The following is a 236,938-nucleotide window of genomic DNA, read 5'->3' on the forward strand; positions in this document are numbered from 1 at the left end:
GCTACAATCCAGAATGTAATATTGAAAGTCCAGTGATCAAAATACCAAACTCTCAATTTATATTGTTGTATAGCCCTACATATACTTTTTTATATCTGTATATATATATATATGATGTTATATCATCATATAATTCTACAGTGGTGTGCTCTAGTTGTACGAACCAATTTCTGTCAGCTGAGCTTGCAACTCTCTCTGTTCAGAGACACAGAACAGCAGAAAATACAAAATGAGTTTGAAGGCACAAAAGGCAGCTCAAAGATTGCCTTTCCCATAAAACTGTTAAAGTGGTTTATTCAATAGAATTAAATCATCTTTCAAACACAGTGACACAGACCAAAAATATACCCTGATTACTGTTTTAGTTATGGCTTACATCAATTGATAGGCTTTCTATTACAACCATAATACAGCTACAGAAACAATAAGCAAAAATTACAGGGTGGAAGGTTGAAAAAAGAAAGGTGACTCAATGGACACAAGGGATTAACATCAGCATGAAACTACCATGACTATCCTTTTGTTTCTCCACCCCCACCGTCACCGCCTTACAGAAATAACAAACATGAAACAAGCTTTATTTTTGTAATAGCCCAAGCTCCCCTAGCGTGAAGACACACAGTTTTGCTCCGCTATTTCCAAACTAAGCATTTGTTTCCCACCAGGTGAAAACAGGAGACATATTCAACAGGCAGCAGCTGTTCAATATGATTTACATGGGCTGAACGCAGAGGTTTGATCTGGGACCTCATGATTGACAATAAGGAGGACCCAGAAATGAAGCAAAAATCACCACGTCCTGTCCCAGATAGAGCAGGTACAGGCAGTTTTCCTCGTCTCTAAGGGGACAGGCTCTAGTGTCACACAGAAGTGTGTATCACTTGGTCAACACGAGGTTAACAAAAAGGGATTAATTCAGTTCTGCTTGCTTCCCGCTGCTAAAGCAGGTAATAACCAGAGTCTTCATAAGCCGAATGGAGCACTGGAGATACTTCAGTGTCTTGGTCCATCAGACAGTTTCAGGCAGAACAGACATTTCGAGAGCTAGCCAACACAGTATCTGATTTTGCTGGCTTAATTTGTCACCATTTTACATGCTAACACATTTTACAGTGATTAGTACAGTTAAAAACATACATCAGCTTACCCAAAGATCAAACACCGAGAACATTTATGGCTTCTAAAGGGAAAGTCAGACATGTCGGTAACATATTTACAGCTTTCAATCCTTGAAGTGCTGAGGCAGATTTGTCTTTCTTTAAGTTTCCCACTATGGCCCAGTCCCTCCTTTCTGATGTTTCTCAGATGCTCAGGGCTTCGGGGAGCATTGGGGGTGCTCATGGCCTGGGACTCAGGCTCCCTCGCTCTAATGCCTAGCGTACATTTGGGTTTCCCTTAAGTTTCTTTTTAAAAGCACTTAAGTACAATTGCTTGTTGATTTTGAATACCATGCAGACAACACAGGGATGCCCAGCAGCCTCACCCACATTAGACAGGATCATAATAAGACATAAAATGGTAATAGTCTGGGAGGGTTTTGGGGGAGATGCAGGTTATTGGCTTAGAAGCATTTGACCTGATGTTTTTTTCTGTTGAAGCCAAAAGCCAATGTTGTGCTGGCTTCAAAGGGAATGGGCTGAATCCTGCCTTAAACACATTCATATCACTGATTAATTCCATGCTGGTATTTTAAAGCAAGCAGAAAAAACTCTTTTCTCAAGGCATGTAGTTCGCATACATACAGTCAGGTACAGAGGATTCATTTGTGATTTCATATGGTGATTTACACTACCACAATGAAATGCTTTGCATAGATGATTTTGAAAGGATGAAAAGTGCCAAAAGCTGGAAGGGAGAGTGACAGTCACAACATTTCTGCTTCCAGATAAGTTTGTTCTTTATGCACACCATTAAAAACACAGTATTGCTACTGCACCATATCTACAGTACATTAAAAAATGTATCTGAAAACAAGTGAGTAAGAAACAAGAGGCTGCTCTTCCTGCCCATGATCAGGGCTTGTTTCGGGAGGCTTGCCCTGAAGTACACCGAACTTTCCACAGACTTCACTGGATTTTGGAAAAGGCCCTAAGCATAAATACTGACTCTTTTATTCCTAAAAGCTCAGCTCACTCCAGAATTTCCCAGGGAATTTGGCCCTTAGGAATTGCCGGATTTTGCTGTTTCCTTCTTCATATACTTGTAAAAGCTCCAAGGTTCTCTGCACGCTTGGATGCAAGCAAGACGGGGAAAAGACCATTTCAGAGCTCTCCATTTTCACTACCCAAGCTTCTGCTCTCTACAATCAGAGCTTTGCTGGCAAGCCACCAGGCCTCAGAAGATTAAAAAAGATAGATTCCCTCTTGTTCCATGTCTCAGTGTTTTATCTGGCTCGGTTTCCCTCACAAGCAAACCAGAGATTGCTCCAGAGATTGCTCCTTCCTGCCATGGAAAGCGGAGCACGGGCAGTCCACCCACGGAACTGCGTCACCACCGGTGTTTTCACCTTCAAGGTCTAAGCAACATTCCTCCTGATTCACCGAACCCCCACAGAGCGGACTATTCTTAGAGTTGATTTCCTTCCATCTACTATATCTTTTCCTTCTGTCTACTACATCTAACCAGCCAGAGTGAACATCGCCTTTAATTTATCATCAGTCAAGCCTGCATGAGGGCAGTTTTTGTCGGGGACCAGGGGAGCTACTCCTGCCCGTTGCAAGCTCTGAAGCTTCATCTATCATCTCTGCCGTGTTACCCCACAGCGCTAGAGGCTCTGGACCAGAGTTGTGGTTGCAATCTCCTATATTCCCTTTACATCGCTTTTCCAGGCGGCCCCGGACCCACACACCATGGTGCCCCTCCTCCTCGAGATCGCAGCAGGAGGAGCTGCCACGGCATGGCTCTCCCTTTGCAATTCATGAGCTGGCTTTGACAACTCCATTGCAATCACAGAAAATATGCTAAAATATTATAATGGCCCTATCACCATTTAATCCATTCTGTCCAACAGCAAAGCTGGATTTCATAAATCAAAAGCAAGCAGCTAAACTATTTTGACTAAATACTTCCTTCCCTTTGATGAAAGCACTGACAGATTCATAAGCCTCCTCTGTTGACCTGAAAATAACGGAGGAGCAGAAAAACGGAGTTTTTCTGACTGAATTTGCATTACCAGTGTATGCAGATCTCAGGAACTTCTTAAGAGATTCTCCTAAATAATATAAGGAGTTGGGGATTAAACCATAATATTGTAATTTTCTCTCTCCCTGTCTCAGATTTCATATCCTCACCAACAGAGCTGGGATTACATCTTGAGCTCAGGATGTGGTACCAGACAGCTGACAGCATTTCTTCTTGGACAGATCAGATTTTTGTATCGGGGGATTTCTCTGGGGCCTGCAACCTTTTCTGTGGGAAAGCATGACATGCTATGCATGTCCTTTACTTGCCATAAAAGTGTGGAGCAAACACACCTGGCTTCCTGACGGTCACTTCTTATCACTCAGGTATCCCATTGTTCAAAGAAGGTTAAGATTGGACATTTGGGGCTTTGACCGCAATGGGAGAAGGGAAAACAAAATAGCCTCAAACTCAGACAAATTCTTGATATCAGAAGAGTATTTTCTTATGCTCAATACACAAAAGAATCATGGCAGAAAACAAGGAGGGTCCTTCTTTCTGCAGCAGCCCTTCTTTTCATGAATTTAAGCAGGATGGGCAGAAGCTCAGGCTGGTCGCTGCTGGCTCACGCACCCCACAGTGACATGGCACAGGTAGTGACCTCCGCCTAGCTAAAATCTCCCGGGCGGTATTTATTTGCCACCCATGGAGAACAGAGCAGCAGGTAGGGTCCATCCTCAGGCCCTGCTCCTGCAAGCTGCCACCACACCACTTCCACTCGGCCCCACAGGTGCTGCGGTACAGCAGCAGGAATCTGATTTTCCAGCACCCAGTGCAAGGTAAGGAGGCCAAAAAATACCTGAAAGCTTCTGCATATGGCATTTCTGAAAAGTGCCATAGTTTTTCAATCATTTTTTGAGCAACATCTGAAAAATGAATCAGAAAGTAAACACATTGCAACATGCATTTCAGCTTGAGGACTATTTTATATATATATCTTTAAGTATCTTTCTGGCTTGCAAATCATTCCTTATATCTAACTATACACCTATGTACACCTTCACAGACATGTCTGGGCCTGTTTCTGCAGTCCCTACACAAATAAAATACCCATCCACTTGAATGGGAGCTCTTTTCAGATAAATGTGGCAAGATTGGGCCTTTGGTGCATACGTGCGAGTATCCTGCACACACATTTTCAAATCATTAAAAAAATAGAGTAGCTATAGATTTATAACCAATCAAAATCTAATCACAGTAAAACTGCACTTATTACAGTATAGCCTAGGTGAATCTACATTGCTCATTTATATGAAGCAAACAAAGGAAAGGAAACATCTGTAACCCTGTAATTACAGGTTAACTGTAGTTACAGTTTTGCTTATCCTTTTGTCTGTCCAAAAAGTCCAAAAGGATTTTTGCAATTAAAAAGAGGGATTTGCACCGTTTCTTTCCAACATATGGATGCTTCTCAAGTGCTTTCCCATCTTTTTGGAAGTATCTTTTGCAACATAGCAGACTCCTTTCGGTTGCTTTTGTTCACTTCAATCACCATAGTAAAGAAAAATCCCCTACTAAAGAAGGTAACCTTAGCAAAGCAGCAGCAGCAAAGCAATACTGAAGTCACTACTAGCCCCATACTCAGGCAGAATAAGGAGCAAGGGCTCTAGGTACTGGCTTCAGCGCCATTCCTGTTATCATAAAGCTTAATGCACAGCAAGATGGCCAACCCACAGGGTCACATTGCTCTCTAAATAGCACTTTCATTACAGCACTTCATTATCAAAGCCCTTTGCACATAATTTTACAAAACACAGCAAAGACAAAGATCTCTTTTGCATATTAAATCAAGGAAACCATTTCATCTACATGTTCATTCTTAGTGTGCTGCATATTTCACAGCTAGCCAACACGAAGTGGTGCTCACTAACACACGGTATAACTCTAAGACCAAAAGCACAACAACACAAATATATAAAGTTTAAGCACAGGTCCTTCACCTACCCCTGGCTGGTATTTCCCAAGTGAGCTCTGACACCTTTATCAAGGATATGGGTTGCTTTTAAAGTAATCAGACCTCTGGAGACTAGTGTAAAGTTAAGGAAATACACTCTCACATACCATCCAGGTCACTGCTGGTCAGTAGGGACTTTTGAAATGGTGACCATCGTGCTTCACTTCCTTTTCGATCATTTCATCTGTAGCATGAGCAACTTTCACAGCTCTCAGCATAGCACAGAGGCTTTTAAAAGAAGCTTTGTGCATTCATGCATTACAAAATCAAAATCCAAGTCCAGATTCAGATTTAAACCCTCTCCCTCCCCTCAAAAAATTATCCCTCATATAGAACTAGCACTTTAAACTCCAAATCCTTGATCAGAGGTCTTGTAATCTAAGTAAGACAAGACAAGGCACTGGACAACAGCCCAAGTGCTTCAGACTAAGAACTTATACGAGGAAACTCTGTTCATTTAACTATGCCAGCACAGCTGAAACAGCAAACCTCACCCTCCTGTGTATCATACCAGTATGAAAAGGCATATACCAGCAGCCTACTACACCACGGTTCAGCAGCCAAAATAAACTCCAGCAATATGTGGCATCTTTTCTGCATCAGGATTTTGCCAATTTGACTGTATCAGGTGAAAAAATTAAGCTTGGCATAACTGACAGAGTTACATGGGTAACTTTTTAAAGAATCCAGCAGCCCTTTTACTATCCTAGTAACATTCTCAACATATAAAAATGTCACGTTAAGACATCTGACATCTTGAGATGCATAATTTTAAAATAAGCATCATAATCCAAGCCACAAAGTATCTTCACTGTATTTTAAAATCATTTTCTGCCAGTACTTATCACAGATACCTGAAAGTATTTAACTCGACCTGCACAACAATGAATCAACATTTAGATACTCTTACAAAGTCTTTAATAAAAATCAAAGAGGAGATGCTTTTTTTTATCTTATGCTGTGATATTTGAACCAAAAAAATCAACTCAGAAAATATAACTACACAATCTTCTTGCTATTCAGCCTGAGAAAAGCTTACACAAGTGTGAAGGAGCATGTTTCTTCAACAAGAACTCCAATCTGAAGCTGAGATGGTCACTGCAGGAGGAAATACACACATGCGTTAGCTAGAAGGAAAGCATTACAGACAATGAGAAAGAAAACATGATCAGCAGAGAAGACCAGAAATATAAGACACAAGAATGAGAAGAAGAGAGAAACTCTAAAACAATTGCACACCATGATCCACAGTTACCTGTTGCTGTGAATTGGAGTTTAACATTCTTTTCTACCTCAGCTGAAAAAATTCATAGTGATCTTGTTTATTCCTATCGCATCTATCTGCTATTTTTCACCAATACTTCATGACATTACAGAACAAAGACCTCAAGTTACATACTTCCCCTTAAAACTATAATGCTAAAGAGTATTTTCAAAAACCCGAATACCAGAGAACAGTGCTTTCAATAAAATCTGGCAATGACCCAAGGTACTTGATTCAGAAACCTATGTAAAGTCATACAGTCTGTGCTAAAATTCTCCATCACTGATTCTCCTCAAAAGTTTGGTGCTTTTCTTCATAGTGAAATGATAACCATATTAATGTGCTCTGTTTATCCCTAAACCTATTGGAAATGTGCTTCTTATCTGACTTGCTTTCCAGGGCAATGTACACCCTGGGACAGAGGAGTTTTGCTTCTCCTACACTGTTATGGACCCAACTCTGCTAGCAGGAAAGATGCTGGTATCCTAGATCCTATGGGATGCAATGCCTTGAGGAAATTTATATCAAACAATTATTGCATAATCTCAGGGTGTAATAAAACCTCCTACACCATACACAGGCATCAAGTTCCTGTTACACTTTTGTGTCAGAGGAAGAAGTATCCCTGTCAACAGCAGCTACAGGTCCCTGTATGAACCCGCAGGATCCCCTTGCTGTGCATGTGGAGGAAGTTGAAGATTTCTGAGGGCATAGCATGAAAACCAGGGCGAGGTTTCACATTGTCATAGTAGTGGTGAGTTATAAAAATCCCTGAGGGGTTCATGGGGAAGGCCCAAAAGCCAAAAAGGTGGACCTCTTCACAGAGCTCCAGGGCAGCAGTCACCAGGATCAGTCCAGTGCTAATCCGCTTGGCCCGCACCCCTTGGCCGAGCCAGTAGCGTGAGACGTTGATGAGATACTGGGGATGAAAGTAATAAACAGCTTGCTGAGATTCAAAATCATCCAGGACATATTTGACCCGGATTGAGACGTCTGTGTTGCGAGTGTTGTAGAAAGCTGGCAGCAGCACAGAAGCGTTCTCGTAGACCTGGAGCACGTCGTAGAAGGGTTTTCTCCATTTTTCCAGCCTATGAAATCTAAAGGGAAAAGGATGTGAGTGATGGTCAGACGAGCGCAGACTCAGTCTGGACCCAGCAGACAAGAAACTTCCAATGGGCTTTTACTGAAACGTTTCTGATACAGAGATAATTGAAATGCTGTTTCAGTTAACAAGGGGAATATAGTTAGATTTGTAGCTAAAGCATCAGTATGAAATGTAGGGCAAAAATGCAGGGGATAAAAAAAATACATATTCTCCTTTCTTTTGGCAATACATTCATTAAACAGTGGACAAACTTTGTAGACATTTCTGACCATGTCTCACTTCTCATTTTATTATGAGAAGTATGCCATTTTTCCAAGGTGTGGACAGCTGTATAGTGCACTATGAGGTGCAGAACTGTATAAAAAACTGGCAAATACCAAAGCAAAGCAAACGTCTAACTGTAACATTTAAAATAAATCCAAAATGCAAACAAATTATTTTATGTTGCTTCAGAAAAGAAACACATTCCCCCAGCAAGAAAGGAAAGCAGTAATTAGCCCCATGGTCCCAAACCTATCAGCAAGGTGGCATTAAGGTATTAACAAACTTAAAATTAAAATCACCCAGTCAATCATGGCTACAAAGTTTAACTGCATTTTAAAAAAAACATATGCCAATATGTGTTACGTTATTTAAGCATTTAGGGTAGGATCCAGTTGCTTCCACCCTGAATGTTTCTGAGACATTTGCCTGCGGCTTGCAAGCACAGCACAAGACTTCCAGGGAAAGGATGGCTCTGCTGTTATAATTTTAGCTCATCAGCTTTCCACTTTCTATCACCAATGTGCAGGTCTAAGTATTTAACAAGTTTCTATAAGTTGTTACTAATTCCATATACTGAATAATTTCAATTCAGAATGAAATGTATGATTCATAGTGTCAGTTTAAAGTAATACCGGGAAAAAAATTCTCTGTAACTGTTAGAATTAAGTGAAAGGTAGATTTGGAAAAGCAATAGAGATGAAAATACAAAAACTAGAAATTACCTCTCAGTAATTATACTGGGATTCACAGTCACGACATCCGTCTTTACCCCAACGTCCATGAAGTATTTCTCAGATATAGGAGGCAAATTGCATCTATAAAGGAAAGAAATCAGTAAGAATGTTAAAAAATGCCTTGCACTTTTTCAGGACTAGAAAGTAGAATTGATGTAAGCATTTCTTCCAAGGAACAAATCTAGAAACAGATTGAGAATTTAAAATTACATCAAAACATATTGATGCCCAAACTGTGCATTAAAGTAACAGGTTCTTAGAGGCTGTATGGAGACCTCTCTTCTTCCCTGAGTCTCAGAGATGACCCCTTTTTGCAGATGTAGCCAATGCTCACTCATTTTTCTTCCTTAATGGCAGTTCAGCTATCTACTTCGGCAGTTTAGGACAAGAAATAGGATGAAGCCCCAAGGACAATCAGCCTATAAAATCAAAGACTTCCTCAGGAACAGCTAAGCAGTATTCAATAATTAATAGATAAACTGTATCTATAACGTTGCCTTTAACATGCTTTGTTTTATACCCGAGAGAATTTACGGGAAATGTTCCACAAGAGACAAATCAATCCAGTCCTAATTAATCCAAAACTATCTGCTTCTTTTCCGTTTCCCTTTATAAGTATCTCCCAGCATAGTGTAAGTGCAGCAATTCTGACTCTACAGATTCACCAGAGGGTGTCAAAGCTATTAGGAACAAACCTGTGAAGATTTGCAAACCTTGACTTTGCTCAGCCTCCACTCACCTTGACCTAGATTCATCATCTCACAAAATTTAGAGCACCCCTCAAGAGATGCTGAAGTTACTGAAACACACACAAGCTATCACACAAGCTTCACTTCCATAGGAAACCCAGCTAAAAAAAAAGCTTTGGCATGTGTTATCAGAGGCAACATAAGTGGCCTTTTACAATCAGTTTAAGCTAGCATTAGATACTTACTGACATTTTGAAAACTTTTTGAAGTGATCTACAAGCCTCAATAAAAGCCATCACTGTTAAGATTCCCACATCTCAAAAATCCTGCTGTGCCTAATTCCCAAACATCCCCATATTTCTGAAGATCAAGGTAGAATAGGAGAAAACTGTGAAGGTATTTAGGGTAAGTGATACTCAGTGTTTTCACAATACTACAGTTCAGCTGTCAGCATAATTTCTCAGTTACAGGGACAGGGCAAGTGGGGGAGCAGAAGAATGCACAAAAATCCTTCAAAGTCCTTTTCAGACTTAGGAGGTTCAAATCTACCTTCCAGAGAGTCCCTCTTTATCAGGTCAGAGAATTTTTTTTTAGCCATCTCATCCTTCTCATAGGCAATGTTATTTCCAGAACTTTTCTCTGCTAGGTCATGCAACATCCTTCTGAAGTCCTCTAGTATCCTCAGTTCCACCTAGCACTGGGCACTGTGCTCATTAGATTATATTTGAAAAAGGTTTTCAAATACTCAGCTTCAATATTTTTGAACAGCAACTGCCCACCAGGAGTAAGAAAGACTGGATTTGTTGAAAGTGATAGTTCCTTATAAAAGTGATATAATCTGCATAAACTGTACTTTTGCCATAAGACTCCAAAAATTCCTTCCTGCGAAGAGTAGTCCCATCTCTAAACGCACCCAATGTTTCATCACAGATCTCTACTCTGGCCAGTAGATGGAGATAGACAATAACAACTAGCAAATGCAATTCTTGTGTGTGTATTTTGTATATTCTATTGTACTATAATTAATTGCTATTGGAATTTATTTCATAGAAAACCTTGGTTGTATCCTGTTGGCCACAGGCTTCCTGACAATAAAAGATTTTGCCAGGTGTCCTGAAGGTATCACTGAATGTTAAAAGTGCTCCATAGGCAGTTTTTTAAATATTTCAAAGAATTATTTCGCTGGTGACCAAGATGGTGATTCCTGACAGTTTGGTGAACTGGTGTTAGACTGGAAAGTGGATGTGTTCAGACCTGACCTTAAACACAAGCTTTACTTTAACATTGATGTCAGCAGACCTTAAGCTCTTAAACACTAGCATGTCTTTGTGCATAACGCTGGCCCCACATATTTTGGAAATGGTGAACCAGGGGTTTCTTCTGCACAAGTACTGATGTATTTATTCATATTTCAGTTCTACTTAAGCCTCTATTTAATTAATTACTGGTACCAAAAGCAACCCAATTTCTACATTCTGTGGTGATCTGATCTGCTCTTTTTAATCAGTTTTGGTACAGTTCAAGGAAGAGTAACAGTGGTAAAAAGGGACCTCCACTGAAAGTTCTTATACATAAATGATGACATTTGCTGCCCATATTTCCACCTCCACTCCACAGCTTGTCATCTCCATGTCTAACATATACTGCTCCTTTCAACCATACTAACAGCTGTGATCCAACATGATAGAAGGGAATCTACGATAATTATTTAACGTCTATGGGGTACACCAGGCTTTTAAGAAGCAAATTATGGGAAGCCTGGACTGTTTCACAGATTAAAACTAAGACAATAGTTTGCTATAAAGTGGGAACAAGAGGCAGACACAAGGGTCTGAAAACAATTAATAGTGAAGGTAGGACCTGCAAAATTTTATTTCTCATTTGATGCCAAATTAAATTAAGAATGCAATGAGCAAAAATCTGACCTAATTTTTCCTGGTATGAAATCAGAGAAATTCATTGATTTATGCACAGTTACTCTAACTTGACAGCAGCGTATCCAAGATCAGAAAATAGGCCAACAGAAGTAAAAAGATTTTTCTGTTCTACAGAACAGGTCATGAATCTGTGAGCTAGCTGTCATATGCCGTGACCCAGGCAAAGAGCTTAACAGGATTTAGAGAGGGATTAGTCATGCATATGAATAATAAAAAAATCTTTCCCATATATAGTAAGGATGATAAAAGTGCTGCTAAACTCCGTTATCCAGAGACACAAGTCGTGGGCCGTCCCCGTCTATGCAAAACCTGGATAACTCCACATATGGTGGGGAGCACAATATGAAGATACTCAAGCTTCGAAGTTATTCAGGCGTCTCTCCACACCCTGGAGTCTACAGTACTGATTACTGTAACTCCCATTATCCAGCACTTAAGCTCTGTACCTCTTCAGAAACACACCTCTGAGGCACGTGAGCTGCACAGCGTGGAGCTATTAACATCTGGCCAAGCTGCTTGTTACGGCATAGAGGTTGTACCTCTGGTTCAGAACTGCCCCAGAAAATCATGGCCACATTCATAGGACACTGCTTATGGGTTAATGTCCATGGAAAGATAAATCTGCAACCTGAGTGACAGGGAATGTCCTGAAAGAGGACAATAAACTTTGTCAATAAGTCAGGTGGTTTTTTTGAAACATTGCTTTTTGTGCAAGAAGCAGGCTTGATATGGCCAGTTTCGCAAATCCCATGTTTCTACATGACAGAGAATAGCTTTGAAATCTTTTATTTGTCATTAAAATTGGAAAAAAGAAAAATGGTGCTGTGGTGATTACCGAAACACGAAGTCTGCACTGTCAATCTCCCGGCCACATCTGCTGTTCTTCAGAATTCCTCCGTTCCCAACCACTGCACATTTCTTAAACTGGGAGCGGTGGTACGGCATATCCTGCAACATCACAGCAAGGAAACAGTTAAATACCCCGAAACATGGAGGCAACAAGTCTCTTTTTCACTTTTTCCTTTTTTATGTGCAGCTGCATCTTGCTGCAGATGCACTAATCATAGGAAGTTGACACTGGTTCCGGCCCGCAATATTCCCATGGTGTACATAAATGGATGGGATTGTTTTCTGTGCAATTAGAGATAGTATGGGCAACTAACTCAGAGAGAAAAAAAGCAATAACCTGGTTTTGTCCAGACTTAATAACGGAAGAAGTCATTTTAGAAACTTGCTTTCCTTTCTGATTTCCACATGAGGGCATGAACCATAAAATTAGCGTACCCCAGGCATTGCCTTCTGAGCTGCCTGCAAACTGCTCGTTCCTCAGGCTCTGATGTCCTGTTTTTGAGGAGTCTGCACACATAGTTCCAGAGCAGCTAGTAAAACCCAAGAAGTTTCTCTAAGTCAGACAGCACATTACAGATATTTATCAGAACCTAACCCAAATTTTAGTGCTTGCTACAATTAATTGTACTAATAGTATTAATGATTATTAATTAACACTTGTACTACCAGCAGCACCTAGAGCCTTTGGTCAGGCACCCTTTTGGACTTGTGTAGGACGCATCTTTCTGTAATCTTCAGGCAAAATTCTGCCTTCATATGCAGACGTGCAGCTGCTGCTGAAGCCAGAGAGAGTGAAAATCACATCTCCAAGAACAGAACTGGGCCGTTAGGGTGAGAGGGTTGTGACGCAGAACTGTGCCGCGCTACACCTTATGAATATGTAGAGAAGTGCTTATATAAGCATGAGAGTGCTCGTTTTGGTACATACATATTTTATCAATAATTTCATACCACAAACTACAGAGAGATGCAATAGTGGCATGACATTTCTAGGTGATTATTCCCAGGATCTTTCCATAGCATTCATAAGCCATGAGGTAAAAGGGCATGCAATTACACCTGTCTGAGAAAAACAGCAGCTGTCTAACAGAGAAGCGATATAGAGTTATAGATTTGTCTGTGCTTTATCCAGCGATTTCTTAACACAAAATGCCTTGGCAGCCCTGAAAGGGAGATCAGAAGCCAGATCTCCGCACTCAGCACAAGGCCCTTACAGTCTTTGTCCTTACAGTCTTGCTCCTGTGCTTTCAGCCCTTTATCTCCTACATGTGCCATGCTGCAGCCCTGCTCCTAGGCAGAGGGTGGCTTTGGCCACATAGATGCTGCCCGGTGAATCCCAAAGGCATTTTGGCATGGGATAGAGCCTGCAAAGCATCCTTAAGGCATACCTGGATAAATACATCAGCAGCTATAGGACACTCCTAGCAAAAGCGTAGATGTCTAGTCTTTCATGCATTCTTCTGCGCAATCTTGCGGGGTTTTGAGGATAATACTCCTGGACTTAGATGTACCCATTCTTTGCACGTCTCCAGACGCCAAAGTGCTTTCCTGGATCTGAGCCCTTCACCTGCTCTGCCCCAGTTCCCCATGTGCACATTTAGATAACAGCACTACCCTACCTCTTAGCAGTGCTCAGAAAGCAATTGGATTAAAAGTGGTTAGACCCTTAAGGACAACATTAAGGACACAAATCTATGTACTTCACTCGAATATTTTTCTGACTTTCTGAAAGGGATAGATTTCAGTTATTCCCTCCAAATATGCCATTTTAAATTCATGAGGTGTGCTCCATGACAAATCAGTAGTCACATAAGCCCATTTCTGCACATCAGTCACTATCTGCAATGGGAATTGCCCCCTGGTTATAACTTTGAATGACCCTCAGGTCAAGGATTATTTGGTTTTGAAAAGGTTTTAAATAATCATTGTGATGAATATATTTTAAAATTGTGCAGCCTGTTCACAGATAAGCTGCAAACAGAAATAAGTATGAAAGTAGTCATTGTGAATATGAATTATAAAATAATCATGCCCCTAAAAAAACAGACCTACCCCAAATATTGGATTTATTGTATGTGAGTATTGTACTCTTTAAAAGTTCTGATCAGTCAATGCCTCTTTTATTCAGCTTTCTTAAGTTATTTCATTAGCCACTTTGCTACTAGGTCAGTAATATCCTGCAGGAAAAAAAAAATATATATATTGCATACTAGAGCAGATGACCACTAGAAAATAGGATAATCAGCTAAAATATCATATCAAAAATAAACATTTTCAAAGTATAAGTGATGAAGTTTGTAGAAATGTCAAACAGCCAACTGCTAAATGGTTGGCTATGGGATAGTATCTAATGAACCAAGTAGAGTGAAGTTGATTCTGCAATGGGCAGAGGCATGAGGCACCTTTGGAAACATTTTGAAGATTTCTTGGTTGATATGGAAGATTCCACTAGTATCCACTTCATATTTCAGTTTAGTTCCCAGGGGAGTATTTTTCTGGGTGGTGAACAGAAAGGCAGGGGCATTGCAACACCTCGACAAAGTAGACCTGTAAATTGAAAAAGAGAGAAATAAGATCAAGGAGCTGATAGCATGCTTTAGGATTTGCAATTACTATTACTCCTAACAAGGCATTTTTCAACAAAAATAAACTTTTTAGCTGTAGGAGGGGTAAAATGGTGGTTTACTGGATTTTCTTTTAGAAAATTTCAGATTCAGTGAAATTTTGCTTGACTGAGGAACTTATGGTTAAAAAAACAAACAAAAAAAAAAAAACCAGAAGAAATGAGATACCTGTACCTGTCTCTTCTAAGGTGCAGGAAATACATGTGCAATTTCTGCCCTGCTTCAGACCCCAAAGCTGAGCTTTTGCCCCCAATATCCTGGGGAAACCATCCTGATGAATTAGTCCCTCTCTGTTTTAGAGGTCTTCTTCCACTTTTTGTAAATTATTTACTCATTATTGGGCAGGAAATGCAGGGGATTCATCTGGGGATGTGGAAGCTTGGCAGGGCAGGGACTTAAACACAGCAATACCTAAAGACATAACCCCACTTACCAGACTACTGTGGAGAACAGAACACCTTGATTACAAAAAAAAAACTTTTAAAGGTCTTAGTTTTGCCTTTGACCTTGCATATGTGCATCAGGAAGATGATGTGGCCCCTAGAGATGGGTGCCAGGCAGACTGGTCACGGCTACAACTCCAAAATCTCAGACAAATGGCCAAAATTTTCTTTGTCCCTGGGACAAAATGGCAGGTATTCCAAAGCAAACAAGAACAGTTTTGAAATGTCAAAAGTGGGATTCACAGCATGAGAGAAAAATCTTTCAGTTCTGACCCCCTTACCATATGTTTCATATGAAATTTAAATAGGAAAAACAGCTTTCCAAATAGGGACCCATTTCTTAGCTCCCATCTTTCCCTGAATGCTTTTCTCCTTTTACTGGTGGAACTGAAAGCCCTTAATTCATCTTACTCTCACTCCAGAGCCGGTTTGTTTCTCAGTCAATGAATCTTATACCTTTAATGAAAAATACATGTCATGGCAAATGCACAAACATGAAGACAAAGTCAAATGGCTCTCAAATAACCTAGATTAAATACCTTGCCTCTGGGGTATGTGGCCTCATTATGAGTTGGAAGAATAAGCCAATCTTCTTCATGGGCTTTATTACAAGCACCAGAAAGCAAAGACAGAATTATGCAAACACTTCAGTGATGTCCAATTACTATTATATACTTGACTCATGCAGAATGACACAATATGATGATCAGATCAAGGCAGCAATTGAGACTGAATAAGTCAATGAATAATTTCTAATAACAAAATCATTAAATAATTACAAGCAGGTAGTGGGATTGAATTGTGATATTTGAGATATGTAAAAACTCTTCATTAGTTCTGCATTAAGAAATTGAAAGAGCTGTTGTTCTTTAAACTAATGTCCCACTGGTTTTCCAGAGGTACGTTCCTTAATGTAAATGTCTGACATCTGAAGGAGGAAGACTGTCAAGGAAATTGTTTTCCTGTGTCTCCAGACACAAAAGCTAGTGTGATTTTTGTGCTTCCTCCCTCCCTGCTGCTTAAGTAGCTGTCATTTAACTTTTGCTGGATTGTCCCCATCTCACCTGATGGTCCAGAACTGGCGAAGTTTGAAAGCCCACAGCTCAGTGTTGTTGGACCACCACCTTTTAACCTCCTACGAGTCTACCTCCAAACTCAGAGACTTTGGTTTGCTTTTAAGGGACTACAGTTTCCCCACACATTCACACACTGAAGACTCTGTCCCATAAGACAAAAATGAAACAGACTTTGAACTTCTTTTTTTTCATGACTAGCATGATTATTGTTCCTGGAACCAGCTAACAAAGGTTAGGTTACACCTAGGTGCCAGTGGGAGTTTCTTAAGCAGTGATATATCAATCAGGCAGGTATAGTCAGCGACAAGAGTCTTTCATCTCTTCTCTCAATGCACTGTCTAGGATGGAGAGGGGTTCTTTGCTTAATGTGCTGGTGTTGGTGGCCTGAGAGAGAGTTATGGTGCTCCTGATGGTCTCTAGATAGTCTTTTCTCATTGCTTCCACCACTGGGCTGGCCTCCATACTTCAATGTGCTCTTCGCCATATTTCAATGTGCTCCTTGCACTCTGGGCACAATCATTAGTTCTCTTACTCCAAGCAATCTTTAAGAGAGTGGGCTCTCATCCTGAATGGCTCTGAAAATCGCCCATCAAGTAATTTCCAGAAAAAGATATACTAAAAAAACCCTAAAAAACTTATGTGTGGAACTCACATTGGAAAAAGTGCTATGAGCCTGGGACTAACAATTAGTTATTTTTAAAGATGTTAATGACTAACTCAGCACATGCATTCTCACATTCTCTCATTCTCTCATTAACTCGTGACAGCTATTTCCTGGAATCATGCAAAAGAATTTGGGAGAAAGTTGCAGGGCCATATTCTAAACAACAGCTCTGAATCATGCCAGTGACTTACAGATTTAACCAGTCTATATTTCACTGACTCTGAAATAACATGCTTTCTCTAGACCTGCTCAAATATGGCCCTTGAATGTATCAATATACAACATTCAAATATTGTTTTGGCTTCATTCTACTATTGCCTTCACAAGACCAATTTCAAAAGCTGTATCTCGAAAGGACCATGGAGGACCTTCAGCAAAGAGGAAGTCACATGAAGGAAGACAGAGCACTACAGAAACAATCTGCAGAGGTCTCCACAGACCAGAAAAATTATCTAGCTAGTCAGGGAGCAATAGCTGAGAAGCCATTAAAAAAAAAGGAAGTCATAAACAAGGTCTGACAGTACCTAATACACCACAGAAAAAATCCAGTTTCAGTATTTTGTAGGCCAAATTTGCAGTGTCACCAATGATATTACCATTTTACACCACCAGAGAGTTAGGTTGATGTATTAGGTGCAGCCATTAAATCTTGGCTCCATCCTCACTTCTGCCTGAATCATACCTGGAAGTCTTTCCCATATCAAATTCCCCGCCTTTCCTGGGAAGACTGTTCCAAATGCCAGAAGAGCGCTTTCACTCTTGCTGTTCACTTTTTAAAAGTAGAAAACAGTCCATATTTATTCAAAAGGACGGTACTCCAGCAGTAACAGTGTTATAATGCTTACTCTTGCTATCCAAATGAAGGTTTGATCTCTCTACGGAAGCTAAACTCAAACTGATGTAAATCTTACTCAGTCTCATTAATGTGGACCATTCTTACTTGAATAAATTAGCTTCTGTGACATTCATCTCCCATTTGCACATCTGTAGGCTCTTCCATCTGTCAAACAATTCAGTTTGTTTCACCCTAAAAGATAAAAAGAAAGAAAACAAAAATTCACATTACTACAAGGGCTTCATTTCCTAAACCAGCTGCAGCCAGAGTACCACGCAGTAAGCTTTTGATAGGGCAAACCAGTCAGTCTAGCCAGTGCAAAATTTATCATTTTTATTTCTTTTTCTGCTCAGACATAGGAATGCTAAACCATGTATACACAGGTACTGGTGGAGCTCTTCAGATGTGTGGGACTGATTTCTATTCCCTGATAGGCATTCTCCATTTCTTCAGGATGAAAAATGCAATATCGAGCAAGAAGCATCTACTGTACCAAAGTCTGTCCACAGTCTGCTGGGAAGCTAATGAGCATCTGACAAGTACAGCAGCTTTGAGGGGGGGAAATTTGCAGCTAGCAGAAGGGCCCAGCAGAAGGGGTATTGGAAATGGGGATACTTTAGATAATTTGGCCAACCACCATTATATTTTGGTGAGGTTATCTTAATCGGTGAGATCCTACAGAACAGTACTGTTGGTAAATCCATTTTATAAACTGCAACAGCACACATGTAGGGATAAGCATCTGTGACGGTAAGAGGACATGAAAAGGTCTTTACAAAAGTATCTCTCCCTCCCCCTCTGTTAATAAATATACTTTTAGTTATATCAAAAAATGACACTCCTATTTCTACTAGGCTGATACAGGATGACACATTTTTGGTGATATCATCAATTCCAACCACTTCTACTTTAGAGTTCATACATATTCTTCTGTATTTGGACAACAGAGATAATGAAGGCTTTGTAAATATCTAGAGCTAGGGAGCAATGTCATAATCTGGCTAGGAAATTTTGAAGTCTGTGATTTCTTCAAGACTGATAGGTCTTAATGAGTTCTCTTCCAGCTTGAGGGCTTTGAATGTTTGAATAAAGCAAAGACTTTTAAGATAATTATATATTTAAAGTGAGTAGAACTTAGGATTTCCCAGGCTGTGGAAGTTACAGGAAGGAATTAGGTCATATTGTACTTTTTGTAGCCCACCAGAGCACATTAACTTGGAAATCTTCCACTACCGTAAGGGCTGACTTAGAAAACGTAGCACGTTAGAAGCAAGCACATCAGAAGAACCCAGCCTAGTAAAAGAGCTTAATGACAAATGGCATCTATCGTAAAAGTAAGGCTAACACTATCCGGCTGAGCAGGAGTCCACTACCTTCTGTGTGCCATTGGATAAGATGAAGAGGAATGAGTAATTCTCTGTACCATCTGATAAGTATGCAGAAAAGCAATTCAAAGCTCCCCATCTTCAGCAGAACATTGGCAGAAGTGTGACATTCTCACCCCTTCTATTTATTTTTAAGCACTGCGAGTCAGCAAGCAGTGCAAAGTTGTTGCTCGTGTATCCTTTATCCAGCACCAAATACAGAAGACAAGGACATAACCTACATTTTTCTGTGCATAAAGTCAGTGAGGGAGACATGCTCAAAATCATACAGACCTGGAGCAACAAATTGTATTTTCTGTAGCCTTGATTGCTTAAGGCTATGCATTTGTATAGCTGCACTTTCAACTGAAATTCTCAGTGCAGTTTACAGACCTTAATAAGCCTTGTGGATTGTCAGTAAGATTACTAAACCACTGTTTTAGATATGGTAAGGGATTAGGCATAATCTAAGCACCTAAATTCAGGGCAATGCTGAAAATGCAAAAGGGCAACACAAAAATACCCTGCTATGCTCTGTCCAATGAGTTCCATTGGCAACCTCACTTTTTTGCCCAATTTCATCGCTATGGCTTCACGGATACATCTCATCCAACTCATTAGTTTCCTGATGTACATATAGGACCACAAAAGACAAAGTATAGATATTTTATTGTTTCTCAGAATCACATTTTCCTACTTTTTACTGAGTGTTAACTCACTGCTGATTGAGGAGGTCAAAAGTACAAATGGGCTCAGAAAAGACCTAAACAAATTAATAGAGAGGTTTATTGTCCACTCTGATTACTGTAGCCTATTCACCATCTACCACTCAGCAAGTCCCCGTGCCAGTATTTGTTACCAGGAAGGGTTAACCTTTTTGCTTCGTTTTTTAGCCTTCACTACTAGCCACTGTCAATGGTAGAGCCTTAAGCTAGATGGACACTTGCTATGAGTCAGTCTGGCTGTTCTTACTCTTCAATTACCTGGAATACAATGTTACAAATAATATTACAAACACTGTATTTAATTCCAAACAGTGATACTGGGCCTAACCAAAATGCTTCAATGTATGTGAAAAGCCTCCATTTTTTTCAAATGGACCTCAGATCAAATTCAAATGTCACTACTTGCATGTATTAGGGAACCCTAGGAATCCCTGATAAGATCCCTATTGATGGGATCTCTTGAGCCTTGCATCTTTTGGCAATGTCATTGTAAGTTACTATTTTCATCCTTCCTGAAAAGTAACCTTTTTAGCAAGCATTCATTCATACTTACATAGACAAAACCTTCACTTCAATGATGTCCTGCCGTAATTCCAGGCATTTGGTAGAGTTGTACTCCAAAGGCCCTTCATAAAACTCAAAATACCTGAAGAAGAACAAGAAAAAAGATTATAAATAAGGCTTAGACTAGAATACTTGTCTTACACATCAACGGAAATTTGCTTAAAGGTGTCATTTATGATTTCTGCCTAACTTGAGACTACACTGTCTGGCCCATAGGCGGGTTATTACTTCACAGGAAAACACAGATGTCGTTGCTGACTGTAGAACAGCCACCCATGCCAGTTTGTCCATCCCTACAAGAGTTCATCTATCTTGTAGGCACCAACAAGGACCAGCTGCCTTCTCCAGCAGTCAGCACATGGCAGCTGCCGCTGAAAGTCAGGGGAGAAGCAATGAAAAGCAATGATCACTTAAGAAACACTGCTCCCATCCTTTGGGTGTCTGAATGTGCTGAGAGTTTAAAAAACAGTACCTTAAATTTTGCTCTCAGGTAGAATGCAAAGTGCTGGGGGTTGCATCTTGTCTGTGGAGACTGTTGTGCCCTACACAATTGAGCTTTTCATTGGGATTTACTCTTTTGGTATATTCGGAGGGCAAGGGAAGCTGGGATTTTCTTCTCAAAAAAATTTGGGGTGGTTTTGAGAATGAAAGGATTTGAATGCTCAGACACAGCACAAATGACAGTGTTATTCTTAATTAAAATAAAGACATAAATATTTACTTTTTTGATTAAATTCCTCCATCTTAGCCATCAGACTGGAGTGAAGGGGAAACAAAACACAATGGTAGCTACTCATGTTTAGGGGCCAGAGAAAGCCCAGGCTGTCCAGTGAATTCAATGAGACTGTATTGAAATGACAAAAAAGATTTAGGGTTTAAACTAAACTCTGTATCAGTTTCACGACTTATCATTAGAAGTCTGTATTAAAGCCTAATACTTAAGAACTGTGCATACCCATAGCGCAGTTATTAATATAATGAAGAAATATGAGGTGACGACCTGGAGGAAAAGGTGTTATGACCAAGGCTAGAGCAAGATATTTTGACGGATCCTTTAAAATCTCAGAATTCATGAGGCTGTAACTCTAAACTATCTTTTGAATTTTCAATATGAAAGAAAAATACAAGATTCCTGGAAGAGCTTTATTTAAACCATCATTGGAAATGTAATATTTTGGGTTCGTGTCATTTTAAAATAACATCAAAATTCATGTTGGACCTGAATGTCTGTTCAGTTCTGAATATATAATCCTTAAGTAGGAAAGTCTTGTTAGTTTCCTTAGGAGTTCATGTTTATAATTAATATCGGAATTTGGGGGGATCCAAAGTTTGATCTGTTCTGGAGAAGTGCTAAGGGTTCACACCTCCTAGGGGAACTGTAGGAAGGGAGAGTGTCCAGAAAATAACACCTCCAGGTATCTTCAACGGGGCCTCCAAAGGCCAGAAGCATCTAAAAACAAAAAGCTTCTGAATTTTGCCTTGTAAGTACATCCAGAAATCAGTCTGATAAAGCAGGGAAGAGACAAACCTATAGAAGGGAGAAAGGGAATATAGCATGTGAGTGGAAAAAGCTCAAGAGCTTCCCAAAGCAATCTGCTACCAACTGGGAACGTTTCTATCCTGTCAAATGCTGCTTTAGGATATGTCTCCTTCACCTCTCCTTGAGGTTTTCACCACCTTAGCTTTGCCAAACCCCAAACCAATCATTTCTGTGATCCATGCCTAGAAGGTAGCAGAACATCATAAAACCCCAATAAAGAAGTAAAATGATTACTGTCAGAAAAAAAACAATACCTTAGCAATCTTTAAAAAGTGTGACTATTAGGAAAAGTGTTTAGATAGTCTTCAAGGCAACAAATATATTTTTATGAGTTTTATAGAGGAAATTATGTATTTAAAGCACTCCATAATCAGTGACAAATCTGGGAAAAGACTTCCTCAGCCTCCAGAAGGGAGATATAGTTCATGTAACATGAACCTTCATCTGGTGTCTCACCAAAAGGCTTGGGCTCTCCTTCCAACTCAATCGCTCACCTGGACATTCAGCCTTTTTAGTAAAAAGTAGCTGAAATCCACTGCAGTGGCACAAGTCTTGCGTGCTTGGCTTGCTGAGCTGCAGCTGAGCAACCTGTCTATTTTGAAAGTAGTTCCCACTGAGACTGGATTAAGAACTCACCTGGTTGCACCAGACTGAAGCCCTGTGTGGATGTCTTCCCGATAAATCTCCAAAACTAAACGGAAATTTCTCTCTGTGGAGCCAACACCATAGGACTTCTTGCTGGTCACAGAATTTTACTGTATTTTGTGGTATCCATTCTTTGGTTCTTTGAGTCAGACAAGACTGGGACCCTGAATGTGCATGTTCTACACAATAGCTAGAGGCAGGTATACATCCCCACGCAACACTCAGCACGTTACATACCACTCCTACCTCTTTGGGCGTAAGGGGGATAGCAATGGCTATCAGCCTCATCCTCACCTTTCACCTAACACTGGATTTCAGTACCTTGTATGTGCCTCAGAACAGATAAGAATGGCAAAAATCTAGATTAACATGTATTTTTATCTTTCCTGCATACTTCTGGCTCTGCTGCTAAGTTAGAGAACTGCAGCTCAGATGTCAAACAGCACAGGCTATCATGTGGGAACGCTGCAGCAGGGGAAAGCTGGCTTCAGCCTGTGGCAGTGGAGACAAAGATGCCATTTTATGAAACAGAGATGAAATTTCCTGAGTCCCAGAGATTCCCTTTGATCATTGCCAGTTTACCCAATCCACAAACCAAAAATAGAAATGAAAAAGGATGTGTTACCAAAGATGCAGAAAGGTAAGGAGGAAAGGATTAGGTAAAAAATAAACCACTTCTGGATCTGAAAGGAAATGCATGAGGCAGCATTGCATTTGTAGCAGAGTTATTCCATTAGCCTACAGCTTCAATAAGCACAGGACTGTCCTGCAAGTCACTAACTCTCACAATAGCTCCAGCTTTTCCAGCAGAGTCACTGGGAGTAGTGAATTCACCATTTGGCACCTTGTGGAAGTGCAGAGGGAGGATCCATGAAACAGGCTGGATGACACGCTGCCGATGGGACACCTACATGCCTCCCACAGCAACGGCAGGGGACACTGACAGCGGTGTCACTTCTGCACCGACTGGGGGAGAAGATGGTACTGGCCATGGGATGAGCTCAATTGAAACTAACTCATCCTGCCTGAGCTGCTGAATAATCATCATCTGGGCTGTCATTCACAAGCCCTGAACCGCATCTGAAGCACCCAGGCAGACGCTAAGCCTCCTTAGTGTTAATGCTACTGATGCTGTAGCACTTAGGTTGCAAGCGTTAATGACAATACAACAGCATTAAGGAATTTGTGAAACAGTATCTAGTCAATAAACAAAAAAAAATTATTTTTTCTTCTCTTTCTCCCAGGAGTGTTCATGCTATTTATTTGCTTCACAGCAATTCCCCTTCTGCAACAGACACCGAGGCAAATTAGCAGAGGCAGCTCCCTGGAGCACCGGCCGACCTCTTCCCACAGAAGTGTTTCATGCTGTACTTTCCCAGGATACAGCTTTTGCACGACACCGGGCTCTAGCACAAAGAATATGGGTTCCCTCAACCCCCGCGGATGTCCTTTAAACCCAGCTCCTCCGCTCAGCAGGGTCTGGTCCTGCTGGGAGTGTTTGGAGACCAGCTCCCCCCGCACTCTCCCAGAGGAAGCATCAGTCTCACCCACTCCCTGGGCTCCAAGTGCTACTTCTGCCTATTAACTCCCACTCTAAACCATATAGTTCCCTGTGAACGAAGATACATTTGCCTGTCAGAAACCTTAATTAGCACAAATGGAAACCGTCCTCCCCATCATCTTCCTCAGTCTGATATCCAGCTAAGAAGCAAGGGTGTAGTGCAATTTATTTTGATTTATGCTCTTGACTAGTGACAAGTGACACGCCTGACTACGTTACTCCTTTTGCTACAGAAAAGGGCTGTGTTTCAGCTTTACAAGAATGACAGTCATGTTTTATATCCATAAAACAGAGTTGATATGTCATCGCCAGAATGTCCTCTCCCTGCATTGCCTTTTCTTCCCCTGCTGAAATCTAAATAACTTTCACCCCTCAAAGGTCACAAGTTTACCGGAAAACCAACACAAGAATTCATGATTCTTTACAATAGGGAACACAACTACAACCGAATCACAACAAACAGCACAGTTGCACGCGGGATTGCATTTTCTCAGGGTATTGGGCACCACACACAACTCACTGCTTTATGTCCATTCAGGTCAATTGTAGCTTCCAAATCTACAACATTTTTCCAGGATCAAATCCTGTATCTGAACACCACACAAGCTGCAAGTGCTCAGAGAGGACTCTTTTTTTACGGCACTCAGTACTGAATGCCCAGAAATGAGATGCTATTCACTCTGTAATTTTCCATTTTTGACTAACTGAGACTTTCTTCTTTTCTAACTTTCATGTCTCCCATTGCAACCCCACTTCCAGCTGAACAGCTTACTGAGCTCGATAGTGAGAGGCAGATTTGGTTTCCCAGTCCACCAGTTAACTCTTAGGTCTTTGATCATCAGCAGTTGGGTTGCTCCTGCTTTGATCAAAAGTAAGCTTTTCTTGATCATGCTACATGAATTAAAAAGGCTGAGACTTCAATCCTCTCTTCAAGCGACACTTGGATTGAGGCACTGATGTGTCTGATATATTGAACAAAGGTTTTAAAATATAATTGAGCGTAATTGTCAGGCATCTTTTAAACAAGACCATTTTCCCCTGCACAAGCTGCCTTCCCCTTTTGCTCGTTCCTGCAGTGCCGGTTCTGCACTGTTTGCAGTGAGGCTGCAGCACTTAAGCTGCAAGAAAGCAGAGTATCGCAGGAAGGATTCCACCTACCCTCCAGGAAAAACAAAGATCTTTCCAAAAATATACATTATCCAGTGACTAAGAAATGAGAATAAATGAACCAAGCCCTGCAGGCTTCTACTAAACACTTATTAAGAGAACTGTCCAATTATCAGTGCCTGCACTCATCAGTATGGGGAGATCCATGGCCAACCTCGGGTCTAGATTCACCTTCCCTACTCAGGAACCTTGCAGGTGTGCCAGAGCACGCTCCCCAAAGCACACAGGGACTCACGTTCATCTGGCCAGGCCAGCATGGGATCTTCAGACCCCACTAGCAAAAATACTGCTGAGGTGGAGAATATCATGGCTATAGGGGCTCTGGAAAACTCATCCAGAGCAGAGCAAACTAGGTGTTGACTTCATCAAAGAGCCCACTGTGAGTGAGCAACCAAATCCCGCTGGCCTTTGCTTCTATTAATATTTCTATGTGACAATATCAAAAACTACAAGATTTGGTCAAAAGGTTTAAGGGCCTGACATCAATACAGCGATTTTTTTTTCCCTCAAAGAGTGCATCCTACCGCTTCTCATGGAGTATTCTCCTAAGATTACTTTGACCTCATTTGGAAGGCACGATCCCCATTTGGCAGATAAAGAAGCTGATGTAGAGGCTGATTGACAGGTCAGTCAGGGGCAGGCAGGAACTGGGACCTTGGGATCTGCTCTCATAGACACTGCCTAGACTAGACAATTGCCACCAAGAACAAAAGCAGCCACTGAAGTTAATGGAAATCATAATGACCTTTCACACTACACCTTGCAAAAGAAAACACCTGTGGATGTACTGATGTTAAATGAGATCCCCCTGCTTTGAGAATTGGCAAGTGAAGCGGAAATGTTTGATGCCCTCAGATTAATTTACACTCCACTAGGACTGGGGCACAAAAAATCATGTTGCTGCATGTGTTGTTTCTGCTGTTTGAGAGCCTGTATTGTCTTGTCCACACCAGGATAGTGCTTGAAAGACTGAAGTGAGACAGAAGGTGCTGTGGGCACAAAGAAAGAGGCTGGAAAAACAAGACTTCTGTACAGGTTGGTGAAACTATTTGATTACTTCCTCCTTGGGGACAACAAATATAAAAAAAGTTGGTTCACATTCCTCCTGGCTACCACCTGCTGATGCCAATGTCACTGGCATTAACCGGTTTAAATCTTTTACCACCTTCATCTCTAACGTTACTATATGTAGTAGGTGTCTAACTGATGATGAATTTTCAGTATGTGGCTGTAGCTAGGAACAAAATGTGTCATTATAAACAGTGATATTTTTCATTATTAAAAAAAATGAAAAGATAAGCAAGAGAAAATAGTCATACATCTTTGTATACATTATATGGTAAAAGCTCTTCTGAATTACTGCATCAAGTTCTGATATTTCTGGGCTGTGCTTGCAGCCCAGAAAGCCAACTGTATCCTGGGCTGCATCAAAAGAAGCGTGACCAGCTGGTTGAGAGAGGGGATTCTCCCCCTCTACTCCGCTCTGGTGAGACCCCATCTGCAGTACTGCGTCCAGTTCTGGGGTCCTCCACATAAGAAAGACATGGACCTGTTGGAGCAGGTCCAGAGGGGGGCCACGGAGGTGATCAGAGGGATGGAACACCTCTCCTATGAGGACAGGCTGAGGGAGTTGGGGTTGTTCAGCCAGAGAACAGAAGGCTCTGGGGAGACCTTATAGCAGCTGTCCAGCACCTAAAGGGGGCTTGGAAGAATGCTGGAGAGAGATTTTTTACAAGGGTATGTAGTGATAGGACAAGGGGTAATGGCTTTAAACTGAAAGAGGGTAGATTTAGATTAGATGTAAGGAAGAAATTCTTCACTATGAGGGTGGTGAGGCACTGGAACAGGTTGCCCAGAGAAGTTATGGATGCCCCATCCCTGGAAGTGTTCAGGGCCAGGCTGGATGGGGCTTTGAGCAACCTGGTCTACTGGAAGGTGTTCCTGCCCGTGGCAGGGGGGTTGACACTAGATGATCTTTGAGGTCCCTTCCAACCCAAACCACTCTATGATTCTATGATTCTATTTCAACTTTGAGGGTTTGAGACATTGGCAGGAGTTACGAAAGGACCTGCAGAAATTATTTGGGTTCCAAAAAGTGTGAGAGACGTATGAAGCTTAATCCAAACATACCATTACTAAGTAGGGAGACACTACAAGAGGATGCAATTCCCAGTAACAGGAAGCTTTTCAATACAGCATAGCAAGGAAGGAAAAATAGTATCTGATGCCTGGAAGGTGAAGATAGAAATGGCATCTTTAGTTCGAGGCTGGTTTTCTTTCTAGAAGAACCAGAGTAATCAAACAAAAGTCAGGAGACGGAATTCTTGTACAGGTACTCATGCTTCCCAGAAGATTCATGTAGTTGAGGTTAAAAGCTATTAACTCATGAAGCTCCTGATCTTCCACCTAGGATATTTTGAAATGTTTAGCTAGATTTGTCTCCTTACAGTGTCACAAGTTTTTCTGGTTTTTGGTAATAGATGGCCTCAGAAATGTCCATCCACCAAGACAAGGGCAGTTTCCCAAGATATCCTGCCTATCTTCCAAATTAAAGACTTTTACTTTAAAAAAAACAAAAGTGCTTCCACAAACCAGCTCTAAATCCATAAGTTTGATCTTCCACAGAAGAGGAGTGGGTTTTATATTTCTGTCCTTTAAAAGCAGTTCATCGATAGCTCTATGTACCTCCCAAGTAACCTTAGAAAAGTGCATACATCCATCTGTCATATCTCAGAGATGCCCCTTTTCTGGATTCCTTATTTGATCTGGTCCTGTGACTTCACAGATAGTTTACACATCTGTACAGTTAAGATGATAGCTGTGATACCCTGAGGATATGATTTTCATCACAACTATGAAAGCTCCTGGCAAATTGGCACTGGCTGCTCACTGCCATTCTGATTTTGATCTCCTGTCTTCATGTCTCAGCACACAGATCATTTGGGACTGCTTGGCTCTGCTGCCCGATACCACATTAGCAGTGTGAATTGACCAAACATCCACTCATGCCAATGCCACATTGTTCCCTTCGCATCTGTCCACTTCTTTGGGACCCAAGTCTCTCCAAAATTTCAGTCTGATATACTAGCCAATACAGTTCTACAGCAACAGCTGTGGGTGTAACAGCAGGAGCTAAAGCAGAGACAGCCCTACAATGTGTCACCCCCAGAATGATTTATTGGAGAGTATATTGAATTGTAGTTTTAGGAAGACCTTGGTATTTCTTTCCTTTCACAATCACTGTGTCAAAACAGCATCGGCTCCTGATAAACAGCCGTGGGGTATGCTGCAGGGAGGCCTATTTTACCAATACTGAGTTTTCAGAACCCTTCCAATTTTCAATAGACTGCTGTCTGGCTGTTTTAATCAAGCCCATTCCCATCACTGTGATTGAAATAAGCTGCTGATGTTGTTACCTATATGACCACCTGGGAGGTATAACAAACTACATGACAACACTTGTACATCAATAACATCCCAAAAACCACATTTTAGTTTATTGTTGCAAGCAATGGCTTTTTTTTTTTTTTTTTTTTTTTTTTTTGTGGTTCTTAAGATTTTAGTACCTTTGTATGAAGAGTTCAGCACTATGACTTAAGGAACATCCTCAGCTACTGTCCTGGCCAATGAGTTCTGACGGCTCAAGCCCTTAAATTCCTTCCTGTAGAATGTGTATTTGATGAATCCAATTCATTACACTTTCTATTTTGTAGCCACTGCGGACAAAGCTCCAGATTTGTCATACTGAAGAACTCAGCATACGAACTGACAGGCCCAAAAGCATAAAGCTCATGTCTCCTCTTGCCCGTCAAAGGCTTCTGTGGTCTCATCACCTAAGTCCTACACTGAAACTTATCTTCTGCTCAGATAAGACTGAAGGTGGCCGAGAACACCATAACCCAACCAATACAGCAGATAGATCATCATATCATTAAGGCAGTTTCTTGGCAACAAAAAATGCTTTAAGCATGAAGACTCACAATCCCAGTAAGTTGCAAAACACATTAAAAGGAGAACAGAAGAATCAGGGCTCTAGGAAGTAGTTGCATATATTACTTCTCATAACCAGTATCAGACAGAATCCTTTAGCTGATTCCCCACAAGGATGCTGTAAGATTTATAATACTTAGCACAAGATAAAAAGCAAAAGGTAGAATCTGAGCAATGGCTCATATGTAAGAACCAAAAATAAGCCAGTATTCAACAACTGGTTGACATTGCATCTGAGTGGGTGTTTCAAAGATCTTGCAGCCCACCTAGTCCTCCTTTGAAAGAACACCTCCCTGTGGCTTTGGGGAGGTGTTGAGTGTTTCACTTTTACTCCTTGAAAGTATTCACAACTTCTTCACTACCTAGAAGTCCTGCAGCAATGCAATATGCATCGAAATGAAGTCGGGCATCTACCCACAGCAACATTAGATGCCACAAACATGATCCACACTCTCAGTTGCACCACATACTGAGCCGAGCTCATGATACTAGCTTTTAACTCCATGGACTGGTTCTACACAATCTGAAGAACCGTCTTATGCACTGGGATGAAAAGCCTTGGTTAGCTTGGTTACTCCAGCACAGCAGAGCTGTCTGCAATCAGAGGAGGGCTCATTTTCCAAAACTGTGTAATGAACTCCCCTGGACAGTAAAAAACATCCCAACTGCAAGCCACACTTTAACTTCATGCATTAGTTATGGTCTGAAACAGTTTCTACTGAAATCAGACAACATGACACTCTTTGTTTCTGTCCTACTTGATCATTTTCATGCAATGTTTAATCTTCACTGTTCATTGGTTTTGATATGGCCACTACTCTCGTGAAGTCTGGCTGTCTTGCAGTTCTAATGCACTTATTCTCTCAGTGTGCCTTTGCTCTGGAAGTCCTTCATTTTTGTCTAGCAAATCACTCCTACAGAATAAGTTGTCAATGTCTCTACACCATGTATTAAGTTTCATAATTAAAAGATAAAGAATAGTTATAGAATATACATGGGTTGATACCACATATGTAAAATAAACATGTGTCTATATACATATAAATATACAAATCGTATAAGCTAATGAAAAGCATATTAATATCTATTTCAGTTAATATCTTTAAACACCAAACCTTTTACAAGGAGGTGACAACACACAATAAACTGCAGAGCCATGGAATGAAAGCTAATTACTGTGCATATGCTGACATATAATTAGTTTTGTGCACTTTAGACATCTCTCTGGAGACCTGTAAATATATACAAGTAAAACCAGGTTGGTAAAATGTAGTCTGCAAGTTTTCTATTTGGTGGAAAGAAGTATTCATTTGAGGAAGGCTTGTTTTCAATTTATGTCAACAGCCTGAAGTTGGGTGTCAGATTAAGACTCTCAGGAGATGTCTAGTGATAACACAGTAAGAAAGGTGATCAAAGGTAAATAGTAAACAATTTATGACATAGCTCTGCAGTTATTCACCGCACAGTCTCACCTCCAGTCTTACCTCCACATTTATACAGTTCTTTTTTATTTTGCCATGTTCTCAGCTTTCACACAGTAGACAAATGGATAAATAATATCTATAACACACTTATGTGCAGTATATGTTGCAGCTAGACTCGTCCCTAACTCAAAATCCCCATCTTTCAGCTCCACAGTCATTAACATGACACAGACTTAGAAATTTGCGTCTTTTGTTGATATTATAACCTTTAAAATTTATACCTGACTTGTGCGGTTTGAGCCTGTTTGTATAAAAATACTTGCATCCTGAACCTCTTCATCTTTGAAGAGGCTAAACAGATTGAGAACAGTACTGTTGTTCAGTGCCTTACAGCTAGTATGTATTTTGCAGTCAAGGGTTTTGGTCCCCATCCTGCAATCAATGATGGTTCAGTTGTCTCTGTCAAGGGTGCCTAGAGGGGGAAGTCTATATTTATTAATTTTCTCGTGTCTTCAAGAAGATATCTGTCTTTGTGCCACATTCAGTTCTTTTATATGCCAAGTGCCTAAACTGAAGACTGCATATACAGACTATAGATGCATACACAAAAAAGGCAACAAAAGTAGATATAGATACACACACACAAACACACATGCACACACACACATACATACATACACATGTACATACATAGAATGAACCATTTTTCCCTTGGTCTGAATGAAAAACTGCAGCTTCAGTTGCTTCTTTTTATAAAGAGCCTTAACTAGTTAAACCAGTCCACTGGCGGGTAGCACTCATACAGGATCACATTACAGCAAAGAGGAACAGGAATTGCAGCATTGCTGCGGTTCAGTGAGACTGGATGATTTTGGGCAAGTCAGACTCTGTACTTCTCCTTGCCTTTGAAATGCTATCAGCTCCACAGCTATAGTGGTGTACGGTTACCAAAATGATGATATTTTAAATAAAATACGTAATTTATCCAGAGAGAGTATTAAATGTAAGCTTCTTTTAATTAATTTTATTTTTTCTTTAACTTACAGTCTTTCTAAGATTTCCCTGCTACTTATTGAACTTGATACTACACATGACTCAGGATTTTTAACCTCTACAACTGAGGTTCCAGGAAGATACCCCAAATATTCACCCTATGCCTGTACCTGGATTTACGCAGATGGCCTGCGATAGCTATGAAGCTCTTTAGGCACAACTGCAGCCAGCTTCCTGACTATGCACATGGCCCTTTATGACCCTTCAGATGTGTGTCAGTCAAAAGGATCCTACTACAAATTAATAAGTGTAAAAAGTGCAACGGCACATCAGTGCTTCTCATATTTTCAAAATAATGTAAATAAAGGAAATACTCTGGTCTTATCTTGATAGAACACTTTTCCCCTACTGGGCCCTGCAAAGATTTCAAGTTAAACTATGTTTTCTTAGAATATATATTCTATTATAAAGAAAGCCTTGGGCCAGATTCTCCAGTGTGCTCTGTGTGCATCAATACTGTCATGTTGGGACATTCTCCACCCAAGTCTCTCTCTCCCACACTGCCACATATTGACACATAGCATTGGGGGGGGTATGGAAATAGGAGAGGCCAGGACACAGAAGTCACCCTCTTGCATACTGCATAGATGCTTATGGCATATTCCAAAATGGTCCCAAGACCTTGAAGGGGGAAAACAGCACAGCACTTGGGCATCCCTGGCATCTTCTGTGCCATGGGGAGCAGTACCGAGCAGCCAAAGGAGACTGCAAATCTCATTTTTCATACAGCCTGTGCTCACATTTGTGTTTCATACAAAGAGAGAGAGATCTCTGTAATTGTTCCCTCGGGTGTTGGTACCTGGTGCCTGTGTCACTGCCACTCTTCACTGCTCCGTCATCCGTGAAATTAAAGGTGCCGGTCCAATTTGCCAATTCCTCTCCATTCTGCCAGCTAAACTGCAGCCCTCTAGCAAGAAAACGAGGCAGTTGATATTTGATATCATTCATTAGGTTAAGTCTATCAGCATGACTTCTCATGTCCTTTTTCTTAACACAGAAATGTGACTATGACACATTCATCAAAAACAATAAAAAGATACCAAGAACCACAAGACATCATCTTACTAGTGGAAACAATTAATTTACAGTTCCCATAGACTCTACAACTTCTTGGCTGAAAACAACACCAGATTCCCCAACCAAATTGGAAGGCCAGTAATCATCTGTGCTGATAAACAATATACATATGTGTGGAGCAAGGTGGAAATTTCATTCCCAGAGATGCAAGTGCAAAAAGCTGCAAACTTATGTGGAAAACTGCAGGGCCAAAGAAGTAAACCCTCCAAACTTCAATTTTACATCTACAGTAGTTGTTAAATGTGGTGAGCACTGGGTCCTTCCTCTGATTTGTTGGCCATGCTAGCAAAGGATTTGCCATTTAATGACTTCTCCGAGTCACACTATAACGCTTCTTTTTGCTGTTTGGGAAGATGATGTTTTTTAAGCCAATGCATATCACAATCTTCATAACTCCCTCTTTTCCAAACTTTCACAAATTCATTCCAAGACCCATGATGCCTGAAGTCTTCTGGAAACTACACCTATAGCTGGGTAGGAATCCCACACGTATTTAAAAAAACTGGGTCTGAAAAAAACATTTGACAACACAAGTCAAATCCTTCCCTTAGCTCAGAAGTCAACAAAAAAGAATCTTGCAGATTGTTATTTTTAATCTTCTCCATTTTAACCCAATTTCATGATTTCAGAAGCCTGGCAGCTGAGTTGTGAACATTTGGTGCTGCCAATACTGAAAGTTAACTTCCCGGCTGGGCTGTGCGGGGACAGCCAGGAAGCAATCTGCCAGCCTGCTTTGCCCAAGAGAAAGGGCATCCAGGACCCCGCTAGTTTTCTTCATCAACAGACTTATTACAAGGACTGGAGAATCTCTCAGACCACATCCATCTTCTAGTCTAACTGGCAGCAGTTATAAGCATAGGAAATTAAGAAGGAACAACATGGGGTGTTAAAATAAGGCCTCTTTGCTTCCTGCAGCAGGAAAGGGGAGTAGCTCTAAACAGCTCCAAAAACATACAGTAGGAGTTTATTTGTTCTATATTGTGGAAATGTGTGCACATAACTTCTTGTTGTCGTAGTTATTTTAAGACAACCTTGTCTAACTTCAGGTATCTGCAGTGCAGGCGTTTCCACATGAGCTAATTGTCTTCGTTCTTAAAAATCAGTAGAGATTGGCTCCGTACTGTTAGTTTAGGGGAAGATTCACCCCATCAAAGGCTGGCCTTCACCCTAGGGTGAACTGATCCATCCCCCAAACTCTCCCTCCATCAGCAGTACGGGGAGCACGAGGTTGCTTGCAGTGTGGGCACGCGCGACGGAAGAACCCCACCACCCAAGTGAAGTGCAGTGCATGTCACCACAAATGGTTTTTGACCTAAGCTCAAGATATTTTAAAAGGATTTAAGAAGTTTATTCTTGTATGTTTTGTGCCTTTTAATCTTTTTGTTCTGTTGTGTTTTACTGAAAACAGACTTTTTGGTATAGGCATTCTGGGGGAGAAGGAATTCTGAAGAAGGTAGGGATCCATTTCGACACTCTGAACTGAGGAAAGAGCTAGCCTCCTAAACTGCCCTCTCCCCTCCCAAGCTGCCTCCCACCTCCAGCGGTCAAATTTTGCCTTTTTAACTTTTTAAGTATAAAAATAGGAACATTTCAAATACAGAAGCCAAATTTTTGCTCATAGGAGACACATTCTAATTACTTCTTAGTTAAATGCATGGATGCAATTCTCCTGTTTTCCAAAAAGTCAAAACAAGTGGAAGTGAGTATGCTGATCGCCATAAGCAAAATGAGATGATATCATATACTTACATCTTACATTCACCTTGGAGAGAGCTACTTTGGTGATCAATTTGGAGAATCACATCAAAGGGTGTATAGGTTTTGCTATAATCGCTATAGGCTAATGCAGTGCTATGGCTTGTCAGGGAGTCCCACACCTTGTATGTTGCTCTGACAGTTTTTAATCAGCTGCGGCTGCCCAAGGTACCACTTCCAAGTAACATATTGGTGTGAAGAAAACATGAGAAAATTCTCACTTTTACTAGGACACCTTCACTTTTAGGCTTGTTGAAATAAACACTTGTGATTCTCTCCCGTGTACCACAGTCTAACACATTTTTTTTGCCACACTGTAACTGGTATGGAAACACGTTTCTTTTGAATGTGTATGTCTTTGTAAAAGGCATCTAAATACATGGCCTTAAAATTATGTTTTAATTGCTAAGGGCTGCACTGAATGATACATGGAGAGAGAGAGTAGAAGTGTGGGAAAACCAAGTTGCAATTGTACTTTTTAATTGGATTTAAATTAGATATTTTAGGCTTTGATATTTACTTGCAAACTGAAATAGAGAGCATCAATCTAGATAAATAGCTGGTGTTGGTGTGTCCTTCAGAGGTGAACTCTCCTAAAGCATAGCTAATATTCAGGCAGATGAAATAAAGAATTAAAACATTTGGTAAAGTCCTTTCGCTTTGTATGTCTTCACTCCACATGTAACAGCTGGAAGGAAAGCTAAGTAAATGCTCAAAGGCAGAGGGGGGTGAAGTCTGTCCATAAAGCAAAGGAAATTATAAACCCACTCTTTAATGCCCTCCTCTCATCAAGCCTTTTTTTGGGAACAGTGTGTACTGTAGCTGAGGCACCAAGTTTAAAGGAGGACATGCACATTTTGGGTAAGATCCAAGAGGAGATCAGGAAGACTAAGACTGAGGAATGGTAGATATGTCTTACAATGAACAGCTTAAAATACTTAGCTTTGAAACGGCAGAATGGGGGATCTAACTGAGGTACCAAAATACGTAACAAGGGCAAGCAAGGGTCTGGGTATGACACTTCTACATGGTAAGGACAAAGTGCAAACCTGTGAGCTGAGCTTAGGGTCAGGAGCAAGCTAAGTGTCCAACCCTGAACCAGACAGGGAAAGGGGACCACACGGTGTTCTTCTTCCAACAGGTACTCCAGAGGTTAGCAACACATAGACTTATACATACACAAAACACACTACCGAAGAAACATTACACAGCTTATAGGACTGTGTGTCTCACTTGTGAGTCTGCAAGACTGAGACCAAGCTGCTGCTCTGCATTTTCTGGAGTGATGGTACAATAAACCTCTTCCTCCTAGTAAGAACAACTCCCATAAATGATGGTTTGTAGTATTAGGACTGAGTAGAAATCAAGGATGAGACATTTAAAAACACTGACCTGAATTAATTCTGTTCCTAACAAGATTACTGAGAGTTTTACCATTCATTTCAATCAGCCTTGAGTTGGGAGATTTCAATTTTAAAAATATATTTTCTAATCCTCTCAGTTGTGAGTCGTAAGTGTTCATAAATGCTGTCTGGCCAAATTTGCAAACAGCCTGAGAAAATGAAAAGAGACTTGAACTTCTCCATCGGTGTATTTCTTTTGCATATTACTGTAGTTAAATTCTACCATGTTCACTCCCAGCACTAACTACATTTAAACAGGTGAACAGGAGGTAAATTAAGCTTTTGTGAATCAGAATTGCAATAGGAAAGCACATGCAGGATGGAAACAAAGAAAAGGAAGAGAAAAAGAAGCAGAACTAAAAAGAGAGTAAGGAAAGATTAAAAGAAGGGAAGGAAAGCAAAGGAAATTACTTAGACATAGAGGTCTCCTATGTACTTTAGACAGTTCACGTCAGAGTTTTAAAAAAAATCAAAAAGCTAATTTTAAGCCTGGGATCATTAGCAATGATTACCAATGGTGGAACTTCGCCATTTGCTCAATTTGCCCAAATGTTATTTCCTTCTAAAATTAGGATGTTTCCCCAACATGTGATGCTGATGATGACAAGGGAAGACTATGAAAGATGTAATGACCAGAAACACTCTTAGTGCATTTGCCCATTCACTGTAAGCAAATTTCTCATCGAGTTTTATGGACATCATTAATCACAGGACTTACCCCTAACAAATAAGAGTATGAGCAGTGTTGTGCCTTGCATTAGAGAAACTCCATTAAGTTGAATGTCATAGCAATAAAGACCTTGAGTTTCAGGTAAATGTCAAAGCAATATTTTGATCCTAATTGGTAACTGTAAGTGTTGAATCAGTATGTGGTCAAATAAACACTGGCATACTGTAAGAATAGCAGGAGGGGGTGAAAAAACAGAAAATTAACAAAGCAGCAGTAATTCTGAAGGGCTTGTCAAGACCGGCTGTCAAGAAGCAGCAGGAAGCAAAGCAAAAAGCCTGCTGCCGCAATCCAAACAAGAAACAATTCCTGCACAAGCAGAGGTTTTAATAGCAGAGGATGTCAAACAATTATGAGGGTTTTGAACTATAAGGCGAGAATGAAAAAGTGGATAGATTGCAGCAAGAAGCTTCGTATCCGTGCTGCCATCACACTGAGATCCCACCTCAGGGCTGTCTCATTGCCTTTCTAAAGCGTGAAGGTAGGGCAAAAAAATCAGCTCAGACAGGAAGGCTTTTAAAAGGGAGGTATGCTACAGCTAATAAATGGAGAAGACCCAAAAGACTTTAAGCACAGCTGGAGGTCCTGTCTGGGCTCTAGCCAGAGAGCAGGCCATGACCATGTATGCAGCAGAATTTATTCAGGAGAGACCCACATGCTTTCAAGGCATAAGAGCAGTTTGGTGCAAGTGGCTGAGTAACACAGTGATCAGCACCTATGGGTAACGAGGACTGAATGGCAACAGGGACATCACACAGCTGGTGCGAGGAGAGGGCATGGAAGATGCCACTCCAGTGCCAACACATTCCCCCAAAACAACTAGCTCAGCTCATTTAATCCCAGCCAGCAGGCTATTTCCACTCATCTTTCAAGGTGACAGCTACCACTACTCCCATCCTGCGTGTACCAGAGGCAGACTAAACCCAAAAGCAAGCAAAAGCAAGCAGAAACCAATGTCATTTTATATCGGTGAAGCTAAGCCAAAATCTGACTCAGCTTGCTGGCCTACCACAGGTGGTCAAGCAAGGGGAAGCGGAGGAGTCTACAGACTCCTTCTTTGAAGGGGTGAAAGGGAGATATGAATGTCCCTAAGAGCAAGGCAAATTACTTCATTTTCTTTCTGGGCTCCCTCTCTTATTTGTCTTCACTTTTCCTGCTCTTTCTTTCTAGCAGTTATCATATTCCTTCTCTATATGCATTCTCCCTAGCAAAGAGGCCATTAGGAGGTGACAGCAAGCCCAACTTTTCTGCCTCCAGCTCCTGTTTAAGTTATAAGCTAATAGTATACACATGAATTCCATATACATCATTAATAATTTTATATTCATATTTCTACAGGCCTGGTCATGGTGCTGTACTACACTGTTACATACTACCCAAACACAGAAGCCATATACAGTCCCTGCCCTGACAAACAGACAGTCCAGGCCATGTATACGCTTCCTAAAATCAGTGGAAAATCACTTACTTTCACTGTACCTCTGTTTCCCCATTTCATAATTCTTGTGCCCTTGAGAGGAGGAACTGAAGACATCAGTGTTAAATGATCATGCTACTCTCTTTGAAAATGTAAATTGATGCCCCTAGCCTACTAACAGGGATGTTACAGAGGTATTGGAAAGTCAGATGGTTAATCTTGCTGAAGATCCAGTTCCTTCTTTCTGCAAAATAAGGAAACTATGACTCACTGTGTCCACAGGGCGTATGGAAAATAAAACGAAAACAGTGGTATGCATGAATGACCTGCAGATGAGAGTGATTGAAAACACTCACTAAAATGGATCAGAGAGTAGGAGGAGGTTGGGTAAGAAAGGGGAATATCAGGAGTCTCCAATGTGAGAGACTGCTGCACAAGTGAAGACAAGCATAGCAGCCAACAGAGATAACAATAAGAGGAGTTTTGGAGAAAAAACAAGGATCCATTTTTTTTTCACGCAGGCCAGAAACAGCAAGTTTATTTACACTGCACTTGAAAAGACATCAGAGGGGCTCCAAAGGAGTAAAGCATCCACTAGGTAACAATGAGATGCTGAGATCAAACCCAACCCAGCAGAGTCAAGGCAGACTAGCCTCTGTGTCCAAAAACTCCCCTTTCCTGACAAAAGGGCCACACTCAGTCCCTGAAGACAGTGAAGTTAGATGACAAGACAAAGGCAAATGCTTACTTGAATAGTTTTATATCACTTCAAACACTCCAATCCATTTTGAAATAAATATTCAAGGCACAGCAATCTAGAAAGACACAGCACAGATGAAAGAAAGAAATGTAAATCTGCCTGTAGCAGTCCAGGTCCAATTCACCTGTGCTATAATGCCAAAAAAATACCATGTGTTCATTGGCCTCTTTCAGTAGAGAATCCATAGGCATAACCCTACCAGGCACAGCACAAAGAAATAAAACATTTCTGGGGCCAACTCATGTACTTGAGCAGGATGCTCCCCGTCTTACGTGAGTCCATAATAAAACTCACATTTGCATTCGTGGAAGCAGAGGTGAATCTGAGCAGTCCAGTTTAGAAAAATACTTATTTCTCCAGTAAAATTAGCAAAATGCAAGATTTAGTCTGGATACGTACACATACATACTTCTGCTCACTGCATTAATAGAGTCTAGTCTTTGTCTCAGTGACCTACAGCTTTGCAAGTTGACTGATACTGGGTAACTGCTGAGCTGATTGCTTGCTATCTTATTGGGATAAGACCATTAGAAAAGGTTTTGAAAATGTATGAAAATATGTGGGAGAGCAGGAATAGTATATTCACAGCAAATGGAAGAAATTATTTCAATATGGGTCCCATGAAAAGCAAATTATGGATGATGTGGGAAAGCGGCACGTCTGGTTACGCTACACACTTGGCCATACAGTATTATACCAGGGAAAAACTTAGCTCTACATATTAGAGGGAAATGGTAGTAATAAAGTGGTGGAGGAGTATATTTTGACTAGCACAAAGAGCAAAACTGGAAACATAGGTGGGAAGCTTCTGGATTATAACCACCACTACACAGAAAAAGGTTTTGTTTCATGTAGCACATTTCACATTTTGGTTAAACCTTGCATCGGATATTTACATGCAACATCTGAAAAACCTGATATAAAATCACTTCCTAAGAAAGATAAAATAGGCTCAACACCAACATCCAACTAGTTTGCTTAAATGGGACAAAGTGTTGACTAGGACATCAAGGACATCGAAAGACACCTTTCAAAACAATACAATCTTTCCTTTTCTCATCTGTGGCCAGAAGGTAAACATCCAAGGAGTAATAGATAATCTGTGTCAATTCTATTTGTAATAATTATTCATAATTAAATTATTATTATTTGTAATAATTAGGGGCAACACAAAACCCAAAACAGAATGACCTGACAGTGAGGCAGGTTGTTCTCTTTTCAAGAAAAAAGGCCAATCAAGCCCCAAGCACAGAGACTTACAGGAAATCCCAGATATTTTAAGATACCAGCAAATTCTGACATTTGAGATGGTAGCTCACTGCAAAGATACCTGATGCAGCATGGGTACCAGAAGCAATCTCACCACAGCATTAGAGATCTGACTGAGCTAATTGTTTTGCATCTCATGTTCCCAAAATTAATATATTTAGCACCAGGTCAAGTGTCTCTACACTGTACAATATTCTTCAGTGTAAACATACCCACAGAGCCCCATTTGCAGTGAGGACCCATGCTGAAGATGATGAGCAAAATGCCATTTATACTCAATGTGTCTGTACCCCATATCAGCCACAGGAGGAGGCAATATTCCGCCTCTCCTCGCACAGAAGTGGATGGCACCATCTCCTCCTACCATTTGTGCAAGGCCTCCAAACTGTTGACTGCCCAAGATTTTCAGCTAGTACTGTGAAAAGTCTAACTTTGGCTGTATTTGCTCTTATGGAAAGTGCTGTGAAACTACCAGTGACAGAGATTGCTTTTAAGGTTTTCATCATGAGGACTAAAGCATAAAACTAACTAAATAAAGAGGACATGGAAGGACAGTGACTATCTGCAGGGCTGATGAAAAAGCAAAATGGATGCAAGCAACAGAGGGCAAGGACACCTCAAAGAAATGAGAGGTTAAGTCCACAATCTGCCTGAGGGAGCCACGGACTGCTGAGCAATGAATACACTTGAATTAAAAAATGAGAAATGAAATGAAAAAGCAATCAAGGGTAAGAATGAGGCACAGCGAAAGTAAGAAAATACAAAGCTTTGCACAGCGATTATGTCTGGACCAAATCCAGCAAGTGTAAGAATGATCAGGAAACTCTGATCAGGTCAGAAATAAAAGACCGAGTTACCAGGAGGTCTGCAACACTAGCCATGGAGGTCAGCGGTCAAGGATGTGATCGCTCACAGCTGGGACTGTGGGGGACACAAGTGTAGCACAACTCGAAGCAGGAAGACTGGGTTCTGGATTTGGCTTTCTACAAATGTAGGTAAGATTGAACTTTGTACCTCCCCATACACATAGAGGGCAAGCAGCTAATTTTTTCAAAATGACATAAAACAAGTTCATGGCAGGTTATAACAGAGATGTTTTTGAAAGAAATGTCATGGGGTTTAAACCACTTTGGATGAAAGGGCTTTGATTCACAGGTGCTGAATGCTGGGCATTGGCAAAACTCAACCATTACTTTGTCATACAGAGGCAACAGATCTGTGGAAAGTGCAGAAAGCAGAGTTAGCCTAGATATTCAGCCAAATACTCAAAAAGAGCTGTTTGCATGGACAGAAGTAGGCCTAGATCCCCACACAACAAAGTTAGACTGAAGCAAGCTGCTACTGGGTATTATGTGAATTAGAATTAGGATTTAACCGGTGCCGAATTAATCAGTGAGGATAATGGCCACCTTTTGGCTGGTAAACAGGACACCTATGGTTCACTACTTCAGGGCAAGAAGCTTCTGCAGAGCTGCTACAGCCCAACATGATTCAAACCCTAAGCAAACCAACCACTCCTGTGCAGGGTGGGCTTGTGGGAACTGATTTAGGGACTGCCAGGTGGCCACAGCCACAGCAAAAGGGGCAAGTATCTGTAGGTCACTCTGTAGTGACTCACATCACCCGTGGTTTGAGCTCAGAAGGACCGTGGTTTAACACACCAGGGAATGAAACACTCAGGGTAATGCAATTGGCACATGTAAAATACTGAAATAACTGACTTTCATTACCTTAATTTACTGTCATCTGGGGAATGGAGAAGGACTGGCAATTCACAGACTAGATCAGCGTTTTTGCCATCTTAACAGCAGAGGTGCCGCACAGCAATGCTAGAAATAAAGCAAGTCTAGAGGAAGCAGGGATTCAAACCCTGCCTGTTTTCTGCATCAGAACCATAGAGAGTACTGCCAGGGAGCACAAGAGAGGAAATAACATACCCTCATGCTCTGGTACTAAATCTTCAGCCACTTGATGCTTTTCTATAAAAGTAAATTAAAATTATGGGTGAGTAAAAAACTCCAAGTAGCAGAAGGTAAGATTTTGGCTTCGGGACACTTTTCACAATAAAAGTCTCTGTTGCAGCCTGTGATAGAGCTGCGATTGTTTGCAGATTCTTACAGAGCTTTAATTTGCATGCCATGTACTTGCGAGCTCTCTCTTTTTATTTTATGTGGGGAGACAGGAGCATTACGTAAAGCGACCAACAGCAGAAATGAGAAAGGGAATGGGATGACCAGCGGGGGATGATTTTGCAGGCAGCTGAATTAATCTATCAGCTCCCTGTTCATTCTGCCCCCTCCATCACATTGCCATCTCTCCCCTGAGCTCTCTCCCAGCACAGGCTGCAGTGCTCCTCTGACCTCTTGGGGAACTAATTCAGCTCCTTGTCTTTGCAAGGTTATTTAGGCACGATGGGGATGCAAGCACCCCGGTCCCCATCCCCTTGAAATGGTCTTGGGAATACCCTGTAGTAAGAACAGCATGGCTGGAGTCTCAGCTTCTCCTGCTATGCTAGAATGGATTCGGTCACTTCCAAGGTGGTGGCCGTATCCCATACATACACGTATTGGTGTACATAGCTTCAAGATTTTGCTGTGTCCTGAAATTTCCAGTGCTCTTCTCTGAAGAAAACAGACCAAAACCAAAACCTGTGTGGTAGTGCCATCAGGGATTCAGCAAGGTGACTGACAGGTCGCATGTCATTTCATTGGGATAATATTTCACTCTGGTTAGAAACAGAGGGGGCACAGAGAGATGACTCATTAGGTGACCTTCAGTTTACTTCTCTTGGGAAAAATATTTAAATGCAAAGAGACTTTAAACATTAGAATAGATAGTCTTAGGTTACGGTTAACATCTTCACTTACGGTTAACATCTTCACAGGGTGTTATGAACAGGGCACAGGAGCACATGGCAGGTGTGGGGCAGGAGCTCCCAACTGCCATGAGTTAGCTGTAGTTCCTCAAGACCCCAGCTTAGAACAAAATACAACTCAGGCCATGTGCAGCCCCCATGTCCACATTGCAACTACTACTGTTGCTGGTATAAGATCTGATCTTGTCTTATAGCACGGTACAGACTAAATGATCTCTGAAGGTGTAGTCCAGGTTTATTTTCTGTGGGTTTATTCCATATTTTCCCATACTGTGCAAAAAATGATCATAAGCCATCTTTCTTATACGGGTAAGGAAATGGGTAAAGATGTCTGGGGATTGATTTGCAACTGTTGAATAAAAGCTGCTTCAGAAATACCAAAATGGTGGTATAACCTGAAGTTATGAGAGTCTGATATTAATTATAGGGTATACACATAAGAGTGATGTTTTATGCTCATTTAAGAGATGAAAAGCTTTCAAATAATGCAGGCTGTCTGCATGGGAAGGTTTGCTGTTTCTTGCTGTGTGATTCTTTGAGTTATTGTACGTGCCCCTTCTGACAGACCCCAGGGTAATCTTTTTTTAAAGTCTTTAATAGCTTTAAAAATGCATTCTCCTCACTTGGCTGGAAAAAAAATAGTTTTAAAGGGGCAGATTCCCTTCTTCAGCTGACTCTCACCCTGTGCAGAAGTCAGGTTGTTAAAAAACCAGTATTTAGTGAATTCTCTGCCTATAGAATATCTGTATATAGCTCTGATATTTTTACATTGCCAAAGCAGGCAAGGACTGTCCTATTGATCAATCCCATGCTACAGGTTGGGACATGAAGACAGGGACCATATCAACATTTTTTACTGTAGTGGCAGTTTCCTGATGTAATCCAGGATTATTCCCTGCTGGCCAAACAAGAGCTCACAAAAAAAGGCCAGCCCTCAGCTGAGCATCTGATTCAAAAGAAAATTCAGCTGAAAGCCGAGCATTGGAAAGATGAGTCAATACAAAAGCAAGCAGCAGCTCTGGATTTAAGCAGAAGTCCACAGCATTTAACCTACTTTAGCAGATCAATGCAGCGGATTTTTAATCATCACATTAATCCTAAAATAAAAATAATTACCCCAGAGATCTGTATTAAAGTCCCTTAATTATATCTCATTTCATCATCCTTTTTACTCAGGATCAGGAGCTACAGAGACCAGAGCTTCCCGATGTCATTCTCCAGCTTGCAGTTTAACTCTCTCATTAGGACTTTAGCTGCTACTATGGGGATGAGGCATTGGCCTTGCTGAGAGCACCCACATCCATCCCACTTGGGGGAAAACTGAAAAAGTGAAAAAAAAGCTGGGCAGGATTCTGCTGTCCAATGACATGGTACAAAACAGCAGGGGAAGGAGCAGAGAACATTATATGGTGCGTGAAAAATGTGTGAATACCTAGAAATTCAATCTCTACATTCTCCCCTTCTTCCAGCAGTGCCAGGAGCTCATTAATATCTCATTAAGGGGAAAGAGAGGACTTGACCAGAGGCTGGACCCCTTATCAAATTTCACTGAGCAGAGTTTCTTTCCTGGAGCATCCTCTCCTGCCTGCAGTCCTGCCATCCCCACAGCCAGCCTTGGGGAGCACAGCTGTGGAAAAATGCAGGACCACAAGCCTCCATGGCACCCTCCATGGGGAGATTCAGGTAGGTTTTTATGGCAATAAAACCAGCCCATTCCCTGCTTGTAAGGGCAGGTGGCATGGCACTGCTTACAGTCATCCAGCTAACTTTTCCATCTTTCTCCCAGTAAAGGGTACCTTTGTCCACACCACTTATTGTGACCAGTCCCTAGTCTATGCTGTCCCCTGCGTTGTGCCCAAGCTGCTTGTTTTCAGTCAGATTCCCCCTGCCTTGCTGGCCTTTACCCATTTCCACCATGTTCTTGCAAAGAAACAAGCTAGCCCTGTGTTATATTTAGGCTTAAAAGCACTGTACATTTACTGGAATAGTACTTAAGGGCAATTTTCAGGTTTCTCTAAATACACTAGGGAATTTCTTCCCGCTGCCTTGGGAAGAGGCCCAGAGGCCTGTTATTGTTGCAGATGTTGGGAGGCAAGCAAAGGCTATCATAAAAAAAGCAGCATGTTGAATCCTAGTGAGTAAATGGCTTTAGGTTTAGGCAGCGTCCCCAGGCTCCAGCTTGGCAAGCAGCACCAAAGCTATAAATATCCCACTTCCCCTCTGCAAGGATGCACTCCAAAACCACCAGCTCTGCCATGGTCCCTGGAGGTGCAAGCTATAACATGTCCAAGGAACCTCACAGCCAGCGTCAGCTTCTAACAGGGAACTTAACACCGGAGGTTTGTGAAAGGAAAGAGTAATTAAAGGTTACAGCTACCCCTGCACGGAGTGGACTGGCAATCAAAGTGCCTGGGAATGGTCACCATAATGTACTGCAGGGCATGAGAGTGAGTGAGGGAAAGAAAAAGTGAAAAAGTAGCTTCATTATAACATTATGCTAACAATGTAGGCTGCTATGTAAATCACCTTTCTGTCATTAATAACTGACAGCCTGAGACTGCCACATCTTGCATTTTCATTTCCATGAAAGATGGGAACTACCACTTCCCAGCAGAAAGAAGCCAAAGTGCTTTTTCCCTGCACTGAGGTGGGGGAAGAGACCCTCTCTGAGACTCTTTTCATGTGATAAAAAAAAAGGAAAAGAAACAAATCATTACAAGCTGGAATAAAAAAGATTAAATAAACAGTGTTTTCCAGTCAAAGTGACAAATTGTATGTACATGTTTTCCAGTCAAAGTGACAAATTGTATGCACATGTCCCTGCTTGAGCCCCTTTGATGGCAGAGTGCTCAGAACCAGACTTTGTCCTAGCAAGCCTGGGAATTGGACATCACCCTTTTTTCATTCCCTGAGGCCCGCTGATGACAGGTGAGGCCCCCAGGGCACGAGACAGGACAGAGACTGGCCACAGAGATCACTCACTGGAAGAGTTTTAGTTGCACCTTCTCATCATTTTATCTTTACTTTGCCATTTTTCATTTCAATATATACTTGGGATTTATTTTTCATTGCTCTAATCCTGTTGCAGTCATTTCTTCTTAGAAAAGCAGGTATTGGTAGGGCTGCAAGGCCTCCAGGACAAATGGGAAAAACTGAGAAAATAAGGCAAGATGAGACCTCAACTGGTCATAAAGTCATCCTCTCAACAGCTTGCTACTACCCTTGTCTACCTAACAGGTTCCTGAAGCCCCAAAGATGAAGATTTTATACCTCCTCAGGTAGCCTTTTTCTTTAAGTTTCCCTTCATGGTTAAATCCAAATCATCCCTGCTGCAACTTAAGTCCATGACTACTTGTCATGTCATGAGTCTTCGCAGAGACGTGTTTATTACCTTCCTCTTGGCGGAAATAGTTTGGGTATTTCAAGACAGATATCATATCTCCCCTCAATTTTCTCCAAGCCAAACAAACACATTTTCTACACCTCTGCTCATTCTTGCCGCTTCCCTTTGGCTCCGTCCAACTGAGTCACATCTTTCTGGAAGTGAGGTGCCCAAAAGCAGAGAAGAGTCCCCCAGCCAAGGCCTCACTGCTAAGCAAGGCACACAAATTGCTTTGTGGATAAACTACAATGCTCCTGTCTATAGATATTAATATCATACTTGCTGTTCCCCCCCCACTGCAAGAAACATTTGCTGATTTGTCAGCAGTTTGCTTGCTCTTGGCACAAGGCAAACAACTATATGAGTTGCAAACCAGGCAAGAACCAAACCATTGATCTCTTCTGGCAAAATGCAGCTAAATTCCAGTAAAAAATTCCACAACAGCTGGCTACACTACTGAAACCCACTTACCTCAAAGCATGTAAGAGAAACATTCCCCTTTACAAAATCATACAAGCCATAAGACCTCAAACTAGATTTAAGTAAAATAAACTCTGCATGGGTCAAGGTTAAACACTTGAAGATCCCCACTGGTGTTTGCTGTGAAAAGAGCAGCACCGTTTTCAGATCAAAGACTGATGTGCTCTACAACAAAGCAGTCTCAGCAAGTAACTCATGAGAATACAGCAGTGAAAAAATAAAGTGCTCTCTCTGTTATTTGGAACACTAAAGTTGCCACTTTGATTTTAGGAATTGCATCCGCATGTTTGTTTCTAAAGTCATTAAAGTTTAGGCAATGAGCATACTACCTTAATTCAACCTCTCAAGCCATTTCAGCTTGAACTTACATAGGGTGAAAAGCCTATATGGCAGGGTCTGATCAGGGGCAAATACTCAGGTGGTACATGTCAGTCTAGCTTAAGTAAGACCTAGATTTTTACAGCAGCTGAGGACTAAAACACAATCTAAGAAACACACAAATCATTATACTCTGCCTAACGGTCTCCTTCATTAATAATCTAACAGACACTACAGATGCTGGATGCACCTTCCCGGATTGACAAGATATTAATATTGTCAGCACAACACCGAGAAGTGGTTTGAACTGTTATAATGATATGGCTGGATCTCTGTCTCCATTCAGTCCAATCACACAACTTTTCCTATTCCCTCAAATCCCCCCTTACCTTTTGAGATAGTTTCTCCCATAGAGGATCTGCTGCAGCAAGGTGACCACAGCAAAGGCGCAGATGAATATGAAGAACAAAGTTCTGTTTCCGAGCAAATCCCTGCTTGACGAAGGGTCAGTGTATCCCATCCTTCTTAAAAGCCACTGAAGCTCCGCTGGGTAAAATTCAGTTCATTGTCACCCTCATGCCCTTTTTGCTGGGAAGAGGAGGGGAACACTTGCTGGCTTTTCTGTGAGCAATCCAAGGACAAGGTATCCCATTGTTTGGCCCTGCTGCCCTTTCCTTGCCCCTTTTGGATGTTAGCTCCAGGATTGTGCGCAATTGCTCGCTTCCATGGTAAAGTTTCCAGGAGATTCAGACGTGGGTAACATCTAAAATCATCTTTCAGAGCTCTTTCAGCTCAGGCAGCCTGTGCTGTGCAAGAGGCATTCTGTTCCCTCTAAGCCTCTCTTGAAAACCCGCTGCTAGCAATTATCTACTTCAATCCCATTTTCATATTCCAGATGGGGGAAGCTGCAAATAAACCAGAAAACTGCAGCCAATGGCAAACACAGGGCTCCGGCAACCCGCGTTGGAAACACATAGTCGTCAGCTCTTCTTTGCTTCTGCTCAGTGATTCCAACGAAATGTGCTTGCAAGGAGACGTGACTGGGTGTGCTATTATTGAACAAGCATGTAACGATCATGAGGATTTCATTCAGTCCCCTGCAAAAAACAACAGCAGCAATCTGGTCAGGCTAGCAAGAAAGCTGCATTTTGTGTAGCAGCGTGCCGTCTGTACCGTGCCTTCGGTACTGTAGCATTTGCATGCAGAATGCAGTGCCTTTAGTCATACACGGCTCACTATTTGGGCTCCTATATTTCCCCTGGTTATTCCTCCAGAGTAAGCGTAAGCAAGGTCACTGTGCATCTCTTCAAGGACAGAGCTCTCAGTTCCTGCATGCTGATTTATTGGAGGCTCTGAGTAGCCTCACAGCCGCAGAGAGGGAGACTGCCTCTCAGTGCAGGCTCTAAGAACCATTCATTTAAAGAGACAAATATTCTGATTGTTCCTCCACCAGAAACAGTTCTCTTTTGAAAGGGCAAAGCGACAAGACCTTGTCCACGGCCATCATAACTCCTTGAAAAATCTCCCCGTTGTCAGGAGAGGCTCAATTCAGCTCACATAGAAATTAATGGGAGTTTTGTTGCTGATTTCACTGGGAGCAAAATCTGCCCCCAACCCTTAGATTCTTAAAACGAGTTCCAATAAAAGATTTATCCATGAATGAAACATCCTGGCTAGGAGGTTGTTTTGCCCCAATAACAGATGGGAAAAGAATTTTGACAACAAAAAATCCTTTGTCTAAGAGAATGGGAAGATTTTTGTGTGAATAAATTTTCCAACAGTTAAATCAGCGTATGCAAAATGTTCTAGTGTGCCAGCAGCCCAGCTGTGCAAAGCAGCAAACCAGGACTGTTTCTGCACTTTGTCTCAGCTGTAATTGGTGCTGCATGGGAAGAAGGGCCAAAGGTAACTTTGTGCAACCCTTTCAACGCAGTTCCTGAAGCCAGGGCTAGTCCTCAGCATGGCCTTTGGCAATTTAGGCAAGACAATCAAGGGCTAAGGCAGGCTTTGCCTTACCTAATTTTAAGCAACAAAAGTAACAAAAGTGTTGAAGATAGGAACTTGTTCACCGTGAACTCCTGCAGGCAGGAACCCCTAGAGGAGACCAGCCCTTTAAACACCCTTGACTTTGCAGAGAAGGTGTAGGGATGTAGCCTCTGATATGTCCTTCTTCAGTCCCTTTCAAAGTTCCCACACTTGCATTTGTGAACCCTGCTAAATGCTTCAATTATCACCTGTGCATATAAAAAGAGTGGTGATCCCAGGTCAGATCAAAGATTATCCAGCCCAGTGCCTTGTCCTTGACAGTGGCAAGTGATGGATACACAGGGAAATGAAGAAGAGGGCAAGGACAAAATGATACTTCCTTGGAAACACTCTCCTACCATTTTGTGGTTCAGGGTCTTCCTGAACCAGGGGAAGAAAACCAATCTTTTGGTTAAAAAAATAACTGAGTTGGATGCACTCATTTGTACTGTACTGGGAATAATACACATACCAGGGGACTGCAATTTAAATAGCAAAAGCAGTTCGATTCCCTCTTGTCAAAGTCATCAGCTCTAGGGCCAAATATGTTTCTTTTAACAATCAGTTCATGTAAGCCCAAATAATACAAGAATGTTTCCATATAGGAACCGTATCATTTAGACGGATCTAACCGCATACCCTTCTCAGTAACAGGAAAAGCAGTATGGCCATCAGAAATCCCAGACTGAGACCCCACAAGATAATACACAAGCAGATTTGTATGGAGAAGCTGTGAGTTAAGGCCAATAAGGGCAGATGTGAAGGAAAAGGTACTTAATGCTTTGATTTGTTGCATTTTTACAGATAGTTTTGAAAATCCTGTCCGAGAAATTTGTCTCAGGTGCTCCAAGAGTTATTTTAACAATAACAGCAAAGTATCAGAGAGTAGAATTTGGCTTCTTATGACTTTCTATGGGTGTGATGCCAGTTTTGCAGATTTCAATATCACCTAGGTTTTGGTGAAAACACCTTCAGCCTTTCTTCCTCTATTCCCCTCCATTGAAAGTGATTTTTTTCTTGAGATATCTGTGCTGTAGTGCACCAAACTCAAGAGCCTAGCAGCCTTTCTTTCTCCTGGACTGATGGTCAGCCTGAGCTGCAGTAAACAGCCCAGAAGTGCCGTGTACTCTCAGTCAGTCTTTGATTTTCTGTGTCCTCTCATCCTTCTCTGCTATGTCAGAGCTGGCCAGAAGATACAGCACCTGAGAGGCCTATATGCAGGAGAGCTGCAAGCCTAAAGCGAAAAGCAAAGTACAAAGATACGTGTTATAAGTGGAGAGGGTTTTCTGTGCCAGATCTTGCGCAGACACCCTTCCTGATGTCACATGTAAAAGAAATCTGTTTGCTGCCTTCAGCCCAGTACTACAATAACACTGCAGAACTGGAAGCAGAGCAGCTCTGTGCAAGCATAAAGAAATAGGATGTCTATCAACAAATTTTCAAAGAGTGCTCAGGATTGCCCACAATATTTGTTGTGAGTGAAAACAGTCATATAGTGCATGCAGAAGGGCTGAATGAGCAATGCCAGCACTCATTCCCAGGGCCCCTTTGAGAGTTTGAATTGTCAGCTACAGGCCTCCTTGAAAGCATCAGGCCTCTGCAGAGAACAAATTAATTTTTTTTTAATGATTTTACACCCTGCACTTAAGCAAGCAACAGGCAACAAAAGAGCCCCTCCAGAGTTTGAGAAGGGCATGGGGAAAAGGACATTACAGTAAGTTGTGTTGCAAACACAGATTTGCTGGGCATGACTGGGCCTCAGGTGCTGTGTACAGTACTGACTGCTAGTCACGTAGGCATTGACTCTGCAATGGGCAATGTAGCTACAATAGCACTGGTAACATACAGGGAGTCTAGCCCACATCACACTATACTCCAGTCAGCATCATTCCAGAGCACAGGAACCCAGTAACTAAGATCTCTTCCATCACCAGAGGATCAAGTATCACTTAACTAGTATCAGCTACTCAAAATACCTCTTATGAGATGGTGAGAGAGAGATGGATAAGCCGCATGATATGCACAAGCTCACAAAGGGTATTCCTATATCGTTTCTTGGAGGACAGACTTCAGAGGCTAAAGCAAAAGTGGCAAAATGGAACTGCTCATAGCCTATCATAATCTGAAGCTGCCAGAAGCAGTCAGTCTCACACTTTGCTGGCCTTTATTTGTTGTATGTGAGCTGCTTGCTAAATATCATCAGAGACAATCTATCACAGGAAACTCCTCCAGCCTGAGCAGTGAGACTCTGAGCCCTCTAACACAAACATGAACATGCTCCAGACAGTGATACCCTCCAATGGGAGTTCATCATTTGCTCTTAAGTCCAAATGAAACAGAACTGAATTAAAAAAAAAAAAGTTAACATTGAATCTCAAAGACAAAGAAACCTTGGCTAACCACCAAGGCCATGTTTCTGAAGCTCCACACAAGGAAAGCTGAATTAGCAAAAGAACAAAACCTGGTAGGAGTCAGGGTCTACTTCTCTTGTGCAGGGAACAAGCACATCTCTCTCTCTGCTGAAAGGACAATATGCAGCCATTATTTCTAAGCTGCAGTTCATTTTTTAATGCAAATGAAACAGAAAAATTCACTTCCAATGGGTAGGTCTGATTGGGAATTTCCTTAAGTACCTTTCACTGAACCTGTCATTTGAATCAGTGTTTGATTATGCATTCTAATTTCAGCTGAAAGCAAGGGCATTTAGTGTCTTGGATAGCAGGATCTGTCTGTTGGTTGTCTAAATCACAGTATACATAACTGAACATGTTAAACTCACAGTATTGTACAGGGTCAGAGTAAAACAAAACATGTTTCATGTTCTCCTTTAGCATTTTTTCTCTTCTGCCTGCTCAGCCACTCTCCACTCCTCTTCATGACTGTTATGCAGATTAAAGAACTTCACACGCAGCATGGCAAAATACTATGGGCTGTAAAAGGTTTTAGTAGAACACTTTTTACAACTCATTTTTTCCCTTAAATTAAAATTAAATCAAATCTATTTACAGTTTCTACAATGCTTGTGTCAACTGTTAGATCCCTGATTTTGCAAAGCACTGGCACATAGGTATATGCCTGGAAGGTTCTGCTGAATATGGAACTCATAAACATACGCTTATCAATATTAATTCTTTTGCAGATATAAAACATGAATTTATCAGCATAATCTAGTGCTTAACACAATGTCTAGACGCCCATCACTGCCACAAATCCATATGTCTTAAACTGGGATATTGAAGGAAGCTGAATGGATTATGGATTCAGCTAAGATGTAAACATTTATTTCCTCCTGAGTTGGGCTAAGCCATGAGGAGATGACAATGGCTACTTTGGCACCAGGCCTCCTACCTGTGGAGCTGCCTGAATTGGAGGAAGCGTCCTGAAGATAACATATGGTCTCTGCACTGAATATACACTACATCATCTATTGAATCATGACCAGTTTCCTTCCAATTATGGGTCACATAGGCACTGGGGGAGAAATGACCCAGTGCATAAAATACCCCTTTTTTACACTGCTGACACCATCTCTGTTGGAAAAGGAATGAGGTCTTCCTCTTGCTGGCAGGAAGCTCTAACGTAGAGGCTGCCATGGCTATAGTGCTGTACATTTACTATTAACAGTTCCTTATAGCAGGGCTTGCTAAAACATATAGCAAAGTTCAAAACTAAGCTGGGCTCAATGCTAGGGACAGCCTTGCTTTCCCAGTGGCGTTTCCAGATTGCTAGAAAATACAGGAAGTTTAACGTGATTATTATGATCCTGTACAGGCTCACAGCAACCCTGCAAATAATTGAGAATGACGGAAGCTCAGTTTCTCTGCAGGGAAAAGGAAATAGGACCAAATTGCTTTTACAGGAATCATCTGTTAGAAGCATTATTTTGATCTCGGAGCACTGCATGGGAGCCCTGGATTTAGCACCAAATCAACAGGACTGAGATGTTAGCAGAACCATGCAGGGGTCAAAGGGTTTCCATGGCCGACACTTGCTCTTAGAATAGGAACATGATCCTGCCTCTATCCAAAGCAAGTTATAACTCCCACCTAGTTCATCAAAACCACACCTAAAACCTCCCAGTGAAAACCCGGAAGGTGCTGGAGTCAATGGCATTCACTTTACAAGTCCAATAGCAGTTGAAAGTTTTGATACTTCTTTTTGCTGAAAATATTCTAGCATTAACACTACAAAATATTTCCCATGGTCAGAATAAGGATCACACATTAGCTAATGCTGAAAAACCCAATTAATAATTATTTCACTATTTTAACAATATATTTTTACAGCAAAAATAAAAATGTTAATCTGAGATTTTTAAAAAAAACTATAATATGGCATATAAGGTTAGACTTAATTCACAGAGACAATGAATCTGATCTTGGAATAGGTTTTGCTGTGTCAGTAAGTAGTACTAATCAGAATGGGGGTAAACACGAACAAGAAAATATTCCTCAATAATCAGCTAATTAAGCACTTCAAAAATTTTACACTATGCTTATAATCAGGATGTAGAAGAGACCTATTATAGAAAATTATTTAGGAAAAGTTACCTTTGCCTTTTTACCACAGTTCTGCATTGATTTTGCATTCAAAGGAATGAAGTATATTCCTCTTGAATTAACTATCAGCTTCAATTCACACTAACTTTCAAGCAGTCCAGACATTCAGCTTTCAAACCATTCTTCATGTTGTCCTCCTACAGCACTGATGACATTACTAACTACACACTGTAGGCAACAAGTGTTGTCTTGGGTAGTCCACCTGTTTACCTGAGTTACTCTTCTAGGCAAAGCCAATATATTTTCAGATGCATCATGATTTTTTTAAATAGTCCATGCTTAGTTCAGTCCATGACAAAAATTATAAATAAAAAAAAATATCCACCTGGCTTCTGCAGTCTTCAGAAATCCCCGCTCTTCCTGAAATATATTTTATTTCGCTCTTCTAGCACTGTGGAACTGCTCACTGGAAATCTAGGCAACCAACCCTAAAGAAAGAAATCTCTATCCTTACAGTACTGTGACTAGGCACATCTTTCTGCCCCTCCTGTGATTGCGTGGATTCAGCTTTTAAGCTCTGCACAGTGTCCGGTCTGACCTGCATGTGGTTACAGAGATGGCTATTAATAAAACTGGCGACCCTTTCAAATTCCTTCCTTTGGATCTGCGATCTGCCATGAATTCCTGGGTCATGCTTATCTGTATGAGTGTAGCAAATAGAGACCACTCCTGGAACAGGACTGTGTTAGCCACTGCGGCTGGGCATTAGCAGAGCCAGTTCTTGCCATGAGGATTTATAACTTAAGCAGGCAAGAAAGAAAGGTGAGCGAGGGATTTGTTAGGCCCTTTGACAGAGAGCAGGAATTGTGATTTAGAGGTAATGTTTGATAGCATGAAACATGTACTAGGATGCAAACCCAAGGTGACGATGGTCCATTTTTCTGACAAACAAGTCTGGGAGTCCCAAGGGGACAGCCATCCACCCAGACCAAGAAACTCATCCGTAGACAGGGCCTGGATCACCCCTAACCTCTACCAGCAGTTTGAGCTTTGCTGGCTCTGTGAACATAAACATCACAGCACTATCACAGGCAGTGCTGACTTGGGCACAGAGATTGAGGGCCGCAGCCAAAATGGTATTTAAGCATCTTCCTCCTCTTGAAATTTTGGGAGTTAAATGAAAATCCTTGTTTGGCTCTTGGCTACAGTGAATTGTCCAGGGCTACAATTCAGATAAAGACTTACGGTGAGATGTTAAACCCAACTGAAGCTTGGGGCTAGCTTGGGAGCTGTTCTGACCTGAACATGGCATAGCCCTTGGGGAAATTGCAGCTACCCATGACCCATGAGCCCCATTATACTGGCATGAGTCTAAAAACACTCCCCAGGCTGAAGGTAGTGATCCATGTTTTCTCTGCTCGCACACCCAAACATGCCATGAGTACAGCTGACATACTTTTAAAAAGTATAACTAGTTATCATTAATGAATGCCTGACCAGACTTCCATCCTCCACAATACACTGCCAAGAAGAAACCCCATAACTGACCCCACTGACATTTGCTATATTCCACATCTTTCCAGTGCTTACTTCTCCATAGCACAGGACCGCCAGTACAGCCTCCTTTCCATCAGCCAGAAAGTTTTGCACATTTATCAGCAGTCTTTGGTGGTGGTGTTGACCTTTTGCTAGAGAGCCTGCAACAGGTTATTTATTTAAATAGCCGAGTACAGCTACTCGGTTGTGTTTTTTTCTTTAAAAACCTAAAATGGGGAAGACAGAGTGGTAGTTTATCCACAGCCTATTATTAACCTCCAACACAAGGAGTTGTGACAGCATCTGGCCTACAGGATCCAGTGCTCTACAAGCAGACATTAAGGAAATGTCTTTGACAGGGAGAGACATCCCCAGGAGAGCTCTCTTCTGAGGGCAGGGAAGCGCAGCATGGCATTTAGCCAGAATAGGGGTTTTTTGCAACACATTCCCATCATCATCACCTTTATTTAAACTTCACTTTCAATCAGCTTTTTTATTTTCTTCCAGGTGTATCCAGCAGCTCCTCTGGAGCTAAGAAGTTTGTGCGTGGGTTTTCTTTCATGCAGTGTGGGTAGGAAGGTATGTGGGAACTGTAATTCAGTCACTTTAAATCACATGAAGCTGAAGCTTGAAAGGAAAAATAATAATAAATGGTTCAGATTGTCAGGCTCAGTGCAATTCTCAATCAATTAAAGCTTATTTTAGCATCAGGGCAGTTTATTTTTAAAAAGTTCTCCTGGCACTTTGATGCTTTCATGTTACTGTATAGCTAGAAAGGTCTTGCTGGGAACAAATTACTCTTGGGAAAGCATTTTCTGAATTGCATTTTTAGTTTCTGTCAAATGACAATAAATAAGATCCACATGAGTGAACAGCAGCAACAAAATAGCTAGTGGCAGTGAGAGAGTAAGGCTTTGGACCTGGGTAGAAGAGGAAGAAATCTGAGGCTCAAGCACAGTAAAAACATGGTTGTTTGGGCTCAGAGTCTACAAACGTATTCTTCAATGCATCTAACTTTCAATTGTGGTTCAGTATGTTGGGACATTAAACAGTGAAAAGTCACCAGTGAAGATACTCTGCATCAGATAGATAGTTGCTTCTTTCACAATCAGTTTAAAATTAAATATTGTATCTGCATTTTGGATCTTCATTTTGTGACGTTATCTTGTTTCCCATTTCACAGATGTGAATGACACAGGAACACCCGAATCAGTATTCCTATTTTGCAATCCACACAGCACTTAAGAAAATGAACCATGGTGCCAGATTCACACTGAAAGTTTCACAGGTCCGAAAGTTGGCTAACTGATGAGGAAAGCTCTTCCCTGATGTGATAATAAAAATCATAACTAGTACTGTTTGTGAGTCCTTGCAGCCTGTGAGAGTAGCTGCAAACAAGAACAGTGCTGTGAGTTCACCTCCAGTGGAATCACAGACAAAATATTTGCTTAATAAAAGGGGCAATAATCACACTTAAGTCTCCTTTTTACTGTGACAAAGACAGAGAGATCATGGAGGATATATGCTATACTGTTGTATACTGTCATTATAAACTAATTAAACTTTTGCTCTAAAGTTTAACAGACAAGGAAACTAAAAGAAAGATGGAAAGGGTGTATGAAGACTGTGCCTCACCCGTTTTTAATTTACAACTTTCTAGCCTCCAATTGCTGTGTGTTCCTGCTTTCTCTTGCTTTTCCTTCTTCAGGCCTGGAGCCATGCCTCACATACACTGCACTGGGTAGCATTTTTCCATTCACTTTTCCCAACTGGGAAAAGGCACCATACCAAATACAAAGCAGCAGGAAACTTAAGGCCTTTCAGCGCATCGGGGAACTATGGCACAGTCACTAATTTCCCTCTGACAGCTCATGTTCAGGTGCTATCCCCTTGCCTTGGATACCACTACAGGTTTGGCTTGGAAATCCAAGGAAGCTCTAGTTCATATCTATACATATAGCATCTATCTGCTTTGGGCAAAGGAAGGATATGCCTTTTTCCTCAGCATTGCTCCTTCCAGTCGATGAAGGAGAGGAACAGACTAGCACTGCAAAAAACAGTGCTTTCACGATAAACATTGTGCTGTGGCACATGATCTTAGTTTAGCTGGTCACAAACTTCACAGGAATACATACCTCGCTCTGGGGCACACACCTGGTAAATCCCTACAAGCTCCGACCAGCCCTACACAGAGCAGAGCTTGACTTTGAATGTTAAATACATACTTGAATTCACCAGCTGCTGTCTGGAACCAGCAAATCATCCTTCCCGAAAATATGCAGGAAAGCCACTAACTCTGTTGCCCTTCCTTGCCATCCCCACTCTCCCATCAAGGCATGTCTGTGCCCCAGAATTCATATGTTCCTGTTAAAAGTATTATCTTCCCAGCAGCTAGTGAAATGTTACAGAGCTACAAAAAAGTTGCAGTTCAACAGTATCCATCCAAGCTGACTTCAAACATCAGCATTTCATACTCCATTCGTTTTAATAGGTTATTAATATCAAAAGTAAGAGATGCAATTAAAAAATCATTAACTATTCCCTAGTTTGCTATTTTTGCAAACCTATCCAGTCCTTTTTTAACATAAACCCCTAAACTTCCTCCCAGCAGGCCAAAAGCCAAGTTCATCCTTATCCTCATCCCAGGGGGGGACAACAGCTCTAACCATCGTTGCTAATTAGAAGGAGGTTTGGGCTCAGCTTCATGTGTCACCAGGCTCCCTTCATGACTTCAGGCAGAGCTACGCCACAGTGCTGAGATCTCCAAGCTGGCTTGGGAAGGCAAAACAGCACTTCTGCAAAAGGATGGCTGTTTCCAGCACTTGAACTGTGATTTCTGCGTGATGCAGTGGAGTCATCTACTGCTTAGTCACCTCACCTTACGCTCCATATGCCGTGCAGATGAGTATCTTTACCCTCCTCAGCACCTCTTCCCTCATTTCTGAACCAGCAATCATAGCATTTCTTGGCCTTGCAGGTGTATTGCAGGAGTAACAAGGACAACTGTACAAAGCTTTCCACTTATCGCGTAAGGCAAAAAAACTCTTCTGCCTTTTAACATATGACTTTGTCAGTCCGAGGACTGCAAGAGGATGATCCACCTGACTGGGCACAGGATTCAGTTCCCTAAGTGCTGCCATCCTGAACCACTTGACATGCCCCAGGATCATCTGGTTAAGACAGACAAATATCATGCACAGCTCATGGGAACCGGGAAATCTAGGTATTAATAGCACTAAACATAGATGTACCCGACTCCCACCATAAATGTATGTGCCTACAGCCTACTGAAACCCTCCATGCAGTTAGCTGAGATTCAGTCAATACACTCCCTGGAGACTAGCAGTTCTTTTCATCCTAAAGCAAATTTCCAAGCTATGTCAAATGAATCACATCCTAAAAATGCCTTTGTCTTTCCTGACTATAATGGGAGCTTGGGAAGATCAGTTCAGTTGCAGGTATCTGCATGGTGGACGCCTAAACGTTGGTGAGAGGGCCAAGTGTGAAAACAGCATGAAAACAAGTTGAAGTCAGTGCCAAGTAAATAACATACAGAAGTGAGCTATAAATGTTAATATTTAATTCATGAACGTGCCTATATTAATTCCAGTGAAACTGTCACAGAAACTCACATTTCCTGCGGCCACCTGCCATTGAAGGGGGACGAAGCTGCAGAATTTCACCTAGATTTCCAGTATTACTCTGGTACTCTTTTTTCTCTCTCATAGCTACTGTAGATGATCATCACTGAATGAATAAAACATACTTTCATGCGAATGAAACATGCGCCAGCTTTGCTGCTGGCATTCTGTCCACATGACTAGCACTCCCCTTTGCTAACCCTTCTTCCCACTTCTACTATTAACCCTCCTCTCACAGTCAAAAGGAAGACAAGGCAAATCTGGGGAGTTGTGATATTTCTTTCTCCCAGTAACATTAAAAAATGGTCTGGGGTGAGGAGAGAGGGGGAGTTACATTTCCAGACAATATAAGAAAATGAGATTCTTTAAAATACCATTTCTCCCAGAACTGAAAGAATTTAAAAAGCAACAAAAATGAAATAGTTTGAAACTATTAAAAGGAAATGCCCAGTTATATAGCACATAGCTTTTGGAAGTCCCTGCCACATGACAAAGTGCTTACTGAGATTCAGAAACTCCTTTGACAATGCATGCAAAGGCTAAGAGCACTGACAGTTTCACAGATTGCATATTAACACCACAGAATCACTGTGTAAGCCACTCAAAACTTCCTCAGCTAGGCTGTTCTGTAATCACCTGTCAGGAAGGTGGGAGATAGGAACAGCCTGCATGATCTGAAGAATTTATTATTCAACATTCCCTTATTTTCATGCCCTTTGCTAAGATGCCTGACCTCCAGGTTCCCCCCATAGGGATGGCAGGGAACAGTGACAGGAATATAATATGAAAAAAAAAAAATATTTTTGCATAATTTGGCCCTTGGATGAAATCTGAGAGTGAAATCAGAGAAGCTAAGGATTGTTAAGAGAATCTGCCCTGGTTTTTAGGTTGCATTTCACCCTTTGGTCATCTCACTAGGCTGCAGACTAAATACCACTTGCTATGGCAATAACAAATACAGCTTACTGGGACTACAGTTCCTGGTACACTGCTTTATTTGCTATGAACGCTTCAGGAAAAGGAATTAAAATGCCTGCAAAAGAAATCTTCACTTGCTGCACCATTTGAAGGTTAGCAGAGAAACCCTCGAACAACAAGCAGCTAACGATTGGGTAAATGCCAGATTTCACTGAGTTGTGCCAGGGATGTATTTGGCCATGTATTTTTCATTTGTACATCCCCCATAAATTTGAATCATCAGGCAAATTCTGCTTAATCAGAATCTAAGCCAGTACATGCTTAAATCAATGGGAGACAATCTTGATTTCCAAGGGAGGAAGCAGAATCTAAATCGCTTTATTATCATTTCAGACTCAGGGTTTTTTTTGTTCTCACAGCAAAATCTACTGTGCAAGTGGCTTTAACCTACCCCCGTTACCATCAGTAATAGAGATACTTAATCCAGCAATCGGCCAAGCACCCGCAAGCTCTTTTAAAGCCCTAGGGAAAGCTTAGAGCAATCCTGGGAAGCATCCAGTATCATACTGGACTGATATGTAGAATAGCTATTTCAAGCTTTTTTCCCTATTTGTTACCATGCCGGATAAAAAAGGCATTAACTAATTATTTTAATTGCACTTTTTGTAGTATTTCTCATGGGACCTGGACTGCAACTGCCTCAGCTTGATCCCATCTGGCTGGGGGATGGGAGGCTATTCTAAAATGTGTTTTTCCCAGAGTGAATGGGACTTTCTGCTGCAGCTCTCTTTATGGAGGTGGCGGAGCTATTGGAAACAGGTGTATTGCACATAAATGCTCCCTGGCTTGAAACTACCTAATAGACTCCAGCAGGAAAACTTCAATCAGCTCCACAGGATCAAAACCAGTCTCCCACTCCCCTTTTTTGCAGGGGGGAAACACACAATGATTACTTTTAAAAGAACAAATACCTTTGTGCAGCTGATGTCTTGAAAAGGTATTTATGGCTTTCCAACAAGAATTTTATTAGTTTCTGAGGGCAAACTACTGCAACTTTTTGGAACAGTCATGATCTTGCGGGCAATGAATTATCTGCAACAAGATTAAGATCATTTATGAAAAAATATGCTGTTAGGAATGGAGTGAAGGAAACCACCCCCACAGAAACCTGATTAATCAAGTACAATTGGCAGCAAGCATAGAAGAGAGATTGTGTTCTTTAGGAGACATTTTTTGGTGCAGATGAGTTTTTGCTTGGCTGCAAGTGATGTTGTCATGTTTTCCCTACTCCCTACAAGCCTGTTTCAGACCTTGTCAAAGGCTCTGTCCGTACCTCAAACTCCACATGTCCTGACTCATTTTGCTTGGGCTCCAGTCTTTTACAGATGCTTGGTGATAAGTAAGAGGAAATGTAACTGAGATCTTCATTGGTTCCAAACAGGCTATCGCTGCTAAAAATCTGCATTTCTCCCTGAAAATCCTGCTCATGTTAAAGATGAGCTACATCAGTATAACAGGCACTGAGCTGGGTGTAAGGCATTCCCAGGAGCTGGTCAGACCCTGTTCTCCAGAGGATCCGTGATGACGTAAACTCCTGAACATGCTCCTGGGAACCTCTTTGTTCCTAACTCTTTTGGGGCAGGTTAGAGGGTGATGTTTCCCCCCTCACAGTTAGAATTTGATAGCCAGAAGTGGATATCGCTCCTTCTCCCTGTCTGATGTTAGGGAGTTAACTTTTTCCCCCCCTGTTATTTTAGCTCCTTTTCTGAACATATAACAGATGTGCCCAGAGCCCAGAAAAGGAGCTTTGGGAAACATTTCTGTTTTTTCACTAAACAAATTCTGACAAGTCGAACATCCAAAGTACAACAGCTCCCTTCCCCTCTCTGACCTCTGCCTCCCAGCTTGGGGAGGCTGTCAAAGGCCTTTTCTCCTCCCCTCACATTTTCTCCAGCCCGGTCTGTGCACTGTGTTACTGCTTGCATGCTACCCTGGGGCAACACAGCATCTCCTGACTCTGGAAGAGACTAAAATATATCATTCTGGGTACAGAAAGGGTTTTCTTTGACTCTCCTACATCTGCACAGTTGCTTAATGAAAGTGCAGCATCTGGTCTAAAGGCCCTAATTAAAAAAAATAAATACCACTTTCTCAAACATTTCCAACTAGCTGTTCCAGACTACATTATTTTATGGAAATGTTCATGGTGTGCCAGGACAGAATCATTTATTAATGGCTGAAGATAACATGAAGCTGCAGCATTACAATTACTACAACCTGGCCTAAGCTGGTATTACCAACGGAAAAAGCAAACCTGTCCTGCTCTCAACTACCTGTCTTTGCTGTTGCACTGCTCCTTCTCTTGTATAGCATTAGTGTTTGCATGGATGCGTCATGACTATCAGAAAGGTAATCCAGTTTAGAGTAAACCCAGCAGAAAAAGAATTTAAAAGGTTAGTTTTCACATGGATCAGCTTCCCAGTCCAGATTCACTGCACAAGCACATAAACACTCCCAAAAAACAGGAAAGAGGATGCTACATGGGAGGCATGAGCAGGGAAGCTGGAGGTGGAGGGGTGAGAAGAACACACTCTTTGGCAGCTGTGCTGGCTTTTGTCAGCTGAAAGTGTTTGCAAAATGATGGCCTGAATAAGTAACTTGTGGCATTCTCAAGCAAGCCCTGCTGAAATATTTGGACAACATCATATCACATCTATTTTTGCACAGCACAGGCTGATTTTCCAACAAAACCAGTCTGTTCAAGTAGGCAGGTGGATAAAGACTTGTCACACAAGTGGCCAGGACAAAAAGCCTAAAAGCCATGTAGACATGGGGAATTTTAACCGCAGGAGAGCTACTGCCTCACTGTGTAACCTTGAGAGAGGCGATTGGCCTCAATTTGTCTTAGCTGGAAAGCTGATGGGGAGGGATGTGTGGGTGCACAGGTCTGACAGCATGATGCTGTGGCTGAGCTACATGTTGTGTAGCTGAGCTGGATGTTGTGTAGCTGCTCGTGGGCAATTATGTACAAAATCACAACAGTGATGCTAGAAAGCTCCAGGCATCTTCACCAGATTTTGCTGCCCATTAATCCAGCAGAAGGCTGCTAATGGCATCTGATCACTTTCTTTGTGCTACTGCTATTTAAGGCCACTCTGAAGGACACAAACTCTTCTATATTTTACAGTGAGAGATTCAGACAAAATAATAATAAACATGGGTTTCAGAGAATGAGTTCTCAAAATGATAATAAACTAATGAGAGGGGAATTTTATTTTTTAAGTCTCCAGCCATGAACTGAAAAGGAATACATTCTTGAAAAGCAAGTATCTCTGATAATAAATGAAATACCACCTAGAGAGAGTGGATGAAGAATTCATCCATGACACTTCCATTACTAAAAACCTTTAGAACAACACTCTGATTATGAACCCCACCCACTGCAAAGCTCCACTGCAGTGCAGCTCCTGTGTGTCCACCTGGCATCACTGCATATGGAGAAGTGCACATGGAGAAGTGCACATCATCCACGGGGGAGTTCACAACATGCCAGTATGCAGTAGAGATTTTCAATATGGGTCAGAGAAGGATATACCAGCACAGGAGAAAGGGCAGCCAGCAGCATCCTTCACATCATCCCTGCACAGAGAGGACCAGACCTGCCAGATCCAGCTGGGCAAACTTTCAACACCAGGAGTTGGTATCAGGCTTAAGAGCCTTTCAGTCCAGCCTTTGGATGTTGACTTTTAGTGTGGTTATGCAATGGCCAACGCTGGCTATGGTGGGTTATTACTCTTTGTTCCTTCCCAGCAAAGATAACAGATACATCATTCATTGCCTGATTTGAAAAGACACACAGCATCCTACAGCCATTAACTTCAACTATTGCTCAAGTGTTACCCTAACATCAAAGGGTAACAGCTCTTTCTCAGAGTCTGGAGAGTCAACCAGCATGTGCAAAAAGAACAAAAATAGAGCCAAGCTATTGAGAGAGGCAAGAACTCTGCCTGTCTTGACCCCTGGGCAGCTCCTTTCAGCCTCAAGGAAAGAATTAATCTGACTCAGAAAGGATGGTGAGCATCACCACATGGGTTAGTTAGCAAAGAGATGTAGCTTCCCTGTAGCTAAAGACAGTGATGATGAAATTGTGTCACTCAGCATGTGTACCACTGCCTGCCTTCCAGTTTGTTCCCAGGAGGGATTAGGCTAGAAGCCCAGTATGATCCCTCCTGCCCTGCATAAGAAAACTCTGACGGAGCAGGTGTAAGAAGTTAGGAGGGTACCTGGAAGTCAGAGGCACCAGCTAAATGGCATGAACCAGACAGACTGAAAAATCCCCTATCCTATGGAACAGCTCCAATACAGGACTAGGTTAGGAACAATGACTCAGCTCTGTCCAGATCTCTTAAAAACAGACTGAAAACACATTTTAAAACTCTTAGAAATTGGGGGATTTTATTACAGACTACTGAATGTCCAGAGGGAAAACTAACCATCTTGTATAGCAATTGAGTCAAAAACAATTTTTCATTTGGCTTGCAGTCAAAAGAAGATCCAAACTATGTACTGAATCCTACCTTCACAAGTACATAGGACAGCAGTGTAGTTGAGAGCAAAATTTGATTGGAAAAAAGGAGTGAGCTGGCCATTTCAGTCCCTGCTGTAAGCATTCCTGATTAACCACAGCTGATGGTTTTAGAATAGTAGGTCTGAGGATTAAAGTATTATGTAGGCTGAAAACACCACGTCACATCTCTAAAATTACTTTGCTTTGTATCATTTCATACTCTGCATACTCTTAGGATGAATTCTTAGGTCCTCATTCACTAATGGGAACCTCCACCTCAAATCTAGTTAATGTTTAGGGTTACTCACTCTCAGAGGCTTTTATAAGAGATTCAGCCTCCAACTCTGCTTTATCATAGTTTCTCATTTGTACTCTTCAAATCCTACCTTAATGGTTTCCCTGGGAACCAATGAACATCCCACATGTAGATTAAGGAGATCTACAAGCCTTATTTTTTCTTTACATGGATAATTATTAACACAAAATAGTAATGCAATGTCCATTCACTGAAATGTCTTAACTGTAAATAATATACCAGACTATCAGACTACCTTCTGACAAAAAGATTGCATAAAAATGTACCCAGCTCCTAAATTTCATGATCCAAATGTCTTCCTTTTACAGGTTCAACTTCCAGAGTTCAAGTACTAGACTGCTTTACCTGTGGGTCTTTGCTCTGTTTACTGAAAATAATAGAAAGTAAATTTCCTGGGTGTCACATTGTACAGAAAGAGAAAAAAAAGCATAGTGTATTAGAAGTGGCAAATAAAAAGTCCGATTAGTGTTCAATCTTGATAGCATTAATTACATGTACATCTAATTAAGGATATATTGTGTATATATATACATATATATAGTATATATACACACTTTTTTTTTTCCTGAACTGAAATTTAAAAAAAATTAAATCCAGCTTCCCTTCTGGAAGAAACATGTGCTGGGTCTTGCTATGAGCCTGATCAGAAAATGTGTGTGGTGTGTAAAAGGCAGAATTCATTTGATTGAATATTAGCTCTCGCAGTGATAGATCTCTAGAACAGCTGTTCAGCAGACTCCTGCTAGTGCCAGCAGATGAAAACAGGCATCTCCAGAAATGTTTCACTGCTTTTTAAGGTAGACAGACAGGCAAATCAGCCATTGGGTGTGCTGCTCTCTCCTCACTGACTACAGAAAGTGCTGAAATGACTAGCTTAGATGATAGCTCTAGCTTCTTTACAGCTAAAACTAAGTGAGATTAATCATAGAATCATAGAATGGTTTGGGTCAGAACGGACCTTTAAAGGTCAACTAGTCCAACACCCCTGCCACGAGCAGGGACATCTTCCACTAGATCAGGTTGCTCAGAACCCCGTCCAACCTGACCTGGAACGTTCCCAGGGATGGGGCATCTACCACCTCTCTGGGCAACCTCTTCCAGTGTCTCACCACCCTCATCGTAAAACATCTCTTCCTTCCATCTAGTCTGAATCTGCCCTCTTTTAGTTTAAAACCATTACCCCTTGTCCTATCACTACAGGCCCTACCAAAAACTCTGTCCCCATCTTCTTCTAAGCCCCTCTTAGGTACTGGAAGGCTGCTATAACGTGTCCCTGGACCCTTCTCTTCCTCAGGCTGAACAACCCCAACTCTCTCAGCCTGTCCTCATAGGAGAGGTGCTCCAGCCCCCTGATCATCTTCATGGCCCTCCTCTGGACTCACTCCAACAGGTCCATGTTCTTCTTATGTTGGGGACCCCAGAACTGGATGCAGTACTGCAGGTGGGGTCTCACCAGAGCGGAGCAGAGGGGCAGAATCCCCTCCCTCGACCTGCTGGCCACGCTTCTTTTGATGCAGCCAAGGACACGGTTGGGTCTCTGAGCTGTAAGAACACATCACTGGCTCATGTCCAGCTTTTCATCCACCAGTACGCCCAAGTCCTTCTCCACCGGGCTGCTCTCAATCCCTTCATCCCCCAGCCTGTATTGATACCTGGGGTTGCCCCGACCCAGGTGCACAACCTTGCACTTGGTCTTGTTGAACCTCATGAAGTTCACATGGGCCCACTTCTCAAGCTTGTCCAGGTGTCTCTGGATGGCATCCCATCCCTCAGGCATGTCAGCCGCACCACTCAGCTTGGCGTCATCTGCAAACTTGCTGAGGGTGCACTTGATCCCACTGTCTGTGTCACCAATTAAGATATTAAACAGTACTGGTCCCAATATAGACCCCTGAGGGACACCACTTGTCACCCATCTCCATCTAGATATTGAGGCGTTGACTACCCTCTGGATGTGACCATCCAACCAATTCCTCATCCACCAAACAGTCCACCCATCAAATCCATATCTCTCCAATTTAGAGGGAAGGATGTTGTGGGGGACCATGTCAAAGGCCTTACAGAAGTCCAGACAGATGACATCCGTAGCTCTTCCCTTGTCCACTGATATAGTCATTCCATCATAGAAGGCTATTAGGTTGGTCAGGCAGGACTTGCCCTTGGTGAAGCCATGCTGGCTGTCTTGAATCACCGCCCTGTCCTCCAAGTGCCTTAGCATAGCTTCTAGGAGGATCTGTTCCATAATCTTGAAGGCACAGAGGTGAGGCTGACAGGTCGGTAGTTTCCAGGGTCCTCCTTTCTACCCTTTTTAAAAATGGGTGCAATGTTTCCCTTTTTCCAGTCACCAGGGACTTCACCTGACTGCCATGACTTTTCAGATACCATGGAGAGTGGCTTGGCAACTACATCAGCCAGTTGCCTCAGGACTCTGGGATGCAGATCATCAGGTCCCATAGACTTATGTATGTTCAGGTTCCTCAGGCGGTCATGAACTTGATCTTTTCTAACAGTGGGAGGGCCTTTGCTCACCCAGTCCCCATCTTGTGGTCCATCTACTCAAGAGGTGTGGGAAGACAGATTGACAGTGAAGACTGAGCCAAAAATGTTGTTGAGTCCCTCAGCCTTCTCCTCATCTGTTGTTACCGGTTTGCCAGTCATGTTCATTAAGGGGGTGTCATAGTTTAATCCCAGCCAGCAACTAAGCACCACACAGCCGCTCGCTCACTTCCCCCCCACCCAGTGGGATGGAGGAGAGAATCAGGGGGGAAAAAAAAAGTAAAATTTGTGGGTTGAGATAAAGACAGTTTAACAGGACAGAAAGGAAGAAAATAATGATGATGATAATAATAATAATAAAATGTCAATATTAATAATAAAAGAATTGGAATATATGAAACAAGTGATGCACAATGTAACTGCTCACCACTCACAGACTGATGCCCAGTTGGTTCCCGAGCAGCAATCCGCCTGCCCCCAGCCAACTCCCCCCAGTTTATATACTGGGCATGACATCACATGGTATGGAATATCCCTTTGGCCAGTTTGGGTCAGCTGTCCTGGCTGTGTCCCCTCCCAACTGCTTGTGCTCCTCCAGCCTTCTTGCTGGCTGGGCATGAGAAGCTGAAAAATCCTTGACTTAGTATAAACACTACTTAGCAACAGCTGGAAACATCAGTGTGTAATCAACATTATTCTCATACTAAATACAAAACATAACACTATACCAGCTACTAGAAAGAAAATTAACTCTATCCCAGCTGAAACCGGGACAGGGCGGTACACTTTCTTTGACCTTCCTTTTCTGGCTGACCTACCTGTAGAAGGCCTTCTTATTATTCTTTGCATCCCTTGCCAAGTTCAGCTCCAGCTGCACCTTGGCCTTTTCCTGACACCATCCCTACACAACCAGGCAGCGTCCCTATACTCTTCCCAGGATACCCGTCCCTGCTTCCACCGCCTCTGCATTTCCTTCTTGCCCTTTAGTTTGACCAGCAGGTCTCGATTCATCCATGCTGGTCTCTTGCCTTCCTTTCCTGATTTCTTACTGGGGATCAACAGCTCTTGCGCTCTATGGAAAGTGTCCTTAAAGATCTGCCAGCTCTTTCCTGCTCCCTTGTCCCTGAGGGCAGTTTCCCAGGGGGTTCTATTGACTAACTCCTTGAACAGCTGCAAGTTTGCTTTCCTAAAATTCAGGGTCCTGACTTTATTCTTCACCTGACCCATACCCCTCAGGACTGCGAACTCCACCAGTACGTGATCACTGCAGCCCAGGCTGCCTCGAATCTTGATGTCACCAATCAGCTTACTTGCGTTGGTGACCAACAGGTCCAGTATCCCACTCCCTCTGGTAGGGCTGTCTATTAACTGGCTTAAGAAGTGATCCTCAGTGCATTCCAGGAGTCTCCTGGATTGCCTATAGCTCACCATGATACTTTCCCAGCAGATGTCGGGGTGGCTGAACTAGCCCAGCAGGACGAGAGCCTGTGAGCGCGATGTCTCCTGTAGCTGGAATAAGAAGGCTTCGTCAATAGGCTCCCCTTGATTGGGCAGCCTGGAGTAGACACCAGCCACAAGGTTCCCTTTGTTGCCTTCATTTCTGATTCTTACCCATAAGCTTTCAACCTGCTCATGGCTATACTTCAGAGACAACTCTTCACACTCTACCCATTTCTTGATGTAGAGGGCAACCCCTCCGCCTCTCCTTCCTCACCTGTCCCTTTTGAACAGCCAGTAGCCATCCAGAGCCACACTCCAGTCACGGGGTTCATCCCACCAAGTTTCAGTAATGGCAACCAGGTCATAGCTCTTCAGCAGCACGGTGGCTTCCAACTTCTCCTGTTTGTTGCCCATGCTGCGTGCACTGGTGTAGAAGCACTTCAGCTGGGCTGTTGGCCATGTCACCTTCTTAGAGGAACACCCCTTAATTCCTTTGAGGTATTTCACTGGTGTTTCCCTGTTGGCTCCTGTTACCTCAGGAGCCCCTGGCTGATCTCCGTAAGAGTTCGAGCATGCTGCAGTGTAGCCAGCACATCTCAGAGCAGCAGGCTGAGGGCCCTCCCTAGCACCCCATCCCTCTAACCTTGGTGTGTCATCCCACAGCTTGTCATGGGCAAGCCTGACATTATCTCCCTCCCCCTTCAAGTCTAGATGATGCAGAAACTACTACTGACATTCTTGAGGTCTGGTTCTTTACATTACTAAGAGATGAATAAGGCCTCATTCACTTCTTTTTGACATTTCTGTAACAACTTTGACTCCTGCTCAATATCAAAATGAGGCACTATAAGTTTACAAAATGATGCAAGGAGCATATATATATATATATATATATATATACAGATATATAGAGATAGATAGATATATATGGCCGTAGGAAATACATTGCAGCCTCCTAAATCACTATGCGCAAGGGTTCACCTCAGCCTTCCTCCACCTTTGTAGCCTGGTGGCTGGGCTGATCTCAGTTGTCTGGTTAGTGAATTCCAATGCCCTGACCTCCAGGCTGGCTTGATGCCCACAGCACATATTTGTCTGTAGAAAGCTTTGTCCTCAAGCCATGGGCAGGTTAAGGCATCCAGAGATAGAGTGACTTGCTCAAGACACCATAATGTGGAAGTGGCAGAGCCAAGACTACCACACCTAACATGGATTAAACCCAATGTACAGATGACGTTGTCACCCATCCAAACCACCTTCCCTCCTTCTTATATACTTGTTTTAATTTCTTTCCTCCTTAAAAAGCATTCTAGTTGTTATTGGTAGAGAGAGAAACCAAGAAAACAGGATGTTTTCATCTAAATGTCATCATTTAATTTAAAGGTCATCATTTAAAATTTCATCATCACCCAAAAATCCCTGGAAGAATGGAGAGGTATCAAGCTGGAGAAGCTTCATGGAATGAATGGTGAACAGAGAAGGGCAGACTGGGAGCATCAATACTGGCCAAATACTCTCTGAATATGTAATGGGAACTAAGATCAGGGTGACACATCTATGTAGTGCTGACAAAAATTAATCCACAGTTAAAAAAATCATATAAGAAATAGTTTGCTAGGTGACCAAGAAAAATTAATACGTTTTGAGGTCTTGGACCACAAGCAATTTGCTTTGACCCCTAACTGAAACCTTTTTTTTGTCACATAATGAAAAGCACTGCAGGTGGGATTCATTTACCTAACTAATAATACCTCTCATTCTGTTCCAAGCCTTAAGAGATGTCAAAAGCTTAGCTGAAAAGCAGTAGGAGCCATGCCACCTTTGCTGAGCTCAAAATGTTCTGCAAGAAACAATATTCCTGGTTTTCATGTGATTTTAATTCTAGATCATAGGACACTAAAAGCTGTGGATTACTCCAACATATAACATAGCAATATTCTTGGGTTTCATCATAAAGGATACAAACTTCTTGCAAAATAGATCTACTGAGGTGTGAAGGGGATAGATATCTGCAGTACTTTCAATCTGCTCTTTGAAAGAGATATATTTATTATTAGCTGTGTAACTGGAAAGTGTATCAATTTCAGTTGCAGGTCTAGGAAGATGCCCATGCTAAGAAAATTCTAATGGTTGTAGTCTTATTTCCAAAAATTAGATATCCATTGAACTGGAGGTTCTTAATGCATATATGGTTATCTTTAAACTAATACGTACAAACACAGACATCCACTAAAACTGAATGATACTTGCTTTTCTTTTCAGAACAGAATATTGCACTCTAGAAATGTCATAAACTACACAACTCAAGCAAGGAAAGCATATTGATAGATTAAAGTCCCTTACTGGGATACTGAAAAATATATCAGAATTGAAATATTAAAAGTAATAGAATTTTTAAATTAACTGTAAAATAAATATGATGGAAAAATAAGAAATTGCTTTAAAAGAGGAGACAGCAGTTAATAGTTCAGGAACTAGAAAAGACTGAATGTTTGCCAGGATCACATGGAACATACAGTACCTCCAACAAAGACGATCACGCACAATTTTTACATGTAAATTCACTTATGGGATATTCACAGAAGCAGCAGCAAAACAGAACTGGTAACTGAGCACATAGTTCTCACATTGCCAGTAAAAACTGGCCAACAGCTGTTTCTTTTGCAGATCTCAAGTCAGGATATCTGTAACTGAGCTCACAAATTGGGACTGCTGATTTTCCCAGTGTTATAGGTCCAAAAAGAGGCATTTTGCTAAAATCACACAAGTAACTAAGAATGCAGAAATATTGTCAGTGTTTAAACTTGTCACACAGAAAAATGCTCTTCTATCTTAGCGTTAAAGGGCAAAGATGGTAGGGTGAGATTTCACTTCAGAGGTTGTACTTCTCTTTCTATTCTTGAAAAAGAGAACTAAAAGCTCCTTGGTGGGTCTACATCCTCACTGGTAAGACCCAGAGAGACCCAGTGAGATTTTTAGTAAGCAATTTTTCTTGTACTAATTAAAGCTAATTTTCCTAACAGCAATAAATTTAAATATTTTACAAGAATCCTTTTCACATCTTAATACTCAAACAGTAAGAATCACACTCTTGAGAGTTTTGTAAGGCAAATGTATCCTAATTCTTTGGGGAATCATTGGAAAGTTGATAAATGAACACTAAGGGTTATAACTAATGATGATGAGCAAATGCAATAAAAAGTAATTTTCTTGCTCTGTGACTCTGAGTCCCATTAGAGCAATTCACCTGACCTGCAACACCTCCTCTGGCACCCTCCTTCCCAATGATGAACTATTGATTACAGCTCTATTCTGTCGCTTTCAGTGACCTAATAAGCATCCCACATCCCAATTTAAAAAATACCTTCTAAGGAAAAGCTGGCCTGAAAAGAAGCCAGAGGTAAAATTAGCAAGCTGACATTCCCAGAATTCAGTAAAAAGGGGTCATTCTAATTAAATCGTATACCAATACTGTCTATAGTACCAAAGCTGTACTGATCCAATTGTCAAAGCTCTAGACAGCTAGACTTGAGCTCTAAAAGCTATTTGGCAACTTTGCAACAACTTAAGGTTGTCCCTTCCTTCATGCATGGCTCCCCAGGTATCATCCAGAGTATATCATGTCTATGGGTCAGAGAATGAACTGCTGAACTACTTAATGAGATAGGCTGTTTTCGATTTTTCCAAGTTTCCTTTCCCATGTAAGTCCTGGAGGTCAGAGTTTCCTGGCTGCATCTCCTTCATCACATTTAGTGTAGTCGGTGATAGATCTGCAAATATCACACAACCTTTTACTGAAAATGCCCTGCATCTTGGGCAACTTAGTATTTTCAAAGTGCTTCTATATCCTTTGAGAGAGGATGCTATATAAATGCAAATTCTGACTACTCCCATTTTCTCACTTTCCCTGACAGGAAAACACTGCTAGTTTTCAATACTTTAGAAATACACACTTGTGCCTGAAATATGAAGTGGACTTCCAAAAATAAGTTGATATTACAGTAAATAGAATAACAGCCAAGAATAAAATCACTCTGCAAAAGCAGATGTTTTCTTTGCACAACCTATAAGAATTTAGGTCTGGAGGAAACCAACACTGGTGGTCAAAAATACCTGTAGTCTTTAAATACCTTAGTCAAAAATAGTTGCAGTCTTTCAAAAACCACGATGTGTTCACATATTTGTGTGCTTTAGAAACCTTAGAATTATTCTAGAAACAGGTTTAGGTGCTTTTGTACATTGACCCTAAACCAAGCTTATTTTGGCACCGTCCATTACAAAATTTGGACCATTTTTGAGTGAAAATCAAGTTGTTCGGTCACTGTTCATTTAAAATACTACACCTAATTCCTCCATTAAATACCTCAATCTGATATATCTGTGAAAAAGTCTTTTGAGAAGGTAGTTGTGTACGTAAGCATCCTGGCCTTCTGCCCAGAGACAGGGTGCAAAACAGTGCTGCGCAGAGGGCTGAATGGGTGGCTGGAGAGTCTTTCAGTTCTTCAAAGCAAAGCTGTAGTAGGACATGGGTGATGCATCATCCCTCTGTAGTGCAATTAATTGCAACTTCTGCAGCCTGTGTTTGTGGTTTCTGCATTCCTTCAGGAATACCTAAACATTCTTTTTTGCCCATGAGACAAGCGCAAAATAAAACAAGCTGCATTTTCTCTATGGGATTTTATCTGGGAAGTCCTGGTTTGTCGTATTTTGAAATCTTGGTTTTTATCTTTTTCTCTTTTCTGTGATGTTTCAACACTCTTAAAAACCTTGCATGTAATTAGAGCGTGTAATATCAGAGGTGCAGTGCTGCTAGCAACCTCCCCTGGATGTGACAGAAAGATTCATTATTGCAATCTCTCAACATATTGGTGGATAATGGATACTAGATCCTAGATAAGAGATTTACTTAGAAACAGGAAATAAGATCTTAAATCTCTTTCTTCAAGGGCGGAGCCAATGTCACATTATAGGGTCAGATGCTAAGATACAGGTTCTTTTCTTCTTCCATTCCCATCCACACACTGGATGATCTGCACTGCTATTTAGTTTAATGGGGTTGCGTATGACCTGCAGCCTCAGCAAATGCCCTGATCGCTCATCCCTAAAACTCATGCTCATGCTCAAATGACTGTTAGTTTGATTAACTTGGCAGCATCTGCACAATGCTCAAATACTATTTAGGTAGCACAGGAAAAAACACCCTGCAACCCCAGAGGAGTCAAGTTGAGGCAAATCATATCTGAGTCAGATATAATAGGACATAATTTGACTTCTGATTTGTTTACACTTCTTCACACAGTCAGTTTCCATTATGATCCCTCTTTATTTCCTAATTCTATAATTCCACACCATTCTCTTAACATATGAAACTATTATTAGAGTTAGTTAAATACTCCAAGATTTTTTGGCAGCTATGTTCAGTGCAGGTGTTAACAGCTTGCTAACGCATTTAAAGGAAGCAATCTACAGCACACATGAAGTTCAGCAGCTAATTGCAAGTGATCTTTAGCTTGCAATCCCCCCTCCCACAACTCACATGCATCTTACAGGTGTGCTATACCTGTCTCTGAACTCTCATTTTCTTCCATACAAATGTATTTTACTTTTTAAAAAATCACAATTTGAAAACTAATTCTTTTGTGTTTGGGATTGATTCATAATTCTTAACAAAGCTTTTAGATGAATGCAGATCACTATGGAGCTAGATTTCCTGTAAAGGTTTGCACAAATGTATCGGAAATGTGCTGTAGAGAGAACAGCACATACCATCTGCAAGAAATCCAGCCAGACCAGGAGAGCAGCAACAACCAGATGTTTTCCAACCAAATTGCCCCTTATTTTACTGTGATTACTTATTTACCTTCTACATGTGCTGTGGCTGCCCTCCCATTATGCCAGATTGCCCCTTTCTCTCTGTTTCTCCTCCACTGCCACTTATGGACTCCTGTTTCTTTTGCTCTTTGAATCGCGGGCTGTCCCCCTCTTTCATCTCCCCTAAGCGTCAAGCCAAATCCAGCCTTCACCTCTGCATCACAGAAAGCTTCCACCAATGCTGGGTTTCAGTTTCCTCCTGATGTCAAATTTCAGCCCAGCCCACGAAGCCCACCCCCTGCTTTGGGTCTTGCATCGTGAGCTGGAAAGCCCTCCTATGCTGGAGACTTTGTAAGGGATGTTTGCAGGGAAGCAGCAGTTTTATTTGCTCCGTAGTTTATGTCCTATTTCTTTTGCAGCTTTTCTCTCTTATGTGATAAGAAACAGCTGTTTGTGTTGGGGGAAGCCTCTTTCTTGAGCTAAATCCTTGCCTTTGCTGGAAACAGCTCTTTCAGTTGCTCCAGTGGGGCTGAAATCCCCTGGAGTTAGTAAAACTTCTCTAAGGAGCATTTCTTCTATCAGGCTTCATTTTTGCATCTAAAAGAAGCATTTAGACTGTCTTTGAAGAGGTTTATTTCTCCTAAAATGTGAACAAATCTAAACATAAAATTCTAAATCAATGTAACTTTTTATAGGCATGACTGTTAAAAAGCAAAAAAAGGGCAGAAGACTTATTTCCTGCATAATTTTGAGTTAAATGCTGAATCTACAGGGTAATCCTGCAAATTGTCTCATGAGTAACTTAAACACCAACCTGTTTGGGGCCACTCACATGGGTATAGTGGTAACACAAAATAGGTTAAAATTTGCAGAATCTGGGCTATTAAATTAATAGCTAATTGAGGCCAGGACTGCCTGCTACCGTTTGTTTAACACACAGCACAAAGCGGCTTTCTGCTCCTGCTAAAAGCCTCCAGGTAGATCTCCAGTAAGACTGAACAATAACAACAGATTGCTGATGACATCTGGAGCAATGTCCCTGCCTTATCAACTCACCATCACATTTTACAGCTCAAACCAGGTCTGAAGTTTTAAAGCTGGATAAATGTGCCAGCTTGGTTAGATACACTCATATAGATAGGATAATGGGCACGAACTTACGTTACAAGACTTGTCTATTTCTGGTGCAATTTGCTATCTCTGTAATTATGTGATAACTTATCAGTTTACTTGACATTCCCACTTAAAAAGTGCTTTCCCCAAGCTCTGGGCAACTCATTCTGTTTAAAACACACCACCACTAAAGCTGGACTGTAACACAGTGAAATCAATGACCCCACCATACTCCAAATTTCCCATTGCTAGACTAGAACTCCCAAACCAAATACATTTGCAGGATTCCCTGGGAGAAAAGGAAATAGGAGGGATAAAATATTTCTCTGCCACCCAAGTATGCACTTGATGAAGAGTCGGTGGTCATAAGGAGTTCCCAGCACCCTATGCCCCACAATAAACTCACTTCAGAGCCCTACAGTTTTTGGGAATGTTTCTCAAAATTTCTTATGAAAGAGTTGTTTTTTATCAGAATTGTGAAGGGTTTCTATATATGAGTTTTTACTCCTTACTGTGTTTATACTCAGAGAAATATGACTTCATCCTTTATTTACCACCATCACCACCACCAGGTAACAGTGGGCCAGCAGGAGATGGACAGAAAGGATTATAAACTCCTTAAGGTGACCTTTCTGAATTTTTCAGAATTTTGTTTCCTCCCATAGAAAAGGCAGTAAAAAGGAAAAGGAGAACAATGTTTTCATCAGATTCTGAGGATCAAGGAGAAATCGCAAGTCCAGACTAAATATCTCAAGAGTGATTATTCAGAGAGAGATATCCCTCAAAGAAGCAAAGCAGATTAAAAAACATCAATGTTAAAAATGTTGTAAAGATGTATGCACGGGCTACTGAAGAGATATGGTGCTTATAAGCAGGGACAAGATGAGGTTCTACTGCTTCCAACGGATATTATTACCAACGTAGCAGTTTCCACCGTTACCGTTAGAAAACCTTGCTACCTTTTTTGCTCTGGTTGTGGAGCAGTGGCCTAACTGCAGAGAAAAACATTAAAATATAAAACACAATAGAATTAAAAACTCAGCAGATGGGGAGTGCTAATAGAGCATGCACTTGCTGGGAAAGCAAGATGATGCTGCCATTTTGCTATTAATGTCACAAACGACATTCCCATTAACATTGCCAACTGTGCTCTACTCAACATTTGTGCAGTAAGAGAAAGTATTTTGTCTAGAACACAGCAATGATGACGATGTCCAGTTCATTCAACCAGCATATACAGGTGTCGACAATGGCACTGCAGCAGGGCAGATAAACAATCTGATGAATGCTCTGCATGCAACTGCCAGGTCATATCAGGTGATGCTCACAAGTCACTGCCTGGAGGCACAACTCAGATTCCACTTTATAACAGAATCTGCAATATTTGTTTTGCATCTACTGTGCGTGAGTTCGAGTTAGTTTGCATTACTTTGCATTTTCAGCTTCTGGGGACAAGAGGCAAGAAGAAGATAAGGCAAGGTGAGGCAAAGCAAGAAAAGGAAAGGAAGAAGAGAGAGAGAGGCACGGCTAGTTTTAGGAACATAGTGAACAACTCGGTGTTTCAGCCCTGTTACTTACAGCTGTACTACAACCACACTGCAAAGCTGGCAGATTACAGCCTTGCCCAAATACGTGTCCACAACTTCCTTTCAGCCACTCTGGCAAACACAGCTTCAGGTTGATAACTGTTTGGATGCCACAATGCATCACAGAAAGCCTGCAGTGTAGAAATACCCTTAGCGGTATATACACGGGAAACTTTGTAAGGGGTTAATTTTGCTCTAAGGGATTTTGTGCAGACAGAAATCATAGAGGTCAAAAGCCTAATGGGATTTTTAAAAAGGATTGGACAATGCAAATACCCACAGTTACATTAGAGATAATAGCTGTAGAGATAATAATGATATGTTTTAGGAGACATAACCCCCCCTCCAGCTTCAGAATAGAAGCCAGCCGTTAAACTGCTTATGATTACAGATAAACTTCCGTTCATGGGCTTCTTATTTCAAAACTGCCAAGCGCCCAAGATTTATGCCTTTTTCCTCAGAAGCCGCAAGCAACAGCCTCACTCAGAAACTGTATCGTATGCTGACTTGATACTGAAAGATGATACTGAAACAAATATAACTACCTCTACTTTTTGCTACAACCTCTGGTTACACATGTATCTGAAGCATTTCACTGGATTCCACACAAATGAAGCCCCTGGAGATGTGAAGTTCTCTGTGTTGTCCTACACATGGCTGGCCAAGCACAGTAGAGCAGGATGATAGGAACGCAGGTTTTGCTAACACTTCTGCAACATCATGCCCTGAAGAGTGCACTGGGAAGATTAAACAATAAATAAATTCTGAAATCCGATACTTTTCATGCAGTCACCTCCAAGGCTAGGAAGGAAGCCCTGAGACCAAGCCAACCGCAGCTCAGCATTACTGCAGGGGCACAAAAACTGGCTGAGCACCAGCACTGTCTTCCTCTGGAGCAGCTACTGCTTTAATGTGGGGAGAGTTTCCTTCTCCTGGAATTCCAGCATCCTAAAGTCTCCATTAAGATGATTGAAGTCCAAGCCCCTGTAACCTCTTCTACACTTTTATAAAGACAGTTCAGGCAACTAGTGAGGAAATTTTTCATACCTCTTCTCTGTTTCTTCTGGGGTTCTCTCTGAAGTGGACCTGATCTAATAGGTAGTTTTGAAGATGGAGGAGCACTGTAATCCTAGGCACAAACAGAATAGTTGAATATATATTAGAAGGATGATATTTGCCAGAGAAGACAAGAGAAGGAAAATTCACAGTCAGAGCTGGAATATTATTGCACCATATGCTTTCCAACAGCCAAGCACAACAGGGTCCCTCCACAATCCTTGCCTTACCGCACCCTGTTGTATTTCCACCTGGAAAGACATATGGCAGTGCCTGAGAGAGAAATTCTTCCTTTTTCTTTTTTTTCTGATGCTAATGTAATTTCCCAGCTTTAAAGGAACATTTGATTATGAAACATGCTCAGGCCAAGGATAAAAAAAGTTCCTATCTATTCCCGCTAATGACAAAAACAGGTCCATTGACCTGTTAGCATTATGATCAAATGAAAACATGAAAGAATGTCTTGGATGCTACTCTGTGTCATGCATCACTGACAACATTGCCTGCTCTGCAGAAACCTGATACCTCACAGTTATGTCAGGGACACTAAAGAGTACAAATTTTATTTTTCAGCTCCCAGGGAGCACTGGGGTAGAGAAACATTATAAAAATCATCCTTCTGCTTGTAAAATGAAAAATACTGCTTTGTAAACAACTGACCATGAACAAATGTTCAGCACCACAAGAGGCACTTTTACCCCTGATTACAGTCAGTTTTTATAATGCCATTTTTTACTGTGAACACATTCATCATTATAGTAAACTGCTCATGACTGCTGCTAGATGAAGGAAGAAGTTATATTAGAAGATGGGAGTGCCTGGAAGAATAAGACTACACAAAAAGCTCTTATAACTATCCTATCATCACTCAGATAAGCAGAAATATTTAACAGTAGTGTTATTGAAGCGGTAAAGCTTTTCACCTCCCCACAGTAGCTCTAAGAGAGTTATCTTGGATCACTTCTGCTTGAAGAGGGCTATATTGAGTCACCTTTTCAAAAAAAAAAAATGTGCATAAAGTTTATTATTACAAGCCTCACCATAGTTGTGATATGAGAGGAAGATGGTGAAACACTGGATTTGTTTCATCAGCCTGGATTAATATGATCATTGTGAGGGTTGTTTCACAGCCACCCCCCTTTAGTGAGGGTGCCCTTCCTCCAGCCATCTCACACTACGCCTTAGACCTGTGATACCCATTGCCTCAAAGGGGGACATCTGCCTTGACACGCTGTAGCCAGAGATAAAGTTTGAATGCCCCAGGGAGCTGATCCAACTGGGCTTTGAAGTGTCAACTCCTCCATCCCAGACTTGAAAGCGCTCACAGTGGTCTTACCACTGAAGGTATCTGGCTGTCGGGTCTGGCTCAAGCTGGGAGCTTCCAGTCTTAATCTGTTTGCTTCCTGAGTAATAAAGATCCAGAGATTCCTCAGAGACTTCAAACCCTGTACACGTGGGTTCACTGAGACTGCTCATTCCTGATAGAGCTTCTTGAAATTGTGTTTACTTCCGCATTGGCTTTGCTCAGGGCAGCCTTATTGCATTGCCACTTGGCCTATGCCATTCTTTTAAATCAGTTACAAAACATATCCTGCTCCCAGATAAACAGATGTGACCTTTTCAGTGCAATTCAGCAGATGTTCTCAATGTAGCAAAGTTACCAGAAAGCTGAGTGGTAGCCCTTATTTAATTCACTGCAGAAAATCTGCCTGCATTCTTCCTGAAGCAGAAAAAACATTTCATTCCTTGTACTTTCCCTTCCTTATCATTCTGTTTTACAATCAGAATTGAATGAAGACTACGACTAAATTTTCTTGAAGCCTTGATAAAACATAACTACTTCTACACCCATATCACCATATTCAATATTATAATATAATTTAAAATAATTATACTTATTTATAAGATGTATCATAATAATAAATCAGGATAAGGGAGGGAAGCATTATTAATCTCATTCACAAGCAGGGACCTCGTGAATGGTCAGCACCTGTAAGAAGATTTTTTTGTAGGTAGTGTACAGGCTGAAAGATACTTTGTGTAAGAGTTGTCATTTTTAAATGGAAAGGAGGTCATATAAAAAATAAAATACCCGTGAAGATGGCAAGCCAGTAAACACTGAGAGGGTTTTTTCAGGCAGTATGTTAATTTGGAAACTTTTCAACAGTTCTCTAAGGTTTGTTTTCCTCCACAGATTGGCATAAATTGGAATGCAATTAAAGACAGAGGAAAATAAAGTTAATTTCAATGATATTTATGGGATCATGGCTGAGCACTGGCTGTGCAAAACCGTCCTAAAATTGTGTGTGTGCATGCACACAGGCATGAGAAAAAGCTGAGTTTCTAATCAGCCACCAAGTCTGCAGAAAGAACTCTCCATGTTGACAGAGAACCGTGTGCAGAACTGAAGTTCAGTCTGCGTAAGTAAGTCCATACAAGTTCTGCCCAGCTCTTCAGAACAAAGCAATAGTGCTTTTTCTCTGTTGTGACACAACCAGGTTGATTAAAGGAAGCTGTTTGGTGTCTGCTTCACGACTCCTGGAAGATATGCTAAAAGAAAAATGAGCCTTTGTGTAGAAAAAGCTTGCCAGCGAAGAATCTGGTGAACATTTCTTCTTGTTCAGGGAAAACGGATGAAAAGAACAGCACCTGTAAAGTCACAGGGCCTGAATGGCAAGAAGCTCTCAGCCTTTTTCTTTCTTGGGCAAGTCAAGGACTGTGGTCAAATAGATTATTTTCTTTTGAATACAGGTACTGACAAGGCAGCAAATGCATTGGGCTTTCAGTGTATCCAATGTGAAGTTGCCAAGCATCTGGCCGAAGGTCTGGAGCACTCAGAACTAGCTTTTCCCCTGTTATAGTATCGCTTTGAGGAGTATGGTGCAACTAATACCTGCTCTTTAAGGAGTAATGCCTTTGAGGCAATGTGTAATTCTGAACTCCTGCTGGCCATTTATGACCACTGAAATTGGCCAGAATTTCCTAATCACATTCCCACTTTCTGCTTCTTCCTGAGTGCTTGCTCTTGCTATTTTGATATCTTAAATGTATTTGATTATATTAAACTTTATCTGAATAAAATCCTGCAAGTTCTCCTTGGGCAGAAGCCCTGTTAAAAGTAACAGGACCGTATTTTTCCACTCCTGAGGCTGGAAGTTGTTTCTGAAAAGGACCGTTCATTCTGTACGGCTGATACGGCCATTTATTCCATGCTTTATGTATACTATTATGCTTGCATAATAGCTTGATTTGATATTCTTCTTTTCTGATCTTCAATTCTCAGGAAGTATTACTGTATCAATTTTTCCCCTTAGTTTGATCCCAGAAGTTGGTGCTTTCAGTGAAGACATCACGCGCTGACTCTGTGCTTGACAATTTAATTACCTAATATTTCTAAAAGACGTTTTCGGGCGCGAGTCTGTATCAAGAACGTGAAGCGCTGTTATTACTTTAGCACCTGGCATGACAGCGAGTTATTCTTAAAGGGCGGCGACGCCGTCTTCGCGTTTCAACAGCCAACCGATCAGCCATCTAACCTGTTTTTAAAAGTAACTAATAAGGGGTTGCGGCACCGAGCCTGACTACCTGTTCAAAGCAAACAATCCCACCTGCCGCTCCGCCACGAAGTCATCCTGAGAGGGAGAACCCACGGTCCCGGCAGCAGCAGCAGCAGCGGGGCGGTGAAACACCACAGCCGCCTCGGTCCGCCGCCGCCTTCCCGCCCCGGCGGGTCTCGCTGAGGGGAAGGGACGGGGCTCCACCTAACGTTTCCCTGAGAGCTGACAGAGCCCGTACGACCGACGGGGAATTAGCCTTGATGGCCGCGGTCGGGAGGTTTTTTCACCTCCACGCAGCACGCAGGAACCTGGAGTTCGCGGCCACGGGGCGATCGCGGGAGAATTAGTGAAGCCGGGGACACCATAAGGCTCTGTGGTGGTGGGGGGTGCCCGCACCCGGCCTGTCACCGCCTCCCCGCGCCCTCCAGGGGCTCCCGTCCCCTCCCGGTACCCCGGCAGCCGCCGCCGCTCCTCTGAGGGACGCGGGAGACCCTCGGGGACCGGGCGACGGCTGGGGGTCAATGGCGGCGTTCGGGGGCCGGGCTACCTCTGGGAAAGAGCTCCGGGAAGGAGCGGCCGGCAGGCTGGCAGCGGGCAGCTCACCTCCGGGGAAGGGTCGCAGCGGGAGCAGGCGGCTGCCAAGCGGGGCGGGGACCCCCCCGTCCCCGGCCCCGGGGGGAGGTCGTCCGCCCCTCGGCACACCACGGGCGTCGGCCAAGCTGAGGAGCGCTCGGCGGGAGGGAGCGGAGGGAAGGCGGCGGCGAAGATGCTTGAGCCCGCCAACAGCTGATCTCGGCTCGCTCCCGCCTCCCGCAGCCCGGCTGAGGCGGCGGCGGCGGCAGGTGGGATCCGCAGCCATCGGCCACCATGGTGAGTGCTCCCGCAGGGGCAGGGGAGGCCAGGCAGCGGTGCCTCCCGGGGGGGGGGGGGGGTTGGCCATAACCGCTGACCCACACCGGTGCTCCGAGGCAGCCGGGCTCTGCCAGCGCCTTAACAGAAGGCAGCTGCCGGGAACGGGGCGGCGGGCGCGGCAGCCATCTTTCTCGCCGTGCCTGTCACAGCCCTGCCTGTCAGGAGCAGCGGGCTGGGAAAGGGGTGGCGGGTCAAGAGTAGCCTCGCTGGCCCTCGCCGCAGCGTGATACTTTTCAGGAGTTTCTCTTTATTCTCTCTCAGCCCTGGGGGCTGGCAGAGGAGCGGGGGGGGGAAGGCGGTTCCCGCCCTCCCGGTCCTGACAGGAGTCCGGGGAGGCGGCGGCGCTGAGACGGTTCTGACCGCGTCCCTTTCTGCCCGGCTGTGGGGCTGGGGGACCGCTGAGCTTATTTATTTGTTTTTACCACCACCACCTGCTTTTTTTATTAGAAGGGCGCCGGGTGCACGGGCGGGGAGGGTGGCGTTGTTTCTCTCTTTCTCCTCCTTTTGCAGGTGTGGGGAGTGCACCTTGGCAGTGTAGGTCACGGATGTGAACGTTTCTGTACGTTTTGCCGACCGACGTGTAGTGAATTCAAGTGTAAGCTTTGGGGTTAAACCCTGATCGGCAGTGTTTGTAAGGACAGGAGATAAAAGTATTGCTTCCAATGAGGCGTGGAAAAGGCTGTGTATGTGTGAGAATACATGTATGACACAGTGCTGCACTGCACTAATCTTGAGGAAAGATGGTCTGACCTGAATCAGATCAGCAGTATTTTCTCAGGGAAATCAATCTGTTAGATACACTGCAGGGTGGGTTGTGTTGTTTTGTTTTTAATTTATTTTTGCCCTTAGGAAGCCTGCCCCATTATTTTAAATTATTGCAGTCTGGTAATATGTTTCACCTGGTTTGAGTCTCTTTTTATTCTAGTGAATCAAAATTTACCAGCCTGTTTCTGTGATAAACAGATGCTTGTACATCTTTGCAGTTCTTGATGATTAATGCTATTGGAACCCTTTCCTTTTTCTTTTTTTTTTTTTAACTCTTGTAATATTTCATTGTATAAGTATTATTGTTTACTGAAATAGACATTCCAGTTACCTATGTCAGCTTCAATAAGTGTTTTCATTTTTCTTTGTTTTTAGAATATGTATTTCTGAATTGAAGCTATATAATGGTTCATTACAATACGAATTTGAACATCTTTAAGAGAAGGAGATGCCCTGCAGAAGAGGAAGGCAGTCTACTCTGGAGGCGTTACTGATAGCCAGGGATAAGCAGCACTGCAGTATGGGCTACCCAAATGATGTAATGCAGTAGTTAAAAGGAGCAAGGTCATTGACTGGCTGTAGTGGCCATGAAACTTGAGGGTTTTGGAAAAAGTGATGTTCTGCTTGCAATAAAGCAGTGATCTTTCTCCCTTCTGCAAACACTGGTTTCATCTCCTTCATTTTTTTGCTTGCTGTTGCACACGAAATACCTTAACCCCTCTGCAGCAAGCATTTCATAGCAAGATAACTTTGATCCAGTTGCTGTCTGTCACAGCAGAACAGAAACTCTGTAACAGCTCTTTAATGAAAAAGATTTAAAATTAAAATTGCTATTAATTTTTAATCTGGCTTTGTGTTTTCAGTTGTATTTATGACAAAAAAAAAATTGTGATGCCAGTGCCTCTCTCTCTTGTAGAACAGCACATATGGTAAACTCTGTTTTGGCATTTGTGTAAATAAAGTGGTAAATAAAATGTTTGGAAGTGGATAGCATTTATTAATACATAATCCTGAAGTTCCTGCCAGAAGGCCTGGTAAGACATTAATATTAATGCTTGAATTGAGCTCTTTATATTTTCTAATATACTGTATTTTATTAACAAGCTAATTAGCAGAAACTTAAGAGTAGTTTACCCACTTATATTAACAAGAACAGCTGCTATGATACAACAAAGTGAATTAAAATTGAGCTAGCAGTGTTAAGCTCTTAAAAATACTCATTTAGGCCAAGGGATGAACCAAACAATAATAAAGGATAATAACTTACCTAAACTTGGCTCTCAGTATTAACTTCCTACAGGCTGAAAGCTTCATGCCCAGGCGTATATATTGATGTAGGCCTGGCAAAAAGTACTCATGCAGTAATATCTAAGACACCGGACCTTCAGTTTCTGGGAAGGGATGCTGTCTTGCAGTTGAGAAAAAGGATGGAAAGTTTGAAATAAAAATATATTCGTGTTGTTGGTATTGGCTTGCCATGAGACTTAGCAGAAGCTTCGAGGTCACTTACGGAGGCCTGCCTCTTTACCTCCTTGACTGTGATGACTTCTTTTGAGGTATAATATTGTAGAGCTTTGTGTCCCACAGTCCATCTAATCCCTTAAACCTGGTTGTAGATTTCCCTTGTCCTTTGCCTTACCCCCCACCACCCAGCCCAGTACTGCCTGACCCTGCTCTTCTCTCATTGTGCTTCTCGGCTCTCCTTTTCCATCACCATGACTTGGTGATCCTTTTCTATCTCAAGCCCAAGTTGCTCCAGCTCCGCCACAAAGTAATAGTAATATATTAATGAGTTCTTGAAACACCAAGCAACTAAACCCATAAAACTAACATTTTACATCCATGTCTTGTATAACAGTCGCTCCGTGTATCTGTTTTCATTCTACTTTTGTAGCATAATTATCCCAGCTGGAGAGTAAGGCTCCATTGCTTTTAGGTGCAAATCAAGGTTTTTACAACTCCAATACCATCCTTTCTCAGATTACATGAATAGCTTCAACAGTCCGTAGGAGAACATCCAGTCCTGTCAGAGGAACACATGCATGAAGTTTAAATTTAGAATTAATGTAAATGGACATGTGTATGCTTAAAATATGAGGAAGAAATAAACTGTTATGGTCATCTCTGCTCTTTGCCCCTGAAGAAAACTACAATGTAGCCTGCGTATATAAATGTATTGGAAACTTGGAGACAATGGAAAAAATACAGGTTTCAGTTCAAAATGTGATATCTGTGCTACTTAAATATTTGTCAGAAGTAAATTTCACTTGTTCCATTAAAAAAGTGTATAATTAGCAAATACAAAGAGCGCTAGGTATACATCTCAACACTTAAGTATTTATTTACACTAAGTGTATCTAGCACAGATCTAGCACTATACTTAATTCTTGCTAAAAGTACTGATTTTTTTTTTTAGCACAGCACAATTTACAAACAGGGAAAATGATAAAAGTAGAAAAGTAGTTGTGCTCTTTTTTCTAAATGGAAAAGAAAGAGAAGAAAGAAATATTTCAAGGTCTCAGAAGAAGTATGTAAATTTTGCTGTGAGTGAGACTTTGGATGCCAGGACACCCTAGAACATTCTAGAAAAGAAATATCATTGGTTTTTATTAAACTGAAGAATAACCTAACAGAACAAATTCAGAAATGAAGTGCCTTCATTTGAGGTGGATCACAGACAAACCCGTAAGCATACCCGAAACACTTTTTTGTTTGTACTAAGTTTTCTTCAGCAGAAAAAAAAGGGGGTGGGTTGGTTGTTTTTACCATTGCAGACTTTGGGGTAGGAAAGAAACTATAAATGTAGGGGAGAGTGGGGAAATAATACATTTGGGGGGGAAGAGGCCAGGCTGCTGCTTAGTTTGGATATTTCTCATCTCTAAAAAGAACTTGGCTATTTTAATTAGAAGTATTCCTTTTCTTAATAAGAACCATTTTCTTGAGAAAATGTATAATGAAAAAGTTGAACTGAAGATCCAAAGTTAGTATGCAAATATGCAATAATAAGATATATATATCAGAAGTGTATCTGTTCATGTAAAAAACTCCTGTTTTGTCTCCCACATAAAATTATATTTTGAGCTGGGCCAGGTTGGTTTTTTTTAATTAATATCTTATCCTTGCAAGAAGACAGGTTCCCTGTGTTCAGTTGCACTCATTAAGACTCAGACTGTGTTAGAAACCTTTGTTGGTGTAGCAACAGAAATGCGTGTTTCATTATTTCTGTATCATTTGCAACTCACAGATGAGGAACCTATTTAAGTGTTTCTTATGGTATGTTTTCTTCACTTGAGCAACAAGTATAAACTACTAGTGTGGTATGTGATTTTTGTCTGTGTTTAATATTCCCCATCATTTTTTCCTCCGAATTCGGTCTTTTTCCATGTCCCTATGAAGCACTTCATGCATTAAAGGGATTTGCAAGAATAACCACATTAACTGCACTCCTGTGACCTACAGGTGACTCTCATTACAGAATGAGACAGGCTGAGATTAGTAAGATCTCATCTTCCTTTGCTGTCATGTGTTTAACAGATAATTAACAGGGCTTCTGAGGGTCAAGATTTTTTTTCTGCAAATTGAAGGAGGGGAATTGTTAGCAAGAGATAGAAGAATTATGGAAATTAGAAAAAATTCTTTCTGGGATGTCATTTGTGAGAGGGGCGCTAAAAATTTTGCACTTGGTTAATTAAAGACTTTAAAGAGGTTTTTGACTGAGCTGGACTGCCGGTTTCTAGAGCTGGTATATTGGCTACAAAAGGAGAAGACACCCCCCCGCCTCTTCTGGAAAGCAAGAAGAGTGGCTCACCTGAAAAGCCCTGGGAGATGGAGAGCAGGTGTGGGAGGAAGACCTGGCAAAGTGAGGGGCAGCAGTGGAAGGAGAAGGAGAAGGAGAAGGAGAAGGAGAAGGAGAAGGAGAAGGAGAAGGAGAAGGAGAAGGAGAAGGAGAAGGAGAAGGAGAAGGAGAAGGATGCGTGCGGAAGCTCTGTGGAGACCTGCAGCTTGCAGTTGCGTGCACTAACCCTCCTGTGACATTTGGCAGGGATGAGCTGTTCTGTCTCCGCAGGTGGATTCTTCTTTTTTGCGGTAGTTGACGTTTTGTGAGATGAATTCTGAGCTGTGTTTTAAGTTATGCCTCCACTCTTCGTACTTACAAAAACATGCCAAAAATGTAAACAACTATTTGTAATGCTAAGCTTAAAAGTACGAACTACTTCATTTCATCTTTAGATTGTGTGTGAATTTAATAACAAATAGTAAAACTTTAAAATTTCACATAGACTTTTGCATACTTCAAAAGGAAGCAATAGCTGCTTTTCTTTTTTTTTTTTTTTTTTTTTTTTTTCTCTCTCATCCAGGTGAATTTCACAGTAGACCAGATCCGAGCAATCATGGACAAGAAGTCCAATATTAGGAATATGTCCGTGATTGCTCATGTTGATCATGGCAAATCAACCTTGACAGACTCCTTGGTGTGTAAAGCAGGCATCATTGCTTCAGCCAGAGCCGGAGAAACGCGATTCACAGACACACGGAAAGACGAGCAAGAAAGATGTATCACAATCAAATCTACGTAAGAATTTCTTTGTATCTTTCTTTTTTCTTTCTTTTTAATCTGAAGACAGAGAAATGGTTTGCTCAAACCCTTGCATCTTGTCAGATCTTTTTTAATTTGAGATGTGAATCAAGCTGTGCATTACAGAACAGAAGTTCACAGTCTTCAGAGTGCAATCTGGGCAATATTGGAGTAGAGCTTTTGAGTGATATCTAGCAATCATTCTTACTTGCTTCTCACCATGGAGAAAGATGTTTTCAGAAAGATTCTTAGTAGTAACCTTTGTTTTTATTGGATTGCTTACAGACTAATACCCTGTTCCTTTAAGCCACTGTGGTGGGCTGCATCTTGTTATTATTACCTCTGTTTTTGATGCCTGCAACTGCAAAGTTAACAAGTTGTAAAGTGATTTGGAGCATGACTCTACAAGAGTCTGACAGTGATATTATGCTGTGACTACTATCTTGAGGTGTTGATTTTGAATAAGAATAAAAATTAATTACACCCAAAGCAGAATTTTAGATCCTAAGAACTCTAGAAATTGAAATATTGAAGTCTTCTTGTGGTTTTTCCTTTAAGTACTTCAAGAAATAGTGGCATTGTGGTAGAGCAGGTATAGTTGCCTGACCAGTGCAAATTTTAAAATCATCAAATTATGAAACATTGTTAAGTTATTAAAATGAATTGTCTTCTCTTACAGTGCAATTTCTATGTATTATGAACTCTCAGACAATGACTTGACCTTCATCAAACAGTGCAGGGATGGTTCAGGCTTTCTTATTAACTTAATTGACTCCCCTGGACATGTTGATTTCTCCTCTGAAGTTACAGCAGCTCTCCGTGTCACTGATGGTGCCCTTGTTGTGGTTGACTGTGTTTCAGGTAAGCATGCTCTTGTAATTAGAAAGACCTCAGTGTATTTTATTTTCTTCTTCTCAAGAAAAAAAAACAAAATATTAAGTGATTGAGGGATGAAGCTTCTTTCTCTGAAAGTTTAACTTCTAACGGTATGAATGCTCGTTTGCAGTCTTAGCCCATGGCCTTTGCTATATCTTAGAGGATTATATCCACTTTGTATCCAGCTCGTGGATTGAATATAGAGTAACTGAGGAAAAAAGTCAATTTTTCAGTAAAATCCTAGGGAGTGGAGCTGCTTGTCATTCTTCTCCTCCATCAGTTAGAAAATGGAGCGATACATACAACTGAGTAATGACGGTTTCAGGGAGCACTGAGACTACCAGCAAATTCCCAGTTTGAATTTCCCAGTCACCACTGTACAAAGTAGATTAGAGATCTTGCCCATGTATATAATGCATGTTTTAACTGTGCTTGTATTTTTTAAGGTGTTTGTGTACAGACAGAGACTGTTCTGCGGCAGGCTATTGCGGAACGTATCAAACCAGTACTGATGATGAACAAAATGGATCGTGCTTTGCTGGAATTGCAGCTGGAGCCTGAGGAACTTTACCAGACATTTCAGTGTATTGTGGAAAATGTCAACGTCATCATTTCCACCTATGGAGAGGGTGAAACTGGACCAATGGGTAATATTATGGTAAAGAAAACTTTAAAACTTTGCTGTGGTTGAGATCCTATTTTGGAGAATACCAGCTTTGATATGAAATCATTGCATACATTTATGGCAGTTCAGATCTCTGGCCAACTTGAAGTAGCCGTTCTTCAGTCCCCTTCCACCCCCACTGTTTCATACTTTTTTCTTTTGGTGATATTATTTCAGACCAACCAACTGGGGAGTGAAAGCAAATAGGAGAGAGGAGAGAATTGACAAAGCAGCTCATCCTCTAGTGATACTTTCTCACTAACAAAATGTGTAACATCAAACCAGTTGCTCAGTGTCATTCATGTCAGACTTTTCCCTGGGGCAAACTGCTGAAGGGAAGCTATGATTTGAAATTTAAGGTAAAGGACGAGAAGCTTTCTGTGCCTGACTTTGCTCCTTATGTGACTTACACGACAAGAAACATGGCCTTTCTGCTATTCCTGACTGATAAGACATTGAATTCGCTCTTTTCTGTTCGGAAGATGTAGGTCTCTGTTATTCTACCAGTAATTATATCATAATGTGCTGGATATCTCTGGAACGATGGTTTGAAACTAGAAAGACAAATAGTATTTCCTATATTGCAGCTGAGAATTGTAAAACAAAAAAGCAAAGTCAACTGCAAGTCTTCTCTGGTGGTCCAGCTGTTAGAGTAAGGAATTGTCAGAATCAGGCTGCTTCAGATATTATTTTTTCCACCAAATAGCTGCAAGACAGACCTAGTCACTAGAGTTTTCAGACCTGGTTCCCTTTGTTTAAATATGACAGTCCTATACTAGCTTTCTTATGGCTAAAATTGACTGCAGCTTAATCTAGTTACTGGAACAAAGGACTTGCAGCTAGGATTGTATTCTGATTCTTATATTCCATGAATCTCAGCCATTCTTAAGTCAGACCAGTTTTATCTGTGTGGCAGGAATGAGCCACCTGTATTTTAATTTCGAGAGAAATGTTCTAGAGAAAGTTCACTAACAATTCAGTTAGAGTCATAATACTCCAAATCCTACTTAGCACTTACAAGTATATTTCTGAAGTTTTTATTTTAGCCTTTGTTACAAGTATTTCCACTATGTGGGACAAAGTAAGGTTCTTGCTTCAAAGTAATATTCAATAGACCCGTTTTAGGGGAAATATTTCCTTGTTCTATGTTCCAGAAAATATTTCGCATCTTTACTGATCCTACTTGTCATTGAAAGCAGTTCATACGTTTTACATCAGTGTTTTGTGAAACAGATTCACTTTTTTTCGCCTTTTAAAGATTGATCCAGTTATTGGTACTGTTGGGTTTGGCTCTGGTCTGCATGGCTGGGCATTTACTCTGAAACAGTTTGCTGAGATGTATGTAACCAGATTTGCTGCCAAAGGAGAAAAAGTACAACTCCCTCCAGCTGAACGTTCAAAGAAAGTGGAAGATATGATGAAAAAACTCTGGGGTGATAAGTAAGTAACACAGTATGCATGGAATGAATGTAGATACATGCTAAGATACCACAGTGACTCTCTAAGGATATCAGCGATGGATACCAGTGCATGTTGAGTTTGTGCTTCTGTAAAACCAAGCTTTCATAGGCAGCTTAGAAAGCTAGAGACGTGAGTTTGTAACTCTTACAACAAAAATATTTATGTCTCGGAGAAAGGCAATTGCTTGTAGTGCAGATATGCTATATGTGCCTTCTGCGGTGAGTTCTGATAACCTGCTCCATAAGAGCAGAGAGAGAAGGTTGCCTCTCAGAACTTCAGAACATAAATGCTTTTATTGAACTGCATAGGTAAAATTAATACACAAAACAAGATTATGGACCAAATCCAATCTTTTGATACCAAAGAGTATTTCTGTGAATTTAATGAACCTTAAATTGTATCTCATAAACAATGGAGTTAATTTCCTATTAGATGTGTATACAACTTGCTGTTAACCGAATGCTTTATATATGTGTGAAAGCTCAATATACTTGCTTGTCTTGTGATGCCTTATAATGAATTAACCTACCTTGACTCATTTAGTTCATAGGGTACTCCAAGATTTATCTTGTATGGTATTTAACTTATTTTAGCAAGGCTTTGAAAGACAGTTAAAAGTAACAGGGTGGAGTAAGAGAATTATTGACAACAGGTTTGCTTACAGCACCTAGTTCCCTGTAAAAGCCTAAAAATGCACTTTGAAGTCAGTGGTTTTAAGTGTAGTAAAAAACCTCAAGAACCTAAACAAACAAAAAGCCATCCTTTGCCTCCCCAAACATCTAACAGTTATTGCTACATTGAAACAAGGATTAGCCACTCTTCTGCTATTTTAATCTCTGCTTAAATGTGAAACTTTACAAAGGTTTCTTTTAAAAATAACTAAGCGGAAATTTGCAGGAAAAGTGGATACTCCTCAAGTTCAAACTGGATGAGTAAAAATAAACATCTTCTTTAGATATTTTGATCCAGGAACTGGAAAATTCAGCAAATCAGCCACTAGCCCTGATGGAAAGAAGTTGCCAAGGACATTTTGCCAGCTAGTTCTGGATCCTATCTTTAAGGTAAGGCAATATTTTGTATTGATTTGATTGCAAGGGCATAAGGGGAGACTTTTTTTAGTTTAGCAGGTTAGCTCTTAGGAAAGCCATCCCTCTTGTAAAGTGGGTCCATACTTTCTGTAGAGACTAGAAAAATTCTGCAGTACAAGAACAACGTGCAAAAGGTGGGACAGAAGTAGAAGGCAGCAAATATGAATGGTCTGTTCACTGAAACAACATATTCTGTATATCATTAGATTAAAGATTCATGTGTCTTGTGTGTGAACCTCTTCTGATACGAATTTGGAATTTCCTTTGGAATTAGAAACATTTTATATAATTCATGAATCTTGAGCTGCACGATCCTTGCAAATAGTTTCTCAAAGAAAAGCCAAGAACAGAGAAACGAAAGGGTTTTCAGACATATAACATGTTTAAGATAAATGATAAGCAAAACCTGTCTCTACTATATTACTTACTGTGGTCGGTATAAACTTGTTTCAGATCTTTGATGCCATTATGAATTTTAAGAAGGAAGAGGCAGCCAAGCTGATAGAGAAACTTGATATCAAGCTAGATATTGAAGATAGAGATAAAGAGGGAAAACCCCTTCTTAAGGTAACTTGGCTTTCCTACTTCATTAGAATTTCCAGCGTGGTAGCATTTCTTACCCTTGAGCTGTGTAATGAGAACAGTCTTTTAGGTCTTTCTAAAATCCACAGAAACTTACCTTAATTATCTTTTTATAATCTGGCCAGTGGTTAATTTGTGTGTCAGGAATGTAATGATTTGAAATAAGGTGCTTGGTAATGTATTGCACTGAATTTGCTAGAGAGATATCAGGACTTAAGTCTGTTGCAGCATACAAAAGACACACCTGACTTGATTTAAGAAAAGGGAAAAATCTCAAGGGGTACATGCAATGCTAATACAAAGTGTCTGCTGCCACACATATATGCTGTGGCTGTGTAATCAGAAACATGATTTCTGGTTGGCGCTCACAACTTCCAATACATTCAAGAACACTGCTGAATTCTGGTCAACCTTTTGAAGAGTAATGTGTGAAAGCATGTGACCACTTTCTGTGCAGCACTGAAAGTTAAGAGCAGAGACTTTTAAGAAACTGTCCAGTTCCTGTGCTAATTCGTGTTCTCCTCAGGTATGTTAAAACCCACATGAAAAGGGGGTTCAGGGGATACATGTGGAAACTTCTTGAAATAATCACTGGAGAGGGGAAATCCAACCACATTGCTGTGGCAAATGGCCAGAGACTTAATAAAACATTTGGGTTTATTTTTATCTTCCATATATGGAAGATACAGCTGTAAAATATGACTATCCATGGACCTTTCTCTTTCTACTATTGTAATCTGTTGTCAGCAGCAAAGGACATTCGTGTTTTATTTCAGGACCTTAATATAACCCAGGAATCCTAACCTTTCTGTTGAAACATAGGTCACTAGCCCAAGGAAAAAAAGAATGCAAGGAGTGCTGGTTTTCAGTAATTCAAACACACAGTTATATTCAGATTGCTTATTGTAGGTAAGTATTTTACTCATGGCCTTCAACAAGACTTACATAGTCATAGGGAAATTTTAAATGGCTGTCATGACTTTGTACGTTGCATCCCTACAGGTAGCCTTCCACACGCTACCCAAAAGGTTTATTTGGGGGTCGGTTATTATGTTTGTTGAAACAAGTTTTAATTACAATGTGAATTTTGGGTCCCTAGGCTGTGATGCGCCGCTGGCTGCCTGCTGGAGATGCCTTGCTTCAGATGATCACCATTCACCTACCTTCCCCTGTCACAGCACAAAAATACCACTGTGAACTTCTTTATGAGGGGCCACCTGATGATGAAGCTGCTATGGGTAAAAAAAAATTTCTCAGCTTACCAGGGGCTGTCAAAAATACAGCACCCCTAGTGCACAGATGAGTAGAACTGTCTAAAATGGATCTGGATTAAGTTTATGGGTTATAACAATAATTACTAATTTGGGACTCTGTTGAGCAGGCTATTACAAAAAGTAAGAAAGCAAAGGAAAAGCCTTGGGGTACTACACATAAAACTTGCTTTATGTCCTTATATGCTGGATGCCAATCTGTGTGAAACCGCATTGTGTTTAGTTTAGATTCAGAGAACATGTGGTTGTGATAAGCAGGAGTATGGTATGTACCAGCATTTGGATATACTGTAAGAGATGGATGGAGCAACAAGTTCATTACCCTCATTCTGTCTGCAGCTTTGATTACGGTCTCCTAGTGAATCCTGTGACTTCTTCTCAGTCACAGTCAGAATCATAACAAGATCCTTTATTTTAAAACACTTCTGACATGTCCCCTGGTAGCTGGTGTGTTGTTACTGTTCTCTGATTCACTCTCAACCTTAAAGGTGGATGATGAAAATCTGGTAAAAAATTGAACCATCTCCCAGTTGTCTGAAGGTGTGGCTGAGATCATGACTAGGTAAAGAGCAAATAGCTGAAACTGAATCTAATACAGGGCTGTTCGTCTGGCATTGGTAGGAAGGAGTTAAGTTCTGAAGAATTCATCTGTAATATGATGATTTGTAATATGATCATCAACTATTTTCAAGAGGATCTGCATTTTTTGGATTTGTGTAGATTTGTCACTTCCGTCAGAAATCCACAAATGTTGAAATAAATAAATCATATTTGAAGTAATTTTCAAATCCAGTATTAGCAGAAGAGAAGCTTATCTGTGATGGCACATGTGTTTAATCCTCTAATAAACTGTTAACTCTTTCTCACAAAACCAGAACAGGACCTCTGATTAGAGGTCCTGCTTCTGACCATATCTTCCATATGATCACTGAGGCTGCAAAATTCTAGTGCTGTATTTTGTCTTCTGGATTCTAATGGATTACAGGGGATCTTTAAATGCCCCCTACTCAAAACTTTTCCTGGGACTAGGTCATATTAGTAGACATTTAGTGATACCATGGAACCTGCTACCAGAAGAGGGAAGCTTGAGCAAGCAGGGAGTAAGTACTAACAGATGTCTCAGTATTGAAAGAAACAACAATGGTGATGATTCGTTACCTTAACAAAGAATCTCTGATAGCAACCATAGCTATAATTCATCTGTCCGCACACATTTGTCCTTTAATAACTGAAAAAGAGAGGAGCTGTTAATAAGGTTCACTGAATTTTGGGAATCATAGGGATATAGTTCTAAGTTTTCAAGTCTCACAGAAAATGTGTCTGATGCAGATACATACTTTATTGCAGGTGTCAAAAACTGTGATCCCAAAGGCCCTCTGATGATGTATATTTCCAAAATGGTCCCCACATCGGATAAGGGGCGTTTCTATGCCTTTGGACGAGTCTTCTCTGGTATTGTTTTTACTGGACAGAAAGTTCGAATCATGGGACCAAACTACACACCTGGCAAGAAAGAAGATCTTTACCTAAAACCCATTCAAAGGTAGATGGAAATACTATATTTCTTTTGAATAGCAATGCATGCAAAAACAAATGCTTGCTTTTAGTTTTTGGAATCCTAATGAAACGAAGATTTTATTTCTTTATAAGAGTCCTCTTTTCCTGTTTAATAAAATCAGTAATCCAGAGGGATTATAGGCAAATAGTAGGTAACTTTCCTTTGTGTGAAAAGGCTTAGCTTTTTGGAAATACTGGGGATAAAACAAGTATTCAAGGATTGTTGCTCATCCTCTGTCTTTGTAGAACCATTTTGATGATGGGTCGTTATGTTGAGCCCATTGAGGATGTACCTTGTGGCAACATTGTTGGTCTAGTTGGTGTTGACCAGTTTTTGGTGAAGACGGGTACCATTACCACCTTTGAACATGCCCACAACATGAGAGTGATGAAATTTAGTGTTAGTCCAGTTGTACGTGTTGCTGTTGAAGCAAAAAACCCTGCTGATCTACCAAAACTAGTTGAAGGTCTAAAGCGTCTGGCCAAGTCTGATCCTATGGTTCAGGTGAGTGTTAGCTGTAAGTTTTAGTTTTAGAGCTACTGGTTTGCAGTGCAATACCCAAAGCATTCGACTTTATTCACAGAGCGCTCTTTATGGGATGTAATGGCATGGCTGCAGGCTCAAAACAGTTTTCAGTTGTGATTGATTGTATGAGCTGACACAAGATAAATAGGGATAAGTTCAGTCAGCATTTGAATAGGAAGATCCTGAGGAAAAACACAAACTCTGCAGCAATTAGTGTCAGGTTTTTGAGCAGTACTTTTACCTACACTTTTTTTAATGCTCAAATAGCTCAGTAGGACAGGAGCTATGTTTAATGTGAGAGTACCCAGTTTTGTTGGTGAGGACATTCATTCTGGAGCACTCCTGGAAGCAATATTGAGAAGATAATTTGTTAAATTTTTTAATACTTGGGGTTGAGCAGTTTTGGGATCTGACATTTTTCTGATTTAGTCTGTGTGTGTTTCTGTTAATACTAATAAATTCTTAAAATGTTTACTCCCTACTATTTCCTCTTCTAGTGTATTATTGAAGAGTCTGGTGAACACATCATTGCTGGAGCAGGGGAGCTGCATCTAGAAATTTGCCTTAAAGATCTGGAGGAAGATCATGCTTGTATTCCAATTAAGGTATTCAAGAATTTTTGTGGACTGCAGTATATGGAATATGACTAAACATTAACCTTTGAAAATATCATCTTAATCTGCTGGTGGTGGTTTCCTTAGAGCAACTTCCTTAAAGCCATTTGAAACTTGTTAGGACACCAACCAATTAAGTAATAAAAGGAATTCTCTGTTAGTTCATCAAAAGACCTTAGAATTAAGAGAGAGATGTGAAGAAGATCCAGGGAACAGGAGAACTAACTTGAACTATGATAGTAACCATAGATGTGCTACTGAAAATGTTTCTCTTGATGAAGCTAGCAGAGCATGCCTGGGTGACTGAGTGAACCTGGCATTAACACACTGCCGTAGAAGGAGAAGCCACAGTTTATTGAATGGCATTTGATTGGTATGTGGAAATGATCATCTTTGTACTTGGGGAATTTTTTTTTGTCTTTGATCTATTTGACAGAAATCAGACCCGGTTGTATCTTACCATGAGACAGTTGGTGAAGAGTCAAGCCAGGTGTGCTTATCCAAATCTCCCAACAAACACAACAGGCTGTATGTGAAGGCTCGACCCTTTCCTGATGGCCTGGCAGAGGACGTAGACAAAGGGGAAGTCAGTTCCCGTCAAGAACTGAAACAGCGTGCGCGTTACCTGGCAGAGAAATACGAGTGGGATGTGTCTGAGGCTCGCAAGATTTGGTGCTTTGGACCTGATGGTACCGGTCCAAATATCTTAGTTGACATCACGAAAGGTGTCCAGTATCTAAATGAAATCAAAGACAGTGTTGTTGCTGGTTTCCAGTGGGCTACAAAAGAGGTAAGAGTAGTTCTGTAGTTGTATCTTGTGTTACTGAAACGTATCTGAGCTCTATTCACGTGAAATCTTTAGAAACTCTCGATAACTGATAAGAACAGGGTAGTGGAATTTGTCCCCACTGAAGAACATATGTCACTCAACCTATGTAATGAACACATAGTTGTCTGTGGGTATTTCAGCGTTTGTTCCAAGTGTAAGCTCTCAAATGCTAGAGGAGCACTGGAGTCCTCCCGAGAAGGACTTTGCGATGTGTATGGTGTTCACTGCCTTGGTCCGAACGTAACTCTTCAGCATCAGCATGAGAGACTTCAATCAGGCCAAAATCCTAAGTGAAAGTTCGTATCTTGGAAACTCCTGAGTAGTATCGCACCTTTGTTTTTTCCCCCTTTTAATACTGCAGGGTGTCTTGTGTGAGGAGAACATGAGAGGTGTTCGTTTTGATATCCATGATGTCACTCTGCACGCTGATGCTATTCACCGTGGTGGTGGGCAAATCATTCCTACTGCAAGGAGGGTTCTGTATGCCTCTATTCTTACAGCACAACCCAGGCTTATGGAGCCCATCTATCTGGTAGAAATACAGGTATGCAGCTGGGTATGATATATGAGATCACAGAATCATTTAGGTTGGAAAAGACCCTTGAGATCATCAAGTCCAACCGTTAACCTAACACTGCCAACAACAGAGATGCAACCAATAAATAGATAATCATGTTTCCACATTCTCTTCCAAGAAACCACGATAGCTCTGTTCTATGTCTTTTAGATCAGTGATGCAAAGACTTTGTTTGAGAAGAGGTTTTTCATTCCAAAGTTTGGAAAAGGTTAAATGGAAATAGCAAAATGTAGGTGGGGAGGTGAATTATGCTGTTCTTTATGAATTGCCAGTACCTTTGGGAAACTTATGATTTGGGGGGGGGGGGGGGGTTCCCCTCCTTTCTTTCTGTCACTGTAAACATTCAGGATGTTAGGTTTTAGGATTTAGGTTATCCTAAATAACCAGAAAAAGCAGCAAGGATTTTTAATTTTTTTAAATAAGCTTTTTTTTGAGCTGTTTAAACATTAACTTCCACCCTTTGAATAACTGGATTTTCTTGGTAAATCAAATTCTTCCATGAAAGAGCCTGGAAAATATATTCCACGCTAGAAGTATTTATTTATCACCAAGTACAGCTATTCACATACCAATTTGTCTTAACTGTCTTAAAAGCAATTGGAAGATTTAAAACCTGCTTTAAAAATTAATTCCAGGCTACGGTGCTGGGTAGTGGGCAGGAAATCTACCAGCTCAGTTGCTTGAAAACGTTTTAGCCATGAGGGCTGAAGAAGATGAGTACAAGTAAGGACAAAACAGAAAATGGAGAATTTTTTCACCTCAGTGACTTGTGAGACCTATCGTGACAAAGCAGGGGAGTCTTGCAGCCTTAGTGGTACATTTCTAAGCAAGCGTGTTTTTTTACGTACAGTTTTTATCAGAGTGCTTGTCAGCCATGTTGTAAGTTCTAAGATAAGGTATGGTGAGATTCTGTTTGTATAAAATTTGCATCCTGTAGTAAATGCATTTATTACAAAGCACTAGAGGATTTTGCTTTCTTGTGCCCAAAGATTGCTGAAGGTAATTCACTGAGCATAAGCACTTTTGCTTCACTTTTGTGTATGTAAACTACAATCCTGTACAGTCAGTATATACAGTAATTGAAAACCTCACAGTCATGCGAGGCTGAGAAGGCAGGCAGAGCTTCTGAAAGATGTCTTGGAAATGAGAGCGAAGCCACTTGTTACATATGAGAGAAATTGTACTGAGTGAGGAGCCATCACGAGAAAAAACCTCGGGAGAGCTGTCTAGAGGGATTGTCTAATGCTGCCTGGCTCTTTTAATAACTGGTGATCTCCTCCTTTTATGTAACTTGATAGAAATGTTTTTTTATAGTGCCCAGAACAAGTGGTTGGTGGGATCTATGGTGTGCTGAACAGGAAAAGGGGACATGTTTTTGAAGAATCCCAAGTGGCAGGAACTCCAATGTTTGTGGTCAAGGCTTATCTACCTGTAAATGAGTCATTTGGTAAGATGATGCTTCCTTTGTTACCCGCGTGCTATTAAAGACAGACCTCTGCAGGATCATAGAGACTTATTAGCTCCAAGCTTCTTCCTGTTGTCCCTTTGCATCTTCAGTTCACAACAAACAGTTTACTCTTTTTCTTTTTTTTTTTTTCTTTGTTCTTTTTTTTTTCCCCTGGCAGCCTGCTCCATTGGGCTTTCATGCCAGCAGAGGGTGCCAAAAAGATGTGGCAGCTTCTGCACATTAAGACCTTTCAGTGTACACCAGATTCGGTTTCCATTATTTTAAATCAAGGTCTTCCTTTGAAGCAAGCCTAGAAAAGAAAATTTGATACTTACTTGAATCTTTAAAAGAAGTACAGAGTGCTAGCCTGAGTAGCTTAAATGGCATTACACCCTCTTGCCAATCTGAAGACTACCTTTAAAATAATAATCTGATCCTTCTTATGCTGCCCCTGAAACTCAACTTTTCAGTGTGGTACAGAGCCCTTCCTCTGGTATTGTGGTTTGTTTGTGTGTCCCGTTTCCCTCCTCCCCGTTTAAAAATGCACTTCAAGAGTATCCTGTGACATTGTGACAGAAAGTTTACCAGTTTCATGGGGCACATTTGGAATGCCTTACACGGTAAAACTGTATGAAATGTCGTGTTTTATTTTGGAGGGGGCTTCTTTGCCAAAGTACATTAGTGTGGTAACTGCTAAAATAATCAGTGATGAAATAAGAGATGCTTAACTTTTCAAGTCTAAACTGGCAATTTAACTTAAAAGAACAATTTACACATGTGTTTGTGTGGTATTTTGGGTTTTTTCCCTTCTCCAAGTTTCCACAGAGCTTAAAACAATTTCATAAAGAGACCCATTTTCCAAACACGGAAAAACAAAAAGAAGTGTAAACTTAGACTTGGCAGGACACATATTACACTGGGCTCTCAGTCTCAATTTACATAGCATGTTAACATCCGTATTCTGCAAAACTGCCTTTCTAGTTCCTTGCCAAAGCTGCTGTTGAATCTTGCTAAAACAGCAATCTAAAGAGGTGGGGAAATACCAGTATTCCTATAAACTAGTGGTTAGAAGCTTTTCTACAGCAGCAAAGTCTCAGTTCACAGGCAGCAGCTCTTCACAGGACTGAATGCTTGGGAGAAGGGGATGCCACTGCTATGAAGATGAGGAAAAGGCAAAGGAAGCACCTATGTATCTTCAGTTAAATGTAAAGTTCCTGTACTGTCAAACTAAATGATGCGTTAGCCCGGCATCTTGTTCATGACAGTGACTGAAAGCAAGCACTTAGGGAAGAGAAAGAACAAGGTAAGCTGGTGTAAAACTTCTCCAGTTGCTTTTTTATAACCACTTCCAGAGGCTTCCTGGGGCAGAAGTGGTTTCTAGATCAATTTAGTAACCCTCGAGGGCTTTCTTTATGAATTTACCCAGTCTCCCCCTCACTGTAAAACATCAGCATCCACAGCACAAGCAAGGATGTCCACTGACCTACATGTGTGAAGAACTGCCTCCTTTTGTGTCTCCTGAACCTGGCTCCTGCTAGCTTCAACTGATGCTTCCTTTGTATCAAAAGGAGCATGAGCTCATTTTTATCTTTATCTGCTGTGTCCATGTCACTTAATTTTTAGCCCTCCATATCCTCCCTACTACACTGCTGCTCTGGTCATGCTGAAGAGCCCTAGCTTGCCAAGCGTGTTTCCGTGTGTGGAAGCCAGGTCAGGGCTTTGGGCATCTGTATTCCCCGCCTCTGAACCTTCTCTGCAGTAATGGCTTTTATAATCAAGGAACCACAACTGCACAACTTTACAAATAAGCATGCAGGCTTTCACTGGACATGATGTTTCATTTTCTGTTCCTTTCCTAACAGGTACTAGCACTTGATTTCTCATTTTAACTGCTTCTGAACACTGAACTAATGCTTCTGTACTACTTACTTACCATAACCCTAAGATCTCAAACTGAGTGGTAGTGATAAGTTCAGTTCCTGAGACATGTGAAACATAATTTTCCCCATGTCCTTTTCTATCTAAATTGAATTTTGTTTGCCTTTTTATTGCCAATTTACTTGGTCACAGAAGATCTTTCTGCAGTTCTTTGGAGTTGGCCTCATTTTTACCTGCTTGAAAGAACTGCCTGTGAAGTAGCAGTTTCCTAACAGTACTGTATTCCGTTTCTGAAAGTGTTGAGGGTTTTGTCTATGCAGAAATTCACCGTAAGCCAGTTTTATTTTTTCCAGTAGCTGGCTCATCCCTTTTTAATTTTTATTTTTTCCTTCCCACTAGGTTTTACCGCTGACTTGAGATCCAACACTGGTGGCCAAGCATTTCCACAGTGTGTCTTTGATCACTGGCAGGTTTTGCCTGGAGATCCTTATGATGCAAATTCTCGTCCTTGGCAAGTTGTGGCTGAAACACGTAAACGCAAAGGCTTGAAGGAGGGTATTCCACCTCTGGATAACTTCCTAGATAAGTTATAATCACTTCTGTTTCATGTTGTGTGATGCACTGGCCAGTTTTGTCCTGATACCGTTTCCTCACAAAACCAGGAAGGAAACGGAAAGTTTTTAGAGTGTCACATTAAATACACACACAGTGTTAACATGTTGTGATGATGGCATGATCACCTACTAAAAAAAGAAATAAAAATGACGCGGTAATTTGACTTACGGGATTGTTGTTGCCTGTATCTTGTCTGTGGTCACCGATGCCTGTGTCAAAAATACACATTAAAAAAAAAAAAAATCAGTTGCCTAGGACTAATGGTGTTCTTTACAGTTTGCCTAATCCACAATTGTCTTTTAACCTAGGAAGCAGCTCCCTTCGTTGTTGCTCTTGCAGAAATTCTTGTTGAACTGTCAGGTTTTGTCCTCTCAGCCAGAAGATGTGTTCTTTCATTTCCAAGCTTGAATCTTCTCTGCTGTTGAAGACTGATAGTGAAAGGCTTGCAGTCACAGGTAAGCTTTCTAGCATCCAGCACCTACATTTAAAGGCAGACACAGAACATCCCCACTGATGTTGGAAATGCCTGAATTCTTGCTGCTGGGCAGGTGCAGAACCTCCTGGGGCTGGTGCTGTATCGCTGGGCAGCAAAGTCCTGCCTACACGGCTCACAATTGTTTCAGACAGCTTTATCTGACCTGGAAGTATGAAAATCAGAAGCCAGCTCAGGCTAATGGTCTTCAGGTGTATAGGTATAACCTTTCTGTAGCTAGCACTTCAGCAGCTAGCTCACTTCCAGGAACTGCAGAAAAAGATGCAGCAAATGGATGGGTGGGGAAAAAAAAAAGGGGGGCCAGCTCTTGCAGCATGGCTTTCATTGCATGCTGGTGGTTATCTGTGCAGTAGAGGCACTGATAAGCTTTACTTTCCTTCTGCAGTTGGTTTGAAGGTATCTTTGATATAGTCCACTCAAAGCAGTAACCAGATACTTCCATAGTGGAAACAAAGAGGTAAGAAGTTATCTCACCTTTTCTTCAAGATTTTTCTCATGTTAGAAGTTCTTGGACAGACATTCTGATGCATTTTAGAACTTGTTGAAGGAAAAATAAACCAAAACCTCATCTAGCTACAATGGGCAGGTTTCCTTAGAGCAGGGCTACAGTGGTACAGGCCTCGATTAAGTTGCAGTCCCCAGTGCCCCCCTCCACTGCTTAAGGAAATCCTTAGTTGTCTTGTGGGAGGTGGTGTATCGAACGGGTGATGACTGCAACCCCTTGATACACACCATCCACAGACTCGAGTGAATTACAGGATTTAGGTGTTACTAGGCTGGTGTAATTACCTCCTGCACGTACATCAGCATTGCAGGAAAACTACATCCTTCACCTAAAGGCTTACCTCGCACCACAGCCTATGACAATCTAACTCTCTCCTAAACAGGTAAGGCTCAAATGCCTTAAGTTTGCATTTGACATTGCTCTCATGGGTCTTGAAGGTTTAAAGCTAAATGCAGCTGCAAAACTCCTGCCCAAAACAGCTGGAGAACACCACCTGACCTCAGCCCTGATAAGTAACTACCAAACAGGGCACAATAATTAACTTCACAAAATTCCAGCCCTATTTTGTAATACCATGAATGGTTTAGAGCACGTGTCCTAAAAACAGCACTCACCCTTCCTTAACTTTTCTGATGTACGTGCAAGATGTTTACATCCCTTCAGCCAGTTCAGCAATTGCCCAAGTGACACTTCAGTTTGGCATTAAGAGTACAAACAGCATCTTCAGCAACAGATACCAGTTTTAAACACTTTATTCAGAATGACTCTGGAACCTCTCTCCAAGCTCTATTTATAGTTCAAGTCACTGTGCAACTCTGATGCAGAAAGCACTGGTCTGCTGCAGGCCATTAGGAAAAAACTTCATGAGTAGCATGGCTTTATTGGAAATAAATCATGCTAAAAACTGAGCCTTAACAGGTACAAAAAATTCAACAGATAAGGAAAGGAGAAAAAAGAGTGGATGCAATATTAAGACCAACATGTGAATTGAAGATTGGTGTGAAAGGTCATACAAAAAAAGGCAATGGGGAACAGTAATGCTGCATTAAAAATGGGAGTACAGGGCAGGCAAGAGTTACAATACATCCTGCTTCAATATTTCTTATCCATTTGTACTTCATCCAAATACTGTTAACAGTAGTGGAAGGCAAAAAGTACCAGACATCTGACTAAAGAAATAAGAAAAAAGGAACACGAAATTAGGAAAAAGTGAAAGCTGGTAATTAGGGAAGGAATAATCTCAAATACAGTTACTCAACAGAAACACAACACAGGGAAAAGCTGCTATGTCAACATAGACAATACCGTTATTCCAGCTCTATGGAAATGATTTGATCTTCCTGGTCTGTAACCTCTTCCACATACCGTACCGTGGAGATTATCCTTAGAGGTGTGGGGGGAGACACTGCATACACACAACAAAGCAGCAGATTGACCAGGGGAGTAAAACACAAGGAAGTTATTCCTATTGAATTAGGAAAGCCATGATTAGGAGGCCATGTAATGTGGGACAAAGCATCATTAAGCCCTAAACACGTAATTCCAGTTAGGTGGGAACACTGTGCAGCTACAGCTTTTGTCTTCCAAAAAGCCAACCTTCCCCCATGGCATGTCAGAGTGGGGTATTCCCAAGAGAACACAGCAGTTACTGAAGTGACAGAAGCCACAAAAGCAAGAGATCCTAGAAAATTATCCTGCACTGGAGAAAGTAATTCCTATTTTTCTCCTTACAGCTGCCACAGAAAGCACACACTTCACTTGATCAACTCGTCAGGGGTGGTAATTTCAAAGAGGGCCACTAACAACCTTATAATCTGAGATTAAAGGCTTTTTTTTTCTATCACCTCTTAAAGTTATCAAACCAGAAATTCAGCTATGGCTCAACTGTGCATAGTTTGGAGTTTTTGGCGATGGGGAGGTGTCCCCATTCTGACATGACAGCACAGAGATTGCGTAATGTAGAGTTTGCATAGATAGTTTGTCCCCTCCCCAGCCCAAAGAACATTAAGAGGAAGAAGTCAAAGCTTTGTTGCATTTGTGAAAAACACAAAATCAGGAGGAAAAACACACAAACAAAAAAACCCAACCAATCCCATTTACAGAGGCTTCCCCTACATCCCCAGGTAAGGGGGAAGTGGGGAAACAAGAGACATACAACACAAGTCATGGCTATTTCACAAAGCTTCATTGTCTTAAATGAAGTTTATTACAGGCCCCAGTGAAAATATTAAAAATTCACCAATGCATACACTTCTGCACCTTTGCCCAGGCTGTTGTTCTAGAGTGGTTAAGTGCCTTTTTTTATTAAAAAAAGTTTTTGTTTGTTTTTACATTATTGCTGTGTTTTACAACAAAATTAAAAACCGTTTGTGGAATCCACCCAGCAACAAAATGTCAGTTTCCCCAGAACAAGCCAAAAGCATAAAAGCATGTTCTGAAGGGGCCTTTTCTATACCAGCTATTTAATGAGCAAGGAAAAAAAAACCCAACAAAACAAAACAAAAAAGTCTATCACTTCTGTTCCTAGTGTAGATGAGTTTACTCCATTTTCCAGAAGGGAAATCCTTTCAATAAATATCAGAATAACTTCCGAGATGCTGAAGTTCCAGAGATACAAGCAGCAGCTCCGTGCAGTTGCTCCTGGAGTCCCGTGCTGCCCCTTGTTTCAGTCCAGTGAGATGATGTCAGGAGCGCTGCCTCCGCTGCTGGTTATCACCCCTGTCTCGCTCCTGCTGGAGGAGCTAACGTGCGTGCTGCTCTCGTGGTGACTGGTTGATGTGATGATGCTGCCAGGCGTGCTGCTTGTTAAGGTTGAGGTGAGACTATCCAAAAACATAGGAGGACAGTACTGCTTGAAACAAACAATGAAGAATGAAGAGACTAACTGCACAAGGGAAATGTATGCTCTGAAGATACATCTTCCCTACAACAAGCACAAAACACATTACTAGCAGAACTTCGTTATCGCATGCATAGCAAGAACTGGAGTTCTGCACACCAGCAAGTAAGCAAGCAGAGATGGTAGCCACGAGCCCTTCTCCCTCATCCTCCCCTTCCCCCCCCCCCTTTTTTTTTTTTCTTACTAACTGGTTAGCTTGAGCATTTACTAGCACATTAAGAAACACTATCATGTCCACGTGATGACCACAAAAAAAAACCAAAAAACCAAAACACACAAACAAAAAAACCCTTAGCATTTGGAGAATGTTCACTGCCCACAGCTACTGGGCACGACTGTGTATTTTGGGCTCCTTTCATCATGAAAGGTAGCAGAATGCTTTTTGCTACTTCAATGGAGGTTAGAATAATTTCATCCCCTCAAATGGCAGCAGCTGTACTAATCAACATGTTCATAGTATATACCTGCAATGATACATGCAGGTCTCTAAACATTTTAGTAGTGATAAATGAGCCCTGATCAAGTCTGATTAAGAAAAATTACTAAGTTGATTTAAAATTTCCTGGAGTGGAAGACAAGCCTTCTCAAAGCAGAGCTGAACACTCTAAGCATTTAGAAACAGAACAAGGTTGCCAGGTGTCAGAGGAAGGTAATGTAAGACACCCCCACGCGCGCGCGCGCACGCACACACGTTGTTCAACACACCTTACTTTCTCTTACCCCGTGGATTCCAATCTCGGACATATGTTTGGAACTGAGCCTGAACTGTTTGAACTGTCCAAAGTGGACACTTCATAGCAGCATACCTGCTTCCAGTCTCCCACATGAACAAACTTCTGTTATTCCCACTTTCGGCAGTTCAGATCTCAAGGTCAGGCACAGAGTATTGCAAGATGCAGTAAGTGGAAAGAAAAGGAGGAAGTTCATCCTTTGTTTTTAAGGCACCAGAAAGTCAACTCTGCAGTAGAGTCCTATTACTGTTGTCTTCTAGAGACAGAGAGATGAAACAGAGGGTCTGCTTCAGATCCTCTTGTCTTAGTTAGGGAGCCGATATTCCCCCACATTTCAAGGCTGTAGTCTGTCTGTGTAAATCTAGTTACGGTAAGAATCACTCTCCCTAACTGTGTAAAGTTTTAAGCTTCCAGGGAAGGAAAAGCACCGCCTAGTTACTTTTGACCTACAAAATATCCGTATAATCCAAAGCCAACAGGGTTTAAGTGTTACATGGAAGGATTTATCATAAAAGTGTTCAGTCACGTGCCCATCAAATTAAGGAAGATATTTTCTTTAAAACTTAACCTCCTACTAACATCAAAACCAACAGAAACAACAACCAGTGACGTATATTTACAGAGCTTAATCTGGCCTACAGATACACGGTATGAACTAAGAGGGTGAAGTACACAGGGGGTGTATTCACATTAGTGCCGTGCAAGTATCCACTCTAGAAAGGCAAGCTATCACTAAAGAGTGAGTTTCCATGCATGGATTTATCCTAGTGAGGCTAAACTGAATCCTCCCTTAATGCATCTTCATTACCACCTCTTGTTGGGAAAACGGATTTTCCTGGTCTGTGGTAAGGTCTAAGCAAGTGGACTGCGAACATGGTATGGATGATGACAGTGTCCTGGTAGTTATTCGAGCAGTATGTCACAAAAACCAGACTCGGAAATTAACCCCACAGTAGTGCAGAAACATACCTGTGAATCAACTGGGATTAGTGAAAGAAAATCCAGACCTAGAAAGAAGAGAAGGATAATAAATTGATGTGTCTTTCTTTTATTCATACACAACAAATTTAAGGAACTTTTTTGTGGTCGTAGAACAGATTTTGCAATTGTTACACAGTTTCTAAATGGAATATACCACTGTGACACCACTCTCAACGACTACTTCAGGCAGCAGCAAAACGAGTTATCTTGTACAAGTGGCTCTTTTTAAGAATGAGAATGACAATGATGTATTATTCACTGGATATTGCAGGGTGGTTCAATGTGGTTGCTTAGATGAAGGTTGCCATTTGGAGCTGTTGGTTCATAATGCAAGTTTCACTGCATATTGTACCTGACTTGGCCAAACTGGGACATGAAGAGTGTCATCACATTAAAGATGCTGGAATGAAGTAAAGTCACAACATGCACAAGTCCAAAAACAAGCAGCAGGTCTCTTCCTCCACCCACGGGCAGCCAATAAGGAAACATTTCTAATATCATCCCCGTTTTGTGTCTAGACAAATAAAAGGAACGAAGAAGAGGAAACTACAAGTAGTTCAAGGTATATCCTCTAAGAGCAGTGACAACTAGCGTCCGTCTTATACACCATTAGCGTGTAAGCATTTAGGGCAAGATGTTTAAAATTATGAAACCAATGAGAAATTACAGCCTTTTTTGTTTTGTTTCTAAATATTGGCCTTGTGTTTGCTATGTCAACAGAAAGAAATGGTAAACTTCCTCCCTCCCTCTCCCCTCACCTCGAAATCTGTTCTGGCCAGTGGCATCTCTCCTTCTCTTCTCCATTAGAGAAAAATTTTGAAGGAGATTTAAGCTCAGCTGCTTTTACAGAATTGACAGCTGCTTTTGTTCTTGCACCTTCTAGAACTTCAGCTGATAAGAGACAGACAACAGTTCTAGACTTCCATTCTCTCAGCTTACTCTCCTACCCAATTTGGGAAGGCAACCGATTTCTTAACAAGGGAGAAGTGGAGGGAGGGAGCAGTAAAGGAACCAAAATGGACAGAGAAACAAGGGGAATGATATCCATCCCATTGCCAAACTGGTGCTGAAAGAAGAGGAAAAAACCCAGAGATGTTGCAGGGGAGAAATGGAGACAGGCAATGGAGCAGGGAGAGGGAAGTACAGGAGGCCAATGGGACACCTGTCACCACGAGTCACCATTTCCTGGGCTCTGGGTTCGTTACAGCCGGCAAAGAGAACCCCCAGAGTCCCTATATACAGTGTTCTTTTCAAGGAGCCAGGATAGAAAACAATCAGTATCCCCACCTTTTGTCTGATATTTAGCAGCAGTGTTGAAGAATACATCATAGGCATTTAGGGTATGTCTAGGTAAAGAAAGTCAATAGAGTTCAGCTTACATATTGTAGCTCACCTTAACCTTTTTCATACAGTCTAGACAGAGCACCACTAGAATCAGCTAGCAGAATATCTCTACTTCTAGGGTTGGGATGAGTCGGCGCCATCACACCTCTATAACTTAAATAAGCAGCTACTCTCCCTCGCATCTACAACACATAACAACCAGATGTTTACACAGAGTCTAACTGAATATAGCGAGAAGTGTTTCTGGCTGCCGTTCCAAAGTGCCAATTTGTACCCCAGAAGCAATGTTTTTCACATCGCTGTTGCGAAGTGCAACCTGAAACTGGAAAGACAACCTGTACTGGACTTGTCTAGGCATCGCATCAGTGCAATACTGCATATAGTCTTGTTCCATTAAAAAAAAAAAAAAAAAAAAAAAAAAAGAGTTGATCAATTCTCCAATTTTTACCCACCCCACAAATTAATAAAGCTGTCAGAATACACATTAAAAATAGCCACCACCTACCTGGCAAGTCTGATGAAATACTGGATATTGGTGGATGATGGAATGGTACTGGGTAGTCTGTTAATGAAGGAGGAATAGCAGCAGCATCGACCGTTGTCACGCTGGGCACTCTGACAGTAGATGGCTGATACATGAGAACCCTGTTTTGAACAGCATGGGAAGTTACAAACAACCTGGCCGTTAGTTACAGAAGAGAAATTACGCACCGCTGTGCACTCTCATTCACGAGGTCACTATGTAACAACACAACTACAGCGTGGCTACTCACTACACAGTATTCCACTCTAATTTCCTCTTTCATAACAGTCTTCATAATAACATGACCGTATCTTGGCTCTCAACAGCAGCTGTGACATAAGAGCAAGTTGGCATTAAAACAAAGTACAGTGCTGGAGTCATTTATAACAGTCTACCATTCAGAGACAGAAATGGCAATCTCTATCTGTGGAGCACCCTGGGAGGGATGTGCAGGTAGCCAGAGCCAGGAGAAGAGCACTCGTTTCAATGTCTCCACACCACCGTTCCTCGGTGCTACCCTGTCACGCCGAAGGCACGACTGACTATTATTCAGCCCCTGAGATTACACACGTGGGAGTTAAATACCAAACCCACCTTTACTCACGGCCTGAGCCCAAGCTAAATTCAGCTCTCCAGGAGCATGCAACCAGTTGAAACCCTTCTGCATCCCCACCTTCTCCCCGATTACTTCGCGGCACTGCTAAAGACACCACCACAGGCGTTCAGGCACCAGCCACGTGCATAAAATATTTCATAAACTCCAAGTCAGGTGGAAACACCCAGAGTCCCGCTCCCAGCTGCTCCGCATCGCTCCCTCCAGCCCACCAGCCACGAGTGTTAGCCACTCACGTCTTCCTCCCCAGACTGCTGCATCGGTGCATTTCTGCTACTTCTGATTTCAGAAGCTTGGATTTCAGACCCTCCCTTCGCAAGCACCTCTTATACTTCAGCCTGTGTTGCTTCTGCCTGTAGGAAGACACCCCACAGTTCTGCCAAAACTAGCATTCAGGCAACACTGTTTACAGGAGAGAAGCTATTCCCCAAAAGCCTGGCTTTGACTTGGATTTGAAGAATGAAAACATGCCATTTCCATACCCAAACAGCAAGGAAAATACATTGGTCACAGACAGACAAGAAAACTCAGTCCTCCTACAATTATGGTTGCAGGTAGCCATCTCAGACACACACAGGAGCACAGAAGGAAGTCTTGGTGCCTTCTGAAACTTCATTAAGAGATGTATTTGTAGCTATTTTTTCTTACAAAAATAAGAAACAGTCTCTCTTGCAGAAGGACTCCTCCACAATCCTCACAAAAAGCAACAGCATTTCAGAATCACTGCTGAAAGTTGTTGAAGATGACCAACTATTTTCTCAAAGACCACACATTCCTGTGGACTAGAGACACAGTACAGCTGCTCATTACTTCAAGAGCTGGCAAAACAGAAGGGGTTTGTTTTTATTACTATTATTTCAGTACAAGACATAAGCCACTACGCTGAGACACACAGACACACACCTCATGCATGCAGCAACACTAACTAATAAGCCATTACTAAAAGCTGACACTTGGAATCGCCTCGCAGAGCAGTGACTGCTGGTGAGCCTGACCAGTGCCCCTCTCTCCCTGCAGGTCTCCTGTGCCCTACGGGCCAAGGGCAAGAACTTTACGGAAGCCATGAACAGTAACTGCAGCCGAGTTGTGTAGATTGGGACAGACAGAAGGCGGCACAACAGTAAAGAAGCTGGTTAAGCCTGCCGCTGAAATCAGGCATGACTACAAAGATGGAGCACTTGACAGAGGACTTGGGAAGTCATCAGTTGTGCTAACCAAGGTGCGGGACTGACTGATAACCATGGCCAACAACAGTGTCCAAGACATTCCAGAGTTTAACAGAGAGATGGAGAAAAAGCTTGTCTTGACTCAAAACAGCAAAGCGCCTCCCTTCCAAGACTGACAGGATGGATGAAACACACAACGCAGCCTAGTTTCCTGGGCACCAGAGCAGATTAAATGAAGGGTACAACAGACAGCGAGAGAAAAGCCTTTAAGATGACACTAACTTAGCAAGAATGCATAAAGCTCCTCCACTTGGCATAATCTGCTTTCTCAGGAGAATCCTGTCCATTAGCTTAATCAGCTTCCTTTTCTATGGAGAAATAGCCCTGCAAACACAGCAACAGTCAGCGCAAGTCTTTTGTGAGATGTAAAACTATTTAATAGTGTTTTGCCTGTACAAAGGTACTGTATCGATACAACCTTCTGCAAGGAGAGGCCTAGAAATTCTCCTCTGGAAATGTGGAGCTGGATCCCGGAGAGAGATTACAAGTCCATTTGTCTACACATCAGTTTATCTGAGACATTACAGAATAACAACTAACTTTAAAATTGACAAACCCTTTGGTTGGGCTTCCTTGTGTTTCAGACATAAATATGCACTTCCTTTTGGCAGGAGGATCTTCCTCTTCATCAGAAGAGCTTTCTATTGTCAAGTCAATAACGTCCACTTTCTTCTTGTTCACCTCATTGGCCACTGTCACAGAACACTGTTTGCTAACAACACTGGAACCTAAACAAGAAAATAAAATGTTACTGTTTTTTGAAGGCTGTTGACATCAGCTGTTTCTATCTGCAACAGAACCAGGAACTCAAATCCTGTTTTAGCTCATCTTCCTGGCCACTACAGAGAATGTTACGGCCCAGGAACTGTTTTATTACTATTCTGTATCACACTGAGAATATTAAAGCACAAGCTTTAATCTTCACTTATCCGTTTAAGGACCTAAAACAAGAGCAACCTCTCATTTTCTTAACTGCTATCATAAAGAGCAAAGACAAAGCCCCAAAATGCACACTTTTAGAGATACAACCCTTGTCATTTAAAGTAAAAAGAAAGAAGGTTAGAAGCATTAAGCCCTCCACAACACAAACATCAACATCCATACACATTATACAAGCTACAGCTAAGTCTCCAAGACTTTTTGTTGGTTTGCAACCAGTACCCCAGATGTACGTACTTTCTATTTTGGTGCACTGTGGACTTGAGACTTTCACAGCTTCTTTCTTTGGCCTCATGGGGCACCAGGAGCCATCTTCTTGGAATTTGATCTCATCCACATCTGAACATTCATTAAGGATTTCCATAAAGAGCCTGAAAAATAAAGTTGAGTGGTTTAATTTTCGATTCCAAGTGAAATTTTTCATCCTAAGTGCAAAGGAGACACAGTTGAAAAGCTAATTATGATCACCCTTGACTCACTGCATGTACCCTCTCCCCAGTTCATCTTACCCAAAAGCCTGCAATTACAGCCTTTGCAGACATCGAAACCTAAAAGAGTATCCCAACCTACCCATATTCCACTCCAACATTACTGCAATTCATAATTTCTGCTTCTGTATGGAAATCTATCATCCTCTGAATCAAGTTTGACACTTTTTTATGAGTTAAATTTTAACATTAATGGCTTCAGAGATAGGGTCATGTAAAAGGGAGACCTATCCTTAGATGTCACATTTGCATTTCTCCAGAGGAAATATACTGAGGCTTGAGAGTTTGATGATGCAGTTAGAAGATAAACTTACGTAGTTCATTACATGGGAACATAAACTAACAGAGTCTAATGGTTCCTCCCAGTCTAAAGTCTTTTGGCAAAGAAAATAGTATGAAATGGCTGAACCTTAAGTCACAAAAATGTTAACTAATTGTGTAATCTGCAAACCCAGTCTCTTACCCATCTAATATTAGGCTCTCATAAGCTGCCTTTTTGTCACAGACAGGGCAGATCCAGGTAGGCTTCTTTTCATTCATTTGAAGATAAAGAGCAGCATCAAAACATTGCAGGTGTGTGCAAGTAACAGCCCGGCATGGGATTGTCAGTCTCATTTTTCCCAGCTGCAGGAGACACATTTAAAGAGCATCAGAACAGGAGACAGTGAAATAGGCCTGGATGGCTAACAATGAAATCAGAGGCAGTTGGTGAAGTAACTGTCTTCTCACTACAGAGGTGCCCAGTGCTAAGGTCGCTGCAGGCAAATCCACCCTATCAAAGCACATGCAGTGCACTTAAAGGAGCAATAAAGCCATCCTCCAAGTCTTCACTGAGTTGAAAACAGTCAGAAACATTTCTAATGGACCTGCATCAATGTTATTTCTAGGATTTTATTTTTATTTAAAGACCTACTGAAGCACCCGCTTTTATCATTTTCTTTTAGCCAAATATTTCAAGGGCTTTTGTGAGCTCCAGTTATGTTAGACTCAGAATGGCATAATACCCATTTTAACATTTAGCTTAACAGAGCAGTCACAAACACAAGGCCAGTTTCTAGCTGGGAAGAGAAACCCCAAGGCAGCGTTACCTTGTTACACAGCAATCAATTTTTTTGTTTGTTATAGCAGCTGGCAGTATAAGCAATACCACCAAAATGAGGAGATCCAAAGTTTTATTTATCACTGTATCCTTTAATTATTCTGTCACCCTGCCCAATTAGTCTCAACATCTCGATATACAAGATTACTCCTTCTAAAGACCTCGCTATACACTAGTAGCGACTTGATTCTGACTGCATTACAACTGAGGCATTCGCAGTTCTAAACCATAGTTGGTTGAATGCTGCTACAATCAGGTGCTTGTAGATGCACCCTTCTCCCCGCTATTTTATGTTAATGAATCAGTATATAACAAAAGCCAGTGAAGTTTCTTAAAAAGCGCTTTTTAAAAGCAGCCCAACTCTGCACTAAAGATGAAGAGACAAATCTGTACAAGGTAATTTCCAGCCATACTTACAGGACACATCAGAGATACCCGCAGACTGGTCGTGGCAATCTCACTATCAGGATCTGCAGTTAGTTTTTCTTTAACTATTAAAATAAATGAAGAAGTTATACACAGACATCATTACTTAAAATGCTAATCTCGATTCGCCAGTACATGTACTTTATTTCCAGCTATCTAAAAAAATAAAGCATCTAGGAAACTAGTTCATAGCAATATCAAACAACAATAGTTTCACTATTTATAAGCAACTGGCAAACACTGCGCATCACAAGACTGTTTGATGTGCAGCAGATGCACTACCAGCCACAAGGGTTAGTAGAGCAAACTCAACCCAGCATGCAAAGAGATAAATAAAATAATCATCAGTGAGTGAGGTGCAAAGGCAAATCAGGATCACATGCAAGCAAAAAGAATTTAGGACATCTACCTGCACCTCACAGCCCACCACAGTAAGTGGTGCTCATGGCACTCCCGTAAGAACACTTCAGAAGGGATCTCTAGGTGCGCTCCCTACCAGCGCAGGGACCCTCACTGAAAAACTAATTGTGTAATGTTAACTAATGTGTAATGCACTGAAAAAGTGCATGATGCCTCAGCAACAGCAAAGGGAACCTTTGATACTCTGGGCACAGACTTTCTTTTCAAAATGCCGCAAATCCCCCAAGTATTACCAGTTCTAGTTTTAAAGAGCCACCAACCACCCTCACAAAGTACAGACAGGCAAATTAATTTGACTTACTTAGCGCTCTGGAATGATCGGGGTTTCTGATACCTTTCATTTTTAACCTCTGCAAAAGCATAGCTGAAGTGAGCTGACGAACGAGATACACAGACATGGAGTAATTCTACAAAAAGAGTGATTAAAGAGTAAATATTGATTTCAGACAGTACTTCCACTATGACAACCGATTAGGATTTACACTAGCTGTAGCATACAGTAAAAACAAAAACATGCCAATTTTTGGCTTAATAGTTATGAAAGGCATTGACAGATGACTTCATTACTGTGAAAGAGCCCAATACTCTACCAGAATTCTCCTGCCAATCAAGTCCAGTTGTCCTACTCCAGTTATGGCTTAACTAAGAACAATTAACTCCACAACTGAGACACAATCTGGGCTCTTCTCTGGTAAAGATGATTTCACTGGCAACACACCTTCTCATACAGGCAGTCTTTAAGAACTTCTCATGTTTGTCTGTTAAATCCTTCCCTTTTTTCAGTGTCAATCTGTTGGTGGGGAGCTCAGAGATGATCACATGACAAAAGAAAAGATGAACGGTCTTTCAGGTGCAAACGCAACACCTTCACGTGGCACACAGCTGCACCAATTTCCCTGTACCCTTTCTTTAGCTTGCTCTGCACTTTCAAGCCAAGCCTCATTACACCATACCCACTCCTCTGAGGCTGGCCACATTCCCTAGCATTTACTACTCTTCCCTAATTCACAGCACTTGCCAGCTTCTTCTGTTCAGTATTAACTCTCTCTTCAAAGTCACTAATGAAGAGAAAATTTTGCAAGTACCACTACTGCAGAATAATAACGGTTTCATCTGTGTAACAAACACAACCTGCAATCTCTCACTTCCACTCTCTGCCAGCCACCTTCCTATGGCTCCTGTACTGTCTGGGTACTGCACAAGAATTTAAACAACACCTACTGCTCTGCTCCTCCTTTACCACCTATAGGAAAACCAGCTTTTACCTAGATGAGCAAACAAAGTTACCTAAATGCATGGGAAACTGCTAAGAAAAACAGATTTTTTTTTTTATTTCCTTAAAGAATGACCGTGCATTGCACTACTTATTCAGAAAGAATTCTACAGGCTCAAGTCTGACCACCTCTGTGGGATTAAAGCCTCCTCTGCTCGGACGCCCTCCACTATCAGTCAAGTAGATGCCAATAAGCCCTTACCATGTGCGCCTGCTGACACTCCACACTGTCCCCAAGGGTCTCATTTAGAGGATGAATAGCGACGGCTGCTGTGCGAGTTCTGATACTTAGAGCAGCACACCAACATTAAACCAAAGAACTCACTTTACCTCTCGGGGCAAGGGGGAATGCTGGGACAATTCATCTGCTTCCATGAGAATATGTTTTGGCAGATACAGGGGAGGAAGAAAGCAGGGGTCAGTGGGAGAGCCCAAGACCACACACAACACTGCAGTCATTTCAAGATTCTTGTGCTTTATAATTGGGAAGCATGGCTTAGATCTTTCCCTTCACCTCTGTTTTAGGGGGAAAAAAAAACAAACCACAAAAACAAAACCAAAAAAACTTTGCTGTCAGCACTGCCCTTCATTTATTTTGTGAACATTAGCTTTCTCTCCAATTTCTTTTTAAAATTTTAACTAGTGTATAAAAGTTTATACTGGAGTGTCACTCAAACACATGGTGTCTCTGGTCCACAGCTTTTGATTTTGAAGAAAAAAGCAAGGGGTAAGCTACTTTGATAATTGAATCCACAAGGATTTCCACAACTGGTCACAAATAGAGGAATAAGTAGTTCTTGACTTACCAACAGCTGAAAGGGATGCTGCAACAGCTATTTAAATCTAGGAAGAACTCAGAAATTCCTCACACTCTCCCTTTCTTTTCCTTAGTAAATCCATAGGGTAATTTCTAAACATCCACACGGCCATTTTAAAGGCTAATTCCTTTTCAACTATGATTAATGACTGCAGGCACTAGAAAACAACAGGTTTCACATTTCAGTCACCACCCCCTTTATCTCCTGCCACCTGAAGTCTAACATGCCTTTCCCCCACTGCAGCTTTCCATGAAGTTTAGAATTGCATTATGAAGAGGCTTCAATTTTCATTTCTTCCCCAGCTCTCCATCCTTCCTCACATTGAGTCACTTCTCCCTCAAGTCACCCAAACTTCCAGACTACTCTTCATCTGTAAGAAAACACACACTGCTCAGGTATCCTGCGTTACAAACACACACACAACACACAAGTATGGTCCAACCAAGCGTGTTTGAGATCCATCAAGCCCAGAAACAGCTGGCACCAGCAGCCTGACACCTCCCCAGTAAACCCTTCCCAGCAACCTGCCATCTATGAGCTTTCTGAGCTGGAAGTTCCACCCTGTTTTGGTTTATTTGCAAGTACAATTTTAAATCGACTCATAGAGAGGCCATTTTCATGTAAAAAAGGAATCTCAAAAGAATAGAGAAGAAAATATCCATTAACCAGTTCTTCCTATGAAAGAAAAATTGTTTTTGTAAAACTACTTAGTATTACTTAGTTAGAAAATACAAAAACCTCAAAAGCAAATGCATGTCTCCCCCCCCCCCAGCCTTGGCATATCTGGCCAGTTTAAAAAGCCTTCTCCAATGGGCCGTCACAACAGATACTGAGAAACGTGCCTTAGAATACATGGCTACATAATTCCACTCTTCACACCATAAGCCTACACGGAAGAAAGTAGGTTTTCCTTTTGTTACTTTGTCATGTCTGAACTGTTTTGTACCATTTACACCACAAAAAGATTTTGTTATTTTTGACACACATTTCAGGCAGCCCCTAACAGCAGGCTTTCTAATGTGAATTCTATAAGGAGGCCTTTGCCATCTCTACACAAATCGTTTATATGTTACTGTAAACTACCATACTTCTAGAGCAAACTTTGTTTCCTGGCACTGATAAGAAGTTTGGCCACCTAATACTAAACACTTGCTGGTGTATGCCTTGCCAGCTACATCAGGCAGTAGGGGAGAAGGAATGCTAGATGAGGTTATTTAAGCAGCTTTCCACATCCTACAGAACACACAGTTTACCTTTCCAATTTCAGAAGCCCAGGAAATGGAAATCTGGTTTGGCACTGCTGACGACAACCTAACTAGAGATGTTATATTCAAGGGGCGCCCAGGTCGCTTCTGTTCAATTCCATTTTTTGGCGGCGGAGCATATCCCTATGGGAAGAAAGGACAAGGAAAGGGTTACCAAGTCTCCCCGCTGTACTCTGAAACCTGCCGAAACAGACTTGTTAGTTTTCAACAGATCTATGGGAAGCAGGTAAACCTAGAAGCTCTCTAGGCTGGAGACTAAACACTTACTCTGAGAAATATCAGTCTTTGACAGTCTAATACCATAAGTCGACCACAATTTTAAAGCATTTTTTGGTTTTGTCCTGGTTTCAGCTGGGACAGAGTTAATTTTCTTCCTAGTAGCTGGCACAGTGCTATCTCTTGGGTTCAGTATGAGAAGAATGTTGATAACACACTGATGTTTTCAGTTGTTGCAAAATAGCGTTCAGTCTAAGTCAAGGATTTTTCAGCTTCCCATGCCCAGCCAGCAAGAAGGCTGGAGGGGACACAGCCAGGGCAGTTGACCGAAACTGGTCAACGGGCTATTCCATACTGTGTGACATCATGCCCAGCATATAAACTGGTGGGAGTGGGGCTGGGGGGAAATAGCTGCTTGGGAACTAACTGGGTGTCGGTCAGTGGATGGTGAGCAATTACATTGTGCATCACTTGCATATTCCAATCCCTTTATTATCATTGTCATTTTATTATTGTTATTATCATTATTAGTTTCTTCCTTTCTGTTCTATTAAACTGTTCTTATCTCAACCCATGAGTTTTACTTTTTTTCAATTCTCTCCCCCCATCCCACAGCAGGGGGAAGTTAGCGTGCAGCTGCATGGTGCTTAGTTGCCAGTTGGGGTTAAACCATGACAGTCCTCTTTAAAGTGGTTTTACAGAAGTGCTGAAAAGGTGGAAGAGAATGCACTTTTGGTACAGGTAAGTTCACTGGAAGCATAAAAAGTAGTGTTGATGCTTTGTCCTTTTTTCCCCCCACCCCACTGAAAGAGAGTGGAACATTGCAAGGACACAGCCTTAGTGACAAACACAGCAAGTCATGAAGAGTTAATTCAGCATTTCACACCCAGAAAACACTCCATTCACTCTATTTAAGAAACAATAAAGTCTTGTTCCAAGAGCTCCACATCTCCTTGGTGTCTGCTTTGCCTTGCATCAACTACACCTAGCTCCATTAGCGACAGGTTGTCATCTGTACTCTGCCAAGGCCCCTGAAGAAGGGCTATATGTGGAATATATCAGCTGTATTTAAGACCAAATAGGCTTTGCTGTTGTCTGCAGAAACAAAATAAACTAGGTATTGTTTGCTCAGCTTTTATGAAGAATTTCATAACCTGGACAGCTTTTCTCTGTAGTTTTATCTCCTATATGATGTATGCGAATTAAATCAGGAGCCACCTCATTCCCTTTTGCTTGAAGGCAACCACATAGTCTCCAGCATATCGTGAGCAGAAAGTACTTGTGCTTTGTGAAGGAGCTTATTCATATCACCCTGCGTCTGTCGCTATGAAAGCAAGCCAGTCTGTAACAGGAACTCTGAGAATCTCCGTTTTGAGCTCACACAGTCTGCAGTCCACTCATCTCAAAACTCATCCTGCACCAGAAGGATGCCAATAAAAGACTGCAGCCCTATGTCTTGCACAGAACTGACTGCCAGATTTCATTTAGTTCAAGACATTGTTGTTCTATACAACAAACCCTCCCAGAAACAATATACTGGAAAAACACACGCACCTTTTTTTTTTTTTTTTTTTTACCCAGAGAAACACACACATTCTCAGCCTAGTGATTGGAAAAAGAGTTACTCTGAAAGACACTAAGTCTGAAAAATAAAAACCAGAAAAAAACAGTGTCTTCTGCTCACTAGCCAAGTGTACCATAGGATAATCACTGCCTTTAATCCAAGGAGGACTCCATAGTTGTCACATTTCCTAGGTTTCCAAAGCAGCTCTGTTACTAGTCCATACGTTTCACATGACAACCAAGCCCTGGCTGTGCCTCACCACTGCCCTTTATTAATTTCAGACAGGGCTCTTGCTTGCAGTGACAGAATAGGGACTCAGAGCTTCTACAGGCAGGTCTGCCAGGCCAGAGTGGCAGAAAGCAATTGCTGAAAAACCCTCTCTAAAATGGTTCTCACCCCAGATGATGAGTGACCCAATAGCTATCAGGAACCTTAGCATGTGTGCTTTATTGCAGAACATAGAAGCAGCAGATGTATGGGGCCTTCTGGCAATTTCACATTTAAAAGAATGAATGATTTGCCATTTCTTACTCAGGCATAACAGCTACAGCCATTTATAGAGCATATATCCCAATTGCTTTGCTGTAGTAGGCCTTTCTCTACTATGGTGACTTTATAATGAGCTTACGTGGATGAACACACCATCCCTGCAATATTTAGGAGAGTACTTCCACACATACTATACCAGCCTCAATAATCCTGCTGGTCTCCAACCTAAAATTAAGCTGCCTTGCTTTCAAGAGAGCAAGGATGCCAGTTCTCTTACATTTCCCAACTTTTTTTCTTTTTTAGAGACAGACTCTGCAGACATGCTTCATTTCTGTCAAGCTTTTAATGTTTTCTTCCACAGAGCAATGACCTTGAGATCACAGTCACCCTTGTACTCCTAGAACACTTTAAAGCCCTCCCTTCCTAGCCTTCCAGGAGTTAAGTAAAGAGCACTCTGCTTGCCCATCACAACCAGCATGGTCTAGCGCTGTTTAGTTAGGCTGCCAGTTCTAGTGGCTAGCAAGTGCCAACATTATTTCAGTCTTTAAGTCTTCCATGCTTCTTGCAAGAACCATATTAGTCAAAGTTGGTAGAATCTGCTAGAGCCAGAAAAATTTATCAACAGAAAGTGTGATTGCTCTTCTATCTGGCTGTTTCCAGCCTGCCTTGACGTATTTGATTTTGTCCTTCAAAAGAGACCTGCAGTGGTCTATGGAGGTCCCTTGAGAAGAAGAGCAAATTACCTTTTTGGACTTCCACATTTTGTCTTGCCTACAAGAGAAGCTAACAGGAGAACCACCTGCTCTAGTGCGTTATGTATAAGATCCTTGTTACTTGCCAAGACACCAGCATGCAAGGCTCTACATTTACTCCTTTTAAGTCAGAACCAACACTATAAGAGGAGGACACAGATAGTTGTAGGAATACAAGAAAACACTGTGTTAATGTAAGTTGGCACAACCTGAAGCAGTACTGGCACACTGGCAGCATTTCTGTGAAGCTTCTGGTAAGAATTGCAGCCAAGGAGATGACCAAGTATGATTTACAGACATCTGCAGAGGCATGAACTGCTATACCAAGGAAAGAACAGTACTCAAGAGTTATACAAGTTGGCAATAGAGGCTGGCATCACTGATTAATTACCTAACACTAACACTACCAAGTTGGACAATAGTGGTCTTTCAGGCAAAAGAGTTATCTTACATTTCCTGTACGAGAAAGGAACCACCAGAGGGTTGCAGTCAGTGACCAGATCAACAAAAAACATTTACAGGAGCAGTCTGAGACTATATTTGTCATTCAGCTCATACTGAAGGAAGAGAGGAAAGGAATTTGCCAAGACAATAGTCATTTATTCACTTTCTCACCTAAAGTTTCTGCTGAACAGATTAAAGAATCACCTTATGATGTGCAGGAAGAACCTACAGGACTTAGATCTAAAGCAAAGCAATAATCCAAGGCTACAAACAACTTTTGTTACAACTGTGACACCATACGCGCAAAATGGATAGCATAACACAGCATAGCAGGGTGCAAACTATATTAGCAAGACTGAGAATCAGCAGACATTGATGTCCACAGGATAACATCAGACCCAATTCTTTTTGGTGGGTTGCTTAAAGAAAGGAAGACAATCTGCAGAAGAAACAAGAAAATCCTCAAATTTAGCAGAGAGACATAACATTTGCAGAAAACACTGACCAGAAAACATATGAAAGAAATCCTCTTACACACTGAAGACAGAGAGAACAGCGATACAACATTTAAAGAAGTAGGGGGAAGAGAAGCTAGAGAGTCTCATTTAAGCTGAGTAGAGGCAAAAAAAGCAGCCATGGTCGCATATGGCAGGAAGGAGGGTACAGGACAACACATCTGACACCAAGAAGGTGACAAACATTCTGAAAGAGAGGTTTCACACCTCCTCCCTCCACACCGCATTTTTCCAAACCCACTACTGAAAAAACCCTCTGTACTACTACTTTTTCCATCTTCTATAGATTCCAGAACTATTTCAGAATGGGTTGCGTAAGAGTTTCTCTGTTCTACTGTACAGAGATACCCATTCCAGAGATTTTTCAAGAATGAGAGTGCTTTTCCCTTTTTGTATATATTCAAGCCTTGAAGTGACCTTGCCTACATACTACCTTTTGCAACATCAAACACCAGTAAAGCGTATGACTGCCAACACTGTTCTATTCCAGTATCAGCAAATGCTAGGAACCCTGAAGTGTGTCCGTTCTTCATCCCCGCAATGAATTCTGCTCTAACCAGACAGAAGCAGAGCAGCATACAAAGTTGTACACAAGAAGGTGATACCATTCCCTCATAACAAGAGGGAACTCAGGCCCATCACAAATACAGATAGCCCAAACAGCAAGGGCTACTACCAATCAAGTCAAATAAACTCAGTTTGAAGACCTATGAGGAGGATTCCCTGTGCAGACACTGGTATGTTTTTGACATATTTTGTTGTGTTAACTGCAACAGATGGGGTTTGCTATAGGTGGCTAAAACACAATTAATCCATGCAGTGGCTGTAACATGATTAATAGTAATGGCTATCTCACACAGCAAGCATACAAACCGTATGCCTAACATTAGTAACTAGAGAAATTTGAGTGACAACAATAAACAGCTTGATTGTTTTAGCAAGCTACATTACAGAAAAAAAAAAAAAAAAACACCACACACACCACAAGTCACAAAGAAGCCACAAATATGTACAAACAAGCTTACCGGCAACGGAAACAGCTTCCCATTTACTTTAATACACAGACTATTAGGGTAATTATCTTCTTGAGGGCAGCTTGTCTCTGCTAGGCATAACCTGTATCCCCAAAAAAAGAAAGCAACATTTTCAAGTGTCACCACATTCGTATGTCCCCACAAACATCTAGACTTATGTTACATTAGCCAATTAAGAAGTTATAAGAGAACACTATGAAAAAGGTACCTCAGCTGAACTTGGACTGTGTAATCTCTCCTGCCCCCTGGCAAGAAGTCCCTGTGACAAAGAGAAAGAAAAAGAGAAGGACCTGTTCAGACAACAGATCTCATATTCCAGTCATATGCAGAAAGAACTGGCACACCTGCCCAAACATGCTACACTTTGCTCTTATTTTTCTTGTATTGAGCTATGAACAAATCTTAGGAGCGACACCTCTGTTTAGCTACTGCAAGCTAAGCAGGACTTTAGGATCAGCATCCTCTGTCAAGAGTTTATAGTAACAATAAAGCATGATGTTGTCAGGGAGGAAAAAAAAAACCCTATTAATGCTCTTGGCTTACACCATAGGTCTTGCAACAAGATGAACCCTGGGACAAAAGATAAAAGCAGCCTTCCATTCCTGCAGCCAGGAAACATGCAGGGAAAAAAAGCTTACCACCTCTCTAAATAGTCACAATCATTTGGAACTGAGCAATTGTTAACTCTTTAGTGGCATAGGATTTACCCTAACTGCACATAGATTCTGTGCACAGTAGTTCCTAAAGAAAAAACAGATCAGCATAACTTTGGTGACGATTATCACTCTGCATCTGCAAGCTTGTGCGATGCAAAAAATGAACAAAAAAGCCACACTTTCTCCTGAAATTTTGAAAAAGTTTACCTACGCTATGCCACACTCTTACTTCTTACCTGGAAATACAGATTTCTCTGACCTGCTGAGGTGTTAAGGCAAAGATAAAAAACTTCTCTTGGAACCTCTGAATACTGCTCTGTACTAGAAAAGAGAGACACAAAAGAGGTTTAACCATGGTGATAAGAGTCATTGATTAAAACAGGATCTGCAATTGAGTTTTTCCTGGAACAAGGCATAAGTCACTTAATATTATCAAACTGTGGTTGAGCTGCCTGTAACTGTCAACAGGAAAGCAATGGAACAAATCATTCATTCAACTATATTCAGATGGCTTAATATTACATTACACTTCAGTACGGAAGCAGCTTGGCAAGCCGCATTATAATCCTTTCTCCCAAGGGAGAAAGGTTCAAACAAACACACAACAAAAATATAACACTGGATATCTGACAAAAAGAGTAAGCAGAGAAGATGTTTACAACTATTTTAACGTACTACAAGAAGAGAACGTGTACCAGAAGTTATTAATGGACAGCTGGAAAATTACTCAACTCAGAAACAGCTAAAGGTAACTAAGCCTTTGGGGAGGAAGGGAGGGAGCACAATCCCTAATGCCAGAGAAGCCAGCTAGTCCTCATGTCTGGGAATTACCCCTCAGTAGCATTTGACAAAAAAATAAATAAGTGTAACTTTCATGTCAGAATCCTGCTTGTCTGTCAGTGATGGGAAGCTGTAATATTTTAGTATTAAGGTTTCACAGTATGTACATGTTACTTTTCTACTTCCTTTCGACTTGAGAAGTTAGAAATCTTGACCTGAAATAAAGGTAGATTGGACTTGTCCAACAATTTAAAGTAACCAGCAAGGAGGACAAATGCAAAAATAGCACAATTAAACCAGGCAAATTTGGAAGAGCTAGACTCTCTTGTACACTGTGATATTCAGAGAAGATGATCCCTATGCCCCAAAAACACACACAAGAAGGACACAAAAATGGAATAGAACCCAGGTGGAACAAACACACATACCAAGTTCCTCAAACAATTCAAAACAGCTACATTGTACACGTATGTGCATACACACACTATAGACAGCATTTTATATTTTAAAATAATACTTGAGCACATATAAAAAAAAGATCATGGACATATTTTGTTAGTGAATTGAGTGTGGGTTAAAACTAAACCCCACACCTACACCTGCTCTTGTGTTCTCATATCAGTGCAAAAGAACGTCTACACTCATCCCTTTTAAAGAGTCACAGTGAAGCGGGCTATACTCCTAGCTCTGACTTACCTGTCTATTTGGTTTCCAAATCCTTCATTTCTCAAACACACAAAAACGTTTGTTCCATGCCCCAATCACCCACATCTACTAACTGGGACTATAAGCTATCCATATTGATCTAAAGATATTAAATAAAGGAAGCCTTATTTCCAAATTTGCTCATTAATCCATGTTAAGAGTGATTTTCAGCCAGTGTTCGTATCCTTCTAACATCAGAAGGGCCCGTTATTTGCATATCAAGCCATTCCTCACATCTTATTTCCCCACTCCTCCTCACACAGATCTGAGTTGTAGCTCTGGCTGCTGACACCTTCAGGTACTGTGCTCTGAAAAGAGTTTCAAGGCAAGCAAGTACTCAGTTAAATTAACCTTGTCCCCCTCATCCATGTCCTAAGAGGACCCAAATGTTACAGGACTAGATAATCCTCATACCTATGAAAACTGGGCAACATGCAACAAAGAGCCTACAGTCTTCAAGAGAAAGAGGAATTTACACGCAGCTCTAACTATAACATGGTGCCACCCCTAAGGAAGCATTCTGCTTTCAGAAAAAAAGGATCATTTCCAAAGTTGATGAAAACAACTGTTAGGGAATTTTCTAGCATATCACCGCCACCTCTAGATATCATTCACCAGAAAACAAAAGGTAACTGCATAGCAGAAATATAATGCCTAGCTGTTTTGAGTTTGTGTGGCAGGGTTTTGGTAGCACAGGAGGGGCTACAGGGATGACTCCTGTGAGAAGCTGCTAGAAGCTTCCCTGGCTCCAAGTCAGACCTGCCTCTGGCCAAGGCTGAGCCCACCAGTGATGGTGATAGCACCTCCGAGAGAATGTATTTAAGAAGGGGAACCAGCAGCGGAGAGGGGAGTGGAATCCGACAACTTGTGATGAACTGACCGCAGCCCCCATTCCCCGTGAAGGAGAGAAAACCGGGAGTGGAGTTGAGCCGGGAAGGAGAGAGGGATGGGGGGAAGGTGTTTTAAGATTTGGTTTTACTTCCCATTATCCTGTTTTGATTTGATTGGTAGTAAGTTAAATTGATTTTGGTTTTTCCCCCACCAAGTTGAGTCTGTCTTTTGCCCGTGACCATAACTGGTGAGTGATCCCTCCTTGTCTTTGTCTGACCCACAAGCTTTTTGTTATATTTTCTCCTCATCCCACCAGGGCCGGGGCGGGGGGGAGGAGCGAGTGAGAGGCTTCGTGGTGCTTTGCTGCCAGCTGGGCTTAAACCATGACATGAGCACACGCTGCACGATATGGGACAGAGTGACTATGGAGTGGCTGGCTAACCAGTCTGGTTAACTATGAGCCAACAGTTGTCCCATAACAGAAAAATTCAGGAAGCTAGTTAAGATACTCGAGTACCACGCACTCTGAACATAAGCAGGAGTTAGCCAGGACATCGTGGCACTGACAGATTATCTCTGTAAAGGTAACGGCAGCACGAGCCATAGAGCTGTCCAACACCAAAGCTGCTATTGTACCAATACACAGGTTTGACATAAAACTCTCCTCTAACAGGGCGTCACGACACACAAACAGAAGTGACAACGGGCATTGTAAATAATGCTTTTTAGTAATGCTTGCTGCTTTAGGTACTGGAAGATGACCAATGATCAGTCTATGCCTCAATGAGGTACAAGTCACAGCCTAAACGACTCTATTCTCAGTTAAGAAACTAAAATGTTTAAGAGAATGCAAACAGCTTGCAAAATGCTTAAGTTTTTCTAAACAATATTACTAAATAGTTAGGGAACTTATTCTACCATGTAAGGCAAGACAGGTTGAATTTCAAGACAGAAAACAACGTATTTCCAAATAATTTAGTATGTTTAAGAGTGAGGTGTTTGAGGAAGCTAAACTGAGATTTCAGGTTATTCCGAAGACAAAGGTCCAATCTACATTTTAACATACACTGTGGCAACAATGGGTAAACTGAGAAACCTTCACAAATCTGAGTACAACACTGAACTTTGCTGCACAAAGTATCTATTTCAGTGCCAGATGTCAGAACCCACAGAATTGTTGTGGTGAGGTAGGCTTAAACTAACAAGCCAGTGAACTTGTTCTCTTTACATTGTTGCAACTTACTAATTACTGACCCTGAAATCCTTTTCCTGTTGGCCCTGACAGATGTGTTTCTCACTTGCACCAGGCAGAGATTTCAGGTCCAAATCTTTCAGCCGAAAGTGGACATTCAAACTAGACATTAGGAAACATTTATTTAGCAAGAGGGTGGTCAAACACTGGAACAGGCTTTCTAGAGAAGCAGTCAACACCCCAAGCCTGTCAGTGTTTAAGAGGCACTTGGACAATGCCCTTCACTATTACTCTAACTTTTGGTCAGCCCTGAAGTAGTCAGGCAGTTAGATGATCATTGCAGGTACCTTACAACTGAACTATTCTACTCTATTATTTAATATTCAAAAGACAAAGATCTTTAATCATATAACATTTACAAAAGAGAACACTATTTTCTGAAGCATGGCTCGGCACTTCTGGGAACAAGTGGTGAAGACAGGGCAAGGGTAGAAATGAGAAGGTAAGGGAGTTTCCACTTTTCCCCAGCTGCAAAAAGCCATTTAAGTCTGGACTTAGTACTGTCATAAGCAACGCCTATTTCACAAATTAAGCAACCTGCAGAGCTATTAAATACTTACCTAGACTTGTAGGTTTTATGAGCACATCGAGCACATCGTAAAAAGGTAGGCTTTTCAGTTGAACATCGGGATGAACAGGTGGAATCGGAGGGGATGGCTGCTGCATCTCAAAGTGGGGCTTAGTGTCTTGGAGGAGCACAGAACTGACAGGCGAGGAAGGAGACTGAGGCGTAACCGATGTAGAAGGGAGCGGGTGAATGCCAGCAACAGCCAGGTCAGGCTCAACAGGAGAGGAACTACTGTCTAAATTGAAAACTGCGGGTTTTATAGCTGATAAGTCCGAGAGTCCTTCAATCGTCCTTGGGTACCGACGCCTATAGAGTTCTCTGATTTTTATCTGAACTGCTGGGCTGCAGCCGCTCTTCAGTAAGTGCAGTGCCCTCATCAGGAGGTCATGTTTCCGCCCGCTTTTATTACGTCCAGCAAACCCCAACAACACTTGTAGTTCAGAAACACGAAAACTTGATACCATATTCTAGAAAGAAAAGGGAGATAAGCACAGGTGAACCAACAGTACCGCAAGCAGGCGTTTCTGAGGAAGATGGTAAACCATCTGAACTTCCATCATTCTAGTTTCGCACTTGTTATCTTGGGTACTACCCATACCCTTACCTGACACAAGAGTATAGTTTGTTTAAAACGAAGAAACAAAGTGTCCAGGATGAAGGTTGAATTTGGTTGTGTTGTTAATTTCAAAGACTTCTAATTGTTTCCACACTCAAACAACAGCAATAACAAAACCTTAATAAAACCCATGCAGTGCTGTCTTAAATTCACAGGCAGAAGCATAAACTCTAAAACAATGTATGTGTCTCACTTCATGAAAGCAGCAAACAAAACAAAAACAACAACAAAAAAACCCCAGACAAATCAGTATTATCACCTGTCTTCCAACACATTTTAAGAAATAAAATAAGGAAGTGTTTCAGTTCAGAATAAACTATGCAGAAGCGTCCTTTATTTTGGGCAGCATGTTAAATGCATGCATGAACAGAGACAGGCACACCAGGATTCACTCTTGAAAGAATGGCACAGCAAGGTGGACACCTTCTAAAAAGCTACATTATATCATACTAACAAACTGTTTAACCAACATAATTGATTCTTCTAAAACATCACAGAAAACTTTGTGTCCTTCTCTTATCACCTTCTGGTATTGTGGGACACAAAGATCTCTTCAAAGGAAATAATACTATTTACTTGGTTATCAGAGTTAGTTGTGGAAGACTCTGAGGATTGAACTAGGAAGTTCATAAATAGATTCTCATTGGAAAAAAAAAAAAAACAAATCAAGAAATAAAAGAGCCCACTATGCAAGAGGAAGCAATCTTCCCCCCCCCCATTACTACAAACAAGTAACTTAGCATAGGCACATCATCTCACATTTTTGTGAGCAAGCTCTCTTTTCAGAGATATAAAATTGTCCAGAATCTTCTAAGCAACTTCCTTCCTATTTCTGTGGGAGTCTTCCACCATAACAAGGAGGTTAAGTTTTAAAGATGAAAGAACATCTGACTTTAATCTGTACTGCTGTACCATACCAACTCCAGACTCAAGGACTGGCAGATGAAGGCCCTGACAGAAGGTATGAAGTAGTAGACATCTGGGATCATAAAAGATATTTTTAAAAATAACAGTTCAGAAGTGTATTGTTGACTTTTAAATAGTAGTCCAATACACAACATTTAAAGCTTTGGGCATTAATTTCAGAAGGGATACAACTCAAAACAAAATGTTCTGGGTTTACCTTCCCTAATCCTTACTATACAGTTACAGAGTTTATACCCATGTATTCTAACATAGATCTCATCTCAGCTGAAGTTTTAACACAACTATGCTACAACCATGCAGTCAGCCACAAAAAAAAAAAAGTCTGAACTCCCCCTGCGCCCCTAGCCACTTGCTCCCTATTCTCTCCTTAATGTTGAGAAAATTGTTTTTACAGTAAGACAGATCAGGGAACTAAGCCAGATGAAAACTGAGCTTTGAATCATACAATCATTTAGGTTGGAAAAGACGTTTAAGATCATCAAGTCCAACCATTAACCTAGCACTGCCAAGTCCACCACTAAACCACGTCCCTAAGCACCACATCTACACGTCTTTTAAATACCTCCAGGGATGGTGACTCAACAACTTCCCTGGGCAGACTGCTCTAAGTGAAGAAATCTTTCCTAATATCCCATCTAAACCTCCCCTGGCACAACTTGAGGCCGTTTACTATTGTCCTATTGCTTGTTATTTGGGAGAAGAGACCAACCCCAACCTCCTTTCAGGTAGTTGTAGAGGGCAATGAGGTCTCCCCTCAGCCTCCTTTTCTCCGGGCTGAACAACCCCAGTTCCCTCAGCCACTCCTCATAAGACTTGTGCTCCAGACCCTTCACCAGCTTCGTTGCCCTTCTCTGGACACGCTCCAGCACCTCAAGGTCTGTCTTGTAGTGAGGGACCCAAAACCGAACACAGGATTCGAGGTGCGGCCTCACCAGCGCCAAGTACAGGGGAACGATCGCTGCCCTAGTCCTGCTGGCCACACCATTTCTGACACAAGCCAGGATGCCGTTGGCCTTCTTGGCCACCTGGGCACACTGCTGGCTCATACTCAGCCGGCTGTCGACCAGCACCCCCAGGTCCTTTTCCACCAGGCAGCTTTCCAGCCACTCTGCCCCAAGCCTGTAGCGCTGCGTGGGGTTGTTGCGACCCAAGTTCAGGACCTGGCACTGAGCCTTGTTGAACCTCACACAATTGGCCTTGGCCCATCGATCCAGCCTGTCCAGATCCCTCTTGTGCCATTACAGGATGGCAGGAGCAAGCAGCCAGGACCTGCCTTTTCAAGGGCCACGTTATTTGTGCATATCAAAACAACCGTGTAAAATACTATGGTAGTACTCTTATCAGGCATACCCTTTCCTCATTGTTGAGAAGATGAGGTTAACTTATTTCAGATATTGAATTTCAACATTTCCAAACAGCCAATCTGGGTATGGTGATGCTTCTATCAAGTAGCTATCAGGGAGTTAACCCAGCAGTCCTCAAACTGGTATTCCCCCAACACCCCATCTATAAATGCACCATGGATGCAATTGCCAGTGAAAGCAGCGTCACATGAGGCATCGAGTGGCTCACCCTAACTTCTGAAGAGAAGACCAACAGCAGATATCATCTTAATTTCATCCCAGCAACTTCTCTCAACAGCAAAATGATACAAGAAAAGGGGAGAGGAGAGGAGACAGAACTCTATCCAGTTTGCAAGCTGCTGGAGAAGGTTAGTTTCCACCCAGCATTCCACCACTACTTTTCCTTAGTCTCACAGTCAAATGGTGAAGAAAATAAAGTGTTTCAGTACTCATAAAAAATAGCTTGAAGTACCATAACAGCTTTATAGTCATGCCACATAAAAGAAAAATTGTGTTAAAAGATAATACTGATATTCAAGAATTTACTGAGAACTACATGTTGCGTGCTTCCATAGATAGTTGCATAAGCTTGATAGCAATGTCAGTTCCTTTATTTCAGATGCAGGCAGTAAGCATGATTCTGGATTCCATAATCAGAATGCAAATGAATAAAAATAATCCTTTACACTGAGATTAAGGAAACAGCATGTATTGCAAAATACTGTCTATTACCCTGCCTGCTGCCTTCTGTGCATTCCTGCAAGTTAATCAAGGTGAAATGCGCAGTCAATCATGCCTTGAAACAGCTAACATTTTATTCAGAAATTCCACAAACTAGCATTTTGTTACAAGATGGATTTCATTTAGAACACACAGGCTGGCTTCAATACCATAGTCAGCAAGATTTTAAATTGACGCCTCTATTAAAAATGCTTGGGAATACAAAAAAAAAATACACAGTTTTGTCCATCAACACAAAAATCTTACATATGGTTTTGAAAGAAGCCTTGCAAAAGTGAGTTTTACTGGAAGTAATTAAACAATGGTTTTTGCAACATTTTCCCCCTAAAGCTGATTCTACATTCCCTTTAAGGCAACAACAACCACGTGCATGAAGACACAGCTAGTCTGATCTACACGTTTTAGCTTATTACTCCATTTACAGATGTATCAAAGTGGACACTCATTACAATCAACAAGGTTTTATGGAGGCATAACATATGCTTAGGAGCATTTATAACCATGGTGCAAGACAGATATTAGTTCCAACAAACCCTACCAAGCTATTTTCTTTTGGGGTTCCAGCAGTATTGCAGAAGACTGCAGCCTAGCTATTAACATGCTTTTCACATCACTGAATTAAGATTAGACATTCAAGTTGTGTCATGTAAATGCCATCAATTTTCTCTTAAGAGAAGTTCTTTACAGCTACACAGCCCAATAAAAAGCTTTAACACTGAAGACCAAAGCCATTTTATTTTTAATGTTTCCCCATGAACACAAAGAGTAGTTTGACAGAACTTTAAGGAAGGAAATCAGACTGGATAATTCAAGTACTTTTATATTCCAGAAACATTTTTTCCCTTGAAATTCATACTTGAAGGTCATAAGAAGTTTCACAGGGTTTTTTGTTTCCGATTGTTAAACTATAGCAACCATGATTCATAAGCAGAAATACTGTTCTGAAGCATTAAGCCGTAGGTGTATCTGGAATGGCATTCATTTCACAGGGATGATGATATTAAGGAGTCCAGGAAATGCTGACACACCGCTGAAATTAAGGGCAGACATGTTTCAGAACAAAATAAGGGATCAAACATTTCTCTCAAACAAAAGGTACATGATTCTCCACGCTCCCCCTGCCAAAGCTACCTGCAATTTTAACGGTCATTGTACTTACATATATGAATGAAAGGTAACCACAAATCCCTGTTAAATTCTTGACATAGGTCTACAATAAGCACCAGCAACTGAAGCTTCTAGGGCAACTGCAACTGCTCAGGTAGTGAGCCCTACAGCTGAACCTGCAGAAGCAATCCAGGTAGACACAAAAGCTCTAGTGAGTCTCCACCTAAGAGCTCCGCTTCAGCCCCACTGGCTTCCAGATGTTTTCTGAAGTGTCTGAAGGCTATATAGGGAAGGAATGCACCAAGGACCAACCCCACAAATCCTCACTCCTGAGCTTAAGCCCTTTTCTGGACACTCACAGCAGAGAAGCACATTTGTGACATCTTTTGCAATAAATTTGCATACATGCTGAGTTACAGCGGCCTAGAAATGTATAATACCAGTAAGAAAGAGCAACTCGTGTCTTGGGATGGTTGAAGACTTCTATGCTGACCCTAAACACAAATATAAATGTATTCTGGAAACTGATGCAACTATAGATAAAAACCTGCAAGTCCTGGGAAAGAATGGAGATGTCCGTAGTTAAATCTGTAGAAGTAGTACAGCACAGTAAGAGCAGCTCTGAAGAACACAACAGTTGGTGCAAACAGCATGACCATCAGGTCCTCAGTATTATGGGGATTTTTCTTTGGACTAACTCTAGCCTGGCTCCTAAATTAGGCATTAGTCTTCAAAGTTGCATGCACTTAATATAACAGTGAAAATCCCAAATCAAATACCTGCATTCACTTCATGTAAAACGCTCAAAACAAAGCTTGACCCATTTAATTGCAGCCTCATTTTTTAAGTACCATAAACTACATTATCTCCCTCCTCTCCCCCATCACCGTATCTCAGCACAATCATTAATTGTTAATTATTCTAGGTACAACAAACTTTTAAGGTACAACAATAAGCCTCACTGGTCTGAAAAAGTGACTACGCATCTAGGAAGAACAGGGAAATTACGTACAGATACAAGATTAACAGTATTATCATAGGTTATTAACAGTATTTTATCAGAGGTTATCTTATTTAATACACTCAATGTTAACTGCAACCTAAAGATCACTACATCTCAAACAGAAACTTCTCAACATCTACTCTGCCCCCCATTTTAAGTTTACCCCAGATCAACATGTGGAATTTGATTTCTACATCAAACGCCCCGAACTGGTCAGCATTTACAATACAATGTTATTAACACAGCTAAAATAAAACAGAGGACAACAGTGTGCTTGGCAGTGAGCTTGAAAAGGACATGTGAAAATAGCTCTCAGTATTTTCTTCTTGGCTAACAATTTAGCACTAAGCACTGCTTCACCTGGTAAACAGGCAAACACTGTCCATTCAGACTGGAAAAATAAAGCAAGAGGAGTGGAAAGACACCAAGGCTGGTATGAACAAGAGATCCAATACATACAAGAATGAGACTTCGATTTCTGTGTTTTAAGATGGTATCCGAATAATATTGCTCCTCACATTTGAGTCGCATGACTTCCATACTGGGTGTGCAAGAGCAAAAATTAAAAGGGGACTGACCTTCAGCATTTATAAAACCCGATTTTCCAGTAAATTTTGTGTAGTCTCCCCTTCCACATAGGATGTATGAGCACACTTCAATCTCTTCTCAGTAAAGTGAGGGTTTTTTTCCCCACAATGGCCATGAAACTGATCCCTAGTGTCACACAAATTAGTTTTGGCACAGGCATATTCATTTGCCTATAAAGAGGTTTGGTTTTTTTTTTTCTTTTCCATAAAGATGAAACTAACACATTACTTCAAAACCCAATTAAATACAAATTATGAGACTGAAGCTGCTATCTTCTAAACTAGGGATCTGCAATGTTTCAAGGATAGCATGCACTCTGTATTAAGTTTCCAAATTAGAGTCAGGATGCCAGCAGAAACTTAGGGGACCCAAGAGATGTTCTTTCTCTCTAAGTAATAATATATAACTGATCCTCTTATCTGCAGTATTTTGCTGGGATGCAAACAGTAGCTTCAAGCCAAATCTCAGCGAGTTCAGAATTTGTTGGGAGCTGGAATCGTTTTCTCACAGATGGCTCTCAGAAGGAGCTGTAGTTCCCCACTCCCGGGCCAATTCTGTTCAAAAATGCATTCACATGCCATCTCTGGCCTCCACACCAGACTGCTGACTTCTGCTCCATGTCTGTCTATGCCTGTGTAATCCCTTTGACATTCATCGGGCTGCTCGTGAATAAGGATTATGGATAAAGGTATGAGCCATGTTTAAACACACATCTGTGAACAGCAGGTCTGGAAACCGTACCTCAACATACAAGAAAGATACAGTTGTGCTCACCACATCGTCTCAGCAGCTCCCTCATATTCCAGAAAATGGTAACCTACAGAATTCAATAAACATTACTAATTAATTAATGGCTAATCTTAAGGTCTGGAAGGGTAAGCCTTATACCAGACATTTTCACCAATACCTTGAAAAGTAGTGACTGTGGTTACAGCTGCTTCCAAATCCTTTAACAAAACCAAAGATTTCCAAAAGGCATGATGTAACAGCAGGTTCTTTTGAGTTTCTTTGTCTTCTTTCACTACAGCCTCTCAGTTATAACCCTTTGGTCATCGCTCCCCAGAACTTTTACTCTGAACATCCAGAGGACAGCAGGGATGGTACTAACAAATATTAAAATGATCCTTTGCCCTGAGAATAGAAAAATGCTGCCCTTCCATGCTTCCCTCAAAAACAGGATTTGAGAGAACTCTGACCTCCTGCCTTTAGTCAGTTCTTAACGATTTACTAAAATAAATTCAACTCTCCAAATTGCCCTAGTGGCCTTTTATAAGGCAGGTAGAGATCACATACCACAGGAAATTGCAATCAACAAGAGAGCAGCAAACAATACTAACATAAAAACGTCCCATATGTTAATCTATAAAGCAGCAGTTTAAGATCATTCCTAAAGGTCAATTCACAAAATCTGGTTGGGGGGGGTGGGGGGTGGGGGTGGGGGGGTGTCTCTCTCTCTCTCTCTCTCTTTGGCCAAAAGCAAGAAGAATTGGTTGTCTGGAAAAAAAAAAGTGGGGGGGAGAACTTAAACCTGCAAACCAAGTGTGTGGTATTCAAGCAGACACATTCAAATGTATTCTCTTAAAAAAAGAAAAATGGCAGTAAATGCCTTGAAGACATGAGGCAGTCTACTATATTCTCTTCCAAAAAAAAAAAAATATCTAGAGCTTTCCCAAAATGGACCATGAATTATTATCAGCTGGATGTTGAACATTTAGAGAAGCTCCAAGCTAATGGATTCATTTCACAGGCACTCCAGCTTACAAATAAGATAAATGGGAACATTAAAAGACATTTCTTCAGACCAGTATTTTTTTAACTACTGATACCTATTCTTTTGAGTGATGAAAGGGCAGTCCTGTAGTTGGCCTGAAACCCAGTTCCCTTTTTCCTCCATACTTCCTGTGTTACTTTCGGCAAGGAACTCAGGTACATATATAATTTCAAAGGTATTTAGGTACCCAGCTCCCAGAAACTATCAATACTTATGCATATCTAGATAGCCGATTATCACACTTTGGAAAATGCAGATCACAGCTCCAGCTCAAACCTGGAGAAGAGGAGCTACACAAAGCAGAGTATCTCTGCTACAAAGTTTACACCAGGGGTTTAGCCACCTACATAGCTACACCCTTTGACAGGCCTTGGAAAGAGGGCTGAAAATGAGTGAGGACACTAAATGAGAAAACATGTAAACATAAACAAGTTAAAAACCCAAACAAACAAGGTTTAATGCAGGAAAAAATAAGTCAACCCTTCTTAAACCTAAGACTGAGATAGAGCACTGTTGTCCTCAAATAAAGAAACTCAGTTCTTTCCATGAGATTTTTATAGCCAAGCTCCTCAGCTATACCACAGCCACTTCAACCCAGGCAGTGTTAGTGCTGGAAGAAGCCTTAGTGTAGGAAATTATCTGGCAATTGCAGCATATTTGCCACTGTTGGTCAGACTACAGTCAGTTCAGCCATCAGACCTTTCTCTACACTAAAGCTGAACTCACAGCAGTTCCTATTGAACTGACTTTTACTCCTTCTGTAGGGAAGTCTAGGTCGGGAGGGTTCAGTGTGCACGTAGTATTCCCTCGGCAGCACTTCTGCAGGTGTGGATGCTGCAGAAGGACAACATTCTCCTTCCGAACAAAGATATTCACAGATTGTTCAAGAAACGTAAGGAAAAATAGAAACGATGTAGTCAGCTCTTTGTGTACACACCTTAAAATACGAAAGGCCACCCCCCTACCGAAAAATCTGCTACAGAAAGTCCACAAGTGCAATGCAAAAGACATTCAACCGAAGATAAAACAGGTCTGAAAAGAAACACTGGATTTCACGCTTCACAGGCGGAGTTTTCCCGGTTAGAAAGCCGTTAATGGATTTCCAAAAATCCACTAGCTCTTAGCATTTTCAGAAATTCAGGAATTATTCGGCATTTCTCCCTTCAGTTCGCAGGAAGGGCACCACGGCGCTGGGCCCGGAGCCCCTCCAGGCGCCATACGAGCCACCGGCACCGGGCCGGGGCCCGGCTTCTCGCCCCGCTCGAAACAACCGAAACGGCTTTTAAGATGTCGGGGGAGGCTGACGAGGACGGGGGGGGGAACCCCACCGAGACGACAACCCACACGGCGGAGATGAGAAGCGGCCTCCCCGACCCGGGGAAGTGACAGGGAGGGTTTTCCTCAGGCAAGACCCCCCCCCCCGCCATCGCCCCCGATCGCGATTCAGGGCGGCCCCGCTTTCTCCCCCACCCGGGGAAGGCGCTGGCGGCCGCGGGGCCCCGGTGGTTTCCGGGCGGCCGTTAGGGGCTGCTGCCTCAGCGAAAGGCGCTGACGGCTGTGCTCCCCCCCGCCCCTACACCGGCAAAGCACCGAGGGGCGCAGCGGGGGCTCCCCGTGAGGAAAAGCCGGGGGAGGGATAAGCGAGGGTGTCCGTCCCCGCCGCGGCAACGACCGGGCGACATCTTGGCCCGCGTCTCCCCCCCCCCCCCCACCCCGGCCGCTTCTACTCCCTCCTCCTCACCCGCAGCTCCTCGAAATCCGCCATTTTCTACCCGCTGCTGCTGCTTCTGCTGCTGCCGCCGCCGCCGCCGTCGCCGGGCCCCGCCGCCGCCGCCACCATCGTGCACCCCGTGCGCGCCCCCGGCACGTGACGGGGGAGGGCGGCTCCGGCGGTGTGTGGGGGGAGCGGGAGGGGCCGCCTCCCGGGGGCCGCCTACTCCGCCCGGGGCGGCCCTGAGGGGAAAAAAAAAAACAAAAAAACCCCAGCTTTTTTTTTTTTTTTTTTTTTTTTTTTTTTTTTCGGTAGAGACCCGGCGGTAGCGGCCCCTGACCGAGGCGGGCCCCTCCGCGACGCTCGGGGGTCCCTAGCGGGCCCGAAGGTGCGGGGCGGTTGGGGAAGGAGGCAGCTCCTCAGGCCCGGAGCTCCGGGGAGAGGAGGGGGGATCGTATCCTCGCCGGGGGCTGCCCCTTTTCTCCCTTCTCTCCAGAGCGAACACCGCCGGAGGACACGCTCGCTCAGCGGTTAAACAGATTTGTTCTGTTCACAAAGAAGGAAGAGCAGCAAATAATCCAGCCTTGCGATGGGAGCGTAGTAAGAAGGGAAGGGTTGGACGTGCGCTCTGATTTTATAGCTTTCTTAGTTTTTATCCATCTAATCAAGAACATTCTCATAATTTGTGTTATAATGATGATGTGACACATTTTATTAATAAAAAATGAAGCGAAAATGTCACTGGCAGTAAGCTTCAAAACTGGATAATGGGTTTCCTGCTGTAAGGGAAATGTTGAGACATTTACAGAAAAATAAACATCGAGGTGCAGCTGAGAATATTATTTTCAAAAGCAGCCAGAGATCATTATCTAGTCACAATAATTACCTAGTCACAATATTCAGTTTCATTGGCAACTGGGCCGTTAAACCAAACAACCGATTTATTGCAATAAAAAAAGCAAAGACTGAGCCAACAAACAGGCAAGCAGCCAAACCGACCCAAACAAGAAGTAGAAGAGAGACACTGGGGGAAAAAAAGGTCTGAAGAACAAAATATATTCGCCCATATTAACCAAAAGGCAGCAGTTTTTGCATGATTGACAGATTGGGAGCAGTAACTACAAGCGTTAGATCTCAGAACAAATGCGAGTATACTACACCGGGAGCTTCTTAATGGGCCAAGAGACAGGCAGCAAGCTCTGCTAGGAGGAATACCGGCAGACAATTTTGGGAACAAATAGCAAAGCTTTTGTAGAGGGTACTGCTGCCCACCGTACTGACTGGCTCTGGTCATGCAATATCACTACAAGATCTGGACACACAGGAACTCAATAATTAACATTATTAGTGGTAATTTTGCAATTATAGGAAGGCAGGCTTTCCTATTCATTTACTATCAGCTAGTCCAAGACAAACCCTTAGTTCTGCTGAAGTTTTTAACCGTAACCACAGATAGCTAGTCCTTCTCTGCATAAACTGGTTCTGTGCTTGGTCTTACAGCAGTCATTTCCTTGGAGATTCAAACATAAGGACTTTATTAATTTCAAACCCCCTTTGTTAGTCAAAACCAGGAATTTGCAGCCGAATAAAGCGTGCTGTCTGCTGCACGAGTTCAACTCCCAAGTCCATCAAACATTTCTTGTTCCCTGCAATTGAATACCAGACTAAAGGGACAAGCTGCAGGTTAGGATCTCTTAGATCATTAAAGCACACACCAGCACACGCCAGACCAAAGCCTTCTCTCTTCTTCTTTCAGCACACCCTCACATGTTTCTTCCTTCAAATACACCGGGAAAGACATCAATGTTCAAGCTTGCATCTGAGCCGGGCATTTCTTTTCCCATGTACACTCACCTCTCACTTCATAACCACATCTTTCAACCTTCCCATTCGTCTCATCCCCGATATCCACTGGGATAAGAGCAAACTGATTATAGTTTGTGTTTTAACACCTCACAAGCATAAGATAATAAGAGTTCACATATTAGGTTATCTTAATTTTTTGCTTGAAGAAAAAAAAAAAGTTCCTTAGAGTTCTTCTCTTCATCATATTTTGTTTTCCCCCAGCTTTCCCTCACAACCTCTCTCCCACTCATCACTGGGGCCATACCCTTGAAAAAACAAGTACTCCATACTTCTGGTCCTCCTCAAGCTTTTTCCTAGGTCCCTACTCTGCAAAAGCATAGGGCACAGGCCTATTCTCTCCCACTCCATTATCTTATCTCCACACCAAGTTTCCTCTCAAATCTCCCTCCTCTGTTTTTTCCAGTAACTAGAATAAGTCTCCCCTTTTGCTCTAGTTCTTCAAAATCCTGCTGGTTTTTCAAAACTCCACACACACATCAACTCCAGACTTACACTCCCCAGATACCAGGCCACCTTAGTAACTTACCAGTCTCAACCTTTCCAATGTTTCTTTTTCCACCAAACTTTTAAGACACCTACCTCAAGTGTCAGACATTCTTCCAGCTTCTGATATTTCTGATGCTTCTTCTTGTACCTCCACTTCTGATGCTTCTTCCTTCCCCTCTTTCTCCTCTCACAACACCCTACTGCAGCTCCTAAAGCATTTCCCACATTCTCCCCTTGAGTCCTTTCTGATTTTGCTATAAAAGCTTTAAAACTAGGCCCAGCACTAGCCATCAGAGAAGCAGACAACCTGCCCTTCTTCAAGGCAACCAGTCTGCACTCCCATCTGATAGGATATCACCGCAGCAATTAGTTTGTTTTCCCAACAGGTTCTAATTAGGGTAGGAAGGGAGCCTATAGCTGCCAAGCATCCTGCCCCCTAAATTGAGTTAGGCTTGTTAGGAAAAAAAAAAACAAAAAACAAAATCATCTGGGCTTCAACATTCTCTAGGAATCTTTCTAGGACTATGCACGGTATGTCCATACAAGCACTGACTCTTCCCACAGCTATGTTACCTACTGAAATTGGGACATCTGATCATCTAAATAAACTCTCCCTACCTCCCACAAACACACTGCAGACAGTTAAAAACAAAACAACAAAAAAAACCCCACCCTACAGCTGCTCCCAGCATTGCAGCAATTACACTTATCAGCATTACACCTCAACAAACTCCTCCTGTGCTGCTTAACCAGCTGCTAATAGACAACTGAATATGAATTACAAGCAGTGATAGGATTGGGGAGGTCTGAGATGATTGGGTCAAAGGTAGATTTGGGTTTTTTTGAGTGTGCTGTGTTTAAAGGGAAGAACTTTATGAGGCCAGCCTGAGGCTTCTCCATCATCTTTCCTACTCCATAACCATTTATTTTTTAATGTAGTACTAGACAAAGTGGATGGCAAAAATGTAATGGGGTGGTGCTCAGTGCCTACACCCCTCTTGTGTTAGGTCTAGAACTGTCAAAGCACAGAGTTTCACAGGCCCCCTTAATTGCTCTGCTACCCATAAAATAAAGGCTCTGATTACAAGACAAGATGTTCTGAGTTGGATACTTACTCTGTTTATTGGAAAGAAATTGTACATGTGGGTGCTTTGTATCTGCACTTTCTGTGCAGCTAATTGACAAAACAGAGCTTAGATAGGAAATAATCTTCTGTTATGTCAAGACATACAGTGAAGTTATATTAACTAAAGCAATGTCAGACTCAGTAGATATATATATAATATAGGCAAAATGTAAATTAGAAATCTGATTTGTTCTTCTTTATTTTTATATTCCAATCAGTTTTGATGATGAAATACAAGTTAATTAGTTTTGCTTGCCTATCCTAACATACCAGGGTGATATATCTATATTTTGGTTATAAGCACAGCGGGGAAATATTTAAATGATTGCTATGAAGTTGTTTACCTGACCATTATTATTTTTATTAAATGATGTCTATTGAATGTAAGACCTAGATAATAAGTGCCCTAGCAAGGCTTCTTTGTAGGCTGTTGAATTGCTTGGGGACATGTTGATCCTGCCAGCCAGCACTGTTCAGCTGCAGAAGTCTGCCCTTGCAGATTTACCAGCCTGAGCTTTCATGGGGATTTTGCTGTCCTGAACACAGCCCCCCTGACTGTGGATGTGCAATTGTCTCCAAGGGCAGTTTGAAAGATCAATTCACAAACATATGGTGAAAATTACCCTCAAGTTTGTGTTCTGAGCATTGAAGACTCTCTCTCTTTATCCATCAAAACAGTAGCAAACTACACATTAAGATATCACTACCCCTTTAAGAGACATGGTAGAAAACTCTCTCCAGTCAAGCAAAGCCAAGAACCCAGGCTATTCTCTCAGCAGTAATGACATGATCTTGGAAACCTAATTGGGATGGCTTGAATCTTAACTTCAATTACAGGAACTTCTCTTTCAGAGCCATAAAGCAGAAGCACCCAATAATGGAAAATGAACGCATTACCTATTCTACTACCACATTAAGGCCACAAAATTAAACACAAAGTCTTGTAGGAGAGGACCTAAGTTGGATGCAGGAACATTAATGTGATCCATTTTGAAAACTCTATGTTTTATGCGACAAATTTAATACAAAAGGTATGTATTAAATTACATGCTTAACAGGATGAAAGTACATTACATTTGCAGTGCAACTAACTGAGCAGTTAACATATGCTGAAGTCATGTTTTTGCTTAGGACATCCTTGAGATTAAGACATACAGAAAGGAAAGAGAGAGAAGGGTTATGAGAGGTATGTGCAGTTGTAGATACTTAGTGAAGGGAGCTCAAGGGAACAGAAAGCTTGTGTTGGCGTATACTGGATTGGGAAGGTTTAAGAAAAGGGCTGGAGAAACATTCTTGAGTAGGAACAGGGTTGCACAAAGAGGGTAAGGCCTTCTGGGGTATTGACGATTATACTGAGGAGGCAGTGTTTGGAGGAAGGTCTGCATGTCTGGAGAACATGGTTTTGAGGATGAGATGCTAAGCAAGCGTAGCATGGCATGGATGTGAAGAATCTGGTAGTTACCCTGTCCAAGAACAGCTGATGGAACTGTGTAGCTGTTGGTCTCCAGTGGGCTGGACTTGGGGAGAGCTTGCACCTGCAGCTGCCTGGCTGTGAAGCACCCACATACCAGCAGACAGGGTGTTTCCAGACGATTGTTCTTCACCCCTCTGACCTCTTCTGTCCTGCTTTGTGCCCTGTTGTGGCTGTCGCTGAGCAAGCCTTTGGCATGCTCTAACTTCTCTTTCATATATTTTCTGGGATTTTTTTCTTTTTTTAATGTTCTCCTCCAGCTGGACTGCAGCCAAGCAGTATCCGACAGGCACAACTCGCCCCGCTAGTAATTCACATCCCGAACCCACGAGGAGCTGCAGCAATCAGGCAGCCGCGTTTTAACGACGGCTTTCGGGTGCTCTGAAGAGGACCCTTCTCACAGCCCTGCCTTTCCCTCAGCGCCAGAACGCTGGCGGCCTCCATTTTAAGGCCCACGGCCATCCTTGATGCGAGGGGCAGACTGCACTCTGCTTTCTTCTCAGACGCACCTCACCTGTCTAGGTGAGCTGGGTATGTTTAACAGGGGGTTGGTTTGGTTTGGTTTGGTTTGGTTTAGCTTGGTCCAGACCGTCTCCAGCCCCTCAGCTCCACGTCCCCCTCACTCCCCTCACAACCCCACAAACTACCCCATCGCGCCCCTCAAGTAAGCCTAGCGGCGATTGGCCAGCACTAGTGCTAGCCCCGCCTTACTCCCTACCGTGATTGGCCCATCCTTTAAACGGCCACGCCCCCCTTGCTCCACTTGTGATTGGACAGTTGTCCGGGCAATCTTTCACCCTTCGGCGTCTCGATTGGTTGCGTGAGGGAGGTAGGGCGGGTCTCTCCCTCACGGCTCCCGCTGGCCTCGGCCGGGTGCGGGGCCGGGCGCTCGCTGTGACTTTCCCGGCGGGCGGTAGCCGCCCGTGGCCGGGCGCCCTGCCGGCCCCGATGGAGCTCTCCTGCCAAACGCTGAGAACCACCTACCAGGCGAGGGAAGCGGTAAGAACCGGCAGGCTGGGCGGCCGGGCGTCCCCGTTGCTATGGAAATCGCGGGGGGGGGGGGGACTTCTGCGCATGCGCGGGGGGAAGCGGCGCGCAGTGCGCAGGCGCGAGGGGGGAGCTGGAGGTGACATGGCGGCCGAGGCGAGGCAGGCTGTGACTGGGGAGGGCTGGGGGCCTTCGGGGTCGTCGGTGTGACGGCGGTCCTGGTTCCCCTTAAAGGTGGGGGCTTCCTACGGTCCCCCCCACACCTTCTCGTTTCCCTTCGCTTTGCAGGAGGGAAGTGCTTCTTATCCTGTCCGCTCTTCAGGGCAGGGCAGGCCCCCTTGCTCCCCGCAGGCCCTGTCCGTTGCGTGGTCATGGCGGGAGCAAGTACAGCGAAAGGAGACAGGTCCGTGTTCCTTCCTCCCTCAGCTCCTTTTTTCGTAAGTTAGGGCTGTACGGTCCCGCTGTGCCTCTGTCCAAGTGTGCCTCCATCCCACGGATGGGTCGAGCTCCAGGAAGCCCAGAAGCAGCAGGATTTTGTTAAATTTCTTAACCCGTTCTTTTGCTTCCATCTGCTGGTCAAATTCAACTAGAGTAAGAGAGACTGTAGGGCTGCACTGCGGGACTGCTACAAACCTTTCCCACAAAGGTGTTGGGTGCTGTGAATGCATACACAAATCCCTGTTCCCACTGTGCATGAATAGGACGGGATTGCTCACAAAAAAGTAGTTTTGGGAGTGGTTCTGGAACTGTGTTTTAGGTTATGTCGATGTCTTGGATTAGTAGATTATATATTTACCTAGAAATGGGAACCTCCAGCCCAGTCTATTTCTAAGCCTTAAAGTGGATTCAGATCCCAACCACTGAGAATGGTGCCCTAAGGTGTGGTGTTGAAATGGTGTTAATGTGCAGAAGGAAGACAGGAGGAAAAGGGGTCCGATTTGTAACTTCACCAATGGGGATTTGGGTGGCCCTGGTCCCAAGGCTGGTTTTGACTGCTAATTGCAGAAATATTTGTGGGAATAGGACCTGGAGCTCCAGAACTCTTCCTTGTGAGCTGTACCACTGGGTTTGGGTTAGTTTGCTTTGTAAGCTGACTTCTCCATAGCCTTTTGGTACAATGGATGTGAAGATCAGAGTTTACATTTTGGTTACAGACTAGAGAGGTGTTCATATTCTGTAGAGGGGCAGAAGTTTGGAGCCTGCTTTTTTTAAGCCAGTCAGTGACTAAGGAACAACCTGAAGCTGCGAAGAGGATATTTTGATTCTTGCTGTAAGGTTCTTGACTTCTGTGGAGGGAGCCTTGATACTTAATTTCTGTTTTCTGAATTCCAGTATTCCAATGCAGTATCTAAAAGTTAGGCTGCTACATCTTTAATTTGTAGCACTAAATAATTACTGGAATTCCTAGTTCCCCAGTCCTGTCCTTATCTGTATTGCATTTTTTCATTAATCTGTTCTATAGAACGGAAATTATTATTTTCTAGCAATTTTGGGAAAAAGTGTTTAAAAAAAGTAAATTCCTATATAAATTCCTATATCCATTATAATTCTATGCCTGTTCACAGCTGCCCAGTGGACTCTTACAATCAAATTTGTTTTGTGAGGCATTTCACTGGTTTTAACTGTTAAATATTTCCTATGTTTGTTCTGTAAATCACTCTTGACAAGCAATGTTACTGTAAACTGCAGTAGAACTTTGCAAATTCATACAAATGAGTGGGAGAGTTAATGCTTGTTAATTAGTTTGTAAATTCAGCATCCTTAATTTGTATTGTTTAATCATTCACCATACTTTGTGTCCATTCATTTTTATGTATTCATAATGTATATCACTTCAAATTAGTGAAATCTTGGCAGTGTAAAACCTGGCTTCAGCAATGTTCCTGTTAAAAGGGGGAGATAGTAGTGATTTGTGAGTGGCTCTTGGCATCGGAGCATGAATTAATGAAAGATGGCATGTAACTACTGCAATGGGAGGAGAGATCAGAAGGTTTCTGTTTTCAGTGCACCAAACTCAAATTATAAAATGTCTTTAGATTTTAAAAGTAACACCTCTTGGATGAATCCTAGTGTTACTACTAGGGCAGCCATAACTTCTGTGGTGAGCTTGCTGTATGTCTTTAATTATGAAAGCTATTTGTAATCCTTCTTGAGAAACTTTGCCAACTCTATTGTTTGCAGAGGCTTGTATAATTTGGGAGAGAGAAGAGAGGGCCTTTTCTTTGTGCTGGGAAATTCTATTCAATGGCAGCCAAGTTATACATTGTTTAAAACTCACCATTTCCCTTCTCTACTTGTGTTTCTTAAAAAATACTGTCAGCAAGCCAAACAATAATTGAACATCAGCCTTGTAAAAAGCCTTGCAAGGCTGCAAATATAACATGCAAAGGGCTAGGGGAGGGGGAAAGCTGTGGGGATACAGGGTGGTGGAGGGAGGAGGAAAACTGGGTGAGTCCATCGTGCCTCAGCTACTCTCTCTCTCCTGGCACATGGTGCCAGCTTGATTGTGAGGAACCCCATACTTGGCAGCTATCCTGGGATCACAAAGGCAAAAGAGGGAAGGGACACTGCATGTATATTATGATAAGGTCTTTCCCTGTGTGATTACAGAGCTAACCACTTGCCTCTTGTCTGAATTCCTGATCACAGATCCCTCCGAACCCATCTTACCGACTGCCCCAGTTGGACGTACAAGGGCACAGTGTTACAGCAGTGTAGTTATTATTTCCGGGCTTCTCAGACTATGACTTACTCTCTAACTTTTTTCTTCATGCTACCAAATATATTCATGCAGAAATATAGAGTCAAATACTAATGAAACATTATGGGGTTAAATTAATCTTTAGTAGGTCCATTAATTTGATGGAATTACACAAGAGACTAGGTTGATTTATACTGTAAATGCATTTTAGTAAAAGGTATGGAAATGACTAAACGAACAGTGGCATTTAAAGATGCATGACTCTAATAGAGTTTAATTTTAAATGGCTGCAAAGAAAGGAATATATACCACACTTTTGTTAAGCTAGAAATAAATAAAATACAGTATAAGCATTGGAGCTAATTAGTTAAGTGCTCAACTATTTAGTTTTTAAAACAAGATCACGCTTAAGTGCCTTAAGCTTTTATTAATTGCATGGACCCCCAAATCCCCTATAGTAATTGAAAATTTAATTACATACATTTTTTGTTCTTTTAAGAATGGAAGCTTATTAAACTTTAAACACTTAAACATCTATTGAAATACCAGTGGCTATAAACAACATGCAATTCTAAATACTAATTAAACAGAAAGGCTAAATCACTATAAAGCTAAACTGAATTTTAAGTAACTTTGCACTCGTAAGTACTCATGCCATGTAAGATTTACCATTTCCTCTCTAAGCGCAGCAGAAGTCCCGGGCAGTGTTAGTATCTGTCTGTACTGTGGCAGGCACGTTGTTTTGTGGACGTATTTGCAGTGGTGGTCAGTCCCTAGAGAATAAACTGGAGTTCAGGAAAGGAGACCAGAGTGGGCAGATAAGTAGACAGCTAAAGCTGCTGGTGGCACCGGCACGTGCAGAGGTTCACCTACCTCTTGGAAAGGGTATGTGGTAGAAGACGACTGGTGAAAGGCAGGGAGACGTGGCTTTGTGGGGGTTAGTCAAGAAAGCAATGGTCTGTGCACCACTGACTCACAAGGTTTATGATTTGGTAACCGTTACATGTTGAAACGTCCTCAATTTTTGTTTATAGAAACTTCGCAGTACTGGGATCAGAGATTTCAATATCTGTTCGGTTTTTAGATCCAATCTAATGCAAGTCTGTCAGTTGATCTGCTGATTAACGGCTTAGTTAATTTTCTTTGGACAGATGTCTGACTTCTCAAATTAATCATAGCTTTTTGCATTCCTATTAACACAAGATAAAGACAGAATGAACCTCTCAGTCTAAACTATCTTCTGATTTTTAGATGGGACTCTTTTTTGATGTAAAGGTTCGCTTTTGCTTCTGCTTGGTCAACGTAACAAGAAGAACATTGCTATGTTAAGGTTGAAGTGGGTTGCCCAGACATAGACACAATGTTATCCTATACCCAAAGTAAGTCTCTGCTTGAAATACTTGAGATGCTGCCCATCACTATTTTTACTAGAACTTAAAATGCCTTTAGGGATAGCAGAAGTAACCTAGTGGGATGAACAGCAGCAGAAGACACAGCAGAATACAAATTCTTTTCAAGGAAAGTTCCAAGAATGGATTGTGAGCCCTGTCAGCTCATCAGGCAGATGCAATTCCTTTCTCATCAGAGTATTACTGTAAATACTCAAACATGAAACACCTGATGTGTTTGTCTTCTGTGACAACCACTGTGTTTTCATGCTGTGTTTAAATATTCAGAGGTAGCTGTGATCTTGCCTTTTGATATGTGGTAAACACAACAGTTAATTTTTCTCAGCATAAAACAGCAGGACCAGTTGCATTTAGAAGAATGTAGAGGTGGGACTCTCAGCAAGTGACAGCTCCAGCTTCCTTCTTGCACCTCCAAGCCTGTTTTGGAAGATTCAGATCATCCAGAAGAAATGGTGAAAGGTCCACAATTCAAAATCTATTTTCCAAACACCAGCACCTCAAAATAATAAGAAGGAAAAGATCCTTTCATCCCAGGGTGTCAGTGTTTTCTCTTTGCCCATGACACTTCTCAAAATTGGTTCATTTCTTGTTGCAGCACCTCTCAGGAACCAGTTTACTTCATTCAAGAGTTACTGATCTACCAAGCATTCACACAGCACTCTTTCTCCCTAAAATGGCTTGGAAAAATCATCTTTGTACCACCACTGAAAGGCAAAGAGTAGCTTCCTTATGGACTCGGAAACAGAGCGGCTGTGTAACTTTATCAGGAGGGTATCAAAGGTAGTAAAGGCTAGAAGTGGGCTATGGTTTCTTCCCTTTTCCCCACCCACTTTGATTCTTCTCTCTAGGAAACCAGAATGAAGAGTCTACCAATCTTTTTATTAATAAGTGAAATACAAATATACTTTCACCCCGCAGGAAACGTTAAAAGCAAACCCCAGAGCCCTTTCTTAGTTGTGTCACTAGATGGCCCCACGTCTGAAGCAAACATCCCAGAAAATACCTGCTATACTGGGAGACCTTTTGCTTGCTCTACCCAGTACTTTTCACAGGTTGGCAAACACACGGAGAGGTATTAGTTTTAAAATAGCACAATCAGCTATTGTTTTATCTCAAGTGTTTAAGTTAGCAGCAGAATGCTATATGATATCCACTGCTGTGTACCGAGCAGAGGGAGCAGGTAGGTCTAATCTGACAATGGAAGGGCACGCTAAAGAGGTAAGTTGGTTTTGCAGTACATTGCACCACCCAAAAGCACCTTTGCTTGTAGGAATAAATGATTCTCCAGTATCTGCGATTTACTATAATGATGCTCCCTTCCAAGAGACCAGCAACGATAGGGTAATTGTCTTTCTGTATGGATATTCCTTTTAGGCATCTTGTGGGATTTAAAAACATAAACCTTGGTTAGTAGTAATTCTTTGGCTTGTTTGTGTGCCAGGCACTGGCAGAGAGCAGCAGAAGTCACTGCTACAGACGCTGGGGCTCTGTTTCCAGTATGAAGAGGACAAAGATTTGTGGGTTTGTCACCTGCAGGTTCCTAACACTTGGGCTAGGTGTTTTCTTGGGGATGGATGCAGGCACTGTTCGACTGGGGTAGAAGGGAGGGAAACTGGGGCTGGAAGTGGGAGTCCGTGTCTGCATTACTGTGATCAGGAATATATCGGTGCTATGCAAGCAACAGAAACGACTACTCTTTCCTTATCCACTGATTAAGTGCCACTCTTTCCTGCTCACACTGGGTCCTCATAGGTAATCATAGAATGACAGAATATCTCAAGTTGGAAGGGAGCTATAAGGATCATCGAGTCCAACTGCCAATGCTGAATGCCAGCATCCTAAAAGAGAAAGGAAATACTTTATTTGCCTAAATGTGGGTTTGGCCATACCTGCTTTTCCTGTGGTGCCAGCTTCAAATCCCAATGAGTCAGACCAAAGTCAATATGCTGATTTCTAGAGCTTTCCTTGTAGCAAACCTCTGTTATGACCCTAAAATCTCAGGGTTTCTCTGCAGACACTCAGTTTATATGGTATGTTTCATCGGAGTAAGGCTTTGTTCCAGTATCTTACAAGATTTCTGTTTCCACTGCCCCTTTTGCTCTACTTCATATTGTGCTTCATGCTCCCGCAGATGTAGGTTCACTGAACGATGACAAAGATGTTTTATGCTGCCTTGTTTTTATCGCTGAACCATTTGTGAATGAATTTGGGTTCTCCAATCTGTGTGAAGAAATCCATGGGACTGACTCCATATTGAAGTTTCTGCATGTTGGGACCTGACTTTGGTCACTCCTGTGTTAAAATTGGGCAAGTTTTGTGTTATCCCAAACTACTGATTCTTCAAGTGCTCTGTGTTTCACTTGTGTTTATATATTGAGGGCCATGAAATAGGAGATGCCAACAGTGGCACAGCTGGTCTTTGTAGTGTAGTGGTGCAGATCCCAGACCTGTTCTCCATCCCACCTTCTCCAAGCAGTAAGAAAACAGGTTTCTAGTTGCAAGGGAAGGACATAGCCATGCTGCAGCATGAGCTTTCCTTGCACAGCCCTTGGAGACACTGTGCATGAGGTCTGCAAGAGTCCTACCCTGAAATTCGCAGCAGCCCGAACATGATGGAAATCTGTAACCATAGTAAGGGAAGTAAGTTGTTTTTTTTTCAACCTGAAAGTAATTTTCTCTTCTCTAGGAAAAGGTTTCTACCCACCCAGTAGCCCTGATAATGTGTAAGAAAAATTACATTGAAAACCACTTCCCTTCTGTTTATTAACAGTGAGTTGTTTTACAGTTCTTACATGCTGTTGTCTTAATTTGTTTGTTTCCACAGGCTACATTTAGATGCTGTTTACAGCAATAAAGAGAATATTACGTTTGATCTAGAGTTCTGTCTTAATTCACAGGATGAGATGCGAACAGAAGCTCGTCGAAAAAATCTCCTCATTCTAATTTTGCATTATTTAATGGAGGAAGGGTATGTTTTTTAAACAATAGTGCTCTACATTTGTGGGTTCGTGAGTGTCTCTGACCTGTAATGTGTCCTTCTGTCCTCTGTTGGGTGGATGGGCAGCATGGCCCTTTGGTTTGATGTGTGTAAGAGGTAAACTACTATTACGTATCTTGGCAGTATACTTTGCTAAATTGTTTCAGTTTCTGGAACAAAAATGTCCTATATAATTTAAAAATACTTTAGAGTAATCAGGAAAGGGTTTTTAAATAGAGTTTATGCTTTTATCGTAAATAGAGTTAAAATAAAAGTAAAAACACCATCTACTTACTAATGCCATCGTTTGCTTTTTCTCTCAAAAATCAGAATAGGATAATGACTCTCAGTTTTTCGGTCTTTGTTTTTTTGAAATTACCAGGTATGTTGATGCTGCAAATGCTTTGGAACAAGAGACGAAATTAAGTTTACGTGGCTTTGAAGTTTGTGACAACATTGATCTTGAGACAATTTTGATGGAATATGAAAGCTATTACTTTGTAAAATTTCAAAAGTATCCTAAAATTACCAAAAAGGTCCTGGACACTGGTATGTGGCTGTGTTCCAAAAAGAAAGCTTTTGTTTCCAAAGCCTGAAATGTGTATTTGCCCGGTATGCTCACCGCTCTTCTCGTGTATGTCAGCGTTTAATGTTTGAACTCTCTTACAGTTACAGAGCTATAGTTCTAGCACATAGGACGTAAGAATTGAGAGATGGAGCTTTGAGCCCTCTTGCTCTTGCTTCTCTCTTTCTGTAGAGGGACAAGATGATATTTTTCTGTCTCTTAAAAGCTGCTTTGATATTGGAAAATGCCATGTAAGTGCAAAGTATTGTGGCATAGATCTATTCACTTTCTTCTCATGGGGAGAGAATAGTAAGTCTGTTCTATTTTAGATTTAAGTTTTAAATTAAAATAAACCACTTAAATAAAATATTATAACTTAGCTTATCCAAGCTAGTGCTTAAAAGTCCATTACCCACTAGTAATGGAACAACTAGGTGCATGCTAGTATGGTACAAACCCTCGGCTTTATGAGTTTACATCTGGGCTTTGTGAGTTTGACATTTTGTGAAAAAAGCTTTTCTTTGGCAGAAATTGTTTCAAATGATATAAGTGCAAAAAATAACATAGTTTGATAACCACTATTGCAATGTGACATTTATCCTGTCTTGGTATGTTGAACATGATAAAATTACTATTAAGAAGAGTGAGGTAAATTCTTATTTCCGAATTCAGCAATGAAAAAATTATTAGCATTAAATAAGCATTCTTTGAGATATATTAAATTAGTTTATCGTGCTTCATCTAATTTCTGGTAGTGTCCATTTTACTGTGAAAACGATATTGGTTTTAAAATGTAAGCAAAGAAACCAAAGATTGAATGAGCCTAAAATTTAATAAGCCTGAAGCCAAACTGCTTGCTCCAATATCAGTTTGTTTTCAAAACATTTTTGCAAGCTTGCATTGCCTATAATCATGCTGTTCCTGTTTATGCATTGTTATTTCCAAGGTCATTAATGTGTGCTCAAAAATATGTTTGAAGTGGGGGGGGGGGGGGGGGGGGGGGCGGAAAATCAAGTTGCCCTTTTTTATATCCTTAATTATTTTCCGTTTTAATCTTAATTTTGCCACAGCAGAAAATAAACAACAGCTGAGAACTGGAGGAAGACCAAGAAGGTAAGAGAAATGCGTGGGGGGTTTTCTGGGCAGAAAATTTTCCTGTAAAAGCAATATGCAACATGGTTAAAGTAATGTTATGATACCATAGAAATAGTAAAGCCTAGAGTCACACGGCTGACTGTGTGGTGCATTTTTCTGTATCTTTTTGAGGAAAATAGAGACATTTTCCAAAATAGAGATGTAGACAATTTGCAAAGTTTCTGCAGTGTGGGTAAGGTAGGGTAACGTGTTTGAAAGCAGTAAGCGTTGAACTTTGCTGTGATTGAAATTGATGCCTTAACTTCAGTGGGAGCAAAGTTAGCCCAAAACTGCTTTATTTGAAAACTCTGCCTTTTAATCTTTTGGTATTTTGAAGGAAAAATGAAGTTCTGAAAGCCTTTCAAGATATTATTTTTTTAATTCTAGGGCAGCAAGCTCTTCTCAGAATCTCCCAAGGCTCAAGCATCAGACAGTGCAACGACCATTGTCAAAAACTTCACCTGGGAGTACAACAGAATTTAAATCATCCACCAAGGAGAACCCCAAACAGGTTTAAAAGTGTTTATTTTGGCAGCATTACAGTTGAAATTAATGTGATTTTATTTTCAAAGGCTACAGGCAGCAAAAAGATCTGAGTTACACAATTATTAATTGTGTAACTAATGGGTTTTACTAATTCTGCAATTTAAGGATTATAGATGCAAGACTTCAGGAGAATATACTTTCTGGCTGTGAGTTGGGGAGCAAGTCACAGGCGAAAATTAGAGGAAAAGGAGTCACATAATCCAAACTATACTGAAAACAATCAGAGTTTTCACAATAATGCCAGTAGATGAATCCTTTAGTGCCAGGAAGCAAGACAAACAAACCAAGTAGAAAGTCTGGTGTCAGCTGCAAGCATCTTCACAGTGCATAAGGTGTTTGAGATTGGGGGAGCAATTTGGCTCTGTAATTTTCAGGTTTGTGAGTCTTATTTTGGTAAGATTGCTGTGAAAGCTACTTTATTACCATCCCTCACAGAGGAGGGAGCAGGAACAGCAGGTTGATGGGCAAGCACCATGTCTGTTACAGCTTTTGAGGAACTGCAAGGAGGAGAGTCTCTCTCTCTCTCTCTCTCTCTCTCTCTCTCTCAAAGTCCTTGTCCATATTCCTGCATAGGGAGGATCTCATCTCTGACCAGTTCTCTCACTTAGAATCCTAAAATGGCTCCTCATTTCCGAGTTGACATGCTGTGCCTCATACTTGCCTGTTGTTTCCACTGTTCATTAAGTGTTTCTTCTCATAGCTATGTAAAATGCAGATTTCTACAACTTAGAATTAATTGTAATAATAATAATGCGCATGAAATAACTTGAATGCTGAGCTCTAGAGCCATGGCTTTCATCACTGCTGTCTGCAGTCAGATGAAGTCTAACTAAATGTCTGACAAATATGGGATTACTGTTGCAACTTCCATATAATGATACAGCTCATCTGGACATATATGAAGAGGTGGGATGAAACCTATAATGGGATATCTGCAACTCATCTACTTGGCAACACATCTGTTTTAAAATTGATTTTTCTTTAGAATAATGACAATGCAGTTACTTTGGAGCAAACTGACTTTGGCTTAAGCATCTCAGCAATCAACAAAACTGGAGGAGACAGCACTCACTCAAGAAGGGTAGGTGGAAACCTAGTATCTGATTTATGATCGAAATGTGTATGTAGAAAAAACACATGACAGTTTTTTCACAAATATCAAATGCGAGCTTTTTATGTCTATTTTTATATAAAGTGTTCCTGTATAATTAGCTGAAGGGTCAATTTTATGATTTGGGCAGTAATTCTTTGCATAGAAGGCTCTGCTTGCATTAAATAGTATGTCAGACATCGTCAAGAAGGAAAAATATTTCTGGTTTGAAAACCCAGTGGTAATAGGTAAAATTGAAGAAAAATTTCAGATTCCTGAATAAGGTAAGAGGCTCGGCAGTTCAATTGTTGCAGTGACTGAGGAGATGTGTGTTCAATTCCCATTGCTACCACAGATTCTGTGGTCAGTTTTTGCTGTATTTAGGACTGTATGTGCAGTAAGGAAACTAATTGCTGTAATGGCAAGCAAAATTTGGTCCACTGCAGTTTTAACAGTTAAAGCCTATCAAAACATTATTTTCTCCTTTAGGGCCAAGTGATTGACTTCCATGGGATGATTCAGGATGCTGTCAAAGTATCATCAAACGGAATAGCCTTGAACAGCCTTAATTGTGATCCAGATCCTTCAGTAAGTGTTTCTGTTTGTATTTCCATCCAAGGAACAAGAACATCAGTTTTATATAACCAGGAACAAAACAAAATACTGCAATGATGTTGTCTTTGTTCCCAAGTGCTAAAAAAGGGCTTAGATTTCTGAGTGGTGTATATCCTTCTAGTGGACAGTCATACTTGATACTGGTCTAATTTGTTGACAGTTGTTTGCTCTTTTAACAAGACAACAGGTGATATCTTATGGTTCACAAAAAAAAAATTGCAGAAACCCACAGAACATCTGAGGGTGAAATTCTGGTTCCTTTGAATTCAGTATGTTATTTAGTGTTCACCTCAGCTGAGGCAAGAACAGAGCTTAGATGGTTGAGACAGAAAATTTTCAGTAAAGTAATCACTCCTTGACACAAGCCATAGCTTCTAGGACAGTGTATCCAGCTTACACAGTGCCACTCCACCTGGCAACTGCTACACTTGAAGAATCTTTCGAATGGAGTATGTGGCAAAGTGGTGAACCATATTTACGTTTTTCACTCCTCTTAATCTATGTAGGGCATGTTTAGGACTACATGTGCAATAAGAGAGCTGCTCATTTTAATGTTAATTCAGGATTATATTCTGTAAGATGAAAAGATGAGTTACTGCAAATATGGCTTACTTCAAAATCTTTGTTATTAATATTTTTACAGCTTTAAAAGTTGATATTATTATGATGTATCAGCTTTTTTGAAGGTATTTCATAGTTTGTCTGTTTAAAAATAATTAAAGTCTGACAAGAACTTATGTTTGTCTTTTTTAGGAACGGTTACTAAAACCCCTTAGTGCTTTTATTGGCATGACTGGTGAGATGAGAGAACTTGCAACAGTTGTAAGCAAAGTAAGATCTGATCTCCGTTTCAGTTGTATAGAGGTCTTGGTTATCTTTGTCATCTGAGAATGCTGTTTGTTTCTTTTTACTGTCACTGATAGTGCTTATCCTTGAGTGTGCAAGCTATTTCTCTTATCATGCAACTCCCAACAAGTCATTTCTTCACATATAAGAATGTTTCTTTCTGATACACAATGGGAGGAAGTAATTAAGACCATTCCTTTCTAATGGGGAACATGTAATCTAATTGTGCTGTACCCATGAGACTGTCATAGCTTTTGCCTTTGTTCTTATTGCTACGGAAAATGTACAGTACTTTGCTGAAAAGAGAGATTTAAATATATTAGCTAATACCAACTATTATCTAATATATTATTTAACTGTGATCAAATGGTGGGGAAAACCTTGATTCAATTCTGTGGGTGCAGTTTCCATTCAAGGCATTGGGCTGTATTCAGTGTGCATGGTGTACCAGTATCACGGTAATATGCTGAGTGTTTCTACTAGATACCATGTACCAAAATTATTAAACCCTGATATTCCTGCATTGTTCATAATGCTGGTCCTGTGCCTTGCTTTGCACTGCCTGCATGATCCAGAATCCTTGTCTTTTCTCGCTTGGTGCAGTTGAGAGATGCTATTGCTGTAGGCACTGCAAGCAGTGCCCTTCCCTCATCCCAGCACAGGAGCTGCATGAGCAGCATCAGTAATACACTGTATCCCAGGGCAGGCTGGGGATTCTTCCAGGATGTGCAGTTTGGCACTGGGAGGGAATCCCAATGTTCTCAGCACCATTTCATTTCACTTGTGGGTCGAGGTGCTGTCTAGCAAACAGGCCCTGGAGGCTACTGGGGATCAGCCTGGCTACGAAGCAGGTAGAGGATTTGCGTGCATCACCTCCCAAACCCCACGAGGTACTTGTCCAAAAGGCTTCATAGTATCACAATGTTTGATAGTCTGAAGTCTAAGAAATTTCCAACCTTAAAGAAAGAAAATTCTCATTCCTTTCAATTCCTGTCTGGTTTTTAATTTATGGGAAACCTTTAAAATAGTGTTGTTCTTCCTCCTACTTTAGCAAAAAGCAATAGGGTTGCTTTAACCTCTGTTATTGTATGTTTTTTAAATTGTGCTGGTATGTTCCTAGTTGCTATGGTAATCAACACTGTGTAAATCAATAAAAATAAATAGCATGTGGTATCTATTTCACAACACAATCTAATTTAATTTGGAAACAGTTATGGAAGTCTCTACTTAGTATCATAAATCTGATTCATCTTAGTTTGCTGTTAATAGAAAGGGAAAGTGTAATCTACTCTATATAAATAATTTTTCTAATTGTATTAAATCAAATTTTCCCCTCGGATATAAGCACATAATTTTTCTTCAGTCTCTGGGGACTGCCTGTTTTTATTGGAGAGCAGAATTTATCCCAAGTATTTGTATTGAGGATATGATATTTTGTGTGGAACAATTAGTCTCTGGAACACAAAGCCACAAAATATTATTAAGGCAAATGGAAAGATTCATAGAAGATTTGGAAAGTTTGATGAATTAAATGAAATTAATTTAGTGAGTGCTTCAGGGCATAGACTAATTACCGACTATCTTTTGATAGATGCTTAGGGGAAAATTTTCCTCCTGTTACAGAGTTTCTTACAGCTTTTCTTGCAGCTTATAAAATCTTGCATAGTGTGGAGTAAATACCATTTTTTCACTGTTATTTATAACATAAGTAATGGGTGCAGCCATAAAGTTACTGAGCATCAAGTTTAAAACAAAAGTATTTTCACATTGCATATGATTAAACTGTGGAACTCGTTGCTACAGAACAAGCATGTTCAAAAAAAGAGGTAAGAGAAATTCACTGAAGAATGAATGTCAAAGGGTATTTGAACTGAAAGTCTAAGATGTAATTTTAATTATCAGAGTCCTTCAGTTGCAGACGTTGGTGTATGTAAATATGAACCAACATGTCACTCCTATTGCTTATACTTTTTTCTAAATGTCCAATACTTGCCAGCATCAGAGACAAAATATTAGGGTTGGTGAACCTTCACATCATGATAGCTCTTCATATGTTAGTTGGTTACTAAAACCAACTAACAGAAAACAGATCTGAGAAACAGATCTGGTCAGCATATACATTTGACAGTGTATATGCTCTTAGGGAAACTAGGGGCTTGAGGGGAAGCAAGGCACAATGTAGCAGCTCTGTAGAAATGACTGCTGTGTATGCTTTTCTCTTGGGAGGTCCCTAGTACATAGGATTAAGTAATACAGTTTGTATCACTTAATAGCACTCTTATAACTGAGTTGATTCTTTTACTTTGCCAGAGGTCATTTTCATAGTGCAGAAGAAGTTTTACTGACAGGATGCGATATATGTTGCAGGACATTTATCTCCATAATCCAAACGTGAAGTGGGATGATATTATTGGACTGGATGCAGCTAAAAGGCTCGTCAAGGAAGCAGTTGTTTATCCCATAAGGGTAAGGCGCTAGATAGAATCATAGAATCGCTTAGGTTGGAAAAGACCTTTAAGATCATTGAGTCCAACTGTGATGTATGCCTGATAATATTCAAGTTATGCAAGCTGATGCAAGATTACTTTTACGCAACAAGTATGAGAAACATTATTAATGCCGCTTCATAATGACCTCACTTCTCATGAAACCCTATTAACGTACTCTAATTCTGAGCAGAGGGAATCTTAAAGAAGCCGTTTAAGGTTCTGGAACAAATGCTTTTCACCTGAGTCACCGTACCTGAATGAAATCCAAGTGAATACATATAGATCATGTAGGTTCCCAAGAATACTTGGAATTTGAGAAAACCAGTGTTGGGCTTGTTAGCATTTTCCTTGTAATTACAGTGGTGGTTTAGAGTTCTCACTATTTCTGTGCTTTTGTAGGCAGTTTGTGTTAGAACTATTCCTGATACTGTTTCATCTGACAATGGCATACACATTCTCCTATGGGAAAATGTCCTTTTAATATTAAAATTATAAGTGTTGGGTCCTATTCTTTGGCACCTTTGGCAATGTAAGAGGTGCTGGATTTGGCCTATGTTAATTCAATGGAAAATGACTTATAGAAGAGAATACCAAACCAATTGCAGTTGAAGAATTCACTTAAAACAGATTTCAAATGGTAAATACAGTCTTTTTCTCAGTACTCGGATCATATATATCATATCATTTTGGAGGGGTTTTATCCCCCTCTCTTCAAATTTCTTAGGTTTCCTGAATGCGTTAGGAGCAGTGGAGGTAGGGGTTAGAATCCCTTGCATTTTGTTATAGATGATACATTTTTAATCCCTGAATTCCTTTTCTGTTTCCACAGTACCCACAGCTGTTTACTGGCATTCTGTCTCCTTGGAAAGGATTATTGCTGTATGGACCACCAGGTATGGAGAGCTTTGTACCATATCCGTTTGTTTACCACTGCTTCTGGTTTTGTCCCATGGATAAATCATTAATGCTAATTAGATCAAATGTGTTAATGAAGAACATGTTCTGTAATGTGAAATAAAAGGAGACAATGTTGGATGATTACATCTGTCTCTGCTGCTCAGACCTGTCCGTTTGCCTTTCTCACAACCCTTGACTATTTCTACCCCTGAATCTTCCAAAAACAGTGCTTATACTAACAATTCAGGGACTTAGAACTCATATCTCTGTTTTTACTCAGCTTGGATCATATTAATCAAGTTTGGCTTGACCTGATCTTACGAAATGTGAATAAATCTGGTATGAGCTCACCTTCTTAAGGAAAATTACCTTTCTTTTTTCTGCATTTGGAGGTTGTTTTGGAAATGAGGTGGAAGCTTTGCCCTCTGCTGTGCTAGCTGAGTGTTTTCCATGTCAGCACAGCTTCACTGCTCTCTCTGCTCACCTTTGACACAAGCACTACCACCATGAGTGTGGCTGAGAGAGGACAGAGGGCACAAGTACCGCCTGAGTCAGGCTGCAAAGGCTGTCGCTGCAGTAAACTCCATTTGCTTCTGTGAATATTTAGATGTACCTGCCACAGAAGGCATCTGACCATTTCAGCACGTGGTACTTCAGAATTTGGGGAATGCATTTGTGATGCTGTATTACCTGAGTTTCTCCAGACAATCCTGGAAGGGCCACAAAACGATCAGAGGGCTGGAGCACCTCTCCTATGAGGACAGGCTGAGAGACCTGGGGTTGTTCAGCCTGGAGAAGAGAAGGCTCCGGGGAGATCTTATTGTGGCCTTTCAGTACTTAAAGGGGGCTTAGAAGAAAGTTGGGGACAGAGATTTTAGTAGGGCCTGTAGCGATAGGACAAGGGGTAATGGTTTTAAACTAAGAGAGGGGAGATTGAGACTAGATAGAAGGAATAAATTTCTTGCAATGAAGGTGGTGAAACACTGGAAGAGGTTGCCTAGAGAGGTGGTAGATGCCCCATCCCTGGAAATATTCCAGGTCAGGTTGGACGGGGCTCTGAGCAACCTGATCTAGTGGAAGATGTCCCTGCTCATGGCAGGGGGTTGGACTAGGTGACCTTTAGAGGTCCCTTCTGACCCAAACCATTCAATGATTCTATGACTCTTTCTATTTTACTGTTTTTATCTGACTGATAGTAGGATGAGGGGAAGTATTCAAACATTTACATTGTATCTCTTTAGAGAATGAATTTCTTCAATGCTGTTGTTTGTAGGTACTGGAAAAACTTTGCTTGCTAAGGCTGTTGCCACAGAGTGCAATACAACCTTTTTCAACATATCAGCATCCACCATTGTCAGCAAATGGAGGGGTGATTCAGAAAAACTTGTCCGGGTAAGAATTATTATCTCATTTGTTATACTTTAATAAATATTAGGTTCCCACTGAACTGGAGTTTAACACAGAACTGGAAAGTGTGTATTCCTCTGATACTCATAATCTTTCCTGTCTTGGACAAAACATGTGACTCTGCTTGTATCTAGTTCTTAAAATGGGAATGACATCACTTCTGCAGAAGTCTCACAATGGGTTCTTGCTGTGGAATTTTAGTTCTGTAATCTAAGATGAAGCAGATGTCCTGAAGGCAGCAAAAATTCTAGACTCGCTGAATAACAGACAGGCAAGCAGGCTTCCTAACTGAAATAGTGTTTGCTTAGTGACCCCTTCAAAGTGCTCGACATCCTTTCTGCAAGGGTTGGCTCCTAGGCTCCCTACAAAATGTTGTTTGGATTCCCAAGTTCCCTACTATTCTTAATCTTCAGGGCACAGAATTGGCAAAAAAATCAGTTGTCACAAAGATCTGATGGTCAAATGCAGACGTAATGTTGTTTTAAAGAAAGTAGTTTGGTAAAGTATTTTTGCATATAGATTAGCAAGTAGCATGCGTGGCTCAACTATGGTATAAAAAAATTCGGGGATTCAGGTGTAGCATCCTTGCCCTGAGGTGCCCATCCTAATCTCTCCATAATGTCCACCATTTCAGTGTAAGAAATCCACAAGCTCTTAGCCTTCCTTTACGCTCATCCCTTACACTTTGGATAGATACAGAGCTCTTGAAAATGAATAATTGTAACAGATTGCACTTGGCAAATGGCACTACAAGCATTGTTAATCTCTCTTGAAATTTAGGCTCTGTCTGCAACGTAATTATTCTTCATGTGTCCTTTGTCCTTTAAAATGGCACATTTTTCTTCTGACATTCACCTCCTATGTTATTGATCCTCTTGACATCTGTCTTAGTAGCTTCCTAGAAGTTTCCCTTCTGGCAGGAGTAGAGATGGGACAGTCTGTTTTTTGACACCATCATCCAAAAGGTTTTTGTGAACATGCTGCAGCATTTGCAATGATATTGAACTTGTGGCATTTTACCCTTAGTTGAGTTTTTGGCAGAAATGAAATAAGATTGTGGATCAGGACAGCTCTAAGAAAAGTATTGTGTGAATTTATATCCTAAAATCACATGAGGCTGGTGCAGGAGTTTTCTGAAGTGTGAAGTATATGTGGGTTTTGTGGTCGTGTGGGGGCATGTCTGCTCATCCTGTTTTCCTCAGTTATCAGCTGTATTGGTGTGATTTTATATTTTAGATTTGTAGTAAAATTGTAGGCTGGTCATGGACTACTTGTGACTCTGGGCAAATAATTTAAACCCTGTGCTTCATATCCAAAGTGTAGAGAATAATATATGTCTTTTTTAATTTGTTTTTTTAAGTGTTCAGATTAAAAAGTGCTGGATTAATATATATTGTTAGTGATATTTATTTAAAAACTCAAAGAACCCTTCACTGAAGAACTGACAATATGTTCTTGCTGCTAATTTAAGCCTCTCCATGTTTACAGAAAAATAGATGAAACTTCCTTATCCAAAGGGCAGACCCAGATTTTTTGTCAGCTTAATATTCCATTTTTTAATCTTGATTATTCAAGCAGTTTATGTTTGTTTTCACCAGGAAAAACAAAAGAACTGCTTGATTCTTATCGAGAGAATCAGTCCATTTTGTTTCATTATGGTTCAGCTGACTTGTAAATTTTTTTTCTCAAATCCTTATTTAAAAAAAACTACAAATGGAGCAACAACAAAAGATGGATGTTTAATCTCTGATAACAATTTAGGAGTTCCCAGAATCCTCTGATGGATCATTTTCTTCTATCCTATTATTCACAGGGTACTCTGATAGGATTTAGCCAGAAAGATTGACATATAAAGACAGGATTACAAGGCTGTGTTCTTTATAACTCCTTTACAAACCTTTCAGAATTTGAAAGGATTCGGGGACCCTCAGCCTACCCAGAGCTTTTTCCCAACAGATATCCCTTTTTGTCCTAGAAGTCTGGAATGTGGGTGCTGTTACTTATCTTCTGTGCCAGTGGCCCTTACTGCCTTTTTGTGTTAGTTTATCTTTTCTTTCACATTTCCTCTTCTCTCTAAACAGGTGTTATTTGAGCTTGCCCGGTACCATGCTCCTTCCACAATTTTCTTGGATGAGCTGGAGTCAGTTATGAGTCAAAGAGGCACTGCTTCTGGGTAACTGATGAGACCACGTCCTGTGGCTCTGGGAGAATATTTGTCCCCCTTTTACTGCATCTTTTCAATAGTTTGTGTTTTCAGGTGCTGACCAATGTTTAATCATAGAGTGTACCTGTTAGAAACAAATCTTAGCTAAACTAAAGCCTGAGGCTACTCCATAAACTTCAACAGGAGCATGATTGGGCCCCTGGAAGACTTGTCTTTTAGATTTTATTGCCATTATAATTACTTTGAGTGATAATGGTAATTTTCTTGACTTTCTATTAAGCAACTTTTCTTCTGTTCTGTTGTCAACTTTAGGAGCCTCGCAGTGTGTTATTGTCAGAATGCCTATCAGCTCCAAAAGTACCGCTTCGTGGAAGTGTTGCATACGCTGTGAGGATTTAAAGAGCGAGATGTAGTGGTTGTTTCATTCACAGTAGACGAGATCAGTAGAGAAGCAAGTGTGAAAGATAGGTTGTGTGAAGGTTAGCAAGGGACTATGGGTCCGGCAAGACTCTGAGAAGGAGGGAGGTGCAAGAGTGTATAACCAGTGGTGATGTAGTTTAAAATACGGGATTTGAAGTGGAAATAAAGGCAGTGGGGGGGGAAATAACAGATGACTTGTTGGAGGCGAGTAAGAAGCAGCTGATTTTGTGACACTTTGGACAGGCTTAGGCGTAGCAGGGTAAGATGGAGTGTACACGGTGGAATGGCATTTTCATTAACAAGACAAATTTTGGTGGTATTGTCAGGACTTCCAGGTGCAGGAATGGGAGGATGTTATTATTGTCATCCATGGTGTAGACAGTTTATAGTTAAAAACAAATTGAAAAGGTTAGGGCTGGGGAAGAAGCAGGAGAAATATAAAAATATTGTTACAACCATTAGGAGCCCATTACAGTGGATTTTATGTATTGTAAATTATATGCTTACAAAGATGTATAAATAGAATATGCTATATCATAAAGATACAGCTTGTAATAATTGTCAGTTAATAGCTACAAATTATGGGCCAAATTTTGCCTTCATATATACTTTTAAAAGCTCTCATTAACATCACTGGATTATATATTTTAATAAGGATTTTTATCTAAGATTATGTTGTTATTTTAACATATCCTTATTAAATATTGACTTGGCACTGATGTGTGGATGCTTTTGCAGAAATAAGCCATTAAACCTGAATTGTAGCTCTTACCATCTAAGGCCCTGATGTTTTCTCTGGGTTTGATCCAGGAGTTTCCAAGAACTCCACATCTGGGACCAAGGGTTCAAACTGGTTTCCTGCAAAATTGGTTACCTGGATCAGGGCCAGAATTCTTAGCACTTTGCTTAAGTTCCCCTTTTCTTTTTGAGGAAGGATCCTTTCTGTGTGGTTTCTGCCCCATTTTTAAATTCATTTCAGTTTGGCATATTTTTCTGTTTGCTTTTGATAGAACATTTTGCAAAATATTGAAGTCAGTAGTAGGTGTATCTTCTTGTGGCCGCTTAAAGTTCACTCACAGAAAAATGCCAGTAGTTGCCCTGAATAGGTAGGTGTATTAGTTATTGAATGGCAACTGTCACATTATAAAAATTCTCCTACATAGATCGATCAGTCAAAGCCTTAGCTGTTTTCCAGTAAACATCAACACTGCATGGAGATTAATCTGAAGAAGAAAAAAAATTTTCTTTGGTTTCAGTAATAGTGAATTCTCCTCACTTTAATGCACTGAAAAGAGTCCATTTAAGTAATCATTAGAAAGCTTGATTTTAATGCTTAGATGTTAGCTAATGGAGCTTAATCATGCTTTGAACTGGGGCAAAACTGTGACAAGGGCTCAGTTGCTGTGAATGACACTGTATAAATAAAGATGATTACTTTAATGCACTGAGCAAATAATATTTCTCTGAATCTTGGTAGTGGTGAACATGAAGGAAGTCGGCGGATGAAAACAGAATTACTGGTGCAGATGGATGGCTTGGCCCGATCTGATGATCTTGTATTTGTTTTAGCAGCTTCCAATCTGCCATGGTAAGAGATCCAGAGAGTACATTTTGAATACATTTGCATGAGCTTCTAAGCACAGATAAAGATTTTATTTAGACTTTTGCAGAAAAGCCTTGATATTTGGTTAAAGCATTTAAAGATTAATTTGGAGCTTTTACTTTTAAACTCTACAATTCTTGCTATTTGTGCCACATGAGAATAATCCATAATAAAGTCAACATATGCTGGTGCTACCAGCTGCTAATATTTAAAATGGAGTATTTGACTTTATAGGCAAGTTATTTACTATGTTTAAGCTAAGAAGGGTTTCAGCCTGGAACTGTAAGGTGCTTAAAACATCTAGTGCTTAGAAGGATACTCCACAAATAGGAATGTTGGATTTTATCGGTATCAAATGTGACTTTTAAAAATTGAGGGGCAAAATTCTAAAGTTTCTTTAACATGATTTAGAATAGAAGAATAAACGGTTTAGGATTGGAACTAGGGCACTTCATCATGTTGGTTCTCAAAATGGGCAGGACACATATTGAGAACGGGACAGACAGGAGAGGATGAGGTAGGGAGGTAACATTTGTAGTACGACAACTGTGGATGCTGGGGGAGTTCAACAGACAGCAGAAAACGGCCAGCTCGTGCTCTCCTTGAACGGCTTCTCCCATGGCCACTGTCAGAGCCAGCATGTTGATCTGGCTTGATCATTCATCTGAACTAGTGTAGTATAGCTTTTTCTTTCATACAAAACATCATCAAATGGTTGCAAATAGTACATGGGGAAAACAACAGCTCTTGGTTAAGCACAGCTATTTTTAACAGTCTGATTTGTAGCTCATTAATCATCTTACAGAGTAGAAGCCAACACCTGTACAGGGAATTGAAGCACATTGATGATGGGCTTGGTTTTGAAGTTAGTTTTCATAGGTCTGGAATAAGTCTGTGGATTTCTGCCTGCCCCAAGATTCCCCCTGTCCCTGGGCTACTGATCCGTGAAATCTTCAGTGAAAGATCATATTTTCCTACAGAGAAATCTGTGCATTGAAAGCAGAGAGGGGAACTTCGGCAAAGTAAACCGTGAAATCATCTGTTTGGTGAGGGACAGCCTTGGATGCAGATGTCTGCAAAAAAGATGAGTTAGGTATAAGAAGGGGTTTTTTTTCTTCCTTTCCCTGAAGTATACATGAAGCAGAGAAATAGAAGGTGTCTGCTGGGGGCAGACTGTCTGAACGGCTAATCTTTCTGCAGTCTGCTGATCATCGTAGCACTGAGGTCTTTCTTGATATCCATGTCCCTAAAGGCATGCAGACCTAAGTGGGCCTATTCACCTCTCACATGTAGAGTTGGTGAAGCTAAGAGTCTGAAGACAGCAGTCCTGTTTCCAGGGAACTACAAACTGTAGGAGCCCAATGGCAGGTATTCCCACGAATGACCTTGTGCGAGCAGCAGCTCAGCAGCATTTCAAGTGGTGATACTTGAAATTTGACTGAAAGGCACATTGTTCATTGATACGATGCTCGCCCAGCTCTGCAGTGTGACAGCCACAGAGCAGGGCATCCAAAACTGGCTGGGAGCAAGTGAGGCCTCTGCACCCACAAAACCACAGGCTTCATTCCTGGATTGTTTTTCACGATGAGTGATTTTTGGCTGATTCTCATGAGGTTGCCGTAGGGAGATGTGTTGGAAAAGCCTGTCTGTGTGACTGGAGGGCTCTGGGCTGTGATCAGCAGGCTGTTGCTGGCCGTAGGGAGCGTCCAAATCTGAATGACACAGCGTGTGTATCCACAGCTGCTTGCTTTTGGATACTTGTAAAAAAGCCTCAACTCTTAGTGCATATTTTGTTTTGTATAACATACAAACACACTTCTCGGTCATGACACACCACCTAACGTTCTCTCACAAAGTTTCTGGTTATGCTTTATTCCTTTCCTCAGCTGGTCCCCTTTTTGGCAGGCCAAGCTGAAAGGCCAAGGGAACAGGCAAAGAGAATTAAACAACAGAAGTGATGTTGGTGCCTCAGAATTGAGGCCCAAAGGTAATATTTTGCATCAGTCCCATGTGGCCTGTAAGCCTGACCCATTTCAAAACATGTTGGTGCTGAGAAGCCCGAGTCCTTCAGAGACACAGGGGGATGTGGGTCCCCAAGTCTCCATGGCTCTGTGGATGGCTCTGCCATACAGATTTCCTGCATGATGAACAAAAGGGTGTTTTACCCCAGTCCATCATCTTTCATGAACTTTGTGGGCAGTGTTCACATCGCATAATTTTGGCACCTAAGGTAGAAGGCAAGTTTCTCCTGCTGTGAGACAGTCAACAGCGAAACAACAGATGCAGCAATTCAGAGCAATTGAGAGACCCACAGGGGTCATCAGGGCTGTTTAACATCTTCATCGATGACTTGGATGATGGGACAGAGTGCACCCTCAGCAAGTGTGCAGATGATACGAAACTGGGAGGAGTAGTTGATAGACTGGAGGGTTGTGCTGTCATTCAGAGGGACCTCGACAGGCTGGAGGAATGAATGAGCCCACAGGAATCTCATGAAACCTCGAGAGCTGGTGATCAAACACTGGCACAGGTTGCTCAGGGAGGTTGTGGAGTCTTCATCCTTGGAGATGCTCAAAACCTGACTGGATGTGGCCCTGAGCAACCTGCTCTGGCTGACCCTGATTTGGGGTTGGACTAAATGATCTCCAAGAGATGCCTTCCAAGCTCAGCCATTCTGCGATGCTGTAAATCAAAGCAGAGGCCTAATCTAGGTACCATGAGAGTAATTCAAAGTATTTCTGTCTTCTGAATGTAAGAAAGCCTAAGGGGGGTGGTCCTCTAAGTTAGGCATAGAGGCACAGTTGCTGCATACAAACAGGCAGTGTGTTACCCTTCAGGATCCCTCATTAAAAATAAATTAAAATAAATACCTAAGAACTCACTTGAGAATTACACAGTTCTCTGATATAAAGGCTGGAGTTTCTGTCATCACGGGAAAAGATCCAGTCTACCTCCTTCTACAAAGCCCTGTCTTTCCCTCTACGTTTTCTTTCCTAATGCAAAACCTTATGTTTCCCATACAGTCAAGGAAGAGTGCTTCTGAGAGCCACCAGGCAGACATCTTACCTGCTGAAATTCAAGTGCCAAAGTGGCAACATATTCAGAGGCTTTCATCTGCCTCTCTCTGTGGCCTGCCCAGGGTTTTCAGGCTCTTTAAGTAGGAGAATGGCTGTGTGGGCACCTAAAATTTATGTGGAAGCAAGATGTACAAGTTAGGCAGGTTCCTACCCTGGCCCAACAGTGTAAGCATAAAGCCATCACTGGCTTTTATAGCCATACTAGTGGAGTCTGTGTGTTAGTTTGGGGGATTTATGCCTTGGACAAACTCATGAATTTAAATCAGTACAAAATCCACCCCATTTTGTGTTACAGTATCTACGTGGAAGGAACTGAGCAGAATTTGATTTAATTATGTTCTAGCTGTGTAAGAAAATGCTGAAAAATAAATAGCTACTGGGTGTGTGAACAGTTAAGTTTGAAAGAGAATTAATACATTAATAATCCATTTGTCTCTTTATGGTTCGTTAATAATACACTATAAATGTTTATGTTACTGTAGCATCGTTACCCTTTTAGAAAGAGAAACTGAGCAGTGCACTGCACCTTTCTGTGGTCTCTTAAATTATCCTGTGAGTAGCTAAGCTTCACATGTAATGCTGCAGCATGGCAGTATTAAAAAGGATCAGATGTCTTTAGAGGATCCATGTCTTTCTGCTCTTGCACACTGGTTTGAAAGGAAAAATCGGGTATTTGAAACCCACCGAGGAAGAGTTCAGCGATAGCAACTGGTCTGAGGGTCACCATGTGGCTGGTGCTGGATCTAGGGATCTTGGAGATGTGTTGATGTCAGCGTGAGGCTGAACTCTCTCTGTATGCTTCTGTAAAAAGAGATTCCTGCATGTATCTTGTTAACATGTGTCTGCCTTATGCAACCGATAAACTCTTTCTGGAAGAAAGTCATGCAAAAATTACAGAATACAGTTTTGAGTGTTTTACACATTTGATTTTGGATCATTTTGCAAATCTGAAGTGCTAATTTCTGCAAAATTTCTTCTTTGAAACATCAAAAATGGCACAGCTTTTTTCAGGTAAATCCAAAATGACAAGATTTCTATTTTGAGGGAACTGCTGCCACATAAAGCTGGTAATTTGTGCTGGTACGAGGGTGGCAGCTGAGCCACTGTGAGAAGCCAGCTCCCGCTTTCGCAAGTTTTATACCTGAGAGCTTAGAATTTCCTTTTGGATTTTCTCAACATTGCTCATGGGCAGGTTGGATTTTGCTCTTTCTTAAGCAAATCCAACCTCTGAGTGTAATGACTCAGTTGTCTGGCAGAAATGTGCCTACCACAGAGAATATGCTTTAAAATATGGCTGAGTGTATGCTTAGAAAGGTGTTTTACGGGGATGGAAAGCTTCTGAAAGCCATGAGCCTCTCACATAATCATCAAGGCTCACAGCCTCGAGGCATTTGGGAGTATCTGCTTCCAGAGCGGTCGGTGGGGTTTGAACCCCCTTTAAGATCTCAACTATATATTTACAGATTATTTTTATGTGTATTAGGCAACATTCAGTCCTACTGTAAGGCTGCATAGGGATATTTCGTAACAGAGTTTCAGAATACCTAGTACTACAGTTCAAGGTTGTGGCTTCACAGCACAGCCCTGTGTTCTTGCAAACATTTGGTATTAAGCTGGATTTCAAGAGATCTGTTTAACTTGGATATTTGTTGATCATGAAAAAAATTAGTACCAAGCTGCTTTTAGATGAATGAAAAGAAGCCTAAACAAAGCTCTTTACGCTGCACTGCAGCTATTGATCTTCCTCTTCAGCCAGCGCTTGCTGCCCAGCCTCGCTTCCTGCTGCTCATCAGCGAGGCACTTTCTATTGACAAATTACTTGTTGAAATGATTCAACATAATTAAATAAAATAAAGGCCTTGTTAGTGAAGAAATAAAGTGATCCTTAACCCCATAGTGAATGCTTCCTAATGTATTGGTGCATTCAATTTGACTTCCATTCCAGTGCTGCTTTCTTCTCCCTCCCCACCCTCAGGGTGGGGGAAGCTTTGGTGCAGGCTGATAGACTCTTCCCTTCTTGTCCGAGCTGAGTCCCGTTGGAGCCGTGAGCGCGTGGCCAAGATGGATTCAAGGAGAGGTGGGCTCTGAAACCCAAATCAGATCTGGGATTACCCCGTAGTGAGCCCTTTCCCTCCCTCTCAGCGTTGCGCGGTACTTACGGTGGAGGAGAGCGAGGCAGGGAAGCGGAGGACGGTGTGGGGAAGCCCTGAGAGGAGCAGGAGAAGACGTGGAGTGACTACAAGCCCTCGGCTTGTGGGGGCTCTGCCTAGGCCGTCCGCACAGGAGGATGGGAGGTGGGAAGCATGGCAAGCTCGCTCATTCTTGGTGCCTTTTCCTCTAGAGCACTGCGGTGATGATTGCACTAAGCAGGGATTAATTATGGACCAGTCAGCCCTTATTGCCATTTCTGGGTTCACCTCTGGAGTTGTTGAGGTCTCTTAGTTTCTGCCTAAAACGCAATTGTTACCCTTCTTCCTTCTGGAAATGAAAATAGGTGTCTTGTTTATCTTCATGAAATTTGGGAGTGATGACACGGCATGATGCCATGTGATGTCAACCTGGGGGAGCTCCAAAAAGTCACCTGCTTTTATAGGTCCTGTACAGCTTTGTGTATCTTTTCGTGAGCATTTCTTAGTACTTGTATTGGCTATTATTTCAGAGAATATTTTGGTTGGCTCAATGCTTATTATTCTATTCTGCTTAATGTTACTTAACCTTGCTTTTGATCACTAACAAAACAATTTAGCAAACAACCTAAACATTTTAGATAACAAAAATATTATGTCTTTATTTTCCTCTTTAGCCAAGAAGCAGGGTCACTGTAACCTTTCTGGATAAATACACAGAAGTTGCTCTATCAGCCGACTTATTTACAGAACGTGGCTAGGGAGCTTATGAACTGTGATCTTGGAGGACACCCCAGGAGTGCTCTGAAGCAGGAGGAATGATGGAAATGCCATCATTTAGAGGATTTGTAGGGTATTTGCAGAGACTCTGGCTGCGGTTGTCCTTTGCCTGCAAGGGCGGTTTAGAGTACCTGCGTGGGCACCTCTAAAACCCTGAGTGCTTTTGCCCTGTATATGCAGAGGATGGCAATACAGATAAATAACAGCCGAGGCGTTGGTCAGCCAGAGAGTAGTCATTTCCAGCCAAGCAAAGCAATTTTGAGGTGAAGTTGAGCTGAAAAATAAATTTTGAAAGACAGTGGGGACTAACATGGTTCTTTGGCCGTTCTGGGTGGGACCCTGTGCGAGAGGTGTTGTGCTGAATGTTGGACAGCATCTTAAAACAGCCTAAAAATATCGATGATAATAATATCAATATACCAACAGCCATTGATTAGCAAACTCTGGTATTTACTTCTGAGGCCTTGGTTAAGTACTGGGATGGATCTGAGTGAATTCATGTTGTCCTCTGAGTTCCTATTAATCCGGTTTTCTAATCTTTGCTTTCGTTGCCCATGGCTCAGTGCATGTGGAACAAGCTCTCCCAAACTGAGAGGTCCTTTCTGGGGAGAGGGACACTTCTGCTCTCACTGAGCCGAGAGCCAGATGTGCTGAGATCTGTGGAAAACTTAGGCAGGCACCTAGATGGGGATTTGGGAGCACATTTTTAGTTTTCTTTATCGTGTGCTATGCCAGTAGAAAACATCTGCTTTTAAAAAATAGGGACGCAGTCACCAAAGGTGACAGAAATAATCTCTATGGGTGTGCTACAGATCTGTCTTGAGCTGGCTTTGAGCTCCCTGTAAATTAAAGAGGAGTTTCATACAAGAAGCGTTGCTTGAATGTTGACTTTGCTGGCAAAAAGATTTCACCCAGGGAATCGGGGAAGGTAGAGGCAGGTTTAAGTGTACCCACAGTCCCAGATTGCAGGTGCAGTCCTCCAAGAGCTGGCTTCTGCTCAGCCAACAAGGGTGGAAATGGTGCTTAGGGCTCCTGTTTTTCTGTCCACACAAGACACAGTGAAGTGAGCTTCCCTTTGATGAGAGTTTCTCAGCAGGTGTGAGGACTGAATTATATTTTAAACTGAAATAACAAGTGACTGAATGGGGCCGGTAGAGAAAGATTGGTACAGCACCTGGAAGGATAATAGCTCAGAGCAGCTCCTGGAAGGCACTGGAGACTTATGAGCGAGTAAATATTTTGTAGCAGCTATTTCTTCTTGAAAATTTTATGGATGACTGGGGTACTTGTAGACTGTTCCCATTACACAAGTGACAAGGGATGAACTGGAGTAGGAATTTGTATTCAGTTGTTTGGTTGTGTTACCATTAGCTGCAAACAACTGAAAAGCACTTGGGGAAAAAAACTAGATTAAAATGAACTGTTTGGATGTGTGTCAGAGAGGAGCTGGTGTGCTGGGCGTACCAGGACTCCTGACACTTGATAGAATCTGTGGCACTGGCAAGAAGGACTATTTCTAGATGGTGATGAAGCGCATTGAGAAAGGAACAGAAAGAAACATTCCTTTTTCTTTCAAGCTTCCTTTGTTCATCACAAGCAAGTAAAAATGAAGAATAGTCCTAATATTTTGTATTTTACCTTTTTGTTTGTTTGTTTGTTTTGTTTTGACAAAACACCTCTATTGGTGTTGATGTTGACAGCATCATGGTTTTTGGCTCACTGACCCATTTATCCAGCCTGTCCATCCTTCACATGATCCTTTTTATAGGGATATTTTCCTTTGTGGTTGTATTATTTGTAATTTGTATTGCAGGAGCAGTCTCAGATCAACATCTTGTTCTGCCATAAACATGGCCCTTGCATCTGAGACCTTCAGTCTGTATTTTATACCTACTGAGCATCCCTTACAAAGTAGCAGTTAATTAGTCCTGACAGTGCCCTAGACAGACAATTTGTAGTGTCTCCTTAATAGCAAAGGGAGAAAGGGAGAGGTTGTTACTGATGAGTACCAGCACCAGGGAAGATAACTACAACTTGTGATTGTTATTGTTAAGCCTCATTGTCACAAGCCAGCATATTGCTAACAGGAATACACTGGATAATTAATACTTTTTTTTTTTCCTCCAAAATTAGGTTGACACAGTTACAGGTGGGGTTGAAAAATGTCAGTCCCTGCAGCGAGGAGCTTGCTGTCAACGCCACGTCTCCGCAACGAGACGCGCTGAGACGATTCCTCTCCTCCTTTGCTTGCAGGGAGTTAGATTCTGCCATGCTGCGGCGGTTGGAGAAGAGGATTTTGGTTGACCTCCCAAGTAAAGAGGCACGGCGGGTGATGATCCAGCACTGGCTGCCCCCTCTGAGCAAGAGCGGAGGCGTGGAGCTGAGAACGGATCTGGACTACAGCTTGCTGGGCCAGGTGAGACAAAACTGCAGCAGGGACAATGCCCACTTGGTGCTTGAGGTCTTTCCGGGTGGGAACCGTAAGCAAGAGTGACATACATCACCCACAGCGGTGGGATTATGTTGTGGCAGAAGAGGTCCGAAGCAGAGGATTGGGACGGCACCTCCGTATACAGCAGTTGCGACGTACAGAGCCGGGGGAAGGACCGCAGCTCAGTTTGAGGCTCCAGCGAGACACGGGGCTGAGCATTTCACAGGCACGTACCTGGCCGTGGAAATCACTGGTTTCACGCAGCTCTGCTTGCAAAATGGTGTATTCTGATCCTCTCTGTTGGGCCAACTTTTCAGCCTTAAATACAGGGAGACTTCCAGCAACAGTGTATTTTATCACTCTTCTCAGCAGGCTGGGAGCACTTCCAATTCATCGGGGTAATGAACAGTTAATTGTGTAGGGAAGGTTTGTCACAGCTCCACTGCTGCGGGAGAAAAGAGCATTTAGACAGTGAAGAGATTCACTAAATAGCAGGCTTTCTTCATTTAGCCCTTTGTCACATCCTGAATTCTTTGAAAATATCTAACAGCTTACCCAGTTGGCCCTTTTTACGTCCGTTCACAGAGACAATACTGCTCAGTTTTTGTTTCATCAACCTTAATGAGGAAATATAGTTATTTTATTAACAGGAAAGCTGGGAACAGACACAGAAAGGCAGGTTTTATCTGACCTACAGAAAGTTGCCCTACAGAAAGAAAACATCCAGTATTTTCCTTGCTCCTACAAGGTACTGTGGGCACTCAAGAACAAGCAATGTAAGTTGAGGGGAGGGTACACATAAAAATATGTATGTGTATATATATACACATATAAATATATTTCAGACAGGAATAGACTTTACAAATATTTTATATAAATATATATGCTTGTAAATGCCATTCCTGTCCGATTTGTAAGGCTATAAGCTGCAATGTATCATTCTGATCCCGTTACAGGAAACAGATGGGTACTCCGGCTCAGACATAAAACTCGTGTGCAAGGAAGCAGCCATGAGACCAGTGAGGAAAATCTTCGATGCTCTTGAAAATCATCAGCCAGGTACCACAGCTCTGAGAAGAGAATCTGATCTGGGAAATGCTGATGATCTGCTGTAGCTCTAGAAATTATAATGTTAACCCCAGCAGGTGGAGCTCTGTTATCTGCTTAGAAAAGTTTTAAACTGTACATCTCTAAAGCATCTACCTAAGCTAACATTTCTGAAAACCAGGCCTTTTTTAAAAGCTGTCAGTATCTGTGCACCAATATGAATTTTTCTTTATCTCACTAGGTTTATTCTGTTATTTTCGTATATTAAGCGTTGCATTAGGCAGGGACATAAATCAATGTCTTTTGGTAATAGTAACAGTATTTAATCAATTCTCTTTAGGTAACAGTAACTTACCCGTGATCCGATTAGACACGATCACAACAGCAGACTTCCTGGATGTGATCGCCCATACCAAGCCATCAGCAAAGAATCTAAGCCAGAAGTACACTGCTTGGCAGAGAGAATTTGAGTCAGTTTGACAAGAAAAAAACCCAAAGATTGAAAATTTCCAAGACTTTTGCTATCCAAAATGGCATCACCTTGCCTCCAAAGGATCAAACAGTGATGGGGAAGGAAGTGCTGTTGTTTCCAGGAAGGAGAATGCAGTGAGAAATGTCAGGGGGAAATCTTCACTTTCAAAATTTAATGGGGATGGGGGCAGTGTTTGGGTATTTTTTATTAGCCATTTTCAATGACCACTCAAAAAACATTCGTCATGGAAATAATGTAATGGCAGTTGCTATGTAATGAAGACTCCAGCCTTAATTTTATGTATAAAGACTTAAGAGATTGCTTGCTTGTCAGTCTTTATTCATGATAGTTGTTTACAGGTTTGGGGTAGAAGAACTGGAGCAGAAAGCTTGTTAAGAACAGTTAGATGATTAGTGTAATTCTCCTTTTCTGAGACTCACTAGAGCATCACAATCAGTGCGGCTTTACCTGCGCCCTTTCTAATGAAATGTAAGTGACTGCCTCCAGTGAAATCTGGGACCTTAGCAGTGCCTTGTAAATTTGGTTAGTTTGTCATTGTTTTCAGCTGACATCAAAGCCTTGATGTGCCAAATGTATTACTTTCCAGTTGGTTTGGGGTATTTCCAAGGTGGAAAAGGCAAGGAATTAGAGGAACTTGGGAGATAGAGAAGATCAGCAGATTTAGGCTGATCTAACTAGAAACTGGATTGGTGGTTACCCACTCATTTGCAACCAGTCATAAAATGCAAACGGTGAGTCTTTGCAGCACAGTGGTAAATACAAGCTGGGAGACTTTTCTGCTTATAACCATGGCCAGGTAAGCAGTCAGGACTGCCACGTGTCCTGCAATCTTTTAAACAGAAATTCTAATCAGTCATGTTTTTAGGCTCTCGGCTCTCACTGCTGCCTCTCTCTTACCTTCCCTTTTGCTTGCCAAGAGAGTTAGGTACCCTCTTTGCCGTTCTCCCAGTGTTCTCCTTGCACGGGCTTGTGTGCAGCTGCTTTTCTAAGTACGTACCATGGTCTTGCATGCTTTCCAGGACCTCTGAAGCACCGACAGTCTCTTTTTCTTCCAGCATCAGTCACGTTGTCAGAAGCCTTTATGGGAAATGTCTTCACAGGATTTTGCTAATAGATCTCTTGCCTCCTGAACCTGATTCTGACTACGGGCCAAAGCCCTCCCTGACGTACTCCAAGCAGAAACCAACACGGGTTCAGAATTGTTGGCAGGAACGCTAGATGCGTGAATTTATTCAAAACTGTAGGTTACAATTTATGAGGGCATGCAAACAGTATCTAAAGACAGCTTTTGTTCCTGGAGGTTTTACTGTTCCTACTGTGTTTCTACTACAAAGTCTACTCTGTCCACACATTCCATCTCGGACAGTGATTAAATCTGAATGTAGGCAACCACCCACCAAGTGAGACTGCATATAGATGCTCTTTCATGTAAAGAGAGCTTCCCATTCGTTCATCACAATGATTTTTCTTAACAAGAACAAGCATGGCTCATTAACACAAAACTGTATTTTCAATAAGGTCACTACTCCAGTAATGTATAATTACAATCTAATAATTTAACACTCAGGAGCACTGTAAAACAACTGTAAAGGACTTTGATTATTACAGTTTGCAAATGGACCAGAAAAGCTATTTACCATCATTACAAAGTTGGTTCATATTGGGGGATTTAGCACATAGGAAAAGCACTGCATACTACAGAATTAAATTTCATTTTACAGCTCTGCTAACCAACTGTGTAAAAATTAGAATCTGTCCCCATGGCTTGTAAAGGATTTTTCCCATAACATTAAAAAGAAACAAAAAAACCCCCAACAACAGTGAAATTTTGCAACTGTAGCATTAATAGGACCCTGCTGAAGTCTAATTTAAAAAATTCACAGTCTCTAAGGCTTTTAATACCAGATTTTTGTTTCTGTACCATTCTTTTTAATAACAGCATCTAATTAAAACATCTGTAAAATGCTGACAGTTTTAATTTTATGTAAAATTTGAAAAACAAAACCAGGATCTGTTCTAATGAGAGGAAAGATATCAACAGTAGTTATTATTAAACAATGGTGATATTTTAATTTAAAAGTCACTTCTAAATGTGCATAATGTCTACCTTTAAATTACAGCAGAGCAGAGGCATACTCAGTGAAATCATTACAGGCTGACTAAGGCTCTGTTGTTAGTCTTTGAGCTTTATTTACTTGAGTATTTCCAGTGGGTTTTTTCAGTTTAGCTTATTCAGCAGAAGAATGTGACACTTTCCAGACAGGCCTTTGCATCAGTTATTTCTTGAAAACTGAAAATAAACAGAACTCTCTGCCACGTTCCCTATGTTGTTCAGGAAAGCGGCTGTGTTGGTTGTAGCCTTTCTGTCTCACCTGCTGGGTGTCCGCGGTCCCTCATCACGTCCTCGTGAAACTACTGCAGGAAAGGGGCTCTGCTGTGACTGCGCCGGGGCCCACACTCATCCTCTGCCCTTTCACAACTCGAGTGGAAGGAGCTTACGGCTAGGTTTCTGATGCAATCCATGCACTGATCCTGTGACCTTAATTTTTGAAGCAAGAGGAAAGGAAATGATGCAAGACCGCGATGTTTCTTCAAACTAACTAGTCCCTTTCTCATAGCAGACGCTCTAGGATATGTTCCACTGCCTCTGGGAAATTCTCACAGGTTAAGTAAGGAGCCGGATTGATTTTGTCTTCATCCGCTGGTCGATATTTACCTGTAACAGAGTCACAAAAAGATGTATTTACCAAGCTCCTTTGAGTATCCTTTTTTTCCCTGAAAATTCCAGTCCCTCCTTGGATCAGTAACAACCAGACACAGTAGGAGAACTGCTCATCTGAGGTTCTCCTGCAACAATCCCCCAAGTCTTCCCTAAACAAACACTGAGCCTTACTGCAGATTCCTCCAGGAGCAGCTCTGGTTCAAAATTAGTGTTACCTATGCACCACTCACTCACTGACTATTCGGATATTTGTGTTGTAGGTTCTTGAAATAATAATGTTATCATCTTCCCTTCAGGCTTTTATGAGGAAGAGTACGATTACTTGCTTTCATTTTCAACGTGGACTGTGTGGTGCGAGCAGCTGCCACCTCGGAAAGACCTTACCCAGTCCATGGTGCCATCAGTAACATTGATAATACCTGTCAGGTCCCCTAAGGTTCCGCTTTTGTCTGAAGCAAAATGACTTTTATAATTACCAGTGTAATTACTAGGGAATATCACCAGAGTTCCTGAATGATCAGAGGTTACATTGCTGTGACTGATTTTGGCAATCAAAGATGTCACAGTAACAGTTCTCTCTGTTCTTTGATTAGTGCTCAGGATTTTAGAGTCATTAGAGGAAAAAATTCATACCTACAAGATCAGCCGCCCCCATTTATTACTTTATATCATCCTGCTATCAGTTCTGGGTCTGTGCTCTAGCCCTGTTGTCAAAACATTAAATATAACAGCCTATCCTGACTTAATCGCAGTCTACTGCTTGCCAGGCTGCCACGCTGCAGCCGAGGAAATGTATCTGATCTGCTGCATTCACCCCAAAATGCACGGGGCGATGGACTCGGGGTCTCCCAGCAGCCCCTCGGTGTAACAAACTGCAGGAAGAGCACCAGGGCTCAGAGCGTACCTTCGCTTCGGGCACGCGGGCTGCCAGTACCACATCACTGAATGCACCACTGTCTCCCGAAATGACCGCTCCATCGGGTACTTACCGGTCCTCACCAAAATCCCACGCATGCCCGCGTTCTGGGCGCCACCAACATCATCCCTGCAGTCCTGGGGCAGAACAGGAGATCGGCTAGTTAGTGGACACAGACACTATTTGTTAACAAGTTTTTCATGACATTCGCTGCTTTGCACATCACTAACCAGCCACTTAAAAGCAGCTACACAGACCCAAATCGTTTAGCTGCCTATTAGACAAACTGTCACAGGAATGATTTACTACGTGCTTTTTGCCTGACCGAACAGCAACTGAAGTAAGAGAACTAACCCCATGGACTACACATTAAATCCTGCCAGTTTTGATGGTTCGATTTTCACCCCTCGTTTAATCCCAGGGCTTTCAGAAAGATCAAGTTCGCGGCATTTGGGAGGCACCACACGCGGTGGAGATAAGGACTACGTTAACGGGCAGGTGATAAGGTATTTGGTCCCCACGTACGTCACCAATCATGACAGCCTCCTCCGGGGCACAGCCAGTCCCCCGCAGAGCTTCTAAGAAGAAGGTTTTCTCCGGCTTCCCCACCACTGTCGCTTTGGTGTCTGTCGCGTATTCCAGCCCAGCCACAAAAGGTCCGGGTCCCAGAGCCAAGCCATCTTTCTTCTTGAAGTATCTGGCTTTATGTATAGCTATAAGAGGAGCCCCATCCAAAATCAACCTAAAGAATGAATGAAGAAGGAAGTACAAAAATTACATTTAAAACCCCCAATATTTGCAGCTGAAGGCCTGAAATGGCTTTCATTTGAGTTGATGACACTGACTCTCATGAAGCCCCAAATTATAATGCAAGCTAGCATTCATTTGGAAAGTTAAAGTTCCTTCCTTTCTTTTCCCCAGAAACAGCTAATAAAACAAATCCCCCAAATAAAGAATTTATTATCTTGAGGATTTTAACAGGTAACTATTTTTAAATCCTGTCTCTCTCTCTCATGCACTTAGGTCCATTACTCTCAGCAGCCTCACTTTTCACTAAGGCAAACATCCTAACATTAGAACCCATCTGATTTCCCCACGCAAATATTTTAAAATACATTAACCACGGGTAGTGGCTGGAGGTAGCAGTTTGATGGCCACAGCCTTAATCTCCTTGCCTGGACTGAGAACACAGCAGTGCTTTCAGGCTGCTGCTGCCAGGAAATCTGCAGCCCAGCAGTTCTTGGGGCTGTTGGCGTCACCTGTAACAGCCGAACAGCTATGTGTATCCATCAGAGACGGGTGTTCAGGTGAGTCCCAAGCAGAAGGTGAATCATTTTACCTTAACTTTATATTTTAACATTGGAGGAATTACAGTAACAAGTTACACGAAAAGGCACAGAGATATTAGGCGCATTCACGTCCCACCAAATTCCCCAGTAAACAGCGCTATTACTGAGCCTTTTAGAAACAAAGCTGGATTTGGGCTCCTCGCTGTTGGGAACCAAAAATTCCAGATAGTTCAAAGCAGCAAGTCACCAGATTCCAAACACTTCTGAGCGCAATAAAAGGGTCATAATGCTCGGTATGGCGGCATTCCGGGAGGGTTTTGGCTGGGCACAGCACCTGGGAAGCGGGTGCAGCAGTGGTCAGACAGACTGGGAACTGCTCCCTGCCAACAGCTGAGATCCTCCCACCTTCCACGGGCCCATTTCTGCCCCTCCTCGGGGTTCCACAGACAGCATCTCTGCCTGCCAGCTGACCTAGCTGTTAAAAACCTGCACAGAACATGGGATTGTCTGGAGCGGGTGGAAAAATGGAAGGGAAGAAGTAATTAAGAAACTGCTGTTAACCCACCAACCTCAGTCAGCGCCTCCTTAGCCTCGCTACCCTGTCACCCCTGCCGATCCACTTCAGGTCTGCTTGAGGGCTCCTGTCTAACGCTCGCCTTGTAAAACCCTTGTGGCAGCGAGCGTGTCTCGTCAGTGCACACAGTGCCTGAACAGCGGACCCATGACAGCAAAGTAATAAACGGGAGTTTAAGAGGGCTCGCTTTCACAGAATCTGGACCTAATCTTTGATTCTTCCATTTCTGTTACCTGCCTGGTAGCTTTTCCTTACAGCAGACACATCAGCTACCTGTCCCGCAGCAAAGGGAAGCCTGTGTAGCTGCTGCGCTACAGAAATCCTCTCAGTGCTACCAAGCACAGCAACTTTATTGCAGTCCTCCCCCTCCCCAGCCTCAGTTTCAGTGCAACAAAAGCCCTCCAGACAGTATCTATAAAAGTTGAGGTAATGACTGCCAAACGCTTCCCGTTCGATTTTACAGCACCTTCTGCAGGTACCGAAGCGACTCCAGTCTAGCAAAGCTGGGGGATAGAGGAGAAACATTGGCCATTATCTTCAGGGCAGAAAGGAGGATTTCTATTCCTCTCAACCCTGCCTGATTTACCAAAAAACCACCTTTAAGAAAACAAAGAAAATCTTGCTTTGCCCCTTCACTGCCTTTCTGGAGCTCTGCTGTGGCTCTGCTCAAGGAGGCTGGCCTAGGTGAGTTGTATGCTCCTTCGAGGACGTCTCCTCCTTCCCACATGTTTGCAGAGCAGCCTGGGTACTCTGAGCAGTACATAAATGATAATATTTCATTTCACTTAATTATCACAAAACGCTTCTAGTGAAATCAATGCCTTCCAAAGCAAGCTCAACAAGAAGAGGGCTGGCATGTGTATCTGTGAGCAGCCAGATATGTTCACGATGGGAGGATGCCTCTAGGATACAGAAAAATTTAATTTGACAGCAGCACCACAACCACTTACATTCAGCAGTTTGCAGGAAAGATCTCACCTGAGAGAATTGCTTTAAATGCAGCACCAAATCCCATGTATACAAAAAGAGAAATTTAGTCTCAGTCACTTCAAATGGTGCCTAGAGAACGGCCTTACTCCGTGTATCTCATTTTGGGACTCATATTGGGTTAGATTTACCTAACCTAATGTTGGATATCAACCGAGTAGTTGCCTACCACATAATTAGTCAGCCTGGGCTCTTCACAGTCAGTGGAGAGGAAAAAGCACTTCTAGGGCACAGTTCAACTGTCCTATTTTAAGCACCACTAGGGGACAAATGAACGATGCCTCACAGGCACCTCCTCTCTCCCTCAGGAGCCCAGGTCACCAGCTCAGATACAGGCATCGGCACTGTAGATACCTGCATTTAATCAGATTCACCTTAAAGTTTTGCTACGAGCAATGCAAATCCCAAGTGACTTAATCATCTGAGCAGTAAAGGACAAGGAACGCGGACACGGCACACGGCTTGAGAAGAAGAGAATGTGGCCAATAGTTAGAATTTCCGTTAGACCAAACAAAACTGACACCAGCAAAACAGTTTACCCTCAATAGAGGGCTGAGGGAAAAACCCAGAACAAGTCAGTGAGATGTTAAAGATCAGCCAGAGCCCATCCTAGGGCCTCTGCCCAGCCTGAAACACAGGACCAGGAAAAGACCAGGCAAATCCAGGACAGATTCACAGAGGATGAATGAAATCTTCCTCCAGGCAGACAAGTCAGCCGAGCAGCTGGGAATGCATCTGCACAAGGCAAGGTGATCTGAAGGACTCGGCTCAATACTCAGCCGCACCACCCAGACAGCCCTGGATATAGGATGCGCAGGCAGCACGGGCTCCGTGCTACCCCCTGAATACATCTCTCTTGGGCAGCAAGGCCATGCTGCGCCCGCCGCAAGGGACTGGATTTGGCCTTCAGCACCTTCCCTCCATCACCAGAGCTAGTGTCCAATTTCTGTGTTTAGCGCAAAAAGCCCAAATCCAGCCTGGGACAACCTCACCCACCTCCACAGGGCCAGTTCTGCAGGCTTTCCTCTGTGTGCTGGCCTGGGGAAGCCTGGGGCCCTCAGGGACTCTGAATGTGATGACTGGTTTCTTGCTGCGAGTGTTCCAGTCTCCAGCCCGAGGCAGCTAACGACTATCATTCAACAGCTAATACATTCGTGACAGAAATATCAATAAATAAAATGATATAAGCACTGGAATACATGATGGTTTAAGTTCACGCAGTTGTGAAATTAGAGTCCACTCATGAGTGCGCTGTAAAACTCTAAAATCAATCCCATCATTGGCAACATGCACTAATGACGCTGCCCAAGAATCAGTTTGGGTCAATACATGTTCTTATGACACAGAATTGGCATGCAGATAAGGACAGCATTGGCTTCCTACTCCAAGGAGCCTCCGTAAGATACTAGTGAGCAGTAATTGATACTCCCTCTTCAGATTTAGTGGTCATAAAGACAGATTAAGGTGCTTGAGATCAGGTTTTTTTCAAATTCCAAGGTGAAAAATTGTGTGCTAGCCATCACCCCGTGAGCTAAGAGCGGAAAGGACTGATTGCACATATCGTAGCACGGCACGGAGTTACCCAGTGTGTGACGAGATGTCCTCTTTGGCCCTGAGACAGCACTGAAGTCAGTTACCAGCTGCCCACGGAGGTTAGCACTCCCGCAGCTGGGAGTGGGTGCTCCTCCTCCGTTACAAGGCCAGGCCGACCAGCTCGCCCCAAACCGCTGCGGAAGGACAGTGGGCTCAGAGAGCTCCCAGTGAAATGAAAGGGAGGCACGGCAGGCTCTGTTGGGGTGCAGGGTAAGGGGCATGTTCAGATGACCCTTGTCGGCGCGTTTCACAACAGACAAAAGGCACATCACCGGGGCTAAACTCAGCAACAGGCCCGTGTTCAAGTCTTTGAAGCTCAAGTTAAAATCAAGAGTGCTGTGCTGAGCTAGAACTAGAGAAGGACACATGGCTGTGCACCTCTGCACATACTATTGCATCCTCACTCATGTACAGTCACAGATAAATTTTATCTGATTTACCCCTTAATCAACACACAAACCAAAGAGCTTTAGAAATAAGACAGACCGGATCAGATCCATAGTTCATCTAGCCCAGCATATTGTGCTGGGTACTCCCGAACACAAAACGCTTCAGAAGATATTGCTAGAAATCCTGCACTAGGAAGGTAAGGAATAATCTGCCCTAAATACTGGATTTCCTTCCCTATAATATTTGAGCTCCAAAGGCCGAGGTTTGAACATAGAAGCCGTCTCCCAAATACTTCCCAACATCCTTGGTTTTGTGTATTCCTTTTGAAGCATTGCTAACTTTTTCACCTCAATGACAACCGTGACTGTACTTCTGTAGTTTACTTACAGACTGAAAGCTATGAAGACCAGGGCTGGACTGCCTGAAGTTCATGGTTAAGGCCCCAAACTCACCAAGGTTAGTGGCGCTCTCCCGGACACGGAGGAAGACACCATAATCACGCTACGTAATGGTGACATTGCTACCACCCTCTTTTCCCCATACGAGAAGGATTTCCTCACACATGTGGAGGTACAGAGCCCAGCACAAGACAGCCGCCGCTCAAAAAGCCACGAGGGGCTGACTTACCGAAACGCTCTGTTCATCATCTCATAGTGAAAGTGCTCCGGAGCCAGTCCTACCACCACTGCATTGGGGTCATCAGTGGCTATCCCTAGAAAATCAAAACATGACTCTGAGGGAACAGAATTTTCTTCATACTTAGCAGTACACAGTCAACAAATGCAATGAATCACTTTACAGCAAAAACGAGCATTTTCTGACACAGACACATCACGTAGGCTAGTTTTATGTCTTTTAGAAATGAGGAAAGCGTCTGTGGAAAAGGTGGTGTTCTATCCAGACTCTGCTATCCTTCACACGAACACAACTCTGCAGGTGGATAGCCTTAACAGCAACTGCTGAACAGTGATTCTCTCACTGCCTCCACTGAAATGCAGCAGACCACACAAATCACTTTTTTAACTGAACAACTTTCTGTTATCTGAGAATCCCATTCTCCATATATTTATCTACTTTGTAAGACAGTAAAGCAGGAAGATTAGTGAATTCCATCCAGTTTTTCTATTCCCCCTAGTCACAGAAAACTCCACTTAGGGTATAAAGCTTGACTGTTGTTCTACGTATCAGTCTGGTTATGATGGCAAAGATGGTATTGCAGCATGACCTAGAAGCTGTTACACTAGATTAGTTTTGGCTCTTCTGGAAGGTCTTTTTTTTTTTTTTTTTTTAACGTGGATTAGTCCCCTCGAGAACAGCTTGCACCTCCTTTGTCCTGCACTGCTCTGGAGGAGCATGGCTGTTTTTACATGGCAGTGCCACCTCTGAACAGAACCAGCAATGGAAGCAGAGTAACATCTACAGGAGAAACACGAGTACCAGAGAGTTTTATTTACGACAGGTTAAGTTACCAGCTGCATCCTGCACTTGCTGGGGTTTTTTTCCGCCTTCACACAGCATATCCTCTACACCTTTACTGGGACAACTAGAGCTCCTGGGTCTCCAGAGAGTGTCATCACAGCCTGCTGGCTGACGTCTCCTGCCGCGTGTCCTTCAGTTAGCTCAGAAAGCAAAATGTACACTCAGAGATGCCATGTGGATTTGTGAAACCACCCAAAGGCATCTGGGTCCTTTAACCAAGAATGGATTACATTCATCCATCTGTGACCAACTTTATAGAGAGATGAGCCAAGAATAGTTCGATAGCAGCCATTAAGAGGAATTTAAAGCATTCTCCATTGTACTTAAATGTTTCAAGAGCAGCACCGACAGAATGCGAGCCAAACCGCTCACAGCAAAAAGAAACAGAACAATCACAAATAATGCCACCAATGTACTCTGCTGATATCTCTCTTTGCTGTCTTTTACAAAATTAGCATCAGCTACTGTAAAACTGACGGAAAGATCCCAAATACATGGAGATTAAACTGATTTAAATGCCTTCCGTGAAATAGCTGCTGTCTCTGCTGTTTCCGACCCAAGAAAGCCTTCCCGAGAACACAAATACAGAATATTGCTGGGGGCATATTTCTCTGGATCCGATGTTAGGCAGAACAGATTATCAGGTTTCATTGCTCTCAGAGCCCACAGAGGCTTTTCTCCTGTACACTTATCTTTCTGAAGATTACTGACTAGACTATGGCACTAAAATTTAACAGGAAATGTCTAGCTCCCAGCAAGATTAGAACCTACTTAAATTACGCAGCCACAAGGATTTCAGTTCATAAGGCAAGGGACAGGGAGCAGTGGCAAGCCATCCACATTTCTGCTGCCTTTAAATGAAAGACCAAATATACAATATATGGTTTTCAACTCTGAGTATGTTAAAAACGTGGGTATCTTCACTACTGTTGAAACAACGATGTGGTTAAGTCAAGCACCTGCCAGACACGTCCAAGTTAGAATTTATCATCTTCTACCCCTCTTACTGTCGAGGGAGGGAAATGGGAACATCTGAAAGTAAAGCAAGTTTTAACCAGGTCTTTAGAGATGACAATCTAGAGAAGTCAGGGTGATGAGCCTTCTGTCACCAATTAAGGTATCAGAGTACATGGAGTGAGACCTAGATGTTCAATACAAGATAAGTAACAATAACTACCTGGAGATTTTACATTTAATAATAATCTATTAAGGGAAAATAGCCTCCTGTGTGCACCTACACACTGGCTTTTCAGCTCTTCACAAGCAAAACCTCTGTGCAATAGCTGAGGGAACCCTGATTTCCAACAAGTTGACACAACCTTGCTATAAAACAACTCAGCACTGGTAAGTGCAATAAATCTCCAATGATCTAGTGAGAAGTATTACTCTTTTTTTTTTTTTTTTTTTACACTGGAAATCGATAAAAAGTATTGAGTTTTACCCAAATTGCTGACTATTTGAAGGCTCTGGCTGCCATTTCCACTACCCCTCAAGAAGCTACGACTTCAGACTGTTGAATGTTAATTTAAAAAGAAGAAAGGACCTTTATGACTCTGGAGAGTTCCACATTTCAGGTTTCATCACGGCTAGTGGTATATATATGATTGTCATTCTACAAAACAGAGCACACTATGTTTCCTTAGTTGTTCAGTAACATCCCCCATGCTGTTTTCTGACCACCTCACCTGTGAAATCAGGCAGGGCCTTATCATCCACCAGGAGGAGAGGCCGCACCTGCCTTTGCTCCAGAAGATTTCTGGCTGCTGTCAGAGACGTGAAGATCTCATTTTCTGCAATGTCAAATCCCAGTTTTGTCAGCCTCTCCAGCAGGTCTCTCTTGCACTCCTTCGTTGTATTCGTCACAAATCGAATGGTAACCGGAGCGCTGCGCAGCCTGATGAATGAAGAGCAAAGGCAAATTGGCCACAGCATCCTTCTATTTACACACGCGAACGTCTCTCTGGGACTGAAAAAAGACCGCTTGTCTAAAGGCTGCAGATGAAAAGACTGTATACATCCCAGAGTACTGGTGCCACACAAGAACCATGAGGTTTTTAACTTCTGTGGACTGGAGGACAATGTGCAACAGATGGCAAGAATTATAGCTACCAGAACAAGACCAAGTCTCCCCTGCTTTGCTTCTACCAGGAAAAGTCTGGAGGAAAATGGTGATTCCAAACTCCATCTTCACAACAGTAGCAAACACATCTATGATCAACAACAACTAGTTTGAAAAGCCTTTTAATTCAAACTAGATAATAAACCAGCCCTGTGTTCTGGATCAACAGCATCCTGAACCAAAATAAATAAACAAAAGAACCTTGTTGCTAAATTAATATATTGAACTCCACAGGCTGGGTGAATTTCACAGCAGCTGTGGCTCATTCAGAGATGCAGGATGCTCTAGGAGACTGTGTTACCTGTGTGGCAATTTTATGTCAGCTTTTGCAGCCATTTCTCCCTTTACTGAGGAACACCAATATCACATAAAACCACATTATTGCCCTACACTGACAGTACATGCTACCAAACAATCAAATAATTTTAAGTGACAATTTCAATGGCGTTCCCTTTAATTACTCCCCCACCATCACTTTCTCTGTTTGTTGCTATAGAAACAAACTCTGGCATCACGACTGCATGGAGAACATCAGGATAAAGTTGGTCAACGCTGGAGACTTGCTTGCACCTGCCACTTCTTTCTCTTGTTTGTCAGATACGCTGACCCTTCACAAGTATGAACTGGTAAAAAACTCCCCTGGTTGCTAATAAAATAAAAATTCATGTTTGGGGTTTTTTTCCTATGGACCTCAGTACTGAGAAGTAACCCTAAAAATGGAATCTATCCATTTATTCCCTATGCAAGCTGCATGCCAATCATTTCAGCTTCTCTTTAGGAAAGCCAATGACATGGATTAGCAGAAAAGAGCACAAGAAAACATTTTTTTTCAAACCTCTAAGCAAAAAGACCTGGCTCTTCCTTGCAGTGAAATGACACCTGCTCTCCATACCTGTGACAGCAGGTTGAAGCTGACAAACAGCACCAGATTCTCTGCACCTTATCCCTTCGCTAACCCCCTCCCTTGCCAAAGCCAGGACAGGGCCTGCATAAGCACGGCTCAGTAGGAATCAAGGAGAAGAGAAGACAAAAGACAATCAGTGGCTTTGGAAAACAGTTTGTCTTCTGATTCTACAGAATCTATTTCTTCTGTCCAGTCTAACGCCTGGGGGTTTGGACGTGAGCAGCAGACAGATACAGATCTCAACAGCATCACCGCTTCATATAGATACGGATTTTTGAGAACGCTGACTCTCACCTGGCGCAAGTTCTCCCTGCATCATGAAACACCAAGCAGACATGGTCCAGTGAATTAAAAGGTAATGAATGAGTACCCAATGCTTTAGTAGTTTTTACTTCCTTGCAATTTTACATCTTTAGGAGATAATTATTTCCACAGAATTATTTGTGAAAAGAAATGCAGAGTTTCCTAATCCCTCTGTGAACTTTTCCTCTGAGCAACAGTCTAGCTTTATAAAAATCTAAGCAGCCAATACAACTCCAGTAAAAACTTCTCATCCTTAATTCAACCCCATTCCTCTCCCCTGATTAATTCTTACTGTCCCAGCATCTTAAGGTGTCCTCCCTCCCTCACCATGACAGCATACATCACTTTGTGTTTTTCTTCACCCATTGCAAGATGTCTTCTCCAGGAAAAGAGTCATAACACAGTACAAAGATCCCTGGCGTGGCATATCCTATTTTGCCACTGACTCGGCCAGATTAAGTCATTTTACTATGCCTCAGTTTCTTTAGGAACCCTTTCATCAGAAGAGAAAGAGGTACTTAACTGTCCTGCTTAATAATGTGTTGAAATTCCTACAAAAGATGGGCTGTATTATCAAATGTTTCTCCAACTAAAAAACAATTGAGGTTGTTTACCTAGCAGAAAGAAACTTTAAAAATAATAAAGCAAAGCCTTGGCTGAAAGACCAAATGAAACGAGAACTCTGCAAAGGATGCCTTGCTCACCAGGCCAAGCTATTCTTTCTGTTATTCCACTCTAGCTCACCACAGCCCTAAGGGCTCAGGCATACAATCAGGGTTCTGTAGTTAAACAAAGCACCGAGGAACAGCTCAGCTGAAGTGACTTAGGTGTACATAGGGTAATTCAGATTAATTTAACTACTTTCCACTTCGGTTAAGGCTGCAATCCCGTATGAATTAGCCAAAACATTCTGAATATTAAGTCTTCTTCTATCTAGAAAAGACTTAGATAAGACCTCGAGAGCAACTTAGGAAAGCTGCGGGGGCTCAGGTGATACATGGCAACTTTTCAGTATTTAGGCCCTTTACTGATTTCTCTTGGTATTAATACAGGTATAAATAAAAGCAGAATTTGGCCACATATTTGCTCATTGACAACAGCGTAAAAAGGCAGAAGCTTCAGGCCCATTTACTTAAAGAAGAGTCTTTGTGCAAACAGCGCTGATATAACCTATCAGAGGAAATCTAAAAAGGTAGCTTGCCTTTTAAGAGCTTCCTGCGCGCCTGGCACAGCTGAGTCTTCAATGTGAAGTGTACCGCTGAGATCCACCAAGACAGTTTTCAGCGCACGCCGAGCTGCCATCCTTCCTTCCCCAGGGAAAAGACAAATAAATGAAACAACAAAAAACTGGTTAGCAGACAATGGATAATAAAAATAAGGAACTCAGTTAAGCGCCTCATTTGTGCCAAGCCCGGTATTACTCAGAACATTACTCGCAGTATTAAATGGGCCCCTTTAGACAGAGAAATAAAAGGCAGTGTTTAAAAAAAATACATAATTGATGGGGTGGTATTTTCCCAAAGACTCTATATATGGAAATCAGGTGCTATTTGGTTTTTAAGTGCCTTTATTTGTGCACGTCAAAAAATTCTCTAAACAACTAAGGCTGCTGAGAAGAGGATCATTAGGTCTGGTATTGCTGGTTCAAGGCCTCAGCAAGCACATTTTGGCAAGTCCCATTGACACCAGTGGCGCTGTTCAAGTGAAAATAAATATAATACTACTAAGCGATGATACGGTGCTCTGACTATAAAGCTCAAAATGCTCTGCAAAAGTGGATATTGTTCATTTTATTTTTGTAAGCAAGATCTAGGGTGATCTAGCCCACAACACAATTCAGATGCCCCAACTTTTAGGCTATTCGGTGGTTGACTACCTGTGTGACAGCATGAATTTGCAGACTGTTAGCCTGGAAGCTCTTAGGGCTCACAGATATTCAGCACCCCAAAGGGTTACTCCCTCCTCTTGCAAAGCAGACAGTCAAGCAGTTTTTCTACAGCAAGCTTCTGTGTCACACAAATAGGTACATGAGACTCAGCCCAAAATAGAAGCCAGCATTCAAAGGGTAAAGGCACTGGGGAAGAAAACAGTGAGGTCATGTGCAAGTCATCTGGCTAAAAAGCTGTCTTCAGAAACTAGTACTTCTCCTTATGTGTGCTGCAAGTGCTGTATTTTGCTCCACAAGCAAGTTTGCTGAGCTATGTCTTAGCAAACGTCCAATATGGAAGCTTTTCTCCTCTCTGTTAGACAATAACGACTATCTGATCTGTCATCACTAGCAAGTCATCATGATTTTATTGTGGAGCTGTTTTGATTACAGGCAGAAGTAACATGTACATACTTTTAAAAAACAGGCAGAGTAGTCAACACCATGATTAGAACCTGCCTTAATAAATTTGATTTTCTATCAGGACAGTTTTATCAATGAACAAGATCATGTGAACTTGATGTCTCAGGTACAAGACACGCACAGAAAACTTTGAGATTCCACTTTCATTATTCCTGCTGGTTCCCTGCACTAAGAAAAAAATATATAAATGCTTATTTTATAGTATGTCTCTTCCTACACAGGCCAAGGTTAAATGTCTATGATACAAAGCTGATAACAGAACTCCTAAGGGAGCTTCATCAATTGCATGGGAAAAGAGGGCACCAGGTTTCTAAGACACCTTCTCTGAGTAAAATACTTAGTGCAGACAAAGTGCCTGAACAGAATGGAATTTGCATGACTCCACTTTATCTCCCATGACAAAAAAACCTCTCTTCCCTCAGGCACTTCAACTCTGGCACAGGGAATTTTGAGTGCTGAGAGAGATTAAAAAGAGGACTGAAGAAGGTGCTATTGTATAAATTCTCTAGCCAAAGACACACGACTGCAGAGCAACTGCACCGTGCCTACATAGATAGCACAGCTAAGGACAGGGACAGAATAACCTAGGTTAGCAGAAATGGGATTTTTTTCTTCTTCCTCTTTTACCCTAGGTCTCTGTTGGCTCTCCTATTCACAGTGTATTTGTTGGGGTGGTATGGAACTCATTTGCAGAACCAGTTTTCAGCACAGCTGATTTTAAGTATAAAGCTCACGGCCTAGCAAGAAAGTCCAAAAAAGCTTCAGTACCTCAGTTTTCATAATCGCAGCCCAACACATCAGGGGAACCTCACCTTTGTCCTGGCATTACAGCTACAGCAACAGGATGAAGCCATACGATAATTCAGGCTGGTCAGGACAACGAGGGACCATCCAGTTCCACTCCCACCTGGTCTTTGGCAGTCTAAGGGACCTACATGCCGTACAGGGACGCAACAAGATGCTCACAACCTACGGGGAAAGAGGCCTTGTCCCCTTACGGGAAGGCTTGTAATGGCACAGAAGCGTTGGAGCCACGGAGGGGCTGCCCTCCACGGCAAAGGTGCCCGGCGCTGCCCACGCAGGCCCGGCCTCCCCCGGCTCCTCTTCCTCCTCTCCCCCAGACCCCACTGCAGGGCCACCCCACGGCAGGGCCACCCCACAGGGCCCCAGCGAAGCAGGAGCCCCTGAAGCCACTGACGAGCCCCAGGACAAGGCAGCAGAGCGGCCCGGGCCCGGGCCCGGGTCAGGCCGCGCTGAGGGGAGTGGGGCTGCGGGCCCCGGGGCCACCCACCCAGCCCCGCAGAGAGCCCACACGGCCTCCCCCGCGGGCCTGCCGTTGCCCCCTGAGGAGCCGGGGGCAGCGAGTGCCTCCCTGCTCGCTGGGGAGCCCCGGGGCCGGTCCCCTGCCCCACAACGACCTTCGAGGACGGATGCCTTTCCCTCCCTCGCCATATTGGAAAGGGCACGAGGGTACAACTAACCTCCACGCCCCCCAGCCAAGGAAATGGTACGGCCTCTTTCCGCCAGTTTAAAACGGGCAGGTGGGCCGGTCCATTCTCTGGAGAGGAGACTCTCCGAGCTCGCCCGGCTCCCCTTTCCCGTGACGCGGATGGTACCGCCCGCCCGTTCGCGCCCCAAGAAGTCGGGCGGGCGCACTCAGACGAGAGGGGAGGCCAGCGTGGCGGCAGCGGCACCCTCCCCGAGACTAACCTGCCTCCAGCCGCGCCTCCGGACTGCCCGCCGCCTCTTCGGCCCACCCCGCGGGGTCCTCGCAGAGCCGGGGCTGCCCGACCGAGCGCCGGTTCCCGCTTAACCACCGGCGCCGCAGCCGCGGACCCACGGCGGACGCTCAGCCCTCAAGGGCCGGTGTCCCCCGCTGGGCTCCGCAAGTCGCCGACAGGCAGCGCGGCGGGCAGCCCGCGACGGGGCGGGGAGGGGACCACGGCGGCGCTGAGGGGCAGAGGGCGCGCGGCGCCTCAGAGGAAAAGGCGGGAAGCGGCCGGCTCTGCCGCCCGGAGCTGCAGGCTGAGGGGGTGTGAAGGAGGAGCTGGGGGGGGACCCCCAGCGGGCCTAGTTATCTGGGGGTGGTACGGCTTCTGTGCGCTTCCCGGCTGAAGCCGGCCGGCGAGGTGGTGGTGGACGTTTGGAGGCTCAGCTTCCTCCAGCCGCTCTGTTGGAGGGGTGTAACTGTAAGGACTGCGCTTCGCCTGCGGCAGGAGCAAGCCCCGGCCTGTGGAGACCACGCTCGGGCTGTGGTGGCAGCGGAGCGGGCCATGCTCATCTGCAGGAGAGGCAACGTACAGAAAACGTGCTTAGAGGCAATCGCGTTTTAAGCTATTGCAGTTAGGATTTCATGAGAAACGAGGGCACGTCAGTGAATTAAGTATGATCGACATTCATAGTTTCAGATCGTGATGGTACATCAAAAAATCCAAGGTATATAAGATAGTACAATTCTGAATTCGTAACAGTGCAACCTAAGGTGACATGTCAGAGCTAATTAAACAGAGTTTTGAGATTCATTTATTCGTGTACAAACCCATTGCCTTCTTACTTTTCCCTCTGCCTGTCCCCATGCCCTTCAAAACAAAACCTTTAACAATACAGCTATACAGAATCGATCCCTTATTCCTGTCTGCATTTGCACTAAAAGCTCTCAGAAGCGTCCCACAAGCTTCACTTTCCCCACAGAGCCAGCCACGACCTGTACTGCCACACTGCACTGCCATGAAAGCATCTTCTGTTTACAAACCCTTACTAGAACCAATAATTCTACACCGGAAAGTCTCAGTCCTCATCCTGACCCGTAAAATGTTCTGGTTATTGTCATTTCTGTGCCAGGTACGAGTGATAAAGCTCTTTGTGGTTTGAAGTGACTACTGGAGCCCAGGCTACTTTGTACGTGGAGCTCTTTGCCAAGTGGAAGCTTTTTTGCACGTTCCCTGTTACTGAAGAACCCAAGACCTGGCCAGGCTTGAAGTGCTTCGCCTTGTTTGAACTTGGTCACAGCAGAACTGCTCAAAGCCACACGAGGAGACAGCGGCAGCGTAGTTATTCCCTTGCTGCCTCTCTCTGCAGTCCTTTCTCTGCCTGTCTGCCGTCTACCCTTTTGCCCTCTTCTCTGCTCATTACCTGGGAGACCTGATCTTCAGCTGCTGCCCCACTTTGAATCACTATTTTGCATCTGCCAGGTAAAACGCGTCCCAGTTTTGCCTCAAATGCAGGATTCCAGCTGCACAGAACCGCTGCTCCTTTTTACTGCACGTGCCTAATTGATTTTGAAATGATCTGCCCACGTGCTCTAAGCTATGCTTTGAAAACTCTGGCCTTTCTGAAAGGACAAGGAAGATGGGGAAAAAATAACTTTTCACCTGTTTTTAAATCTGTTGGTTGTAATCTTTAGTACTGGCTCTTATCTTAGTAAGAACTAGTGTTTTAGGCAAGCTGTGCTTGAAACCATTCAGCATTCCAAACGAATGCATCAGCAATGGAAACAGCTACCACTGCTTTTTTACAATGGTTTTACAAAAAAAGGCCTGCACACCTGTGTTTTATCTGTTCCACATACACGCTGTCCAGTTTCCACAAAAGACAGATATGTGAAAGTAACTAATCCAGACTGTACCCTCATCACCTCTGAATTACACAAAGATTATTCTGAAGAAATACTTTATAACAGATCTACCTACTCTAGAATTCAAAGGCTAGCATGATCCTATTCTGCCTCTGGCCAACGTTACCCTGGCTCATTAGGTTTGCTACATAAACCAAAATACAGCTTCATAGCAAAGAGATGATAGTTCCAAGTGCCACAGGGATGAGAAAAAAGTATTTCATGTAAGAACAGTAACTCTGGTATCTGGAACAGGATGCAGCTGAGTTTTTAAATACTCCCACCGTACACCGATATAGAGCAAGTTATGAAAGAGAGTGCTTAACTTAGAAATTCAGAATTTATTTACAAGTTTTCACTAGAAAAAGGAAACAACACAAAACTCTCCTCCTGGATATACTCTACTCTGCAAAACACTGCAATTGAAGATCATTAAATTAATTTACACATTTTACAGATTTATCTTTGTATACAACAGCGTATGCTTTAGTCATCAAGATGTCGGAAGAAGAGATGATAAACTAAGCTGTTTTAAAATAATGAAACTGCCAGGTTTCCTTTGGCCTTCCCCACTTCAAAAATAAGCTAAAACACTTTAGCAGAGGAACAGACCTAAGACTTCTAACTTTTCTAAAGAATGAGAGTCAGCCTTCTTCAATTCAGACTTGCTACGTAACATCCGACCTAACCCAGCAGTCTTAATTGAGACAAGATCTGTACCAAAGCAATTAGCAATATTCTCTGCGACAGAACTGCAAGATCATACCCACAGTTTCAATTTCAGTAAGCTGTTAATTTAACAGAGGAAGACGGAGGGCGGGGGAAGAAGCAGCAGTAACAGAAGAGGCTGCAAATTCGCTGTTTTTTAACAAAGAATTGCATTTGAAAAGGGCACAGTATTCCTCTCCCACGTTTCCCAAGAAGCTCGGAATACAAATGGTTCCCCAATTCCAACACTAATCACCACGCAGAAGTTTAACACACATTTTAAAAAGTGTAATAATCCTTGACAGAACAGTAACGAATGCTAATCGCTAATACCACCTGCTAGTCTAAATTAACACAGAGTTGCCCAGCTTCAGGTACAGCTTTTTTAGATTTTGCATAGCAATTGCACCTATTTTCAACTTACTTCACCATCAGCAAGAAACCTTATTGATTTGAAAAGTCTAACACCATGAGAAAAATCCTGGTCTCAATCAAACCAGGAACATTCGACTTGCAATGTGAACTGAATCAGGATTTTACCCAGCTAGTTTTATCTCCTTCAATATCACAACCGTACTTCAATAATTTATAACATGTTTTCAGAGCCTAATTCATATTCTCTTAAATAGTACTCTGGTATTAACTGAAATAAAAAACACCGTGGGTTCTTTTTAATTTAAATTGGGAAGCGTACTGAAGGAAATTCATCCCTGAGTAACGAGACATTTAAAAAACACATCCTATTGACAATCATTGCAATATGTTGCGACGCATACTCTTAACAGTCAACGCTACTAACAGGCAGCAACAGAATTTGTCATAGTCCGATATATTTGCAGTGTCGTTGCATTGATCCCATTATCTTGATTAATGAAACTGCAAGTGAACATTAGGAAATAGGATAAATAGAAATAGTGTCTTTATTATTTTAAGTTGAATGTCAAATTGACAGCTAAACCGTGCTGGATCCCAGAAAACTCAGAGCAGTGATGGTTAGCAACTTGCTTCTTTGGATGTCCAAAAGATTTTCACCAGGTATCTTCAACCAAACAACAGGAGGAGAACGATCGTAATGGAGTTCACTGCTATTAACGGCACTGTAGGGGAAAAAAAAAAAAAAAAAAAAAAAAAAGAAGAGCAATCATGAAAATTTTCTTTTCCACATCATAAAGTGACAGAACTTCACATTATCTTGGGAGACTACCTTTTAAGGAGCAAAAACAATCAAAATTTTAAAAATACACTTATTTTTCCTATGCAAAACCAGGATTAGTGGAAGGAGCCAGGATCAAAGCCTAGGACACTAAAAATTAGTAGGAAGCAACAGCATAAATATTTTTCTATGGCCAATCATGTTTTAACTTTAACCCAAAGAACCTTTTCTCCAAATGAAACTAGACCGCCTCAAAGTCAGTTTCTACCCTTGGCTTTGCTGTGATTTAGAAGAAATGTATCCGGTTTTGCTCTGTGGTGGGCAAGACAGACAAGATTTTTTACATCCCCTTTATCATCACCTATAAAAGGAATCTGTCCTGTGCTTTAAAGTGAAAAACTATCAGTAAGTTACAAATTAAGAGTCTGGTTTTTTCCCCATCCTTTGAGGTACGTAAGCCTGGCTTACCTTTAGGAATCCCAGGAATTACATTTCCCTCACCAGGTACTTCACACAAAATTGAATTTAGCCAGGGTGAAGCTAATTGCGCGCTCTGATTGATCACCAAGCTTCCCCCCCCAGCTCCCAAACTCCGAGGAAAGACAAGACGCAGCAGCAGTGCCACAAGCCAGAGTCGGAGTCAGGGTATTTTTTTTACACTTTATCAGAATTGGGGCACCTTAGCTGGGACCTGCGCCCTCCTACACTGAGTCCGTGCGCGAAGGAAGGATAGATTGGAAATGACGAGCAGAAATAGCAGCTGTTTGGTAAAAGAAGAGAGTCAAAATAGTGATGTTACTTCATTAAAGCACAGAAACAAAACTTTACAGACAATGGTATTTAAACAAAAGGTTGTCACCTTACCTCTCATAACGGTTCGTACAGATCGAATAAGGTTCGTTAGCTGCGCTTTAATTCCTGGTTCCTCTCCAAATCCTCCAATCCCTTGATCGCTTCCCCAGCCAACTGTGTCACACAAAAATGGCCAGACAGGTTAGGAAAAAAAACCCAAAACCATGCAACAAATGCTATCAGCGATATCAATGAATATGGTTAAGTTTATCACTAACATTAGAAAAACAAACTACAAACCAATTCGCTTTATTTCAAGATCAGATTTTAAAACAATATACTGAAAACCATTAAACCTTTTAATGAACGCAACAGTAATGACAGATGAACTGTTCTGTAAAGGAAACCCTTACCTTTTCAATACACTGCTGTTCCCTGCGTGCCACAGAAACAAATGACTTTATTTGGGCTTCACCAGAACATTCGCCAAAAAAACCCCAAACAAACTACCGTCTGTTCACAGTCCTTTACCAGCAGATAAAATAGCAAATGGCGGTTGGGTGTGAAGCGATGCTTCAGCACCGCGAAACGAGCTGCAGGACAGAAAACGGTCAGGACAAATTCCAAACGGGAATGATGATTTTTTGTAACTGCTATAAAAAAAACCCAAAAACCAATGCCTTGAGAACTTTTCAGAGGACGACAGAAGTACTGCGGGTTTACAAAGCCCTTCAAGGGAGAAGCCCTTCCCTACCCACTGCGGGGAGGCAGAGCCTGTGGTCCCAGTGAAGGGACTGGGGGTGCCCAAGTCCTACTGGTCGCAGCCCCGACCCGTTTGGGGACGAGCGGAGCAGAGAAGGGAGCGGCTCTCAATACTCAAAGCTGCAAAACTCCCAACCTGCGAGTTTTCTTTTCTCCAGAGACAACTTTTGAGTGATTATTTCCCCCCCCCCCCCTTTTTTTTCCCCTCCCTCAGTCTGCTAACAGCGGGCTGCCAGCGAATCCCCTGCCTCACCAGCCGCTGCTTCCCACTCGGATGAGCCTGGAGTTATTCCCGAGTCACCTGGGGCTGACAAGTGGCTTGACCCGGCCGGTTAGTCCCCACATCTCCTCCCTTCTCTTCGAGCTGCTGCTCACCAGGACAGCAAAAGAAAACCCCAAACCCAGCCAGTCCCTCGCAGCGAGTCCTGCGGGGGAGCGGGAGAAAGGGATAATTCTCCGCTCTTCCGCAGAAAATCCTAGCTCAGCCTGACCTGGAGAAGTCAGGATTCTCCAGGTCAGGAAATTGGGGAAACCTTGGCTCATAGGTAATTAGGTTTTTTTCTGGGGCTTGACAGATCTTTGCGTCTGTGGCTCTTCTGTGTTTTGTAGGGGTTTGTTCTCTTTTAAAGGACAAGGGTGCCCAACCTTGGGGGTCCTTCCTCGGCACCGCAGAACGTGCGAAGCCCGAGAAGTGCTATCTCGCCAAAAAAAAAAAAAAAAAAACGCATGACGCGATGAAAGAAACCATCTCACGTTATGACATCCTCCCGACGTGCGGCACAAATGGAGACGAAACAGTAGAAATGCACAGAAAAAAAAAAGAAAATTACGGAGAGGAGGGGGGGGTTGGGGAAGAGACAAAGCAATGACAGGAGCGACATCAACCGCACCGGCGGAAAATTCAAGACCGAAAGCCCCAGAGCCGTTCCCTGCACGTCGATATTCACACCGGCAAGGAACGGCTGCGGGGAGGGGAGGGGGGCGGCCCGGTGGGCCCCGGGCATCCCCGGGTTCGCCGAGAGCCGGGCGGCAACCACCGGGTAACGCCAGCCGGGGCTCCGGGCGGCTTCTCCCTTCAGGAGGCCCCGCCGGGCCGGGCCGGGCCGGGGGGAGCGGAACGGGACACGACGCGTCGCCGCGACCGGGCCTGGCCCGGTGTTCCCCCCCCCCCCGGTCCCGGCCCGGCCCGGTCCGGTCCGTCGCTGTCTGCTCACCGTGTCGGAGGAAACGTTCTTCGTGCAACACGGCGATGGCGTTAACGATGAGGAGCGCGGCCTGCAGCAAGGAGTAGAGCGTGAACGCCATGACCCGCCGCCGCGATGCGCCGCCGGGGCGGGAACCGGCGGCCGAGCGGGACGTGGCGGGGCGGGGTTGGAGGAGGGGGGCGGGGCTTGAGGAGAGGGGCGGGGCTGGAGGCGGGGGGGCGGGGCTGGAGGCGGGGTCTCGGGCGCTGGGTCCCGCCTCCCCCGTCCCGCCCCGGTCCTGTATTTTTTATTTTTTCAATATCTATCGATGTACGGTTTCGTTCGAGCGGGGAAACAAGCTCAGATCACCATCGGTGTTTACGCGAAACGTAATGACTGCGGAAGTCAGGAGCCGTCACAGAATCCGAAAGAAAACAATTCTATTTTAGATCGGATTGATCAGGGCCTCTGGGTACTTCTGCAATCAAATAACAAAAATAATAATAACTGGAGCTCAGGGATACTGTACAGTTATTGATGCATAAATACACTTTTTTTTTCCCCTTGCATCTTTCAGTCCGATTGGCTGAAGGCGGTGATTTGCATAATCACTCTGATTTTATTTCTCAGTAATCATACAATATGCAAACCCCTTAACTCCGGATGGTTGATAGCTTTTATTACTCAGTCAGGGTACAATGATTTGCATAATCACTGCGCTTTGATGGTTATTGGACTCATTCGCTGCGATAGCAATGATAACTTTGTGCTTAATGTGGTGGACTGGAGAGACCCCCGTCTCGATTCTTTGCCCTGCCACAGACTTCTGATACGATCTGGGTAAATTATTCGGAGTTTATCAATATTATATCTTCATGCTTCCACTCTGGGTTAAGATCCACTCACCAGCAAGCACGAGGTGATCGGTCGGATACTTCAGCAGTGAATCGAGCACCGGGACCGTATGATCGATAGACCCTCGGACACCAGGCGAATTAGCCACAAAGCAGCCCACGTCTCAGCTTCTTCCTGCCTTCATCTTTCCTTTCCAAAACACTTCCTTTAGTATAGCCGATGACGTAGTATTATGCATCTAAATAATCATTACTATTAAATTACGTTATGTTTTAACAGCTGGAACTGGAAGCAAGGGAAAGCACCTCATCATCAGAGCCGTAGCATGTTTTGTTACTAACTTACCCCCCAAATTAATACTATTAAATAAGGGAGATAGAACAGAGAACAAAAATCAAATATATTTATCAGTTTTGTCATCTGGTCAAACGTATTTGTCATTTCAGTCTCGAAAAGGAATATAGTCTCAATTCACGGAGGCGAGTAAAACACTTACTGCACTTCCAGTGAAATCAGTATTATTTAAGCGTATGCTGAAGTGTTTTGTTATATGAAAGCTCAAAATATTTCCAATTCTGCAAACACTTACATGTATGATTAATTTCATGCATATCAGCAGTTAGGGGGAATACTCGAGTGTACTGGCACGTGTGAACACACACTCGCAAGCTCAAGGATTCCAAAGTAACTTCCTTATTTCTCATCTAGAGTTTTAAATTGGGTATAACCACAAACATCCTAAAAACTATCAGTTTAACATTTTAAAATGGAGCCATTTCTAGTTACCCAGGGGCCCCCAAAGTTTGCAAAATGCTTTTTATCATCATTCAAACCATCTTTTTCTGTGTGTCTATAAATAATAAAAAAGGCTGATCTTGATTTTTATCAAACTCCACGCACACAGAGAAAGTCAATATTGGGCTGAAAAGATTTCATCCTAAAGATCATTACCATTTTTTAAGAAGTTATGAGTGCTGGCATATAATGGTATCACAAATGGAACTGCCTTTTGTTCTCAGACATAACTTAGGGCATTATGGCAGTAATTCTATAATTAAATACAGATAAATATGAGGGGTCACTAACAGGCATGTCTAATAACCACCATCATCAAGTAGCATTTCCTGGGCTACCTCCTTACGGTATCCAAACTATAAATAAATACTAACCTCAGCAGAGAGATAATGTTTAGAATTATGGCACTGAAAAAAAATGAGGTTTTTAAAATAAGTATACAAGTTATGGCTTAGTATTTTTACCCATAATTAAGATGTATTTCCAAAGAGCAGCTGCTATCAAGCTTACATAAACTTGACGTGATTCTCCCCTTTGTAAAATCCATCATGGCAACTTAACAACCACATGAGTCTTATCTCTGAATCATCGAGTTACGTGGTTGAAGGGAAAACCAGACAAAGTTGTGTGCATTAGAAGGAAAGCATTTTTCTTTTTTTCTTCATTAAGGTGTTATGTTTCAGTGCACTAAATTCCTGTGGTGTCATCTGCAGAGTGCAGTCAATCACCATAAAGGAGAGTTTTAAACCACCTTACAGATGTCAAAGGATTAAACTTCAGGCTGGTGAAGTATTGTGAAGACCTTGGTATTTTTTATTCTCAGCTTATTGTTCGATATCATCAGACAGAGCGTAGCTCCTTGGGTCTAACTATCCTCTACAGTTAACAAGACTCGAGCTTGTTGCATGCAAGTTCTCGGGATTACATTAGTTTATTCCTGGTGAGCTAATACCAGGTCAAAGGAAGTCTTCTCACGACTTCAATCCCTACATCCTTTGCTGCACTTGCCACCGTCTTCTATTTTCTGAAATAGCTTTGATAATTTCCTCTTTTAGCCACCAGTGGGCCTGGTAATACCCGGCGAGCTGAAGATGAGCAAATTTTAAATATTCAGAGTCCAGAAGGAAGCTTGCTGGGTCATGGTTTTACCTTAACGGGGCTCTGAACGGACACAAACCATCGCACTATGTGGAATGGGGTATTGAATCAAGGAGCCGAGTCCTTACACCTGCCTACCATGTACCAACCTCTACAATGAGTAGCTCCATTAACTGAAAAATCCTGTCTGTGCGAAAAATTTAGGTTCTGCAGCTCAGTTATGTGCTATAAATAAATTGTATAGCTACATTTCGCAGTTAAACTAAAGCCTTTGTCATCCTTTAGTCATCACACCTATTGCACTGCCAAACTGCTGCCAAGGTTAGTGATGCATCCTACAGACGTGACGCATCTCTTGTAAGCACAAATTGAATATTTAACTGATTTAACGTCCAGTTGTTTTCTTCAACCACCAAAGCTGGGACTGTGATAAGACTTTGTATGTTTGAGAGAATGTGTATCTGGTTCTTACCCTTCAGCAGCTACGTACAGAAAAGATCTTTGTCTTATCCATGACTCCAAATGTGCTGCGCAGTATCATCTCTGCCCTTGCTTATTTGGAAAGTGAATAGTCATCCCGTTCAAAAACACAGCCTGCCAGCTTTCCTAAGATTTGTACCTTGAGACGACGTTAATACGGCTTCACGCACAAAAGGAGATTGAAGAACAAAAGAAAAACAAATATAAAATTCTGAATTTACACCTGAATTTATTGATGCCATTTCCTAATTTTATGTTATTTGGCTCCGTAACAGCCTTTAAATATCATTTGTTGTCTAGTGCATGCACGCATACACGCACACGCTGCTGTTCACCTTGGTATTATCAATAGCACAGTATTCCGTTCTGTTACATTATATTGTACTGTGATTATTGGCATCTTCAGACCAGTCACCATTTGCGTTGTGTTCGTGCTGGAATACACCAGTCCAGAACCAAAGCCCGTTACGCTCGGTACCATATAGATATTTTTCAGAGAAGACAGGCGTAGGGATTTTCCAGTCCATGTCTCAGCTGGAAGACAGTGGATATCAAAAGCAGGCCAACACGGGGAGCGGGGCAGCAAGAAAACAAATAGGCTTTGTCAGAGAATTGGAAGTCTCTGCTTAGCCCTGCCTTACCGCTGACAGACGGTCGGGATTTGCAGGCGTTGAGGCAGCAGCGGGTCTTAAGGAGGGATTTAGAGGAGGATGAGGAAACAGCTCCATGAATTTTGACAAGGGGGGGATTTTGTCTCTGTGCGGCGAGCGGCATGAAGAAAGAGCAGGGGTATTAAGGAGAGCGAAGAGAAGGGGTGCCTGAGGCTGCGGTTACGGGCGATGGACAGGCAGGAGCAGCTCACTAAATACAGGTATTATACAAGAGGGAGACCAAAGTGACACAGACTGTTACAGGCAAGGAGTTGGCGTTTGCCACCATGGACATGCAAGCACGTGTTTCCATCGGACCATGGAAAATGGTGTCAGTAGCAGTATTTTCAATGGGAATATGGCTAATGTCAGAGGAGAAAGGATCCTGCTGTGGCTGAGCCTCCACCGGGAACGGCTGACATATCTCCTCAGTTCCAGAATCAGGCCTGGTTTCCATCTCTGCTAATAGAAAAGTTCCTCAAACTGCCTTTTTGGCACAAATACAGAGGTGTTGCAATGGTGACTGAAGTCCGACCGCCTTTGCGGCACAGCACAGAGATTTTCACTCAGGTCTATGACGTGCCTAATGCCTGTATGGATCTGCGCGGGAGAGCCTCATCTTTCTCTGCCTGCCCTAAGTCTCTGTTTTGATAAGCATCACATACGGGAGCTTACACGAGTGTGTTGGTGTCACAGTGTGTCCCGCCGGGGCCAGACTTTCCATCAACAGCTTCCCCAGTGAACGGCTGGCCCCATCTAAGCCTGGAAGAGGAGGAAATTCATAGGCTGTAGCCTTCCCGTTCATACATTTGGTGGACCTTCGGTCTCCTGTTTGAAAACATGAGCCCTGAGAGCATTACTTCCACCGAGGTCAGCTAAGGCACAGCCACTGATGCCAACCACCCTTCTGACCCGTTGGCAGCTCTGAAGTGCCTTAATGGTACTACAGAAGCTTTCAGTGCTCTGCGACGGGTGAGCACAAAGGAGGAACGGACCATGCCAGACCCCTTCCGGAGGAATACCCGCAGGTCAAAGGGCTTTTCTCCTGCTTCTTTTGATTTTCCATCTACTTGTATGGAAAACATGCAGGAGGTAGGCCAAGAAAGTTGGTAAGATAAAAGGAAAAATATATATCCTGCAGCTCTTGCAGGGTTCCCAGCAGCAGTTAGCAAAGGGCATGAAGTTGGACTGGGCTGGCCAGACCCCTCTCCGTGCCAGATCTCAGACTAACCTGTTCCCTGTAACTGCCACCTGAACGGGGAGAACAGCCAGGCTTGTTCGTTAGCAAGGTGGTGTCACGCCAGAGGCAGAGGTCATCGGTGCTGGCAAAGTTGCAGCATTCAGTTTAAAGATTAATAGACGGTATCTTCCTTCGGGCTGTAAAAAGTGGGCAGATTAAAAAAAAAAATATCACAGACCTGTTGACTTAAGAGACTGCAATCTGTCCAATAACGTTAGCATAGCCACGGAGTCGTACAGCTAGTAGGAAACCATGTGCAAAAGGTTAGGTCTCAGCATAATGTGTGGGATTCATGTGTGAGTCAGAGGGATTGGGAAATCCTTTGTAAAAATTACCAGAAATCCCCTCCCTGCATTTTTTTCCCATGACTCATCCCACAGAAAGAGATAATATGTAAAGATGTATGTCTCTACGGCAAATTTTTAACACAACACATGACAGAGATAAGGTACATATATCTACGCTTTCTTTCCACTTCCATTAAAAAAATTCAGTTTTCCTGCATTTTCTTATACTGGTGTGGTACAAGTTCACAGTCCAAAACTACGGTGGAGAAAATGAAGTGCGGCATGTCAGTCCATCAGCTCGCCGAGTCCTTCATCCACTTTTCTCTCCAGAAGAAAGCTGCAGGTGGAAGAAGCTGTGGGCTGTCACTGCTCTGGCGCTGAATTGGGGGATGTTATCGAGCCAGCAAAGGAGAAGAACGGTAACTCAGAAAGGGAAGTTGTCTCTTCAGGGATGGCAGACTCTGGGGATACAGTTCACTTGTCAGAAATGTAACTTATACACACGGGGCCAGTCAGATCCACTGTTGAAATCTTATCAGAGCTATTGTTCGTCACTGTAATATTTTCCACCACCACAGGTGTACTGAGATCTTTGGAGGAATAATTTGATGTGCAGCGCCTGGCACAACAGAAATGGAGCAAAACAAATCATTAGGTGTTAGATAAGCAGGAAGAGCTGTTTGTATTTTGAACCCAATCCAATTAATAACAGGATATAACTAATGGCAGTCCAGAAATGACAGCTGGGATGGAGCTGATTTAATTAATTACAGAGGTGACTCTTTCCTCTCCCCTTAATCTTTTTGTCCTTTAGCATAAAACACGTCTTATGACCCCATTGCCCTCTTCCATTTGGCTAGCTGCATTCAAACCAAAGCTGAATAAAATTTTTCTTTGAAGAGATTTCTCAAAATGTATCATTTACTTTCTCATCGTAGAAATAAACATCTCAAGGAATATCCCTCTTCTTGTGACTTCAGGTTGTTCTTGAAAAAAACGAAAATGGTGGCAGCAGTGAGAAATTAGGGGCTTGCACCTTTTAATTTTCCTCAATAAAATTTCAATACATATAAATAGACGTTTCAATAAAATCTGAGGAGGGGAAGAAGAATTTGCTCCAGATGTAAAACAAAACCAAATGTCATTGCCCTAAAAAGCAATGAAGCTGGTGAAGGGTCTGGAGCACAAGTCCTATGAAGAGTGGTTGAGGGAACTGGGTTTTTTTAGCCCGGAGAAAAGGAGGCTGAGGGGAGACCTCATTGCCCTCTACAACTACCTGAAAGGAGGTTGGAGCGAGGGGGGGGTCGGTCTCTTCTCCCAAGTAACAAGCGATAGGACAAGAGGAAAGAGCCTCAAGTTACACCAGGGGAGGTTTAGATTGGATATTAGGAAAAATTTCTTTACTGAAAGCGTTATCAAGCATTGGAATATGGGAACGTGGAACAGGGAAGTGGTTGAATCACCATCTCTGGAGGAATTTAAAAGACGTGTAGATGTGGTGCTTAGGGACATGGTTTAGTGGGGGACTTGGTAGTGTTAGGTTGATGGTTGGACTTGATGATCTTAAGGGTCTTTTCCAACCTAAATGACCCTATGATTCTGTGAGTCTAAATTGGTATTACCCAAGCACCCACCCTAGCAACTCCCCAGCCACCGTTACTGCACCCTGCTGCGGGCTGATGGAGAAGGAGCCTGGGAGGACCCCACTAGGGTTTGGCAGGCTCTTTCCATGGGCTCCCTGATCACACACGGCTCCTGCAGGAATTCATCATTGCATACATTTCTTTGGAGAGCCTGGGTTCCTCTCCTACTGCCCTAACACTCACCTCCAGAGAACGTTTACTGCTACGCTGATGGCAACCAACAGTAAGAGGCTTCCAGTGAGAGACAACATGACAATGTCATAAGTAGACGGTGATGAAGCTTGAAGAGAGTATGGAAACCACAGGTGAGTTTTGCCAACAAATAGCTTTAAGAAATACAACTTTTTGTGAAATGAGCCCAGGGGTCACAAACTGCAAATACTGATGGTCCTTCTGCTGCAAACCATGGATGCAGGGGGGTGACCAGCTCTGTGTTAGGAGGGTATTCCTGGGAACTGCTTTTTCCTTCAAAAATCTCACAGCTCAGTTAATTAACTCATGGGTCTTTGTCTACCAAAGTACAAAGCAAAACTGCTTTGCAGGGCTGAGACTGAAACTCAGCCCTGTGGATCTCAGGGTGGAAAAGTCTACCCTGCACTGTTAGACCACAAAGTTATTCCACATATTATCCACCTATTCACAGTAAAACCACAGAAGAATCCTGAATCTTACTGCCTCTCTAGCCAGCACTTTCCATCCACTTCCACCCTTTTCAATCTGCTTCCACCTTTTTTTGCTCTTGGATTTAATTCCAAACTTAAAGGACTGAAACTTGGCTTACATCCCCCAGCTACCCCTGCCTCCAAGTCTCCCACTCCTCTCTTCTGCTGCAACAGCTCCTTTTATTTCCACCATTCTTCCCTCTCTAAAACCCCAACAGAAAGGGGTCTAACACAGCTGATTCATTCATTCCTTTTGAGCCCATTCAACACTCTGTATCTGCTAATCTTACATACTTGATAACACTGCTGTTGCCTGGCGACTCTCAGCAGTGTCACCACACAAATAAACACTGCAAAACTGATTTAACATGCTAATGAAAACAAACAGGAGAGTAAAACACCTTCTTCCTTGGAAACCACCGTGCTGTGGAAACCTTCGCCACCAGCACGGAGCATCCTGAAAAAGAAAGCCAACAGACATTCAGATCGCAGTTTAATCAAAGTCAGCACATTTATTTTAGATCCATTTATGAGGTCTGAGCATTTCACCATCTCTAATGTGACTTATCTTTACAACTTCCTTGTAAGATAGACTCTGCTATCGCTGTTTTGCCGACTGGGGATCAAAGCAAGATGGGACAGATCCAAAAAGAATTTAATCTGACATCAAAAACCTGAATGTTTCTCTTAAGGCAATGAGCTTCCCCAGGTGCCTTGAGTTTGACTTTATGTTTGTCTCTGGCATCTAATCTTGGCATGGACAAGCACATTGGCATCACACTCTAGCAAATCTAGCACATACTTTTATCTAATCCCAGCCAATATGCCCCAGGACACAGAGGGAAACTTTAGCAGAAAAGGTAACTGAGCCCAAGTTTCTCAAGCCGAGGTTATACCTTTTCTTCCACTATCTCCAGAAGTGGAGTTCTTAACTCCTGTAAAAAATCTCAGCCATCACATAAGAAAGTAACTAGGTATGATCAACAACTAGATGGAAAAATGATGGGGGCCCAAAATACAATTTCTTGCTTTGTGGCAAATAACAATATTACTTTACCACAGCAATATTGTTTGTTACCAAAACCCTCATCCAAGCACCGAGTTTGTCAAAATGGTGGGTGAAGCAAGCATGTGAGGCAGGGAGGGATCATTAACCTACTGTCGAGACAGGGAAACTGAGGCTAACAATTTGTCTTACATCAGTCAGAATAGTCTGTGGCATGGCTGGGAATTTCAAGCAGACCTCCTGCCTCTTGGTTTTATGCCTTCACCATGATAATATTCCTCTTATAGAAGCTTAAAACTATTACATGCCTTATTGCTGGAAAGTACAGCGGATAAAAAGCAAGTGCTCAAGTCAGATTCATGTGTCACCTTGTACTAATACTGCTGCACAGACACATAGACACACACACACATGCACACACATATTCCCAGCTTGCATGTGTGATACGCAGATTTCCAACCATTATTTTATTCTCTTCTAGCTCCTCTTCCAGAACAGAAATAAAATGTAGAGTCACAGCATGTAGCCTGATGACATCCAGTTAATAAACACAAGAATAAATTGTCTGCTAATATGTTCTTAGGTATAAAAAGAGCTTGTCTCTAAAGTCTTAGATGTTGCACTTTAAATTCTGCTCTCTTTGCATCAATAAGCTTAACTTAAAATGGAATTATTATGAAAAATCTGTGTAGCCACAGGTTGCATAAGAAAAAAGCGAGTGACTGAAGAAAATACAACCCTATAGGAAAAAAGCCAAGCCAAACCCATACTCACATTTATACAAAGAATGATATCAGCTCTGAAATGTTGCTCAGACTGAAATACTCTGTATGACATAGAATCATAGAATCACAGAACTGTTAGGGTTGGAAAGGACCTCTAAAGGTTATCTTGTCCAACCCCCCTGCCATGAGCAGGGACACCTTCCACTAGATCAGGTTGCTCAGAGCCCCGTCCAACCTGACCTGGAACGTTCCCAGGGACGGGGCATCCACCACCTCTCTGGGCAACCTCTTCCAGTGTCTCACCACCCTCATCGTAAAACATTTCTTCCTTCCATCTAGTCTGAATCTGCCCTCTTTTAGTTTAAAACCATTACCCCTCCTATCGACATGAATCAGAGGGACCTGCAACAACAACTACTTTTATAAAGCTTGGACAGTAAAAGCAGGCAGCATAATTTTGTAGCTAAGTAGACTGTCCAGGCTTTGCCTCTTATCCATCAGTGCCTGTCTCTGTGAATTAACTGAAACGTTGGTCCAGAAGCTGTTTCATGATCTCATGTGAAATTTCCCCTGGTGCAAGGAGAGCTGGGCTGAGGGTTACTGAAAATGGAAGATCACTTGCTTACTACAGAGTCCTCCAGCCCCACGTGATACAATCTCTTTTTGTCACATCAGTAAGATGTCCTAAGGAGCACCTGAGTCTCACCATTCAGCTTGAAAAACAGTAAAGAAAACAAGACATGGTAATTTAAATCTAGAGCAGAATAAGATCACAAATTTCTGGATTACCTTGTGACTGCTGGAGATCCTTCCATCAGCATCATGCTGGTAAGATCTTGCATGAAAGTAATGCTGGTCTGAAGGGTTTCAGACTAATCGCTCCCTTCATTTGCCTCTGTTGACTGCTTTCTTCTCTCCATGGTTTTTATTAGGGCAGAAGAATCTCGTCCGTTTATAGCCAATCAAAAAAGTGTGGAGGTGGATCAAGGAGAGGCTTTACTCACCATCCTTCTGTTAAGCAGCTCCTTTCACGATCTTTCTGGTGGAGCAGGAGACACAGCTGGACTCCACCTAGAAGCCTGCCAGGGCTTCCACGGAGCACTGGACTCCTTCTGGCATGCTACGATTGCACGAACTCCTCCAGCAAAACTGCCCCCGTAGCTTGCGTTCAGGAGTCACTGCAGAAACATGCCATGTCGCGAGAGCGGTGCCTTTGGGTCTCCTCCAGCAGGCTGGGTGGAGAGGGCAGGCAGCCCCGTGGTTCGGGTCCTCTCCGGGCAAGGGAACCCCACCAGCTGAGGTGGCTCCTGGCCAAGGAGCGACTACGGGACCATGGTAAGTCTGAGCCCCGTCCTTGCTTTTTTAGTGTTACACAGACCGACCTGACTTTTCACACTGAAAGGAAGGAGGTAGGATTTTAAGGAGCTGTTGTTGAGCTGTTAATTGGTGATGGCCAGTTGAGGGTTGGGTTTCAAACAGGCTTCATTTTGGTGTTTCTTGCAGCCTGGCTTAGCTGTTCTTCACTGCGCCACGGGGAAGAGGGTATCCTCAATCTCGCTCTGCAGCACCCACCTCTTCCCATACCTCCCTTAGGGAAGTCACATCTCCACAGACCTGGACCTTGGTTTGGTCTGCAAAAGCCCCTAGTCACTTACTGCCAGACTGGAGCTGAGCTGGCAACTGCACTTGAGTTATCTTGTGAAAAAATGCGATTACCTGCGCTTTGTGATCAGAGAAGGAGTGGTGCTCTAGGGTGGAGACTCCTTTTTTGTTAATACATTCACACAGAATACATTAATATACTCCAGATTGGCAGGTATTTAAAAATTAACAATAGAGATTGACGCATTTTTCTGCTGTGCCTAGATAAATAGCTGCAGAACAATTTCAGCTCCTCTTGCCTCACTGCTAGTATCAAACAGGACCAAAGCACCTCTCCAAATCCCCTGGAGATTGTTTGGCAGGGTTTCAGATGTCCACAGTCCAAATCACTGAGCACATTTAGATAATGACCATGGCTGTGAATTCTTCTCTATGGCATAAGAAACCAGTGAATGAACTACATTAAACAGATTTTACGGAGAGGTGAACATTGGAGAGCAGGCCTGCAGATACATGCAGGTATGTTCTTGGTTAAACCACACATCAATTATCTGTTCTGCACCATCCATAGAGGAGGACACTCGGTATATAAGTACCTCTTCTCCCTTCTCCAGGGCATCACTGGCCTTTTATTTGGCTTTGAGCCAGAGCAAGCATGATGTTAAAAACTGCTTCCATGTTCTACATGCCACAAAAGACTTCCTGGGAAGGGAGGACTTTATATTCGGGCAGATGCCAGTGCTTTCCTTCTTTATCAAACAAATGGAAAGTTCAAACCAAAACCTAAATTGCTTTGTGCAACCCATTTGTGATTTTGAGTCTGATCTGAAGCTCACCAAAGTCAATGGGAGTCTCTTTACTGAATTCTGTGGTATTCAGACCATGCCCCGAGGGGAAAAGATGTTAAATACACAGCACACCTTACTCTTGCAAGCCACTGAACACCTACATGGTAGATCTCCATCCCTTGTACGTGCCCGGCGTGAAGACATGATGGACGTGTCTGGGACACGTTCTTCTCTGCAAACTTCTCTTGTGAATGGAAATTGACTTTCATTGAACTTTCAGAGACATTAAGGAAAAAGCAGTGGGATGCTTTGAATATTCCTGAAGGGGATCTATAACATCTTAATTTTTCTTTCTTTTTTATCCCAGTATCTGCCTCACTCCAAACTCAGTTTTGTGGAGAAGCTGGAGATCAGAGTGGGGAGCTGCAGTGGAGGAGGCAGCTCTTTTCCTGCAGGAACACCTTATCTCACGTGGATTGGGTGCAGTCCACCACTGCAAACTGCCAGCATAGATAAAATAAACCCAGTGAGACCAGGGCAACCAGCCAGGTGTGCACGTGGCCGCAGAGACACATGCCACAGGGCACAAGAATCTGAGGCATATGCAGGGCCTGAGCTCCTTAGTACGACTGTAGGTTATTTACCTGCTCTGCGATTTATCAGTGAATACTTGACCAGTAGTTTGGAGATGAAACACTTCGTATCAGCATATGTATCGAGGATAATCCTACTGTAGTGAAAAAGAGCCCTCTCAAAAATGTACTGAATAATCCAAGCCAGTTGAGTAAAATTGTTTCAAAATACAGTTAGAATCATAGAATGGGTTGGGTTGGAAGGGACCTTAAAGATCATCTAGCTCCAGCCTCCCTGCCATGCTCATCTGGGCATAAACGCCATGGACAAACGCCTTAGAGGAAAAAAGCTACAGAAGATGATAGGAAAATAGTAAGATGTCCTACAGCAGCTCTCCCAACTGTTTTGCTTAAGCAGAGTGATTCTGAAAGCCAGTGGGGTAAAAGTGGTTATCTAAGAGGGTCAGAGCAAATGCTAGGCTTTGTTTTTGTTAATTCCTTGTTGCTATAGCCTAAAAAATACAGGTTTGCTGGGAAGGTGCTACTTTTTTGTACACTGCAAAATTTATACAAAAGTTTTGGTACAACTGCCTTCAAGTTTTACATAAAAATTATGGGAAAGGAAGAATAAATTTTGAGGAAATCTGAACTTTAATGCCTCACAGAAGACAAAAGACACAAGAACAGTCAAGAGTTGATCAGTAGTACAAAAAAACCACAGAGATTTTATTTACTATTAATTAGCAGGGCCTTATCCTGCTTGCCATACCCAGTTCAGACAAAACTTCCAACTCTTCACTGTAATGCCTTTAATTCGCCTATGTGTGAGGAGATAGCTTTTTAGTAATAATCAAGGCATTTATTCATCAATATGATCGATCTCAAGAGCAGTAAATGCTCAGATATGCTGTCTGCTTCAAATAACTTGTTCACGATTCACTGGATTTCACCTGCCATTTCAGAACAAGGTCAACCAAAGGTAAAAACGGTCTTTGAGGGAGATGGTTTGAAGGCACCTAAAAGTACGGTCCAGAGAGAAGGTCTGTTCCCATGCTCTCGAGTAAGGGAAAGCACATACCTTCAAGCTTTTGCTTGGTGTACTTCTTCATCAACATAAATAACTGTGCTGAAGTATCTCAGAAGCAAATGAGGTTCAGTCCTAAGTCCTGGAGAGGCACCACCACGTCTGAAGGACAGAACTCAGTTTGGAGATGTTGTGGGCAGTTCACGGAAACCCAGCTCTGTGGGGAAAAAAAAAAGGACTGTCAATCGCTAATGAGCTTTTTGAATCTATTTATTGTTCATTCAAGCACCCAGGAAAATTCCAATCACAGCTCAGCGTGTAGCCCGTGCTGTGGTTTTTGCCATTCTGCACCCACACCACAAAACCCTTACCTTTCGGCTCGGGGTGGCCACATCCAGGCTGCCAGCGGGAAGAGCTGCGGGGTCTGGGTTGACTCGCCATCCATGCCGGGAACTGCTCCCCAGGACATCAGTGGGCTCAAACACAACCCTGCCAGGGGCCACTGCAACAATTTAACTATACAGGTGAGTTCAAGTCCAGGGGAACGTTAGTAAAGACACCGCCTTAACATATGTATACCACACATACAACCGTATCAACTACTGGGTAAATCATCCAGTATCCTTTTTTTTCTTTTCTTTATGACGCCAGCTGGTGGAAATGTTGAGGGTTGAGTCTGTGAAACACAAGGTTTTAATGGGATCCTCATCAATTTAATGTGTACAAACTTTGGCACAAGAGGAAAGCAAACAAAAAGCAACCGGCGATAAGATGCTTCCTTGGGTGTTTACTGAAGTAGATTTGTTTAGGCGGTGGCTGCTCTGTGTTTGTTTTCTAGGATCACATTCTTGAGCTTTATCAGTGTGAGAGATGATTTTTTAATTCAAAACACACCATTCATGCTTAATTCTGAAACATACATTCCATCTTAATATTTGCACTTATGGTCTCTAAATCAGTTACAAACCAGACAAGTGGTGTTTCCATTTCCTGACTGGGGAGTTTAGCGTAATGAACCAAGTGCAAACTGGACATTTCAAATTTGAATGTTCAATTTGAAACCTATTTGTTGCATACCCATTCTGTCATGTATGCATTTAATACACAGTTTCACAACTTAACAACATACAGATGTACTACTTACTTGCTGTGGAAAGTCACTGGGGAACATGATGGTCTGAACGCTGCTGAGCAGGGAGTAGAAAACAAATAAATCTGCTGTAGATCCTTCGTGTCTGCTCCCAGGCCTGAACAGGCTGGTTCTCAAATGGTGAGGGACAACGGGTTACTCTGCACGCCTGACCACATCCAGGAGCTCTGGCACTCAGAAGCCATTAGAGCAGTGATTTCTTATTGAGCAACGGGATTACTTTATGTCTGGGCAAAATTTTTGATCTATAGTGGTGAGACATTTTACCACCACACTACAGTCGAGTTCATTCATCACCGAAAATATCATGATGTCACTCCGTACTATAATCTATATAGTATCCTGTACCCTGAATAGTCTATGCAGCTAATTCTCCACCTCAAAAAGGATATAGCTGATCTGGAAAAGGCACAGGAAGCCTACAAAGCTGTGGGACTGCTTCTGTTGGAGGGACGGCTACGACTCTTCAACCTGGAAAAAAGACAACCAGAAAGGCTTAATAGATGCCTATGAAATCACAACTGGCATGGAGAAGGTGGACAGGGATTGCCAGTAGTCAATCAGCAGCTGGTCTCACCTGGTACAAAAAGCCCAGGGCATAAAATGAGGCTAACAGGCAGCAGCTCCAAACAGCAGAAGCTGTTGGTTTTTTAACTCACAACCTGTATTTAAGCTGTGGAGCTTATTGCCATAGGATGCTGTAAGCTGCTAAAAGTGTGCCTAGGTTTTAAAAAGTCACTGGACGATTTCATGGAAATAAAAATCCATTGAGGGTTATTAAAAACAAGACATCATGTCTAGATCAGAAAACCCATGAGCCGTAAATCATTAAGATGCTAAAACAATATTCTGGGAACGTCTCTCTAACTGCTTACGTGCTTTTACAAGGTATCTGATTTCATCTACTATTGGGAACAGGGTAGTAGCACAGATGAACTTTTGGTCTGACCTGGTCCAGCTTTTCTGGCGCTTTCATTGCTTTTTTCCACGCTACAAAAGCCATAATGCTGCCAGTTCAGCAAGTCTTGTGTTTGAGTCTTGTCAGCTCACCTACTACAGGAGCAAACTACGCAGGGAAGGGCACGAAAACAGGCTGTGCCCTTCCTCCCCTGCCTTCCAGATCTGTCAGGCTGCACCAAGGAACCGTAAAGCCAGCTGGTTTAATCTCCCGAGGATTTGTTGGGAACGAGGGGAATATTGAAAGAGCAACTTCGCGACGCATCCAAATGCCGGGAGTGGCTGAAACCGCTTTCAGATGCTGGTGGTGCTGTATTGGTGTGGACGGTCTTCTACACAGTCGTATGCTCAGGGGTGACACCGTGCTTGGGACTGAGACCTTTTGCATGAAGATGAATTTCACTCAGGAAAGCCCTGGCAATCGGGCTGTTGCACATCATCGGGAAAAGACCTGGAAGACTACGGCTGCGGTCTTCGGAAGTCAACTGACTTTGGCATGTCTCCCTTTATTTCTGTGGGTCCACAAGGCACTTCCTGAAATTCCACTAAAGGTACTTCCAAACATTTTCTAAATAACCAGAGGCAGAGGATTTCTGCCATGAAATACTTCAACACGTTATTTGTGAATTAAAATACTTCTAAAAAGGTATTATTGGGGATAAATTTCCCAGTTCTTTTCTTTAGTGGAAGAAGCATAGTATTAAATTACAGGGAAGCTCAACTATTATCTCATAGTTTTCTTTTTTTTATTATAGACTTTTTATCCACATGAATGATAAAGAAACTACAACAGAGTTAAATACCTTTTTTGATAACAGTGATTATATTCTTAATTACACTCAATATTAAATTGTAAAATATTTCCAGAGGAGTACAATCGTAATTCATACAGCAGGCAAAATACCAGAGGAGGAAAGGGCCGAGGGAGAGGGGTGTGACAATTTCCAGTCTGCTTTTAAAAAGCACTGTGTATGGCTAACGCTGCTCCATCCATCCATCCATCCATCCACCCATCCATCCATCCAAATGTGGTTCTGGCCCATCTGGTAAGACGCGCATTTCTTTCCATAAAACAATCACTATTCAAAAGCAAAAGATGAACTGGCAGATGTTGTCAGTGTTTGTGGCGCTGAAAGGATCCACAGTTCCTCTCACAGCTTATCTGTACGATTCATCGAAAGCATTTTCTCTATCAAGTTCAGTAGTCCTTCTAAAAACACAAAGACTTAAACTTTGGTACCACCAAAAAAGATCCAGGACAGGCATTTTTTGATTTTTTTTTTTGTTGTTTTGTTTTTACTAATAAATGGCTGCTACATTCTATTTTACATGGTTGTCCATGATGCTTTGAGGTCACTTGTCCTTGGGTTCAGAGGAACCTGATTTGTTTGTTCTTTAAATTCCCAAGCCCTTCCATTTTCTCAGTCTTTACACAAGTCAGGTTTCTGAGTGGTGGGTTGCAACTTACAAGGTAACAGCTGCAAAAGATCCTGTGCTTCTGGGAATAAAAAAAAAGACAAAATGTTACCAATACTAAGCCCAAGTTTGAGATTTCTTAACTCACAGAATTACAATATTTATTTACAGTCCTTGAAAAAGGGATACATATAAGTCACCTGCTCCACCAGCATCCTCTGAGACTTTGCTAGTTAGTATCTGTAGAGTCATGTGGAAATACTCTCATTGAAGATGAAGTGCAAATTGTAACTGGCTGAAGTATGACTAAACACAACAAGACCTGCTGTGGAAAGGAACACGAAGCCCAACAAGGGTAGCCGAGAAACACAGAGCATTAATTGCGTGGTTGCTTTGCAACAACACAGGGTCTTCACCCCCTTGGTGTACTGTGTGGCTAGGTATGTGCACACACATTTCTTCTTGAGGCAACTCTTTTCTGCTTGGCACATTGAGTATCTGAAATTGCTCCTGAACAATATAGTTGCGATTCTCTGCTTGACTGATTTAGCTTAGCAGTTAAGTAACAACTAATCTTTCAAAAGCACTAGGGCCTACTTAGAGAAATCCCTGTTGTCTGCAGGGATGGTGTGCCACTGGAAACAAAAACAGCATGAGAAACACATCCATCCTTCACACTCTCAGCAAAGAAGCAGGAAATGCTCGTAGCTGTGATGCCAGCACCTTCCTTGCAGGGATTGTCAGCTGATGAAAACCTGATGCTGGGAACAAACGGTGCTGTTCATCTGATGCTGCCATCCTCGGGCAGACTTTTATTGTAGATCAGTGCTTTGGACAAGGCGCTCAGGGCAGAACCCGCTGCTTCTCATCTGAGGAGGCATACTGTTTTATTCAGGATATTAATATCACTGAAGTTATTTTAAAACAGTGCTCAGATTAATGTAGACTCAACTGGAAAATGCTGGCAGTCAGTAAGAAAGTATGCAAAAGAGACCAACTTGATGCTTAGATTAATCTCCTTATCTCAGTGGGTGGAGCTCAAGGCCACAGACACTGGTTATCTGGTTAATCTATACTTACTCCTAAAGTTTTTAAGTACCTGCTTCTTCCATAGCTCAGGCAAACCTCCATCATCTATACCATCAAACCCTTCTCAGATGCCCCAGACTTTCTCTTGAATACCTCTCCTTTGTGCATTACTGAGATCTCTACGTATGAATAGCTCTTGTTTTTCTAATCCATCTACTCCACCTCAGGGATTTTTTTCAGTGAATCCACAAGCCAGATTTCATAGCGTAATACAGTAGCAGGGCTACCGGCTTTTTGCCTCTCTGTCTCCAAGCTCTAATCTTCTCATTTTACCAGAAAAAAAAGAGAATGTTGTTTAAATGTTAAGGCTTTAGCACATGAAACTGGAATCTCCCAAGCCATTGATGATGGAGACAGTGTTTCTTCTAACTGAATGCTTCTAAAAAACACTCCTGAAAAATGCAGTGCTGGGTCTAGGAAGACCCTGCACAGGGGCAGAAGGGTAATTGCCATCTGCAGGAGACTGAACTACAGAAGATAGTGTCGATGTAGTTCTGTAAAGCTCCCAAAATACACTGCTGTCTCCTGAAGCTGAAGAAGCTCCGTTATGGGCAGAAAAATCCATCCCTACCTGCCCATGCGTGAACTTTTACTGCATTGTGAATGCCAAGGTATTTCCCTCCTGCCACTGAAGATACCTGACCTTGACGCCACTTTCCAGTGCCAGAGAGTAGAAGCACATGCTCAGGTGATTAGGCTTGGATTCACCCAACGGTCAACTCTCAACACTATGGCCTACCCCTGTGAAGCCTCGTAATTCCTGTGACGTGTCAGTTATGAGCTCTAGACTGTAGCACACCACCTCCACAGACAGAGCTTTTAGACCGGAATCAGTAACATCAAGCAACAGAATGATTCTCTTAACTCCTGCAATGCTGCAAAGAAAAACCCGTCGGCCAGGTCAGGCAGAATCAAGTCTCTTCTTTCACAAGCTCACCTTTAGCTTTTGCTGAGGTGTGCACCGAGCTTTTCTTTCCTGATCAAGCTTGCTGCATAGGGAATCTGCAATGACACAGAAACAAAGCCACTGCTTTAAGCCAAGGTTTGGCTAACAAAACGTCTAAGCTGGAGTCCCTGCAAATGAAAGGTTTTGTTTGCCTCCCTATATCATCTCAGGAAACAGTGCCTTAAATTAAAGGATTGAACTCTTTACAAAACTACAAGAATGTTGAAGCAGAAATAAAAACAACAGAAGGATCTTAAAATCCAATGTAAAGGATGTCTTCCAATGTTTTGTTTCTATCAGTTGCTGACAAAAAGTAAAGCCACCACCCATTCTGCTACCTGTGAGATGACAAACATCAGCTGTCTGTAACAGAGCAGGCAACACACTGATCTCCGCACAGCCGAAATACAGCAGGTTGGGAGTATTCAACTTCATATATTTATATCACCATAATTAGGAAATTCATAATAGTTATCTCTGACTTGCACCAATCTGAGCGAAGCCACTGAAGTGGAACAAATAATTAAAGAAAAACAGAGAACATAGGCATATCAGGGAACATAGTTATATTTAGAAACAAAGTGGGATGATGTGCTCACTGGCTACTGGGAATACAGTACAGGGCTGCTCTTTTTCAATGCTGGGCCTTTAGAATGCAACAAAACTAAATTGTTCTGAGATTTCTCCGTAGCTGGGAATCCAAGTGACTACAAATTCACTATTCTTTGATGCTGCCTCTTGGAGGGACTCTTGGAGGAATTCAGGTTGGGATCAGAAAATCTATGTCCCTACGCTCCTAGGCGCTGCTGCACACCGAGGTGACCTGCTTCTGCTGTCAGGCACTCCAGAATATATTCACAAATAACATCAAATATGTTACTGCAAGCCGAAAAATAGGCTGGGCTGAAGTCAGGAGCAAGGCCTTAAGCTGCGCAAACAGCAAAAGGAACAGACAGGCAAATGCACAGAGTTCAAGCAACCTGCTCCACACACCTAATAACATACTAGAAGCATGTGAATTTGCATCCATATCCACTGACTATATACCTAACATGCGTTCTTGTCCATCCCTGTTTTGGTTTTAATTACATTATGCCCACAGTATGTGAGGATGTTTCTGTGAGTTGTGCTCAGTGTGTCTCTGGGCCGGTGTGAAGCGCAGTATCTGCGGTGTCATCTCTCCATCCCCGCCTTCCTTAACAAGGCAAAGAGCAGGGAAGGCTCAGGATGAGAGGAAAGAAAGGGGCATCTGCAGCTCAGGAGCTAACCCTTTCATGTCTCGGGACAATCTGATGGAAAGCAGCAGCACCAGAAAGCAGCACTGTCTGCAGAGATGAGCTGTCTGGCTCAATGAAAGCAGAAGCCTTTCACAGGGGCATGCTGCTTCCCCCACTACATAGACCTCGGAAAAGGGGAATGTGTGTACATGAACTGAGAGGATCAAACTACCGATGACCCGAAAAGACCCAGGATCCAGGTGTTTTGCCTGACTACTCTTATAAACTCTTACCCTTGACAGAAGCTAAAAGCTATCAGGAAGCTTGCTACCAGGTCCCCCACAAAAAAACCAGAGCTCTCCCCTTCACCAGGTCCTCGAACAGAGCTGCCTTCCAGGGCATGGTCTTTGCAAAGGCTGGAAAACTCTCCAAACTGTAGCAGAGAGCAGTATGCAAAGAAACTGTTTACCTGATCACCCATTTCCATGGTTTAGATTCAAAAGGGAGCTACAAACAACCTGCCTGAATAAGCACATTTCAGCTGAGACCCATGATGCTTCACCAACTGCTTTCTTCCTCTCTCCCACTCACAAGGGCCAACAGGCAACATCAGTTTGCATGGCCGCCAATTATGTAGGACATCTCCCAAGCCGTACTGACCTAGATAATACAAAGGGGTACATTCTGTCAGAAATTAACTGTTCTTAATCCACTTCTCTGCTATATTTGGCACATCAGTGTCTGTTCAATGTGTGTTGGTTTATCCATCCTCCTGGTAATAAATGAAACTGGGAGAGGTGGGTGTTCAATAGGGAAATGACTACTTTCTTAATGAGTTAAATCACCTACAATGTCATCTTCTACTTTTGTTACTGGAAGAACATTTGGTAACTCTGGTGCTGCGGTGGAACAGTATTAAGGGCTCTTCATGACAATACAGTCCCCTTTTGTGCATCCATGGTGACTGTTGTGATGAAGATAGGATCAGCACACAAATGGGCATGAAGATCCCATGTGTGGCCCTTATCAAAGGGTGTACGCTCCTGCCAGCAATAACAGAAGTTCAGATAGTTCGGTTTTAAGTAGCAAGCAATCGGTTTCTTATGACTAAGTCCACATTAATAGGAAATACATCACAACAGGAGCAGATCTGCAGGGTGCAGGAGAAAGACCCAGTGTCCATACTGCATTTCTGTTGGGTTTTTTTTCTTCAGGCTAGGTCTAGTCTGGTCCCAGGTACTGCTCACCCATTAAGAGCTACAGCACACTCCTGTGTGCACTTCTGGAACACATTCCCGTTTGCTTCATCTGGAAGGAATCCAGTTTGCAAGCTCCAAGTCTGCTCCATAGCACAAACCAAAGCACAGATAAGCAGACAGGATTGAGGATTCATTTCTAAAGCGCATGTCTGATCCCTGCAACACTTGGCCATCAAAGCAGCTTCTGTACATGATCCTCTTTTGAAGATTTCACCTTTGCATCCCATCTCTAGGTGGGTACACAATGACACATCACCCTGACTTCTGTTGCTTGAAGAAGGGATCTTCAGTACCCCAAAACACTACTCTCAGGCACTTAGTTAAACAATTCTCATTTCCAGAGAGCACACTTGAGACCTCAGTCAGAACACTGTCCAGCCAACACAGCCCTTCCAAATGCAAAGCATATTTATGCAGAAAAGGAGAGAGATGTGCAGCTGAATTGCCACTGGAAAACTACAGTCTCTGCACACATGGCGCTTCTGGATAGAACAATGCGTGGGATTAAGCAGAAGAAAAAGCATGCACTGAGCCTTTGACAGCTGGAGGAGGAATCTAAGTGCCAACGGCATGTCTTAGAGCATGAGTTTCCACTATTGCCCTGTGAAAGTATTTATAGCTGTGTGGGCTGAGTTCAGAGACTCTTTCCTCCCGGGTGGGTATTGGCATGTGCTCAGGACAGCGTACCGCTCTGCACAGGATGCAAGGCAACAGAGAGTCACAGCTGGAGCACACAGTCTCAATCCTATGCATTTTTAAGTAGTGGAAAACACTAATACCATAGAAAAAGGATTTTCCACACAGGCAATAGCAGAGGCTGGCTTGTGGCTCTCTAGTACATATGCATCCATATTTGATCAGAATTTCTGTAGATTCTAAAGGAAAGCAAGCTTTTACTTCTGTTTTTAATAACTAGTAATTCTACAAGGCATGCTTTTTCTTTAACATTTGAATTTACTGGAGAAAGAAGCGCAGCTCCATCCTATTAACCCGAGGAACACCCAAATGCATTGTCAAGATACAAGTTTCGCTCACCTGTCTTAAAAAAGCAGACAGTGGCAAACAAAATCCTGCTGAAAATAGTACTTGTCAGCTCACTTTTCTGTACACAGTCAGGGATATGTACACTACCTTTGGCATCAAAAGGACATATTCCCAATTTGTGCCACTAAATCTGGAGGGGAATTCCACCAAAAAATCAAATTAAGATAAGAGAACATATAGAAACAGACCTGCAGTATCATCCCAACTGCTAAAGCACAGAATAAGAAATTAATGAGAAAAAATATAAACATCTCTCTGTTTTGGGAGCGGGGGCAAAGTAATGAAATCTGCTTTGGAGTCTGCAAGACACAGTAAACACAGAGTTCCAGAAATGCTCTTTTACCTGTTATTATTTGGGTGTCAGTGGACAGGCACTTCAGCACAAGATGCAGCTCAAGAAATCCAAAAGCTGCTGAACCAACGTTTGCCTCTAACATTCTTGTCAAGGTCAATCAATCTAGCTGGACCACTTTAAGCAGAGGACCAAAACAGAAATCCCAATAAAGCACTGCTATTTCCTATTTCCACTTTTTGAATATGGAGTGACAGGCATGCAGCGACCAAGGTCTCCACACATAAAAATGCGGGTATTCCTTGTTTGTATAATGAATACATTAGTTGTACAAAGCACCTACATTCCATATACAACCTAAAATAGGAATTAAACCTACTGGTGCTTTTCTTAATTACAGAAGGACCCAGAGGAACATGATCTCATACCTCTGAAGATCTACCAACATTACCACATGGTAGATTTTTAGTTCTTTTAAACACTCTGTATGAATCTTTAAAGATCAGGGTGAAAGATGATGCAGAGATAGAAACCAGTTTTGCAGGTAGATAGTTCTCAATTTATTTTATTGTCTGCCTCTGAAGAACACAGTGGATTCAAAGCAGCACTAAGAGTAGAAGGCCATCAAACATGAGAGGACTTCCAACTGGATCCAGTTCTGAGCTCTGAACATTATTATCAGCTCAAAGTTAGGCTAGTGAGGGCGAAGTCAGTTCATGGGAGTATAAATAAATTAAAAAAAAAAAAAACAAAAAACAAAACCAAACACAACCAAACCAACACTTTCCACTTGAGCTGGAAATACAAGGGACTGCCTGAGCAATTCACGTTTCTAACATGTCTCAAAGACCTGCTGTCTTCTACCCCTATGTAAAATTAGTGGGATTGATCACTACCTGATCTTAGTTATCTAAACCACAATGGCAGGGTGACGAACACCACCTTAGCTTTTCCTGATGGACAAGTTACAACTGTGGTCAGCACTTCCTGGGAACCTACAAACTACTTGTAAGGGACCCCTGAAAGGACATTAAGAAAAGCTAGCCTGTTTACAGGAGCTTAAATTTGCTGCTTGGTGCTCTACTTCTCTGTGGCAATGTTTTAGAGGGGTTCACAAAAACATAAAAGGATAAAAATCATCATGCTGGGAATGCTGCTTCTGATCTTTTTCTCCCACCAGGCAGCTAGGAAGAAAGTTCATGCTTTTTAGATTTGATCCACCAACACGGTTGCTCAGAAGACGGTATCAGACAGATACAGAGTCTCACGCAGGAGCTAACTCAGTGCTTTGTTAGGATGGCTGGGCTGTCTTGACAGATGAATTCTGGTCACAGAACTCTAAAGGCAGGTGAGCTCTTCTGAGGCCATATCACATGTGGCATGTTAGAATCTACCCCAACCTGCTGGGCAGCGATTTCTTCTCAGTGGCCCTTTCTGTCCAGCTTAATAAAAGCAGCCAGACGATCCATGCCTAAAGTAAAATATGACCTCCAAGTACACGTGCTGTACTTAGCCAATTTGGGAGACAGCACTTTGTAGGAGGAAGCAGTGAAAAATGCATTCAGTGATTTAAGATCCATTTTCTTATTAAATATGACGATCGGTTGCTTCCTGGCACTTGGCCTAGAGCTTGGCACAAACAGGTTGCGATACTTCCTGGTAGCTGCTCCAGACACTCTGACCAACTCCTTTCTCAACAGAAATTGCTGATGGCCGCACAACATCCCACTGCTCCAGCTACCTACCAAGCCAGGTTATGTCCAAAGAAGCCAACATCCATCACAGAGGTTGTAACAGAACACGACCCACCCTCCATTTTCCCAGTGATCTGAGCCTGACTCCTGACTTTCAGGAAGCCATAAAATATTTTTTTTTAAAAGTCCGGAGCAGACAGAGCATTAAAATAAAAGCCCATTGATTAAACATTGCTTTAACTGAGGCTTTTAATGAAGAATATTAAACCCAGGTCACTCCCAGGCGCTGGGGGTGCAGTGACCGCCGGGGAGCGGCAGAGGGCACCCGGAGCCCATGCCAGCACCCCCGGAGCTGCCACCCCACTCAGCGCGGCCGGCCTCCACGCGTGGCGATTTATCATCGCCTTCTGCATTGCAGTTTCACAATGTCACCCAAGAACTGGGAGAAAAAAGCGTTACGTTCCGTGGTCAGTGCTGGCTGGGCACGAAGCACTACCTTCAAGCAGTCCTTTTCTGTGTAACAGTCAGGTTACATGGGCGTTCACACTAGAAAGTTTTCAAATACAATTATATTTGGTTAATTTTTTCATGCTTAGGGTCAGCTTGTAGTACTCCAGACATTTCTGACACATCAAACACGCCAAGGCTTATTTTAAAGTCTGACTACTCAGTTATGCAGCCTGAAGAATTCCAGTTCAGGGTGAGTGAAACTATCGTTACAGCAAAACCTGCCTCTGGTACCCACTGTTACAAAAGATGCGTTCATGATCATGCACGAGTCTTCAGGAAGGATTAATTCAAGTTGTATAATACTTTGGCAGTGAGAAGAGCCAAAAGAAGCTGACTCTGTGCATTTATATTGTTTGTAAAATTTAAAATGCAATCATGCCAAGTTCTGTGGCTAGTTATACCAGTAAACTTTGAGTTTAATACTACAAAGGTATACACCTATGAAGCTGTAAGTAAAATTAAGATTTAAGTATGCATTAAACACTTCTCCTTTTCTCTTTGCACTTCTACGTTAACAAGAAAATTATGTGTGGGCAGCTCTGTTAAAGCAATAGTACAGCGTCCCATGTACATAAAAACAAAACAACCTGCCCCTGTTAAAAACAAAACAAAAACAAACAAAAAAAAATCAAAAGTAACCATGCTTTTTGTGTATTCTGCACCAAAAGTTTTAATTCATCCATGCCATAGCCCAAGAAGGCCAAAGGAGTTCTATCGTTAGCACATTCAGCTCATTAATCTTAATTCCAGATATAAACATACAAAATATATTCACATGAAGGAATTAAAGTAACTGCAGGGATTATGACATCAAAAGTGCTGACTCCATTTCAGTTATCAAGGAAAACATCATTGAAGATTTCTGCACCTAGCTTGAACAAACACACTGGTTATTTGCAGCAGTCTCTCAGTTCTTCATATGCAAACATCCTTTTATTGGTCTCACTGATACACAACCTGCCTCACCGACATCCGGAGGGATACCCAAATGTGAGCATAAAGACTTACTGATCATTTGACAACATTTCTGTTAATGATAATTAAACTCAGGCAGCCACAGTGAGTGAAGAGGTCCTGAATTGTTGGTGCAGTACATTAAATGTTGAAACTAGTCTCTCTAAGTACATTCAGCCAGCTCTGTTTAATGATTAAGTGACTATTAGTCTTTCTGTAGCATGCATCAGTAAGTGAAAAGGGTGTGAATTACATGATCGTATTTCTTTCCTTGCCTGAGAAAAAACACTACACTGAATCTTGTGATTTCTCCACTTGTAAATCAGAAAAACCACCACACCTGGCTCACAGGAGGTCTGGGATACCCACTTTCAGAAAGAACTTCACAACTGGGCCACAAAGTGAATGGCAGAGATGATCCATTCTCTCCCTGGGAGGGAGACTGACTTAGCTCCAAGTTCAGCTGATGCAACAGATAAAGGCTGAAGGGGACCCACAAACTTTGTGCTTAAATGTGCTTCACAGCAGGAATCAGGCAGGTCACCTGCCTCAAGTTCAAAGCAGCAGGGGAAGTACTTTTCAGGATGACATCCTAATTACCATCTTCTGTGACAATGCAATTCACAGATCGAGCCAAACTCCTTGCCTAGCATCAGGAGACAAAGGGGAACACAGTAACAACTGGACCCGTTAAAGGAAAAGAGTGGAGACCAGCAGCAAAAAATCTCCAAAGATGATCTGGACTTGAATAAACAATCTCCTTCAAGCACCCTCCATCTCTCATTGAAATCTCTGAAGTCAGCAGGAACACGAAGCAGGAATGTTCGGCAGCTCTAAAAATAAGGCCACTCCTAAATGCCTCCAAACATAGGTGCACAAGTTTGACAATCCTGGCCTTCAGCTTTATTTTTATGTCCTAACCCATCAATTAGAAAATGACGCTACCAGAAGGCTGGACAATGCCTTCTCCGCACCAGGGTCTGTGACAAGCACAAGGAAAATTTAGATGCTTGAGCACAGGGCTGATTCAGGTAAGTGGGGATATTTGGCAAGCCTGCCTGAAAAAGACCCTGTTGAATGTCAGACTGATCACAGAAAAAGCACTAGCAAAACAAGCATTAGCTGACAGCCTCCCATTCGTTACGATGCCCTGCTCTTAAAACCATACTAAGCAGTATCCAAGTAAGAAACAGCTTCACGTACTCCACCCCTTTCTTGTACTGGATTAAGTATGTCAAGTTTTCAAAACAGCACAGTTGCATGCAATGATCTAGAATTGCACTAACACACACAAAATCCCTCTTGATTTTAAAATAATAAGCAACAGACCAAACAGCAATGTGTGCCTGCACTGAACTGTGTTTTGGCAACTCGATCCTTTACTGCTGAGTTAAGCACTTCTTCTAGTGGCTGAAATTTGAAAAAGACACATGCCAAGGTTTATTTGCCAGTGAGAAGCTGGCCTCGCACCGATTCCCTACCGAGGGTCAAAATGCACCCCTCGGCAACTCGTACAAGGTAGAAACATTTAACTGCTTAAGGTTTACTGATTCAGTCCTCACATTTCTCTCTGAAGAAGCACCTCTTGGTGTCAAGTCAACGCATTTCGTTTAGTTGAAACATGAAGACCCATCTGGTTACTGTATGAAAGTAAATCTCCAGGTAATTAGACTCTAAACCAGCTGAGGATTGCATGCTTCCGTCTTGCTAAGTATAAGGTAATATGAGCTCGGTAATAGTACATCTGCATGGCTCACGGACGAAAAGTTTGAGGAATGCATTTAAAAAAACATAAAGCGACAGTTTGTAACATTTTTAGCAGAGAAGGCAAACTTACAATTTGTAGCTGCTGTACCATTTCTTCTCTGTATGCCAGTTCCCGCTTCATCTGATCTTGGAAATTATCTGTAGAAGGTGGAAAAAAAAGTAGATGCACTAATTAAAACAGAGACCACACAGCAGAATTCATATAAATCAAATGAAATCAAACCAAATCATGACTGAGGAATTTTGAAGCACTACAAAGCCCTTCACCCAATTAAAACACATGCTTAACAAAAACTTCTTCACTAGTAGAAGACACTGTAGACAACAGAAAAACTTTGGAAAAATCAGATTCAGCCACTTCCCCAATTAGCAAATGTAGGCTGCTAAGTTTCTGTTGCTAGCATTCATTCTCATAGTGATTTCCTCTGCAGACTCTGCAGTCATTAGTCAAACTTCTACCAACACTGAACAGCAAAAACTGCTCTTCTCTGCTTTGGCATAAATCTGTTGACGTCAATAGGGATGCCCAATATGTGAGAAAGCATTCAAGGATGCAGGATTTGATTTGTAGTTTGTAACATAGCGCTGACGGCTTTGAACAAAACTCAGACTAAAGCTCCATAAACAGTGACGTGGATGTCAGAAGGAAGTCAGAAGGGGAAAAGTCTTTGAAAGACAGATCCTGGACAGCTGGGTTACAGCATAGGCCAGCCTTCCTGCTCCAGTAGCTCATCCTTCCCTTATTTTCCTCCTCAGTAGCCATTTCAGACAAAACTTCATTTGGTAGGAGATTAACTGCTGGTCTGTGCTCCGTAACATTGCTGTTGGAGGGTGGGAAAAAGACAGAAAAATATAAACAAAACTACTGACAAGAAGCAAAGAGTTTGGAGGGTTGCATGATGGGAGACCTGGGTGCACTGATGGACTATTAAATGGAAGAGGGAAGAAAACCCTCACTGCAACCAACATCATTTTGATCTGGGAAACAACCTTGTCCTGGACCGTGGGAGCAGCGAGGTGAATGCCAACAGAAAACAGCATGGAGCACCTCAACACCCAGAGCCTGGAGAAGGGCACTAAAAGGCCAGGGCAGCTAAAATGGTTTATTTACCACTAACAATTAGAAGAGTTAAATAGACATGTTGGTTGCTGGGACACTAGTCCAGGACTCAGGAAGCCTGGGTTCAACACCTGCTCTACTGGACTCTCTGCATCTGTCTCTCGATGCCTCCTTTCATACCAGTAAAGCAGGAATAATAGCATTGCTTCATCTGCCAAGCGCATTGGGAGGATTAATGGATTAAAGGACTGTGGGATACTTCGATAGCACAGTAATGCTACTCACAGAAATACCTAAATTGCAATGGAAAGATTTGAGCCCAGGTGAGAATGAGCGGTTCCTATTAATACTTTGTGTGCTGCTGCAGTGCTGGGAGCTCACCCACTCCCAAACCAACTGCACAGCCTCGCCACGACTTATCAACCCCAAAAACATGAGCAGGAAGGCAGTGAACAGCCATGGCATGACACAGTGGAAAGGAAGGATGTACCTTGCCCGCGGGGAAAGGGGATGTGTCCCCGTCAAGTGTTCACATGGGAAGGGGCTAGAAGAAAGTACAAGGGGGCAGAGCTCGTCCTCATCTTCCTCACAAGAATTTTTCCCTCTCTGAATGATGAGCAAAAGTTGTTTAAAAGGCAAGGAGGCACTTTAGGACAACAAGAAAATAGCAATGAAACAAAGAAAGAGTGAGAAAATTTGTCAGGCTGAAACCATCAGGAGTCCAGCACAACCACATAGAAAAGGACATGATGATAATACCTAAATTAATTTCTTCAGATTTCAAGTAAATGCCCACAGATTTTTTTCATCTTATTCCCTCTATTCCAACTCGACAAGAAAATGAAGCTGACAGAAATAAAGTAGGTTTGTAATTCCTTTCTTGCTAGCCAAAAGAGCCATGCAGTATAAAAAGGATACCATCTCCTGTCTTGTCACCAAAGGCTGATAGATTTGCGCTAGCTACTATGTAGGTCCTCCAGTTTCACTCCTAGTAGGCTATATGGAGCCATTTTCCTTCTCTCCTCAACAATTTCCTCCCGACTGCCTCTTCACAGGCTCATCACCTCTCAGAACAAATAGCTCAGAAATCTTGCTCAGTCCTGCACTGCAAATGTCCAAGCTCACAGTGGAAATGAGGTGTTAATGGTAAGTTTAGAGTCTTTTCCAGCAGCATTTATGTGAGTCTGAATGCTTACAGACAAAGCCAGGAGCAATACCCAAGAGAAAAGATATGAATATTTAAATAGTTTTCTTAAGAGAAAATTAAATACTTTAACTATCCAGACTACATTTCCGCCATTGTATTACCACGCTGTTAAATGCAGCTGGACAAAATGCATGCCAGCCGACACCAAAGGTACAAACCAGAGAAGGATTCTGGGAGAACACACTGTCATCATGCACAGGTGCTCATATTTCTATCAGGACAGCAAATTCTTTCATTTTCTTCAAGTGATCTGATCTTTTTTATTTTCTTCGAGTGATCTCTGCATTGAGAGACCTTACATGCAAAGAAAAACCTCATCTGCAGCTTTCAAGTACAACAGCAATATAAAAAATATGAATAAAAATTATTAATCCATCAATACAATTTTAATTTTACCTCAACTTTCCTCTAGTTGGATCTCCAAAGACTTCTCTCCCTAGCTCCTCCCTATCCAACACCACCACAAGCAGTTAGTAACTTGGGTAACCTAGCAAAACAAATAGTTTCTAATACCTGACCTAAACCAGCAGCCCCGTTCAGCAGCAAGAGCCTGGAACAGACCCCATCTCTTTTGCTGGAACACATACTGCTCTAGAGGACAAACCGCACTTATCTTGGATTTTACACTTACTTGCTTTACAAAGATCCTTTTTCTTGTGTTATTATATGTGGAGGAGGGGGTTTTTTTGGTAAATCTAAATCTGTAAATAGGTTTTACGGTCACTTGTATATATTGTTTATAGCACATTGTCTGTTTTCTATTTTAATCCTGAAGAAAATTGACCACTACTTTGTGGTACACTGAAACCACATATTTTTCAAGCCGACATACACAGTTGCCACTTCCTTGGTCGGCCGTACATGTTCTTTTCTTTTATTTGAATTATATTTCATGTGGTTTAATTGCAGTGTTTATTTACATGGCAATGACAGAGCATTAATTTTACTGTAGAAGAACAAAAGGATAAATGAGTGACCTGAATGGCAAAACTCCAAGATGCCATTTCGCCAATACCACACATCAGTGTTTTGATCTACACAAATTATTTGAAAATTACCTCACTCCCAAACCCAAGTAATGACTGAATTTATACTGAAGGATGAGGTTATCCTCCTTTCATTAATATCTGTATCACCTCAGGCGGCTCTTCTCCTTTATTTATGAAGCTGTCTACATCTTTCAATATTTGGGCCAAAGATGGAGTCATTCCCAGAGTCCTTGCACTTCCTTCCTTCCCTGAACTTACTCTATCTGATGCTACAGAAAGGGGAAAAAAATGTGTTTTCTTTAAATAATAGGAAAATGCTGTCTGTGTTCCCACCTTTTCCTGCAATGCAGGGAGGTGCAACATTCCTCAGCTTGCGGCAGTGGGTTTTGGTTGACTGACTTACCTCAGGGGTACTGGCAATACTGGTTTTTGTCCCTGGAGTTTTTATGAAGGAACTCAGAGGACTAACAAAATAGAGAGTTTCTGAACTCTTCAAGAAACTATGATAAACCAACACGAGGGAATTTTGAGTTGAGTGCTGGTCAGACATTTCAGTCATGCAGGATTTAAGTTAGCAAATGGCAGAAGAGCCTGACAGTCAGTCTGGGAAGGTTTTAACTTATCTATCTTGGCTTGCTGCGAGTCAAGTAACTCCGCAGTGCTCCATCCGCGTACGGTCTCACAGGAAAACAGGGACAAAAAGGGAGAGTTTTTAAAAGCGGAGTTTAAAAAAGAACCCACAACATCGACATTAGGAAAATATTGAATGGAGATACCGTCAGAGCTCTTTTAGACTTCATGAAGAAGCAAAAGGTGGGCTCAAACATGCTTCTTCCTTTAGGTTCCATTTAATACTGAAATGGGGGGCTGTCTGGGCAGGCAGCTGCAGAGCTGTGACAGCCAGGCATGGGGAAGCCTGCATGACAGTACTGATCTCTGCGTGCTGCTGTGTTACAGATGGGCAGAGAGAGCTGATCACTCCAGCTCTCCAACACTACATTCACTGCATATTGGAGAGCCCTTACTGTGTCTTCTACCTTGTCCTGATGTACATGGGATTTCTCCTGGAAGCACACTTATCCCTGTTGCTGCCAGTGTAATTCAAAAGGCCTCAACCAAGAGGTCTTTTTCCATATCCCTGTGTATGCAGTTCAACTTTCTGGCAGCTCCACGAAAACCCTTCTAAGTGTCCATTTTGTTTCGTTTAATTTAACACATGCCCAGCACATTCCATCACCCCTGGATAGCAGCACCCCGCACATCAGCCGTGGTGAAAGGGCCATCTCAAATACCCCATCTCAAGAGCAAAAATCCAAACAGGTGTTTCTACTCCTTAAACACAAGCCAAATCAATTCTCCGGCATCAGCTAGAACCGTCTAAAGTTGACTATGAAGTACCTTGTTTTCAAAAGCCTCCTAGAAGCTAGTCAAGACCACCACCGACATCGCTGTACCTGAAGAAGCCCCAGACACGTTTCTGTCTACTCACTGTATTCAATGTTATCAAACCCAGTAAATTATACACCAAAACAGACATTTACCTTCAGATTTTCCCTACAAAAGACCTTCCTGGGCAGCCTGAAAAGCCACAGCAGAAGTGCCATCAACCTCAGCAGAACTAAGCCAAAGATCCTGGCAACACAACTGAGAACATACCTCTCCCATTTTAACAATCTGACAACAACCAACCACTCACAAATAACACCAAAACCACAGATAAGTGTCTTACTGAAGACTGGGAAAGATGCATTTCCTTTCAACACCTGGAATTCCTGTTCTAGTCTCCTCCGTAAGTCGATCTGTTCAAACAAAACCTTCTGGAGTTCCTCTAACAAAGAGAAAAGAAAAGTGGTTTTGCTAATCTGTATAAATAATTCTTGAAAGAACAGTTGCAGAGCAATTCATTACTGTAAGACAAAATATTTTAGCAGTTATAAAAAAAAAAAAAAAGTGTTGCATAGACCTACAATAGATTTTGTGCAGAAAGCCATGAATATAAATCAATGTAATATATTATTTTAAAGTATTATATTACAGTGTCATGTATTGATTGATATATATGCATTAATCTCAATTATATCCACCCAAAGGTCCATATATTATTCATATGTTACTTGACAAGCTTAAAATATGGTGCAGAACAAAAGTGCCCCCTATTATCCTCATATTCTATTAAAACAAAGCAGTTTTATAATGTAAGAGGCCCTTATTTATTTTACCTTTCCCCATGTTTTCGACATCCTTCTTCAGTGAATGAGGTGAATTTGTTTCTTGTGTGTGTTCGCCTTAAAAAAGAAAAAGAAAAAAGTTATTGATTTACTGATACTGCTTTTCATCAGTATTGTGCTTACTACCCAACTGCTTCAGAGAACCTGGAGTGAAAAAAATATACAGAAAGAGTAAGATTGAGGTTTATCTACATATCTCTCGGTGTGTAGCACAAATATTTGCAAGACTTTTATTTGCTTCTAGTTTAGTAAAGTATCTACCTACACCATGGCCCCTCCTGCAGACAAGACCCGATATCTCCTCAGTACCTAGGAGAGCTAGTTCCTCTTGCATGTTGTCTGCTGAACTGATCCCTGCTTTCCCTCTAGCCCCTCTTGAAGATGCTCTTATCGGAAAATGACCAGGAGCAAGCTGAGAAAGGGGTAGAGCCTTCCCTACAGTCTCACCTCCTCTCCTCGCAACGGGAAGTCCATGCTATCTAGCTGGGCAGGAAGGACCCTGTTCCAATATCCACAGGCAAAATCCTTTTTGCAGCAGCCTCTTTGCCTACATCAGCTCTTTAACTTTATCATGTTCTAGAGCTCTATGGCATGGCCTTGTTGTAACTGGATATAATTTATATCCAGCTGAGATAAAATTGACATTAGTGGTATTTGAATCTAAAGGATACACCTCTGAGGTCAACCAATTCAGAGACTTCTGTCTTAGGTTGCTCACATAACTTTTAATTATACAGTAGTAAAGAATTTTCTAAATAACAGAATTTCACTATTTCCAGATATATACATGCTACTTCTTTCAGTCTTTTTCCTTTACAAATAAAATAAAATAAAATACATCTTCACAAGGTGTTAAGTTCACCTGGATGACAGTTTGACTTAAAATATGAACCTTCTGACAGATGGTATTATTTTCATTATCCTCTGGAACTGTGAAATTTTCCTCTAATTTCTATGAATAGAAACAAAAAGCTATGAAAAAATGTTTTTGAAAGAAAAAATACCACTTTAGCAGAAATTAATGGGAGATTTTCTGTTATTTACAGCTGAAGTAGAAATGGACTCTCAATAATTAAGAAAATATTTGGTAAATAACCAATTACTGAACTAATTGGACTAATTCTTATTTTAGTCCAGCCAGTAAATACACATCATTAACTCTACTGATGAGTAATCACAAGACAGACATACATGTAAAGCCACTCATGTGTTAATGTCTTTGGAATAAAGAGTCATGGAGAATATACCTTGGGATTTTTTTTAAATAAAAAGCCATAGCACTGAATAGGTCACCGCACAACAAGTAAGAGAGCAGCTACTTAAAAAACTCGTACTGCCACCATGCATTTGATAGTAGGTCATCACAATAAGCTCATTTTAAAGTTGAATTGGAAAGTCTTGTTTTAGATGCAGTCAGAAATCTTTCTGGAAAACATTTATTTCTGTTTTTAGAAATCAATGCATTCTTATATCCAGTAAAACCTGAAGTCACAGTGTATGAAACCTATCCAATAGCTATGCATTTTAGCATAGCTCTTCATTCCTTAACAAAAAAAAAAAAAAAAAAAAAAGCAACCACTCATTCAGGCATATACATTTACACAGCTGATATCTGGAGCCAACAATTCCATTTTAAAAATCTGCTTACGTAACACAATGATTAAAAAAACCCATTTTTGTATTATATTTGATATAAACAAAGTATTTTCTACAAGTCAGTTGTCTCACCACACTAAAAGAAATAGCAAGCTTAAAAATACGTCACCTTTTGGGCAGTGGTTTGAGGTGTTTCCATAATGTAAAATGGTCTTTTTTTTTTTTTTTTTAGTTAACAATTCTGTTTTAAACAGGACTGCTAACAAAAGTATTCTGTTAGATAAATTAGAGTACACAAAATCAAAAAGAAGGAATTTAAGTTTAAGAATGGTATTTATTGAATTACAAATACTAGTATATTTTTCCAAACAATTTCTTTCATTGAGGCATTCTTTTCTGAACGTTTTCTGTGCAACTTTGAGGGATAACAGACTCACAGACAGAAGGTGAGTGGATTTTTCAAGGGGAAGGAAGAAAAAGGAGAAGATACTAGATCCTAGCAGAGAGCATGGCAGCAACATAGCTTTTTGCCACTTGCTCAATTGAGCTTTCGGCACTGTATGGTTTGAGGCTGCCGAACTGCCGGGACTGAAAGAACTGCATCAAAATGAAAATAAAGGCATGTAGCATGAAGAATAACTTCTCCAGCACCTGCAGCTTCCCTACTAAGCTACCGAAAAGGCTTATTAGAAAATCCCCCATCCTTGTCCCCGAAAGAAGTAAAGAACAGGATGGGAAAATTGAAGGTATTATACGGCAAAACCCAGCATATACAGTTTTAAAGAATAACTGCATTTTTAAACCGCTTTCTGATGTTCAAAAAAAGCCTCAACATTATTATTGTTAACAGTAGTAATAATCAGATGGGTTTCACCTTTCCAGTCCCCCTGAAAATGATAATCAGGAGTCTGCTCTTCTCCAGTTTTCCGTACTTCCCAGAGGCCTCATCATGCGTTGTGTACTGTTCTACCTTAATTGAAAGGGAGGAGGTATTGAATATTTAACCAGCTTCCTTTCTCTTAAATGTTAATTAAAAGCTAAATAGGTGTTTAAAAACAAACAAACAGAAAGCCCAAAGAATTTTAATCAGTCTAAGAAAAAATCACTTCCCCTTCTAATAGCTCCACCATAACTCTCTTGGGCCTTGTCTACACACAAACTTGCAGCAGCATTTAAAACAACAACACTGAAAGCTGTGCAGCCCCCCCTCCCCGGTACGGACACCTAGGTTTTCTTTATGAGAGGCCTACTTCAGTTTATCCAGAAAAAAATTAAAGCATACCTCAACCGCCTATTGGCTAGGGGGAAAGGGGGATGAAGTATTCATAGCCAGTTTAAACTGCCTCAGCTAAAGCTTTTGGTACCTCTGTTCTTCCCGATTAGCTCAGGTGCGCAGACGTTATTACTCTGGAATAAAGGTACACGGGTTGTATTTTACACAAACAGCTTTCTTAACCTGGAATGTGAACCCATGGAGGAAAGCAGAAGTGATGCCTGTAAGTAGACACACCTCAGATTACTTCATCAGTACTCTGAAAACCAGATGTCCCAATTTGTACATTGACACAATCTCCGCTCTTGTGATGCCACCATTTTATTAGCTCTATACCCACTGGAGTGGTTAAGATTTGAATTTTTAACACAAGAAAGAAACAGAAACTTTTCTAAATTTATTCTCCTCAAAAGGAATGCACATTACCCTCCTTGTACAAAACCAAACCAGACATAGCCAGGTTACCTCTTCATGCTGTGCCACCTAGAGCAATCTCCCGCAATCCTTCCTCGGGAAGCTCTCAAAGCGCTCTTCAAACAGCTAAAAATTTCCACGCTGGCCCGGACAGCTCAGCTGTGTCAACAGGCAACTGGCTTGCCCAGCGCAGAGCTCCGACGGACCAGGAATATAACTCTGCTCTCCTGACTCTCAGCCCTGTGCCTTGTCCTCAACTCGTACTCTCTACAATTCTCACTACATCCGCAGTGCCAGACCGCATCAACCGAAATCATCCACTCGGCTGTGTCTCAGCATCAGCTCTATTATTCCTGGACAGTACTTCAGTATCGCAGAGCATGCCACGTTTGCCAACCAGCTCTGCAGCTCACTCCTACCAGGTGAGCTTTACCATTATGAGGCCCACATCGGTAGTCTGCTGTAACTTAAACATCCACCGGTATTTTTAGCTGGAGAGAACTCTGTGTGCAGACACAAAGATCGCAGCAGTGAAGATGTCGGCATCTTCTGAGTATAAATATATATATATATATATCCATTTTAAAAATACAGGCAGACGTGAACCGGCAGACCTTCAGAGCTACAAAGGCTCCATCTGTATTTGAAATTAATGACTTGCTTTAAGACACACATAGTTCTTGCGTATGTCCTGAAGAAATCCTACCCGTACTGAAAATATTCATGCATTGTGCATATTCATGCTGCTTTTTGGGGGAATAATCAATAGGATAATCAGGACTTGGGAAAACATGCCTATTTTAGGAAACTCAAAAAGCATCTTCAAAGTGCTTTTCTGTACTGGGGCTGATACACGTCTTACAAAATCTGGAGCTTCAAATGTTAATTTGCCCCAAAAGTGGTTTAACTTTAAAACAAACTAGTTCTTTTTTTGCATGGATAAAGCCTTAACCTCCATTTAAAGTTTAAAACAGGAACATCTGATCAAAGAACATCCACGTTGAAGTACTAACAGATAGAGGAGAAAACAGCTTCAGGATTTCAAACCGGATGTTCAAAAACTGTGACCAACTTAAAAATATGAAATGTTTTAGAGAGACAACAAATCAGCTGGCTTTTGGTCTGAACCTTATGCATACATCTGGGAAGTATTTCATAACTTTATTCTAGAAGCACGAGAACTAGAAAATTTCTAATTCTCAGTTTGTTTTAAATGGAAGGTAATATTCTCACCAGATTCCAGAAGATGGGGCTTTAAAAAAAATCCCAACACACCTAATATTGTAAGACTTGCAAAAAAAAGAAAAAAAAAAAAGAAATTCAACAACGTTCCACCCTCTTTTAATAATTCAAAGAGAGCTCCTGAGCTCCGTAGTAATAATAGAAGAGAAAAGAGACAGGAACAGTAAATAAGGACCCTGTCCTACAGTCCGTCTGCAGTTTTGTCTGTCATGCAGATCCATGTATTCATGCACAATCTTATCTATTAATATGCAATGCTGGGTCCCCCACCTGAAACTTCACCTTGTCTTCCCCCATTTCAACTTTTAACTTCTTTGCTTTTTTGCAAACACCGTCTGTAAAAAACATTTCATGTCATTTAACTTCTGGATCCAATGCTTTACCACTTATCCCTGTAAAGACTACACAACCATCCAATCTGCTACATGTAAGAAACGTTGGGCTGTTTTCAACCCTCTACGAAGTACTGTAAATCTACAGTCGTTGCACCAATATTTGCAGAGTTATTCTGCATATATATTTAAGAGTAAACGAAAGAAGAATCTGGCTCACCGTTTCTAGCCTGAATTTTCCTGACCTGCCTGCCAAAACATCTTTTGCAAATCAAAAAAACAAAAATAGGGAAATTGTAACAAGATTTGAGAAGCTGACTTCTAGCTGTTATTAACACCCAATTTTAAAGTTCCCGTTTCTCATTAAAACAGATAAAAAAATCAGATTGGGTGGGGAACAGCTTACAGTACTCAACCTCTCTGTAAGAAATAGGCAGTATTTGCAAGGCAGCCCTGCAACGCTGTGGCGTGCCAGACACACACAGCTCTTCTACCCTTCAACTCCAGCTGCTGAAGGAGGGTCGGGATGGCAAACTGCAGCTTTCCCCCAAAAATGGACCAGTTACATAAGTTAGTCACAGTTATCTTTCAAAACTGCCATGGGATTTTGAATAATTTTGAGATCTTTCCAAGCACTGCCTGACAGAAGAGGAAGGGGGATTTTCACCCACAGTATACCGGCTATGCAGGATGAATGGCTACAGGGTCTTCAAGC

The 236,938-nt window shown here is 42.1% G+C and overlaps 7 protein-coding genes across 45 annotated transcripts in view; 2 read left to right on the forward strand and 5 right to left on the reverse strand.

The window, feature by feature from the left end:
* Positions 1 to 267: 267 nt before the first annotated feature.
* Positions 268 to 82,395, reverse strand: ST8SIA5 (ST8 alpha-N-acetyl-neuraminide alpha-2,8-sialyltransferase 5). 4 transcript variants are annotated; one of them, XM_030005424.2, is made up of 10 exons: positions 82,279 to 82,395; positions 78,110 to 78,191; positions 47,504 to 48,211; positions 32,451 to 32,558; positions 20,261 to 20,353; positions 17,724 to 17,810; positions 14,379 to 14,523; positions 11,963 to 12,075; positions 8,490 to 8,582; positions 268 to 7,495 (listed from the first exon to the last, which is right to left on the reverse strand). In XM_030005424.2, exons 3-10 carry the CDS (start codon positions 47,632 to 47,634, stop codon positions 7,027 to 7,029), a joined length of 1,239 nt encoding a protein of 412 aa, XP_029861284.1. In that variant the 5' UTR covers positions 47,635 to 48,211; positions 78,110 to 78,191; positions 82,279 to 82,395; the 3' UTR covers positions 268 to 7,026. The 4 variants fall into 4 exon arrangements, 3 of the variants coding, with proteins under 3 accessions (XP_029861284.1, XP_029861285.1, XP_029861286.1); XR_003922070.2 differs by lacking the exons at positions 78,110 to 78,191; positions 82,279 to 82,395 and having other exon boundaries at positions 268 to 2,617; positions 2,761 to 7,495; positions 47,504 to 48,465; XM_030005425.2 differs by lacking the exons at positions 78,110 to 78,191; positions 82,279 to 82,395 and adding an exon at positions 74,413 to 74,506.
* Positions 82,396 to 82,436: 41 nt separating this feature from the next.
* LOC115337264 (elongation factor 2-like) lies at positions 82,437 to 112,564 on the forward strand. 8 transcript variants are annotated; one of them, XM_030005409.1, is made up of 18 exons: positions 87,429 to 87,555; positions 87,711 to 87,925; positions 88,608 to 88,789; positions 89,251 to 89,462; positions 90,727 to 90,908; positions 91,885 to 91,990; positions 92,471 to 92,584; positions 93,699 to 93,837; positions 95,218 to 95,413; positions 95,674 to 95,932; positions 96,451 to 96,558; positions 97,004 to 97,357; positions 97,758 to 97,940; positions 99,288 to 99,420; positions 101,698 to 102,368; positions 102,792 to 102,863; positions 107,794 to 108,084; positions 108,935 to 112,564. In XM_030005409.1, the coding sequence occupies exons 1-15, from the start codon at positions 87,484 to 87,486 to the stop codon at positions 101,889 to 101,891; spliced, it is 2,649 nt and encodes an 882-aa protein (XP_029861269.1). In that variant the 5' UTR covers positions 87,429 to 87,483; the 3' UTR covers positions 101,892 to 102,368; positions 102,792 to 102,863; positions 107,794 to 108,084; positions 108,935 to 112,564. The 8 variants fall into 8 exon arrangements, with proteins under 8 accessions (XP_029861272.1, XP_029861273.1, XP_029861276.1 ...); XM_030005412.2 differs by lacking the exon at positions 87,429 to 87,555 and adding an exon at positions 82,437 to 82,545 and having other exon boundaries at positions 107,794 to 112,564; XM_030005413.1 differs by lacking the exon at positions 87,429 to 87,555 and adding an exon at positions 87,308 to 87,418 and having other exon boundaries at positions 107,794 to 112,564.
* Positions 103,648 to 137,742, reverse strand: PIAS2 (protein inhibitor of activated STAT 2). 13 transcript variants are annotated; one of them, XR_005931671.1, is made up of 15 exons: positions 137,600 to 137,742; positions 127,755 to 128,229; positions 123,863 to 123,947; positions 123,179 to 123,229; positions 122,962 to 123,052; positions 117,945 to 118,079; positions 114,902 to 115,007; positions 114,172 to 114,245; positions 113,119 to 113,279; positions 112,405 to 112,538; positions 111,785 to 111,956; positions 109,372 to 109,511; positions 107,511 to 107,548; positions 106,531 to 106,797; positions 105,566 to 105,733 (listed from the first exon to the last, which is right to left on the reverse strand). XR_005931671.1 is itself a non-coding variant. In XM_030005419.2 (14 exons), the coding sequence occupies exons 1-14, from the start codon at positions 137,621 to 137,623 to the stop codon at positions 105,653 to 105,655; spliced, it is 1,767 nt and encodes a 588-aa protein (XP_029861279.1). In that variant the 5' UTR covers positions 137,624 to 137,742; the 3' UTR covers positions 103,648 to 105,652. The 13 variants fall into 13 exon arrangements, 6 of the variants coding, with proteins under 6 accessions (XP_029861279.1, XP_029861278.1, XP_029861277.1 ...); XR_003922064.1 differs by having other exon boundaries at positions 105,627 to 105,759; positions 106,617 to 106,797; XR_003922065.2 differs by having other exon boundaries at positions 105,658 to 105,733; positions 106,617 to 106,797.
* Positions 137,743 to 143,347: 5,605 nt separating this feature from the next.
* Positions 143,348 to 174,622, forward strand: KATNAL2 (katanin catalytic subunit A1 like 2). Of its 9 annotated transcripts, none has more exons than XM_030003947.2 (17): positions 143,371 to 143,517; positions 150,302 to 150,384; positions 150,513 to 150,583; positions 150,975 to 151,141; positions 152,228 to 152,270; positions 152,679 to 152,802; positions 153,823 to 153,918; positions 154,417 to 154,515; positions 155,296 to 155,373; positions 157,756 to 157,854; positions 158,707 to 158,770; positions 160,048 to 160,166; positions 162,263 to 162,354; positions 164,243 to 164,353; positions 172,605 to 172,767; positions 173,739 to 173,841; positions 174,170 to 174,622. In XM_030003947.2, exons 3-17 carry the CDS (start codon positions 150,519 to 150,521, stop codon positions 174,307 to 174,309), a joined length of 1,563 nt encoding a protein of 520 aa, XP_029859807.1. In that variant the 5' UTR covers positions 143,371 to 143,517; positions 150,302 to 150,384; positions 150,513 to 150,518; the 3' UTR covers positions 174,310 to 174,622. The 9 variants fall into 9 exon arrangements, with proteins under 9 accessions (XP_029859804.1, XP_029859805.1, XP_029859807.1 ...); XM_030003949.2 differs by lacking the exons at positions 143,371 to 143,517; positions 150,302 to 150,384 and adding exons at positions 143,724 to 143,739; positions 144,660 to 144,775; XM_030003948.2 differs by lacking the exon at positions 143,371 to 143,517 and adding an exon at positions 143,725 to 143,739.
* An 899-nt stretch (positions 174,623 to 175,521) lies between these two features.
* HDHD2 (haloacid dehalogenase like hydrolase domain containing 2) lies at positions 175,522 to 191,793 on the reverse strand. Of its 7 annotated transcripts, none has more exons than XM_030003952.1 (8): positions 191,430 to 191,651; positions 190,761 to 190,879; positions 188,800 to 188,901; positions 185,958 to 186,166; positions 183,421 to 183,505; positions 178,486 to 178,702; positions 178,034 to 178,097; positions 175,522 to 177,038 (listed from the first exon to the last, which is right to left on the reverse strand). In XM_030003952.1, exons 2-8 carry the CDS (start codon positions 190,772 to 190,774, stop codon positions 176,935 to 176,937), a joined length of 795 nt encoding a protein of 264 aa, XP_029859812.1. In that variant the 5' UTR covers positions 190,775 to 190,879; positions 191,430 to 191,651; the 3' UTR covers positions 175,522 to 176,934. The 7 variants fall into 7 exon arrangements, with proteins under 7 accessions (XP_029859812.1, XP_029859815.1, XP_029859814.1 ...); XM_030003955.2 differs by having other exon boundaries at positions 188,800 to 188,905; XM_030003954.2 differs by lacking the exons at positions 190,761 to 190,879; positions 191,430 to 191,651 and adding an exon at positions 191,659 to 191,793.
* Positions 191,794 to 193,882: 2,089 nt separating this feature from the next.
* On the reverse strand, positions 193,883 to 198,356 carry IER3IP1 (immediate early response 3 interacting protein 1). Of its 2 annotated transcripts, none has more exons than XM_030003958.1 (3): positions 198,191 to 198,355; positions 196,287 to 196,388; positions 193,883 to 195,366 (listed from the first exon to the last, which is right to left on the reverse strand). In XM_030003958.1, the coding sequence occupies exons 1-3, from the start codon at positions 198,279 to 198,281 to the stop codon at positions 195,311 to 195,313; spliced, it is 249 nt and encodes an 82-aa protein (XP_029859818.1). In that variant the 5' UTR covers positions 198,282 to 198,355; the 3' UTR covers positions 193,883 to 195,310. The 2 variants fall into 2 exon arrangements, with proteins under 2 accessions (XP_029859818.1, XP_040976714.1); XM_041120780.1 differs by lacking the exon at positions 193,883 to 195,366 and adding an exon at positions 195,411 to 196,182 and having other exon boundaries at positions 198,191 to 198,356.
* A 16,070-nt stretch (positions 198,357 to 214,426) lies between these two features.
* Positions 214,427 to 236,938, reverse strand: part of SKOR2 (SKI family transcriptional corepressor 2) — a 34,878-nt gene continuing 12,366 nt past the window's right edge. For both annotated transcript variants that reach the window (XM_030005754.1, XM_030005755.1), the window contains exons 5-9: positions 231,358 to 231,423; positions 230,868 to 230,966; positions 225,953 to 226,020; positions 217,137 to 217,201; positions 214,427 to 215,192 (exon numbers count right to left, since the gene is read on the reverse strand). In XM_030005754.1, the coding sequence (XP_029861614.1) occupies positions 217,139 to 217,201; positions 225,953 to 226,020; positions 230,868 to 230,966; positions 231,358 to 231,423 (296 nt within the window). In that variant the 3' untranslated portion in view covers positions 214,427 to 215,192; positions 217,137 to 217,138. The remainder of the gene's footprint in view (positions 215,193 to 217,136; positions 217,202 to 225,952; positions 226,021 to 230,867; positions 230,967 to 231,357; positions 231,424 to 236,938) is intronic.

This window comes from Aquila chrysaetos, chromosome Z (assembly GCF_900496995.4).
Source record: "Aquila chrysaetos chrysaetos chromosome Z, bAquChr1.4, whole genome shotgun sequence".
Lineage (NCBI taxonomy): Eukaryota > Metazoa > Chordata > Aves > Accipitriformes > Accipitridae > Aquila > Aquila chrysaetos.

What these genes read in the sequence shown, in the direction of transcription:
- ST8SIA5 (XM_030005424.2), bottom strand. Translation starts at nt 47,634, where the DNA reads ATGGGATACACTGACCCTTCGTCAAGCAGGGATTTGCTCGGAAACAGA. An exon ending in GGGAGAAACTATCTCAAAAG is followed by an intron (nt 32,559 to 47,503) that starts GTAAGGGGGGAT and finishes TTTTCTTGCTAG; the next exon opens with AGGGCTGCAGTTTAGCTGGC. An exon ending in ACAGAAGCTAATTTATTCAA is followed by an intron (nt 14,524 to 17,723) that starts GTAAGAATGGTC and finishes TTCAATTTACAG; the next exon opens with GTCTACTTTGTCGAGGTGTT.
- LOC115337264 (XM_030005407.1), top strand. Translation starts at nt 87,484, where the DNA reads ATGCCTCCACTCTTCGTACTTACAAAAACATGCCAAAAATGTAAACAA. An exon ending in TGTGGTTGACTGTGTTTCAG is followed by an intron (nt 88,790 to 89,250) that starts GTAAGCATGCTC and finishes GTATTTTTTAAG; the next exon opens with GTGTTTGTGTACAGACAGAG. An exon ending in AGGGAAAACCCCTTCTTAAG is followed by an intron (nt 92,585 to 93,698) that starts GTAACTTGGCTT and finishes TTGGGTCCCTAG; the next exon opens with GCTGTGATGCGCCGCTGGCT.
- PIAS2 (XM_030005417.2), bottom strand. Translation starts at nt 137,623, where the DNA reads ATGGCGGATTTCGAGGAGCTGCGG. An exon ending in GGAAGCTGTTTCCGTTGCCG is followed by an intron (nt 118,080 to 122,961) that starts GTAAGCTTGTTT and finishes TTCTTCCCATAG; the next exon opens with GGATATGCTCCGCCGCCAAA. An exon ending in CGATCATTCCAGAGCGCTAA is followed by an intron (nt 114,246 to 114,901) that starts GTAAGTCAAATT and finishes TTATTTTAATAG; the next exon opens with TTAAAGAAAAACTAACTGCA.
- KATNAL2 (XM_030003944.1), top strand. Translation starts at nt 143,467, where the DNA reads ATGGAGCTCTCCTGCCAAACGCTGAGAACCACCTACCAGGCGAGGGAA. An exon ending in CAAAGAGGCACTGCTTCTGG is followed by an intron (nt 162,355 to 164,242) that starts GTAACTGATGAG and finishes GAATCTTGGTAG; the next exon opens with TGGTGAACATGAAGGAAGTC. An exon ending in TCTTGAAAATCATCAGCCAG is followed by an intron (nt 173,842 to 174,169) that starts GTACCACAGCTC and finishes AATTCTCTTTAG; the next exon opens with GTAACAGTAACTTACCCGTG.
- HDHD2 (XM_030003952.1), bottom strand. An exon ending in GGCCCTGCCTGATTTCACAG is followed by an intron (nt 183,506 to 185,957) that starts GTGAGGTGGTCA and finishes TTGATTTTCTAG; the next exon opens with GGATAGCCACTGATGACCCC. An exon ending in AGGCTGTCATGATTGGTGAC is followed by an intron (nt 178,098 to 178,485) that starts GTACGTGGGGAC and finishes GTTCTGCCCCAG; the next exon opens with GACTGCAGGGATGATGTTGG.
- IER3IP1 (XM_041120780.1), bottom strand. Translation starts at nt 198,281, where the DNA reads ATGGCGTTCACGCTCTACTCCTTGCTGCAGGCCGCGCTCCTCATCGTT. An exon ending in AGAACGTTTCCTCCGACACG is followed by an intron (nt 196,389 to 198,190) that starts GTGAGCAGACAG and finishes TGTGTGACACAG; the next exon opens with TTGGCTGGGGAAGCGATCAA. An exon ending in TGTACGAACCGTTATGAGAG is followed by an intron (nt 196,183 to 196,286) that starts GTAAGGTGACAA and finishes TTTACCAAACAG; the next exon opens with CTGCTATTTCTGCTCGTCAT.